General features: G+C 41.0%; 8 protein-coding genes and 1 long non-coding RNA gene across 12 annotated transcripts in view; 6 read left to right on the forward strand and 3 right to left on the reverse strand.

The window, feature by feature from the left end:
* The window catches only part of nxph4 (neurexophilin 4), a 57,582-nt gene extending 52,261 nt beyond the window's left edge, over window positions 1–5,321 (forward strand). The window contains exon 2 of the mRNA XM_086040687.1: window positions 2,350–5,321. Within this exon, the coding sequence (XP_085896813.1) occupies window positions 2,350–3,174 (825 nt within the window). The 3' untranslated portion in view covers window positions 3,175–5,321. The remainder of the gene's footprint in view (window positions 1–2,349) is intronic.
* A 1,360-nt stretch (window positions 5,322–6,681) lies between these two features.
* Window positions 6,682–31,610, forward strand: shmt2 (serine hydroxymethyltransferase 2 (mitochondrial)). The gene is made up of 12 exons (XM_086041370.1): window positions 6,682–6,842; window positions 19,739–19,930; window positions 21,120–21,199; window positions 22,572–22,772; window positions 22,863–22,944; window positions 24,301–24,423; window positions 26,699–26,838; window positions 26,913–27,075; window positions 27,387–27,486; window positions 28,364–28,519; window positions 30,333–30,440; window positions 30,553–31,610. Exons 1-12 carry the CDS (start codon window positions 6,810–6,812, stop codon window positions 30,678–30,680), a joined length of 1,506 nt encoding a protein of 501 aa, XP_085897496.1. The 5' UTR covers window positions 6,682–6,809; the 3' UTR covers window positions 30,681–31,610.
* Window positions 31,611–33,243: 1,633 nt separating this feature from the next.
* On the forward strand, window positions 33,244–110,420 carry LOC147141856 (uncharacterized). The gene is made up of 4 exons (XR_015088097.1): window positions 33,244–33,613; window positions 100,729–100,914; window positions 109,276–109,418; window positions 110,179–110,420. It is a non-coding gene; the product is annotated as an uncharacterized LOC147141856 (long non-coding RNA).
* Window positions 61,731–71,064, reverse strand: mims2 (mitochondrial inner membrane scaffold 2). Its single transcript, XM_086041723.1, has 3 exons — window positions 70,567–71,064; window positions 67,013–67,212; window positions 61,731–63,316 (listed from the first exon to the last, which is right to left on the reverse strand). Exons 1-3 carry the CDS (start codon window positions 70,876–70,878, stop codon window positions 63,100–63,102), a joined length of 729 nt encoding a protein of 242 aa, XP_085897849.1. The 5' UTR covers window positions 70,879–71,064; the 3' UTR covers window positions 61,731–63,099.
* On the reverse strand, window positions 74,851–152,665 carry ppp1r16b (protein phosphatase 1, regulatory subunit 16B). The gene is made up of 11 exons (XM_086040315.1): window positions 152,487–152,665; window positions 128,034–128,461; window positions 102,711–102,781; window positions 88,482–88,627; window positions 88,294–88,397; window positions 82,278–82,402; window positions 80,311–80,436; window positions 80,154–80,229; window positions 79,943–80,072; window positions 79,075–79,228; window positions 74,851–78,331 (listed from the first exon to the last, which is right to left on the reverse strand). Exons 2-11 carry the CDS (start codon window positions 128,299–128,301, stop codon window positions 77,867–77,869), a joined length of 1,665 nt encoding a protein of 554 aa, XP_085896441.1. The 5' UTR covers window positions 128,302–128,461; window positions 152,487–152,665; the 3' UTR covers window positions 74,851–77,866.
* A 9,406-nt stretch (window positions 152,666–162,071) lies between these two features.
* arhgap40 (Rho GTPase activating protein 40) lies at window positions 162,072–190,967 on the forward strand. Of its 3 annotated transcripts, XM_086040314.1 has the most exons (18): window positions 162,072–162,188; window positions 162,308–162,423; window positions 162,828–162,881; window positions 162,996–163,076; window positions 176,386–176,645; window positions 177,894–178,117; window positions 179,795–179,870; window positions 180,002–180,117; window positions 180,365–180,530; window positions 180,817–180,908; window positions 181,841–181,918; window positions 182,597–182,756; window positions 183,187–183,269; window positions 184,465–184,671; window positions 184,750–184,893; window positions 185,496–185,647; window positions 186,630–186,685; window positions 187,590–190,967. In XM_086040314.1, exons 5-18 carry the CDS (start codon window positions 176,405–176,407, stop codon window positions 187,694–187,696), a joined length of 1,902 nt encoding a protein of 633 aa, XP_085896440.1. In that variant the 5' UTR covers window positions 162,072–162,188; window positions 162,308–162,423; window positions 162,828–162,881; window positions 162,996–163,076; window positions 176,386–176,404; the 3' UTR covers window positions 187,697–190,967. The 3 variants fall into 3 exon arrangements, with proteins under 3 accessions (XP_085896440.1, XP_085896438.1, XP_085896437.1); XM_086040312.1 differs by lacking the exons at window positions 162,072–162,188; window positions 162,308–162,423; window positions 162,828–162,881; window positions 162,996–163,076 and adding an exon at window positions 169,794–169,934; XM_086040311.1 differs by lacking the exons at window positions 162,072–162,188; window positions 162,308–162,423; window positions 162,828–162,881; window positions 162,996–163,076 and adding an exon at window positions 173,931–174,214.
* Window positions 190,968–213,814: 22,847 nt separating this feature from the next.
* slc32a1 (solute carrier family 32 member 1) lies at window positions 213,815–221,512 on the forward strand. The gene is made up of 2 exons (XM_086041594.1): window positions 213,815–214,702; window positions 218,541–221,512. The coding sequence occupies exons 1-2, from the start codon at window positions 214,301–214,303 to the stop codon at window positions 219,726–219,728; spliced, it is 1,590 nt and encodes a 529-aa protein (XP_085897720.1). The 5' UTR covers window positions 213,815–214,300; the 3' UTR covers window positions 219,729–221,512.
* A 1,528-nt stretch (window positions 221,513–223,040) lies between these two features.
* Window positions 223,041–229,773, reverse strand: aurka (aurora kinase A). Of its 2 annotated transcripts, none has more exons than XM_086040505.1 (9): window positions 229,489–229,773; window positions 229,184–229,249; window positions 227,848–228,235; window positions 227,732–227,774; window positions 227,461–227,652; window positions 226,293–226,431; window positions 226,060–226,208; window positions 225,767–225,941; window positions 223,041–223,386 (listed from the first exon to the last, which is right to left on the reverse strand). In XM_086040505.1, the coding sequence occupies exons 2-9, from the start codon at window positions 229,244–229,246 to the stop codon at window positions 223,204–223,206; spliced, it is 1,332 nt and encodes a 443-aa protein (XP_085896631.1). In that variant the 5' UTR covers window positions 229,247–229,249; window positions 229,489–229,773; the 3' UTR covers window positions 223,041–223,203. The 2 variants fall into 2 exon arrangements, with proteins under 2 accessions (XP_085896631.1, XP_085896630.1); XM_086040504.1 differs by having other exon boundaries at window positions 227,461–227,658; window positions 229,489–229,772.
* Window positions 229,774–230,265: 492 nt separating this feature from the next.
* wdr82 (WD repeat domain 82) lies at window positions 230,266–239,317 on the forward strand. Its single transcript, XM_086040508.1, has 9 exons — window positions 230,266–230,694; window positions 231,313–231,410; window positions 232,200–232,266; window positions 232,339–232,438; window positions 234,632–234,748; window positions 234,820–234,975; window positions 235,651–235,720; window positions 238,780–238,922; window positions 239,131–239,317. The coding sequence occupies exons 1-9, from the start codon at window positions 230,534–230,536 to the stop codon at window positions 239,158–239,160; spliced, it is 942 nt and encodes a 313-aa protein (XP_085896634.1). The 5' UTR covers window positions 230,266–230,533; the 3' UTR covers window positions 239,161–239,317.
* Window positions 239,318–241,154: the final 1,837 nt, after the last annotated feature.

Below are 241,154 nucleotides of genomic sequence, written 5' to 3' on the forward strand. Positions count from 1 at the left end.
CAGTGGCATTGAATGAGTGATTTTTCCTTTTTGATGGTTATATGTGTGGGGTGCTGTTTTTGGTGTTCTTGAAGACACCATGCACTATAAAAGCTGTCAGAACAAGTGCAGAATTTTTCCGTATCATGTGTGTGGTCTTGCAGATTTTAAAAACCAGTCAAGATGTTAAATACGTTGAATGGAGTATATTTGTACCCAGTTTTAGTGTGTGTACTTGTGAGTTTTCACATGCTTGCAATGCATTCGGATAGCTGCAAGAGTGTGATGTGACTGATGAGACATGAAAGAAAGTCGAAGGAGATGCGTCGTCAGTCAGACCTGAGAATAAGTTGCAAAGCCAGTGGATTAAAGGCAGGGAGCTGTCTAAACAAGCAAACAAACAAACGTGCATCTATTATCTTACAGGCGTGTCTTTTTTGCCTCTCCGGAGCAGCAACATTCAAAAGTGTGTTCACAAAAATAGATGTTTTCTTGAATTTGGAGAGATGATAGCACAGACATCTAACGAATCGGATGCCTCTAAGTGTTGCAGCATTTAGCATCACAGAATCATCTTGTGACTAAATATGTGGGCTATTTGGTTGAACTGGATTTTAATTATGGACACTGTGGGTCAGGAGACCAATTAAGAACTGGATTTAGGTTGAAGGTCCCAGCAGAGGCGAGTGTTTGGAAGTACTGCTCAACTACTGTACTGTCCTGTTTTTAAGCTTCACTGCAAGTCTTTTCAAATTCACACTCACAGTGCACTGCAACAAAAGTCAAAGCCACCAATAGAAGCGTTCATATTGTGCAGACCGACTGACGACTGAACTGCTCACACTGTGCAGGGGGTTTAAAATGGTACCAACATACAGTATGACATGTTGAACGATGAGCAATGAACTACTTGCACAGCAGCGTAAGAATACGTGTTATTGCGGCAAAAGAAGGCCCATTCAGTTAAAAGCCACGTTACCATTGTAATTGTAGTTTTTCATTTGACTGTTTTATAGTCATGACCTAGAATTGTCATTTCATGTAATTATGACTTCACTATGACTATGACGTAATTATGACTTCACTATGACTATGACATGTAATTATGACTTCACTAGTTGCTTCACTGTAGGTAAGTGATTGAATTTGTTACATTCTGTACAAATTCAGGTCCAGCAGTGGGAAGGTAAATTCGCCTTCAACTGAGGACCCCCTATATTTTTGGGTGATTCTCCACCAAAGTCCTGACAGTGTCAGTAATGCACATTTCAAACCCAATAGAAAACAAAGAAGTAGTCTAATTAAAAACAAAGCTAATAAACACAGCAAGACCGGTGTGAATTATGATTGAGCATTTGACTAAATTTCCCTGATGGACTTTGGGTAAAATTTGTGATCAATCATTTAAATGGGATGGGAGAATCTCATACTTCGGAACTCCTGCTTGCCAGTGTTGTATTGAGCTCAACAATCCTGCCCAAAAGTGTTGCGCCATGGTGGAGATGAGCGTGGAAGTAGCTCACCTTCCAATAGCTGATGTCAGGTTCCTTTCTCTGTAGACAGCAAACTAGGTGAGAGCAAATCATCTGAACCATCTGCTGTTTGCAGCCAAATTGTACACGCCATTAGCAATATTGCTTCAAGACACCCTTTATCCACAATTTAAGACAAAAGAATCGGCCACATTCCGTTTCTTCTGCTGATTTCTACCAAGATACGATAATTCAATGCAACAATAATGGCTGGATACCAACATTACAATAAATAAATTAAATGTAATTACCCAAACTTTTAATTATCATAAACTGCCCAATCAATATGTCCTTCCCATGCTTTGTTAAAATTGGTATGAGTGACCAAGTTGTGTGTCTACACTTAATGTAGCACAAATTCATGTTTAACAACTTCACATTAGGGCATCTTCGCCGATAGTGTAGTGATACATAAGGTCTGACGTTGTCCTGGGAATTTGCCATCTTCCGATGTTGAGGTGAAACAGATTCAAGTTTAACATACAAGACTCACTGTCCCTTTGTGTTTCGAGCAATTGCGTCGTGTTACTAAAACAAGCTGCATCACTTGTGTGAACAGACTTTGGACACAGCAATGTCCTGTTTCTGTTGTGCCTGAAAGGCAGAATAAATCCTGTACTATCAAACCTCTGATGTATTAGTGTACCAGGAATACAGTGTGTACTGCGCTGTGATTAACTTGTGAAATTGTGACCAATCCAGGGAGTAGTCTGCCTTTTGTCCAAAGTTAGCTGAGATACAGTAAACTGTCGCTTTCACGGTGACCCTGAACAGGTATAAAATGAACGGATGCACATTTGAGCATGTGAGACTAATGTGTTGTTTCTTACACCTCCAGGTCCAAGGGTTGGAGAAGAGAGTGGACTTCTCAGACCTGGGCCAAGTGGGCTCAGCAATGAAGACTCTCCCTTACGGTATGGGTGGAGGCCCAGGGGGCGGACAACCGGGAGGAGCGGTGAAGCCGCCATACCAAACCCGAATTTTCTCCACCTCCTTCGACCAGACGCCCATGAAAGCCAAGTCGCCCACCTACAGTTTCTTTAACCCGTACGAGGCAGCCCGTAACCAGTCGCTGCTGACAGACCAGACAGGCTACCGCTCCAAGCGCAAGCCCTCGCTGAAGACAGCCATGAAGACCAAGAAGATCTTCGGCTGGGGGGATTTCTATTTCAATGTCAATACCCTCAAATTCAGCTTGTTGGTGACGGGGAAGATTGTGGACCACATCAACGGGACGTTCACTGTTTACTTCCGCCACAATTCCTCCAGTCTCGGGAATGTGTCGGTCAGCATCGTGCCACCGACCAAAGTGGTGGAGTTTGAGGTCCCCCAGCAGCAGCAGCAGTCCCTGCAACCCCACACCCAACAGGAGGTACAGATCCACGAGTCCCAACAAACCACCATCGACCCCAAAGAGGTTAAGACATTCAACTGCCGGGTGGAGTACGAGAAAACCAACAGATCCAAGAAACCCAAGCCCTGCCTGTATGACCCGTCTCAGACCTGCTTCACAGAGCACACCCAGTCCCATGCCGCCTGGCTGTGTGCCAAGCCCTTCAAAGTCATCTGCATTTTCATCTCCTTCTTTAGCATCGACTACAAGCTGGTTCAGAAGGTGTGTCCGGACTACAATTTCCAAAGTGAGCACCCTTACTTTGGGTAAGCCAAACAGAGACAGCGGTGATGACGACAATGATGGGAATGATAGTCATATTGATTATGAGGATGGAGCAGGGGACAGTTTCTTGCCTCTACACTGCTGTGAATTGTGGATTTAACTCAAGTACAGTGGTACCTCAATTAGAAGTTCCCCAATTTATGAGCTGTTAATTTATTGTTTTTTGGGGGGTTTTGTCGTGTGTGTGTGTGTCAATCCCCTTTCAGGCATTTATTGAACAGGACAAATAATGAAACAAAAGAAAACACTTGAAGTGAGCATGGAGAAGACGCTCATACTGAACTAACCTCATGGTAAATGGGCAACCGGAGCTGGAGTCACACAACGCACGAATATGACAGTGACGGAGTGAGACTTTTGGCCTAATTATACATTATGATACTAATTCATTTCTTTAGTTTCTCTTTTACTATGTTTTTATGGTCATAATTTGCAATAAAGTTCTAGTTGTCTTGGGGCTAGAACAGATTTCAATTCATTTCACTGGGGGAAATTGATTTGATTTGATAAATGGGCTGAATAAAGACATAAGTCAAGGTACCACTGTATCATCAAAGTTATAAATGCCAAGGCCTAATTCACGATCTCCCTGAAACTTAGGTAACTTCTGGTTTTGCAATTGTTTCTGTAAATATTGATCTCACCCTCAGAGCCCTTTTCATTTTCAGATCATTGTTTCTCTGTGTTATTACTTTTTGAAAATCAGTACACCCTCCTGAGTACAAAGCGAACCTCCGAGGCAGCCATCACCATATATATGTACAGTATCTCACAAAAGTGAGTACACCACTCACATTTTTGGTCTTGTATTATATATTTTCATGGGATAACAATGAAGATATGACACTTAGGCTAGGTTCATACCGCAGGTCTTAATGCTCAATTCGGATTTTTGGAAAAAAATCAGATTTTTTTGTGTAGGCATTACATTATAAATGCGACCTCGTTTTTATCTGCTGTATGAACACATGCCCGCCAAAGTGGCCCACATGCTCAAAAGAAGAGACAGCGTCACTCCCGACGTTTTGTTTGCGGAAGTAAATATGGTCCAGCATGTCGGGGCATTTATACAGTGAAGCAATTATGTAGGAGGCAGAAATAAATATAGTATCGGAATCGGAATTGAGCCGTTCAGACTGTCATAAAAAATCTGATACAAAAATCTGATACAGGTCGAATATGGGCAAAAAATCCGATATGGGTTGCCTACGGTGTGAGTAACAATCTAAAGTAGTCAGTGTACATCTTGTATAACAGTGTATAAATTTACTGTCCCCTCAAAATAACTCGACGCACAGCTATCAATGTCTAAATGGCTCGCAACAAAAGTGAGTACACCTCCAAGTGAAAATGTCCAAATTGAGCCTTGTTAGCTATTTTCCCTCCCTGGTGTCTTTTAACTTGCGGAGCAGGTGTGTTAAATTGTGTGTTATTTCTCACACACTCTCTCATATTAATCATAGTTAAAGGGGGAATCAACCCAAACATATTTTTTTCAAGAGTATGTTGCCAGCAGGCCCACTAGTTGAAACACGGCATTCTGATTAATATTGTGTTTGTGGATTATGAGTGAAGGAGTAAAATCCACATCGTTTTAGCCATCTCAGGGTTTGGCCATTTTGTCACTTCTGTTGACTGAAAATGACATCACAAATGCTCAGGGCTCAGGTAACGACCATTCACAACTCAGCTTCAGAAAACAAGTCAGCCGTGACTGGTCGTTACCTGAGCCCTGAGCAGTAGTGATGTCATTTTCAGTCGACAGAAGTGACAAAGTGGCCGCCCTCGGAGATGGCTAAAAATGGGGGGATTAACTCTTATTCCACTATTTATCATAATGCCTTGTTTCAATTAGTGGGCTTGCATAGAACATATTCTTGAAAAAAATATGTTGACTTCCACTTTAAATCTGGCACCTCATATTTACAAATAATGTGAGGGGTGTACTCACTGATGTGAGATACTGTATGGTCACTGTAATGTTTTTTGATAGACTGACTGTTGATTATCCCCTGTGCCCTACATTTCTATCCTCCGGTTATAAGAGAGTTATATGTATGAGAAATGATATGCTGGGTATGCATAGAATATGCTGTATGAAAAAAATCACATTAAAAATATTTTAAACCGTCTGCCATTTGCAAAGTGATTTATTTTTCCTTTTTCAAAGCCCACAAGCACAATTTACAAGCTGTGGAGCATATTCCAGTTATCTGGGCAAGGACAGTCTTATGAATTAAGTTAACGTTTCATTACAATTACGAATATGCACGCCAATCTTACTGTGAAGATATGTGCTTTCAATTTTCTGAAACATATTGAAGTAAGATTGTTTTGCGTGGAATTTGAACAAGAAAGTCCTAAACATTAAAAAAAAAAGATAACTTTTGACTTCTTTGGAAAGGCAAGATGGTTTTATTTGATATACATTTCCATCACACACTGTGTATGCACTAAATGGAGAGAAAATTGCTCTGCCACGCTGTGTAATCTGATATACTTGTTTTGTTTGCTGTGTGCAACAAACTGCCAGGTGGTTTCCGCTAATTTTATGTTCATGACGTGATTTGATTGTGGACACAATGGTGTGATCGCAAGTGCCTTCTTTTTATGTTCACGGCATGACCTTAAGCTAAATTTAAAGCAAAAGCAACCAGATTTCAACAACGATTTAATTAAACCTTCCGCAAAAAGCCGCCGTCTGCCATATAGTCTGTCTTTTCTAATCACTGACTCATTTTCGTTTATCTTTGTGTCAGCGCGGACTATTCTGCTGTTTGCTCTGCGCACTCTCTTCATTTCAACAAATACGGAATACGCATCTGCCTCCTTATACTCTGCCAATGAAAATCCCACAGATGAATTGCAGAGACCATCAACCAGGTACACTCTAAAGTTCCCTTTTGAGGTCTGTCTGTGTGCTTTTACACGACACTACAGTATTTTGTATTTTTGCACTTCTAAAGTGGTAGTCTACCCAAAAGGTTTCTTTCCAAGAAATTGTTCTGTGTCTTGATGAGTCTAAACACGGCATTCTGATTAATATTGTGTTTGTGGAATATGAGTTCAGCAGCAAAATCCACCCATTTTTAGCTATCACAGCCGGTGGCCATTTTGCCACTTTCTGTCGACTGAAAATGACATCACAGTTGCTCAGGGCTGAGATAACGACCAATCATAGCTCAGCTTCAGAAAACAGGTGAGCCGGGGGGCGGGGGGCTAATGATTAGTCGGACTCGCAGACAGATGGCCATTTAAAATTAGAAGCGTACCGGCCTATAGACCGGTACACATTTCCACTCATTTTCACTGTATTACTGATAAATGGGCTGAAGAGCGGGGCAGAAGTGCATCTCACTCTCCCTCTCACTCTCCCTCTCCCCTCTCCCTCTTTCTCTCTCTCTCTCTCTCTCTCTATATATATATATATATATATATATATATATATATATAGCGATTTCTCTTGGTGGACTACATTTCCCATCTTGCCTTTCGCGGGTGCGTGTACGCGTCACCAGCCGTTGCCAACAACTTGCTCAGCCCTCTCTCGGGGTGTATGACAGCAGTGTGGCTGCAGGCTGAGCTGCTTCTTATCCTAACCGGCCTGGAAAACTGGAAACATGCTGTCCTTCGCTCTGAGACAACTGGCTAGGGTGAGTGGTTCACTAAGAAACCATTTAAATTATATTTGTTGTACGAATTTTCACGCTTTAGTCGTCACATCACTCGCTAGCTTAATCACAAGCTGCTCTCCGGTCTTGTAACTAGGTGATTGTTAAACACTGGCTTCTTTTTCGTGTGTGATTTCACATTTCACTAATTTATTTAAATATATTCTCTTCGTGTGTGTGATTTCACATTTAACTAATTTATTTAGATATGTTCTTTTTTATTATTATTTTTTTTTTATTTTCGCTGTGCACTTGTGACTTGGTCTCACTGAGACTGCCATGCTAGCCAGCTACCGTGTGTTATGTCAGTGTGGCTGCAGTAATGATGCAACAGCCACCGCTCAGTTTCATCATGAGCTGCACTGACTGACTGACTGACTGACTGATACAAGTGTGTTTGCATGAATGGAACCTCGTAATGAATTTTTAATAGTTTTGATTCCTTTAAAAAGAACAACAACAAAAACAACTTTTTAAAGTGTCTTAATGAGAACACTAATTTATAGGCATTTTTTTTTTAACCCACATCAGAACAACTACCCTACAAGGGTTTATCAATATTTGGTCTTCAGCATCAGTAAATGTTCCAAAGTGCAGATAGGGCGTGAAAAACCCCCAAGGCAACTCAGTGAATATTAACTTAAGGTTTTTTATAGTTATGTAAGTGATAAGGTTGCTGTGTGTGCCAGAGTAAACCTAAACCGCACACCGGGGTGATTGGAGGACGCTATCCTTTTGAAGGTTACATGAATACAATTTTTAACATCTTAGCCGATTTTTTTAAATGTAGGTAACTCCAAATATGATGAGGAAACTCAGCAAGTGTTTACTTGTGGCTCTTCTCGTGTATGGTGTACTCAATATGGCTCATACGGCACAACACACACACACACACACACACACTCTGATAAGAAGAAAATGTAACTGTTGCGTATCTGTTCACTACATTGCTGTTGTCGTTTTTACTGTGGTGAATGATTTATGAGGCGCGTTATAAAAACACTTAACATGTCCGTCAACAGCATAAGCTTCCTAACTAGCAAAGTCCTCGTCTTGGCCCAACTCAGTGAGAACTACAAAAATAAGGATTTGGCATTTTGAATATAGAACAAGTTAAACATTTATTTTTTTTTTTATCGAATCCGAAGACTCAAAATTGTTCATAGGTGGGACTAGGGCTTGGGCGATTAGACTTTACACAGATCTGGTTGGCTGGATCAGATTGGCAGATATTTTGCATTTTATGCAAAATTGATAATCGGTTGTAATGTCATAAATTGCTGATCAAGCGATCAATGACAAAATAGATTATAGCCATTTTTACAGCATTACAGCAAGCACAATCTCATTCACTCCATGGACGTTTTGTGCTGCCATAGTTAATAAGCCAAGGTTTCTCAGCATATACAGTCCGATTAGTTTGCTGTTTTTTTCTTTTTTTTTTTTTCAAAATTTTCAAATGCATGTATAGATTTTTTAGCGGGCTGCATATTAAATAGCGCAATAATATCGATATCGCTATATTCAACAACCATATCGCGTATCTCATGTTTTTCCAATATCTTGGAGCCATAGCTAGAATAGTGCTTCTCAAATTTTTTACATCAAGAAGAACTTCAAAAACTGCTTAGCGCTAAGTACCACCTTTATGACCATCAATAACAGAAGCTTTATTCCAAAAAAGTCTGTTCAAAATCATTGTAACCCACTGTAAAACAATCCACAGTTTAAACATTAACACTTTGTTTAAATAATGGAAGAAATACTGTACTTAGCGACTCAATTAAAAGGAACTGCACATAGTCAAATAAAAATTCACCTTAATGTATTGGATTGAAAGAATGTTTAAGCCACTGTAACTTAATGCATGATTTGATCATTCAATTAAGTGATTGTTTCACATAGCACTAGAGGGAGTTCACTCTGAGAATCACTGCGATACTAGAGTGCAACATTGTATGATCGAAATTGTATATCACTCTGTGTAAATATTTTCTCATACTGCTCTAAAAGGCAGTAGCTTGGAAATTACAACCCCACCGAAGAAACAAACAGTTCATTAGAATGATTTCACATTGTCTTCTGTGTGACAAGAAAGGCGCCTGGTGGAAGCCAATCACTGAGTCGAACACAACGAACATGGTCAAAGACATGGTGGCCATTTTATACATTTATCCATATACTGATATGCTGCAATGCTGCACTGGTGGTAGTAGCTGTTGTGATAATTGACACTGTAAGTGGAAAAGTCAGACATGCAAACGGGAATTGGAAATCAAATTGCTCCGACCCAGTTTTCAAAAATAATCTGTTTGCTAGCTCAAGGTTGTCTTGATTCTGCGCGGGGTATGATAAAAATCTCAAAACTATCCAGGCATCCTGGAGCAAAATTTGCTACCTTGTCTCAGAAAGCTTTGTCATGGATCCTCCAACAGGATAATGACCCAAAACACACAAATAGCCAAGAATGGCTCAGAACAAAAGTGGTCCTTTGTTAGTTTTGAGTTATTTTGGTGACCATTGTGAGGTTTTGTTTCTTTAACAGAAGAAGGGTTTCAACTATTTTGTCACACTTTTGCAGTTGAAGGATGTAGCAAGCTGGACACACACGCTAATGATTCCTACTTTCAACAACTCTTTCATTTCACTGTTAAACATAGAACTATGTTGGCAGGACATTTGGACTTAGTTTTGGTTGCTGTGGTTTCTTAATTACAGAACTCCATCCTCAAGACCCAGAAATTGCAGTTCCTTAGAAATATTTGTGAATTCTAAGAGATACGAAATGCCTTCAGTGAGTTGATGTCTGAGACATTGATTAATGGATCCATCGACATGTCATAGCTATCCCAAACTGTTGATCACACTGTCAGAAATCTGATGCTTTAAGAGTTAATGTTGAATAGGAAGGAGTGACCCAAGGTATTCTAAAGTGTCATTTGCTGATAATTCAGAGACTGTTTTATGTTGTTTACTTTTCCATTGCTTGGATTCACATCCTTGCATCTGTTTCTAATTGGTTTGCTTGATAAACTGGTTAAGCGAGGGTCACAGGCGAACATTTAAAATGTCTCCTTTGGAAAAGTCATGTGTTGTCCTCATGGAGGCACGTGTAAAGTCAGATGACTGCTCATTTGAGTTGGTTTTGCCTCTTTCAGAATTATGATGGAGATAAATCTGATCTTCACCAGCTGGTCCAGTACTCCGATCAGGGCACGCTGACGCTGAAACTTTGAACTGATTATGCAATGTGTAATTCCCAATTTGGTTTTTGGTTAACCTGTTGGCTAATATCTTTTCTTTTGATTGAAGATAATTCTATGTTTTGCTTTGAATGTTTTAAAGCACTTTGAGTTGCATTTTTATGTATGAAAAGTGCTATATAAATAAAATGTGATTGATTGATTGATTGATAAAGCCATTCATATAGATTCAGATCCTTCAGATACTCAAAATAACTTTGCAGATTCGATCCCCCAGCTGCTAGCACTTTCCCTCTGCTTGCACGGAGCACATTTTGGGCTCCGGATGACGTCATGTTGGATATATGCGACCTGGCTGCTCAGACCGCGGTCACATTGCAAAAAATTGGATACATATCCGATTTAGGACCATATATGAAAGCGACCCAGGTTGGATTAGAAAAAATCGGAATTGAGCAGTTCAGACTGTCATAAAAAAATCGGATACAAGTCGCATATAGGCAGAAAAATGTGATCTGGGTTGCCTTCGGTGTGAACCTAGCCTAGGTCACTTGTAGCATAATCTAGAACAGTGGTTCTCAACTAATCTCACCCTGGGATACACATTTTACCATCAGTTTTTTCCCAAGTCACTATATCCTTTGTAGGAGTCAAACCAAGAAAATTATTTTTAGAGCCTTCCAATACAAACTTAATTTCAAACTAAACATGCTATTGTACATGTGCAAAGTGCATTTGGAGCACAACGTTACAAGTGCCAGACCACTGGTAGAGAATCTTTGATCTAGGTGTTCTAATATACTAATCTATCCATTCAATCAAGAATATTGGCTATATGCATGTGTTGAGATCGCGAATGAAAAAAATTGTGCCTGGAAGAGTCTACGAATGGTCGACTGGAATAAAGACAGGAAGCCATGCTAATTGCTAAGTAGGGTTGGGCGATATGGGCTAAAAAAAAATATCAATATTTTATCCAAAAACTCGATAACAATAATTTGGCGGTATTCAAAAAATATATATTTTAAATCTGCACTTGCTTCACAGAACAATTATGGATAGACAACCTTTGTGAACAACAGTTCTTGTTTATATTTTAAATTGCTTAACACAGCTTCTGCAAAACATAACGATATTCTACGACAATCTTTAACAATGAAGAACTAAAAATTATGTCTAGACTTACATTGATTTTTGGGAATGTTTATTTCGTTTGAATGTCTCCTATTATTCCATAATGATATGACATATATAATTACATTTTGAGCTGCGTACTGATGTACCACTGCCAACTAACTACTAGAACAATCAGAATGAGGAAAAGCTGTTTACTACAGCAATCAGAATGGAAAAGAAAAAAAAAACTTATTTGATATCCGATTTGTGTGACGGTATATTAGTGTCACCCGGCGTGAGAAAAATAAGATGTTATACAACGCCCATTCTCATACATTGGCCACTGTATTCGGAATAAAATTGAATGAACAAACCTGCAACTTACCGAAAAGTGCATTTTCCTACTCATTCACCACTGTGATATGTAGACTTGTTACTTTATTCATGTTTGGCTATAGTCTGGCATCACACTAATAAGCCGTCGTAGTTTGTGCAACAACATGCCTCGGGAATACAGGCTAGTTACGAATGATGCGGGCTTCAAGCCAGCAAACTGAATATTAACCGGACATCCAGGCTGTCAAGTTTGACTTGCTCGCTGAAGTACTGTGCGTGCGTTCGTGCGTGCGTTTGTTTATTAACACACCTCGCCGACTGTTTTCTGTGTGTGTGTGTTTACTAAGCTTTTGTTTTCGTTTAGCGTGCTTGGGCAGTCCCCAAGTTTTCCTCGTAATCCATATGGCTCGTGGTTGAACAGAATTGCTCTTCGCGATGACCGTTTTAGCACATCTAACAATGTTATTCCCACCGATGTCAGTCTTGTCAACCCCAAACAATTTACAGACTATAGACAACGTGGACTTGCACCTTGCTATGATTCCCAGCTGGACACTCCTCCATATTTGAAACATAGCTCGGCTGCAGGAGCAAAGAGAGTCACGTGACTGGGACCTGCCTGCTGATTTGGCGAATGATTATCATTTCCTCCTCCTCTGCCGTCAATGCACACTGATTTGCCGAATGAGGATTTCAGCATTTCCTCATACTTTGCGGCCTTTTCGACTGACTCGTTATCCTTTTCGAGGCAGCATTAATACTCGATAATGTAAAATTGCACATTGTGAAACAAGATTGACGATGGTATCGATAACGATATAGCCCACCCCTATTGCTAAGCTAAGAAATGCAGTCTTAAAACACCGTAATAAGTGCTTGTGTGAAACCGGGCACTTGTCACATAGGTCTGTCTGGAACTGTGTTACAGCAGAGAGTAACTCACTTTAAACAGTAAAATAGCAAGCAACTGGGGAGAAAATGATACAGAATAACAGAGACAGCCACTGAAGACTGGACATGACAGAGGACGTCACTGCATTGGTCTCACATTGGAGAAATTTGCATTGTTTCAACACCAGTAGTAGTAGATACCGGAAATAGAAAAATTGCATGCCATAGAGGGCATTTGTACAAGACGTACATTGCACAAAATACAAACCGGAAATACTGTTTGTGTATTAACTATCCACTTGAATCTATCAGTAACGTTCTTTATCTTACATACTGATTGTTAAGTTTGATGCTTGAGATCTGATTCATCCGATTGAACAGTCTTGCTTTCTTTAGTACAGTTGACAACAGAATCGGGAAAGGCCAATTAAACCATGGGTACAGTCATTTAAATAACTTATAGAGAGGTGAACTGAAACCCAGTTGCACTGTCATATTTGTTTGCACTAGTGAGGGCTAACATTTAATTCTGATTTGAGATTTGCAAAATAAATGGTATTCTAATTCATATTTGTGTTATCGCTATTTATTTGATAATTTTAGCTTCTGTAATGAGGTATATAATTAAATTTAGGGTTGTCGAGAGATTAGAAAAATGTAGTTTAATTAATTATGATCTGTAATTAATTGATCCCTAAAAAGAAGTTTAAAATGAATTCTCAAACACCCGGGGATCCAATACAGTGATTCTAAAACTGGTGTAATGTGGGCCCGCCTCCTGGTCCTCGTCAGGATTAGAGCTGCTGAATTTTGTAAAAGTTGTAAAACTGAAATGCTCTTTTTGACAAGACCAGAAAGCAGGGCATTACAGCAGTTAATACGACTGTTAATAAAAATATGCTCCGTGTTGGCACGAGAGAGAATGTAGAAGTGGCGGGCCAGATCTGTGCCCCGGGCCTTGAGTTTGACACATGTGCTCGAGATGCTGCAGCTAACCAATACACTCCGCAGTCTCAAATTTGTTGCAGCTGTGCTCTGTCTAATGTGCCCATTCATAACGGAAACACAATAAAATAGTTACGGAGGTGAATTGATTCTTAAAGTTGTTTTCCTGCTTTTTTTTATCAGATTGATGCACATAATGTCCGACTGTCATAATGCAACATTAACACACAGTTTCACTCAGCTAGTTTTAAAAACTTTTGCTTTCAGACTGGGCCGCATCAAACAGTACACGGATTTAAACGGTGCTCAGTGTAGCGTAGACGCATGCCATGGCGGCGGACAGCTGAGTGACTTGACGATTGGCTTCACTGGCGTCTTTAAAGTCTTGATTGTCATCCTGACAAACCTCCGACCTGGATCGAGTGAAGCCGCAATGGGCTTTGCCTCCCGTCACTGTACGCCTCTTTAGGCCCATTCCGATTTCCTCAGCCGAGTGTCATCCTGACTGAATCACGGGGCAATTTGTAACGGACAGCCTTCCTATTAGCCGCTGACAGAGCAAAGGAAACTGTGTCAGACTGACGGATGCGTCTTCTTTTGCTACTACCCCATGTATCTTTCTTTCCTTCTGTATAATCCCCCGTTTTTCTTGTCTTTCCTGGCTGATTGTTTGGTATGCCCATTGATGGACGGTAGTCGTCTATAAAATTGACTCGCCTCAAGAGTCGCTTCAGGAAATGGGCAACAATAATACAGAGGAAGGATAAATGGAACGTTTTTACTTTTCTTCACCGCCACCTTCCTATGTGACAGGGAAGGCAAACTGCCTAAAGTCACATTCCTAGCAAGCAGTACAGTTCCAGGACGATAAACCTAGAGGCGTGTTTTTGAAGTGGTGATAGCTGCATTGTCTACATAAGTGGAACATCACTGGAGTAGTGATCTGGTATTATTCGTAGTAAATGTAAAACATAAACACATTTGAGTACTCTTGGTCGTAATTACAAATACTGAGTTCCAACGGCTTTCATTGACCTTTTTCCACTGCACGACATGTACCTTGCCAAGAAGTAAATACAGAAGACCCTCGTTCTCTTTGTTTGTTAGTGTGCCTTGTTCTGACTGATAGGATCAATTTGGCCCAATTTCTTTGCAGTCTCCCATGGTACTGTTGCTAAACCAAGGCAAGATGAGCTCAGCCTAGTTCTATAATATGGAAAATTGCCCACTTAAGCAAACATCCATCCAGACATCCATTCACCCATCCATTCGTTTTCTGTAGTGCTTGTCCTCAATAGAGTTGGGGCTCAACTGGACCCTTTCTGAGCTGCGTTTTGGCAAGAGTAGCAATGTACATACCTTGACTGGTCGCAAGACAAGACGGCATAAACTAACGTTCACCCTATGTTCCCTACACCCTACGTGGTGTTCAATCAAGCTAACATCCATGTCTGGAAGTCAGAGTAGCCATTGAAAACCCATGGACAGGAAGGTCTGAGATTCTAACCCCAACAGTCAGAAACGTTAGGCATACTCGCTGACAACTATAATGCCCTGCTGAACTGAACCGTTTATTCAAAATAAAAAAAGGGGGTGGAGGGCTTTACCACAGTATTTTCAAGTCAGATTCATTGAATCCCACCCATCTCATTTTTAGTTTTCTTTCAAGTTCACCTTGCACCGACAAGGTAATCCGTCGCCTAAAAATAGTCCACATGTGACACATATGGCGCTCGTGCCTTGGCTCCTGTGCTCTTTGGATCACTTTATGCCTGTGATTATTAATTAATCTCCAGTAACCATCAAGAAGGGGAAATGAGTCGGCAGAGTGTGCAGATAGACCTCAGGGAACTGACCCATGTGTTTTTTTTTTTTTTTTTAAAGCAGGCCTGTTCCACTCTGAGGGAAATTTGATGAAAAGCTCGTATAAAAATGCCATGCTGGCGCTACTTGGCGCCGGATGCTTAGCCACAAGGTGACAGGAGAAGGGAGGGAAAGCAGGGATGAGGCATGGCAAGAGTTTTTCTTGCTTTCTGTGCCATCGCTGTGGCCCTCCCTCCACAGAAGTGCAGACAGCAAAGGACAGTTTCCGTCAAGGTTTAATGACCCGTGTAATTTCTCAGCTAGAGGCAGCCAGGCCCTCGTCGCCTCCTACTCGCCCTCTGCTGCCGCTTCTTCCTCCAGAACCCTGCAGGGGAAAGGGGGTGAGGGGTTGCTCTCTCCTTTTCTACCTTCACTCCCACAGGTGACAAGACCAGGGCAGAGAGTCGAGCCCCACTGCCATTAACGTGCCGGCCGCCTCCCTTGTTGTGTCACCATTGTCCTCTCCGCCACCTGCAGGAGCACAGCTCGAGGCAGGGTTGGGTGTTGAATCATGAGGTGCTTTCTTTCCCAACTCTTTGAGACCAAGGCTGTGTCCGAATGTGCGCACCGTTCTCTATGTAGCCCTCTATTAAGGGGTACGCCATTTTGTATGGGTGTCCGAATGCCCGGGGAGGATAAATGTAAAGCACTCAAAATTAGGCACAATGCACTTGGAAAAGTAGTGAGCATCGATGTTCACTCAACTGGTTAATATAGACCATGATGCATTGTGAGCAGGAAAACATGGCGCAAGTGCGAATATGAAAGTGATTCAGTAGTGGGCACGTAATATGTGACGAGTAGAAAATAGTGTTCTGGCTGTCTGAATCACCAAACAGAATAAGGGAACTACTCTATAGTAGCACTGGGAAAAAAATAACATATCACGATGTATCGATACCAATTCTCGATACGTTGGTGAAGTATCGATACTTTCAATACCTTATGCTATGTTTTGCATGCTCTGTAACATACTTTTGGTCCTTAAAGTTGAGCTTTGTGAATGGAGTTGTATTTATTGCATTCCTGTGTAGCAGGAACAGTTACTGGAACAGTTTATGCACTTTTCAATCGTGACACTTGAATAAATGTCAAATAGCACTTAAGTTAAAACTTTAAAAACACATGCCTCAGTTTTTTTTTTTTTAAATATATATTGTTATAATATTTAAGTATCGCAATACGTATTGGATCGCAACCCAAGTATCGTGATCCGTATCGGAATGGGACAAAAGTGTATGGTCCCAGCCCTACTATATAGTGCTACATATCAGAGGTGGGTATTCCGTCAGATGGACAGGTCTGTCAGCCTGTCACTGACGGACGCCTGTTTGGCTGACGATTGACGAATGATGGAAGTTGGTTTTCATTTGTCCGTGTAATCGTCACTAACCGCGTCCATCAGTGACTGAGCGTTAGTCCGTCACTAGCGGGCACCTTTTTTTCCCAGACGTTTTTGGGGGGGGACTGTCTGACGGACCAACGGACCTCTGACAGACTAATTGACGGACTTAAATGACAGACTGACTGACAGATTGACAGACTGACGATTACTATTCAATTCGTCACAAAAAAATGACAGACTGACGAATGACAAATGGGTACCCTGACCGCTGACAAATGACGGACCAGAAACATTTTGTGAACATTCTGCTACATATAGTGCAGGGCTATGTAGTGAATGAGGGGTTAAGGAATAAGGGTGGACATTCGGACACAGCCCGGGTCTTTGATCGTGTAGCAATTCACATTGCTGACTTTGCAAGCAGCTGGCATGGGAGCAAATGAAGGGTTGTGACCACAGAGCAACTTTTATCACAATATCAAAATAGAAAGATTGCATCTGTTATACATCACAATATCCATGTCGTTGGAGAAGGGAAGGCTTGTGGGACAAAAAAACTACAATACCATATTTTCTCATGAGAATAGTCTGATCACAGTTGTTGTGTCATTTCAAGGGCTGTCACAAACCTTTTTCAATTGATTATCCTATCGATTAGTCCATCAATCTCTCGAGTAACCCCACCAACCCTTCCACCGCATCCCCCAAAAAGACTTTAGTCTTTTAGTAGTTTGTGTCAGCTATTTTTCTTTCCTTTGCTTTTAAATCCCTTTTACTCTGTAACTGCTTTTAAATGTACTTTTAATTACAGTATATTGAGTTACGTTCAATAAAATGCGCTATAAAGCAGTGATCAAGCAGTAATTGAACTGCCGTTCACTATGTTGCTGGCATAGATAGATGAATAACAGACAGGGTCCTATTTTCGTGCCCAGCGTAAGTCTAGTGCAAAGTGCTAACTGCGCATGGGTGGAGTTTTCTATCTTTTGGTACTTTGCTTGACTAGCGTAGATAGTTTTGCATTGCTGTGCGCCGTTGTGGGAGGGTAGGCAGGCGACTTCCGGACAATCGCAGGGGCTTCCCTCATTATTGCATTTAAATTCAGCAGAGTGAGGTGCGTGGCACAGAGAGAGGCGCGCATGTGGTCTAAATGCAAGCCAAAGGACTCGCTGGAGTGCATGCGTGAGATCGACGTACGTAAAGGGAATTTACAGTTAAAGACCGCAAGATTTCCACTTGCGGATGATTTAGTCAGTCGGATGATGTGACGTGCAACTGCACATGTGATTTTGCGCCTGTGTGACGACAACACAGATTTTTAAACAAATTCAGTGTTATTGGATAATTTCCTGTGGGACCCCATATGAGCTGTCACAGGACCCTGCTTGGAGTTATGGTATTAATGTCAAATGGATTGAATGGAATGAATAGATTAGTCTCTAGCTCTGAACATGATAGGCAGTACAGAAAATAGGTCCTCTCAGGAAACATGGCAACCCTTTGCGTTGCTTCAGTTTGTGAAATCTAAATCACCATGCACTGCATTGACTAAGCCTGCTGGTGTGCTTTTGGATTCACTTTCAGCCAACTACCAAGCTTTTTAATTGTTTTTTAATGGCGCTGTTCAAGGGAGGCCGTCCCTCACACCCTGGCCCACACGGGCAGACGATAACAACAGACCTGCGGTGGCGGGGGTGGTTTCGACATACCAATCGTCATTTTTTACCGCTGATTAAGTGACGCAAGGCCGCCAATCTGTTGTGAGCCCAATCAACCTTCAGACATTTCATTGTGCTTACACATGCAGTCTCCTTTTCTGTGTCTATTGAGATGCATTCTGGGAACACCGCACACAGCAGTTGATTCGTCAAATGGTAAATGACACATACCACACACTACTCTCCAGCCATGTTGCCTGGAAAGCAACTGGCTGAAATAGTTTGTGGTATTTTGTTTTTGCTCTCTGCGGCAATATCCTGCCTGCTGCGTTCCGTATAAAAGGTAAAATATTAACACCACATCTACTGTTACAACTCTGAGGCTGCAATTTGACAGCATCGCTGTATGAAAAAGGCTGTCGTGTGCGCACAGGGATGGGCAACTGGCAGCCATGCGACACACGCTGAGTGACCGTTTGATTAAATATTGATGAATTAAGAGCACCTACTTGGTACATATTTTTTCATTTGAAATGGCATTCTTGTCATACATTTGGTGCGTAGTTCTTGGGCCCCCAGTAGTACTGATGAATTTTTTTTTTTTTTTTTTTTTTTTTTTTTAACCCTATTCACTGTTTTTGTTCTCAGACGAAATCAATAAAAGTATTTCTTCACCGCCATCTTGTAGAATCAACAGACAACTATTAACCTTTTTAACACTGCCATTGATGACTATAGATGCCAAATATGCCTTGTGACTAGGACGATTGGCAGTGAGCGATTGGACGTCAATTTAATTTTTGCTTTTGCGGCAGTGCTCAGTCGGTCCCTATCCCCCGCAAAGATGTTGGCGTTCACTGTGTAGCATTTGGATATGGCTGTTACAGCGGACAGAGGAAGTGAAAAGGGAAGAAAATGTAAAGTGTTTGATGGAGGTAAAGTTGGGCTCTGACGTCTTCCACACCAAATTCATCCAACCATGCCTTTATGGGCCTTGCCTTGGTCATACTGGAACACAAAATGGTGTTTTCGCACAGGTTTCAAAGCTTGACAGTAGAAAACACATTCAGGATTCGGTAAGGCAAATGTGTTGCAATACTTAGGTTGAAATATAGCGTTACACGGACTCAAAACGGTCAAACGTTGCAGCAGTGGAACTGGCCGAGTCCAGATTAGATTAGCCGGGAATGCTGAGTCCATTCTCTCTTTTGGTACACTGAGGCTGTAAAATTCCTTTTGTAAAAGTGCTGATGGCGGCGTAATGAACAACCATGCTGATAATTCATATCATGAAAACATGTGAGTGTCTAATTCCCTCAGACTGCATATTAGAAAATTTCAAATAAAGCTGAAGGGAAAGGGAATGTACTGGACTATTAAAACTGATCGGCAACGAATGAACAAAGTGTATCTGAATTAATGATTTTGTTGAAACCTCTCAATCCGGACATTTTCCGAAATTGTCCAAAAAAAAAAAGGGACATTAAGCGGATTTTTTGGTTTGTTTGTTTGATCCCACAGCCATTGTGCCAGCGTGCCCCGGCTCGCGTCTGCGTACGCGGGCAACAGTCCCAAGCTGCCAACCATGTGGCGGACGAAGAGCGCCCGTGGACAGGCCAGGAAAGTCTGGCTCAGGACGACCCGGAGATGTGGGACCTTCTCTTGAAGGAGAAAGACCGACAGTGTCGTGGCTTGGAGCTAATTGCATCAGAGGTAAAAATAGAAAATACAAATGAATGTGGATCAAAGTTCTCAAGCTGGATTTTTATTGGTGGTTTGTAAGAAACACCACTGTTGATAAATAATGTTTTCTAGGTTAGTTTATCTCGATTTAAGCAATGCCTAATCGTTCTAATTTCTTCTCCTTGTATTGTGAAAAAAAAACACTTTCAGTTGTACCAAAGCAGCTTTGGTCAGTGTTTTGTTTTCCTTTTAAGGCCAGAAGAGGTGAAATCTTACTTGACAAGGTTTTCCATCGCCTGCTTTTTCCTCGCCACAGTAGTTGTTCAGCGAAGTGTGTCGGCCGCTTCAAGATAACGTTGATATCTTCATTCTGCCTCCTTTACGCCCATGCCGCGAGCCTGAGGAGAGCTCAATGCAGCTCAGGCAGGCTCTCTCGTGTATTTTTCACAAAAGTGCAACCACACCCATGCACATGTTTCTTCATTGCAACACACACAGCACCTGTGGCATTTGAAGCCAAATTTTGGCCTACGTATGCGCGTGTGTGTGGCATGACAACTAATAAATAAATCTTACGCTGCATTAAACTCCACCGCAGCAATAAATCCTCCCTTTTGCTAGGATTGTTTTTAAGTTTAATCTGTTTGTGAGCGTTATATTTATTTATTTATGATCATTTATTTTAGTGATCAATTTGGAGGCTGTGATTTATGGTGCTGTTGAATTTTAGATTATATAAGCACTTACAAATTTTTATCACTAATCACTACACAATACCAAAAAATGGTTATTAAACAGTAACCGGAGAAAAGGTTTTGTAATACACTTTAATGCAAAACAATTGTATCCCATAACTTGATTAAATGAATAATTGATAGAATAATCGGATTCTAAAAATATTCATTGTGGCGGCATTATTTGTAATGGAAAAAGGTCCCCGATTAAATTTTTCATAGATTGAAGGTCAAGCATTCTCTTGACCGTGATAATGTTTGTGTTACCAAGGTCCATTGTGTGGCCATATGTTTTATGCAAAAAAAAAAAAAATCCCCACCCAAATATTCACAGAATGCCTCCTCTTGCCCGTCCAGTGGAGTCAATGTTATCGAAAAGGATGAATCACCTCTTATTGCCTAACACACTTTAATTTGCCGTCCTTGTCTCTTCTGTCGACTCGTGCAATTCATCTACACACTTTTTGTTTGTGTTCTCGCCCCAGAATTTCTGTAGCCGAGCTGCTCTTGAGGCTCAGGGCTCCTGTCTGAACAACAAATACTCTGAAGGCTACCCGGGGAGAAGGTGAGTGTGTCAACTTGGTGCACACGGCCTCGTTAGTGGTGTTAATAGACATACAAACACGGGATGCAAATGTGGTCCGCCAACACAAATAGCAAAAGGAAAGAATCCAGCATCCCTGCACATTCACTTAATTTAACCTTTTTAATGGAATGAATCATAAGAGCAATGTCATTGATGGAATAGTTGAGCCATCTGTTGCACTCGAGTGTAATTCCACTTGAATGGTTCAAACAATCATACCAGAGGATCAACAGCAGCCTGGAATAAATAAATTACAGTGTATATAAAAGGTTCACACACCGCTATTCAAATTTGTTTTTTGTGACGTAAAAAAAATAAGGGACAAAGATGTATAATTTTAGAAAGGTTTTCCTCCATTAGTGTGATCTTTAACATGTGCAAGTGAATTTAAAGAATTTAAAAAAAAATATATATTTTTTTTTGAGGAAGTAAATATAACGTGGATAAAGTTGAACAATGTTCCCCCTCTTATAGCTGGCATGGGGTGGTGTTCACAATTAACCAATCATATTCAAACTCATGTTAATTGGGAGTCAGCACTCAGCACACACCACCCACTATTTGAAGTCCGTTGGATTAACCTCAAGTGAATTTTGGCTGCGCTAGTAAGCTTTATATTACTTTTTTGTTGTTGTTGCTTTCCAGCAGAAGCCTTAAGAGTTTGTGATAACGCTTTTCAATTCCGGTATATGTGCAACCAACTTCAGCCTTCCAGCACTGGTATATGGTCCGGAGCCCTCTAGCAGGGACTGGGACGAAGTGCTCGTAGGAACCTTAACCTTTGGTTTTGCACAAGATGTCCTCAAGAGCTACCAAAGATGACAATACCCCATTTTTAGGCGTTGTTTGTGTGTACATAATAAATACATTATATATAGGTGTGTGACTTATGTAAGAACGCACCAGCAATAAAGAAAACAACCCAAAGGAAGTCCGCTAACCTGTTGTCCAGTTTTGGTCACATGACATTTCGCATTTTGTGGACTGTTTATCATTTCCACTTCCACTTGGTTTTTGGCCAAAGCATAATGCGACCAGTACCATGCTTCACTGTAGCTTTGGTGCTCTTTTGATTAGGAGAAGTGTTGTGTTTGTGCCAAACATAACTTTTGGAATTACCAGTAATGCCAAAGGTTCAACCTTAGTTTTACTGGACCACAACAAAATCTCCCATAAACGTGTGGGAAAAGGTTATTTTATTTATTTATGTATTTTTGTGGATGGGGGACTACATAAGAGTATATATCTACACCCTACGATTTGGACAGGTGTGTGTAGACTTGTTTTTTGCTAATGTTCTCATGACTCAATGACTCAAAATGGTCTGTTTCTCTGGTGTCCGTGTCTACAGATACTACGGCGGAGCAGAAGTGGTGGATCAAATTGAGCTGCTGTGCCAAAAGCGCGCCCTGGAGGCCTTTGACTTGGACCCGGCCAAGTGGGGCGTCAATGTCCAGCCTTACTCGGGCTCCCCCGCCAATTTTGCCGTCTACACTGCTGTGCTCAACCCCCATGACCGCATCATGGGTTTGGACCTTCCAGACGGAGGACAGTCAGTAGTTACACTATAAACTATTGATTTAACAGTTTTATGGGTGCAGTTCATTCAGTCATGTTGTTTTATTGCTCCCACCCCCTCCAGTCTGACCCACGGCTATATGTCAGATGTGAAGAGGATCTCAGCCACCTCCATCTATTTTGAGTCCATGCCGTACAAACTTAATGTAAGTTGAGCTACTTGATCTTCTCCTTGCCGCTTGTTAACGATCTTAGTCATGGTAAACAGTAAAGAACAACCATGTGGACATGTAGTTTAATAATAATATTTTCCAAGTGTCGGACAGAAAGTCCTCAGGGAACATAAAATAGCTGACACCTCCCTAACCTACCATTTTTGCACTACTGACTCAATTGCTGGGATAGGCTCCATCACACTGCTGGATATTATTATTAGGGATGTCCCAATCACACGTTTTATTTGCATTCAAATAAGGGTTAAGTAAAAAAAAAAAAAAAAAAAAATTCGAATATATATATATATATATATATATATATATATATATATATATATTCGAGTAATGGTTCCAACAAGGATACGTTTTTATGGATTTCAGTCAGTAGAGGTTCAAATCAAGCAAACAATGATTTATTCTTGACTTCATAAATTAAGAACATTTAAAAGTTCCATCTTTTTCAGCTGTTACCAATCATTTGAAAATCACAGGATTGGTCCTGATTTCCAATCATGGGATCATATTGGGACAACCCTAATTATTATCATCACCAATTTAGCATTAGGATAACCAGTGGATTGAATCGGTATTGTTACGTCTCAGGTCCACCAATGCGCGGTAGCGATGGTTGGCTGATGGATGGCTCAGAGTCACCCTGCCCGGGCTTTTGTGATGCATGAGCACCCGGGATCCCTCTGCGGGAGAGATAATGGGAAATCGACAGGCCGGCCATCACCGCTGGCTCTGCCCTCACCACGGTCAGCTTGATAGAGCGAGGGGGCAGCCGTAGATGTGCTTTGCAGATGGGAGATTAGCAGATTGTCTAAATAAAGTGTTCACCCCTCGCTCCTTTCACCTGTCTCACTTTTTCTATCACCTCTTCCCTTTTTTTCCTGCCGTCTTGCTCTCACCTTGGATTATCGGTCTTGTCTCAATCTTAAGAGGAGGGGAAGCTTTCCATATTTCTTCTAATTTGACTTATTTTGATACAAGAGCATGGAGTGTCTCCAACCTGCGATGTTTTTCGCCTCGGTTGAGCGGGCCCCTGAAAGGTTGCATTAGGGCCGCATTACCTCAATTGCTCTTCCTTGATACGATGCATTGAAATCTTTTGAAATAAATTCTTTCCTCCTTTTAAGGTAGCTGGAGTACTTAAAACTTAGCGGCGTCGAACGGAAATAATCTCTCTTTGATGTTGTTTGCAAAGGACCCTCAGATATCTAACTTTTTTTTTCTCCACTCTTTCTTTCTTTGTGTAATATAATCTGGTTCCTGCACAATTTCTACCCTAAATCCCCCCCCGCCCCCATCTTCCCTGCTCCTCTTCAACGCTTCCCCGCCCCTCAGCCTGCGACAGGACTCATCGACTACGACCAGATGGAGCTGACGGCCAAGCTGTTCAGGCCCCGGCTCATCATCGCCGGCACCAGCGCCTACGCCCGCCTCATTGACTACGCTCGCGTCAAGAAGGTGCGCAAGCCTCACCTGCCCTTGACCCTGTCTTTCTTAGCCTGTTTTTTTTTTCATTTTATTATTATTTTTTTTTACAACTCCTGTGTCAAAGTTTCCCTCAAATCAAATACAGTGGTATCTTAAAGAGGACGTATATATTTTTTCATCATTCAAAAGAACACTTTACACTATTTCGCTATTTCTTGACTTGCTGAAATCAGGGCTTTTGAGAGGGAGGAAGCTCCTCCCCTCAGTTCAGCATAAGAAAGCATCAAGGCAATATTTTGTATGAGAAATGGCTTTGACCTGACCATAAAAGCAGCAATTAACTGAGTTTTTCAGCATTGGATAGATTTCCCCCCAAAATCTGTGAATAGACTAATATTACATATTATATTAATATTACTGCATGACTTTATTATACTGCCCCCGGTGGCCAATGTAAGCACACCAGAAGGAGCAGCACAATTAATTCAATTGCAGCATCAAATTTTGATGCACAAACTGTTAACCAGAGCTGGGCAGTCCGTCCCTGGGCCGGACCGGTCGGACCTTCCGGCCCGGCCGGATGCCCATTTTTGGGCCGGGGTGTGGGGGCTGACAAATTTTGAAAAAAGGCTCGATTTATGCGTTTGACGTGGTCGCGAGGCGGCCAAATTTCATCTCAGCCTACTCAGTGAAAGGCTTCTTTTTAGGCTTCTTTCTGCGAGCGACAACTGCCGCATTGATTCATGTGACCGACGCATTGTGCTGTTGGCGACAGGTTTGGGGCGCCGAACGGGGCGGGGGGATAATTTTTATGAATAAGGGCGGGGGGTCGTGGTCGGAAGTGTACTCAGGTCCAGGGTGGAGGGTTGCGGCTGGACCGGCAAAAAAGGGTCAAGTGCCCAGCTCTGCTGTTTACCTATTCTTGCACTTGACATTTCAAAATGCTAAGATGCTCCTTGAAACATTCCATGCACATTTAATAAATGTTCGTGAAAATATTTTTTGGGGGACATTTTTTGTATGGGAAAAATGTACTGGAAATTGACCAGCGCCAGATTATATCTGACTCCAGGTTCCACTGTCTTTGACAGTATGACAGGGTTCCTCACACTTGCCAACATCCATTATCTTCCTCTCTTGTTGACTCAACCAGAGTGACGGCAGACACTCCAATCAACGTCAAACCACACTTCACTCAAAGTGCACCAGAGAGCCTGTTATCTCGATCTGTTATTTTTTGTCAAACCCACCCACTGATTCATCTTGGCTGCACAGCTCCACTTTAGCAAGGTGCCATCAGATGGAGTGTCCCGCCACAACGGCACTGTATGTCTTTATTAAGATCCATAACGACTTTGCCACTACACCTGAAGTGGAGCCATATTTCTCCACGCCCTCCACTTGTGAATCTCTGTGGAACCGTTCACTGTTTTATGGCACAAACCGGTGGGCTCCTCGACAGATTTCCAGTGTCGTTACCTGGGTAGCCTTTGGAGCGACACCAACACACACGCATGCACACCCCAACCCTCCTGCAGGCGGTGATCACCTCCCCTCTCTCGCCAGAGAAGCCACTAACAAACGTGTTGTGATCCAGTTAAGATTTTCATGATAATGCACATTTTTACTGGAGCGCTAAAAGGATGCGGCGCTCTGATCCCACGCCAGCGAGTCATTTGCATGCTCACAAGCTGTTTATTACTGGTGACTTGTCTCCATAAATGTTGGCAAGAGAAGGCGAAGACGTCTCCCATGGTGTCGTGTTCAACATTATATGTGGGTCCTCGGAAGAATGCTGACATGCTAATAAATACACCAGCTCTCATTTGAAATACTTCTGCAATCCATTTATCCCTTATTCTTTAATGTTTGTCTTCTTTAGGGTCACGGGTAAACTGAAACCTATCCGAACTGTCGTTGGACACCCTGGACTGGCTTAATACAAAATTGAATGCAGGAGTGCAGAACATTGAGTTTGACTTCCCATTGAAAAGACATCGTGTACATTGGTTCCTTGCGATATGAGTAACCCGACTTGACTTTTTACGAGATAGGAGCTGTCATTTGGTCGTTTTTTTTTTTTTTTCTTTGACTTGCAATCACAAATTTGAGACTCAACTCGTATCTCAAGGCACCACTGCGTGTGAATACACAACCCTAATTTAAATAGAATGTATTTCGACAGTGAAGGGATAAAGAATACTGTTTTTTTTCAACCCGTTGATTCCACCAACTGCATAGACATCAATTATGCGGCAACAATTATTTTTTTAGTATCCAAAGGTTTTTCTTTTGTCTTCCTCAGCTGTGCACTGACATCAAGGCCTATATGTTGGCCGACATGGCTCACATCAGCGGCCTGGTGGCAGCCAAAGCCATCCCGTCTCCATTCGAACACGCTGACCTGGTCACTTCTACTACACACAAGTCCCTCCGAGGAGCCAGGTAACGCGCTAGAAAGCTAACTAGAAATGTCCATCAATCACATTGCTGCTACTTTGCTTCTTTGCTTTGTCCAGAGCGGGTCTCATCTTCTACCGCAAGGGTGTTCGCTCCGTGGACAAGAAGGGCAAGGAAATCATGTACGACCTGGAGGACAAAATCAACTTCTCGGTCTTCCCCTCGCTGCAGGGCGGTCCTCACAATCATGCCATCGCCGGTGTTGCAGTGGCACTCCGGCAGGTAAAAACAAATTCAATCAGAATCATCATTTTGAATTGCCAAGTATGTTAAAACATTCAGGGAATTTGTCTCTGGAAGGTGGAGCCGCTCTAGTACTAAACCAAACAATCCACTATGACAAAATATACATTTAGGGCTGAAACACTAAAATACCGAGAGTGATAAATCAATCTAAAGTGTCCAAAAGTGAGGTAGTCCTGATACCGTGACAGTTGTGCAAACAGCCTTAGTCAACTTATTTACTCGTCATGCATTGTTTTCTATATGCTTGACTTTGATGCTCAACAATCTGTATGTTGTTTTGATTTCAGGCCCAATCTCCTATGTTTAAGGAGTATATTGCCCAAGTTATCAGGAACTCCAAGGCCATGGCTAATGCGCTGCTCAGCAAAGGCTACACCCTGGTGTCAGGTAATATATTTTTTAATTACAGCGTCCTCCTGCTGTCTCGTGAATAGTGAAACTTTGAAATTGACAACTCCCCACGGAGGTTTTCGATTGCCTAATAATGCAATAAGACTGTGGCAAAGCACTACTTTTGTATAGAGGAAACTCCACAACTCACTTTAGCATAGTTCCTTGGCAACAGGATGCCACAAGATGGTAGAAAAATCCTACTTTTGTCTTAAAGATGCCAAAGTTATACTATATATAAGATTTTATTGCTTTGGCATGTGAATACTCTGAATACGTTCACTGTAATCAGAAAAATGTGCCAAAATATGCTGTCAGTTGCTCAGTACTAAGGAGAAAGGGGGGAAAAAACATTAAATGTTGACAGTGAAGGTCATTCATTAATTCAGTTTATCATGTACAAATAGAGTAATGTTATTGTAGTGGTCCAGTCAGTCAACGAAAGCTTGTCCATTTCTCGGAGTGCTAACACTGTTCCACCAGCATAATTTAATGATGCAAAAATCTAAATCAACAAAACTTACTTCCAGTTAAGCCCAGAAAGTTCTCCATGTAATATGGTATAAAGGTCAAAAGAGAAAATAAATTCTTGTATCCACATTTTTCTTCAGATTTGCACCACATATCTCAGTCCCTCAGCCCCCACGCCCCCCAAAGTTTTTTTTTTATCAGACCACGTACAAAAAAAAGGATAAATCATCCAACATCATGAAGTGTTTTAATTTGGCCTCTTTCATTTTCAGTGAGCTCTTGTTTAATTTTCGCAAACAATGGGTTGGCTGACCCAACTACTTGTATACAAGCATTTAAGATTCAATTGTCTTTTTTCGAGAAATCTTCATCACATCATCAAAACTTGGGTTAAATGTTTCAGGGGGCACCGAAAACCACCTGGTTCTGGTGGATCTGCGGCCCAAGGGCATCGACGGCGCCCGGGCCGAAAGGGTGCTGGAGCTGGTCTCCATCACGGCCAACAAGAACACCTGCCCCGGCGACAAGAGCGCCCTGACCCCTGGAGGACTCAGGCTTGGTAAGGGACACTCTCAAGCTACTATTAACATATTTTCTTTGCCCTTTACTACCTCCTCACATAATACTTTTATGTTTGTTTATTTTCAAAGTACAAAAATACAGCCACACATACGGAAATGAGTCAGCCACCAATTGAGCCACAAGCGCTATGCAATGCATGATTAATTAAATATGTTCTTTTTAATCATCTTCCAGGAAGTTCCCAAGCCCCTCATTTACTGTGGCCCATTTTTTTTTTCATAATCTCAAGGCTAGAGCTTTACCTCCCCATGTTGACTTTTATGGTTATGTTGATTTGCACCCAAGTGACCATGCAACCATGACAAAGAGACTACAATAAAATAGAATACACAATTATTAGTCCCACAATTGGGAAAATCTCATTTTAGCAAGAAAATGGACATGAGCTGTACGCAAGAATAATATAAGGACATCAAAAATATGTACTATGTACATCATGGGTGCCCACACTTTTTCAGCCTGAGAGCTACTTATGACATGACCGAGTCAAAATGATCTACCACCTACTAAAAATGCAAAACACATTATTTATAAATATATTGAAAATTATTTTTATATGTACCGTATATGCTGGTGTACCTTGCATGGCTGCATCAACCTATATAGCACAATACAACAAAAAACTGTTTTGTAATTACCTTACTCTGATGACTTGCACTGAATGGAATCAGCCAAGGCAGCAGTAGCTGCTGTTAGGCAGCCTCAAGCAGATTCGCAGTAAGACCAATCCGCCCATTTGCTCCATTCGGTGCGTATAAAACAAGTCAACTCTTTTGCACACTATGCCAATGCTAACAATATTGCTGTCTTGGTAAAGTTCAAGAACTGTAAAAAAAACAACAAAAAAAACACGCAGTGAACAGGACGCTTTGTGGCTGTGTGTGACGTAGTATGCCCGATGCTGATTGGCTACCGCGAGGCGAAATGGCAAAAAGTTGACTTGTTTTATACGCGCCGAATGGAGCGAATGGGCGGATTTTCGGTGCTTTGCTCCGCGTCCCACCGCTCAAACGCATCATCCGCGCCGCCCCGCACGCAACCGCGCCCGCCCGCGCGAACTACATTGACTCTAATTCAAACGCGCCGCCAGAAACGCTCCCAAAGCAGTGGGTGTGAACGTAGCATGAACGTAGCAATATAGTAGTGAGGACGGATGATAGGCTGGCGATCTACCCACAATGCCTTTGCGATCGACCGGTCGACGTAATGGGCACCCCTGATGAAAATTTGGCAACTGTACATAAATAATGAATACTATATATGTGGTTGTGAATGTCAAACTACATGAATAAATTGACACTTTAATGTATAGGGAATTGATTGTGAGCTGAACAGCAGCAATGGCAGCATTGTATATAGTAAAAACATAAATGTGTCAAAAATCTGTATGTAAGAATTTGAATTTATCAGTAAATAATCTAATAAGAATGAAGTTGAAAATGACATGAACGCCAGCAGTATTACACTACTTATGGAAATGCGAACAGCAGCAAGAATATTTGGCAGAGTTGTATATTGCGTAAAAATATAGATGTGTATCAATAAATAGGAGCAGATTAACAACTATGCATGAATAAATATATTTGCATTCTCTATATATGGCAATTGCGAATGTGAACAAAAATCAGTATAGTCAGTGGCATTGTATGCTATGACTCGGCACACGTCCGCAGCGTCATACATAATCTGTACTGTTTTTAATGAACTCAATCTTGCTCCGATAAGTTTCAGTAAGCAAAAAGTTACTTGTGCTACTTTAGTTTCATGTATTTACTTGGTGCGTGTTGCAGGCGCTCCAGCTCTGACCTCCAGGCAGTTCAAAGAAACCGACTTTGTGCGGGTTGTGGAGCTCATGGACGAGGGTTTCCAGATCGCCTTGGACGTGAAGAAAAAGACAGGTGAGCGTGCCGCAATGCATTGCAATGCAAGTACAAGCTGTGAATTAGTGATAAATCACGTGGCCGCCCTGCGTCGGTACGGCTTTTCAATCTTTTTCCCCTTGCTGCGCAGGAAAGCTCCAGGACTTTAAGAACTTCCTTCTGGAGGACCCCGAGACAGTGGCGCGCATTGCTGAGCTGCGTCACCGCGTGGAAGCGTTCGCCAGGCCTTTCCCCATGCCGGGCTTCCACGACCATTAGAGAGATTGACAGTTTCGTTAAAAAATAAAATTTTAAAGAAAAAAAAAAAGCATAGTCTCGTATTGAGGTTTAACAATAGAATTTGCCAGATTTTATAGAAGAGAAGAACCTATTTTCTATTGTACATTTGAAAATTGCTCACTTTGTCCTGACAGTTGCCACTGTTCGTTGAGATACACTCTGTAGTCTTAATATGTTGTAAAGCAGGTTAAACTGTCACTCATTTAGACTGTTTTTTCCCCAAATTTGATTGAGTCATTGAGTCCTTTCACATCGACATTGTCTCGCATCTAATTAACCAGCTATGGGAAGCTGTGTTTCTGCATAAAAGCAGTCTCTGTTATTATGCTACATCTCTTGCTACAAGAATCCAATGTTTGTCACTGCTGCGTGACTGCAATAATGCCTTCCAACCCAATGTTAAACATCTTTCACCAGGCAAGAATTGTACAAAGCAACATTACAAGCAATTTTTCATAGCATCAAACAAAACTGTGGCAGCACGTCTGCCGGCGAGGTTCTGAGTTCAAATCTCAGCTCTTGCTGCAAGTTGTCCCGTTGCGTGGGTTTTGTCCGGCCTGCTTCCACATTCCAAAAGCATGAAGACTCTTAAATTGTGGATGGGAAAACAAACTGACAAGCACAAAATACCACTCAATGGCAATTTTTTTTGCTATAAAAACTAATGTATTTCACACAGATATTGCTTTTCTCAAGATATATTTGGTTCACAGACCGCCATAATCACTGCATCAGTGATCAATTTGGGTCTGTCTATTCTTCCTTTGCACAGCATCTCTTGAAAGAGGACGCTACGCCAAATCACAACAGCCTTTTATTTCTCCCATGTTGTTTCAACAGACTTACTTGCCAACAGATAGTTTGAGTGAACACTCATGGAGGCTAAATAAAATAAGGCATTCAAAAGAATGTGTCTTGTCTCTTTTTTTTTTTTTTTTTTTTAAATAATTCAACATTGGGTTCATTGCTGCTTTATTAAAAAAAAACAGACAGTATTTGTGAGGTAGTACAAATTAAATAATGTTCATGTAGAGTTTACACACACCAATATATGTATTCTCACATGTTTTGCTACTAAATGAGTGAAATTATGGTATACTGCATCTTACAAGATAAGAAGGCCTTTATTGATCCCACAGTGGGGACATTTTCAGCGTTACAGCAGCAAAGATACAGGTCACAGAGACGGCGGCATAATGTAGCCGTTAATGTATAACATTAACAGCAAACATTCAGAATCAAACCTATGTAAATATATGCAGTAACCATGTGTATATACACACCAACATACATCGACATATAAAGTATGAAGAAACGCTCATTTTAGCCTGTACATAGTACAGAGGGAAAAATACTCTTAAGTGACAGTGCTGCAGTGAAATATAAGGAACAGCATTGGATGAAAATACAGTAGTGGGGAATGTTGAGTATTGCACAATTTAAACACAGGTGCAGGACAGCGCGATCCCACTAATGTCCGCCAGTTTGTAGAGACTACCCAATGTTCTTGTTAAACAGTCTGACAGCAGCAGGCAAGAAGGAGCGGCGGAGTCTCTCCTTTGCACAGCGAGGGTGTAACAGTCTGTCGCTGAAGGAGCTGTGGAGTGCTGTTAAAGTGCCCTGGAGAGGGTGGGCCGGGCTGTACAGCATTGATGACAGTTTAGCCATCATCCTCTTGTCCCCCACTGAGTCCACCGAGTCCAGAGAGCAGCCCAGGACAGAGCCGGCCCACTTGACCAGCCGCCTGCCCAGGAGACCACTCCCTGGAAAATGACCGATGCGACCACCAAGTCATAAAGGTTCCTGAGTAGGAAGAGTCTGCTCTGACCCTTCCTATAGAGAGCGTCTGTGTCGCTCCAGTCCAGTTTATTGTTCAGATGAAGACCTAGGTACTTGTAAGTTGAGACTCTCTAACATCTGTTTCCTGGATATTCACTGGTGCAGGTGCAGAGTGTTGGCGCCTCCAGACGTCCACCACCATATCTTTGGATTTCCCCGCATTGATCAGGAGGCGGTTCTGCAGGCAGCAGTCCACAAAACCCTGAGTAAGTTCTTTGTACTCCCGATCGTCTCCGTCTGTGATGAGACCGACAATCGCAGAATCGTCAGAGAACTTCTGCAGGTGTCAGGTAGGGGTGTTGTAGTTGAAGTCCGAGGTGTATAGGGTGAACAGGAAGGGAGCCAAGACAGTTCCCTGCGGCGCCCCCGTGCCGCAGAGGAGCACGCCAGACACAGAGTCCTGTGTCCTCACATACTGTGGCCGGTTTGTGAGGTAGTCCTGGGTGCGCCCGCTGTTTATGTTTAATGTATTTTTAAGGAGGTCAGATTCAACATGTTTTAATATGTCATAGAAGCTTTAGACAATTAAATTTAAATTCATTTGAGTTCAGATCAGTGGACGTGTTGAAAATATAACTAGTAATTAGGGTCATATTCAATATATTTGAATTTGTAATAAAGGCTTGAAATAGTAAGAATAGCATTTCTTGTATTTGTATTAGAAAGGAATCTATTTAGTATTGAAAGATAGAGCTCAGTTAAGTCTGGTTAAAAGGATTCAATGTAGGCTCCTGGTGTTGGTTTGCACCATGGGTAGGGAACTCCATTTCCTCGAGAGCCATATCCTGCCTGTTTTGGAGCTCTCCCTACTACAACACACCTGACTAAAATGATCAGGATCGTTTCAGACTTCTACCGAGCATGCTGATGAGCTGATCATTTGGATAATGGATGGATGGATCGCGGGATGGAAGTAGTATTTCAGGCGCTTCCAACGTCACATGGCTTTTTCTACTTTCTGGTTACCAAATCATAATAATTGCAGTAATTTCTACAAAACGAAAAAAGAAAAGATTAGTACACTTTGGACGGATGTACAACTCGACGTCGCCACTTCAAGTGCCCAAAATGCAGTAAGTGCGAGCTGTCGTAGACGTGCATTTGAATGTTGTGCTTGTGTTGTATATTTACGTGGTAAGTGTTAGCTCCAAATGCTATATATGTAAGCGAGTTGGTGGTCGTTCTTTTCTGTTCGCTCAATTTTTGCTTTCACAAAGTTGTGATTCGATTCTACGACTAACTTGTTTGTTGAGGTTTTATTATTGGCCAAATTTGTGGACTAATCTAATCTGCCAAGTGACAATTAAGGTAAAACAAATGCAACTACGTTTTTTGTTGTTGTTGCAGAATTAGCACAATGCAAATGTTTCATATATGAGCCATTCTACCGAATTGGTTGAAATTGCTGCCCCACAATGACCATCATATTTAAAAAAACAATGAAGTGTTCAGACCTTGCATATTTAGTAATATCTTGTTATGATCTATTTTACCACAAGGCATTAATTGAGATACTATTAAACTGAATGTATAAAAAGTATTTTATGTCACTTCTTATTGGGAGGTGACTGTCCCAAACCCTAACTCCTAGATTTCAATTAATGAAAAAAAAGTAGATTTTTGCCAATTTAAAAAATACTTTACTTTAATAGTACATATTGGTTGCTTTTAAATGTATGGTGAAAGATTTACATTGATTTGGCGGGTTTTTTTTTCAAATTAGAAGTTTTTACGTAAAAAAACCTGTCCCAACTTTTCATGTCACTACCGAAACGCAAAGAGTATTTGTCTGTATAGGCAGGGCTTGGTTTTAGCCACATCCCCAGAAATTTCACCAGTAAGAGACATTAACTTAACATACACTTTTTAGGCTTTGAAATCTTTGAATGTTCAACAGCATATTGTAACGAATTGGGTTATCTGTGTTGTGGTCGGATTTGTGTGTTGCTGAGTTGTGATGTTTCCGAGGTTCATGAATGCACCGTACGGCAAGCGAGTGGAGCAGCGGAGAAAGAAGAGCGCGAGCAGTTGTACTTGGATTAATAAAAACGTGATTATTAAACTACGTCTGACGCCGTGTTCCTGGAAGACGCTACAATATGATAAATCTCGCTGTTTAAGTTGAACGTTATTGCTCCCTCGTCGAAGAAACATTCACAGTCGGATGATGCCGTGCATGTTAGACGTGCTACGGCATCTGCAACAGAGCCGCCAATCTCATGTAGCAATGTCGGCACACAATTTTGGGACTCCTCCACGTACCTTTCACCGTCGGCGATTTTAACAGGAAAGCCAGAATGTTCCCAAACAGGAGAAATGAGCAGAACTTACATTTCTTCTTATTTTTATTAACTGTCACTTCATGTGAAAATTACTTTTGTAAATGAAATGGATAAAATGAAACCCAAATAAATGTAACGGCTGAGACCGTCAAGTACGTGTACCCATTTATAAGCAGTCCATTATAAAACGGGAAACAAATGGCAACACTTTAGTGAGAAAGATATATCCATCATTATGAGGAGGAGCGATTAAAACGGTTGCGACTTGGCACATTAAAAGAATGGATTCGTAAGCAAGAAAACACACTGTGAAAAAGTACTCTGCGTCTGTAATTGTCATAATGGTGCACTGTATTGGCCATCTGCTACACTTGCGCCTAATGTTGCCCATATATCAAGGCCATGTTAATCTGCTCTTATTGAAAGAATACACACACTGTTTCTAAGGACGAGATGATAAAATCCCCTTACTACGGTGCGCTGTGTGGCTATAAATCATGTCTGTTTAATGAGCAGAGGGATAAATGACAGTGTCAGCAATTAAAAGGGTGTATGTCATGACAATACCTGACATCATTAAAGTTGATGTGAGTGTAAAAAAAAAAAAAAAATCAAATAAATAAATATAGAGCAGTGTGGCTGTAATTGAGACACCCATGCCGCGCTAACGCGTTGTAATTGTTTCCTAATGGTGCTCATGTTTCAGCCGTAGCGAGAGTCTTGATGGCATGTCTTGTCTGTAGAATAATCCTGTCATTCCCACGCCGATAATAACAGTGGCTGTTTTGTAATGAGCGGCCAGGAGTCTGAATACTTTGGAACACACAACAAGTTTCATTCAGAACTGAATAACTGGACATTATGTATTTCCTTTATCTTAGCTTTTTTTTTTTTTTAAACTTCTTCGGCTGAGGGGGGAAACTTTTGAGTTTGCCAATGCAGCATAATTCTTGGCTCAGCTTTTTCGGGAAGTGAAAGCTATTCTCATACTATGACATAAAGATGCCATGAGTATATTCAGGAATTTATGTAGGCAGGATGCTACCTGACATCTTGATATATTTTTAGTGGACTGTTTTCCCCCCCTTTGCAGCAACTTTGTACTTTTGTATTGATCAGCTCAGGATGTTTCTTCATGCGGCTGCAACGTGTCAAAGAAAAGAGTCCATTGACTTGTTTATCAGTTTGCATACCGTATAGAGACATTAGATAACAAGGGTACACTTGCACTATTGACTAGATAAGGATAATAATGCTTAGTATTGTTTGACATTATTGCAGCTTTAGTAGTAGTAGATCCAGCAAAACTGCTTTTGTCAGATCTGTCATTCATCAGCATTTTGCACAGAACCCAGCAACAGCGGGTACTAGTGTTGCATGGGATACCAGTACCAGCACCGTGCCCCAATTTTTCGGCATCAAAAACCGCTCGATACAATTTTTTTAACACCGGTATTTAAAAAAAAAAGAAGAAAAAAAAAAAAAAAGTCGCAGCTCACCAACTCTGTCTTAAAGGCAAGTATACAGACGTGCAAAGTCACCTGTCTACCGGCATGTGATTAACGCCTTAAGTGGCATGCCGGCTCCTGTATGTGTGAGGAAGCTTCAAGCAGAGAAGCGCCCGCGTCTTCTCCGCTGCTCGTTGAAAAGAATGAGGCCAGAAGCGCGATATGGAAGTTTTCTGCATACATGGCCGACAGGCATGGCAAGCCAACTGACATGGCGAAGCCGGTCTGTTATAAAACGACCATGTACAAACAGTTTAAAGAACGACAGGTTGTCACACATTTCTCACACTTCCCTCAAAAATAAGTCGAGTGTGAATTATTTTTGTTCAGAATTAGTTTCATTTGACGAGGCGTTCGACTAGCTGGGAGCGGACTGGAGAAGAGTAGACAAACGCATGCGCAAACAAACAATAGAAACATGTAATTCATTCATAGACTAGCTGCTATGGCCTAAACTGATACCCATGCGCAGACTGGCTAAACTGAGCTAATAACAGCCAATTACACTCTAATTGGGTGACGCACACATCACTCACTGAGTCAGGCCCTGCCTTTAAAAGCCAATGTGTCATTTATACAGTTGTAGTGGTGTTATGATATCAGCTTTTTGTCATTCTGGCCTACAGTTTCAGGATTTTGTGATTTTTCTAAATGCTTCTTCCATTGCTCCCACTTATATGGGGTCACCCCCACTTGTAGTAGTCAACTGACAGCTGTGGAATTTGATGTGCTTGCTCGCTCTTGAGAGGGAATGATGAAAGGCGTCTCTATCTCCGCTGCATCAATGGATGTGCCCAGGGCCAAACTAGCCCGACACCGCCGCCGCCTCCTGTTTTTCGCACCATGTCCTATTTACTTATTTATCCGTCCTACTACCGGCGTCTTATCTCACCCAATGAAATTAATCCTTGTCTAAAAATATCGGCAGAAAGAGTCACTCATTTTCCCGCTGACAAGTAAGGAAGATGTGTATGGAGCTTTCACACTGGTCATCTGTGTCCTCAGTGTACGCCGTACGGTGCTGATGCGGGGTGGGGTGGGTTCAAATTGACACTTTCCAACGAAGTTTAAAATGGATGGCACCAGAATATGAAGTTTAACTTACAGCCCACGTGGGGTTACACGACTAACCATTTTTTTTAAATTTGATGCCAATATGATGAATGTTGAGTTCATGTTTATTAGTCGATGACGTTACTGATATTTATAAGTCACTGTTAATCTTTTTGTGAATTATAAAATGATATATTGGGTCTGTTGCCCACAAGTGACCTACAATGCGTCTCCCTTTGGCATTAATGCCACTTATACTGCGCTGTGTCCGCCTTGACTTTATTCAATGCAGTGAGCCTCGTAAACTCCCCATAGTCTCCCAATTGCTTGTTCTTCAAATGTCGGATTAAGTTTGTTGTGTTGAAACTTTTGGCCATGCTCCCCGCGCGAGGTACCTTTTCATGGCATATACAGTATTAGAAGACGCAAACTCCACACACACAGCAGACAATGCGATGTTCACACCAACTGCGGTGGTCGGAATATTCGATCAAAGCCTTTGTTTTGAACGTCAATAAAAGGCTTTGATGGAATATTCCGATCACGTAATTTTTCACGAAAATCGGCTGATCATGATCGGGGCCCGATCGATCGGAGCATCCCTAGTTTTAGTTTAGTTATTATAATTTTTAGTATTAGATTTAGTATTTTTTTTAAATATATGGAGTATTTGTCGAGTGCAAGATAAGAAAAAAAAAAGTAGTATTGTGTGATGAAGTCAAGTAAACTACAATTCTCAAACAACTGACCTTCCTTTTTTGTAGCTACGGATGTACAGCAATGCCGAAATACATTTAAAATACGACTGCCCACAGTGCTTTGTGTCACACATCTAATGATCTGAATGTGAAAAGCTGCAACGGCCATGTCAACGCCCACTTCAGATGTCTAGATTTTTTTTTTTCCTTAAATTTATGGGGGGATCTGGCAGCCGGAATGTTCTGAACTCCTGTTTTCATGCCTTTTTGAGCACAATAGTATTGCAAAAAGGACATGGATGTAAGCTTTAGCTGACGTCACGTCGTTTTTCTTCAAAATGTAAACTAGATGAGGAACTATTCAGTGAATCAATTCAAAAGAGCCAAATTTGACGTGACTAGCATGGAAAATGTCAAATCATGCCCTGCGCCTCTTAAAAAAAAAAAATGACACTGCAACTTTGTATCCTAACTGTTTGATGGCAAGTTGTTGGCACGTGGGTTAGCCTTTTTGCCCTGGAGGTTTAGACCTTTACCAACACAATCACTACTTACTGAATGAAGCTGTTCACGCTGTGAGTGTGTGACCTTGTGATTGCATCCCGGTGTGATGCCGATTACCTGTCAGCAGCGTTTGTACACACACACACACACACACACACACGCACACCAACACAATCGGCTATAGACAATACCCACTGGGCAGGTCACTGTGTCTTGCTGGAAGCATATTGCTTTTTAATGGGAGCGGAAACACACACGCACACACCTACACGCGAATGGCCACATGCAGGGACGTGTCGTAGATTGACCATTAAGGTCAGGATTAGGAGAGCTCAGGAGTCTGACATTGAGACTGTTTGTGAGTCATTAGAGACAGATTTTAGGCTATTTTGTTGCCTGGCGTCCATTGATACTGAGTGACATATTAGAACACACACGCACGCACACACACTTAGTTGCAGTCTTAGTACAAAAGCACCAAAACACTAAAAATCCTCACTCTGTGAACTCTCCACCACAGCAGGAGGCATTTTTGGAGAAAGTGCCTTTTTTTCAGCTCATTTCCTGAAGTGGAAATAATAATTGTGATCAAACACTTCATTGATTTCTCTCAAAGGCTCAAAAAGAAGCTCTATGACCCAAACCAATTTTCATCTCTCATGACTGAGTTCTATTTCGGTCCTGCTGATGTGCTGCTTCATATCTCCGCATGTGTGACTTTGTTGATGAGATGTGTAAATCATCTTTCTTCTTGCAGAACACAAAAATAGGTGTGCCTGAACACATTGTCCACGGGCAAAAATTGCAAGGGACTATCAGGGAAAATAGTATAATTACAATAATTATGGTCCTTTTTTTTGGCAATATGTGTAAAAATAGGAAAATTACCGGTGCATTTCAGAATTCTCTGGTCAAACAAACAAAACTACTAGAAATGGCTCCGTATAATTATTTTGTTTGTTAAATTAAATACAGTGTTGGCTTGACTCGTGAGTTTAATTCACTCAACACTTCTCACATCATCTTTCCCCATTGCAATAAATGGAAATGGCATTCATATGTTGCAGCGCCCCCCCAAATAAAAAAAAAAACAAGTCGAAAAGTAGCACTGTACTTTGTAAAAACATTCAATAATATCACAATTAAATAGTAGGGATGTAACGATTCACTCAAGCCCCGATTCGATACGATTTTGATTTTCAATTCCCGATTTATGATTTGATCCTATTTATTTATTTTTTTTTAATCGCTACCATGCTTGTCACATGCATGCGCTAGTGTGGTGCTGCAATATGCGCTGATGTTTGGCGCAAGCGTGTCAAGTAGGGCTGCCACAAAGTATTATTTTGCTAGTCGATTAATCACCAACAGTTGTGCTGAGTTGCACTAATACTATGAAACTACCTATAATTACTAAAAAAAATACTTGTAAACATATTTCACTTTTTTGGGAACCAATCCTTTTTTTTTTATTCAGAGGACAGTGAAATCAAATGAGTAAAATTAGGAAAAAGCACTGTGCTAAATAAAACTAAGATAAACACTTTTATTGGTTTTTATTTAACCTTAATCCAAAATGTTTAGCTTCTCTAATATGCATAATTTAATCTACATATTCAAAGTGTGGTATGCAGCTAGAATGAAAAAAAAAGAGCAATCTTTATCAATCTAAATTGGAACATTGTAACGAATGGTGTTGCCTTACAGTGAAAATCAACCCAAACATATTTTTTTTCAAGTTGAAACACGACATTCTGATTGATATTGCGTGTGTGGAATATGAGTTAAGCAGCGAAATCCACCTGTTTTTAGCCATCTCAGGGGCCAGCCATTTTGTCACTTCTGTCGACTGAAAATGACATTGGAACAGATTAATGGCATTTCCATTCATTTCATTGGGGAATGATTGATTTGAGATTTGGTCACAGAATGAATTAAACTGGTAATTAGGGTTGGGACGATACACTTTTGTCCCAATACGATACGGATCCCGATACTTGGGTTGTAATCCAATACGCATTGCGATACTTAAATATTCTAAAAATATGTATTAAAAAAACTGAGGCATTTGTTTCCAAAGTTTGAACTTAAGTGCCATTTCACATTTATTCAAGTGTCACGATTGAAAAGTGCATAAACTCTTTCAGTAACTGTTCCTGACACACAGGAGTGCAATAAATAAAACTCCATTCACAAAGCTCAACTTTAAGGACCTCAAATGTTCCAAAAGTACCGCATTGGCCCGAATATAAGACGGCCCTGATTATAAGACGACCCCCTCTTTTTTAAGATTCAAGTTTCAAAAAATTTTTTTGAACAAGAAATTAATTTTTATACTGAAAATAATTACAGTACATCTGAAACAAATGATTATAACAATATATTTGAGAGAAAGGGCATGTTATTTTGCCTCATTCAAATCTTAGTACCTCAACATTTAAATATGTAAACTAAAGTGCAATCCCATTCGTAAATCAATGAAATGAAATAAACCAATCTATTATGATCAAACAACAAAATTGCAATAACTGCATTAACCATCAAATTGAAGTCTAACTATAACTGTAGTCTTGAAACAAATCTGAATAAGGAAAAACATTGCAATAAAATCATGCAAACTGGTTTAACTTGAGAGTAGCTGAGATCTATCATGACAGAACATTACTCCTCACAAACAATGATCTGCCTCGCTGTCCTTAATCCCATCCTCTGGCTCCTCCCATAGCACGTCATCCTCACGTGACAGGGGTTGCTTTGGCCTGCGGAGTCAAGCTCAGCATTCGCTTCAATGATATCTGGCGCCATCAAGCGTCGTGAATGGGTATAATGTCTAGACCCCGAATATAAGACGACCCCCACTTTTTCAGTCTTATTTCAATGCAAAAAACACCGTCTTATATTCGGGCCAATACGGTACATTAGAGAAAGTGCAAAACATAACATGAGGTATGGAAAGTATCGATACTTCATCAACGTATCGGCATAAAAAGTATCACGATGCATCGCGATACGATATTTCTATCCCAGCCCTACTGGTGATTGATTTCACTGAGAAATGTTTGTTTTACAATCAAAACAAATTGGAGGTCGGCCAGCTTCATGGGACAAATGTCTGTGTGCGACTAGTCGTCCCGGCCTTTCAACATATGAAAATCACATGCGAGGATTATTTTCCACCATCCTGTATATATTTCCTTGATTGGTCTTCCGACGATCACGCCGCCTACTCTTCCCACTCCTCATTACAACTTTCTTTGGACTTCAGTGGAATTTCGATGTGAGACCTTTGCCTTTCTGCAGAGAATTAAACATGCTGTATCCCGACCTTTTTTGTCTGCGGCGACTTTCATTCCGCCGGCACGCAACGCACACCCTTGAAATCTCAAGAAAATGCCTCCGTTCCGTTGTGCGGGGGGAAAAAACGCATCCGCCAGCTCTCGGCACCTCAGATCTATCACTTCCTCCCTTTTTCACGTCACGGTTCTCTTTTAATATTTTGACGAGTGTTCTCCGGCTGTGACCTTGTGGAAGGAGCACAGCAAATGAATGCCCACAGAATCTGCATTCCTTTCCGTCGAATCTGACTTTTTGTTTGAACAAATGAGCAAGCAACTCATCTAACTGTACCCCTCACCACCACCAAAAGATACTTTTGATACAAAAGATACAAAAGATTGTGAGGATGTTGGAAGTTTAAGTGCAATCTGTGACGCTGGTCGAACTTAAATTTGGTTCACTTTCACACCGGTCTGAGAATATCACATTTAAAGTCGTCAGTGTCGTTCCGTCAGGTCCAAATCAAAGTTGGAGAAACATTTTTTTAAAGGGCCAAAAAGTCCTTAAATTATGTATATTTTTCTTTTTATCGGTTTCACTTAGGAAAATAATGTATTTCTTTCAATAAATGAACTGTGGTTTATTTTAAAAAATGCATTTTAATCTTATAAGAATAGAACAAAAACAGACAAAGTCAAATTTATAATTCCGGGCTCGCCTATGAATAGAGAAAAATCTGTGGGGTTTTTTACCCCCAAAATTCTTCAGAAAATACAGATAAACATTCTATACATTGCATACAAACATTGTGTATTTTATACAAAAAATGTGTGTGTGATGGTGGGGTGGGGTATGTGGAAAAAAACCTAACTAAAAAATTTAGAAAAACGATTCGGAAAAAAAATGGTGAAAATGCGAATCTGCCGGTGTTGACCTGCAAGTCTGCGTCAGTCCACTTTATAAAGTTAATTGATGTTTTTTTTAACCTGCAAATAATCATATTTCCATAGAAAAAGTTACAAACTTAATGACGTTGCTTTTATAAAAAGCTTTTCTTTAGAGAATAACTTACCGTAATTTCTCAACTATAAATCACACCTGATTAAAAGCTGAAACAGCTAAATTTAGCCATAAAAACACATTTTTACTTATATTAGCCTCTACATTTTAATAGCCAACGCATCTCCATGTTGTAACATGGAAAACTGGCAAAGAATAATTGTACACAGTTTCATTGGTCCACTGTGACGTGTCCAGTAATTTCATGGGTCAGATGTGACGAGACTATGGGTAAATCAATTGGCGGCTTGAAGCTCAACAGTAAAAATTAATATATACATAAACAGCGTCACATTAAAAGCTGCAGGGTTCAAAGAGCGGGGAAAAAGTAGTGTCTTATAGTCCTGAAAATACATTTTAACAACAAACAAAAACAAATGAATATGCCTTCCATCAGAGGGCCGTTATGACTGGGAAACCAAATAAATGTTTAGTCATCCTATCGTATTATTAAATTTACACAACAAATGACTGGACTACAAGTTTTGAAATCAAAAGTCAAGTATAATAGTTTGTTTTCATGCATTGTTTAAGTTCATGGTAAGAAGTAGAGGGCTGAGAAAAAAATATTGTATGGCAATCTATTGTGATACTTTTCATGCCGATACCAAGTATCGATACGTTGATGAAGTATCGATACTTTCGATGTATTATGTTATTTTATATTTTGCATGTTCTATAACATACTTTTAGAACATTTGAGGTCCTTAAAGTTGAGCTTTGTGAATTGAGTTTTGTTTGTTGCACTCCCGTGTATCAGGAACAGTTACTGGAACAGTTTTCGTGACACTTGAATAAATAGTCAAATAGCACTTAAGTTAGACTTTTGAAACACATGATAAAAATGTTTTTTAATATATATTTTTATAATATTTAAGTATCGCAATAAGTATCGGATCGCCACCCAAGTATCGGGATCTGTATCGAATTTTGAGTAAAGTGTATCGTCCCAGCCCTCGTAAAAAGGGTAACAAATAATTAATGCAAAATCTTAACTTTGTTTATTACACATGACAATTACATTTTTTTAACCGATTTTTAGCAAGGATCACAGAAGTTGGCACACATGATTTGCTTTCGCAAACTACTTAGAAGGATGTTGCGGCCCTTTTCTGGTCCCCTTGGCCTTGAATTTGACACCTGAGCTCTAGATCATCATCTCTTCAACACTACTAGTTGCCTACCCAGCATGCTAAATAATGCTTATTACTTAGTTTGCTGTGTGTGCTTTTTACTAAGCGGGGAAAATAAAATCCGACTTTGTTCCCATAGGCATCCTAATACTCCTTTGGATAGTGCTGTTACGCTGACAAATATTGAAGTGGTAGGCTGTGATGGGTGATTTTTATCATAGACAGATAGTGTAGAATTCATGCGCGCACACACACGCGCACACACACGCACACACAGATGGTTGTTTTTCCTTCTTCCTGCCCTCTCCTCCATATGCATGAGGCGCAGGCCATGCGTGTGGCGGCTCGCTGTCAGACGGGGTTGAGCGGGCAAGGACGCGTTGCCGTGGCGAGAAGTGTGTGTGTGCGAATGTGTGTGTGTGCATGCCTCTCTAACTCAACAATATACCTGTCAGGCTGAGAGACAGCGTCACGTACAAATACATACACGACGCACATGGTCTGCATTCTAAAACACACACGCACGCACACGCGCGCGCCCACACGTGAATATTTTAACACATACTAACTCAGTGCGTGTGGAGTGGAGGTCATGTAATATTGCATTGTGAATACTTCAACCTCGCATAATCCTCTCTGCATCTATATATTCTTCAACGCCGCATTTTAATATTTAATATTTTTAAAGAGCGATTAAAAGCAGTTTTAAAGTGACATGTTTCATAGAAATTCACCCCAAAAGATTTTAATTTAGCACAATGGTTCCAATATTTTTCGGACGAATAACTTTATATATGTATATATATTATCTGGCTACATTTGTTGTTACAGCAGGTGTGTTAAAGTATTCATTACTGCCTTAAAGGGTTGTAAAACTATGAATTGCTAGACATTAGCATGTCAACGTTCATGTCTTTGGAAATGTTCAGCACGATCTTACCATAGGGATTACGATGTGAAAATAGTTCCAATGATTTGGTCTGTTTCCAGGGATGGGCACTTTACCCTTTTTTGTCGGTCCGCCCTCCGTCTGCGACCTGGGTACCTTTCCGTCATCGGCCCTCTGTCTTTGTTCGTAAAAATAGTCGTCCTCCAAATCCCGTCCGACCTCGTCCTTTTGAAGCACTTATGTCCTTCCATTTCGTCAGTTAGCTGCTCCATGCTAACTCTGGATATGTATACATATATATATATATATATATATATATATATATATATATATATATATATATATATATATATATATATATATATATATATATATATATATATATATACACACACATACATACTTAACTGACAGGTAACTCAATCAGTAAAGTCGATCATTTGTCTCTCTGAGGAGGACACAAATAGCTGAACTGAATTTATGAAATTGTTCCCAGTTAAATATAGGACCCAAATTGCTAAGTTGGCAACACCGGCTGTGCATTTTGTTAACTTAGATCCACTGTTTTCGCAAAATTGTAACTTGTATTTCTAGATCAAATCTGTTGAGTAACAGATGTTTATAAGCACTGTGAAATGTTTTTTTTCTCTCAAGAAAAAAACGATAATTGGACACACGTGGTTGTCACAGCCCATCTTTAATTTACCTTTCTGATGCAGTATGTTCCGCAGACTGTCACATGGGTAGAAAGCATCTGTTGTCAACCCACGCAAGTCTACCGGAGCTGCGCAGCGATGACAGGTTGAACTTGAGCGACGTCGATGCTTCAAACTTTTTCTAAACATCTGTGCTGCCATTTGCTTTGTTGTTCATTAGGAGAGCACCTGCTGGTAACAAGCCTTATTTGATAAGGCAGCAAAAAATATATATATACAATTTAACACAGACTTATTTAACTCCGCTCACAAGAGAAGACTGTGACAAGAGTCGCCCCTTTAGCACATCCACGTGCCCCCCACTCTCCAAGCGTCACAAGTTAACCTACGCTTAATCAAGCTGTTACATTTGTGTCACAGTTTACTTTAGCCGACGTAATAGACAGCTGACTTTCGTCTCAGATGCCACAGTTAGTGTAGCAACAGAGCTAGCCCAGTAAACAATACAGGGTTATATTGTACGGTAGACCGTTTTTTTCAGATCGCACCACGATTTATATTGAGATATCGCACCTCTCTAAAGTCTGGTATTGTTTGAATAGTCAATATAAAGGGACATGTTCTTAATACTTATGTTCACATTTAAAATTCTGGCTTCAAACAAAAAATGCTTTCTCCTCACAGATGAAAGATGTGTTCTTTGTAAGAGTCCTTAATATCCTGGTTCCTCAAATAGTGGACAACGCTCTCATCAACTCTGTGTCATCCACTTTAAACTGTGGGCAGTAACGTTTAACCATCCACGCGTGTGATTTCCAAACACAGATATTAAAGGGGTCTTGACTAGAGTCGAACTTTGCTTTGCTAACCAGAACAGCGGTGTACCTTTCAGAGCCTGTAAACTGTGGGCTCTACAGTGTGGACACTTAACAAGCTCCTGGTGCAGCAATAAAGGTGATTTTACGTTATGTGGAGATGGTCTGTTTCGACAATTATTCCACTAGAGTGTCCGCTAGCTCCCATATCAGTAGTCCCTTGCGTCTGTGGATTGGTCCGATGTGCCTCGCCGCTTCAAAAATGACTCGCCATTGTTTCCGATGGATAACGATCGACAGTTTAAAAGCTTCCCTCGGTGGGCAGTTAAAGAGTGCTGCCTTTGCAGAGCTCTCTGCGGTCGAGACCTTTTGTCCCCGGTCATAATCATGCCGATCGATCTGTCAAGACTTTAGAGGTACACTAACGGCAATCCGTGTCCTAATGTGATTAACATGAAAATGCAATACTATGGGGGAAACAGGGCGGCCATTACTATTTCTTACTTGCCATTGATCTTGCTTTAGGTGCTTAAGGTTGAAACATTAAAGGGAAAGTCCGCGGACAACAATCCTGATTTTTGCGGAGAGGGATTCTTTCATTCTTCATTCTGCGGCTTGAAAGTTGATTTTCTGCGGGCATTAAAAAAAAACAAGCAAACATGAACATTTATGAATCAAATTAATGTAATAATGAGGTAGGAATTCCGAACTTATTTACAAAACCAAAACACTGAAAACAACGTGGTTGTAAAATAATTGACATCAATATTCTCTTTGCCCCTCTTGGGAGGATTTATTTGCATTGCTTAAAGTGCAAAACATTTAATTAAACTATGGGTTTGAGACAGGACAAGTGATATAGCAAAGATGTAAATGGTGTAAACTATACACTTGACCTGGATATTGCAAACTGCGCATACGGTGCAGTTTCCAAATAATACAGTCATACTGTATGATTACGCAACGGTGCTTAAGTAGAAGGATAACACAAAAAAAGATCAGGGGGGTTATTTCCATTGTGGGGCTGTGTATTCAATTCATGTATATTTAATGGCATACAATATATTTGAGACATAATGAGCAATTTTAAAAATAAAACGTATGTAGCGCAAAGAAATAGTCATTTAAAAAACATGAATTATCAAATCACGGTAAATACATCTACCTACCTATTTATCTATCTTGACAAATTCAAGTTAAATCAGAGACCATCCATAACTATAGAAGTACTTATGTGTATGCAATCTAGATGTAAATCCCTGGAAACAAAAGCTCAGCTGTTTTCATTGCACAGCAAAAATTACTTTTGGAGGGAAGTGTATTTTTTATGGTTATACTGTGAATGGTTGTCTGCCGCTATATGTGCCCTGCAATTGGCTGGTGGCCTGTCCGGGTTGCGGTCCCTCTTTCGATCAGATGGGATGAGCTTCAGCTCCCCGTGACCCTGAACAGGATAAGCAGTATAGAAAATGAATGGATTGATGTATTTCTTATGAATTAATTTGCTCAAGAATGCAGAACAAGGGTAGGCCTTATTAATCAACTTCGGGGCCTCCATTAGACCCATTTACTCATGAACAGGCAAATATTCATCAGGTCGAAACGAGCAATTAAGGATGTGTTTGTGCAGTTTAGTGAAATGAGTCGGAACGCTCGCGCTAGCAAAAAGTTCTAAAAGACTTTGGCTACGTAAGCAACAACAGTGTTACAGCGGGACCTTCAAGGTCAAACACAACGCCGACATTTTAAGGAGACAAGTTATGCCTTTATTTCGGAAATTCATATTCTATTTTCGTGACATAATCTCAAATTAGTCTGTTTGACAAGGCTACATCAGGAAACACAGTCGCCTCATTCAAACCCAAGTCTTGCTTTACAAATCCATGTGGCAAATTGGCAACCCCAACATGTGACTGCCTCCAAATAATAGATGATTGCATTACAGGTATTTGTCACACACGCGCTTGCACACACACACGCACACAAACACAACCACAGGGTTGTCTCCATCTGGGGCGGGCTCAAAAGTCTGTGCCATGCCTAAGAAAGTTGTCGCTAGACAGCGAGCGGCGTTATTTGTGATTTGGATGAGCAGAAGGCAGAGGAGAGGAGCGCTCTTTCAAGCAGAAGGCTCCTCAGCTAACATGCATGTGTGAGGAGGGTAAGCATGGAAGAAAAACAACACAATCTGTTTCCGAGTTTCTCAAGAGGCACGGAAAATAACAATCACCACAGCTAACAAATGGTCCGTTTTCCCTCTGGGCAAAAAGCAGACACACACAAAGGCGGGATTTACACTGCATGGTGTAAGTGACGCAATTCAGTAGGGGGGTTCTATGGCATTTGGGATGTGCCTTATTGCAGTGTAAACAGGAAAAAAAAAACAAAAAAAAAACATGGGGTTGGATAGCTTCGGATCGGAATCGGGCCTCTTCCGAATGACAATAAAAATCTGACACGTATCGGATATGTGCCAAAATGCGAGAGCAGCTTAAACTGAGTACCGGGTATACCCCCTTAATGCGAGCTCATTGAAACACACCAATCGGTCCACTACTCACAAATTCACCCAGCCACGATTTTTTTTCCTGTGCAACCTATGACCAGCTATTTGCTGAATACAAAAGTCGTACATCATCAAGGAAGTATTGTTGAAGTGATGCATCTCAACTGAGAGACAAGCTTTGTATGTCGGGGAGAAGCTAAGTTTAGCCTGGGTTGTTAATGGAACATAGAGTCACCAGGTGTGCATAAGTTGGTGAAGATGTGTTCTCATTTCAAAACCGTTTTCCCAATTGAAAATAATGTAAATTGTTTTGTCTCCATAACTAAAGTTGAAGTGATATCTTAAATTCGAAAATGCCACAAGTAGACATTAACTGCTGTTAAATGAACTAAATTCATTATGTCAACTTCTCATTTGAATTTAAACTTTTACCACTTTTCGTCGATCTACCTCTGTATTTTTTTCGAATGGTCTTTTTTTTACGTCTTGAGCAGAATTTGAGGAATTTGATTTAATTTCTTTTTTTGTTGCTGTGGTCCAGCAGGGCTTGTTTTCATTATTGAGCAGCACACTTCAAGCTTGGGATGACGTCGGTCGTGACTCGGTCCTCCTGTGAGTTGCTCCTTGATGCATTTTTTAAAAGACTGTGACACCGATGCCTTCCAATTCCTCCAGATGGCAAACAGTTTCCCAACTATCACTCTTCCTTTGTCACGTTTTCTTCGCCAGCCCAGTAATACGAGTTTTGTCGAAACCTCCACACGGGCTGCTGACAGCTATGTGGCAGTGCTCAAGATGAGTTTTCGGCACTTCTTGTCACAAGAATCCACATTTTTCTCACGTTGTTCATATAGAAGCAATACAGTAGGACTACAATAGTATGTCCATGCAGTGAACCCCCGCCTATTCGAGTATTCACAAATGCATTTATTTTTTCCCGTGGAACTTGTCCTCAGCTATTCGGGGGGGGAAAAAAAACAATAATTAGATTTTTGTGGGATCTTTCTTTAACACCCTAACATGCCAGAAAATGGCGTCACAGCACTTGCTAACAGGAAAGTATAGTCATTTGTCAAAGAAGTGTTGTTAAAATTATCAATCTTGACTGAGAGACTAATAGTCAGGACAGAGTTAAGTTTAGCCTGGTTTGTTAGTGGAAGTCATGCACTTCCGGTGTAATTCCAATTTAACGGAGCCACTCAAAACTAGAGTGGGGTAGCTCAATTTTTGTTATTTTGCAGGAATGTGATTTGAACTTTTATGGCTGCAATATGGGGGATTTTTTGGTTTGCCTTTTTGGGTGATTTATATTGTATGGCAATGATTCCTCTCCTGGATACTTGTTTTTAAAGAAATTATGATTTTCCTCAGATTTTTCTTTATTCCAAACATCATTTCACAAAAGATGATCAATAAAATTTGTTTATGCTAATATGCAGATGCGCAGGGGACCCAAGCTAAAGCACGTCTTACTTTCTGAGTCTTCGTTTTATCTATGAACCTTGAATTCATGGATATTTTTGTGGGAGGAAGCCTGATTTTATGGGCGTGGCCATCTTGTAAATGGGAGTTGGCCCACTTGTCGCACTTGGGAATTAGGAAAACTGTTATGTGCAAATTTAATGGATTGTTCTCGGTATGTCAAAATTGGCTTTATTCCCCCCCCTTTCTCTTCATTTCTACATTTAACAAAAAAAAGACATAAATGGAGTTAGCCCACTTTAGTTTTCAGGGGGTTATTGTACAAAAGTGTCAGAAACTGTTGTTTACGTCACATTATTAACCCTCCTGTTATGTTGCTGTATCACAAACAGCAATAATGTTCTTGGTTCAAGTTGAGCCAGGGATTTTCTAATTAGTACCCAATAGTGTCAGGAGCAGGAAAAAATCCTAATAGATTTTGACAGTATCTCATTATGAACTCCATTACAATTGTTCTTTATTCTACATTAGGGTTAATGTTACTGCAGACTCGCCCACCACTCTGTGTAGCAATAAATTGGCATGATGGTGGCGAGCCAAGAAGAAAGACTGCGTAAAAGACAGAGAATGTCCAAAGGTCGGGTTCACTGCACTTTCAAATGACTTTATTAAGCTGACTGCAACAAAATAAACGTGGAATACGCACATTCGTACACGAGCTGCTGCAAACACAACTGATGCCCAGGCACTCAACAGTAAGCAGACTGGCTAACGATTTTAAAGGATTTAAAAGCCAGCCTCTAACCTGAGCCTACGGAAGCGAACTTTTACACATTTTTTCGCTGATGGACACATCTTGGCCTGTTTATCGTCATGCCACAGTATTTCAATTGGATTCGAAAAAACTGTCAGAGGTTGTTTTTTTTTTTCTCTCCTTTTGTAAGCCATCGAGAAGTTGACTTGCTGGTGTCTTTTGGATCATTAAACTGCTGCAGAACCCGAGTGCACTCCAGCTAGAGGTCATGAACTAATGGCTGAAAAGGATTTTCTGATAAGAATAATTCATGGTTCCATCAATCACAGCAAGTTGTCCAGGTCCCAAATCAGCTAAGTAGTCCCAGAACATCACACCACCACCATTTTTGATTATTGGTATGATGTTGATTTTCTGAAATGCTGTGTTGCACTCACCCCAGATGTAACGAGATGCACATCTTCCAAAACGTTCAACTTTCATTTTGTCTGTCCTTGTCATTTTTTTTATCAGTGGGGAAGTTATGTACAAAAGTACGAATTTTAGAAGAGGGAAAATACTTTTTCACAGCACTGTCTATTGCAACACAGTTTTTAACCATAAATGAACAAAATAAACTAATTACAATTAGGTCGACCTGACGTCATACCAAAAAAAAAAAAAACATTTTTGAGCCTCTTTAAACTTAAAAAAAAAAAAAAAAAAACATTTTTTTTTTTTTTTTAAGTTTAAAGAGGCTCAATATGACCTACAGCTTAACAGGAGGGTTAAAGGACAAAAATGGCCCTCATTAAAAGTTGCAATTTTCCTGTTAACAGTGTTAAAATTACTGGAATTTCAAGTAACTATAAAAAGTGGCCATATGGTATTATAATGTCACGTCAGCAGGAGAAAAAAATTGACTGTCCTCATACCATGTGTTGAATCACATCATGTGGCTCATAAAGCAGTTTTTCTGCTGAATTTGTTAGCAAGTTCAGCAACAGCATGTTTAGCACCTGAAAAAGTGAAAATGCAATCTGACGATTTTTTTTTTGCCATCTCAGCATCCTCATTTTAAAAAAAAACAACCTTTTTTTTTTTTTTTTTTTAGTACATAATGATAACTCTCCTTTTTAAAAGCATGTGGATTTGTGAGTGGCGTGGATAGAATCGGGTGTCATAAATCCTGCTGGATTGCTTAATATTATAGCACGACAGATGATGTCCTATCTGAAGGCGAGAGGAATAATAGCCTTTCCTCTCTTGATAAAAAACTAATTTTAATGCCACAACCCGAATGGATTTATCTCCAGGTGTGATGAGGGCATTTAATGAAATGAATTACACAGGCTTCTTCCGTTGGTTTATTAAAATAGTTTATGAAAGGAGAGGGCTGTGTTTTGTCACATCCCCCTCCCGACTTGGATTGCCTCTTTGTCATCCTGGCAGTCTCACCGGCGTTTTCGTATGGCATGAATACCTGCAGGGCCCCACCTGATCGGATTGGGAATCAAACAGTAGTACAATCATTTGTTTGAACAGAGGGGCTCTTGTTTTCATGCCTTGGAAGCTAACGTTTAAATTGAACGTTTTTTTTCTCTGCTTTTATGCATAGTTTATCTTCTCTGGATGGAATATTTCAACTTCCGACTATCACGTCTCACCTGTTTTCTGAAGCTGAGCCATGATTGGTTGTTACCTGAGCCTTGAGTAACTGTGATGTCATTTTCAGTTGACAGCAAGTGGCAAAATGGCCGCCCCCTGACATGGACAAAAACAGGCTTAACTCATATTCCACAAACGCTATATTAATAAGAATGCCGTGTTTTGACTAGCGGCGGTGCATAGAACATATTATTGTTAAGAACATTTTCGGGTTGACTTCCAATTTAACTCCGCAACGTACCCTTCTGGAGAGGCTCCAAACGACGTTGCGTTTTAATTACGTCTGAGAGAAATTTCCATAAGACGTGGCGTGTCCTCGAGTGGGATCAGCGGGCTGCTCGCTGGGCCTCGGCCCGACTCCGCAGAGTGAGCGATGATTATATTCGCAGCTGTTGTCGAGCTATGATGAATAGATGCAGCTTCTCACCAATAACGCTCCAAACAAAATGAAACGAAGTCGTGAATAAATGTATTGAACGTCGCTTCTGCGCCTGGTCAGCAGTCTGCTCATGGTGGGGGGTGTGGGGCAATAACAGGGGGTTGGTGATGTGACACGAAATTTAAGCACTCAGCAGCTCCACAATAGCCCATTAGTCTTCATTTTGGGCAGGACATACAACAGGGCCCTTTGGTCTCAACGAGCAAACGAAAATGTATTGGAGTGGCCGGTTGGGGCTAATTGAAAGAAATTGTCTGTCCGTTTGCTTTGTGTTAGTGAGGCGGTTGTGATGATCTGGGACCTGAGCTAACTCTTTGCCCCGCGTTCGTCACCCCGGCCGAATTTGGTTTGATCCGCGGGCATCCGCCGCCAAGCGTCTGTGAAAATTACTTAAGGGGAAATTATTTTAGGCAGAATTTATGAGATGTGTTCTTGATGACGCTGGTGCAGCCACGTTGCTATTTGCGCAGCTACTCTTGGTTTGTAGTACGCTCATAGTGACTGATTGCACATTGTTATACAGCAATGATTCTCAAAGTGTAGTGATAAGCAGAGCTGGGCATTTTAGTAAAAAAATCCCTGTCTGTTTATTGCCTTCTGTCTGCAGCGTGGGTACCCTTCCGCCGTCTGTCTATCCACCTTTTTATCAAGCCAGACCAAATAGTAATCGCCTATTGGTCGGGCCGACTATCATTTTAAAGGGGCTTCCGTTCGCATTTCCCTCAACAAACTTCACCGCCGCCCCCCGCCCCGCTGAGCGAAATTTGAAATGAAAGACTCACCGTGGCAAGGAAGCCTCACCGCAAACCGACTTAATGATTCTCCTTTTAGGACCCAGAAGCTGTCAAAATGCCTCACCCCGGCCAACGGGAAACGGGTGCCTCACTGCGGCCACAGACGAAATATGATTACATAAACGGAAAAAATGTGCTTCCGCCAATGCTTAGTCTGTCTGTTTTTTTTAAGTTTCCCGTCTATTGTTTATCGCCTACAAAAAGGGCGTCCGTCATAGTCGGATGGACGGACCGGTCCGTCACTTAGGTGGAATGCCCAACTCTGGTGATAAGCAAAAGAATCACTGCCTAAATACAGGTCAGTTGTATTTACATAGAAAGTATAATTCATTAGCATTTAATCTTTTGGATCTGTGTTTTGTTTGAAAATAATAGGTTGTAAATAGGTGAATGATGGAAAAGTTGTCCCCCCCAAAAAAAAATGCAAGTAGTGGCCAGCTCACTAATGTTTGATCACGAATAGGCGGGCGTTCATTTGAGTTGAGTTGTTGTGCTAACGTCAATTATTGATTTGGTTCATAGTGAAGCAGTGGTTAGCTTGCCTCCTCAGTCAGGAATTCCATGTTTCAATCTTAGGAACATCTCTATGTGGAGTAAATGTGATTGTTTGTCTGTATTCTACCGTTTGTTATATTATATTGCTAAACTAACTTTGACTTATATGAGTCAAAGTTAGACTATACTAGTACTCCTACATCAAACTCTATACAATACTATGACATAGTTACCGAAAAAAAAAAAAACCTACCACTTCTTCTCCATCCTCCCTGCTCCATTATAATTGCTCACATTATCAGGTGAGCGTCTGAATCCTGAAGAATGATGAGGAGGAGGGCGACAAGCAGAATAAATAAATATTCTCGGGCGGAAGTTGATTGGCATCAGTGTTTTTCAAATAATACGATGCAGCTGTTGATAGTGAGGGATGGGGGAGTGCGTCTGCAGGTTTACTTTCCTGGCGGCCCCCGTGGCGGCGCGTCAGTCGTGATGAAGGCAGGCAGCTGACAGGTGCTCCAAGGATGACGCCGACGCCACCGCCAAGCGCACCTGCTAAACTTAACTCTGGAAGAGAGCAAAGAGAGGGAAAAACTACGAGTGTGACAGTTGGAAGAGGAGCCCAAAAAATAAAAAGAAGATAAGAGTGTTAAAGCGTAAAAGTGAGCAGTCAAGACTTGGAAGGATGGCTGAATCCTTTGCCGACTTCTTCCCTCCACTTTGCTTCGCCAGTGTTAGGCTAGCATCTTCGTCCACTAACGATAAAGACTTGAACATAACAAATTTGGGAGATGAAATGAGATAAAAATGTGATAATATTTCCGAGTAGTGTTGTTACTATACCCAAATTTGGACTTTGATACTATACTTGGATAAAGTATCTCGATACCATGGCAAACATATCTGTAAAAATCTGTATTCTTTATTATTCCGAGGCTGAAAAACATTTTATTTTGAAAGGTGGCAGGATTCCGTTACATCCATCTATGACTGACTCTTAACGCATGTCACCTTGTCTCCGTCGCGTAATGCTAATATTAAATGCACATGCTAGCAAATGAGTAAAATAAACAGACGTATTTGGAAAGTTTTGAACGACGATACCTTTGCACTCTTGAACAAAAATGAACTGTCGTATAAATGACCGAGGCAAGGACAAAACATCTGAGCGACACGATTGCCTCATACATCACCAGCCAAACTGGCTACTAAGTTTTTTTCAACACCCGCCAAAATGAATTTTAACCTGTATTTTGCGGCTTGCCGGGTGTTAATTTAGAATCATGGCGGTAACCCGCAGTGAACGTACCTACAACTCGCGCGCAACCCACAGGCGTTTTTTTTTTTAAATGTGTTGCAGTTTCACTCTTAAGTCGGGGGGGGGGCGTCGCTACGGCTGATACTGACGAGGACACCGCAATGCGGAATTTCCTCTGCCTTTTATGGCCAATTACGGTCGGCGTTTTTACTGCCGAGCAATGATCAAAACAACTTGCGACAATAATGGATATTTGCCTGTTACAAGAAAGGGAACTAGACGATGCATTTAATTGTGTTGCGAAATCAATCAGGAAAGTGGCGGCGAAAGTGATATGTGCGTGCGTGGGTTTCTTTCACACACACACATAAGTGACATGACACCCACGCCGCTGCCAAACTAGTTTGCTTCGCAGCAGCAACAAGTTGCGTGGTGGATCCTCTCCTCTGTGGTGACCAATAAATTGCCCTCTCGGATTTAAACATATTCTACTTCACGACGGCGCCGTCATGAAGTCAGAGAGTGTTTCCAATAGGAGAGTTTCTGCAAGCGATTTACTGCTATTTTGGCGGACTTCTTTACAAGTTACGACATGAGGTCAATGGAGGAAGCCTTGATAAATAAAGTGCATTTACTGTATTAACACGGAAAGGTGCTTCTTGTCTCCTCTTGATTTTCCTTTTTTTTTAATGAGTAAATACTGGGCTATCTTTTGTAACAATGAAATATACATTTCTTTAAATCAGTAGGAAAAGCCTCACTTTACTTCCTGTTCGGCTGTACATCAGACTTTCCAAATATGGGTTGCTGTTGCGCTTATGATAAAGAGGTTGTCTGAACGCGGCGATTGAACGGATTACATTCGGCAAGCGAGGTACCGGCTACGTGTATCTCGCGCATGCACTTTGACGAAAATAAGATTGAGGGGAAAAAAAAAACGCTGAGTAGTGTTGCCTACCAAATTTACTTTCAAAATGGGAGGGAAAAAATCAGAGCATAATAAAAAAAAAATGAAGTTCAACACAGGACGTTTTAACGCAGTTTTTGTTGAATTTAATGGCAATCCCACACACACACAAAGCAAAAACAGCAACACCAGCACAAATGCACAGAAGAACGAGCATATTTTATGACCGTATATGCTGATTTATTTTATATGCGCCCATGTGTATAATGTGGCTCTTTGCAGTAATACTTTAAAAATGGTGGCCCCAATTTTAATAAAAGAATGTTTTAATGTGATAATACTAATTCGTGTTAGAACTCTTAACTTAAAGTATATGTCCCCTGTAAAAGTTGAATTTGCAGAATACATGCACGTCATGGCGCATGGTCAGGATGGTACCACATCTGCCTCAATTTAAGATAGGAAAACCCCTGTAATGGGTCAATTTGACCCACGAGATGTTCGAAGGATCAGCCCATTTCATCAGTTGTTGCTACATGTTGTTTAGGCTTGTATGTTGTTTTTTTACTAGGTGCATTGGTCCCAAAACATAATGGGAAGATTCTTTCCCAGCAAATTTGTATTTCACCCAACTTCAACATTTGATGGGTCGCCTGAGCTAGTGCAATGTATTGTATCTGAACGTGTATGTGTGCGTGGGTGCGTGCGTGCGTGCGCGCGTGTGTAAATAATTCAGTGAGAAAAAAGTTATAAGGCGAAGTAAGTGCATAGTTGTGTGTGTGCCCAGACATCAACTCAGGTTCATGGGAAAGGAGAGCCATGGCAGCTGTGCGACACAAATGGATACAAACTGAACACGCACGCACACACCCCCGCACACACACACACACATGAGAGAAGAAGGGAAAGTGTAGGCCTCATTAGCCACAAGGAGGATAAGGAACTGCCATCGCCTCTCCATCCCCTGCATGTCCCCTATGGCGAGGAACAAATTGGTGACAGCGCTCCCAGCCAGCCAGCCGCTACCTGCCACGTGCGCCCGGCTCTTGGTCACGCCGCTCTCTGCCGTCCACACCGCCCCAATTTGCATATACGCGCGTGTGAAAATGACAAAAACACACACACGCAGCGGCTACAACAACTCGTGATACACAGCTCAATGAAGAGGCATGCCCTGGCCCCTCCCCGGTCTCAAGAGTTCAAGGGGGTGCGCAAATGTGTGCTTCCGGACTACAGCGTCAGCATTAGCGCCATCTCACGTACGCGCACACACACGGTGAATGTACTGGTGAGTGCTGACAAGTGCTGATGTATGCAGCGCTACTTAAACATATGGGAAGCGTAAGTGATTTTCTTGTCCTCATAATTTCCCCTTTTTGCAATTTCTCATTAACATCTGGGCAAAAGTCTACTGGAGGAAATCCACACTCTGCACTTAAAAAACAAGTTTCAGTGGCAGTCAAGTAAACTATTCGGAATTCGGCATTTGCAAATTTGCCTCATTGCAGATTTTTGGAGGCAGAACCAATTCCGTTATTTGTTGAAAATCTCACAGTTCTCTGTTTTTACGCTCTGGTCAGATCTGTCTAATTAGAAAAAAATATATATTGCTTTGTCACCATCTTGTGGCATCTCTAGTCAATTGGAAATATTTTCATCTGCTGCAAGATTTTCACAATTTACAGAAAGCTGTTTTTGGCTAAGGGCCAGCCCTCCCGCAAATAGCAAAAAAAAAAAAAAAAAAAAGTAATTGGCGGCCCCTGTGAAACATAGAATTAGAATTGCCTTTACAGTGGTGCCATGAGATACGTGTCCAATGAGCTCTTTGCACAAAATCTCCCATGCTCACAAATGGCTTTGTCTTTTCTGGTTATGAAAAATGGCGTCATTCTACATAGAGTTTTGACAGGACTTTCACAGATGTACAATGTCTTTGTAAGACCTCCTCCAGAGCACCGAGCAGCAAAAAGAACCTTAAACAGGGAAGTCAACACAAACATTTTTTTTTCAAGAATAAGTTCTATGCAGGCCCACGAGTTGAAACAAGGCAATATGATTAATATGAAATATGAGTTAAGCAGCAAAATCCACCCGTTTTTAGCCATCTCAGGGGACGGCTCTAGTGGGATTGCATATAAGATATTCTTATGTTGTTGTGATGTTTGGGTTGACTTCCACTTGAACGATATGCATCCTCTTAACTTCAGATATTATGAGTCAGTATTCTTTCTAACATTTTGGTTGTATATGGGGATGGTCTAAAACGCTTTACGTAAGAAAGCGCAATATCACACAACGCCCGAAAATACTGTCGTCAATCTTCACCCAAATTTATCTGGACACCTCAGCTCCTTCCATTTATTATGCGTTCTAATATTTTCAAAGATGGAAGTAGGGCTGCATGATATTGGAAAAATATGTGATATGCAATATGGGTGTTGAAAATTCTGGGTTTTTGAGGCAGAGGTGGCATGTATTCTGTAAATTCAATTTACTCGCTTTCTTTTACATGGAAGATACTTTAAGTTAAGAGTTCCAATAAGAATGACTATTATCATGATCTGTTTTCTTAAGCTGAGCCGTGATTGGTCGTTACCTGTGCCCTGAGTAGTTGTGATGTCATTTTCAGTTGACAGACATGACAAAATGGCCGCCCTGTGAGATGGCTAAAAACGGGTGGATTTTGTTGCTTAACTCATTCCACAATATATTAATCAGAATGCAGTATTTCTACTAGTGGGCCTGCTGGGAACATATTGTTGAAAAAAATATGTTTGGGTTGATACACTGTTATAATGAGGATCAAATTGACCTGCTTTAAAGTTTAAAAATCAAAGAAAACATCTAAAACATGTAACAAAAAATTAGTTGGTAAAAAAGAAAAAATGTCTGTTGGCCTCGTTTTTATACATTTTTAAATGAATGGTAAATAAACATGCTGTGGTGTGGGTCACATGCGCATTGAATATTCTAAAAATATTAAGAAAAGGAGAAAACTTGTGCTGGCCTTGTTTTATCTTTATGTCTTTTAATGTTGATTTTCAAGTTTTTTTTTTTTATTTATGTTCATTTTATTTTTTATTATGTATTTATTTTCAGTGGGTCACTTTGACCCATTTTCAGTACAGTTTTTGTAAGACAAAGGAGCAACCCTAACAGAATGGTTAAAACAAAAATACTGTAGTTACAAGTAGCGTTTTGGTATGAAAATTCTTCAATTTGTTTTTGAATCATTGAACATACTCCCATATCAAATTGACCCAGAAATATTTTTATGTTTATCTGATTTTTTGCACGTGTTGTTGTATCGCACCTTTGCTGTGAATCATTTCATCTTCTTTGGTCAATTTGTTGTTTATTTCGACGAGTTCTTGAATGACAAGATGTTAAGTTGGTGTTGAGAATGGCTACAATTGCATTTGTAGTCCAGGATTACCACCGTGTGGTTAAAAATAGAAACTGCAGCCCGAGGAATTCATTGCTGCAATTTGGGGAAAAAAGAAAAACTCTGCTTCATTTTGGTCGTCATTAGCTTTATTATATTATTATACGCTTAAGAAATGCAGTCCACAGGTTTATATATCATGACGAATTTAAGTAATAAAGCCACGGTTTTATATGCATTGCTGTTGAAATGATTTACAGTATAACTTACTGTTTACGCCACACTTGATTGGTAGAGTTTAGTAAACCATGGAGAATGCTTAAATATTGCAAGTCAAAGTGTGTAGTAAGTTAAAAACTAACTGAAGTTGATAAATAAAATGTCTTTTCATGGTTCATTTTCCCTTATGTTTGTGTAAGATTAATCTATAAAACCCAACTATTTGTGCATAATGAATGTGATACTATTGTAATGCAGATTCATTGACTTACAAGTAGTTCAATGGGCCTTTCGTCATGCCCCTTGGGGGGTCTTCATAGTTTTTACCGGCACTAAGCAACTTTGAGGAGGATGGGAGCAACCCTGGCACACAAAAAAAATACAAATGTTCTGAATTGCTTTACGGCATGCTCACTTTCGCTATAAGGACGGAAGTCGATTCGAACGTCTACGCGCTATTACTAGTGTCATGGAAGAAGCCCCCTAAAAAAACAAAGTATTGTTTGAACAAAATTCGATTCATTACCTCATCGCTATTCATCTTTCACACAGTCACTGGAAATAGAAATGTAATTCAGTCCAAATTGCAGGCCAGCGAGAGCTCAGGATTTCACGACACTATGCGCTGGAGCGCATGGGAAATGTGGTTGACTTTTGTCAAAACACTACCGCTTTTGTCCACATGGCGCCGCCATAATCAACAAAAACTGACATCTGACACAGTGTTGCTTTAAATCCCATTCACATCCGCCTCACAGTTCGGAGGTCGTGGGTTCAATCCCGGCTCCGGCCTCCCTGTGTGGAGTTTGCATGTTCTCCCCGTGCCTGCGTGGGTTTTCTCCGGGTACTCCGGTTTCCTCCCACATTCCAAAAACATGCATGGTGGGTTGATTGGACACTCTAAATTGCCCCTAAGTGTGATTGTGAGTGCGGATGTTTGTTTGTCTCTGTGTGCCCAGCGATTGGTTGGCAACCAATTCAGGGTGTCCCCCGCCCGAAGACAGCTGGGATAGGCTCCAGCACGCCCCACGAGCCTTGTGAGGATAAGCGGTATCGATAATGGATGTAAATGTCAGCTTTACAGATGCCATGTCTGCTCTGCCCTGTGTTAATTATATCTACCATCACACGGTAGTATCATAGGTGGTGCTTCCAGGTGGCGACATTAACCCTTTACTATTATTTTTAAGGCATCTATTGAGGTGTGATGTTTATGCATTCAAATGGGTTGATTGCGGTATGCTGTCAATTTGAGGGGAAGGAAACAAATAGATGATATCCTGTCTTTTAAAATTACGTTTTCCGTATTAGTCCACACTTTTTTTCCATTTCTGCCAGTGCTGCACCTTTCTTCCAGCTTCCCGGTTTAACAGTCACGCGTGCAGAGAGCTGTAAACCGTAAGATGACCTCAAAGCTGCTAAAATAGTCTGCAAAGATCATTCACTAATATTAGGCTTTAAGTGAACAGTACGAACAGATGACATCATTGGTCAGAATCTCAATGATTTATTGTGTGGCATCAAATGCAAGAAAACCAAATATAAATACACTCCCAAAAACAGTTTCATTCAGAACATGCACGGGAGAAAGAAAATGGGACCAAACAGAGTCAAGAGAACATTTTCAAGGCTGATTTTTTTACAGAGAATTTGAAGAATTTTTGACGCTGTTGAGAGAAAAAAAAAACTTGTTTTTGGAGGAAAGAAAAGTAACAACACATTTTTTAGAGAAAACTTTTTATAGGATGAAAAGACCAAGTTGTATTCAGAGGGAAAAGTTTTGTTTTTAGAGAAATTTAAATTTGTAATTTTAAAGAAAAAGTGGATTTAAAAAAGTACTTTTGAAAATGAATAGGAAAAAAAATTCTTTTAGTAGGCAAAAGGTGGATTTATTTTAGAGCAATAAATGCTTTTTTATAGGGGGAAGCGGATTATACAGAATTTTAAAAAAATAAGAGTAGAATGTTAGGAAACAGGAGAGTTAAAAATGGTAGATTTTATTAGCCTCGAAGTCAAGACTCACTGACATACTAGCTAATGAGTCTTGATGTCACATCAAGCGCATTTCTGAGGCGGGGTACACCTGAGCAGACTGACAGTGGAAAGACTCAATCAAAGAAGAGTGGCCTTGATGTTGGAAAAGCGACTTGTGGAAGTCATGGGATGCAAGGCGAACTCGTGTTCTTTTGAAATAAATTCTTCCAGTGCCGTCAGCTGCCGGGGTTTCTGGTCATTTCAAACTGAGATCAATGCTGAAAGAAAAAATTCGTCTCGCCCGCGCAGCATTTTAAATCTTATGAGGATGACTTCCACAGCCCAAGGGTGACGTTTGTTCACGAAGAATACGTCACAGCAAATAAATAAATTTGATTGCACGGTTCATTTTGAACCAAGCCGCGGTTGAAGGCAGGCTGTCCAGACAGATTTCTTTCATGCAGAAAGGAAGTGCCTTATGCTGACTTTTATTTCAATGGGAAATTTTTTTAAATTCTCATAATTTAAAAAAAGTGTATTTTTCACTGAGATTCTTTTAAAGTATTTTTTTAATAGAAATAAATTGGATACAAAGACTAACATGCGACGGGAGGAAATGTAATAGAGTGAAAGAGAGAAAATGGAAGGTCATTTGAGTCATTACAGAAAGTGTCTGACCTGACGAAACTTCACAGATTTGAGGAACAAACAAAAAAAAAGCTAAAAAGTAAAAGATCCCTGATCGCAACTACACTGACATCCGTCACATCTTTTTTTTCCCCCTTCAGTATTGTTTCTGTAAACTCAGGTCACAGCAGTCCAAAAAGTTTGAAGTTCTCCCCCTCCGCCCAAAGCAATATGGCGGCCAACAGTCACATGACATTGATTAGGGCGCGGACGTCGGCGGCTTGAAGAGACCCGTCCTCCGGAAGTGGCGCACGATGAATGGCACAGACACCAGCGTGATGCTGATGCGTACGGGCGCAAACAGTTTGTGGACGGCGTAGGCCAGGACGAACGTGCTGGTCCCTGCCGCCATCTTGGAGCGAATGATGGCCTCGCTGAAGCCCAGCTTGCTCAGCACGGCCACCATGTCGATCCCGCTGGAGAGATGAAGGCACACAGCTGGTTACATGTACGTCGCACTTTGGCCCTACCATTTTCCAAGCTACCATCTACCGTATTTTCCGGACTATAAGTTGCTCCGAGTACAAGTCGCACCATCCATAAAATGCATAATAAAGTGGAAAAAAACATATATAAATCGCACTGGATTATAAGTCGCATTTTGGGAGGAAATTGTGCGCTTAGTACACATCATTTCCACGAGCTACGATGCTACATGTAGCATACAAGAAAGTTACGGTAAAATAACTTTAAACTCACCAAAACGATTGTAGATCGCTTAAATAAGTATTTTATTCATCCCCGACCATGTAGACTGTTTGCAAGTCTTCAAAAGTATTTATGTATTTGGTCGTAGTTATGTCCTCTCCTCTCTGCTGAGTGTGCTCCTCCTTACGTGTGTGGCTGCATGATGCAATACCCCAGCCAGAGGCAGGCAACTGCCCGTTTGTGGTTCGTTCTTATTTAACCATCGTCTGTAAGTAACTTAGACAATTGTGTGTAATGACATTTATATACGAGCTAAATTGTGGATGATTGTAGGTTGTTGACTCAACATACTAATCGCTATCGATAATGCTAATCGCGATCGCTAATCGTTAGCATGAGCTCATCTTGTTCATTTCTATGAAAATACATGTGTATGTAATGCATAGATTGATAGTATTTTCTGCTTCTTGTGCAGTTTCACAATATAAACAGGCAACTTCGCTGCACACCTGGAGTTTGTTTGTGAATGTTTAGCTGTTTGGATAAGCTGGCTTCCTCGACTAGCAAGGCCTGTTAGTTTAACAAAACATTAGACTTTAACCGTTTAAATTATTCATGCATTTTAATAGCTTTTAGGATGTAGCTTATGTTTCTTTATGTTGGTTACAATAACATGTGAAATGATATAGAAGTAATTGTCATGGCTTGTTAGTGCTGACTTGTATTTATGATGTTTTGTCTCCCTCTGCAGGCGCTTTAGCGCTAAAGCGCCTGCAGAGGGAGGCAAAACATAAGTCACAAGTCAGCACTAACAATCCATGACAGTAATGTGTTAATAATTTCACACATAAGTCGATCCAGAGTATAAGTCGCACCCCCGGCCTAACTATGAAAAAAAGTGTGATTTATAGTCCGGAAAATAAGGTAATCCATCTATCCATTCTTTTTGTAATGTTTGACATAAGACACATTGTACATTGATTCCGCACTGTTGGAAGTCTTAACACACAGCACTCACCTGCCCATGTGCGTTGAAAGCAGTTGGAGTGTCCACAAATGCTTTATACATTACACATCTAATTCTGTATTTTCTGAGGAAAATCTTGTTTGAAACGAAAATTTTGATTTCCCCCTCCACCCCAAAAAGATTTATTCAAATGTATATTTTGTAGATTAGACATTGAAAGCAGTTGTTGCCACCCATAAGTATTTTATAGATCACACCAGCTGTCATCATGCATCTAATTGACTGGGGGATGCCTTGTCGTTATAGTTAGAGAATAAAATATGTTTTTCTGAGAGAGAACTTTTGAGTCGGGAAAATAGGATTTTTAAGAGGTAAAAAGTATATTTTATTTAGTGTAAAAAGTGGGGGTTTTTTTTGTGTTTTATTTTTGTTTTTAATGTTTCCCACCCCACCCCTAGGAAAACGGTGGATTTTTATTCTTTTCCTAATGATCTGATTGCAGGATGTTTTGGAGAAAAATTAAAGTTATTTTATTTATTTACAAAAAGTTCTTTGAGAGGAATCCTGATTTTTTGGGGGGGTTAGCTGACGCATTGAATCGCTGTATGAAAGGAGCACAGTTGCGGCAATATCCTGTTTCAGTGGGTTGTTTAAAAGGCAGTTCAGTTGTGTCCATTTGCAGAATTGCTGCGCGAAAGGGGTGAGTGCCTCCTCACCGTTATCAAACTGACTGCACTCAGCCAGCTTTAATCAGCCAAGTACAAGGCAGCAAAGTGTTGAGCGTGATAATGCTACACGGTTGCGGGCGACAGTGTCTTTTCCATGGGAGGCTTATTATCAGCTGTGTGACAAAGGCCGCGGGCTCCCCTGCTAATCTGCTGCAAATCTCTTCGCTGTGATGGCTGCTGGCACGCCGCCTAACTTTCACACTCAACACACGCTGAAAGGCTTTACTGTTTTGCACTGCTGTTATTCAATTAAAAAACTTCAGTGCAAAGCTTTTAGTAGGTTCCGCACGTGTCCTCTTAAGTCTGAAACAAAGTCGGATTTCATGATACACTGTCCTGTTGAGAACTACAGCAGTTGAGAACTACAGCTTTAGGACGTTTTTAATGTTGCTGTTTTTAAAGGCAACACGAGTTTTATGCATGTTTCCACTTCCCACAGAACTTTGTACTTCCTGCTGTCATATGCTGTATTAACAACTCAAAGTATGTTTGAGCCATTTGCTTTGGAAGGATTCATTCTCTCCTTGTAGCAAGCAAACTACACAAAACACTGCTTCATTTAAAAAGCGCTTTAAAGACTTTTTTTTTCCCAAAATGCAAGCCAAGCACTTGTCTAACCTTGTAAGTGCAAAATGACAAATTAAAGATTTTGATACCATTACACCATGAGAATAGTCATGAAAGAGGAAGTTAAGTCAAACATTTTCTTTGTAATATGATCTATGCACCCCCACTAGTCTTAACATGGTATTCTGATTATTTTTTTGTGTAATCACAAATTAAATCAAATGCATTTTTAACTCATTTAATCCCAAAGACATATTCATGTCTTTTCACAGTCCAGCCATTCCATCCCAGAAACCTATTTATATTTTTTTCAAGCGTTAGGGTAAGAGAGGGTCTGAAAATGTCTGGTATTGAATGAGTCAGGAGGGGGTAATTTTTATTTTATTTTACAAAAAGGGGGATTTTTTTAGACTAAAAGTGCATTCATATATATATGTTTTTAAAGGCACACGTTAATTTCTTGTGAGAAGCATTATTCTTTTAACAGTGTCATGAGAATTTTTTTCAAAGCTAGTTGTTTTGTAAATAATACATACACACACATATACATACATACATACACACATATACATATATATATATATACACACATATATATATACACAAACACACATATATATATACACAAACACATATATATATATATACAAACACATATATATATATATATATATATATATATATATAATTTTTGTTTTAAGAAAAGATGTATTTTTCAAGAATAGTTTTTTTTTCTAGACAGAAAATTTGTATTTTTTGGGGGGGAGAGAAGCTTTTATGTTTAGGGAAAAATTTGAGGACAATATTTGAGAAAGTTATACATTCTTTGAGGGATAGACTTGGGAGTGTTACAAAACTAAATATGTTAATAGCGCCAATAAAGTAGTAATATTACAAGCGTGGACATATTAGATGAGGACTGTTAAGGATGTTAGATTGCAGTATTACCTTACAATAAACCATGAAATGTTTTGTCACTCTCAATCGTCTGTAGGTGTGAATGTGAGTTTGAATGGTTGTCTTTGTGCCCTGCAATTGACTGGCGAGCATTTAGGGGTGTACCCTGCTTCTCTTGCAAAAACATCTGCTGTTTTGTCACATCAACGCCATCATCAGTATATTTAAAAGGAGTAAGAAGTACGTATGAATATAATGCGTGTTTCTGAGAAATTGTTGGAAGATGCTGAAAGTTACTTTGTCACCTGGATATGAGAAGGTAGAACATTCCCAGAGATATGAGGGAGATCCCCACGTGGAAGGAGACCCCCACAGCTCCGTACTCCTTGAAGACCTTTTTAAGTTGCTGGGTCTTGTTGGGCTTATCTCCCTCCGACTCAGGTACCCCGGGAGATTTCCCTCCAGGTGGAGGAGTTAGTGGGGCTTCCTTTAGATTGCGCTCGTCCTGGATGGGATGAAATGAAACACAATAAGTACAATGCACACTCAAAACTGCAACACAATCTGTTCAGTGATGCGAGTTATGTAAACAAAACGCAGCCGTGTACGCTCTGAGTTATGTTACATGAATCTTCCGATTCAAAAAAAAAAATCGAATTTATGTGAATTGTAGCACACGTTAATTATGGACACTTTCAACGTATTTAGCGGCCTCAAGTCCCTTGTGTGGCTTTCATTCAATCTCCGGGCGAGACGGCTCACGTATGCCAATTGTGACGTGCCGTCGTCTGGTGTGGAGCGGGTACGTGTTGTGGAGACCTCCGCTTTGACGGACTTCCATCCCTTGCCTCGGACAACACACATTAGAGATAAATTACCCTCCAAATTTAAGCAACTCATTATGCACAGAAAAAGAACCTAATAAGGTCATTATTTTATTTGTTACTTGGCTTTTAATACCTGTGTTGCCTTTATTGAGAGTGTTCCTGTATTTCTGACTTGATAAGCGAACGAATCACTGTCATTTGGCAGAATCAAATTTCAAATGCTATAAGAAATATGACACTGTCAAATTAGTAAGCAGACCGTGTACCGTGAACTTTCCAGCACTACAGTGAGGCTTACTGCAGTGCTGTGAGCTTTCCCACGATATTGCAATAAATATCATACAGTGACAGCAGTACAATGATAAAAGCAAACTGTGAGCTTTTGATATTGTTTCAGCAGGTTTGTCTGATGAAAATATAATTTCGGCCCGCGAGAGGATCGTTAGGAAAGCCTTGGCCCACCGCCAAACCAAGTTGCTGATTTCTATTTTACACAAAGTGTGCAATACAGTGAGTGTGTGAGGGTTCGTTTGAATGCGGTGATGGAGCGAATTACATTCGCTCATCAAGGGACCAAGTGCCTGCATACCACGCGCATGCACTTCGGCGCAAATGACTTGGAAGGGAGAAAAAAAAGTTGAGTAATGTTGGCCTATCAAATACCTAATGGCATTCTGCCTGGGCTTCATTAGGACCTTTCAAGGCTTCAATCTTCAGCGGCACTTGAGTTCCTTCCATTTTAACACCAGGAATGAACTTCTCAAACACAGGTTGTTCACTTAAAGGCCAGGCAGAAAAATACACATTGTTGTTTCCAAAATTTATGATGCACTCGAATCATCTTGCGAACGCGAGTTTGTCAAAACATGCAAACGAGTGTTAGGGAGGGAGAGGCTGCGAGGGAGCAGTGTAGGTGTGCATGCATATCTATGCTGTGGCTCTTTTGCAGTAACAGTTCACATTGTGGCTCTTTGCCTTTGAGTGGTTGGCCACCCGTTTTAGGGAATAAAATCTTCCTCGTTTGTGATGATGCTACGGTATTTTAATGTTGGTCATGATGGTGGCACTTTGAGAGCTAAATATTTTGTATTTTTAATATTTTATTAGGAGAGTCTTGGTGCGAAAACCACTGGTATAGTGCGTATTGGTGAGCTTGGCGGCCCTGTCGACAAACCACTATTGAGAGAAAGCCGGCGTAGGCGAGGGAGCGGGCATTCTGCTTTTCAGAGAGGCCACTGAGGCCAGACTCAAAGTAAAGGGGGGCGGGCAGCGGCATTGGGAGGGTCATGTGAGCAGGCGGCCACGGCGGATATATGGGAGGAGGAACACTGGGACCTCTGTGACTGATAACAGCGCCTCACAAACATAAGTCGAGTCAGAGGGACACACACATACTCGCTTGCACACCTCCACCCTGAGGCAGACAACCTTCTGCCAGTTGCCTAACATTTGCTTTATCTTGTTTTTATTCATTGTTCTGAAATTGTTGTTGTTAATTGAATTAATACAAGGTGTTTTGTTTGTTAATTACTCAAGTTCAGTACACCATTTTTTGAATCGTCGACAGTTAAGTTTTAATTATTTACAGAGGGAATGTAATTTTTAAATAGTAACTGTTTTAAGAGGTTAAAAAAAGTCAAAGTCAAATTGACCCATTTTACAGTAGGAAAAAAGCCTTAGGTTGCTGTTAGTCAGTGACTTAGTTCGTCAGCTTGTTAATCAGCTAGCTCGACTTTTACTTGGCCAGCGAATGAGTAATTTTGTTTATGATTATGCATTTCCGCGTGCATTAATGGACATAACACACAAGCCTCCGCCTGAGGAGATTGTGAAGGGTCAAGACTCAGAGGAAGTACAGATCATCCCTTGCGCAGGTCAGCCCGCCTCTGGCTCGCTAAAAATACTCAGCAAGGTGTTTTTAATGTCACCTGCGGGGCGTGTCTCCTCCCCAACTGTAAATAACTTGTTGTCCCCGAAATGGTGAAACCAAAAAAAACGTGTCTGCCTTTCCAATTTATACTTTTTGTATAAATTGTGGAATAACATGCCGGTGTGCAGCTTGTTTGCCATTTCTAGTCGACCCCTTGCAAATTTTTGCACTGCATTATGGCATTGTATTTCTTTTTGTCCTCCTCATTGTTCAGTGTGTCGATTGTCCAGCAGTGATATGCACACATGACGTCTCATTGGACCCAACATGGATGTACCAGTGTATTGAAAATGTTGTGTAGAAAATGTAGTGAAATATATCGATACAGAGGTGTATTTTTTCAGCTCTTATGTGTTATTCCAAGCTAAACTAATCACTTATTACCAATCAAGCTGCAATTGTAAAATGAATGAAGGTTACTTTAAAAGTTGCTATTCGTCAGTCAGCTACATTACCGAGCTAGCTCGTTAGGTCACTTGTTAATTAATTTAGACAGCATTTTTTTATGGATTAACATGCAGTGGGTCACACTGACCCTTGAACATTTTTGGTGCACCAAAGACATAAACATAACAGGAAGATACCTATCATTAAAAATGCTGTCAACTACATTATTTAAAAAAAAACCCCAGTAATTTCTTAAATACTCGATATAATTTATAATAATTTATTTTTAAAATGTCATTTTAAACGGGTTTCCAAGCCCTTTCCATTGTTCCATTGGAATTGTTTTGTTTGCGCTGGGGTTGGACCCAAGCAATGGTTCACTCTACTCCTTAACACTCAAAAACAGTGCATTATGAAACGTTTAGTGGTGTGCAACTGTCTTTTCTACTCGTTTAAAGTTATGTCAAGATTATGACACAAAAAAAAACAGGAAGAAAAGGAAACGGGACTTCTTCAATCTGTGTTCCATTTAGTGGAATACATTGGCAGGTGTGACGTGAAAACACCTGCCGGTTGATGAGCAGTGCGCATGTGCGGCACAGAGACGTTTTAATGACGTAAAGTGAAGGTACAGTACTCTCTCACTGTACTCTGACACCCTCCCCTTCTTCCTCCTTGGGTGCACCATTACGCAGCAGCATGGTGGTTACAATACCTCCGTCTTGTTCTTGTCGTCCATGTCGGCTGTCTTCTTTGGGGCAGCCGCCGCGGAAGATAGCCCGCGGTTATTAATTGAAAACAAAAGCACCGGCTCCGCCAGGCCGCCGCGGCGCCTCAAGTGTCCCCAGTCTGTGATTAGCAAACCGTGGTGGTGGTACGGCTCGGGTCGTCGTCCCGCGAAGTGTGCGAGCTTCGAGACCATACAGCGGGTCCGGTCCCGGTAAAAGCCCCTCGTTAACGTCAAAGGGCTGGAGTGTGAGTGGCGTAGCACACGCGCCGTCGTCCTCGTAGCACGACTCAGAAACATGGCTGTCGTGCCGCCCTCAAAGCGAGTTTAGCGTAGTCCAAAATGTTTACGTTAGTAGCGCGAGATAACAAAAAGTGAAGGTCCAAACATGCTGACGGTTGACCCCCCCCCGCCCACCACCACCTTCTGCTGACTGGTTGCCTCCACCCCACCAGCAGAGAGCTTGCTGACAGGCAGGCCGCGCAACCGCAGACTGGCCTGGAGGAAGCTCCCGTCAAAAGAACAAAGCACGCGGTGTGAGACGTATGTAACATGCGTTGTTAACAGCGGCCTCTAGGAGGCGCCGCTGCATTTCGCGTCACATAAAGCACTAGTACAACTTCACAGATTAGAATAAGCGATTTGCAGATCTCATTTGCGCATGCGTGAGAATCAAGTGACAAAAAGAGAAGTGTACTTTGTGCCATGTCTAACTGCTCTAATGAAATTTATAAGCTTGAATGTTGATTTAAAAAAAACAACACACCACTGCAAAGTTCCAGGTTCATCCAAAAACAGGTTGTAAACAGAGGCGTTGGTAGACCCCTGCACGTGCCCCAGTATAACACGCGTGTGCGTGTGTGTGTGTGTGTGTGGGGGGGGGGGGGGTCATTTAGAACCCCCTTCCAGCCACTTGATCCATCTGTAACACCAGTTTGAATACCGCATCTATATGTGGAGTATAACTATGTTATAAGCTGAATACTGATCTACAACAATGCCCATACATACACCAGTTCAAAACGAAATATATAATATATAAAGATGAAGAGGGGCTGATAGAGTTGTAGAATTATTATGATATTATTACATATATATACATATGATATATTATTATTATATATATATATATATATTATGATCATTACTGTCTGGTTGTATTATCATTACTGCTATTATTACTATCGTTCTTGTGTCATTATGTAAACCCATTTACCTATATTTCTAATAGGTGAACCAATCCGTATTAACAGAATCCAGTACAATTGAATAGTGAACTACACTTAACAGCATTTAATAATATAGTAATCGGTAGTGGATATGGAAGTGTATTGCCTGTAGGTTCTATTATATATAATACTATTTCTTGTTATAGAATTAGCGGAAAATTGGAAAAGTATTGTAATATCTTGTTGATAAAATGGAGATAAAAGGGGTAGGAATATAAAAGTATACATATACCGTACTTCTTCCTACTCCTTTTCGAACATGTAATATATGTCTTTTTGTATGCACTTAAATTACACTTTTTTTTTTCTTATTTTATTTTTATTTATTATTTTCTTGTATGTTCGAAATAAAGCAAAAAAAAACAAAAACTTTTTTTTCACTTTATTATTTTTACACAAAGTACAACAAAACATTTTCTGAAAAATTAATGAAAAATCTCTTTTTCAATATTGGTCTGCCTCACATCACTTTTTTTGTATTCATGCATTCTTAAAAGTAGACATATTATGCACTTTTACAATTTCTAGCTTGTCAAAATAGCACACAAATCAATCATCATAGCACACTTTTCACCCTCTTTTTTTTTCCTGAGCCTTGTTGAAATCAGCCAATTTTGATTATTCGTCCTGTTCAAATGCCCCAGCTCACGCCACCCTTGCTAGTATATTCATCACCACGGCATGGACTAGTTGCTAGTCATTCACAGGCAAACATTCATTTACTTTCTACAGTGCTTGGATAACTGGAACCTATTCCATTAAAGGGCAAGGACAAAATATCGTTGCCGTTATCTCACGATATTAATTGCAACAAAACTGTTTAAAAGTGCAAGTTGTTTTCCATTTGTGCAGTTCCAGCACCCCCTGGTGGTTAGTTTATTAGTGCAGTTCAATTTGACGTATGACTGGCCAAGCCTATTTCTTCGTTAATACTGTTATTATGTACAAAAACATAATATATATACATATATATTTCTTTCATAATATAAGCCCTTTTTTTTTTTTTTTTTACAATATCCTGAGCTTTTATGCAGTATCGTGACCTTTTCATATATCGCCAAACTCTCCACAATAATGTGATCATGATCTTATCGTGACATCCCCACTATGCACCCACTCGTCTCAACACGTCCCTCCGATTAATATTGCATTTGTGGGATATGAATTAAGCAGAAAAAGACACATTGTTTTCTCCATGTCAGGGGGCAGCCATTATGCCTGCAAATGACATCATATGCCTGAGTGTTCAGTTTGCGGACGTCACATGACCAAACCGCTCGTTACCTGAGCTCTCCGGCGCTGTGATGTCATTATCAGTCGACAGCAACTGTCAGTCCAAGGCAAAATGGCAGCCCCCTGAGATGGATCAGGATGAACAGGTGGATTTTTAAGCAGAGTACCGTGTTCAAACTAGTGGGGGTGCATAGAATACACCATTGTAAAATATTTTTTTAACTTTAACATAACATGGATGTTTTCGGAATATGTCATTGTGACATGCAACTGCAAACAGAGATTCAAATCCAGATCCCCAACTGTGAAGCAGACATACTAACAAAATGCACCACTGTGCTGTCTATTTTCATGACTTAATTTGTCTGAAGATGAAAGAGTATTACTGAGGCATGCCGCTTTTGGACACTGAATGAGAGAGAAGTAATAACTGGGGCATCTTAAAAAAGACAGTGAAGCTCTGTGTTGCAGAAGTGGGGAAATGTTCTCGTTCATTTCTCCACACCTTTATGTTATTCCAGCAGGATGTTCAATTGCTACTGTGATACCCTCCCCTGACCTTGCAACCCCACCGTCCACCCCCACCACCCAGGTCATCCTTCAGGGTTGAGAGTTGCCATTCACGTCATTTAGACTTGTGAGAACCTTCTTCTCATCCGGTCATCCATTCGGTGGTCAGGAGTCCAAACAACTCCTGGCGCCGAACGCTATGCCATCTACTTGGCTTTGCTCTCACACTGGCGCTGATCCACGTGGGCCTTCGGTGAGGTGGAGGAGGAGGAGGAGCAGGAGGGGGGAGGAGGAGGCCCTCTGAAGGGCCGGGACTGCAGCCAGCTGGCTTTGCGCTGCAGCAGCAAGGTCACGCCATGCAGAGGATGTGGTCCACATCGTGTGTTTGCACTTGCTTTTGTCGCCGCGCCTATTACCCTCACTTTGCCTGGCACGCGTTCCAGAAGGAATTCTTCAACATTTACTCTGCAAACATCACTTAGTTCCGTCCAAGCTGATGTCCTTATTCTAGCAGTTACTGAGTTTGTCCTAATAGTTTGCTTTACATCTTCCCGACAAAGTCTGTTATAATGTAGGAGATGTTTTGTGCTCTGCAAAGACTGCTAAAATTCACTATAATGTGAGACAAGTGTATCCTTGGCAACCAGGCCAGTAAATGTTGGACTTAATGTAATAAGCAACTGTGCTAGATTCCGGTGTATAATAGGCGGTACGCTACTCCACTGATCCAACCGGAACAAATATTGATAGCTGCTGTCAAATGTCCCACTTACTTAGACAATTTTTACTAATAGGTTGTGAATATGGCAGCACAATGCATTTGCATGTTTGCCTCACAGTTTTGATTTTGATGGCAATTATTGTTTTTCAGAATGAGCGTAACCGTCAACATCGAGCCATGCAATATTAATCGCGCTTTTCTTCATTATGGTCGTAACTAGAGCCGATCCCAACTGAGCTTTGGTGTTAGAAGTGGGGTCCATCCCGGACTGGTCACCAGTCAATTGTAAGGTACATATGGACACTCACATTCACTCCGATAGACAATTTTGCCCTAAGAAGCACATTTTTGCAATATGGAAGAAAACTGGAGTAGTGATATATTGTGATATAATATTCAGCCCATGTTGCCCACGCTCAATAGTCAATTTCATACCGTAATTTTACTTTCAATTTCATCAAAGTTTGCTTTTAAAAAGTCTCGCCTTGCCTTAAATCCGCCAACTTTTCAAACAGACAAACACGCAAAGAAAGAATAGCATTTATGAGATCGACTTCCTCCAATCAGACGAGACCGTGAGCAATTCTTAAAATATACAATTTATTCAAAATATGTGGATGCAGCCATCAGTACAGTCGAGTATTTACAACATCATCAGTAGTTTTTTTATTTGTGTCTCTTTGTCCATTTGTGGACAGTTTTAGATAATCACGCATATAACTACTGTATATTTTGTGAAGGAATTGGATTTGTCAATTTATTCCACCGCAGCAGCCTGACGCTTAGTTGACATGTAATGAAATAAAAATAGACTTCATTCTTGACATTTCAGGAAAAAAAAAAAAAAAAAAATCACACTGTGGAGGAATAGATTAAACATTGACACCTGAGTATACCGGGCAGGTAGATAACGCACATAAATCAGGATTACCAAAGTGGATTGTTAAGTGTATTTTTCTGTTAGTTTCCATTAGGACACCAATAACAACACAGACATGGGAACAGATGACATTAGTATTTACAAATTCATCCGTACAAATCATTGACACTGTACAAGGGAGCGCCACAGGAGTGTGGTTTTAATGGAACAGATGACACCTAAATTATATCTTTTTTTTTTTTTAATGGAAGACTCTTTGGCACTGGTGAGATGAGGCAACATGTATGGTACTGTATTTCGATGAGTGACGAACACTGTACGGTAACAGTAGTGGTCATTTATTAACCTGTCAATCAAGCAAATTTCCCCCGGATGACCATCCCTAATTGAGACAAAGTCGATTGAGTGCGAAGGACTTTTGGAAGCCCGAATTGCCCAATGCTAGGTCAAGGGGTGTGAAGTCAAACACCCGACACTCACTCCTGTTTGTGTCGAACACAATCGTCGCTGTCCGCCAAGTATTTTATACCTCATCTAAGCAGGATTTACACTGCAGAGCCAACTGCCCAATTCGGTACAGCATCTGGTCTTTTTTTCCATGTTAAGGTTACACATTTCCTATATGGCTGTGTTTATACGAACGAGACCAACCCGCATGCACAGACGCACAAATTACCGGTACATGGAAATAACTTCCAAGTGTCAAAATCGAAGTAAACAATAAAACAGAACATTTACATAGAGTAACATTTACATAGCCGTGAGTTGGTTTATTCGTGTTTGGCCAGACACGGGTGTGTATAATTCTTCATTCGTTGTTTTTTGGAGAGTCTGCATTGACAGGGTATAACCAATCTGTACATTTACGTTGCACTTACATCGGTAGGTAGGTATCCAGTGTGTACAGGTGTTTCATCCATATTTGGAAGAGGCCTGATTCCCATCTGAACATATGTGAATACATGTGTGTATTTTTTTCCTATTCTATGCCCCAAATGTGCCGCTTGAAAAATCAAATCATAATTGTGTCACTTGAACCATGCGGCTAAATCCAGCCCTACGCACTCTATCTGTTGCTGTCGTTCTGTGAAAAAAAAAAAGGGGGCTTTGAAAAAAGGTGCTTTGCTGGCTCTTCTGTTTATCGCACTCACTCTCCACACACCATCCGCAACAATAAATACACTTCAATGTAGGAACACATAAATCATGTCATAAATAAAGAAACGTACAGTCGACAGGTTTCACTCTTATCTCAAAGCAGATCATTACAAATATAAATTGGGGGCAAATGTACAGTACACAAGGGACGGTGGCTTGTCAAAGTACACAATAACACTATTATGGCATTCCTTCCCTTTAGGGTATTCAAAGCATTATCTTTGCTTCTTCTGATATGTTGAAATTCATGACAAATGTCCTGCATGATGACCGTTTGCTTCATGTTTAAAAAAAAAACAAAAAACGGATGACATACTGTATCTGAAAAGTTCACTCGTGTACAGTGCAACCTCCAAAGTCAAACAAAGTCCAAAAAATAGTGGTACGGTTTGGAACTCAGAGGGAATCTTCTTCGAAAAATGTTTTCTCAGTTATGGGCCTGTCAAATTTTGTATTCATTGATTGATGTATTCATTTAGCTTTGTGTTGCGAGCCCAAATTCATCTCAATCACGGAACTGCTCTGTAAGTCAAAGGTCCATTCAAATCTACAGCTAATCGGAGTCTTCATCGTGGTGACGTCGCTGACAGGAAAGGGTCCGGCTACTCAGTAGTACAACATGTCAGACTGGGTGGGACAAACTGCATTTTGCATTCACGTCCTGTGGTTGACGTGCTGGCTTTATTCCACAGGCGCAGAGCATTGCGTTTTGCAAACGTAAGCCGAGGCAACCTCTTGTGTATTTGTCGAGTTCCAAGTGGAGCTCCTGTAGGCTGAAATGCCAACAATATTTGGCGGACCCTGATGCCTTAACTCACGTAGCTGCTCTTTTCAAATGTCACGGGTTACGTTGGATTGGTGGAACAGTCATGTGACACAAGTCTCTCTGACAAGCCAAAATCGATTATACATTCCAATAGATGGAAGTCAACCAGTGTCATGGACCAGATCGACTTTGTTTGACTTTGGAGGTTCTGCTTATTGTGGTCTCGTTTTGGCTTTTTTTGGGGGGGTCCTTTAAACACAGATTTGCTTGAGAGATTTTTTTTCAGCATGCTGCCAAATTTGAACTGTACTAGACAGGTGGGTAACACTAAATGGCGAGTTTTCATCATTTCATCTGGGTGGAGCGTAGTGGTGAATTTTTGCCCAGTAGCTCTCGACCTTCATGAATTACAAATAAAAGATTGAGCCCCTTGAAGCCAGTTTTCACCGGGCCACAAAATTTGGTAGGCATACCTGTCACGAGTAGACCCACAAAAAAGACAGAGGAAGTCTTCTTTAAGAAAAAAAAAAGAAATCTCTGAGCTTCTTGGACGTCAACCAGTGTCACGGAACAGATCGACTTTGGAGGTTCCATTTAATAACTTGAATTCTCGTCAGCCGTCCATCTTTGTGTTTCTTCATTGTAATGTAATCCAAAGGCTCAGTTTGTTAGCCTGCTACACTAGCAACCTCCCTTCATGTAGTCACCATTTTTGACTGACAGTTTCTCGACCTTCCCCCAGCTCCTCTGTGCAAACCATTGCAGTTCCCTGGCCTCGCCCAACGATGGCGCTATGACACGCAGCAGCAGGCCCGCGACTTGGGCTGCTCCTCGTCGACGGGCTGCCTCAGTCTGAGCAGCGGCGGGTCGCCGCTGGCCGGCGTGTAGAACACAGCGCTGCCGTTGGACGACACCAACGGCATGCGCGGGTCGTCCGAGATGGACTTGGCATCGCCGAAGGAGTCCGTGGAACCGTTGCCCAAGTGACCGTTGAACAGCGGGTGGTTCAACAACTTGGCCGCCGCCCGCTGCCGCTTCAGCTCCGACAGAGTCTGAGCTCTCTCGCGGGGTAACGTTTCGTCCAGGCCGCGCGGGCTGGAAGCGACCGTGCTCTTGTCCACCGCCGCCTTGCCATTGGCGGGTGGCTGGGGGGGTACGCACGTAGTTGTAGAGATGAGGCCGTTGTGCTTGCCGCTGCCGTCTTTGAGGATGGCGGGCAGCTTGGCCTGGTCGCATGGCTGGGCTGCCTCCAATACCTGGAAATCCAATACATTGAAAATTCACCCTCCGATGCCAGTTTGGCTTAGCAACATGAATTTTTGAAAGCATGTCTATCATAGGCTTAGGCATAGACTCGTAGGTTTCTCATGAGGCCATGTCAGCCCAGACATTGTGTGCCATTTTGGTCAGAAGCAGCCATTTTAGGGTCATTTTTGGCAGAGCGCGGTGCCTGATTTTGAGTTGGTAGTTCGCAACACCCCTGTATGTTACTAAAATTCAAACTCAAAAGACAGTTTGAGTTAGACATGCTTCCCAAATTTTGCTATCATGAGCGGACAGTTTAAACGAGTAAGTAAGTGTAAGCCACCGTTTACACGAATGGCTAATTTGGGCGCCCCATTTTTGACCTGTATGCTTCAGTCAAGACTTGGCTAAAGCATGAATGTCCTTTTTATTACCAACCATCGTCTGTTATAGTAACGGAAAACCTATATGACCAAAACAGAGGAGGCGCTTGTGCGACAGGGCCAAAGCACTGTGGCTGAACCGAGGTGACCTGAAGGAGATTACATTCAGCGCATAGAGAGAGCGAGAGAACATTAGAAGCTGCAGAAAATCAAATGTGCAGCTCATTAACGTCCTCCCTGCCACTAATAATAGACAGTGACACGCCCCCCCCCCATGTGTACTGTCCTCCTTAGACTGCAGATAAGACATCAGGCTCTGTTGCCAATCAGAAATATTCTATGTGACAGATGCTAATTATGAGATGACTCACATGAAGCACCTGGTTGCTTTCCTGGTCGGCATCCTTCTCTTTGTCCTCCTTCTCCTCCTCCTCCCTGCCTCCCCTCCACACTATGGCCTCCGTTTCGTACTCCTTGCGGCACAGGTTGTGTCTGTCGGACAGACTGGCTCGCCTCACCACCTTCCTGCGAATGAGGAAAACTTGGTGAGAGCGAGGAATGACGCCCGGCTACTTTATTTTACGCAGATGGCCGCAACTTTGCAGAGTTAAGAGAAGATACGGCATTTGCCATGTTTTTACCCTAAGCAGCACGGTTGCGTAATGCTGAGGCTTCCACCAACATGAACAAAAATATGCAAGTTAGGTTAATGCAGTGCGTCTCAAATAGAGGGGCGGGGGCCCCCCTGGGGGGGCGCGGTGCGATGCTGAGGAGGGTGCTTTTTTTTCCGCCGTACTACAACAAATCTAATTTCTTAATGAGGTTATTCTTGTAAATTGAGCTATAGCTCTTTCTTTTTGTTTTCAAGGACACGATGTTATGCAGAGGTGTGCCTATAACTATTTTATAGACAAATGCTATTATTTATTGTTGCGGCGGAGAGTGGGTGGGGGGCGCGAATTGTTTTCTTCTTGTTGGGGGGGGCGTAACAGAAAATAATCGAGAAGCACTGGGTTAATGGAAGATTACATTTGTCTATAGCTGGGAATGTGAGGGCAAATACCCGCTTGTTTGTTTGTTCTTTATGTGCCCTGACAAAAGCTGTAAAGCACGTTTAATCACTTTGACATGTTGAAATTTGCATGCCTTTTACAAAGGTGAACCTTACGTTGTTGTTGTTGTAGTTGTTGTAGTAGTAGTAAGTTGCAGTAGCAGCAGCCAGCAGGTGTCAGTACTCACCCACGACTGCCAGCGCTGGATGTCCGTCGGCACAGCGAAGTCTTGTGTTTGAGCTGCGACTTCATGATGATGTCATGCTTGTGCTTCAGGTCCAGCAGAATGGCTCTGAACTCCTCATCCTCACACAAATCTTAAAATGGAGGATGGGGGAAGAGGGGTTGAATGTTAGCACGATACGCTAGCTCCACATTTTACTGAGGTGTGAGCATACCAATGGGGGTCTCATCGAGGAAGGTCTTGGCATTGAGACTGGCTCCGTGAGACACCAGCAGCTCAGCCACGTGCATCTAAAAGGAGCAAGAGCGGTCGTTGACATCCACGGAGCGGAGTCACTTGTCCAATCGGCTTTTCCGCCGGCGCGGTCTCACCTGACCCCAGCACGCGGCGGCGTGGAGCGGCTGCCATCCGTCCGAGTCTCTCAGGTCCATGCGAGCTCCGCCCTCCAGCAGCAGCTCGGCCGCCTGCATGTAGCCGTTGGCTGCCGCGATGTGCAGCTGGAGAGGCCAAAATGATAATACCTATTCAATGATGTACTCTGCCTTAGAGCAGAAATGTTCCAAATATTGTCAAAGTAGTGTTTGTTTGAATTTCATTTGACCTCTTCCAAAATCCCCCTCCCCAGCCCCCCAACTTTATTGTCTCTGTAGATCAAGCAGATTACACAGGAAGGAAAGTCTTCCAGTGACACAAAAAAGCATTTCTCTTCCAAAAAAAAAAAGATCAGCGTTACGTAACTTCGGACAATTTCCGCGTGCCCTCTATGCTGGGCTTTTGCCAAACATTCTGGCCCGATCTGTTTTGTTTCATTGCGCTGGATGAAGATTAAGCAAAGGAAGCAGAATGCCGGAAGATAAATCTTTCAGATTAACAATGGGGACTACAAACATGTCACGTTCGATGATAGACTAGTTAAAAAAGCACTGATACATAAACAGTGTTTAAGAACTAAAGGGTCCAAATAATTTGTAATGTGATTTCATTATTTTTAAAGATGCCCTTCCACCATAATCTTTTTTTCCCCACAGTTTTAGGCATAACATATATCAAAATGAGTCACTGACCTGTTTAAAATGTGATAACTATGCGGTTTGTGAATTGGATGCAATAGCCGAGAAATGGGGAAAGGCTTGCAAAATGCTTGGATTTGAATTTGGCGCAGTAGTGACGTAGGATCATGACTCAAGCACGTGCACACTTTGTGGTTGCTAAATGCCCACTCAATTCAAGGAAAAAGGAATAACAACGGCAATGCACAGTGTCTGCGTTCAGCGTTCAGGCACATTTCATTGAGGATGGCTCCCTCAACGTTCACACGCGCCACAACTACATTTCCGTGTTCAAGCTACACATCTGCACATTGATCAGTCCCCACTGGCGGCTGCGAGGTCATGCAGCATCACCATGTTGGTGGATTTAACCTCACCCCCAAAAAATAGGGCCACGGATGTCACGATATCCAAATATCACAGTATGATAATATAACGATATGAACCTCACGAAATGATAATTATCACAATACTGTGGGGAGGATGGCGAAAAAAATAAATAAATACTCGCAATACTGTATAAAAGCTCACAGTATTATCAAAAAATGGCTCAGATTAAACAAAAAAACCCCACAATAAACTGCACTAATAAACTAACCACTAGAGGGTGCTGGAACTGCACAAATGTAAAACAACTTGGGCTCTTAAACAGATTTGCTGCTACTAATATCGTGACATGATGACTACGATATATTGTGGCGATTTTAATATCGCAGTATCATGATATTGCCGATATTGTGACATCCCCAATTAGGGCTGAACAATTCAATTCAAATTGACATGCTAATATAGTAGAAGGCAATTTTCAAATGGCAAACTCTGCAGTTTGGGGGGAAAAAACGTCTTAATTTCGGTCAGTAGGTTTTATTTTTGATGTACAGTAATTGCGGGGAATTTGGACCTGGCCAGCCTGTGAATAGTAAAAATCTGCAAATAATTGACGGCCACTGAAATATGAGCTTTTCAAAAGAAACTAGTGGAAAATTGGGAAAATGAAAATATTAATTCATGGTTCATTTGCCTTTTAAATTAGCGTAAACCAAAACATTTACATAAAATGAACCTGATGTGGTTTATGGTAATACAGATTTATTGCTTTTTTTGTCCAAATAATAGAGCACCTTGAAAAAATCGCATATTAAAACACAATCATGATATTTAGAAAAACATCGAAATTAGATTATTTTTCTAAATCATTGCGCCCTAGATAGACGACTAAATCCAGTTGCAAACAGATCAGATTAAACTCTTAAATCAAGGTAGCACTGTACACCTTTCTGAAAACATACCAGTGTGGCCCCCTGCGAGTCTTGACGGTTGACTTCGTCACCGAGCCTCACCAGTTCCTGGATATCTCCCAGCATCCTCCTCTCTGTGGACGCCCGGGTCTCGTTGATCATCTCCTGAGTGATGCCTGCCGATCGAACACACACGGACAAGCAGCGCTAATTGGCGTACTATTGACTTTCATGAGCGTTTCATCCTTAAGCGGGACACGTTGGTGGTTTCACGAGAGGCTTTTCACACCTGATGCTGTCAGAGATTTGACAAGAGGTCTGAGCGAAATAATGAATAATGGCCTGACTCCATTTTTAACCAAAGTGAATTCAAATCCAACATCTTGACAGCAACAACTTAAAATGGAGAAGGCCACACTACAGCGCTCCCCTTCTGAAGAAGCTCCCATAATAAAAAATGGATCAATATCACACCATTCTTACATTGTTAGTCTTGGTGGAGGAAAAGTGGCTAGCTGTCAGGATGAGGATAGTGCTTCCATAAACAAACAGCTGTGGATGTACAGTAAATATGTGAGCAACACCATCCTGTACACCTTCCTCATCTAGATGATGTACAGTCGTATTCTGGGAAATGGAAAAATAAGATGGGGAAATAAGACAAAAGCAGCAGTAGTGTAACAGACCTGGTCCACTAATTTAAGATTCTCCTTCATAAGCAATGCTAAATCAGCACGAATGAATGAGGAGTGACTATTATTGCAGGTGGTTTTGAAATTAACCCTTTCATGCATAGTGGGCTCTACAGTGGACAGCTATTTAAAAGTTGCTTTCACCTATATTAATTAATCTGAATTTTTTAAAATATGTTGAACCCTCTCATGCATTAATTATGATTTAATGTTATTATTTAAAATATAAATATATTTTTCAGTTTAATTAATATAGGCGAAAGCAACTTTTAAATAGCTGTCCAATCCTAGATTTTTTTTGCCACAAAAATCCAATTGATCATAATAGTAAACATTTAATAGTTTTATTTTTAGCATTAAATAAGAGAAAAAAAATCAATGACAATCAAAACAAACTTAGCTTGTTATATTATCATTATCATCACTTCTATGATTTGTTTTATTACTCCTGATACCAAACAAGCTTTGAAACACGTTTTTTTAACCCCAGTATGATGATTTTTTTCCCCCTTCTTTGCAGATAATGTCTTTAAAGATGCTCTTGGAAAAGGTACATGCATCCATTATACTACCATTCAAAAGCTGGGGTCATCAGAAATGGCCTTTATTTTATTTTGTCGTTTTTAAAGAAAAGCACCATATAAAAGACTGGGGTTGTTTAAAGAAAAACACTTTCAATGAAGGTAATGATAAATGAATCAGAAATAGTCTCGACATTGTCAATGTGACCAAAAAAGTTTTTCTTTCTTAAAAAAGAAGAACATTAGCTCCCAATCTTTTGAATGGCATTGTGTAAATACACTGTGTTTTCAAGGAAAACATGAAATTGTCTGGGTAACCCAAACTTTTGAATGTACTGCATGTAAACATGAAAAGGTTGATAAATTAAGATTGATAAATATTCAAGAATTAGACACAATGAAATTAACTGTCAAACTGCATGGTTGGGCTGGACCATATGTCTGCCAAACACCGCACGTCCCTTGATAAATTACTGCTTTTGTAAACAAATGAGCATTATGTCTTTGCCAATGTTAAGTGCTTTTAACCCATTAAAGCCTAAAGTGCCTGGCTCAACAGCTCCCCAAAACCTAAGGTCATCTTTGGAATTACCCTTGAAAACCTGAAGTTTTCCCAGAAATTCAAAACCTATAAAATAATTAATATCTCAGCCCCTGTAGCAAATGTAAACATCATTCCAAAAGATTTTGAGAGCTTAGACATGTGGTTTGCACACAGGGCCGAGTTTATTCATCTTTACTGTTTCAATCGAAGATGTAAAACTGAAGTGTCAGTGCAAGAGAAGCACTATTATTAATTTTAAAAATAGAGTGGTAATTGCCATTCTCTATTTTGTTACAAAGACGTCGATATTGTCATTGTCTACAAACGTACATGTTTACCATATATCACGTTTGACCGGTTCCACTGATTCAAAGTCCACAATTGAGTCGTCTATATCACTGGCGTTACTCATTTCAAAGCTCCTGCGATCCATGGTGTCCGCCATTATGACTTGAAAGAATTACAGAACATCCTCCGCGGGCTCACAACAACGTCACATGTATATTCTTATGCATTTCATTGGTTAAGAGAACAAAAATTGGATAAAAAAAAAAGAAAATGACATATACGCTCTCCAGGCTTTAAGGGGAGAAAGACGCAACAGCGCTCCAGGCTCTAGTGGTAGAAACACGGTTATGCACTCCCATCCTTAATGGGTTAATTCTGTCATTGCATCTCACCATTCTATTTTTATGTCTAATGGAAAACAATGTGAAAATGTTTCTGATGATTTTTGTCGGTTTCTCCAGGAGTGGCTAGTCTCTTTAAAAAAACAGTCTCTATAATGCTCGGAAAAGTCACTAAATATAGTGACTAAATTGCCAAGACTGGCTGTGCTTTTGTAAATTAGCTCTTTTGTTCACAGTCATGTTGTAACTTGTTAGTGTTAGCAGTGCACATCTCTGGGGAGGTGCTTTGAACTAAGGAAGCCACAAAAAAAATCTTCCTGACAAACAAACTATAATTAATTTGATAGCAGACCTACCCTATATGAAAACAAAAACTAGCTTTAAAACATTAGGTCCATGACTTAAAGTTGTCTCTCAAAAGGTGATTTTTTTAGTCGGACTGTTGTGATTTTTGCCCAAGATAAAAAAAACAAAAAACAAAAATGAAAAAAAGCATGATTTAGTTAGCTGCGGCAGCACGGTGGGCGACTGGTTGGCACGTCCACCTCACATTTCAGAGGTCGTGGGTTTGATCCCGGCTCCGGCCTCCCTGTGTGGAGTTTGCATGTTCTCCCCGTGCCTGCCTGTGTGGGTTTTCTCCGGGTCCTCCGGTTTCCTCCCACATTCCAAAAACATGCATGGTAAATTGATTGGACACTCTAAATTGCCCCTAGGTGTGATTGTGAGTGCGGATGTTTGTCGCTGTGTGCCCTGCGATTGGCTGGCATCCAATTCAGGGTGTCCCCCGCCTACTGCCTGAAGACAGCTGGGATAGGCTCCAGCACGCCCCGTGACCCTTGTGAGGATAAGCCGTATTAATAATGGTTGGATGGCTGGATAGTTAGCTGCTACATGCTAACCCAAACTAGCATTGTGCTTAAGCCCCCTTGTTTGATTGTTTTTTGTTTACGTGATATACCCTTTGTATTAGAGTCACATTTACATCATTCTCATTAAGATGGAGACTTGATAAGTGTAAATAAGTGGTAAAATATGATTATAATTGATTTGATGATTATACTACATCATTTATATGAATGCTCGTCATTGTTTTATCAGGACCAAAGGCAACATATGTTCCATGTCTTAGATAAATAAATTCCATGTCTTAGATTATTGCCAAATCATCTCATCTCCTATTTGTGGGTACTGAACTGGGTTAATACTGTTTGTGTCATATTTGGATTTTTTTAGTTTTGTATTCTCAACATTTGTCTGTCTCGTCAATAGAGGTGTAACGGTACACAAACGTCACGGTTCGGTACGTACCTCGGTATGGGAGTCACGGTTCGGTACAGGTTAGGTACAGCAATAAGTCTCAAATGCATAAGACAATTTTTTTTTTTTTCAAAACAGAGAGCAAGTTACAATTCAATTTTCTATCAACCAAAAAACATTCCCTGTTATAAAAGCACAAAATAGAATAAAAATGTGAACATTAGAGTTGTTCATTAATAATAATAATAATAATAATAATAATAATAATAATAATAATAATAATAAAGTCAGGTAGCACTTGCCACCTAGTAACTTTTAATTGGTTCTAAGAGTTATGGTGCAGCAGAGGATAGCTCATGCTTCACCACAGCTCTTGTGCGATTGTATACGACAGGGAGCGCGGTCTTGCTAATATGCGCCCAGGATGGAATATTGTAACGGGGCTCCAGCATATTTAATAAACGTTTGAAGCCCGGCTCCTCGACTAAAGCCATATGGGCGCAGAGATGTCGCTATGTATATGCCAATTGCTTCAGTAATTATGAATATCGTTGGCTCTGTCTGCTTTCACTTATCCCCGCGACTTAAAAGTAGCGGGGATAAGTTGATGGTGTTGAGCGGGTTTCTTTTTTCTACCCTCGGTAACCGTAGCGGGGTGATTTTAGCATGTTTGAAGTGTTACGTGCAACATACCAAACGGAGGTCCAACAACGACGACACACAGTTCTTGTTCGCTCCACCGCTCGCAGCCAAGCAATCCCTCGTCGCCGTACGGAAGCCGAAATGTTCCCAGCTGATTATACTATGTATACAATACACTATACAAACGGCTGATTTGTATAGTGCGGACGGCTCCTCTAGCTCCATGCTGTACCCGTTTCCTGGCCCCCCTTCCGCCCGACCATGTCTTTTAGGGGATTTATTTTCTTTTGTTTTTGGGACGTCTGGGAGCCGTCCCTTGAGGGGACTGTCATGTTTGGCTTTTTAGTTTCTTTTTCTCAGCATTGCAGATTGTGTGCATTCCACCCCCTAGTGTTATCCAAACTCTTACCTTGTGTGTCTCGTCCAGGTGTTTCTCGTCAGTATGCTTGTATTTAAGTTCCTAGTTTTCGTTCAGTCCTTGTTGGATCATTGTCACTGTCATGTTGTTTTGTTTCTCCCAGTGTTATGTTTTGTTTCTTAGTGTTTCTTTGTTGCTTTGAGTTTTGGACTTGTTTATGCTGTTTTTTTGGTTAATAAATACTTTCTTCAGTACGCCCCGCTTCTCCTGCCTCCCTGCATTTGGGTCCTCCATCCCGCAAATGTGACAGTTTGACTCATTTTCTTACCACTGCAGTCAACTGATGTCCTCAGATAAGTGTCTGTCTTCCATCAAGCGCAGTCTGTGTGTGTGTGTGTGTTTATTAAAACAGAGGGGAGCCTGTCTGCCTGCCACTGCGTCATCTCTGGAGGTCTCGCCACTTTTGGCAACGTGACGAGAGCAATTAGCATCGCCGCGCTCCCGTTTGATGCTCATATTGTCATTCTTCCCACCTACTGTGAGTCCGCCTGAGAAGCTCCTTTGTGGTCTTCAATACAGTATGTATTTGGTGCCACATGTTCAACTAATCCCGTAGTAGTTTTCCTTCGACAAAGCTCACGGACTAAAAACTTTCATTGTTCACTCAAGGGAATTTCGACATCGGCAAGTTTATGATGTGAGAGAACACGTGACTAGCTTACTTAGCTCTAAAATTGCGTCTGTTACTGCTGCCGACCAAACTTCAGCAAAGCATTTGAAGCATCCATTGATAAATTTTACATATGGCTTATAGTTGTATAGTATGTCTGTTACGCCTTTTCAACTCCGTTCTTAACCAAAAAAAGCAGCACTAAATCACGAAAACAGTCTCTTGGATACTCACACAAGGCCAGGGGTCGGCAACCTTTAACACTTAAAGAGCCATTTCGACCCGGTTTCCACGGAAAATAAAACACTGGGAGCCGCAAACACTTTTTAACATCTGAAATGAAGATATTAACATATTTATCGCTAACCGCGTCTATAAAGTCCATATTAAAATGAAACGGACTTACTTCACAAGACACAATTGAGGAAGGTCTTTTTGCAATGAAGCATCTCATCGATCCATATAGTATTAAACAATCAAGCCTACTTAATCCAGCGAACCTTTCTATTTTCAAAAAACAAAACACTATTAGACAGTAGCGGGGCAGCCATTACGCCACACGGCTTCCGCATTCCGCATTGTGTCGCACACACCTGCGGCCGTTAAATTATGCTTTATTTGAGTATTTGCTATGGTCACCGCTTTATATTGGCTAGGACTGGATAAAAATTACAGACGAAGTAAGGACGGACCATTACAATCGATTTCGATTCGAAAAAATGATGCATGACAAATGATACAGTAGATAGCGCACCTCTGTTGGCCATGGCCGTCTCAATGATGTCCAGTGTTGGGTCATCTTCACAAAGGTCGTACGGCATGTTCCCGTCAGAGTTGACCGCCAGCAGATCGGCACCGCTGTGGAGGAAAATGACCGTCAAAATGATTCATTAAGAGCCAATACGCGTTGAAGAGCTGGGTGGCTAGTTCATGTCATCTCACTGTGCAATGAGTATCTTGACAAGGCCTGCGTGGCCACAGGTAGCGGCAGCATGAAGCGGCGTCCACAGCTCGTTATCCTGAGCGTTGACGCCGGCTCCACGGTCCAGTAGGATCTTCACCATCTCCTCGTAGTTGTCTATGCAGCACTGTGTGGGGAAGAGGCGCGAGGAGGTTAAAAATGGGCTTACAAGATCTACAGAGAGGAAGGGGGCCTTTCCCCCACACTGCCCACTGTTGAAGACTAAAAATTATGTATGGCTAAAAATCCACATATATTTGCCAAACTAACAATGGAAGGATGGATTCATGGAACAATGGATGCAATGATGAACAATGGTTGTAGCAATGGATGGGTGGATACAATGATGGAGAGATGAATTTGTGGGTCAATAGCTCGATGGGTGAATGGAGCGATGGACAGGTTTGTTGGTGGGTGGTGCGGTGCATGTGTCAATAGAAGTGCAGCTGGTCAACGGCATGATGAGCGATGGATAGATGGATTGGTGAAACCATTGATAGCTAACGCTAATGAAGCTAACAAAGCTAGTAGATGGGAGGATAGAATAATGGATTGATAAATGGAGAGAATCACAGATGGGGGATGGAAATATGGGTAGGTTCATTGGATGAATGATGGATGGATGAATGGGCGCAAAGGATGGTTGACTGTAGCAATGGATGACTGGAACGATGAGTGATGGATGGACTGGTAAATGGTTGATGAAATGATGGTGGATTGGATGTGGATAATACAACCAAGTCGATGGGCTGATTGACGGGTGGATGGATCGATGATGATGGAACAATGGGTGAATTTGATGGACGGCTGGATGGATAGATTTGTGGGTGAATTCTTGACTGGATGGATAGAAAAAAGCATTGAGGGGTGGATTGATGTTGAATGAATGATTTGAACTTACTACAACTGACAGACATGTTAAAGGAATGGTGAGTGGATGGATGGCTTGTGGATGAAATGATGGATGGGTGAATTTTTGAATAGGTGAATGGGACAACAGTGACTGGTGGATAAATGTCGGATGAATGTAGGGGTGGGCGATCCGACAAAAATATCATATCACGATTTTTAAAACAATAAAATCACGATCACGATTTTATCATGATTATTTTTTAAATAGTTTTTTTTTAAACTAATTTGCACATTTCTGAGCAGTTTCCTCATGTTAAACATACAAAACATTTAAAATGTGTATAAAACTCTAAAAGAAAAACAATGACATTTTAAGTCCGCTAAGCTTTCGGAACAGGTTTTAATTTGAAAAGTGACAGTTTTTATCAAAATGTACAGTGAATGTAAACATAAAAGGTAACATAACGTAAACATAAAAACACAGCTCGTAACGCAGGTCTAGTACTTTGAAGAGTCTTTTAAACCCCTCGTTTTCCACTGTTTTGAGTCACTGCCTCAGTTACTACTTTACACTGCTTGCTTGTTTTTCATATGGAGTGCTCTTGATAAATGACTGTGTTACCGTGGGTTGCGTTAGCTTGGAGCTAGCGGCTGCCTCTGGCTACCATGTGTCCGTTTGCTTTGGCTGTCGGAGCTGACGTCCGAACCGAGTCCCTGCAAACTTTGCAAATAACTGGTTTGCGCTTTCTCCTCCGAGGAAAAGCCAAACCAAATCGACACTGTGGATGTGGGGTTTCTTTTCGAGACCAACTCTGCTTCGTGGTGACTTTCCGCCATAGCTTCCCGCTATACAAACAAACATGGCGGCGGGGAGTGTCACGTACGGTGCACTGTGCGTGCTGTGATTGGTTGGTCGGGTATACGAGTCAGCGGCTTTGCGCCGCCATAGAGCTAAACTGTTTAGAATGTGCCATATAGATGATCAAACGATCTTTCGGCTTTATGAGATCGTGAACACGTTAAACCGCTTAACGATCTAATATCGTCATATCGCCCACCCCTAGATTGATGGTTACATCAAACAACGGATTGAGGGACGGGTGGATGCAACCATGTATGGCTGGCCCATGTAGCTATGGGTGGATGGATGGAACAAAGAATGCTCGTCTTTTTTTTTCACATTTTGCTTCATGGATGGAGAGCGCTTCAGTTGCTTTTTGAACGCTACGAAGCCATCAAACATGTAAACAGTCAGTGAGTGCAGACAAAGCTGTTAAAGCTCTCACTGCGCACACATCATGCATTGCTCAAGTGACTATTTGTCTTGTTAGCGTGGCTGTGATTACAACTTTTGGAATGCGCTTCTATTCTCAGTGAAAATGTAGCAGCAGTCATCTCCAGCAGAGCTAATTGATTATTGGGACAACACAAACGAGCATCGCTTTAGTCTCAGCCTATCTCTTGTAGCCGTGAGCTTTTTGCAGCTAAAGGAATGTTTTTATCGCGCAACATCTGCACGTCAAGCTCCCATGATGCCAATAACGCTACACTACATAGATGGTATATTAAATCAGATATGCGATAAAAGTTACGTTTCACTCCCAGAAACAGCTGCACGTTTATCATCTTCCTTTTAGGGAGCCACCAAAAGAGAGTACCAGTTTCTCTCCTCTGGGTTTTTCATTGACCATCACACATACAGTACATGTTGTTACTTATACAAACTCACAAAAGCACATGACAGAGTCAATTATATATAATAATAATAATAATAATCATCATAAAAATAATCCAAAAGGTCCATTGTATGCTAGGTCACATCATGCACAACAGTGGTCCCCAACCACCGGGCCACACAAAAGATTAGGACTTTTTTTCCAGGACTTTTTTTTTTCAGACACAGTTCATCCCGATCAGGAATCAACAAAAGCTCACTCCCACCCCACCTCGCATTTGGCATCGAAGATGGCGTTAGTAACATTCAGAGAGACATTCTCCCATCTACCGTCAAAAATATGAAAAAAATGTGCAATACACATACATTCAGCATCTCGATAGGATATGCTGCAGTCGTCTGGGATTGAGCATTTCTGGGGTTTTTTTTCCCTGGTCACAGTTTTTTTCTGTGTGTGTGGGTGTGTGTGTGTGTGTGTGTGTGTGTTATTTTTTATTTCCCAGAATTTATCGTGCACAAGGCCAGGCTTCAGAGATGAGCAGTCCGTTATGTACATCAGTTTACAGTCTCCGCTGCCGGCATGTCATTTCCACTCCATCACGATGTGTCCTCAGCTTGCTCTCGCAAACACACAAATGATGTCAACCATGCAAACACGCACACATACACATACACCTGTATGCAAATGTTGCAAGTTGACCTTTTATATCAACCAAGGCCAAAAATGACTGTTGTAAAAACCGGGTTCTCAAACTGAGGCCTGGGGACCTCCAGGGTGTCTGTGAGTCACAGCTTGGAGGTTCCCAAAATAATTTGCAATTAATAACTATATTGTACCATTTCAAAAAAGTACATACCTACTGTAAACATGGGGACCAAAGATATATGATGATAAAACAAACCTAATAAAACCAGTGATTCTCAGTGTTGTACTGCCAGTTGTGGTACATGGGCTGCCCCTAGTGGTACAAAAAGGAATCATAGAATGAAACGGTCAAACTGTATATAATGTTCCAGCTGAAACGCCACACTGAGCTCGAGATACAAACCCACAACCTCTGAACTGTGCTAACATGTCGGCCACCGTGCACATTTAGGTCCAATTTCTATTAAAAAAAATTAAATGCAGCACATTTTAACTATCAGTCCTGTTTTTTTAATGTTCCTATATTTACGTGCAGTATCAAAGTTCAAACTGTGCATAATGTTACAGTGGCTTGGATTAATATTTAAAATACGTTTTAGGAATAAAACCGACTGTATTTTAATGTTAGTGACTATGGTGCATTTTTTTAGGGTAGTACTTGGTGTAAAAAGTTGGAAAACCACTGTACCAAATCTCCAAATGTCTTAGTTTTGGGCCCATGATTTGATAGTGACGTGTCATTACATAAATCTTACATCCCTGCATGAATACAGGTGGATCTTTTTTAGAAGAAAAGAGGTTTCATTCAGGGCAATAAAGCACTATTTTTCTCCGAGTTTTTTGGGAGGAGATTATAGTCTTTATACGATATTATTACAATGTTTTACAACTTTATTTTGTTGTTCCTAACATACTTGAATATCATTTCAAACTCACCTTACAGCATTACCTAATAAAGATAAGTGGGCGGACACATGATTTGATTTTCGAAAGAAAAAAGTTTTCCAAATCAAATCATCTGTGCTGCCACTTCACAGGGTGGGCCCTAGCCTATGTGACGCCCTAGGCGAGATTTTATATGCCGCACCCCCTCCATCACCAATTGACATGCTCTTACAAAAGAAGTAGAATAGCAGCGTTTTTTACCATTGCCTTTCATTTACTCTCTTGTCACTTTTCTCCACAACAAATGAGGCTGTCACTGTTGTTATAATGTTTTGGTTTAACGTTAATTAATAAATGTTCTTATTTCCCTTTAATATGACATATTTTTACTAAAAAAATACATTATTTCAAATGCTCATGGAGTCATTTTATTTTCATGTACCATTTAAAGTGCAACTACCACCATCATAAATGTAGAAATATACAGCAACTAACCCAGGCACTAATGAGTTAATTCAACACAGGTGTGTAAGTCGCTGCACTTCTTGGGCCGGAATGCTAATTTCAAATTATTTCACCTTTCTCACCTTTGTTTATTTAATTAATTTCAATTGATTGTTATTTCTTTTTTACCTGAAATTAAGACTTTATAGAAATAATTCATTTGAATAGAACTATATTGAAGGTGTATTTTCATCCGATTTTTGGCACCCCCTAGAATCCACGGTATCCTCAGCATTTACCAAATATCTCCCCAAAAAAAGAAAAAGTAATTGTCTCCCCACTAAATATGCTCACAATTTCCTATATTGATAGCAAAGTTGTGCATTTTACTAAAATTTCCCAGTCCGTTTATTGCCATCTGCCTGCAGCCAGGGTACCCTTTCGCCGTCCATTTAGCCACCTTTTTGTCAGGCCAGAAAAAATAGTAATCGTCTATAGGCCGGTCTGCTTATCATTTTAAAGGGCTTCCGTTTGTGTTTCCGTCTACAAACTTCGACCAACTTCCACTCGCAGCGTGCCCCGTTTCCACCCACCAGTGAGCGATATTTGAAACAAAACACTCACATTGGCATGGAAGCCTCACCATAGCCGAACATTGAGACGAAAATAGACGATAGATGATGACAGATGGAAAAAATGGGCTTCCGATTATGCTTAATCCGGTTTTTTTTTTTTAAGGTTCCCGTCTATCGTTCATCGTCTACAAAGTGGGAGCCCGTCATGTGCGGATAGACGGACCGGTCCGTCACATAGCCGGAATGCACAGCTCTGATTAATAGTTACAATTTTAAATATACTGCAAAAACCTTTTCAAGAGAAAAGTTCATGAGTCGGTACACAAATGGCGATTCGCGAATCCGTCAGACTAGAGAAATAATTGTTTGTAACATCTGGAGTTTTGTAGCCTCAGCCAACAAGGCTGTGCCGATAAGAAGACTTTGGTGTGTGCGTGAGTAGAAGCAAAAAATCATTAGACAAGACATGAGAGGAAATGAAATTACTGCACGAAGCAAAGCACAGATTACAGGAAGAACAGATACGAGGTGAACGTGAGGCTCACAAAACAAAAAATACCAATCGACTGGAGGCAGGAGTGACACAAACAGTATATTATATTATAAATGATTGTTTTGGTCCGCATGCAGACAACAAACAAAAAATAAATTGTCGTGCATTTTTAGAAGACAATTCAAACAGCACAAAGCTTTAGTATTGAATTTGCAGCAATCAATTTTTCTCTTCTTTTTTTTTTCTTTTATATATACAGAAGAGACTCACTCTGATAATTTGTCCTTCATCCAAATTGTGTGATCATTTTTTTAAATTACATTTCTTCCACATTTATTGTACTCTATGGGAAATGAAAATTTGCCCCACCAATGAATGTTAGGGCCACACTGAAGAGAAAGGAAGTAATATAACGTGAGAATAAAGTTGTGTCATTTTTACATGAAACAAGCTTAATGACTCAAGAGAAAAGTGTCAATGTTACAGGTGAAACAAGAACAGTCAATAGTCATACACTTACAAGAAAAAGTGAGAATTTTACAACAACATAATAATAATAATAATGATAATAATAATAAAAATAATAATAATACAGGAAAATAGTATATTTATATTACGAGGAAAAAGTCGGAACGGCTATAATCATAAAACAAAGAGTGCAAACTGAGTTCTGAGTGTATATCAAGTCGAATAAAAGTGCTTTTATTTTGAGGGAAAACATGGAAATTTACAATATTTTTTTTATATTTCAAGAGAAAAGTGGTAACATTTTAAAAATATTATTGGAGTTGTACTTAATTATTTCAAGAAAAAAATGGTAACAGTAGGATGAGAAGTTGTCAAGTGGTGACAATGAGTGGACATGAAAAAATTCAAGAGTATAGTCATGTTCTGTAGATTAAAAAAAGTGCTGATTACTTTATGATTGTTTTTACAGGATTTTAGTTGTATCATTGATTTATAAAGTGGTAACAATAAAGTGTTAGGAACATTTTAATGTATTGAGGGTAAAAAAGAAGTTGGAATGTTACAAGAATGCAGCTTATGTTGAGACAAAAAGGTGTCAATAGGAAAGAAAATGTGAATTTTATAGAAATATAGTCCTATTTTTTTGTTGAAAAAAGTGGAAGAAAAACTTTAGAATTTTACAAGAGAACATATTATTTCAAGACTCCACTAGCTTTTCGGTTCGTGTATAAATTTTGACTTGATATTACAAGTTCATTCCTGTAAAAACTACCACTAAATGGTCTCATATAGTCCAACTTTTACCTTTGAATTTTTTTTCACATTGACGTTTCATAGTCTGAATGATATGAATTCCACATAGTGTATTTATTATTTGTATGGGCGTGCATGTTTTCTTTATCTGAAACACAGAAGCAGAATTAGCAGTGTTAGAAGCTGTAGTGAGTGTTATCTACAGCACTTCCTCGATCAGTCAAAATAAAAGACTGATCAAGCTGAGACGTGCCTCGCAGGAACGAGACCGCAGCGTCGCTCCCTCTTGTAAAAAGACGGCGTGGATTATGTCACATCTCCATCTTCCAGCAGCCCGCGGCAGTGGCAGATGCCTTAAATGCAAACCTACACACTAATTTACAGCCAAGATAATCTGCTTAGCCTCCTGAATAAACCCACGTACAGTACTTCGCCCACCTGCTAGCCGGCTGCTAAGCTAATCTTTTGCTCCACATTTGACTCCACTAAGGCCCCGGCCCTTCACGTCCCTTTAAGACCACCCCTGTGTACTTTTAATAAAATCCTCTGCAACGGGTGTGTGTATGTGGGCTGTGACAAATGGCCTACTTTAAGCATGGAAAACCATCTGGCTGGGATTCTTCAGTGAGGTTAGGAGAAGTATGGTTGCACTGGTCCAGTGAGCGAGGCTGCAATTAAAAGGTGGAAGCGGGAGAAGTTTGAGCTGAAAAGAGCTGCACTGAGTGAGGAGTGGAAAAAGGTGTCAGAGGGGACAGTCAGTCGTGATTTGTGGACCGTGTGAACCACTGTTGCGTGTTATTCTTCTCACTTTATGGCACACCCGCGAGAAGGAACTGAATGACAAATGGCGCGGGTGCAGGGGCAAGCTCATGTTGTAGTTTGTGGAGTGTGCTGAGTTTCGGAGTTTAACCTTTTAAAAGGGCACTCATTGAAATTCAAAGGCACTGGCAACCAGTTCAGGTTGTATTCCACTTCTCTTGCCAAAAGCCAGCCAATAGGCTCAAGTTATCCATCACCTGAATGAATAAAAGTGGTCGAGAAAATGGATGGATGGATAATTGCTGAAATATTTATTTTCTTGTGATGAGTGTCCGAGTTGTATCATTAATTCGCTTGCTAAAAGTTAGCTGGGTTTGCCTCCATTGGGTATACTGCATATATCTAAAAGGTATACAAAATGCTTGACAGGATACATTTAATTTTTTTTAAGTCATCTCTGATTCAAATTTGCTGTTGACCAAGTGTAAATTAGTGTTTTTTTTTAAGTGACAAGTGTTCAGGTTGCCTCACTCACGTCAATGTGAGTGTGAATGTTTTTTGTCTATATATGTCTCTTGGTTAATGACCAGTCCAGGGCCTACCTCGTTTCTCGGCCTAAGCATCCTGGAATAGGCTCCAATTCACCCAGGACCCTCATGATGACAAGCGCTACAAAAAATAAAATGATGGATGATTGACTTGGAGATGGTCAGAGGTAATTTAGCGGTTCACGTAGCGGACTTTGGTACAGCAAATTGGGGATGACTGTCAAATCAAATCAAGATGATGTTTCAGCCGTCTTTGGTCTCGGAAGACTAATGCTAAAAAACAGCAGTCTCAAATGACCACCCAGTGACCAAATGTGATTCCCTGGCCCTAAAATTCATGAGGCGCTGTATAAAAGCTGCTGAATAAACTATAGAGGCACACCAAAATGTCATCTCAAAGCTCCTCATGGTTAAATAAAAATCATTGATGATCATTAAAACGCCCATCTTAAATCCTCGCTGCACTCTCATACATATTTAAGTAGCGAAATCATTGAAGTAAATGTTAGGCGATGACACTCCAGCAGGCAACTCAGTGTGTTTCACAACATCATCAATTTTCTGTGCTGCTTATTCTGTTCATCCCACCTCACTTAAAAAAAAGTAGAAAAAAAGGTCTCAGGCAGTGAGTGTCTATACAATTGCAGGCCACCTGCATGAAAACCAGGTATGTGAACAATTAACTACACTACAAATGGGTGTAGAGTTCACATCCATCTGACTTCTAGTTTTTTGGGATGCACCTGTGGGGAATTATTCAGAAAGTAATGAGTGAAGTCAGCACCCAACTTTTCCAAGCATGCCTTTATGGCCATGGCTTGATCCACACTGGATCAGAAAAAGGCCTTCCTCTAAGCTGTTACCATACGTTATCATTGTCTTGAAAGAATCACGGCAGAGGGAGTACTAAGGGGTTTGACGGATTAGTTAATTGGTCTTTCAGTGGACATTAGGGCTGGAGTTACAATATCGAATATTTTTACAATCGAGTTTTCTACACCGTATCACGTCGATTAATCGATTGAATAGATACATTTATTGTTGCAACATGAAATACAATAACATTCATCCGAGATGCAGGTGTTATTTTTGTCCGCTTGGGGTCGCTGTCCTCACGGTATCTGTGACTGAGTGTTTATGGCTTTAAAGGCCTGACCTGGTGAGTGACGTGGGAGTCAGTGAATGAGAGTGTTGAGTTGTCTGGCCTTTAACTGGCTAACACTTTAGCCAGTCTACACGTTGGAATGACTTGGCGTGCGTTATTGCCATCGGCAGCCCAAGTATGAATGTGCTAATTTGGTGTTTGTTTGTTTTTTACTATTTGTTCAATAAAAGGATTGAAAGTGCATCAGTACCTGTCTATCCTGGACCACCTTCGGGGGGGCAGTACAATATATTCTAAATAGTGATGGTTGGTGATATACGTACAATGAGCTAACATCAATACATTATCTTGCGTTGGTGATTCTACATGTGCTGTTGTGTTATACATACTTATACATATGTTGTACATAACATATTTTCCTTGTTAAGTGTGAAATGATCCCCAACTTTGGAAATTCTTTTACAGACTTGTCCAGAGCTGGGCAATCCGTCCCAGGGACGGATGCTCATTTTGTGGACAGATGAGGGATGAGAAGTCTTTTAAAAAGGACGGACCAAGCACGGACGGAAGTGGGTTTTCATCCGTTCCTCTGTTTGTCCCTAACCCGGTCAAGTACAGACTGAACGTGTTGTGTTGGGTTCTTAAAAAAAAGTAAGACCACTGCATGTTCTCTTCTATGGAGCCGCCTTCATTAATTGCTTGCACAACCCTTTTCATGTGCTTCCCAGTAGTCCCATTGCACATGCATATTCTGCCCTCTAGTGGTTCACAACATGTAATACCATGGATAATGCCACAGGAGTCAGCCATTTCGCTGACTGACAGAAACACACCCAGCCTGTCTTGTGTGTGTAATCCGGGATAGCAGTTTTGCTTTGTTAACTAACTGTTAACATTGAGTACCATATCCCTTTTCATGCGACGTATGTCCTTGAGTGGGACATCTTTAGACCGTAAAAATCTCGACCAGCGTATACATTTAAACGACCCGAAAGTGGAAGTGGTTAGTGACGATTACTCTTGACGTACGTAAATCCACTTCCGCCGGTGCTTAGTCGGTCATTTTGGAAAAGGTGCCCCATCATACATCAATCGTCAACAAAACGGGCATCCGCCAGTGACGGACTGACTGACCGGTCCGACTGTCTGACTTTCTTTCTAGTCTGACTAACTGTCGCTTTACATTACTGATAAATGAATCTCGACTTTAACAGGCAGTGTCAATGGGGCTATTTTCAAAGGGCAGCTAGCGGGTTAATGGGTATGGTTATGGTGGTGGGATGGCAATACATCACAGGTATGTCAACCAACATCAGTACAAGAACATATTTGTGTGTGCGCGCGCACGTGTGCGTGCATACGTGTGGCCATGGAAGCCATATATTGACGCATCGCTCATATCAGCAAGGTAAGAGCATTGCTGAGATGGATGTGACATCTCATTTAAGCACGATCACAGCCACTTCATTCCCAAGGGTGTGTGTGTGTGTGTGTAAGTCCCTACGCGTCTGTGTGTGTGCACATTTTAGCTTTGATGCCATTTGACCAGATGACAAAACAAAGCGCTCACAAGTTTTTTTTATATACTGCTACTATGACTGTGTTTTGGGTTGGGGACTTGATGTCACTTCCTATGGTCCTTTATTTTGTCACCTTTATTTTGTCATATAGGATCGGGCATGGCCTGACATCTCTCAGTAGTTACTTTTAGGCTGGAGTTGCTCACTGATGCCTTGTCAGAACGTCAAGCTATTTTTGTGTATAAAGACACAGCATTCTGTGTTTGTTCAATCACCGCCCAAGTGTACAGGTCTCGTCTTGGAGAAAAATGCACAGACGGATCGATCCAAATAGAAAATGATGTTTTCCACGTGTGCGGACGCACGCATGCACTTGCACGACACACACACACACACACTGTCATTTATTTAACACCTAAAGGTCAATGTGATATTTTTGTGCTCAGCTCATGAACAAAAAAAACAAAAAAAAAAAACAGCTAGCACGCCGGAGGTGACTGATAGATTTTTTTTCGCGGTTCGTCTCGCTGCCTCTCAGTGGGCGCGGGAGTATTTGTCTGCTGCATCCGAGAAGGAAAACACATGTGCTAGATGAGGCACAAATAAATAAATAAAAATAGCAGCCGGAAGGCCTGGATGGAGATAAACAAAACAAAAGTGATGAGGGGAAAAAAGTGATATTACACTTTCCATCCATCGTTTCTGTTTTTATTCAAATAGGTTTACACTATTCTATATACCGGTATTCATTCGTCATAATACTAACATTTCAAACTTGATATCAAATACCCATGAAAATGCTCAATACCATTTCGATACCACAGGGAGAAAAAATTGACAAATACTTTAAAAAGTCACGGCTTAACATAAAACATTTTTATTAACATAATAAGTCTGGCTGGTTGGCCCTCCTGCCGCCGCGCTGGCCATACTTAGGAGCAGTAAAACGTAGAACTGCGAGTGGGGCCGCTCTGAGTACTCTCCTACAGGGCTGCCACAAATGATTATTTTGCTGGTCGACTAATCGCAACGACTGTTGGTGATTAGATTATATTTATTGAATCCTATGTAAACACTGACTTCAACTCTGTTTAGATTTCAGCTTTGACACGATGGTGTTTCAATGCTGTGGGCTATAAATTGAAAATGTCGGATCTTCAACCAGCCTTGCTACCAAAATGGGGGCAGAGAAACTCGGTTATTTTGTGAATTAGCCACACAAAAGACACATTTTCAGAAGAAGGCAGGATAAAAAAAAAATGTACTGGCAACTTGGTTGTTTAATTTGACACTTGATGGGTCGGCGGGCACTCCAGACATAACAAGGCATTAAAAAGTCAAGAGTTCAATACACATTTCCATCCATCCGTCCATTTTCCAAACTGCTTATCCTCAAATAATAGTTTTGGAATAAATCTTGTTTTGAAATCTTTAAACTGGAGTAAAGCTGGAAACACCTGCTCATTCTAAATCACTGCTCTCTTCTGCTTTTCATGTTCTTCTAGGTGAAGATGAGCTTGTCGGTATTCTCAGGCACGAAAGGAGGCCGCTATCCCCCATCCGCCCCTGCACATGGATGCACATATTTGCCTTCGAGCACCCCCCTCTTCCCAACCGTGCTTTCTGCTGCCCTGTTTGAATCGGAATGAAAAGACTGCCTCTGCACTGTCGTGCCGCCCGCCGACGTCTCTGTAAGTGGCTCCTTGCATTCTAAGTGCTGCGGTGCGAGTCTACCCCACGCTGCTCACTGTTGCACTCAAGACAACTCAACTCAAGAACATATTGTTATTTCTTCGCTGTGCCTCTCTTGGGGGGAAAAAAAAATCGATTAAATCATACAGTCAAGCCCATTGTTCGCGTTGCCCAAATGGCATCCTTACAAGTCGATTGTAATTATCACACTTAATGACAATTAGTCTCAGATGATTGTAAAAAGAGCTAGGTTGATTTGTGATTAAACGAGCCGATACATTGGCGGAGCAATCTGAATGTATATTAGCCACATATTAGCACCATTAATGGCTCCATTAAGGAGTGAAAACAGCTGCTCGCCTTCCAATTTCCTTTTCCAACACGACTGACTGTGTTGAAATCATTTCCTCAAAATGAAATAACATCTTCTATATCTATTTCATTCTGCACAATGCCTCCAAGTTAACCCCTTAAAATAGGACTTGATTTCTCTCTGTTTCAATAACAACATGGAGGGCTAGGCAAAGTATGACCTGTGGGCCACATGCAGCCCGCACTGTCATTTTGACATTATCAAGTCAGTCTTGTCATATTTGATGCATGAATCGAAATGATTTTTCCTAAAGCTGGTGAACTAATATAGTCATAAATGATTTCAGTTTTGACACGATGGTGCTTCAATGGTGTGGGCTATAAATTGAAAATGGCGGATCTTCAACCAGCCTAGCTACCAAGTTGGGGGCAGAGAAACTCTGTTATTTTTTGAATTAGCCACACTGGTATGTCCCAATCAGGCAAGTGTCATATTTGAAATCTTAAATTTGACAATTTTAACCTATCTATGGCATCAGCTATACCTTGTCCATTTGTCCATTTTAAAAACTTGATTTGACCTGTATGAACAAATGCTTGCCCACCCCTGACTTAAGAGTTTTTTGTAGTAAACCTGACTAATGCAGCTCATTTTAAGTTCGTTTAAAAAGCAAAGAAAAATATTACTTAGAAAAAAGTACTTAAAGCTTAAGTCAACCGACACATGTTTTTTTCAAGAATATGTTCCCAGCAGGCCCACTAGTTGAAACACGGCATTCTGATTAATTTTGCATTTGTGGAATATAAATTAAACAACAAAATGCACTCGTTTTTAGCCATCTCTGGGTCTTCTAGCCATTTTGTCTTCTGTCGACTGAAAATGACATCACAACTGCTCACAACGACCAATCACGGTTGACCTGTTTTCTGAATCTGAGCTGTTTCAGAGATGGCTAAAAACGAGTGCATTTTGCTGCTTAACTTATATTCCACAAATGCAAAATTAATCAGAATGCCGTGTTTCAACTAGTGGGCCTGCTGGGAACATATTCTTGAAAAAAATATGTTTGGGTTGACTTCCACTTAAAAAAAAAAAAATCAGCTCAGAGTTAATTGAGGTTTTATGGTGGCAATTTTGCCTGGAACAAATGATCTCATTTTACATGATTAACTACAACAATTAACTCTGAAAGTTGAGCAATTTGGATGCATCTAAACAGATTGTGTTCTATTTTGGTGTTGAACAAGAGGATGTAGGATGATGATGACATGGAGTATTACAGAGATAAGCAAAGATAGCCAGAATATATTAGCACCCCCCCCAAAAAAATGGTCTTTTGCAGAAATAGTCAAGTGTTTGTCATGCTGTTACAAGGATTCAGAGAGAATTGGTTTTATTTTGCCTTTTAGCATCAAGGAGCACATAGGACGACACAAATGAGGCTCGCTGGAACCATTTCCAAAAAGACAGTTTGGGTCTCACCTGATGTAGTGCGGTGAGGCCGTCTTCGTTGCAGAGGTCTGGGCTCACATTGTTCTTCAGCAGGTAGCGCACTGGTGGAAAACAGAGAGAGGAAAATGATTAACGAGAGCTAATGAGAGCTGGCAGCCCGGAAATATTGCTATTAAGGTATATCTTTCGATTGGCTTGAATTAATGTGCTCGCTTCTGCCAATTCAAGCTTTGTGCTTGTACACTAATGTTCGTTATAGATGAATAGAATTGGAAATCATGTTGTTGATTGATTTTGTTTATTTTGACCCAAAGTATGCAAACGTACATGGAGAAATGAGCCACTTTTTCTGGTTCGCTGAATTATGGGGTCATGACGATGCATAAATGCTGCTATGTTGCCAAATCTTTTATAAACAAAGAGCATAAGGGGTTTAGTCACAACAGTGCATGATATACTGCTGTGTCACCTAAAGAATGTAAGCGGTTTGGTTGTGATTGTGATATACCGTATTTTCCGGACTATAAGCCACAACTTTTTTCCTAGATTTTGAGCCCTGCGGTTTATAGTCCGGTGCGGCTATTCTGTGGATTTTTCTTCCACCGCTCGGGGCACTCTAACCGGAATGACAGTACGATTCAATACAATACATTTCCCATTGACTGGATGTGACTGCAGGTGGAGGAGTACAACAGGAGAGGGCGCCATGCACTAGGTTACTGCATTAGGTGCTGTAATGCTTTGATTTTATGTTTTCCTAGAGGTTCGTGAAGTGCACATGAATGCGATTGGATGATGTTACGTCTGTTCTGTTGTTTCGATGTGAAATGCTATTGTTGATTTAGCACGTCGTGTGTTAGATTGGCTGACTTTATTAACATAAAACAAGACAGGTGCATATGTAGAATGTAGTAGAACAATAGATGGCGGAGTCTGGTGGATATTAGCTGACAAACTGGAGCGGTAGTCGGCAGTGAAATGAAGATAAGTACTGTTTATTTTCTCTTGGTTCTCTTCTGTTTTAATCAGCAACGCTGCAGTGTTAAAAGGCACTGTTAGGAAAGAATCTGCTCAGGTACATACATGTACATTTACATTTCATAAATCGTTCTGTAAATGCAGTAAATATCAACGTTTTCAACATACATGGGTGCGGCTTATATAAAGGTGCGGCTTATATAAAGGTTTTTTCCCCGAAATGTTCTAAAAATAGATCTTACATAACGGTGCGGCTTGTAGCCCGGAAAATACGGTAATGCTATGCCACTAAGACTACTAGACAGATAGCAAATAACCAACAGAAGGAATTTGGTCACAGCAGTACATGAAATGCTGCTATGCTGGCAATACTCCTTTACACAAATAGAGACCATACGTGACAGTATATGGTATGCTGCAATGTTGCGAATACTTGTACTGTGCTATTGTTTACAAACAAGTTTTTCTTTTTTTGTCACGACAGCGCTTGCTATGCTGCTATGTAGGGGGGGCGTTATATATCGCCATCGATGTTATTGTCAACGTTGCTTTCATGATGTGCAATTTTACATTATCGAATATTACTGTCTCAAAAGAAAACACAAATGGGTCCATTAAGTGGATGCAAAGGAGGAGGAAGTGACAAGTCTTCATTCTCGATTCAGTCACGCAACTCAGTGACAGCAGCCGAGCGGAACACAACATTGTTTCAAATTGAGGAATTGGAGAAATTAATGAAAGGAGTCTCTCGTCTCGGCCAGTGATGTAATGGTAAAACATACTGTGAGTCCACCTCCTAGCCTGGAAATGACACACAAACGAAGAGCGGGAGTTTCGTCATGAAAGTCCATGATATCCTCCCATGCCACCAATACAGTAGCAAATACAGAAAATGAGGCATTTAGTCACAACAGTGAACGATATGCACTGGTATGTGAGGAGACAAGATCATGAGAAGAAATGTAACGATGTGACAAAATCCTTCCTTATCCTTTTGTCCCCCGATCTTACTGCCAATCATTCCTCATTCCATAAGTCAGACACACTTGTGGGAACTTCAATCTGTCATATTAACAGTCCTGTCGGGATGTTACCTAATTGACCTTGGGAAATATGGATGGCATTGTCAGTGAGGGTGGGGCTATTTGTTATAGGGGGGTTGGGTAATGTAATGACACATAGGATTATAGCGTCTGCCGGCCTGGTGGCCAAAACAGATAAACCCTCCACTAATACACACACATTGAAAATAAATCAGCACCGTGAACTTAGGTAAACCCCCTAGCAGGAAGTGATGGTTAGTGACATCCTGTTGCTGCCATCTGTCTATATTACACAGCAAAAAAAACAAGAAACGGGCCAAAGAATGAAAGATGAGCACAATTCTAGCGCGATGAAGCGGTCTATTATCATGCAGGTCACGGGTGTCAAACTCATTTTGTTGCGGGCCACATTGTAGTTAAAGTTTCCCTTCTAGGGCCATTATGACTGTGAAACCATGTAAATGTTTAATCATCTCATCATATTATTACATATACAGTACACAACAAATTGATGGATAACTAGTTTTGAAATCAGAAGTTAAGAATAATAGTTTGGTCAACTATGGTTCAAGTTACTGTAATAATGTGACAACAAAATGCTTGCAATATTTCAATGTTCGTCTTTATTACATATGACATATATTTAAAATTTTGGGACAGAATTTGGCAAGCATCATGAAAGTTGACATGCTTGAGTTGCTATTGCGGGCCACATTAAATGATATGGCGGGCCAGTTCTGGCCCCCGGGCTTTGGGTTTGACACCGGTGATCTAGGTTGTCCCTCACACAAAACCACTCACACTTGCATGCAAGTTGCCTCACAATATGAGTCGGACATATCAGGATTTGTCTTCTCTGGTACTTGAAGTTTATTGGTGAGAAAATAAGCAATGATAGTCCTCCTCGCTATAGTTCACTGTTTACAAGAGTTATGTGAAACCTGTACACCCGCCTCTGTTCACAAATTAGACACATCGCAGTGGTAATGCCTTGCCTCCAACACTATGGCAGCAAATAGAAACAATGTAGATTATATGTATAAGATTATCTTTTGGAGCCATTATGGTAAGCGTCCTTACGATTGTCGGCAGGGGAGATTCGTGGCTAAAATCGGGCTAATTAGCCTGCGGTGTGAACCAGGCTTTAGTTGCACAGCAAACTTTGTACTGCACGTAACAGTAACAAGGTAGATGTCCTGGCTAGTCTGCTATTGTAAACCACTTAAATTGGTGATCTACGGTTGCCATGGCAATAACAGAGGCAGTATTCTCTATAATTTGAGTCAGCGAACTGTCAAAACCAATTTCAAACATTTTGTAATAGTAGCTGCTTTATATTCTGATGTGATGTATTATTCTAGACCTAATGCTGTGTACTCTTGAGCTTTTAACTGCTTTCATGTACATTCATAAAGGAGGAAAATCACAGAGTATGTTCTCTGGGATATAAGTGACTTTGGCTTTATGCACAGTGTAAAAATAGATGACTTTGCCTGAGGATGCATTTACTTTAAGAGGAACTGGCATCTTTTTGCTACAAGTGCTCGAGTCTTTTTAGAACAGCTCATAAAAATACTCCCATTACTTTTTAGTACAACATCCTCCCCCAGACACATACTTCAATATTACAATCATTTCAGATTTTTATGCTTCATGCGTTTCCATTGGGACTCTATGGGCCCAATTTTCCGAGCACAAGTCTAGCGCGATGAAGCGGTCTAGCGGTGAAGTTTTCTTTCTTTTGGTATTTTGCTAGACTGTGCACATGTAACAACTGGGCTGTGTGTACCGTTGTGTGATGGAAGTAGTCCTTTCCCAGCCAATCCTAGCAGTATCCCTCATTTGCATCAAAATCGGGGTGGTATGAGTGCGCCGCGTCCGAGTACGCCGTGCTTGACATTGCGGAAACAGAAGTAGATTCAATGGGCTCTGTGCATGACAGTGGTAGGTAAACTGCAAGATTCCCCCTTGCGGATGATGTAGTCGGCCACGCATGTGACATATGCAATTGGAGACCACCTTTCACCCCGATCGTGCGTATGGACGGGGGTGCAGTATTAAAATATTTTTTAAGATGATATTGGTTATAAAAAATTTGCCAAATTTGTCCTGCCTGCGCCTCAATCAAGAACGCCAAAATCGCATCACACCACCTCCACACAGAGTTAGACGTGGTTTTCTTGAGTCTAAAACTTAGTCTACTTATCGGAACCAAATTTGTAGATGCGCCGGGAGGCATGGCAGGAACGCCCAGCATTTTTATGCCAAGCGCAGACTGCTTTCTGGTCCCAAATTGTTGGATGAAGCAACTCCGTGCGTCGGACATGGTAGGCAGGACTTGCGCTGCACAAAAATGAAGTTATACTTGTTTTTGCGTCACGCGCAGGGGCACCAGTCTACCAAAATAGCGGCCTATGTGTGTAATGGCATGGAACTATTCCCTTATGTTCTGCTTGGTAGTCACCTGCATTGGAGCCAGCATGACAGAGTCTGTATATCAGGTTGAAGACTCCCATAAATATGGCCAAGGACGAGGTTATCTGTCACATACACACACTGATCTGTATTAATTGAAAGGAGGCGGGAGCCTGCGTTCAAACGTCACAACAGCAGCAAACAAACGGAGGCTCTCATTAATTATCAGTGGGAATCAAGATGTAACATTCAGGTCACAGTAGCGAACACAGAAGAGCGAGACAAAATCGTTGTGGTGAGATAGGAAATAATAAAGAATGCTACTTAGAAAGCCTTTTTTGTCATTCGAAATGTGATATGAGGAACTAAAGCGCATCAATAGAATAAAAAATCACATGACTTTTAATCATGCAGCAATGAGGCAAAAATGTTCTTATAAATTGAGACTTAAGAACAAAGACTGAGGGCTCAAGATGGCACAGCAGCTTGAGAAGAATAAAGGCAAGTATCCTTTTAAACCTGATACAATACACAAAGCAAACAAGGGGTTTAATTATGACAGTGCCTGATGTTCTGCCATGTCTCCAATACGACTATACACATCTGGTAGTGAAGAGTCATGTCAAATTTATTTATATAGCCCTTAATTAATCACAAGAAAGTCTCAAAGACCTTCACTCGCCCACAGTTGACAAATATTAACGACATCCCCTGATGTTAACTCCCAAGAGGGTAAGGAAAGAAAAAAAAAACCATTGGGGAAAAATGAGAAACCATCAGAAGGGACCACAGATGGGGGAATCCCCCTTCCAGGATGATTAGGCTGCAATGGAATGAATAAAGAGCATAAGGGGTTTAGTTACACCAGTGCATGATATACTGTTATGCCACAAATATTGCAATACATCAAGACGTAGGGCTGGATGATTAATTGAAATTTAATCATGATTTCGATTTTGGCTTCTCTCGATCTTTAAAACGTTATAATTGAAGAAAAACGATTCATGTGCAGAACTTTGTGAAAGTACCCTGAATGCACCATGTTGCTATGTAGCGTACTGTATGTGATTCTGCCTTCCCTAAGCATGCTTTAAGATGTTTAATAACACTCAGTTGGAGTTTACTGTAAAATAAAAGCAAAACAAAAATAATTACATGTATATTCGAATACAAAATATGCTTCGTTTTTAAGTCAATGTGATATCCCATTGAAATGCTAACAGAACATTAGCATCGACTTTAAAAAACAAATATTCACACACTACCGCTGTGGAAACACATACAAACAGGCAAGATAACACTACTTAAAGGCAGAAATTCTTCCGGTCTGTAAAAAAGAGTTACATTAATAACCGTAACCGTGCGGGAACAGCGCTTACCTTCTTACTCCTTTATTTTCTTGTTGTCGTTTCAAGTTTAAAGTTGAGTTTTCAAGGATTCAAGGACTTTTCCTTTTGTCAAAATTCAAGGACTAAAAGATTCAGGAACTTTTTTTTGTCATACCAACACACATTTCTACATGACATGGTGGAAAATATAATCCCGAGGTCCCAGGTTAGCCCAGTCGATCTCAAAACTTAAAATAAAATAACATAAGACAAAATAAATATGATAAACAGAGTTGGGCACTTTACTCTATTTTGCTGGTGCATCCTCCGTCCGTGACCTAGGCACCTATCCGTCATCATCCCACCGTCTTTATTCATAAAAATAATCCTCAGACTCCGTACTAATCCTTTTAAAGATCTTCCATCTCCTTACATTATGTCAGTCCATCCCCCCACCAACCCAAAAAACCTTGGGAGTGACGTTAACGGCAGAGGTTTCATAATTCATCAACATTATTTAAAGTTCATTAGCTGGCTAATTTCCTATTCATATCCATTTACTGTCTGGGAGTATCATAAGTGGATTGAATTGTTTACAGTTGACACTGTTTAGGTGTTTAAGTGTCTGACACTGTTTAAGTGTCAACCATGATAGCATTTAGCTGCCAACACAACCACCGTCGGTCACCAGACTACAGAGCCTGTCAAGAGACATGACGAGAATATTTAGGATTGCGTTATATCACAATCCTAATGCGTTTTATTGCAAAACTTTTGCATTTACGCAATAGGTTTTCAGTTTTTATTGAAAAAAACGCAATGTTATTTTAGGAGGAGAACGAAAGACTTCCACTTCCGGGTCGTAGCTTTAAGTGTACGGCGGTGCTGGCATGAGCAAGAATGACGGTTTGGAGAGATGTTTACACCCGAGCGATATCCCAGTCAAGGACATACTACGCATGCAAAGGTATAAGGTATGTACTAAATGTTAACAGTTAGTTAACAAAACAAAATTGCTATGCACCTTTTCCCTTGTCAGTGTATTGAGCGTCCTGTGGCGTAATCCATGGTATTACATGTGTTGAACCACTAGAGGGCAGATTATGAATACAAAAATATTCCAAAAAGAATAGTGTTCAAGAATAACTCAACATGCAGAGATGAATCGGCACGAGGCTACGATGTTAGTTTTGATAAGTTTTAATTATTAAATACGGTTTGAAATCAGTGAATAGTTTCAATAATCCTGATTTCAATCTCAATCAAAATAATTACAATTCGGGTTTTTTTCTTTTTGTATAATGCAATATAAGGGTTTTAGTCCTAAGAATGCATGATATGTTACCATTCCACCAATATGACTATGCACATCTGGCAGCAAATAAAGAACACAAGGGGTTTAGTCACAACCAAGTGGGCATTTTACTAAACTTTGTTGGTCCGTCATTCATCATCCGTCAGCGGTAAGGGTGCACATCCATCATTTGTCAGTCCGTCATTTTTTGTGATGAGCTGAATTGTATTCGTCAGACCGTCAGGTAAGACGGTCAGTTATTCCGTTAGAAGTCCGTTGGTCCGTCAGTTGATCCCCACCAAAAAACGTCAGAAACACGCGTGTCCACCAGTGACGGACTGATGGTGTTATGATATGCTGCCAGGCTATCATTAAAAACAGAAAATAAGTGGCTTAATCATGATTATGTATTTTGCTTTTTCTTTGGCGGCATGGCTCAGTGGCAGAGTGGTCATCTCCCAACCCAGAGGTTGTGTGTTCGATCCCCGACCATTGTGATCATGTCGAAGTATCCTTGACCAAGATACTAAACCCCCAGTTGCTCCTGATGCTGCGTCATCAGTCTGTAGATGAGGTACAGTGTGAAGCTATACAAATGACAGCCCATTTACCATTTAGCTGTGTGTGCTTGTTTTATTATTAACTTGTTTTATTTCATACTTGAAGTTTGAGTAGACCCACATTTTTGTATACAAGCCATTAAAAAGTAAGTTTTAAAATATATGTATCTGAAGTAAGAGTGACTTGGCTCCATCAGTCTGTGCCACCGCCTCTTGAGAATGAGCAAACGCATACACACACACATCTTTAAAAAGCAATCCATTTGATGGGAGGGTCACCATGGTGATTATCTTCCGTCGCAAGCAATCAGCGGACACATCTCGCACATGACTTCCTGGGCGGGCTCGGTGAATTGCAAGCGGCATGGGGGCTAGACAAGATGCTTCCCAAAAGATAAAAAAGATATGTCAACAAACAAGGGCACAGGAAAAGGAGCGCACCCTTCCTTCCTGTTATCTCGACGGGGGCATGCTGTCAATACTGCTAATGCTAGTGATAGGCCTGTCCCAAGTGGACCGAGAGATAGTTCAAAGGCAATAACGCAGGCTCCTCTGTGGACCCTCAAGTCATAACACTTATTAAACGCTTCATCGTCTTAGTGTACTGTCAGTGGATCTAAAAGTTCTACACACTCTAGTTCAAATGCCAGGTTTTTGCGGTATTAAAGAAAAGACCAAAATAATTACACATTTTTCCACCATTAATGTACCTGTACAACTCAATTGAAAAAAATAAATGTTTCTCAGAAGTAAACACAAAAAAATTGAGACAGTGTGGTTGCACACCCTCTTATAACTGTGTTGTGGTAGCTGTGTTCGGAATGAAACAATCACATTCAAACTCAGCGCACAACTGCCACCATTTTAAATTCCTGGGATTAAACCCAAATAGTCAAGATCTTCTAGTAGGCTTTTCCTGACATACATTTAGATCACATCACATGATTATACGTTCCTTTAACTGTCACTTTCTATACTTGTATGTTAATTAGATAACTTTTTTTTTCAAGACAAACATAATACACAGTTAAGTTTTAGTGTCATTATTAAATCATCCTTTCTGGTAACAGTTCGTTGGCAAGAATGTCAGGTTTGTCATCTCACAAATCTGTCTTTATAAGATTACCAAATAAACAAATGTGGCAACAAAAATGTGGTCCATGCAGTCAGTGTTCTTTGAAGAGACAGAGGCGCAGTTACAAACGTGCTGATAAAGAAACAGTTTTATCAGAATTGAAATATAATCTTGTTTAAACATTTTTCAGTCGCATCATATTTGACTGTCCGTAAGTGACTTTTTTTTAGACTTGTGACAGCTCAGAATGTTCCAGTAGAACTAATGTAGGTTTTCTGATGATATTACCTTGGAACCCTTGATTTCTATTTCTATTATTGTCTATGGTCAAGTGTCTTGAATTGTTGATCTTTATTGCTTGTGATGAAATTGCATCTAATTTTCTCTTGAGGGACTGACCTTTTCCAAGCAGTCTCTTTGGCGTGCAACTTGAGGTTACTTAACATGAAACAGTAATCTCATCATAGAGCAGTAACATTTTGTTGGTGAGATGAGAGCAGAGGACACTTTATTGCACGGATGGATGCTGAATCAAAGCATGGCTCCCGAGGGCTTTTGGTTCTCGGGCAACGAGCGGCAGGCTAACTTAGGGTCGGCTAACATGCGTAATACAATAGGCGAGTCCAGGAATTGACGATTTCCCACACAGAAGTTCACTTTGGCATATTGAAGTGGTAAATCTTTGTAGTGCAGCAATAACATCTGCCACAGAGTCCGCTTCTATCACACACACTTGAACGCTGTCATTGAGGTACGCTTCATATGCTTTATGTGTTATGACTAAAATGTCATTGTGGTTTATATTCCCTCTGAGGGAGCGACGCGTCTTAAAAATCTAAGACAGTATTTTTACTGCTTGGTTGTGTAGTTATGAAATAAGTCCGCCTATCATGGCAAGTGGTGTCTAGCCATCTATTTTCTATAGCATTTTTCATCATTAGGATTCCAGGTGAGCTGGAGCCTATCCCATCTTACTGGACGAGAGATGCGGGATACACCCTGGATAGGTCGCCAGTCAATCGCGGCGTTGTTGTGCATGGTGTCCCACTACCTTTGGATTTAGTTTTCAGTCCGCTTTGTAAAAATATTTCATTACGGCTTTGGGTGGGGAATCGGGAGAAACGCACAAGCTGAGCAGACAGGCTCACGGAGTTTCCCAGCCGCGGGTCGTGGAGGTCTGGAGGAGCATGGCCAGGGTCCCTCATAATCGATTGGTGGAGAGGAGCTCCAAAGATGGGAAGCCCTATCCTGGCAAGAGCCAGATTGAGACACGAATCACTCAAAGGAGTTATCCATGATATCAATCAGTGACTGCTCCAATGTGATCTGCTTGGGAAAGCAGGATAACTGGAGGCATTCGGATGACTATTCTGTGCTCATTACATAGCTCAGAACTCCACTTAATTGTGTTATTTAGAGTAAGTCATGTCATCTTCCAAACCGCTTATCCTATACAGGGTCGCGGGGAGTTGCTGGAGCCTATCCCAGCCGTCAATGGGCGAAGGCAGACTACACCCCGAACTGGTCGCCAGCCAGTCGCAGGGCACACATAGACACTGTCACTGAGCGGGAATCGATCCCACGCTGCCCGCACACAACTCAGGCGTGTGTACCACTACACTATCAGCGGACATTAGAGTAAGTCATTTAATGATAAGGCATAGACACACTCATACTACGCATTGTTTACCAAAAGCCAGCTACTTTTTGGTACAAAATCTGCGACAATGCCAGAGGAGCTCATCAGAATGTGTTACGGCTAGATACAGTATCCGTCTTCGGCTCCCCGCGACACAAAAAGTAGGCCACATCCATAAGTAGCATGGAAATGACATTGGTTTTAGTAGGACGTTTGGGGGAAGCGGCAATATAATTAGCATTCCGCGAGGCGTTATAATTAACCTGCACATGATGACCTATTAAGGGACGTTAATTGTATGCTACGCCGCTGCAGGACACGACGATGTACGGGGTCGCTACCAAATAGAATAAACATAACAGATCGCTATGCGTGATTTCTTCGCTCTATAATGCTGATGGTGTCATTAGCGGGCAAATCCTTTAGGCAATGTTGCAGACGCCGGCAATTCCCAGACGTTATTAGCTGTGTGGATATGAGCTTTCATTTTCACATGGTGCCAAACACTCAATGAAGTGTCCCTGAGACTGAAGATTTTCAATCAGTGTTTTAGATTAGAGCACAGGTGTTGGAAACCTGCTGGTGGCCCATGAGAGCATTTGACCCGGCACATCATTTAATGCTAAAAACAAACAAACTTTGTGCACCCCCAAAAAAGCACCATAACATTTAATCCAATTTACTAAAAAGAGGCAAAAGACTTATTTAAAAATGATGAACATGTTGACACTGCACCAGTGAATTTTTAACAGAATGAAATGAATGTGTGTCTGTAAATTCAAGACATTTTTCTCAGTATCATCAAAGTGGGACTTCGTAGTTTGCATGTCTGTTACAAATTTGAGGGATTCAGGGTTTGAGTGTGTGCAAGTGTACCCCACTTTTTGCCAAAGTCAACTGGGACAGGATCCAGTTTGCCCGTGACCCTAATGAAGACAAGCAGCATAGAAAATGGATGAATACACAATCAAAACAAAGTTTTCTCCCCCAAAATAAGATAAAAGGCCCGTTAAAAAAAGGATGGTTCTTACCATGCCATTCATTTTGTACAGACTTTATTAACTTGCTTTCAGGAATAGATAAATTCAAGTCTTTTTGTTCTGAATAATAAAAATGTCTTGATGAAATTCAACCACAAAAAAAATCTTCAGATATGGGTGAAAAAATGTAATTGGTTTTCCTCAGAATGACCCAAAAGGAATTACAGAATGTTGGAAAAGTGTTCTTTCCTTCTGGACGTTGCCCAATTTGAGATATTTTTTAAGTCGACACTAATGTGAAGAAAGTTGACGTCAACTAGTCGCGGATGACGTGATCGAAGAAATCACAGGAGGGACTTATCGACAATAAACAGCTCATACACCGAATGTACACAGTACAATACACGAGAACTCAAGTGCATCGACGTGGGCTGGATGAAGGCACGTACCATATGATGGAATTTCCAGGCCGACAAGAAAATCCTCTTGCTTTGTGTTCTTGTTGCTGGGAAAGCCAGGTACTGTTTGCACAACTTGGCCAAATGAGGAAACCTGTTATCATTCTATGCCCACCACAGCAGGGGGTTCTGCATAGTGTGAATCTGCAGAATTTCTTTGTGTGCAGTGGAATAATTCCCCGCTGTCTTTCTACTTTGATGGCGTGTGTCGTACTGCGTACCAAGGGGTTCAAACAGCTGCCAAGGCAAATTCCACAATGCAAGCTTTTATCACAACTGAAGACAACAATGCACCCGGTCTGTTGGGCAACATTCGGGGAGCTGGTAAAATAATGCTTTTAAAATAAAGACATGCCACTATAACAACCCGGTTGCACTACAGCATGGGATGAAAATTTGTTTAAAATCCTGCTCCAGCACTTGCCAAAGCTGCACATTCAGATATACAGTAGAGGACAATTTCAATCAATTATAAGGTGACGGACTAATTTCATTCAGCACGCTCATCTGTTGCTGCCTCGTCCTCAAGCCAAGAAGACGTGATTAGCAACTGGTCGACGTCACACTCTAAACGTCACTGTTGCGTAGTAAAGTCGACCAGCCTGTTGAACTCCTACTTCAGTTCATATGTTATAGTAAGTTGGATTTTTTTTTATACTGTACACTGACTATGGCCATCAGAGGATTGAAACAAATGGTCTCTTCTTCATCACAGCACCACTATGGACCTCGAAAACGGTCGTACTTTTTTCCCCGCACAGGCCAACTGACACGACATGGCACTGTTTCCAACTCTGGTCCAGACTGGCGTTTGATCTATGTGCGGTGAAGAGAGTGAAAAGTAGTGCTAAATAAAGTTCTGGGAGACAAATGTTTGTTTTGTTTCTTCTTGGCTTTGCCGTCTCCCCTTGTGCAGCTGTGCGCCATAAAGATAGCTGACACCCGCTGATTACTGGGAGGAACGAAACGTTAGGCCGGCAGGGAGTCAAACCAAACTGTGAGAGTCCCATCTCGACAAGTACAATGTGAGGCAAGCACCGGTCAAAGCTTTTAGTAGTTTATCTCACAGTATACGGCTGGACTGGAGTGTGTCACATCCGTATGGTCACTTATATAGTATGTACTGTGCACATTGTACAGTGATAGAATTGTTTCAACACATGGACAAACACAACATTGCAGATCAACTACATCAGTCTGCTGGAATCCTAATTGTTGTTAAAGACGTCTCCACGTAAGAGATTGTGACCAATATGCGTCTGATTTTTCAGTGTGAGCCAGGGAAAATTTCATCTGATCGCACTAGCGCTAGTGTATGTTTTTATGATCTGCATTCTCATGGTTGAAAATCACCATCTCTATACCGCTTTCTCCAGTCTCCACATCCTGCACGCTCTTCTGTTGCTACAAGAGAGCATCGTCTCCTTATGCTAGGGTGTGTTCGGAAATACCCTCCGAGCGCTCTGACCGGTAAGAAACTTTAATCAAAAATAAAAGCGCGTTTAATCTGAAAAAAGGAGTGCAAAAGGTTCCAAATTAGACAATACTGATGATGAAAAGGACAGGGAGACATCAGTCTAGCAGCAGGTGAAGAGAGAAAAAAAAGTGCTGCTTTCAACCACAATGGTTTAATTCGCGACATAAAACGGAATTATGTCCGATGTTTGGCCAAGCCTGCACTCTGATACTGTGGAGTAGAGATTTCAAGCCTTTTTTGGCTTGTGTACCGCTCAAACATTTTTGTCATACCATGAATAATCCCTGATTCAATACATGTTGATTATTCTCCAAAAGTAGATTGGAGCACAATTGATGATCTCGAAAATGATTTTATTTTGCTTCCCTAATTTGAACACTTAATTCTTTGGCCTTGTCTTTTTTTTTTTAACTGAAATGAAACATAAAGGCAAATATGTTGTCATGAAAATAAGTAAGAAATATAAAAAAAAAAAAATTAAGACTTGCTTTGTTGTATGTAACTCATAACATTTACCAAAAAAATGGTGCTCCTTTGAAGAAGTTCCCTTTAAACAAGCATTTATTTAAATTTTAAATATTAACTCAATTTTATTTATATAGCAGGAACAAAACACTGAAAGGGGAAGTCAACAAAAAAATTCTTTAAAATAGTATGTTCTATCCTGCCCCACTGGTCTAAACTCAGTATTCTGATTCATATTGGATTTGTGGGATAGCAGCAAAACCACCCGTTATTATCCGTATCAGGTGGCGGCCATTTTGCCACTTGATGTCGACTGATTGGGGAAGGGGCATTTGTTTCGAGACTATTTGAGCACTTGCTAATAAATAATAATAATAATAACAATAATAATAATAATAATAACAATAAAACTCTATTGTTGGTTTCATACCATCAGAATCATGCACAGCAGGTCAAACAAATTGACTGAAATATTTGATCAGCATCACAGTCAATTTGTTAAATGTTACATCAAATGCAAAAGAGGTTTCCAATGACTGACAATACTAGTCACTTTTTGTGCTTCTGGAATTTAACATAACCTTTCAGGTTCCCACTAATGTGGCATTCTGGTGTGGTTTAGTTTGGTTTGGATTGGTGAGGCCTAATCCTCGTTGGATAATCCAAAATCCTATTTTGGGATTATGGCCGGGTAGGAGGGGCTATTCATAAAGAACAAGGGAATAGTGTGTGTCAGTCATTTAAGGCACAATTGTTCAATTTAAAAGATATGATTGGTGTATTTTGCAACTAGGAACAAAATGGGTACCGATATGAGGTCGCAGATGGGGAGGAGTCGAGATCACTGACACCCCCACCCCGCCGCTCTGACTGACATAAACATTTTAGACCCTGAATCAACCAGATTACCCTCCAGCCCTCGGCCATAGTGGCAGCTGTGATGATGCAAAATGAGAACCGCCGCTAAGGAGCCCGCGGCCATGGTGACCTCAGTTTCCATGGAAGTAGGAAGAGGGAAGCTAAACAGACCCACTGCCGGTACACGTCATTGGCCGACGTTTTAATCATTGTAAATCACTAAGAGGCTGTGATGTTATTCAATGGGTGTACATACTAAAAGCGCCCACATGGAACTGTATTGTCTAAATCTGTAAATCTGTGTGACAAACACACTATTGGTCTTTTCAGTTTCTATAAATTCAGTCATTGGTCAATTTACATGTCAATCATTAGAGTACCAATAATTGGTTGGAAAGTAGCTTCCTCTACAGTCCACTGTTCATGTCCCACTTTCCTGAATGGTCTGACTCCCACTAAATGCCTCTAAACAATAATACGCCATATGCCCATGTGTGTCATTTTGACTGGGAAATGAAGGAAAACGTCAGACACTCAAAAAGTGCTTTTGCGTAATCCTGCTCACAAACAAACATCCTGGCTAAGTGCTAATAATGTTGATTCTATGAGAACGCAATCAAACGAAGGAAAATGAAAACGAGTGCTGCAAACGACTGTAAAAGTGAAGGACACAATGATGGAAGGGATCAGTGAACCGCTCAAGTATAATAAACAGCCCATTACTGATGTGTCACATTTACACGGGCCAGTCATTTGCTAAATGATGCGACTGAATAAGCAAAAAACGTCACTCTGGTCTCAGTAATCCTAAATGATGTTTCGTGAGCCGAATGAGTCAGTCGCTCTTGCCCGAGCTGAGCCACATAAACTCGCCGTGCCAGTCAACAGAGCGGCAAACGTCTGGAGGAGCCTTTACCAGAATGTTAATTTATGAAGACAAAGCATTAGAGGAAGGAAACTAAGAAAGAAAGTAGTTGAGCTGGCCTTGAGGCTGCCTCGAGAAGTCATAAAAAACTGAAGCTAATCACGGAGGGAATGAAGGAATCAACGGAAAATACAGTCATGTTAGTGTTGAGGCTGACAGAGCATAATTAAAACATAGCTGCTCTACTCCACAGCAGTCTGCAGGCTAAGGCTGGTACTCAGACGGCGATAATCCTGACACAGTGTGATAGATGTCATAGGCACAAGGATACATTTTATCTCAAAGTACTAACGGCGGCGTGGCTTCAAGCACCGAATGACACTTCAGTAATCAACTGCCGCATAATGTTCATTGCATCAAGTCAATGACAACCGCACGACAAGGGAAAGCAAACTGCCTGAACGCTCCCCATCTTGAGTCGGGTGATTTCATGAATATGGAAAAGGATGTGGTCAGTGTATGTCGTGAAAACAAAATTGGATGTTTTAAGGGGAGCATTATGTACTTCTTCACACTTTAAAGGGGAAGTTAACCCAACAATTTCTTACAAGAAAATGTTCTATTCAGGCCTACCAGTCGAAACATGGCCTTGTGATTAATGTTGCGTTTGTGGAATATGAATTAAGCAGTAAAATCCATCCGTTTTCGTCCATCTCAGGTGGCAGCCATTTTGCCACTTGCCGTCGACTGAAAATGACATCAAAGCTGCTACCTTACAAAAAAGCTACCTGTTTTTTTTTCTGCAAGGACAAAATAGTCCATTTGAGGTACAATGAGCTTAATTGTCTTAAGTGGTTGACTCATTACAGCACAACACCTGTTAGAGGGATGTTCACTATTTGAGGAAGTATAGTGTTTAGGGTCATTGTTGATTTTTTTCCTGACGTCTCGACTAGTAAAAGAATACCACCATACCTGCCACAACAATATGACTGCGAATCAGGACTGATCATTGTTATCCTCGTGCAGGCTGGACTTTTCATACAGCTTTTGTATTACATCTCATTAGATTGTGGAGGCGGTCCTATTGTTGAGGCTTGTCTGTGTATCAACCAACAGATAGCCTTTTTATTATGACAGGAACACGTGTACAATGCAAAATGCACAATGTATTATTTTCTGCCTTGGCCCAGAAAACCAAATTATACATTTGAAGATAGCCCAAGTACGCACATACTGGTAATTTGGGACACATTTGAGCATTTTTCCTCATCTTCTAATTAAAGAGAGCAAAAGACAGATTATTGGAAGTCTCTGAAAGATTGTCCTGAGCAATTATCCTGTGGTGTGGAATGTCCAAAGAGTGAAAGATGTGCAAGATGGCGGAAATTTAACACAAAGTATCATCTTCAGCATTTTCTGTTTATAAATCAGATATTTACAAAGTACAAGAAAATTGCTGACTAAGAGTCATAATCTTCTATTCTGGTGTGGGGAGAGTGGGGTCTACAGGTGTGACGCAAATAACTGTAGCACTGGAGTGTGCATCTTATGCAACAGTGTCAAAGTTCAAAGGTGGCATATGCTTAGTAAACTGGTTCCTTGTTGTCACGGATCGCTACTTAGCTGTGCAGATAAGAGAAGAAAAATTGCCATACTATAAAAAAGAAGAGCCTCCGTTTTTGACTATATTGCCTGCTAATAAACAATATGGGCGTTCATCCACTTTAATGGTCGCCATCTTTGCTGAGCTCATGAATCTCTGCTCTATTTATGAGAGCTGATAGAAGAATTAAAACGGATAACAAGCTTCTCTCTTCTCTGGTCTTGGTCCAATTCCATTAGAATCGTGTTAGGCAGGAGCAGCTGCAGGGGTCTTTTTGGAGAGCCACTACTAGTGTACAGTTTGCCCCCACTCGTGCTTCTAATTATGGTAACAAGATGTTAGAAGCAGCTCTCGGTGTGATGCAGTGCGGCTCTACATGACAACAAGCTACAACCACAACGATAATAAACAAACACAGCAAATGGTCTATAAGCTCTGGTCAATAAGTTCTGGTCAGTTAGCTGATCAATTGTGCATGTTTTGCTGAATTGTTTCTGCATGCAGCTGTTTTGGATGTGGCATTGTGATTAATACCACTCTCTGCTTATAATTAATACTTCTCCCGCAGTGTCAATCTAAAATGAGCATTATTGTCTTTGTTAAGAGAGAAACATCTATTGCAATTGCATGTCATTTGAGCATTTGAGCCCATATACGGACAGTATGGCTTTTAATTTCCCTTGTGGAGGCAGCATTTCATCCCCAAGCCACCAAAATCAGTTCGGATAGTGGATGGATGGATGGTGTATGTATGTGTTACATGCAGAGGGAATGTCGCCAAACACCCAACACCCTTTGTGTCAACAGCATCACCGAGCAATCGAGTATGTTCCACTGATCCTAAGCTAACACTGCTAGCTAGGACAAACCTTAGCATCCACTCAGTGCATCTCAAAGTTTACAGTATGTAGTGTTTCCAGACGGTGTGAAAATGGCAGATCTTCACCCAGCCTATAGCTAGTTCAACATGGTATTTTATGTAAATTGGCCAAATGATGACACAATTTGGCAAAATTGAGAACAACCCGCTCATAAATGTGATTTCAGAAATATCTCACAAACGGTTTATTGGGTTGTGTGGGTTCACACTGATTCAGTACCAGGCATTTTCAGACCCTCTTTTACCCTAACATTTGAAAACATTTGAAAAAAACATAAACAAATTCCTGCGATTGAATGGCTGGACCGTGCAAAGACATATAAATATGTCTTTGGGATTGAATGAGTTTTAATAGGTGGCCAGGTACTCCACAGACCCAACTACAGTGAACACAGTTGATCGGTGGGAGACAGTCCAGACCCATCTGCTATAGAGGAAAATGCACAACATAGAGAGAACATACAAAAAAGTAAACATAACATCCTTTAAACATACTTGTTAAAAACCCAATTCTTGAGTCACTGTAAACGTATTTAAACATTCAAAAAACTTGCAAGCACAGAATTCTGGTTATACTGCAGTGCCTGGGTGCAGCTTCAAGAGGCAGGACCCCGATGGGGTGTGAGTGTTTGGATGTGAGCTGTGCCTGACAGCATCTCCAGAGTGGTGCTCAATGTGTTTTACTGTTCTCGTGGCGTTAAATATGGCAAAAGGCTACAAGGGCATCGGCAACGGTGTCTCTCTTTTCCCACATGTGAGGGCATAACAGTATACTGTAAAAACCGCAACACAATCACTATACTGTGAATCACAGTTTCCTGTGATAATATATAGCTGAGATTTCGGCGCCAGACAGGTCGACAGATCCCACAAATCAATCACTGATATGGTAGCAGTAAATACAAGCAATTAAAAACTCAATTTTCCATAATGCTTTCCCACTTTAAAATGGGTCATTTCGATCTGCAATGCAACAACATCGTGTTTAATTCATTTAGTTCAGATAAGAAAATAAGAATAAGAAGAATATAAATAAATATCCCTGAATCGATTCATTGATCTTTCACCCATCATGGATCAAGAAACAACAGCAAGGTGTCTCCACGTTGCCTCATGCAAAGTGATGTGTTCTAATTACATCACATTACGCCTTGCTCCAGTGCCGCTCGCATGGGACCATATGCTCGGCAGCGGAGCCGCTCCGCTCCAGCGAGACAGGAGGCACAAGAAGAAGACAAAAAAGATCCTGAGAGTGCTCATTTGCACACAAATAACTAAGCAAGACTCCTTCTTCCATGAGGCCGCCTGGCTCGTTGCTGGAGCCTAAAATCTACTCGCTCCTTCTGCGTGCTCTTTATGCTAAATGACATGGTAGGAAGAAGGGAGAAAAATAGGCGGTGAACCAAAAGCAAATGTGAGCGTCTAAAAATGGAGCATGGATTTTAGGTTGAGGCTCCTCCAACATCGAGTTGGATGTTATAATTGCCAGTGGTATGTGAGGTGTAATTAGCCTGTTGTCACTGGTGAAAACACACTGGTGAAACTGCAACAAGCCATGCTGCTATTCATAACAATGTAGTCAAAACAATCCTTTTTTTTTGTGTGTTAGCATAACAACCAGACACCTAAACACAGTGCGGGGAGTTACCTGCCTTTGTAACCTTTTAAAGCTCCTTTTAAAGCTGGAAACTGACTTATGTTGAAACATAGGCATTTTATATCAATATAAATGCTTATAATATGCATCGATGTAAAAAAAAAAAAAAAAAAAAACGAATCGATTCGCATCGCCATGTTAACCATAGCCGCTTTCTCATGTCTCTGCTGTAAACAAACTGCATGTGCACATTGGGTAAATTACCTGACACTAGAACTGCCAAGATTAGATTACTAACATGACAACTTCCACTAGCAAAATCGTCAACAGTTAAGTTTAATAGTGGGCGAGTCGTTTATTTATATATCTAATTATTTACCGTTGTGGTGTTCTCTCGAGAACGCCTTGCGTATCTCACAGCTTGCAAGTTTGCTTGTCTACTACGCACACGCGCAGTAGTGGAGTAGTGAAGTAGTGGGTCATGTTCCCTTTATTCTACACTACAAAACTTACTGTTCTTGCAGCAAGCTACTCCCTTTCAACCCTTTCATGTCCATCATCACATATTTAAACTGCTTGAAATATGCACTGATGTAAAAAATAAAGGAATCGATATTGCATTTTTTTTTTTTATCACAAAAAGGATTTACAATGATAACAGTCAAATCTATTGTAGATTTATTTATTTGTATGTTTACTCCCGGCATTAGCAAAATACTGAAAACAAGATAAAAATGCTGTTAAATTATTCAAATTCTTAGTTGAATTTAAAGCTTTTTTTGGATAAAGTTTCAAAAAGTTACTGTTTTTAACTAGGACAAAATGCGGATATTAAAATAAAAACATCTTTTGGTTTTAAAATGAGTCATTTATTTCGTTAAAAAAATATTTTTTTAAAATTGAACCGAATCAAATTTGGGAATTGAATACCTATTTAGAACCCGGAAAACATGTCATACTCCCACCTCTACCTAAGGTATAGATCTCTGGTGAAACCTTGTAGATCACCGCAACTTTTCTGTTTTCTCATGTTGGATTTGCATCTTATTCTGGCATATATTTCTCTTAGAAGGACAACCATTGAATTGTTTGGTTCGTATTATCAGATAAAACGTTGAGAGGAAGTGTAGGATCATGTCAAGTCAGAATATATCCTTACTGACCCCAAGTCTCCAGTCAAACCGCCTTATAAAGCAGCCTCTTTAGTGTGATTCTGTACAGCCAGCAGGCTCATCCATAATGTAGACACTATTACGGCAGCCTCCTGAGGCTGGATTTACACTGCAGGTCTTAATACTCGATTCCAATATAGTGGCTACTGCATATCCAATTTTCTTAACTGTCTCTTTACTGTATATCACTGTTTACATTTATTACCTCATGCCCATTGGTTTAAATGCAGGTAACCTTGGCATTATTCCACTAGCCCCCTTTGGCTTTCCTTAATGAACAGCACGTTGCACCTCTTAATGTTCCACATTTACACCACATTTGTCTATTCTTTTATTACTTTGGTTTGTAGTGTCTTGTTATTCACAAGTGCGACGCTGTATTTTGAGGATGGCGGGTACATCTGTCTGTTTACGGTTACGTTGCCATGACGCCCATCCGAATCATGCCACATCAGATGAAAAAAGAACGTAATGTCTCATGTGTCAAGGCGGCGTTTGCAAAAAATGTTAGGGAACTGCGTTCAGTCTGGGCTTGGGCGACAACTGAGGGGATGAGAGCTGAGGGTGTTGACCTCCCGAAAACCTCTAGAAGAGCATCCAGCTGCCACCCAGGCCGCATCCTGCCTCTTTCTATCTTTCATCTCAGTCATCCTCCCATGGTCGCCTTCATTAACGCAGCCGCTGATGGCAAACAGATCAATGGAGCCGCGCCAAATGCACAAATGCAAAGCAGACACCAAAGCCGAGAAATCTTCGTCAGGTGTCTGGTGTTGAACATGCGTGTTGAATTTATCTACGCCAGGTAATTATTAACACTAAGGTCCGAAATAAGTAGCGCGCAACAAATGTATCATAGCAAAGAAAATGCAGCATGATGAATAATGAAGACTCTTTCAATTTCAGGGAGCTCGGGCAGTCGTTCCGTTTTGAACAGGAATGAAGAATTTATGAAGAAGTAGTGGTTGACCGGTAGTTTTTTTTATTTTTCAGGGCCAATCCTTGTAGTCAAGAATGTTGATAACAAATGTTTGGAGCTGATATTTGGAGCAAATTTTATTCAATATTATTTCAAAATTTTATTAATTAAAAAAAAAAATTCCCCTATTTTTCATGGAAAATGCTAACTGAATGTCAGTGTTTTTTAAAGACTTTTTGGGGTTAAAAATGTTTTGTTTCTGTTTTTTTTCCCCAATGCATCTTAATGGGTGTGAACTACACACCTTGCTTATTTGCGGCCCGGCCCGGTCACTATCCCGGCGACGGTCCACTGTAGAAGGGAAAATGTTGGCAGCAAAATGTTGTGTGAAAATATAAACTCTTAACTTTGTTGAAATGCCATTGAGAATGTTTGTTAAAATAGCTTTTCAAATTTGCAAAATGTTGAGGGTTTTGCTTTTTAATCTTAGACATAAGAGAATAGATTTGCAATTGCAATTTTAAAATTGCAACATAAATTGCTAGCTTCCAGGGTCATCAGTATGTCTTAAGTTAAATGAAAACCTGACTAAGTAAGTAAGTAAGTAATCCATCCATCATCTATACAGCTTCTCCTCACAAGGGTCGCGGGACTAAGTAAGTAAATTGCTCTTTAAAGTTGTCTACAATAAATAAAATTTTCCAAAATTTAAATACAACTGAAATGTTAAAGCGGAAGCCAACCCAAACATATTTTTTTCCACAATAAATTTTATTCCCACTAGTTGAGACAAGGCATTCTGATTAATATTGCGTTTGAGGAATCTGAGTTAAGCAGCAAAATGCACCCACTTTTAGCTGTCTCAGGGGGTGGCCATTTTGTTACTTCCGACGACTAAAAATAACATCACATTTGTTCAGGGCTCAGGTAACGACCAATCACAGCTCACCTGTTTTCTGAAACTGAGCCATTGATGTCATTTTCAGTCGACAGAAGTGACAAAATGGCCGCCGGCTGCGATGGCTAAAAACGGATGGATTCCTCATATTCCACAAATGCAATATTAATCAGAATGTCTCAACTAGTGGGCCTGGATAGAACACATTCTTGAAAAAAATATGTTTGGGTTGACTTCCTCTTTAAGCTTTGACTGATTTTTGTTTTAAACTCAAACAAAAACAAAAATTGCAGGAAGTTCCCAGTGTCAGCAGCATCTCATAAAAAGTGAAAATTTATATAAATGAATAAATCGTGCCCTGAAGTTAACCGGCCTTCAGATCCATAAAAAAAAAAAAAATCATGATGCTGCAAGCATAATATTCAGCCACTAAAACTAATTTTCCTATTCAGGAATGCAATTAAATAATCATTTGGCATCTTAATCAAGAAATAAGAATGTGATGATTCTTTTTGTAAATCAGTAAATTTGAAAATACACAAATAATAGTCATAATATTTTTGCAATTAATATAGCATTTCTGTGAAGGAGTTTCAACATACTGCATTCTGTATAAATGACACTATTGATTACACAGTGACGTTTGCGAGGTGTCCTGGCAAGTCCACAAATAATATCAGACCTCAGTAATTTGTGGTTGCCGTGGCAGCAACAGAGATGCATACAAATCGGTGTACCTTCATTACAATTTCAAAACTGTCATTGTAGGATAAACGTCTCCCCGCAAAAGAAATCACGGTTGTCATGGTGGCAAAATCCATACTCGCCATTCGCCCAACACTGAGACAAGAGATAGGATGTGTAGTAGTTCACTATTTTGATTAAGGCACCTGGGAACTGTTTGAAATTGTGAGGAAAATTAATCCTGTGTCTTCTTTAAATACAACAGTGGAGAAAACAAAAGAGGGTTAAAGTTGTTTGGTTAAGATTAGATTAGATGGCTTTACATTTTTTTAAATGACACGAGAGCCTTAGTCACCTGAGAAAAATGAGGCAGCCTTAGCGTAACTGATGATTCCTGTGCACTTCTACAAGAATATTCCCTCCCCAGACTTTGAAGACAGCTTGCTCAAGCAAAGGATGTGCAGCGGCTCCATTTATCACACTTCAGTCTAATGTATGTTCAAGTGAATTTAAATGAGAAATCACATCTAAAAGATAACTGCCTGCTATAGTTCTATGGTCGAGTTGATGCAAAATGTTTGTTTTGTTTGTGCCCAAGCGCAAAACACTTATAGTATACTATCTCCAAAAAAGGAGGGCGGGTCAGGCACGCCAATCCGTAAAGAAATTTTAATTAAAAGGCTGGAAGAGTTTGTGCTCAGCATGACAACTCCATTATTCCCGCGGTGATAAAACACTGGCCTAGCTGAACAAATTCAGCTCATTAACTGGCAGCTCAAGTGGGTGCGATCAGCTAAGTGGTATTTTCGGAATGGTGACACCGAATTTGGAGGAGCTGTTTCAATGCGGCTTTTCCGAGATTTGACCTTCCACAGCCGTCACACGTTGAAGTGATACAGCGTTAGCTCCCAAAGTAAAAAGAATCGGATTTTTTCAAATTTCATGTCATCAGTCTTATACTATCATCTCAATATCTCTCCAAAAGGAAGATATTTTTACACTCTTAAGTTTACTATTAGCTTCTTGTAAAATAAGTAGGTTATTCTTGAAATTTTCCACCTTAATTCCTGAAATGTTACGTCATTCTTGTAAAATTGACTTTTTTCTTGTTATTAAGTTTATTCTTGTAAAATTACGATTTTTTTCCTCGTAATTTTACAACTTCATTCTTGAAAATAATTCTACTTTTTTCATATACTCTTCCAACTAATCCTATAAAATTACTGTTTTTTCATATGATATTTTTAATTCTTATAACATTACTATTGCTAAATTATGATTTTGCTCTTGAAATATTTCAACTTTATTTTTGTCATTTTTCTCAGAAAAGGTATTTTCTCAAAATATAGTGTGACTTACAGAAGCATGGAATTGCCAATGCGGAGTAAACATTTTTGACTGGCAAATACGTTCAAATGTATTTGAAAGTACGTTTGAACATACTTGTTGGTTTCTGTATTGACTTCTTTTCGAACTCATTTCTTGTAATACTATGACTTTATTCCTGTAAAATTACTAAATTATTCATGTTCTAACAATTTTCAAAATCTTAGAACATTATTCTCATAATATGCCACCTTTATTCTTGGACAGCTTTGACATCTTTCTCACAATAATACAACTGCATTCTGGTAAAATGCTCTGATACTGACGTTGTATAATTGACGTTGTATAATTTAAACTTTTTTTCATTGTAAAATGAAAAATGTATTCTTGTATTAGAATACATTGTAATATTCTGACTTATTGTAAAATCATGACATCTTTCACATAACATTACAATTTCATTCTTGTGAAATCACAACTTTTTTAAACTTACATTAAGACTTTGTTCTTGTAAAATCCAAAGTTTCTTAATGTAAACTTAACCCTCATAATGTTTTTTTGGGGTCTTGTTAAATTAGGCCCTGATAGTCATATTACACCTTCAATCGATCATAAAACTTTTTTTCCTTGTAGTATTCCAACCTTATTCCTGCAAAATTCCTACATAGTTTTACTCGCCTTTTCTTTGTATTTTTTTCTTTTCTTTGCTTATCGGTATGAGTTATCGTGTCTCTGACATGACACGATAGCTGAAAGTATTCCAACTTTATTGCTGCAAAATTTTCAGGTAATTTTACCCTATGCACATAATGAAAATGCAGCAATAGAGTGCGTCCTACCTTCATCCGGGTCGTTCCTGGCCGACGCCTCCAAGAGCGCCACGCTGGCTGCGAACGACACTCGCCTCTTGGCCTCGGCGTGCTGGTAGCCGTTAGCGTTGCGTCCCTTCCTGTCTGCCTTGCGCTTTTTGTTCTGCATCTCCTTCTCGTACACGGCCCACCGCTTGAGCTGTTGCGTGCGCCGCTTCTGGGCCGCCCGCAGCCTCTCCAGACTGGGGACCTTGTCCAGCTGCTGCAGCTCCTGGATCAGCTCCAGATGGTTGGCCATGATGCCGAAGCGTTGGGATGGGGTGGGGGCAGTAGTGGTGGCGGGCACAGCGATGCAGATGGGGGAGGTCTAGCGAGGGCTGCACCTTCGGCAGTGGCCTCCTCCTGTCAGTCTTTTCGTCAACATCATCCTTGTCGTCGTGATGGTTTCAGCTGCAGTTCTGACAGGAAGGCGACGAAGAGAGAAACGTCAGGATTATTAAGATCTTAACTCAAATGACTTGTATCTCATATCATCTTTCCCCATTGAAATGAATGAAAATGCTATTCATTTGTTGAATTGGTTGCCAGTCAATCGCAGGGCACACAGAGACAAACATCCGCACTCACAATCACACCTAGGGGCAATTTAGAGAGTCCAATCAACTTACCATGCATGTTTTTGGAATGTGGGAGGAAACCGGAGTACCCGGAGAAAACCCACGCAGGCACGGGGAGAACATGAAAACTCCACACAGGGAGGCCGGAGCAGGGATCGAACCCATGACCTCTGAACTGTGAGGCGGACGTGCTAAATAGGCGACCACCGTGCCGCCATCATATAATATTATATAACAAAATATAATATAATATAATATAATATAATATAATATAATATAATATAGGACGCTGATGGTGTAGTGTTACACACGCCTAAGTTGTGTTCGGGCAGCGTGGCATCAGTTCCCACTCAATGACAGTGTCTTCGTGTGCCCCGCGACTGGCTAGCAACCAGTTCAGGGTGTAGTCTGCCTTTCGCCAATTGTCAGCTGGGATAGGCTCCAGCACTTCCCCGCGATCCTGTACAGGATTGGTGGTGTGGAAGACGACACATATTATAATACAATGTAATACAATATAATATAATATAACATAATATAATATAATATAATATAATATAATATAATATAATATAATATAGGGGCGGCACGGTGGTCGACTGGTTAGCACGTCCGCCTCACAGTTCAGAGGTCGTGGGTTCGATCCCGGCTTCGGCCTCCCTGTGTGGAGTTTGCATGTTCTCCCCGTGCCTGCGTGGGTTTCCTCCGGGTACTCCGGTTTCCTCCCACATTCCAAAAACATGCATGGAAAGTTGATTGGACTCTCTAAATTGCCCCTAGGTGTGATTGTGAGTTCGGATGTTTGTCTCTGTGTGCCCTGCGATTGGCTGGCAACCAATTCAGGGTGTCCCCCGCCTACTGCCCAAAGACAGCTGGGATAGGCTCCAGCACGCCGTGCGACCCTTGTGGCGGGTCGGATAATGTATGGATAGATAATATATATATATATATATATATATACTATATATATATATATATATATATATAATATATATATAATATATATAATTTCACTACGACAACTTTACAAAATTCTACCAAACAAGTGTGGGAGTGTACATTTCTACCATAAAGGATGATTCAATTCATATCTGGATACTTACGATTTGAGGTCAGTGTATTTTTAAAGTGGAACAATTAGATTCAGTTCGATTTTGTGGGATTACGTTTGACTTTGGTAGGGTGTGGCAGAGTTCAAGCGGGTACAATGCAATGAGTTCTTGTCATTTTACAAGATGAATGAACTTGTCCAGTGTCTATGTGTGCCCTGCGACTGGCTGGCGACCAGTTCGGGGTGTAGTCTGCCTTCGCCCATTGACGGCTGGGATAGGCTCCAGCAACTCCCCGCGACCCTATATAGGATAAGCGGTTTAGAAGATGACATGACATGACATGAACTTGTCAATAAGTTACTGTAAATGTTGCCTTTCCTTCAAAGTTATTCAGTATTTCTCTCCAATAAAAGACCATTTGATACTTATCTCGATATATTTTAGAGTGGAATGATTCAATTCGGTTTGAAACCACTTTTTAAGCACTGACACTTCTTAATCACTCAACTCATACAAACACTATATAAATTAATACATATATACACTTTTTGAAAAAAAAAAACTTCAACAAAATATTTTTTTGCTAATGCTAAAGTTGGCTTTCCTGCATTTTCAACAAAGAAATAACAGTTTACAGAAGTGTCCATTGTATTGTCCCCCAAGACATAAGTAAAATATATCTAGCCTGAGTTGAGATTCAATCCGATCATCTTTGAGGCAAATACGCCAACGGCTACACCACCGTGCTCCCTTCAGAGAGACTTCTGTAATTAATTACTGTACCAGGTAGTTAAAAAATAGGCCACCATCTCCATTTCTAGCCAAACGGCTGTGGAAAAAAAAGCTTGAATTCTTAATTTTCCGTTAGCCTTAGACGTCCGTCTACTGCCACTCTACCAAGGTTAACCACTTCCTGGATGCTGCAAATGACAGATAAGCTCAGAAACTAGGGCAGTGCAGTCAATTTTCCGACACCTACAATAAAAAGTTCCACTCGGGGAAAGAGCAAAAAGCGAAAGACTTTGAAACGCCGACAAAGGAAGTGTACTGTTTTGTATTTTGTTTTTTAAATTTCTCAGAATTGTTCCAATCAAAACATGACATTGCCTTACCTTCACGCATCTTTGTGACAATGACAGTCAAGATAGCCAGAAAGTCTTCGGTTAGAGCCCCTCTTTGCTTATTTACAAAAAAGTCTGCATTCGTATGCTTGAATCATCAGCCACTTACTTGGCCCGCTGCCTGCCGTGCCGCCTAATCCAACAGCCACTAGTGCAATGTGATATTAGGTCTGGTTTCCTTTGCAGCAGCCAAACAGCCACGCGCATACAGGGTCAGGAAACCTATCGTCATAAATCAAACCATCACTTCGGGTATGTGTGATGATTGTGCAGAAGTGAGTGACACACACAAACAAAAGCGCTAGAAGTCAAAAAGCAAATTGGAAATGATTTCTAAGGCCGATGGTTAAGGAAGCAGGCTCGCAATTTGTTTCAAACGAAAGCTGACAGCTATTGTCTTTTTTCCTCCTGTCAAGGCAGCAAGGTTGAATGCATCGTTTCAAAAAAGATTAAAAGAGCCAAGAAAGTAGAGATGGGAATGTTAATTGCTTGATTGATAAAATAATTCAGTCCACCGTGTGGAATTATAAAACTAGGTATTTATTCACGTGATATGCCTTTTTTTTCCTCAAAATGTATTACTTAATTCTCGTAAAATTACAACTTAATTGTTGAAAAGCATACAACTTAATTGTTGAGGTGTACTACTTCATTCTTGTGAAAAAATGTGAACTCTTTAATGTGATTTGCCGATTTCTTACTCGTACTATTAGTGTCTGTTTCTTGTAGTATTGATGTTTTTTTTCTTGGACTAATACGACTTTTTGTGGAACGATTTATTTTGTAATATTAAGACTTTGTTCTTGTACAGTAATATTGCAACTTTATTGCAGTAAAATAATGTTTGGGGGGGATTCGAACCCACGACTGTGAGGCGGACGTGCTAACCAGTCGACCACCGCCCTACTTAATGTGTGTAAAACTTTATTCTTGTATTACATACATCATTCATTTCAAATGTCTTACTTTATTCTTCTGAAGAAAAAAAACGTAATATTCGGATTTTATACTCAAAAATTTAAACTCATAATTCAAACTTTATTCTTGTAGTAGTACTTTTTAATTTGATTCCTGCAATGTTTCATATTCATTCCTTTAAAATTCTTATTTTGTAAAATTAAGATATTTTCTCTTAGTATCATAACTCTATGACAGACTTTATTCTTCTAACACTTCTTGTATATTACAACTGCATTGTGATCATTCTTTTCTCTCATAACATTGACTTTTTCCTTGTGAAGTTGTCTTTCTTCCTCATTACTGTAATTTGTGAAGTATAAGAGATTTTTTGGCGGGGAAAAAAAAAATCATTCGAGCCTCTTGTAGTTTTGAGCACTATTTTCAATACAGTGTTCTCTGTGATATACCTCCTACGACTCCCTTTTTGGGCTCCACAATAACAAAAAAATACCCTCTAAGCATGCACCATTTCCCCATTTGGCAAATGGCAGCGTGCTAACTCTTGGTTGCTAGGCTAACGCTAGCGATAACAATGACAGCGTCTAATTCTTCAAAGTATACTTGCTGTCTGCTGGAATGAACGTGAAGTTACCATAAATGACGTTGATCCCGTTATCCAAGTTGGTCATTCACATCTGATATACTGAACCATTCCAGTTTCAGAGTGAATGCAGTAACTTTCTTCAGATCCGCAATAACCTTTTGCTGCTCAACAAGAATCATGACTGCAGACTTAAGTTGAGAATTAGCACCAGCTATAAACTCTACGTGCGCCACATCAGCTGCAAGTTTGTAACTATGTTTGACTGCATTGTCATGATCATGGTGTGGCATCGTCGTTCTCATCAAATGCAATGCATGGACATTGCAATTAAGTCATAACTTGCTAATCTCTCAACCGACTGAGAAGTTTACTTTTTTATCAACGGCTGCTATCCACACACATCAAATACGCTGACATCTTTGACCCGTTAGCTTAGCCGCACCATAGCCACGCAGCTCGAAAGGTCCATGTTGTATCTACTTACCACTACTGATATTCATATCTGTGGACTCGAGCGTTGACAGCCGAAACCATTAGAACGTTTAGAGAGCTTCTCTTGACACAAAGTAAAATTGTTCGTGCCCAGCGCAAGTCTAGTGCAAAGCACAATCTAGCAGCGTATGGCTGGAGTTTTCTTCCTTGTACTATTTTCATAGATGCGCACAATTACAAACGGGCGTTTGCACCATTGTGGGAGTGAACACAGCCAAATTGCTTCCCGACCAATGGAAGCAGTTCCTCTCATTCCCTTTAATTTCTGTGGAGGACAGGTGCACCGTGCACCACGTCTACATGGCCGAAGCATAAATTGACTTGCTGGAGTCCATTGCAGGAGATGAAAAAAGTACGTTTATAAGTATGTATTATATCTGAATGAGTATTATCTTCATGAAATTATATTACGATTGTATTATTGTAATATTAATACCTTATTCTTGTACTGTGTGGTCTCTATTGGAGTGAAAAATCTTTAAAATTATTTTCATAATATTCAGTTCAAGTCACCTAACATTATGACTTTATCTTGTCAAATTACGACCTATTTTCATTATTCTTGTAATATTATGACTTTGGTCTCATACTTTTATAACAGACTAGTGTACAATTGTCATTTTTCTCATCACATTACACTGTTCCTCATGAAGTTGGATTAACATGTTATTTACTTCCTTCCATGAAATGATTGTGATATAGCCTTATTTATTTTCCCTAATATCTTATTTATTGTACCAGCAAAAAGGATTATCTATGCATTTAAATAGGAATAAACAGCGATGATTTCAACTTTATGAGCAGCAGCTTCTTCATGATTTGAATGTCCAAATTGGTAAGCAGAGTTGAAGAAGCGTGAGTGCAGTATTTGTAGACAAACGTGAAGATATGAAGAGAGAACGAGGAGCTGTGAGCCCCCGCTGTGATATCACCGCCGCTCCCCGGGGTCCAAGGCTTGCAAATCACAGATTGACCTCAATCAGCTCCCTGGCAGCAGATAGGAATGCTACAGTGCACTGCACATTTTTATGGAGAGGAGGGGAAAAAAGCGGGGCTGTCTCAATTGGATGCAGCTCATCTGAGAGAATTGCGGGAGCAATGATAAACATCCTTGCCAGCCGTTGAATAGATTTTTTGTTTTTGGCGGTGAGGAACCGTTAATGTGTGTCTTGTTTTGGCAGTCAGGTTCACAACACAAAAAGTCTCATTTGTCGACATGACAAGGAGGACGCTGTTTCTCTCGTGTGCTATTTTGACTTCAAAACAAAACAAAATAACAATCATGACACGACTCCCCCGTGTGCATCAATAAACCACACATCTCGTAAGCTATGTAATCAAAGGTATAGGGACGCAACTCAAGGAAAGTGGAAAAAAATATACAGTGGCAGGTTCCCCCATTGGACAAAAAATATGCAATATTCCTACTTACTCTGCCCAAAAATATAAATGCACCGCTTTTTGCTTCCATTTATCATGGTCTAAACCAGGGCAATGGTGGCATTTTGCCCGTAAAATGTTAGACAATGCAACGAAATTTTTCATCTACATGCAAATGTGTAACCAATAAATTTGCTAAGGTTGTTTTTGAATAATTTTTTTCTTACTGATAAACTTCCACACGTCCGCCCATTTATCAGAAATAGAATGAAAATGAGTGGAAATGTGAAGTGAATATCTAGTTCTCAAGTCAATTTGTGATTCATGGTTGACCTAAATTTTCTACTTGCACCCCTAAAATTTCAGGTTAGAGGCCACGGTGCTCCTAGTAAAAAAAAAAAAAGAAAAAAAAACTTAGACTTTTTCTATGTACTCAAAAGACCAATTTCTCTGTACCAAATCTGTTGAAATCTGTGCTAGTAAGCATTTCTCCTTTGCCAACATAATCCATCTACTGTACATCACGTGTGGTGTAACAAGATGCTAATTAAATAGCATGATAATTGCACAGATGTACTTTAGTCTGCGCAAAATAAAAGCCAAAGGAGATGTGTTTCACTCTGTGAGGCATAATGGTGGTCACACCACACTGACTAGTTTGCTGGTGGACATGCTAACATATAGCAAGACCACAACCTTAATACCTAAAACACTTTGGACCGATAATCACGCACTGTAATGAATTAGGTACAAGTGAAGCTAACAGTCAGTATGCTAACATACAGCAAGACAGCAACTTGAGTACAGAGGAATGGAAAATCTCCTAATATGAATATGAAGCGGAATGACAATGTAAATGTTGCATAATCAGTAAGCTCTTGAGATTTGTGTGTATTAGTTGCGAAATGTGATGAGCATTATCTATATTATACATATCCATAATCACCTCTATAATGATGATTACAATTTCCCAGTGACCTCAATCCAGTGATCTGAAAGAGATTTTATTGTGATTTGAAGCTGATGATCATGCTCACTCAGTAAAAAAAAAAAATGTAGGAATAAACATTTGAACTCAACTTTAAGACAATGTCAAACTTTTACATTATGTTCTTTATTTTCAAGTTTCTGCACCTCTATGGTGGCTGATTATAGTTTAAGGCCACTCAGAGACACTTCCGTGCCTGGAATTCTAAAGATTAAAAAGGTGTTAAGCACACTTCTTAATATGGGTTATTACATGGCATATCATAATAATTTTCTTGACCTTTTGTTTGTGATATTAGTCATGCAAAATGATAAGAAGAAAAACAGCAATGTAAAATGTGAAACTACCGACTGTTAGCAGCATTTTATAAAGTCTTCTTTGAAATGGGACCTGACTACAGGGCATGATGTGAGATTGTTTGCAATTTACCATTGCGCTTTTTTACGCAAATTGCAATGTGTTAGCATGCCAAACTGAGCATGTTTATTTTTTGTCAATTCTCCTTTTAAAATATACCAGACTAAATTTCTCATTTTAAACAGTACAACTACAAGTTGTGATGTGAAATACTGTAATTCTCAATCTACGTTCTTGTTATATGTGAGCATGTTGGTACAATACTGTATTTCATCAGTTCTTCTTTGAACTATTATGCAACTTCGGGTCATGAATTGAGATTGTTATCCATCTACCATAGTGTTTTGATTTCTATTTTTTTAGTAAAGTTGCTTTCTTGCTTTATGTTAGCATAGCAACGGTTATCATGTTAGCATTGTATTTCGATAGGCTTCCGCACATGTGTCCAGTGAGGTGCAAAATGTTCCCAAATTAACAGGATAGGTCCACTCCGGTTCATAGCATTCTACAACAATTCATATTTTGTTGAGGAGAAAGTTAAAATAGTTCCACCAGGCAAGCCTAAATCCCAATAAAGCCACCTGGTCATAAGTGAGCAGAGGGTAGAACGGCTTTATAAAATCTGTGGGCACTTGTCATCTCTTCTTTATTAAAGCAAATCGGAAAACTAGGGTTTAGATGTTAGCAGAAAGCATGATAATGCACAACTCTTTCAATTTAAGGGGTCGATCCATGGTTGTGAATTAGCCACTAAAACACTTAACAATTGTAGGGTGTCAGTCTAACACCCCATAAGTGCTCACTGTGGTATCATGGGAAATATTTTGGGCCAGGAGGCAGAGTTAAAGGAACGCTGAAAAAAAAAAAGGCCAGACTACAGAGCCATTAAAACAGGAAGTTAGTCACTTTTGACTGGTGCAGCACAATCTGAACCCTGACCTCTCTGCCATCAGCCATTAGCCCAAAAACTGACCCCTGTGGCCAGTTCACACCCAAGTCAGAGTGAGTGAACGCAGACATGAACACACAGCAGCTCCACTTCAGTCAATTACAGCAGGTCCTAGGTTTGCAACGGAGTTCTCGTCCTTCGGTGGTGTAACCCAAATTTGTACATACGTAAGTCGGAGTTGTACATGGTGAACTGTATTTTACTTTAACTTTAGTAGCAGGTTGATGTTTTTTTTTGTTTGTTTGTTTGTTTTTTTGTTTTGTTTATTTCTTGGGTGGTAAGTATCTGTATATGTGGACGTATGTGTTGTAGCAAGTGTGCCTGACAATCAAAAGCTCTGTGTTTGAATCTTGGCTCAGGCCATTCTACTGTAAATATGTTTGTTTAATTGAAGACTCTAAATTGTCCATAGGTGGAAATGTGAATGTGAATTTGAATGTGTTTGTCGGTATCCAAGCATGGGCAGGTATCCGATTCTGAGAGTATGATAACGTTGAGCAAAAATGTTGCGGTTTCATGCTTTCATGGTATTGGAATTACAGCTCTAAAATATCCATCCATCCATTATCTGTACCACTTCTCCTCACAAGGGTCGCGGGGCGTGCTGGAGCCTATCCCAGCTGTCTTTGGGCAGTAGGCGGGGGACACCCTGAACTGGTTGCCAGCCAATCGCAGGGCACACAGAGACAAACATCCGCACTCACAATCACACCTAGGGGCAATTTAGAGTATCCAATCAACTTACCATGCATGTTTTTTGGAATGTGGGAGGAAACCGGAGTGCCCGGAGAAAACCCACGCAGGCACGGGGAGAACATGCAAACTCCACACAGGGAGGCCGGAGCCGGGATCGAACCCGCGACCTCTGAACTGTGAGGCGGACGTGCTAACCAGTCGACCACCGTGCCGCCGCTCTAAAATATATAGTTTTGAAATGGAAATCATGGAAACTTTCTTTTCCATTTAGCGCAATCTATTTTATTTTTAAAAACAAAACAAAATAAAGTACTTTATATTACCTCCTCTAGCAGCAACTCTTCATAAGTACGTTTTGCATATCCTTGTAACCGACAAGGGGAAAAGTCAACTTTTCGCCGACTGCTCACTAAAACGGGAGTGGGAGGGGTTGTGTAACTTTGACGACTCACAAAAAAAAAAAAAAAAGCTCATATACTGGATGGAAAGTGCGAGTAATTTTTAAACTGTGAATTTTTTACACCACAATAAATCTTGAACCCGGCAGCCGGCCCATGCCCTGTGATATAGTGGTGACCAGTCTAGGTCCTACCCCGCTACTCTCACCAAAAGTCCACTGTGATAGATTCAAGCCTATGACTACCTTCTTTATTTACACTTGTACAGCAGTGAAAATTGCCTGTACCAAGAATAAAGATTTTATGACGGCAACAACAATACACCCCATCCCGTCTTGTAGACGCGCTTCTTATAAACGCTGCAACGATAAAGAGGCTAAGATGCATTTGGGGAGCTGCTGCAGCGACGCGCCACTTGAACAATCTCTTCTCTTCGCCCTCCTCCTCTCTCTCACCGGGGCATCCTCTTGGAGGACATTTTGATTCTGTCTGGGTGACTTGTCCTAGTTGGCACTGGACTCGCTGGCGGCTTGGAGAGAACGTATCTCCTCATTCTAGGGACGTCATCTCCCCTGCCGCAATGATCGAGTACACCCGGAGACGGCAGACAGTGTACTAGACAAAAAGCTATAGAGGGTGTTGCCGAGTGATGGGATCCATCAGCAAATTTGACACCATTTTAAGGGCTTTCTCATACTGCAAAACCCACCAAATTGAAAAATAATATTTATTTATCACAAAAACAATGCCCAAAATCGGCAGACCAAATTTTTGGTCGACATGTTTATTATGAGTAGACTGATCAAAAAGTCTGAAGAAGCCATGTCCAGAAAAGCATCGGATTTTGCCATTTTAGGGTTATTTTGGACATTTAAGTCCTTCAAAAACTAACTTGTCCGATAGATATTAGCTACCAAATTTGAACTACATATTCGACAGACTGGTGACACAAAATTGCAAAAGTGTTGAGTTGTTGTCACAGTGTGTGTGCGGAACATGGCAGCGAGAGTGATGGATGATGACTCGCCATTAAACCTTACCAACAAAGTTTTCGTCTTGTGTAACGAAAGAACCCTGTTTCACTGAGCAATTTGGCAAGCATGTCGATCATGAGTAAACCCACAAAAAAGTCTCAAGAACGCATGTCCTAAAAGTTACCAAATTGTTATTACCAAACTTGAATTATTTTTTTTTTGGCACCCCTGGTTAAGATGCTTTCTTTAGCTTCTATAATACATTCATTTTTTTCAAAATAATAGAGGAGCAAAAAGAGGAAAACTCAACCTTAATTAATGTTCATTTATTTATTCATTCATTCATTCATTATCCATACCACTTATCCTCACAAGGGTCGCGGGCGTGCTGGAGCCTATCCCAGCTGTCTTCGGGCAGTAGGCGGGGGACACCCTGAATTGGTTGCCAGCCAATCACAGGGCACACAGAGACGAACATCCGCACTCACAATCACACCTAGGGGCAATTTAGAGTATCCAATCAACTTACCATGCATGTTTTTGGAATGTGGGAGGAAACCGAAATACCCGGAGAAAACCCACGCAGGCACGGGGAGAACATGCAAACTCCACACAGGGAGGCCGGAGCCGGGATCGAACCCACGACCTCTGAACTGTGAGGCGGACGTGCTAACCAGTCGATCACCGTGCCGCCCTGCATTTATTCAGTGGGGAAAAAAATCCCACATTAAGAACTATTTTACATCAAATCAGGTCTGGGGACTGAGATGGTCATAGGAGGAGCTTGATTCTGTGTCTGATGAACCATGTCTACAATTTGAGAGTATGCTTCTCCAATTAAAAAAATTAATTGATTTTAAGGCTTTAAACACATCTAAACCAGAGGTGCCAATAATTATGGAGGGCACTGTATATGACACAGACGGGTGATGTTTGCTTGAACTTTGTTCATTGATTAGACCCGCAAAAAGGTCTCATGAATCTATACCTGAAAAGACACAGGAAGTTTTCCATTTTGTTTTTCCATTTTAGTGTCAATTTGAACATTTCCTTCAAAAACAAACTCCTCCAAAAGGTTTTGTTCAGTTTCTACCAGCTTTTAACCACATGTACTAGATGTAATAATAGATAGATGTCACTCCTGATGCTCCGAATTCCTTCAAACTCTGTATGCTCGCATCGATTTTTCCATCTGGTTCGTCTCACAAATTTCTCTTTCTCCACGGCCAGGTCGCTAATTCTCTACACTCGGACCTGTCTGACACAGTCTCGCCAGTGTGTTGTCTTCAATCGGCTTTGTAGTCAATCTGGACTCTGTAGACCGGCTCTATTACAACACCACAAGATGATAACAATTCGACTCAAATGCCGTGGGCACCGTCATGATCCACAGAAAACTGTAGCTTCTGCTGTGTGCTAAGAAGGATGCCCATTGGCTCGGAATGATCTGAACTCCTGTTTCCAATATTTCCCAGCGGACTTAGGGTGAGAGAGAGGTGGGGTACATCCTGGACTGGTCGGCAGGCAATTGCAGGGCATGCATAGTACTGACAAACAACCATTCACACTTACATTCACCCCTATGGACAATTTAAAACCTTCAATGTAAGTCTTTGGACTGTGGGACTAAAAAGAAAACCCATGCAAACACAGGGAGAATAAACAGCAAACTGCACACAGGAAATGCGGCACTGCGGTTCAAACCCACGAAGCTTAGAACTGTGAGGCAAACATGCTAACTGATTGTCCACTGTACTGTGCCAAGGTGAATATTTGAGATGGAAAAATACATACCATAAAAAGTGCAACACCATGTCAAGCTTTGACAACAGATTCGGACACTTGTTACGCATGTAAATATTTCATGCTCATGTGTGAGGCCACCACGGTGTCAAGAGCACGTCCTCGCCCCAGACTTCTGAGCAGTGAGCAAAGTGAAGCATGATCTCACTGGATACTTTGTACACTTCTTGTTTTTTTTTTTTTTTTGAACACATAAACTCTCAAACCTTTTACTGCACTACTCTTGAGCAGAAGGTCACATTGACTCGTGTATTATTATTACATCTGCGGACTGAATGATCATTAACGGTATTCTTATACTTTCATGATGTGTTGGTAGCACTGCTGCCTGAGTCTTATAAATATTTTATTTCCACATTAGCTTCATAGGAAAAAGCAATTCTATCACAGTTTTTCAAAGCTGCTGTAGCAAAGCTATGAAGCCATGTAACTTTCAAAGACCTCGGATCATAACTACCGGTACATAGTTTGACCTCATTTCTTCAATCCACCATGAGGAGAATTAACAATCAATTCTTATTTTTGCAGATATGGGAGAATCTCTCATTGATTGTTCTGAATGACATTTCAATGCCAAGGTTGAGAATGTTAATGCTGCCCTGGGGAGTTGTGCCGTAGCATTGATGTAAGGTGTAGTTGACGTCATGTTGGGCTTCTTTAGAAAGACGACACTCAAGTTAAGACTGAATCAACAGCATCAAGTAATGCCCCTCATTTGTTCCCAGTTGCATCACCACACAATGAATAAACAATTCCACACAATTACAAGAGTTCTTACCAATTGACATATAAGTACCACACGGATCCACCAACTAATAGACGGGTGCAATTCGGCAGCTTGGTGATGAAGTGCTGCCTCCATGGGTGAAAATACAATCAACAAATGGGTGCTTCCTTTTTCGTTTGTACTGCAGTGGGTGATTTGCACCCACTCAGAAATGTAGTTCAGCGGGGCTAGAAAAAGAGGGTACAAAGTAGGCTGTAGAAGGAGCATTCTGACATTAGCGGTAGACCGCGGGCTGAACGGTAATCACCCTTTGAGCTTCTGGACTTGGCAAACCCGACCCCCAACAGTCCATCACGGATACCATGGTGGAACGTTGGAAAAATAGGCTAAAATACCACGGTGCAATACGTTTCGGTTGATCGGGGCCGCCATGGCCGAAAATTCAGTTTCCCATAATATATCCGCTTTAAGTAGTCTTTCATGTGAAAAAGTTTGAGAAGCACTGATCTAAGGCCAGCTACTGTACTGTATTGTCATCAACTATGATCCATTATCAAAAGGAAGTTTGCTTTGACAGAGTCTACACTAATGAGACACAGAGGACCCAAGCAACTCTTGTGCAGTGTTTCACTGGGCTTAAAATTAGTTGACCATCAAAACAACCGAGGCTGTCACTATTGGGTTCTGCATTAATTGCTCTTCCATCTTCATTTCTTATCATTTCATCAGCTACGTGCAGGTTTGCGGCCGCAGAGCAAGTTTACAGCCAGAACCAGGGCTTTACAGCCGGAGAATACCTCGATTGATCGCCTTTCTCCAAACTATCTCTTCAAAAGGAAAAGCATCGCCTGGCTCATTTTTTTTTTTTTTTTTTTTTTCAGGACTCAATTTTCCAAGTGAACAAAAGGCCTCTGACTGGCCTGCAACTTTTACGTGTTTCACGAGCTCTCTGTCGTGACCTGGGCGGGGGTAACTCCTCCATTTGCTCCGCACAGACGACACGGGCTGTAAAAATCTGCATGTGTATTTATATTTAAGGGGGTAAAAAAAAACACCCCGGCATCCAGGTTACTTCCTGCTGCACTTCACTGCACGGCCTTTGGGGAATTCCCTTTCGTGCTTGTTTCTTTCCTAAAAACATTTGTTTTTCTTTCTCCCCTGTCCCTGTTTGTATCCTTTTCTCTCACTCTTGAGTCATTTCACTGCCTAATGATGGCCGGGCGAGGGTAAACAAGACTGAGACTCAGCCAGCCTGCAGTAAGTGTCACTTCTAATCTGATGCCCGGGCGAGACGAGTGTGTACTGAGGCTGCTGCACTGGCCCGCTTAACGCTGTGCAAAGACGGAGGTGGGGGGGGGGGGGGAAATGGGCATGATGGGTGTTCTTATCTTACGGCGCTATAAAAACTCAAATGGGACGAGAGGGCGTTCCATCTAAATAGTTTTTCCCCCCATTACAGGACAGTTTGTGCTCTGCATGGGCAAGTACTCTCTGGAGGTTTTATCCAGGGAAACATAATAGAATGCTCTGTATGGACTGTGAACATATAAGCCACACACAACCAGTGTTCTTAACGTTACACATATTTAAACTCTAACAATCGATAAATCGTGTTCACGAGACAGCCTTTTAGACCTGAAGAAACAGATAAATAATTAAACTCCACAGACACGGTGATCAACTTCTTTTTACACTTGTCTGTGATATTTAATGTTTAAAAAATGAGATGCGACTTTTACAACGACCTCCGCATTCGTCAATAAAGGGCATGTGTTCAGAGAAATCAAGTTTTATTGTTTTGTTTTTTTCATGTACAGTTGTATTGTTTGTGGTCCTTCTATAATGCTCTAATGTGTCACAAAAGCTCCTAAACCCTGTCTAAATAGGAATTGGGCTAAAGGAAATATGTTGAAGTGATACATCTGGATTGAGAGAAGTTGTGCATGTCGGGGAGGAGCTACTTAAGCCTGGGTCGTTCATGGAGGTTAGGAGAGATGAACATGCACACTTTAGGTGCCTTTTTTTCTAAATCAAATAATCTGTAAGCTTTTGGGGTAATGTTGTAAGATGAGTATGAAATGATATTGAAATGTTTTGGAATCATAGTTTGTGGTGTATTTACAATTTAAACTAATAATATCGACAATTATAAAGGCTTTTTGGGTGGGAGTGACAATAACTCGTGTCTTTAGCTCCTATACCCCTCACAGAGCGATTACCGTTTCACACATACAGTGGTTGACTTCTCACACCGTTTAAATAATGACAGTTTGAATCAGTGACGACAACAGAGAATGGATTGTCAATACCGGTGTGCAAAGACATACAGTGTATTGACTGTTTTCTTTTCTATCTTTGGGCAAAAAATCAATCGTAAAAAAAAAAATGACAAGGCAAGGTTTGTTGATGAATCTCAAGCGGACTGTCTCATTAAGAGAGAGGAATCAAGAAGGCTGCGATCTGCCTGAGCGGATACGAGTTCCTTTCATAAACGAAAGATCGGTAGACGCACGCCACTTACAAGGTCTGTCGTCCGGCGGTGGCTGAAATGATTGAAACCGCAGCTGCCGTTCGACTTGTCTCGTTACAATGACAAAGGAAAGAAGGGGCTCCCAGATGTCAGCGTGTGATCAATCACAGAAGTGCAATGCTGCACTGCTGTGTAGTATTTAGGTAGTGTATTTCAAACCTTTACTTTCCACCAGTCCATTAGTGTGTGAAAACGCGGACTTTTTTCCATTAGAATCAAAAGTGTTAATAGCTTGTTAATTGACTGAAAAGTCGCTCACATTTTAATAGACTGTAATTCCATGAGCACGATTTGTTGTTACTTCATGAGTCAGTTCAGCTAAAAGCTCCGGGCAGTAGTAGTGACCAGTCAGCACCATGTCGACTGGCATTTTGTAATACTTGGTTACAGTCACCCGCCCTGTATTTTGCCTTTTATTCCTTCAAAATGCAATGAATGAATTGGGGATGAGCCTGTGTCTTGTCCAGACTCGATTTTTATAAATAAATGCACTGTTGTGCTTTTTTTGAGAACTCTTCAATAGAGGCATTCAGACATGTTTCATCAATATGTCAACAGATACGAAGTGAGTTAAAAGACATCCTCTGTCTAATTTTTAAACCCGCAAAATGCTGCTAGCTAAAATCAAATGGTTCAAAGAGAGTGTGTGTGTGAAAGGAAAAATATGCAGTAAAATGCTCCAACTTAACAAAAGAACAAACCACAAAACACTAAGACTCACGCACAAACACACTTTGAGTGCAGCTTATCCCGGACCAGGCACCACTAGGCACAGGATCCACGTGATCCCTTTTAGGCCAGTGGGTGCAGAGGCCAAGCAGACATTAAAAATGACTCAACACGAGGGAGAAAGTTCATGAAAAATATCTCCGGCAAGCTTCTCACGAAGTCTCCCTGCGCGCAACATTCCGCTGACCTTAAATCAAATGTCCTTATTCACTTATTGGATATGTACAAATCGACATTAGATAACAGCTTCATTTTCCCCTCCAAATAGCAGCAAACTTCGGAAACAAATACTCATTCATTCGGCACAATCATCAATGAAAGAGGAAACACAGATAAAAGAATAAACAGAATAGAGTGCACACACAACAAATTACATTGCACAAATGTGACTAATTGCAGCCATGGGCAAACCATGTGGTTAGCGGAATGGAACACTAAACAATCATGTAACACAGAGGAATAAGAGCAACAATTACAATAGGAACGAGAATAGCCTATCACTCATTAAAAAAAAAAAAAAAAAAAAAAAAAAAAAAACATAATTCCCCAAAGGGGTTTTACTATAGTGGAGGTCCGCATGGATATACAGTAGCTCAACTTCCATAGCTGAAATGATTTTTTTTTTAGACATCGCACTGGTTGAATCTGCTTGTTCTCTCTCTCTAGAATGGTTGGGTAAATATTCTCGTTGTAAATGTATTGAAACAAATTTGACATTCCTAATTACATGGGGAAAAGAAAGTAAATCTTCTGGCCATCTGGAAAATAAGGCAATAAGGATATAAGAATAAAACATTAAGAAATGCCAATTAGTGTTGTCTGTTTAAAAATGTTTTCATAATGGCTTCGGTGATGCCTAAAGCGGAAATCAACCCAAACCATTTTTTTTTCAAGAATACGTTCCCAGCAGGCCAACTAATTGAAACACGGCATTCTGATTAATATTGCATTTGTGGAGTATGAGTTAAGCATCAAAATCCAGCCTTGTTTAGCCTTCTCAGGGGAAGGCCATTTTGTCACTTCTGTCGACTGAAAATGACATCACATATGCTCAGGGCTCAGGTAACGACCAATCACGGCTCAGCTTCAAAAAACAGGTCAGCCGTGACTTACATGGAACATATTCTTGAAAAAAATATGTTCGGGTTGACTTCCGTTTTAAAATACTATTAGCATTTTGCAGAGCTGGGCACTTGACCCTTTTTTGCCCGTCCGGCCGCGACCCTCCACCCCCTTGACCTGGGTGCCCTTCCGGCCGCGACCCCCTGGCCATATTCGTAAACATTGTCGATCTGCCCATCTCGAGTGTTGAGTGAGAAACATCACACAGGCAGATTGCCAGCGAAACGACAAGCTCCCCTCGATTCCGTGCCTGTGGTGTTTTATTGAGAACTCTAACTTGGAAAAAGGCTGGTAAATCAGTTTAAAAAGGTGCTACTGACTACCTGGGCGGCACTTTGTCTTCAAAGTTCAACGTTTAAAAAGGTGCTACTGACTACCTCGGCGGCACTTTGTCTTCAACGACTGTGTTGCCATGGCCATCAGGAGAGAATTCCGTGTGAAGAGAGACTGAGATTTCCACAACAATGTGAGGAAAAAACGTTGACAATGCCCCCCCCGCCGCCAGCCTCCTTCAGTCAAACACCTTCCTGAACAAACCCTGAGATCACTTCCTGTTCAACAGAGCCTCCCAGCCTGTGATTGGCTGAGCTCCTTCCATGCAGTTCCTGTGTAAATGAACTGAAAAAGACAACTAATGTACTGAAGGCCGTACATAGACATCCGACACAAGGTTTTAGCTGTGTAGTGGACATTAGCATCCATCTTATAGGACAGCAGGATGTTGAAGCCAATGCTATTGGTATTCAACCAGCAAGTGGTCACTGCATCCTAACCACAGGGTGCTGATCACCTTAAGGCCCTATGCAAGAAAATACCTTTGATTCTACCCCACTCCATTATTTTAAAGCCACCTTATTAGTTTTATCTGGCAGCAAATCCAAAAGTCTCATCAGTTTTATTCCTCGATCCCACAGGAAGGAGTACAACCTACACACATTTAAATCAACATGAGTGGAACAAGTGCAGAGCTTTGGGAAACGGCGACCGCAAATAGCCGGGAAATTGGGTGGAGGAGTTCGAGGACCTCTGTGTAGCCTCCGTTGCTGTCCCCAAGATTTGCCCTTCGCTCTATCAAGACGGCAGATTAACAGACAGCCCGGCGATCAGAACACTGATCTAGTGTAATCGCTTTTTCCGCAGTAAGCAAGCGAACCGGCCCGGCTAAGTGAAGACGTCTTAATCGGCAGGAGGTCAAGGAGCAGCTTTGCAAAAGTGAGGATGGGACTTCCTGTGAGGAATGACCACATTTAACACAAGAGGTTAAAGTCAAAGCCAATATTTTGCTTTGATTTTGGCTGCGTGGCTATCAATATTTAATGGGACACAGCCAAATCTGAGAACGGCAGAATAATTAAACATGAGTTAGGGTGCAAAAGTACTTCTGGAGGCAGCGGAGCGGTGAGGACAGCTCAGAGGAATCTCAATTTGCTGATGCACAGCCACACGCTTTAACCTTTTCAAACACCAGATGAAATGCTGCTTGTATAAGCTCTAAAAAAAAACAACATATCTTTTCTTGAGAATTTCGGGGAAGGGAAGGGAACGCCCTTGCTCAGCATGGTCTGATCCTGGATTCAAACCAATAACATGAGGTCGCCGGTCATCGATGTGGTGCTCATGATGACTGACGACACCAAGTGCCTGAATGGAGAACTGAACTACGCTCGCAAAAAGAAACGCATGACAATAGACATCATATCCGGACACCTCTTGACCAGAAAACGGTTTCTTGGGAATCCTTTTGGACCTGGCATACTGCACTTCCATAGCAAAGACGCTAGACATTACAAAGGCCTTCATACGACAATGTATGAGTAAAAAGGTGTTATATTTTTCGACAATGTTGTCAAAAAGATCCCAGTTCCTAAATGCAGTGACAGTACTATAATAACTGAAAATTAGGGGTGAAATTTGCCCATGAAACCAATAGTATCAGGTACAGCGAATGTGTATAATCAACATGTCGGAAGAAACCCATCAACGGTAAATCACAATATCTATGTAATTTACGAATTTACATTGAGTCTGAATTAGTCGTGCTCTAATCCAGTGTTTTTCAAGCTTTTTTGATCAAGGCACATTTCTTTCATTGAAAAAAGTCCCGCAGCACACCACCAGCTGAAGTTGTGAAAAAAGGAAAGCTTATTTTAACAATATAAGTGTTATATTGTTTATATAAGCATTTTTTAACATTGAAGAATGACATTATACGATAATATCATGAATAGGAATTAAATAAACACAAAGAAAAAAGTATTTTATAATGTTCCATATTGATGCTGGCTCCAGCAACTCCCCGCGACCCTGTATAGGATAAGCGGTTTGGAAGATGACATGACATGACATGACATATTGATGCTTACTCTGTGTGAAACATGGGCCTGTTTGGATAAACGTGTCACTAATTCGCTTGTCTCTAAACAAAGACAATTAGCTACCTGCTGCTGCTGCTACCTACTGGTACGGAAGAGTACTACAATGTAGTAAAGACATGATTATGCTGCCAGGCGCTAGACCGCACAGGCACACAAATCAGATCATTTCCCACAGCACACCTGACAATATCTCGCGGCACAACAGTGTGCCACGGCACAGAGTTTGAAAACCACTGCTCTAATCAATCGGTCACTGAAGGTGATCGGCCGATTTCCGTGTCAAAGTATGTGCTTGGCATATGGCGCTCGATGCCTTCCATTACGATTTCACAAAACAATCACCCACAGCTTGTAATTTGCAGCCTGCAGCCAATTAGAGATCAGCCTGTGTGCAGTTTAGCATCCCCGCCCACTTTTCTTAAAACTGCCCATTACAGACCAAATCAGTAACTGAATCCTAAGACGTTTGTGCCATTTCTGTTTTTGTACAAGAAAAGGATGGACATTTGGAAAGAATGTTTTTTTTAATCTGATTTATCAATTAATCTAAAAAAATAATTGACAGATTAATCGATTATTAAAATAATCGTTAAGTGAGCTGCTTTACAACAAAAAAATGTGCAGCTAATCCTTGTGATCGGTATCGGAACAGCCGATCTCACTCATGGATAATTGGTAACATAATCGGCGGCATACAATTCTGATCGGAACACCCCTATCTGAATGCATTTGTATGAAAACAGCCATCTTGCACGTCAAGTACACGAAATATGATTGAATTAAAAACATGACCCGATAAAGCCAATATTTTTTTTTTCCCGGAACAAGAAAAGGTGTAAAACACAATTAGTACAAGAGTACTTTGACAGATTTAGTACTCATCCATCCATGGATGTGTGGAAGTAATGTTACATTGCTGGACAACAAATTTACTCTTTTCCCAATGTCCTCCATTGTCTTAACATATTTGTTTCCTTAGACAAATGTTTTTATATGAAATTAGTAACCGTGTTATCAAATGTTTGCATTTTCCAGCTCCAAAACTCTGTTGTCATGCAAACCAAAAGCCAAAACAAAATCACTTTAATCCATGTGCAGTTAAATTTAGTGATGCATCAACAGTAGCAGAAAGCCTGTTGAAAAGTCTAAAATGGATATTGACTGTACTGACTATACACAATGTCACTAGTTAAGCATGAAATTGAACAAAAAAAAACAAAAAAAAACAATAAGAACACAGTCAAGCTATCACTGGTGAACCTTTGTCATAGCTTCATGAACAGATGGTTTGTCTCTCAATGCCAGAGCTGATGGAACTCATTTAAGAAGTTGGCGTCAATAATGATTGCATTCTTCGATAAACACTGGTGCAACCATACACGAATGATCTCAGATGAGATTTTTAAGTCATGCTAGATCACACGAGGTAAGCACGTACCTAAACAGCGCTGTATTTTATTTTAAGAGCATTTTTTCAGACTTAACAATCATAAGTGTTAAAACCGGTTCAATATTTACCATTGCAAATTCTTACGTATGATCAACACCAGTTTCCTGACGGGATTGTGAAGTGAAATGAATCAATAGCTAATTAGGAAGCGACCTGAAGCTTGCACTGTTTCCAAACACATATAGAGGAGCAACTGGTTGTGTTGAACGTTTGTATGTGTCTCGCAAGTCTTTCACCGCAATAACCAAGGAGACGAGTTTGCCATCGCAATGTAGCTGCCAGATAAGCTAACGGTTGTTCCGCTTCTTCTTCTACAATGACTACACTTCTTCTTTTCGCCCTGTGGCACCATGCTGCCTCTCGCAGGTCCGTCTTGGTGCTACGACAGACATTCGGTTTTGGGGAGGAGACTCACGATTGTTGGTGGGGATATAACTGTGTTAGTCACCTCGAGTGCACCACACACTATAGGAGCTGTAAGAACACACTTGACGATGTTTTTCCTTGTCACGTGCGTGGTCTCTCACATTTAAAAAATTGTTTCATATGTTAAAAATGGTTATGTGTACCCCACTTTAGTTTAATACTCTGAGGAGGACCAACATTTTTAAAAAAAGACATACACATGTGGTCCGGTTAGTACGTTAATTATCGGCCTGAAAAGTTTCTCTTTGTTGTGCTTTTAAACCATTGTGGAAAACACAAATGGTTAGCTTCATAATGATTCAGATACACCAAGGTAAAACTGGAGTGTTGGCAAGCAGGTCTGTATGCAGCGGATACACACACACACACATTCGCATGCATGTTGACAAGAGCGTCTCTGTAACCAGCAGCTGGCGAGGAGCAGCAGTAGAAAGAGCTCGGGACCGCTCGGCACATCAAACATTTAAAGACCGCCGTTGCCTCAGCAGCCCACACCATCACAAGTGAGACAAACACAGCCAATGATGTTTCCATTAGTGCATGTGTGTATCGTGCGCTTGCGTTCAACAGTACATGAAGGCAACACCAACGGAGGCAAGCGAGGCTCCCTCCAAATGGAACACTCGTGAGATGGTGTTTGACATTGGCTATGTTTGATTAATGTAACCAGCATGTAGTTAATCAATAGCCATTCTAATTGTCACGTTAACAAGTCCATACAATCACACTGATCAATGGGTCGAGCCAGAGCTCATAATTTTGAAAAGGGGTGGCTAACGTTTGGCTTGTGGGCCATCCTGCCCACCATGCAATTCTAAAAAGTAAGTAAAACCTCAGTGGAGCTGTTTTCGGAAAAAGCCTCAATATATTTAACCCAACGTGTAACGTGTATACGGGAGATGTAAGAATAATAACAACCATGCTACAGGTGCCATCTGAATAAATTAGAATACTGCAAAAAAAGTTGATTTGTATCTGCAGCTCAATTGAAAATGTGAAACTCATGCATTATACAGATTAATTTAACACTGAAAGATACTTTTCAGAAGACCAAAGCCTTCCAAATTTCTGCATTAAGAATATTTCTGGAGTGTTACTGTCATATCGTCGCTGTCCTGTGAAAATTTTGGAAACTTTTGTCATTTTCACTTTAATGCGATGTCTGTAACGTAGAAACATGATTCACGTAAAAATAAGAAAATGAAAAAAAAATGGAGATAAGTGTTTTTCACATGACAGTGACGATATGCTAATTTCTTAAAATGGTGACTTTTAAGTTTCTGTTTATAAGATGGAGGTTAAACTTCTACAAAGATAAAATCATGAAATATGTCATTGTGTAGTGAATCTAAAGAATGAGTTTCACATGTTCAATTGTCTTTTTAAATTGTCATTATAAATTATTGAGTTAATTATTTAGGATTAGTTATTTAGGATTTGGCGGCACGGTGGGCGACTGGTTAGCACGTCCGCCTCACAGTTCAGAGGCCGTGGGTTCGATCCCGGCTCCGGCCTGCTCCCTGTGTGGAGTTTGCATGTTCTCCCCGTGCCTGCGTGGGTTTTCTCCGGGTACTCCGGTTTCCTCCCACATTCCAAAAACATGCATGGTAAGTTGATTGGACTCTCTAAATTGCCCCTAGGTGTGATTGTGAGTGCGGATGTTTGTCTCTGTGTGCCCTGCGATTGGCTGGCAACCAATTCAGGGTGTCCCCCGCCTACTGCCCGAAGACAGCTGGGATAGGCTCCAGCCCGCCCTGCGACCCTTCTGAGGATAAGCGGTATCGATAATGGATGGATGGATATTTAGAATTTTCCAAAGACTGTCAAAGCTTTTCATCATTGATTATACATAATCCAAATGAGTCAAAGCACTTAGTTGGTGCATCGTGCACAAGGCTAAAGGAAACAAATTGAGAAATTACCTGAAATTAACAAGAAATGAATTAAGATGCACACATATTGACTTTAAACATCTTAGATGACCTCCATCTTTTTTCTTTAGCACTTGACCTCATTAGTGTCACCGATGAGCTGGATACTATTCCAGTGAACTTTTTGGGTAAGCAAAGCAGGGTACACTGTGGACTCGTCACAAGTGCAAGGCAAACAAGTTTCACACCTATGGACAATTTTAAGGTCTTCAATGCCAGCTGGCTTGGCGAGAGAAGCGGGGTGCACCCTGGACTCGTCACCGGTCAGTCACAGGTCATAAATATTGACAACCATGCATTCACACTCAGTTTCCACTGATGGACAATTTAGGGTCTTCACTGAACCTAACATGCATGTTTGTAGAATGTGGGCGGAAGATGGAGTAAATTATGAAGACTAAAAATTGAGAAATTAACAATGCCAAAAACTTAATAAATAAAGCGAGGCCCACCGTAAAAAAAAAAAGTTAGTTTTTTTTTTTGTTTTTTGCTTTTTTTAAAATGCTTAGATGCAGTAGCTGTCGTTGTCCCAGGAGCGGCCAAAGTCTGGAGCACATGTGAACCGTAACAGCGGCGTAACAGCAACATCTCCACCAGAGAAAGGATGTCGAAGCCTGCCCCATTAATCTCCAAACAGCCCCCCGGTTTACCGCAGCTGAGACGCCGGCCACGTTCATCCAAGCGCTCGGTGTCATTCTGGAAGCCGGTAAAAGTGAGCTAACTAGCTAAAACTGCTCCCAAAAGAAGACGAATTGGGAGAAGAAAAGGGTCCCGAATGGTGAGGCAAGACTCTTTTTTCCTCCTCGAAAAGGAAATCGCTTCTCGGGGAGTTCGGCAACACGTCCGGCTCGTCGCCACTCACCTCTGCCCGGGGACTGGCGCTCAATGCGGGGAGAACAGCGGCGAGAGCTCGGTGGTTATCCCGGTGGGTTAAACTTGTCCCGTTATAGTGGAGATTCGCCGAGCTGCTTAGCTATGCAGTGTGTGTATGTGTGCGTGTGTGTTAGAAAAGTCAGTATGCGTGTGTGCGTGTAGTTGGTCTTCTGGAGGGCGGGGCTAAGAGGAGGAGGAGGAGGATGGAGGCGCAGTGTGAGGCAGGGGTGCACCGCGGAGCCCCCACCCCCCACCACCAGTTGAGCAGAAAAAGGAATACAGGTACTTGCAGTTATAACTGTTCGCAGAGGCTTATTCATTTTTTTCATTTTTTCTTTTCTTTTTTGGGGGGAGGGGGAGACCTATTCCATTCGCTGAAAAACTCACCTGTTAGGTTATGAATTTAGTTGGTATTGTGAGCCTGGCTGTAACCTGAAATGTTCTTAAATCGAGATTATATTTCCCTGTTAAATGAATGGAAATGCAATTAATCTGTTCCAGCCCCAGAACTAAGTTATACTTACCTTTTTCCAGTGAATGGGTAAAAATAAATTTAAAAAAACATAAATATTATTGCTCATTAACTTTAACGAAGGGGGGGGGGAGTGGAGGTGGACTGCAGTATAGCTCCTCCATTGAAAAATAGTCTTCCTCCATAATAACATGGGGAAATTCTTATTCAAGCATTTTTTTTCTTTCTTATTCATTGGCTATTAAAAAGCCACCCCACAATGGAGACTTTGTTATCCCTTGATAATAGTTATTTTTACCGATTGTAAAGGCAAAAAAATGCAATTACTGTGCATATTTTTTTAAATCAAATCAATTGTAAAACATTTATTTTCAAGGGTAACGCAAGATGGGTTTTAAAGTATCTTAAATTCATTGTTTTGGGATTATAGTTTATTGTATATCCACAGTTTAAATTATTCATATATAGGAAGTTACAAAATATAAATTGGCAAGGAGGTGGCCTGCTACTTAGGGTTTGTCTCATGTTGTTTCTTGTTTCTTAGTGGGAATTAAACTTGCTAGTGCATAAATGACCGAGAGAGTGAGAAACATAGATTTAATGACTTATATACAGCATCTATTAGTAGACGACTTGATATTGTGCATTTTATGCTAATGTAGGTTTATTATATTTTTATTGGAATTAGAATATTTAATACAGAGTCATGACTCCACTATGAAATGGAAATTTCTAAGCACAGCAAATGATGTTTCCGTGTGTGTGTGTGTGTGTGTGTGGGAGGGTGGGGGTGTGCGCGTGTATTAGTCTGTGCGTATGTGTGTGTGTGTGCGTGCATGCATTAAGTAGGAATAATAGCATCATGAGAGTCCACCTTGAAATGGAACATTTCTAACATGGCTTCCAAGAAGTCTTGTCTTTCTGGTTACCTTCTTGTTAGTTTGTCTGTTGCTTCCCTGCTGATCTAATCGCAGAATTGCGGGTGAGCTAGAGCCTATCCCAGCTTACCTTTACAGAGCGAAGCAGGTTCCACCCGGTATTGGGCGTTCAATCACAGGGTTACGCGCTAGAGCAGGGGTGCCCGCACTTTTTCAGCCTGAGAGCTACTTATGACATGACCGAGTCAAAATGATCTACCACCTACTAAAAATGCAAAACACATTATTTATGAATATATTAAGAATTATTTTTACATGTACCGTATACGCTGGTGTATCTTGCATGACTGCATCAACCAATATAGCACAATACAAGAAAAAAAAAAGTTTTGTATTTACCTTACTCAAGCACTGAATGGAATCAGCCAGGGACGCATAGTTCGCAGGCAGCCGCACCGGCCCGCGCAAACTACATTGAACCCTGGAATGGTCCCTCACCAGTTGGTTGAAGGGTTACAGGTGAGCTGGAGCCTATCCCAGCAGAGTTTTGGGAAGAAAAGCAGGAATCCACCCTGGACTGGTCACCAATCAATCGCAGGACAAGTGTTGGAGGCTCAGGGAAATTAGGGAATGGAACATGCAAAATCCCCACCGTAGGCCAAAACCTGAATCCAGAAAGTCTGACTGTGAAATGTTAACCGCTACTCCAGATCACATAATATCCGAAAGGCTCTGACATTTTCATGAGACGAGCCATTGGTTGCTTGACGTGGAGTCAATCAAGGTTGAGCCTCTCACAAAATGGAAGAATAAAACTAGTGGAGTGTTGTGATGTGAAAATGTGGGTCAAGCCATAATGCTTTTCACGTAGTACGGTATTGGTTCCCAGCCTCCCCACCGCTCCCTCTCCACTTAACCCCAATCTCGCTGGTCGCAAGTTTAAAGATTTGACTTGCTACATATTTTATGGATTTGCACCCATGTAGCTTCCTTTGGGTTACTTCTTTTCGGAACAAAACCAAGGCTGTTTTACACTGACACGTGGCACAAACACACTATGCTTGGATTCCTACAAACTGGTGACAAAATAATCAATACTTTGTCTTCACATTTTTCAGGAGACGCCATTTAAAAGTGTATCATAAATCCGCTAGGCATGCCTCCGTTGAGGCGGTGTCTCCTTTTATGTATCTATCTTTGTCTCGGATGAGCGCCAACAGCACTGCGTCTGTCTCTCCGCAGTCAACCCCCACCATTAAGATATTAGCACGTCAACAATGATGGAGTATGCCCCCATCATCAAGTGCTTACTTTGTTTTGTAATCACTCTGGCTATTATTTCTCTCTTTGTCTGTTGTACTCAAGTGTATGGTGTGGACAGGCAGGATTCCTGGTCGCCACAATTTGACTTTATATGTAACAATATACTCATTCAATATATGCAATTTAATATGTAACAGAAGTGACTGTTCATTTGGTAATTAACTCCTGGCATTATAGCAAGCAAGTTATCGGCTTGAATGTTACATTTGATGAATTAGTGCCACTTACTTAGCAACAAGAAGCTTCAGTAAAAGCTATAACTCTCAATAGGCGGATATTGCGACATAGATTCTGCACAGCTCCCGAAGCCCATGCCTTATGCCCGCCAGTGCACAAGAAATGATTGACACCTTGTTAGCCACGCCTTCTCTCTCCCTAATTGGTTGTGTTTCCTTGGGTGAGGTGTTTTTTTTTTTCAAATTAAAAATCACAGGCACTAGATGGGGCCAGAGAGGCCTGATTTTTTTTTTTTTCAGAGATGTTTTTACTCATGGCGGCACGGTGGACGACTGGTTAGCACGTCCGCCTCACAGTTCAGAGGTCGTGGGTTCGATCCCGGCTCCGGCCACCCTGTGTGGAGTTTGCGTGTTCTCCCCGTACCTGCGTGAGTTTTCCCTGGGAACTCCGGTTTCCTCCCACATTCCAAAAACATGCATGGTAAGTTGATTGGACTCTCTAAATTGCCCCTAAGTGTGATTGTGTGTGCGGATGTTTGTTTGTCTCTGTGTGCCCTGCGATTGGCTGGCAACCAATTAAGGGTGTCCCCCGCCTAACTGCCCAAGACAAATGGGATAGGCTCCAGCACTCCCGCAACCCTTGTGAGGAGAAGCGGTTTGGATAATGGATGGATGGATGGATTTTACTCATGTGCTTTTGTCAGATCATACTGATTTCTCCGACAAATATTCCCAAAAAGTGATTTTTAGGAAAATTGACTAAAATGCTGTCCTTCAAATTCAAATGGGTTCTTGTCCTGACAATTTATATGTTATTCTTAAAGGATTTGAACATCTTTTTAAAATTGTCCCTGGTAGAACACTGACACACACACACCAATTCTACCATGCTAATCCATCTTATTTCCATGCTTGTCTTGGTCACATGGCCTTCAAAATCAAGAGAGTTCTTGCTCTGACAAATAGATTTCTGAATATTTGAACCCTAATAGCAAAATGAACCCTTGCAAATGTTTCCTGCCAGCGCACTGACAAGAAACACATTTATATTTCAATATCATCCATCTTAAGTCAGATGTTGTTGAAAATCAATAGTGTTCTTGCTCGCCATCTCAGACTAATTCCGTACATTTTTAGATCAGATGTCCCTCAAAATCAATGGAGCATTTCAGATGAAAAATACACCTCTTCCGTTGCCATGCATTTTGGGCTGATTTCCCCTCAAAGTCATGAGTGTTCTTGCTCCATCATTCTGTTTCTCTCAGTCTCATGCGTTATGGGCTGGATAGCCTTGAAAATCAATACGTTTCTTGTTTTTATGTCGCTAAATCATCCCAGAAAGATTCCCCCGGCAAAGCACTGATGTGAATCGTGTTCCTAAAAAAAACAGCCTCTCACATTCATACACATTTAAACTGTATTTCATTCAAAATCATTAGGAGTTTTGCTCTGACAAAAACAAATTATCCCTGATTTATTTATTAATTTTTTTTAATTATAGTAGTGTCATTATAATGTTTTAACAACATATCTTTATGATCGTTAAGAATATCCACCTGGGGTGATTAAATATGGTGTGGTCAACATGGAAAAGTGCATGAATAAATGAATCTGTGTGGTCATAGAAATGCAAATGCGACAGATGCAAATGACACTTCACTAAAATAAGACAATAAAAGCACTTGAAGCAGCACGTATGGCCCTGAATAAGACAAGACTATCTACTGCGGACAAGAATTTGAATGAAATAATTGCATTTATCTCTTAAGCACTCTCCCTCAGTCCGGTGATGGACAGCTTTGCAGGCCCGGCACACAAAAGGAAAGTGATTTCACACTACATTTTCCCCAACTTTTTTTTTCCTGCCTGTTTCGGTACAAGACATCTGCAGAGCAAGTCATCATATACGAGCTCGTAAAAAGCTTGAGATGTCTCGGCTGAGATGCATGTCACACATTTATCAGCATGATAGAAACCAAATGCCAAAGTCCAACGCCATGAAAGCTGTACAAATTTATTGAGTTCCACTACCATTTTGTGGCATAATGTACCCCAAAAGTTAAATATTTTTTTTACTTCAAAGAATTATCGTACAAGACTCTTGTGATACTTTTGCTCAGTGAGCATCTAAAATGAACTCGATGCGCTCTATATTCCAATGGCGGTGCATTTTGGTTTTGGCATTTAGTTTTTGTTTCTTTTTCCCTGATTGCCTCTTTTTTGTCTGTGCTGGTAGAGTTGTGCTCTCTCTGTCTTTCTACATTGCTTGCATGCGTGCCATGCTGAGAGGAGTAATGTCTGGCTTCTAAAGTACAGCCTGGAGGTCCGAACCTTCCTTCAGAGGATTTGACACTAAACTCAAACATTTTGTGACTATTTCTTCTGCATTGGCAGAAATATCAATAGCATCTCTTCTAGCGCTTCCTTTTCTTCTTGTCTCGCTCCATAAACCGCCGCCTTAATGGCCACGGCTGAAACACTGAAGAAAGATGCTGTTCCTTTTATACTAGGTTTCCTTTGCAGGTCTGGTATAGCTATTGTGGTGCAACATAGACAAATTTAGTTCATGCCCATTCAGAACAGAGCAGTGACAAATGAATGAAGGATACTTTATGATTGGATCAGAACATAGTTACGAATAGCATGCATTTGCAGCCAGCATCTCCAATATATATATATATATATATATATATATATATATATATATATATATAACAATTGTAAATTAAAATATGGCTAAATGTATGAATCTCTTTTGCCTGAAAGGTCAGAGCTCCTTTTAGTGGCCACACTGGGAAATTGCTATCTTTTTTTTGGGGGGGGGGGGGGGGGGGGGGGGTAGCATATTTTAAAACCTGATGCAAAAATAAATAAATAGATGAATAAATAAATAGATAGTCATATGCTTACTATGCTGTTGTGAAATTAAAAGCATTGTCAGTTACAGTGTTGAATAGGGGAGACATTTGTTTCAATGTGTAATGCAGGCATGTAGACACTGAGGGGTGCTGCTGATGTAGGGCAAGAAACCATTCCTGGTAAGTAGTGGAAACACTTATCACACACTATAAAACGTAATGCCACTGTATATTATCATTATGAATATTATAAAGATGATTTTGAAAAAGTTGCGACAGTGAATGCTGAAAGCTGAATCAGCAGAATTTAAAATTGTAAAATAAGGCTTAGCTTTTTGCTGTATGGACTGTTAATGACAGCGTGAGACTATAAATGTCAAAAGTTGGGCGGTTCCATCAAACAGGCTCAAATAAGAACATAATTAAAACAATTTTTTTAATTACCTCAGCGGACGTCACAGCGACTGGTGCTGGTGAGCTCGCTGGTCAGCAATGTGCACCGCCCCCTTCAAATGATTCCTAATCCCAAAGCAGGATATTGGAAGCAGAGGTTAAAAATAGAAATGGCTTGTATAGCTCCCTTTGTCTTTGCATTTACGTAATCATCAATTCTGTTAAAGCTTTCCTCTTTGTGAACCAACACATGAGATTAATCCACTGCTAGTGCTAATTAAGTATTTGCACACAAATGTTATTTCATAATTAGGGATCATTTTAAAGTAGACATTATGCCTTGTTTCATAAATTTAAAACAGTTTCCAGTTTTTATTAATGTTTGTAACATGATTTCATCCTAATAACCCAAGGATAAAAAATGATTGACCACCTTATGTTTTGTCTTGTTGAAATCAGGGATGTAAGTGCCTTCCATCCAAAATAATGGTGGGTCGGTGGCAGGTCCAGCTTTCAATACCTTGACAATCGAGGGCCGAATCTCTTGCGCTATGGCTAGTGCAGCGCACGGAGTCTGTGCAAAAACAAAAAAAGGCAAGCGAATTTAAAGACAATAAAAGCCTTTTCAGTCATAGAGGCAGCACTTCATAGACTACTGTAATTATGGCTCATGGAGACATGGCCAAACACAAACATGCCCGCACGACAACTGCAGTGACAACTTGAACATGCAGTCAAATTCATCAGAAGCTATTCTTGTTAGCTAGCGCTAATCTGTTGCATCCAACAAAACTCAATGCGGCTATGCTTTACCTTTTGGCTTTGACATAATACAGGGGATGTTATACCTGTCAGGAATGTGGTTGTTTTTTTTTTTTTTCCTTACAGTGTAGTCTTGCAGCCATTTGGTGGTTTACAGCCATTGCATGAAAGTGGCTCTGGATGTTTGCCCAGTCTATCTTCAAACACTGCGTGGGGTGTGGTTGGTTTGTGAATAAGTCCCACTGTGAGAGCTGAAAAGTAGATGCAATAATATCTTGTTCAATGGTGGCCCGTGTTTGAAGAGTTTTGTAAAAAAAATCCATAGAAAAAAAAAAATGCTCCAGATTCTTATTTGGCATGAACTCAACCGAGCTCCCATGATGAACAACAAGGGCAGCAGTTCCAGCTTTGGGAATGTAACCAAAAACAAAACCAAAAAATCGGCTTCTCACATGATTATTATTATCACTAGTAAAAGGACATCTTTGTGTAACATCTTCTTCTTCTTCTTCAACCAAGCCAGCATTTCCTCCATCGCACTAAATGTTTTAGGTTAGTTTGGAGGCAGGAGAGTGAGCAGCAGATGTCTGGCCCTTTTCCCAGCCTCCACTAAAGCAGCTGAAGGCCTTAAGGAACTTAGCAATCCTGCTTAATGCACACATGTCACAAAGTAAGCCAGCCAGCATACAACCCTATCATCAACATTGCTCTGAATACAAAAAGGGAAATCGGGACTTTCATTTCAGTGACTCCGGTTCTAACCTCAACAGCAGAAAATCGTCAAGTCGACTTTGTCACCCAATTCAATATCACTACTGTTCATACAGAAGAGCGATGTGAAAAATACAGTAGACAACAAAAATTGTTATTTTTGCATTCAGTGTGAAAGGGGCTTTTGTATCAGTGGCTCAGATATTACCACAGAAGGCCGAAAATTGCCAGGTTGACTATTTCACTCCATTCCTTGGCTTTTATACGGAATAGCGGCATGGAAAAAATGCAGGAATGCGGTTAATTTTTCACTGGCAAGGTGGAAAATAGCCAGTTCAAATTTGTCACGCAATTCCATCCATGTCAGTGCCAATAATTAAAGAAAGGTGGGAAAAAATACTGGTCACCCGGTACTTTAGTACCTTCAAAGGACAAATATTGTTGTTGAATTTGTATCCCCTACTCCCAGTTAATTCCATGCAGTCAATTTTTTTTGTCCCCATGACTATGTTACTATCTCTGTATTAGGAAGATTGTTGCAAAAAAAAGGTGAGAGGATGAAGTGTGACAGGGGCTTTTGTCCACTGTATCCTCTGATACAACCTCAGAAGGTGGAAAATTGATGAGTACGCTTCATACCCACATTCCATGTTGGTGCCATTTATATTGAACAGTGACATGGGAAAAATATGGGAACAGTTCAGGCATGAAAGAGCTTTTGTTTCTTTGGCTCTGTTGCAACCCCCAATGGTAGAAAACTGCTGAGTTGACACTGTCTCTCCATTCCACGTTGAGACCTTTTATACAAAGACGGAAGAAAATGTTGGCTTCTACAGGCTCTGATACTACCTCTGAAGTCGGACAATTGTCTCATTAACCTAGTCTGTGTTGGAGATGTTCTTCTGGAGCAGCAACACATGAGAAAGGTGGAGAAAATACTGAAAAACAGTTGGCTTTTACTGGCAGTGTGAAAGAGATTTTGTCTACATGGTCATCTTACTACCTCCAAGGGCGGAAGATTCCTAAGTCAACTTCATACCGCCATTCCAGACTGGAGCTGTTTACATAGAATAGCGATACTGGAAGTAAGTGGACAAAAATAATAATAGAGGATCGCAGTGTAAAAGTGGCTTTTGATGGCATTGGCTCTGATACTACCTCTTCCAAATCGCCGACTTTGTAACCCCAGTTTGTGTCGGCGTCGTTAACAGCCTGCTGATACAGTTAGTATCAAAGGGGCTTTTGCCTCCATGGTAACAGAACAGCCAGAGGAGTGGATATTAGTCCCTGCGAGGGTCCCTGAGATGAAACAATAGCAGGAAGAGCGTGGGCTGCTTTAAGACCCTCTGCGCCCTCCACTGCTCTGTCTCTTTGCCCATGTGTGTGTATGCTATATGTGTGTGTGCGCGTCTGTCTGGAATGAAGCTGACGACCTGAGTGGAGTGCAATGAAAACAAAAACAGGATGCCAGACAGAATATATCCGAGCACATTCTCCACCTTGACTGTGTGCAAGCTGACACAACTTAGCCAACAGGCTTTTACAAGCATGTCAGCAATGAGAGACCGCCGTTCTTTACTGTGTATGATACGCTGTCAGACATTAGAGGAAATGTTCTACTGCCTGGTCACAACATTAGGCACACGTGTATGGCTGTTTCAAAAATACAGAATGACGCTCATGTAACCATACGGGTATGCCTTGTCAGCACTCTTATCATGACATCACAAGCAGCATGACAGTCTAGTTGTGTCATCATAACATATTAGGTATCATCCATCCATCCATTATCCAATCTGCTTATCCTCACAAGGGGTCGCGGGCGTGCTTTACAGCCTGAACTGGTTGCCAGCCAATCACAGGGCACACAGAGACAAACAAACATTCACACTCACAATCACACCTAGAGGCAATTTAGAGTGTCCAATTAACCTACCATGCTTGTTTTTGGAATGTGGGAGGAAACCGGGGTACCCGGAGAATACCCACGCAGGCACGGGGAGAACAAGCAAACTCCACACGGGAAGGCCGGGACCGGCTTTGAACCCACGACTTCTGCACTGTGAGGCGGATGTGCTAACCAGTTGACCACCGTGCCGCCCTATTAGATATCAACGGGTGTGTAATAATTCCAAAAAGTGCTAAACGTTGACGCAAGACTTTCATCAGGTATGTGGTTCGTGAATTGCTGAATGTTGTAAAACGTGTCATCTTCAACTCTGCTTATCCTGTATAAGGTCGTGGGCAGGTGCTGGAGCCTATCCCAGCTGACTCCGGGCGAAAGGGGGACTACATCTTGAGCTGGACACCAGCCAGTCGCGGGGCACACACAGACACCCTCACCATCTGTATTGTATGTATTAACTTGTTTTGTTGCTCAATTTTAATTTATTTATCCCAAGTTTTGGGACTTACTGGGCTAACCTGGCACCTCGGGTTTCGTATTTCATGACATATCATGTGGAAATGTGTGTTGTCATGACAATACTGTAATATTCCTTGAATCCTTGAGTGATACTCTTTTAATTTAACAGATTTTTAGATAACCAATGTATTTTTTAATAGTTAAAAATGCAATTGTGAAACTATTTATTAGTACAGGACACTTACTCAATTGTGGTTGATTTTAAGACTCGATCTTTATGATGCAGTGCATTTTCATACCACTCCACTAGTTAACACTGTTCACTGAATACTGGACCGATCTCACCATGTACAGCCAAATGAGCATTACTATTTACTTTTTATTTTGTGCAGTTTAATACGCAAATGTGCAAGGTGGAGGATGAGTGTGATGACGTCAGCTACCAGGTGAGGAATGGTGGCGGAGTTAAGTCTCATTAGCATCACCATCATCAGGGAGGCAAGCAGGGAAAGCAAGCAGAGCGACTAAGCTCCACTTGTGACATCTGTTTATCTCCATAGCGAAGAAGAAGGGCAAAAGTCCACACGGAGAAAGAGTTGAGCTTTCACACGGCTGAGATGGGGTCGCTGCTCATTCTCCAGGTAAGGACGATCCCTTTGCTTTCATTTTTACCTTGGCTCTTTTGTCTTTTTCTCATCAAAATAGTGTTTCGGGCTTCCATGGAGATGGGCCTTAGAGTTCCTGTTTGTGTCTTCTTGCTGGTTCACCAGCAGTTGTGATAACAAAAAAAACAGTTCTCAAGCGAATCCACATACATTTATATATACACGAGCGTGAAGCGCTTCAAGATGGACACTTTGGGATTATATGACAGTTTGAATAAGAATTACGTCGAGTGGGAACACGACAACAAGCATTGATTTATGGCTATCAAATACAAAGCTGTGAGTTGAATACTCATATTTCCCATGTGCGTTTTTAGTAGAAGCTTATTAAATTGAAATACAAAATGAAATATAAAGCTAATAATAAAATACAAAATTAAAATGTGATTAAATGAGAGAAAAATGTCGAAATATCGTATTTTGTAGCTATACGTGTCATCTTTTCATGCACACTCACGTGCCACATCTCATCTAGAAGAAGCTCAGCTTGAGAAAACAGGTCAGCCGTGATTGGTTGTTAGCTGAGCCCTGAGCAGTTGTGATGTCACTATCAGTTGACAGAAGTGACAAAATGGCCACCCCCAGTGATGGCTAAAAACAGGTGGATTAACTCTTATTCCATAAATGCAATATTTATCAGAATGCCTTGTTTCAACTAGTGGGCTTGCATAGAGCATATTCTTGAAAAAAATATGTTTGGGTTGACATTTCTTCCTTAAGTGATGTCAGCACCAAGTGTAAATATTTTTTAATCCAGGTCAAAAGTTGCACTTTTTTCCCCCATGCATACGAATAAGGTCTTTTAAAGCATTTGTATTTTCCAAAATCTTGTCCTGGCTCTGTACGTGATTTTGTAAGATACTTATTTCTTTACTTTGCTTTTCAACATCTTAAATATTTTGTTTGTAAATGCTTCTAAATGTTGTATTTTTTAATTATGTGAAGTATGTTGTGTGTGTATATATATATATATATATATATACACATAGAGAGAGAGAGAGAGAGAGATAGATACACACACATACATTTTATATATATATATATATATATATATATATATGAAATAAAATAAATAGGGCGGAACGGTGGTCGAATGGTTAGCACGTCTGCCTCACAGTTCAGAGGTCGTGGGTTCGATCCCGGCTCCAGCCTCCCTGTGCGGAGTTTGCCTCTGTGTGCCCTGCGATTGGTTGGCAACCAATTCAGGGTGTCCCCCGCCTACTGCCCAAAGACGGCTGGGATAGGCTCTAGCACGCCCCGCGACCCTTGTGAGGATAAGCGGTATCGATAATGGATGGATGGATGAAATAAATAATTCTGCCTTGCCTAAAATGAATGAATGATGTCTAAATATACCACGTTTGACATGTTTTACATCTCTTGGCATGTTTCATCATATTTGATGTAACAATGGTGGGAAGCATGTTGTGTGTTGCTATTCATCGAGTATGCTTGGAGGTGTGTGTGCGTGTGTGTGTGTGTTTGTTGACGTGTTTTGTCTGTGCAGCCGCATTTGTTTTTAATACACACCGATAATTAAACGTTTGCCCGACTCGTTCCCTGAACCAGTTGAGCATTACTTTAAGTGATTTAATGAGCCAACATAATGCAGTTGTTGAAGTGAGAACGCCCATGTTGCCGTGTTTTTAGATGGAATGCTTTCATTTTCCATGCGACGGCACCCTGTTGGTTGTGCACGTTCCTGGTGTACTTTTTACTTCCTCGAGCAACTAAAATAAAGGCAATTGAACCATGAGTTGATATGAAAGACAATTTGTCTATCGACTTCCATCAGAGTTGTTAACGTTAAAGACGTGCAGTCTTTTAAGCGTTCACTACAACAACTTCACAACATGCTACAAAACAGGCGTGGCATGAACGTAAGTCGGGAAATCATAAATTAGACTACAACAATAAATGCAAACAAAATTGTGGCTTTATCACTTCAACCTTTCATGTTTTATGAAACAGTGAAATGTAAACACATACAGCAATCCCTAAGAACTGATTGCATAAGTAAGTAAAGAAAGAAAGAAACTTTAAAATCATGGCACAATATTATGTTTTCATGCTGAAATGTAGGCAGTCTGACGTGTTGACGGAGTGGAATCCATGTGTGGGAAAATGCCCAGTCGTGAATATGCCACAGTACAATTCTGCCACCACCTTCTTGTTGTCTTTAGCCACGGCTCTTATCCTCCTCTGTCACCATGGCTCTCTTATCTATTTCCCTGACTTTTCTCCTGCCTCGCACGGTGTGCTCCACTTTCCTGCTGCCGCCCTAATCCTTGACCGCGCGTGGCCCGCTTGCCAAGATGTGGATGAGCAGGGCACGAGGCTGATCTGGCTGTCACATGCCGTCTGCGGGGTCACACACAAACGTGCCGTGGCCTCCTCGAGCACTCTCTCCCCCTGTTGTCCTTTATCCACAAGCTAAGCTTGTTTGTCGGAGGAGGTCGGTAAGGTCTCGGTTTGAGCGGGAGCCCTGTCTTATCAGGTATGCCCTCCCTGAGAGATAGTGGATACATTGTTTTTGGCACGTCAAGGTCCTGTCCCGCAGAAAAGTGCTGTGTGGAGATTCTAGGTGGAAAATGGTTGTTTGGGACAGTGGTGAAAAGTTAAAAAAGAGTTCTAATGAAGAAGGCAAAATCCCCAACAGTGTTTGCATTAATCTGTGTTCATCTGGTTAGACGCAAAGTCCAGAAGGTGACTCGGCAAATTACCACTTAGTTGAGAGCAGCACGGCACACCTCGGCGTGTCTGTGGTTTTGCGCTACCGGCTCATAGCCTTAACCTGATGACCTTCCTGATCCGACTAGTTAACACGTCTGCCTCACAGTTCTGAGGTTCGGGATTCGAATCGTGCCTCGTACCTTCCTGTATGGAGTTTGCATATTCTTTTGGTACTGCTACTTCCATATTTAAAAAAAACAACAAAAAAAAACATGATTGGTTAAAGAAGTCAACCCAAACACATTTTTTCAAGAATATGTTCTGTGCAGGCCCACTGGTTGAAACAAGACATTCTAATAAATATTGCGTTTGTGGAATAAGAGTTAGTCCACCCGTTTTAGCCATCTCTGAGGACAGCCATTTTGTCACTTCTGCCGACTGAAAATGACATCACAACTACTCAGGGCTCAGATAACAACCAATTACGTTGACCTGTTTTCTGAAGCTGAGCTGTGATTGGTCGTTACCTGAGCCCTGAGCATCTGTGATGTCATTTTCAGTTGACAAAAGTGAAAAATGGCCGTCCCCAAAGATGACTTAAAAGGAGTGGATTTTGCTGCTTAACTCATATTCCACAAATGCAATATTAATCGGAATGTCGTATTCCAACTAGAGGGCCTGCTGGGAACATATTATCGAAAAAATGCGTTTGGGTTGGCTTCCGCTTTAAAGTTCATAGCTGTAAATGGGGCTCTCCAAGTACCACCATAATGACCAAGATAAAAATAGTTGTACTCTGTGTTCATTACAAACAAAACCAGGTTTAATTCTTGTCTAATCTCGATACATGTGGTGCCATACGATTTAAGGACGGTTCGATTTTAAAGTGGAACGATTCAATTTTGTGGTATTACTCATCCGTTAGACTGCATGGTGTGGCTGTTGGGTGTCTGTTGTTGGACTTTGCTTTCGCAATGTATAAATATGCACCATGTCTTGAGTAATGTTTGGCTTGTTTGACTACGATTACCTTCCAATGGGCTCCTTTCTTGTTACGGTAAACAATGTGAAAATGATTCCGCTGTAGTTGCTGTAGTTGTCAGAAAAACTGTCAGAAAAATTGCTGAATATGTATATATTGTCAGTACTCTAAAGGCGGGGTTTCCTTTAAAGATATGTCTCCAATAAAAGATGATTTGGTGTGTATCTCGATATATTTTAAAGTGGAACAGTTTGATTCAATGTAATTGCATCTTTTAAATGAAAATTGTTTTTCTAATTCAAATCGGTTTTGTTTCACCCCTATAAAAAAACGGTGCTTAAGAAATCAGTTAAACGAAGAAAAACAAATTGAACTTGGGTAAATATTTGAAAACAAAGCTTTCTAACAGTTCTAAAAGATGAAATGAATTTCTAACAGTTCTAAAAGATGAAATGAAAATAATATTATACTTTAAAGTTAAATGCAACTGAACTGTACTTAACAAATATTCTGTACTTGATGTTTTTAAAGGTTAAGTCATTGTTGAATTATGCACATCTGCAACATTAAATTATTGATTCTGTCATATAATACATTTTTTCCATTTGCAATAATAAAAGTGGAATTAATCAGATCTAATATCATCCTTTGGCCATTTTCGAAACCTTTATTAACTCGACAGGCAGCATATTTTAATATTTTAATGGTCAATAAACAGTAATAAGAAGTTTTCCACTGTATTAAAGGGAGTAATTGTCATACAGACAGCATGGTGGACAAGTGCTAGCAATGCCTGCCTCACAGATTTCCGGGTACTGTGGCTTCCTTCCACATGCCCAAAACATGCATTTTAGGCTCATTGAAGACTCTAAATTGTCAATGGATGTGAATGTTAGTGTGAATAGTCGTTTGTTTAAACCTGCCACGCACTTAACTGAAAACCAGTCCACACTTCTCTCACCAAAATTCAGATGGAATCACAAAACACACGTTTGGAGTCAATCCTTTAGATGCTCACCTATCTGAACTCTCACGCGATATTGATGGCGTCGGGCATTATACGTGTGCGACCTCCCATATTTTTGTGCGCATTTGTTGGATTTTTTTTGTTTTCCGAGACAACTGTGTTATTTATATCCCTGAGCTGCACTCACATGTTTTCACATTTCTTAGCCAACACCGTGTTTCAAAGTTTAATCCTCCTTTGTAATCTCTTCCACAACTCCTGACAGAGGCTAGACACTTTTGGGAACAATTGTACTTGAATGATTGTGTTCAATTTTGGATGCTTTCGTGTCAATTTTGTTTCAGTTACCCCTGAACCCAGACAAGGAAAACTAGTCATCATGTCTATATAAAGTTTTATAATGGTAACTTGTAGGTTTTCTTTTTCCCACATACAAATGTGAGTTTTTAGCGAGTAGTACTGGGGCAGCTTGTAATACACTTATGCATTCTCTCTAGCCGACCATTTTCTGTAGTACTTGTTCTCATTAGGGTTGGGGTGAGCTGGAGCCTATCCCAGCTGACTTTTGGCGAGAGAAGCGGAGTCCACCCTGGACTGATCCCCATTCAATCACAGGACACACATAGAACAACGTCCTCATTTAATCCAACATGCATGTTTAAGGAATGTGTGAAAAGGGATTCTGACCCAGAACCTCTCAACTATGAGACAAACATGCTCCTTGCTACCGCACAATGCTTCGTGGTATTTTTTTTAAGTTGTAAAATTTCCATACATTTACATGAGTTTTCTTCTAAAATCCTACTAGTTAGTCTTGGGAACAAACAAAGTATTGCAAAAACCTACGTGACCTTATAGTGCAGGGACGGGCAACTGGCGGCATGCTAAGTAGCCCATTGATTAATAATTTGCCAAAACAAAACTAATATATATTTTTTTATAACCCCCCAAAATTATTCAAAACACACTGATGAACATTAAATATTTTTTCCGCCAAAAAATGGGGGGAAATGGGGTGAAAAATCCCAGAAAAAATGGGACACATCCAAAATATGAAAAATATTGGGGGGGAAAGAAAAAAATCAGCAAAAATGCAAAGGTATGAAACTGCAAATCTTCAGGGGTCGACTGTAGTTTTCAGTTGTATTATCACCAATCACCACTAGATGGCAGACATATATTTGTTGCGCTTGCACCAGTTCTTATACTGCCCTTTACTACAATGAGAGTATGCCTAATATTTTTTTGCTGATTTTGAACGAGATGCACAATAAATTTACCACAATAATATTAAAATTTTGATTGAGTTGACTTTTGTGAAAACCTTTACAAAATTAGATCTTGCACTTACTGTTGGTTTATTGTTCAGCAGCTTTGTGCCATTCTTGAATGTTCATTTTTATGCAAGAGAGCCCTTTGCACACTCACAAAATTAAAGTATGTGGTTATTTTGTTGTTTGCTTCAAACCCTTTGTTGTTGGGTTAGGATAGTGGATCTTTTATACAGACATTGAAAACTATTTGATCAAAAATAAAACACATTAAGAGCACGTATGCATGTATTTTGTCCATATTTAAGATAGTATTTATATCATGCATCTGGTCCTATGTGGCCCCCCAGTCACACTAAAGGAAAATTGTGGCCCTTTCCAGCATTTCAGTTGCCTATCCCTGTTACAGAGAATATAAATTGATTTCAACAACAAGTAGTATTTGTCAGTTTCTCATTGAGCCAACTTGTCTTGAATCGTTTGTCCAACCCTGTTGTTAATAAGTGACATCACCACGTTGGGAACAAAAGAGCAGAGATCAAGTTTCACACAAGTCCAAGTACTTTCTCCACATCAGTGTTCAGTAAAGCATTAAATATAATAAGTCAACTTGTTGCTGCTGATACATGACATGTCATGTTCCCTACAGCTGGCCGGTATGGCCATGCAGCTGTCCATTCAGTCAGGCTGCACCTCACGCAGACCCCCTTTCCTGCTCCAGGATGCGACGTAGTGACGCGTGCGTGGAAGTAGCCGGGCCGTCCTTGTTCTAGCGATGTGTTTGCGCGCTGAGAGACTGCAAGGAAAGAGCGGCAGGCGGCTGCTGCTTCCTCCAGTTTGGGGGGAAGCGCCACAACCGTCAGCAGGATGCCGTGGGGGAGAGGAGGCTCGGTGGCCCTGCTCCTGCTTTCGGGTCGAGGCATCGGGCGGGCCAAGGCCAGGTAGGATCAGACTCGATGGTCTTTGACCTACACTTGCGTGAAACTTGAAGATTTGGAGAGGTGCTTCTTTTGTCTGTGGTTATTTTGCTGGTGCTTGCTTTGTTTGAAGATATCATAGAGTGATTGAAACCACGTGTTTTTAGTATCAATCACCAAATCCTTGCCAAACAACCCTTGATCAAGCATGCATGAGTGGCTTGTTACATTCTGTAAAGGTTAAGAAGCTTGCAGTGGAATTCCTCCATAAGGATTAAACCTTGCCTTGCGTTTGCCATGAGCACCTTACTTTTTTTTTTCCAGCGGATTACAGTATTCCTTGACAGAGCCAAGCCGGGGTTACTTTGTGTTATTAGTGCTATCAAGACTAGGTTATAAAAAACCTTTTGAAATTTTGAGCAATTCCTTCCAGCTGTAGTTTTCCCTGTGTGACCGTATAGGCACTTCAAATAAAAACAATACAAGTTGACATTTTCAGTAGGTGTGGTTGTTGGCAATAAAAAAGAAAGTGTGACAGGTTTCCAAGACAATTCTTGGCTAATTTCTGCAAATTCAAGAAGCCTTTTTATCATGAAGGCAAAGTGGAACATCTGAAATTGTACAATTCTGAAGAAATATTTGTTCTAAATATGCCTTTAAAGTCACCTGGTGCAAGACATGAAATTGTTCAGCGAGTATTGAATTATTAATTGTGATTTTTAGCTTTTTCTTAAACTGTCATTTTTCTTTTAGACATTTTTCAAGAAGAATTTACACCAAAGTGAAACGGTTTAATCAGACTCTCATCCATGCGTGCAAATGCGTCCACTTTTAAGTTAAGTTAAGTTAAGGCCGATTTTTCAGGTTATTTTTATAATTCAGATTGCTTAAGCTCTCTGATTTATTAACTTATTTTTGCACTTTGGTAACCACAGTGTTCCCTCGCTGCGGTAAAGTGACCGAGCCCTGCCGTGAATGGCGAAAGACATGAGCAATTGACGCATCCCCTAAAAATCTTTGCAGCAGAGAAAGCAGCACAATGGCCATTTAATGAATGCGCTGTGACAAAAAAAAAGTTGAATTCTTTTTATTCTATTAAATTGTGTAATTTCTGTCAGTTTTCATAACATACAATATTATGGAATGCTATTTTTCCTCATTAAACTACACATTACAACAATTTTTACAACAGATTAATGGCATTTCCATGCATTTTAATGGAAGATGATGATTTGAGATGCGAGTGTTTTGAGTTATGAGCGTGGTCACAGAACAAACAAAACTGTTACCTCAAGGCACCACTCGACTTCATTTACAGTGTGTAAATTAGTGTGATACTTTCCTATTTAAAATGGGTTTAGGACATTTCAGAAAGACCGGAATTTCGCAAATAAGTACGTTTTTCAGCCAATACATGGGGATCGGTTCCACAGGAAAAAAAAAACGTGAATACGTGAATTTGTGACTATAGTGAACCGCAATTATGCAGGGATTACTGTATTACGAATGGTAAAAAGAATATAATTTTCACATTACGGATTTATTATTGATGTTAAGATTGAATGTTTTACTGGTTTTACATGTTGTCACTAATTTATTTCTACACTTATTTTACTTAAGATTAGGGCCTAACCAATTTAATCGGATGATATTACATGTTTTCTTTTTTTTTTATCGACCAATCGGACGTCGATAAGCGTCGGGGCGTCAGATTGCTCCGTTCGTTGATGTAGCGAACGCCGTCGTAATATCGGATCCCGTTGGAAGCGTCTGGTGACCGTTTCAACATGTTGAATCGGCGTCGTAAGTGGCGATATTTGGCCACTGATTGGCTGCTAGCTAGCGAATCAGCGCAGGGGGCAAGAACAGGAAGTGACGAATGTGGATAAACAGTAATCGATGGAAAGCCTTGAGAATTCCGCCTTTGCCGCCTTAATCTTGGTTGACTAAGTATTGCATGACACCGTGTCAAGAGCCTGAGGGTTAGCTTCGCCTGGGAGTTCATCGTGAACGAAAAATATAGCGGATTGCATTTTTTACGTTATTATATTCCGGTCCCACCAATAGCTTTCCGGTTGGATTTTTCTAACCATGAAGAATAGTGACTACTGCCGCCGATGGTATGGAGGGGTATTACATCTCACGCATGCGCAGAAGGTACCTAAAGCGGGAAGTCAACCCAAACATTTCTCTCAAGAATGTTCTATGCAGGCCCACTAGTTGAAACACGGCATTCTGATTAATATTGCATTTGTGGAATATGAGTTAAGCAGCAAAATCCACTTTTAAAATCCAATTTTAGCCATCTCTACGGGCAGCCATTTTGTCAATTCTGTCAATTGAAAATGACATCACAGTTGCTCAGGGCTTAGATAACGTCCAATCGTGGCTCTGCTTTGGTTCTTTCTGGTAAACTGCAGCTAAAAACGGGTGGATTTTGCTGCTTAACACATTCCACAAATGCAATATTAATCAGAATGTCGTGTTTGGACTAGTTAAAGCGCATAGAATATATTCTTGAAAAAAATATATGTTTGGGTTGACTTCCACTTTAATGGTCAGCGTCGCTGTCTGTCGTTGCGGTGTATTTTTCCAGCGTGACGAGCCGACAGTCGGCCCAATGCCACCTGGTGTAAGTGTCGGTCAAAGCTGGCCGATGTCAAATTGGTCTAAGCCTTAAGACACTCAAACATGTCCCCCAAAATTGGCAGATTTTTGCTGACTTCTGTCTCTTTTGCAAAGTTAAATACTATAGCACAAAGTATTGTCAAACAGAACAATGTTTTGCCTGTAATTCATATATTTATTGTTATAAGAATTAGGTGAATCCAAACATGTTTTTTTAATTCATTGCACATTTTTAAATTAATTGACCTATTAACCGGTTATCTGAATTTTATTCACCAAAAATGCGTATTGGTCGGGCCCCACTTAAAATGTTACTTAAACCTGGACTTGTAATAAAGATATTATGATGTTGACAGTTTGATCCTGAACAAATTAAATAAATTTACATTATTTGCTTTGGGATTTTTTTTAAACCTAAACATATTACAACATTCTGCATTGGATCTTATCTCTTCCACTCTACATTCTTGCGAAAGTTGATATACATCACAGGCCGCATTGCAGGTTTCAGTCCAATTCCCATCAAACTACACGACATTGCTTGAATTGTTGATCTGTCTTGTGTTGCGCCATACTCTGCCACGTCAGACAGAAATTATGTACAGATGATCACCAGCAGTATCAGCATTCAATAATGTGTTCGTATTTACATTTTGAGGTTTGTTTACATATTAGGCAGATGATTATCCAAATGAAAAGTGAGTGACAGTGATTTGGCCGAGTGGAAATTCACACGTGGTCACCAGCCAATGCTGACAGACCTGTCGCGCTTGAGCAACCAGCAAAACATTTCACCCAACTTTTGCCTAACACGCCTCCTCTCTGTCACACAAACTACGTCTACCTGTTGCTCATGCTCAGGTATGCATGCATGAACTAAGTCGTCAGGTATGTCATTGTGAATCGAAATTTCAAGCAATGAACATATTAGGCAGTTTTTTGTTTTGTTGGGTTTTTTTCATTGTGTCCCTGCACAAGTATGAGTTATAAAGGACACCTCAAAACTCTGACTCAACCATGATAACAAGGCTCATTTGTAGAAAAATAAATAATCAGTAATTAAAGCACAAATAGAGCCATCTCCACTCTGACAAATAGGGACATCATGTCCCTTCAGGTCCAATATGCACTAATGTGTCCCATAAGGCTCATTATTGGACGCTAAGGTAACTGTACCTTTTCCCAAGGCCACAAAAATATGTCCCAATAGTGAGCAGTAGAATCGTCACCACACCAATGACAATGTGTTCGTGTATTTTCACTAAAAGGTAGATTATTTCACAATTATCGTCCATTCAAGTGACGACCAGCGGGGCGTGTAGCCTTCGGGGAGGGAGGGAGGGAGGTGTCGCCCCGCCCATACCACATTCTAGCCTTGCTCTCGCACCTCAGTTCACAAAGACCCAGCGGAGCCTTACCAGAACTTCCTGTTGCCGTTCAGGACAGCAATTCTGACACCCCTCACATGCTGTGTTCTCTTGCTCGGTTCCGTGCGGGACTCTTTAATTGCTGGATTCCTTGGCCGCTGTGAACATGGGAGGCAGGGAGGAGGTCATGGTGACCATGGCAATAAAGCCCACCATGCAGTTTACACGCTGGAACAATATTAGGCTCCGTCCTTCACAGAAACCAATGAGGATCAGAAACTTAAAGCACTCATCACAAAAGAAATCCAGGTAGGAACCCTGCAAAAGTCAAGTCAATGGAATTTGAATAAGACATTTTTCTTAGATGCAGTGATCTTGCATCATCACCTTTGAACATAAACGGGCGTGCGGTGATGAAGTGCTTAGAAAGGGTCCAGTAAGCATAAACAAGACTTTGCCTTGCCTAAACAAGACTATTGTTGGAATCTACACTTAATTAGTTTCTCTTTTGAAAGTAAAACATATTGTGGGTAAGGGTATAAGTCACTTCAAACCCGTAAACAAGTTACAGCACTTTTTTCTGAACTGTTATCGTGCAGCAGATGAGCCAATGTGTTGATTAATCAGCAGAAAATGGGCAATTTAGGACTTTCTTTCCAAAGCAAATCAAGTTTTGAAATAACTTGCATCTTAAATCTAAAACATCTCACATTGTAAGTTTTCCACTCTGACAAATTACAGCATTTTGTGCAGCAGAGGAGACTAAGTGTTCATTACGCTTTCGTTTCCAGCAAATGCGAAAAAAGAGTCATAGTAAGCTCATTGTTGGTGTCTGCTTATGTTGTCTTCATTAATTGTACTGATTCACTCCTTACGTCCTTTTTTAAAATGAAGTCAATTCCTAATGTAGTAAAGTTCTTATGAAGTGATTTTTATTTGTTTGGAGTTGAAAACTTGGCCTTCACCTCACTTGACATATTTTCTTGGTGTTAGACAGAGGTTTCTCTTTGTTATGACAGGCTTGTCAAGAACATTGTGATCACAGCTGAATTATGTTTTTCAGCTCATGATTGGTGATCTATTTTTTGCGTTATGGAATGTGACTGAGCCACACGGGTGTGGTGACTTACCTGGTCACATCCTCTATGGCTGTCTGTGTGGCATGCTATAGTGCTGCGGCTCTCCAAAATGTTTTACATCATGTGCCAATAAAGTACAGTAGCATTTTTTTTTATTCCTATGAATTGCATTTGATGTGGTAAGCCACTGTGACATTATGCATAATTGAAACATTAACACTGTGCTTAAGTATAGAAAACAACAAAACTGTACTTAGATATATTCAATTAAAGTGAACGAATTATTGAACGTGGTAATGTATTTCAAAGACCAAATACAAAATTAGATGAGCAAACTTTTTTGGGAAAAGAAGTATTTGAAAAGAAGTAGGAAGAAATCAAACTTATCCATCCCGACCCCAATGTTACATATTTTTCAATTGTGTGTATAAATTCTTCCATTATTGGCAATTATTTGCAATGCACAATTTCCCTGATTTGTTGGTTGACCAAAAGAAATAACAATGCTAGTGTTTTACAGTCCTGTTAACCATTTGGTGTTAGAAAAATATGCAGCCATACCCCTAAACGTTTTCTTCTTCCCCATATCCTTAAATGACAGATCCTTTGTGTAATTTTTTTTTTTTTTTGTTCGTTTAAGTTGACTAAAATCTGTGCTGTTTCATCTCCTCAGCTAAAACGGCACCACATACACAACAATAGATGTTTCCGTTCCCAACATATTGTTTTTTAAACTTTAATGTGCCTCTTAACTCCCTCTCACAAAACATTTTTTGAGTGATGTCTGAAAGTGAATTATGACTTGCTTTATATACATAATTACTGCACTTTTGGATGTGACCTTAAAAATTGTGTGTTTCCTAAAATACAAATTATACCTAAACAAACAGTTCTGAAAGAAGAAATGCAAATGTATTGTTCTTAAAACGTTAACTACAGCTAAACATTACTAAGCTAATGTACCGGTTTAAAAAAAAAAAAAAATCCAAGCTGCTGTTATGTTTTGCACATTTTTAATGTTGAATTTGGTGATTCTTTTGCTTACCACTAGAGGGAGCCCACACACAAGATTTGGAGAATGTACAAATGAACTGCCCTTTACCTCATGTGCTTCATTGACTGTTAACTTGAATGGGATAGTGGGGGCTCACTTTCTTACAGTGACATCTAGTGGTGGAACTCCTCGCCACATTTGGCCAGAACAATAGACTCTCCCCCTCCCCTTCGCCATCTCCTCTCCATCCCTTCATCCCACTCCTTTTGTCTCTCCACCTCTGTGCCGGCTCCTCCGCCTTCCCCGCTCCACCCCCGCAGTCTTCGCCCCTCGCCTCCAGCTCGTCTGCGTCCTTTTGTTTGCATGCACGCCTGTGATTTCTTCACCTGTGTGTATGTCTGCGCCAGAGATCCCAGCCCCACCGAGATGAGCGTGGAGCCCTGGGCCAGCCCGCAGGACCAGGCCGCCGCTGAGCACAGCGCACACACGCCGCCGCCCTCGCCGCCCTCCCTGGAGCAGGAGCAGGAGCAGGAGCAGGAGCAGGAGCAGGAGCAGCATCCCGACAAACTCTGCCTGGACTCCTTCTGGAACGAGGTGGAGACCATTCGACTGGGGGGCGGTCTCGCGGACCTCGACAGCGCCCGGAGGGATTCCAGACAATCGGAAGGTAAAACGACTACTAATGGCCACTCAGGTAGCTTTTTGCCTTCTCGCTGCTCAAATCATGCTTTTGCCATGGCAACATATCAGGTTTCAGAGGAGAGCACATTACCATGACGACACACACCCAGTGGCGAGGAGGGGTGTTTTGTATTGACACCCCAATTTTATTGTGTTCTCCCAATGATCTGAGCATCCTTTAATCAGACCCCTTTGTTGTGTTAAATAGAGGCCCTTGCTGGCTTGAGTTCATCAATTGGGGATAAAAAAGTCCACATGAAGCTGCATGCGGCTTTGTGATGCCACAAGCTGCATGGTCACATGACTGCCTTTTGTGTCAAAGCTTTAAAGGCCTGCGATACCTTACGTACAATATCTGAACAATACCCCGTCACACGTGTGTAAGTATATTCAAAAGAGAGACATCACAAGTGTGTTCTTACAGAATGGAGTTTTGTCTGAAGGTATTTGTGTCCCCTAACCTGCTAACAAAGCCAATCTTAGCGCGCTAATGTCTTGCTGTATTGTATTAGCAAGCAAATGAAGCAATATCATTACTGCAAATGTATACATATATATATGTATATATATATATATATATATATATATATATATATATATATATATATATATATATATATATATATATATATATATATATATATATATTCATACACAACGTACCTCACATAATTAAAAAATACAACATTTAAAAGCATTTACAAACAAAATATTCAAGACGTTGAAAAGCAAAGTAAATATATATATATATATATATATATATATATATATATATACACACACACACATACATATATATATATATATATATATATATATATACACACACACACACATATATATATATATATATATATATATATATATATATATGCGCAGTGTACTTGCTTGCTTTGCAGAACATTTTCCAAACAATTTCAACTTGGAATATTTTAGCTAGGTTTTGTAATCAATAACATGAATCCAGGTAGGGAACCTCACAGAGGGTCTGACGCAAGCCTGGTTGAAAGAAACGTGTGGGATGTGTCATGAAGTGGTACAGATGGGACAAGCCCAAGGTCGCAACAACACCTAATGTATGAAATATTTGAATTGGAACGATGACAACCAATGATTATTATATATCGCTCTTCCTCTGTTGCCCATATATGCACACTTGTTCTTGTTTTTGAAAATATTTTACTTTTTGTTTGATATTGTTGAATGTGATCCATATCATTTGTGTGTTTGTCAGACGGGGAGCAGGAGGAGCAGTGGCTGGCCGATGCCGGTCTGTCCAACCTCATCAGTGAGGGCAGCGAGGATGCGGACAACGCCGTGCTTCTGTCCACGCTAACGCGGACGCAAGCCGAAGCGGTCCAGCGCAGAGTTGATACCTACACGATGTCCCTGATGCGCAAGAAAAACAAACCGGCACCGCGCCACGTACGCGAGATCTTTGACACGCCCATCCGTCAGGTGAGCCTCACGCAAGTCCTAAGGAAGCTTCTTCGACAGCACACTTTCTGCATTTCCTGATTAAGTAACCACTTCAACTTTGACATAACTGCACTACGTGTCTACTAATGATGTTCTGCAAATGCATTTTTATAGTAATATTAACAATTCAAACTTTAAGATTGCCTTCTTTTTTTATTTAATGATCAATCATGGCTCAGCTTCAAAAAACAGATGAGCTGTGATTGGTCCTTACCTGAGCCCTGAGCAACTGTGATGTCATTTTCAGTCGACAGAAATGACAAAATGGCCGCCCCCGGAGATGACTAAAAACAGGTGGATGAACTCTTATTCCACAAACGTAATATTTATTAGAGTGCCTTGTTTCAACTAGTGGGCTTGCAAAAAACATATTCTTGAAAAAAATATGTTTGGGTTGACTCCCACTTTAAACATCAGCTTTACGGATGCTAGCTCTGCTGAGCAGGCAGTGTGGTAATGGCGTCAGTTGTGAGACTTGGTTTTAATGGTCATTGCAAAGCCAAATACAGCCACTTGAGGCACCACCTGATTAATACTGGACAAAAGGATGTGTGGCATTTATTTCAACAAGTTCCTAGCAACAATACGCCCAATGTTTAATTTTGGAACGGCATCTTGTTATAGTGGAGGCCACTTTTTGAGGAAATGGAGTACATGGTGTCGTCAGTTTATGGCAGAGCTCCATTCCTGTGGCAGCTAAGTAACCCAAATTTGTAAATACGTAAGTTGGAAGGTGTAGTAGTCTGCCACTCATCTTCAAAAATGTAATAATAAAGTCGGAATTACTGTTAATATTTATGCGAAAAACACCTAAGCTATAAACATTCAACAATCAAATGAAAATAGAATCCAGCGTTAACTGACTGTGCCAAATGCTGCCGAATTCTTTCACCGCTGCACAAACTCGTTCATCGTGCGCCATTCGTAACCTCATAACCGCGTGTGTCTGGGTGGTCGTAATGCGAGGACCCCCTGTGTATGGTGGATTGTGAACAAAGCCCACCTGCTTCAGTATGCAGTATGCCGCTTTGGACAATAAAAGCAAATCGTATGTAAAGGTCACGCTTTATCCTCTCTTCCCACAAAAGAGCAGCACACGCTTTTCTTTGATCGTTGTCCTCCATCCATTGAAGTACAAATAAAACAACTTGTATTCCCTGTGGTGGACCACTGATATTTACAGCCGCTGAGCATTCCATGTGAGTCACACAAGGGTGTAGTGCAATTTTGCATAATGTTGCATAAGGATTCCCCATTGTAGCGGATGCGTACAGAGCTCAGGCAAGCATAGTGATCGTTATGTTTCCGGAGTCGTAGACCGGTGCAAATAGGCTTTGACTTTTGGAACAATTTAGCCATTCCATCCATCCGTTTTCCTTCCCACTTGCACTCTGCACTAGATCGGTGGTTGAGCAGGAGTCTATGCCAGCTGATTGTTGGAAGGAGGCAGGGTACTCCGTGAACTAGTCAACAGACAATCACAGGGCACACACAGTCCTCAATGAACATAACACGTCGGAGGAAGCGGGAGTGCCTAGAAAAAAAACATTGAGCTGAGATTCAAACCCGCGGCATGTTGACTGTGACACAGACGTGCTATCCACCGTGGTACTGTGCTGCCTCAAGTCATACAAATCAATACTTTTTTCCCGACAGGGTTTTTCTGACTCTCAGCATAGCGAGGAACTGGCCCAGAACAGTATGGCCCCTGTCTCCAAAACCCCAAACTCAGGTGAGACCTTGACAAAATCAAACTAATAAGAAACATACAACCAAGTAAGTCCGAAAAGCATTGCTAATCATCAGTCAGCTGAGTTGGCTCATGTGTTCATTTATATTTGTGATCGTGTGTCCCTCTGCCAGCTCCAGAGTTCTTCTTCACCGACGTGGGTTATTGCGAACAGGCCGTCATCTTCCTCAAACAGGCCAAAATGTTTCCCGACAACACCCTGTGGAGGAGGGAGGACAGCACCTTGCCTGTAAGTATCCAACCTGCCGGTTCTCTCTTGCCCATCAACACAGTTGATCACTTTGATGGACCGTTTCTGTTCCCAAAAATAAATATTCATTAAAATGCCTTTCGGTAAATTAGCTCATCAGTCATGATTCCTCACGCGTAAGCTCCCTTTTGTTTCTTTAATAACTTTTCTTCCTCATCCATTTTGACTTTGTTTTTTGCCCTTCTTCCTCTTCAACCGCCATTGTCTCGCTGCCAATCACCACCAGCGGGTAGTCTGCCCCAAGTGCCGCCTGGGAATCACTCGAATTCAAGACCTGTCTCCGGTCGACATGAAGAAGGTGCGCCAGTTGGCTCTGATCGATATGACGGCGCTTTGCGACCTCATCGGGCTGGAGGTGAAGCGGCACAAGACGGCCAAGAGGAAAATGCCAGGTAGGGCGTCTCACACACACACACACCGAACATGTGTACAATATTTCCGTAGGCGACACGGGAGAAATAGTTTGCATTGTTTGTCAGCCTGCCAGTAAAACTAGAGTAGGACAATGTCACTCTTCAGCTTCTTGCATAGTGTCTCTCTACCCCAGTTATCCTGACATGACTTCATTGTACATATTTAGAAACAGTACATCACATACGATCCTAATGAAACAGTACAGTAGATAGAAATAGACTAGATGAAGTTAAAACTAAAGGGGACGTGAATTTGTTGTATCAGAGAGCTCGTTGTTTGGCGTGCCGCTGGCCACACTGCTGGAAAACGACCAGAAAGTGAAGGCGGCAACAACCACTCCTCTCCTCCTGCAGGAGGTAAGAGAACACACGTTGTATAGTGTGCGCGTGTGTGTGTGTGTGTGTGTGTATTATTTCTTATTTGCTGTCAAAAAGGGGCAAGATTACATTTGTGTCCTTCCAAGTCCAATCTTCTACCAATCTAATAATGTACGCCCTGAGCCTAGCTGTTTTTAGCCCCTTTTCTGAGGTTTTAAAGGACTCCTTAATTTAATTTTACCACCAACTGTCATAGTGGAAATGATACTGCATTTTTTTTTTTTTTTTTTAAGTGCTACAATTTTAGAAGAAGTTGATGTACAATGCAGCATATTAAGCTACTCAAAAGATTTAGTGCAAGGTACAATATTCCAAAATGACCTTCCCTGTGTAATTACAATGGCATCCAAGGTAGCGCTGATGTGTATCAAAAAGGGAGGAGCAGTTTAGCGCAATTACTTTCTTTCAGCTTGAACAAAAGCAGATCCAATAATGATAATTGGGTTTAGGGACGAGAGAGAAGGTAAAATGTACTGTACCTTGCCATCAATACGCCAAATAATTTTTGTAAAATCATCTTTAATGAATTAGAAAACAATACCATTTTTGCCTCTGTACATACTGTCAGGAATATTATTGTAGAGTAAGGTGGTTGTATCTTTTCCAGATGTGAAACCTATTTCAGCATTTAATATAAGTAATCATTATACACAAGGAAACCCCAAAAGTAAAAAAAACTGTTTAGTGTACCACCCTATTTACTGACCACTACACCTCTAAAAATACAACGTCTTCTTGTTTCTGTCAATTATTTCTCACCTGTCTTGTGCGTTTGTGTTGTGTGATCCATGCAAGACCACACCCTGAATGCAGCAGCAGTACTGAAAACAACAAGCGGAGGTGACGTGGAGATATGAATGTTCAGATCTCGTTGATGCCTGAATCTCTTTCTGCTTTCTTGTCTCTTTCAGCTTTTAACATTCCTGGAAAAGAAGGGAGTCGATTCCGAGGGCATCCTGCGGGTTCCGGGATCTCTCTTCAGAATCAAGGTATAAGAGTACCCCAAGCCAAACCGAATGATGGGTTGTATTTGGGTTTATTTTTTTACCCCAGTTATGTATGTGTCCTTAAATGTAACTTTAAGATACATTTCCCATGCTAACCTTCCACGTGTAACCTGCTTTGTCGCAAGAACAGCTTCACTTTATAGATCCAAAAATGATCGTGCTATAGTTTATTTCACACTTGAATAGTCGAAGCTGCCGTAGGAGGGCGCTATTGTCAAGGAGCTTTTTTGGGTTTTTTTTCTTCAATTTTTATTCCATCCTTTGTTCAGAAAAACAATGATGGTGCATACTATACGGGAATAAACCAAGCACTGTATTCAAACTAAATTAAAAGAAGAATATTACATACATGTATATTTAATTATATCGACAGTTTTCATTCAGATGAATCCAATGTTCAGCTTGGTAATGTTTTTCGTACCAGTATTTTCTGTAATTATGGCATTTTGAGGTAATGAATGACAGTGCTTGTATTTTTTGTATAAGTAGCTGAAATAAATGATATATTTATATTATATATGTAATATATTTTGATCAAGTTGAGCAATACCATTTTGCCCTTGGCACAGTTTTATAAGACATACTTTGAACATCTACCATAGTCTGTTATATCTGTAAATAACCCATGAATACGTTCTAAAAGCATGTTCTCCGCCGCAGTTGCTGCAGCAGAATCTGGAGGCCAACTTCTATGCGGGCCAGATCAAGTGGGAGGAAGTCAGTCCCAACGACGCCGCCGCACTTCTCAAGAAATTCATCCGAGAGCTCCCCGCTCCCCTGCTCACCGCCGAGTACCTCAACACCTTTAGCGCCGTCAGAGGTCAGAAGAAGACCGTTTTTACTGTTTATCTTCTGGATGAGTGCATTAGAAGAAAAAAAATCCCTGCGGAGACGCACCAACATTTTCCCAGAAGGAGAAAAGAGCTCCATATGTTGCTCCATTTCTTCATCCTCCGTCACTAGAGGGGTGTAACAATAATCCGTTTTCATCCATTTTAATAAAACATAGATCGATACGAGGATCTGATTAATGGCTCACTGATGGAGACTTGGTTGACGCGTGGTGATAAACACCATGAGTGAGCACAGACATAAGCTAACAAAGCTAATGGCTCCCTGTCACCATGCCATCCATCTTGAGACATCCCATTAGTCTTCCACAAACACAGAGGAAATGACTACATGTGTTTGTGTGTTATTGTATGCGTATGTCTTCTGACTGTCTCACCTTTCTTTTGTGCCTCTACCAGACATCACCGAACTCAAGCAGAAACTGCACGTGCTGAACCTGCTCATTCTGTTACTGCCCGAGCCCAACAGGAACACTCTGAAGGTACACACGCACGTTCTTGACTGTATGTTCATCACGTGGAACAGAAATATAAACACACACATAGTGATATTCTTCGTCCTAGTGCAGTGTTTTGAGAATAAGACATTTGTTTTTTCTGCCAAGCCTCCTCCAGATTCCAGTAGTTGCCTGGCAACTGCTCTCGAATGTTACAAAACAGAAAATTGTGTGGCTGCGCTTGAGTTTAGCACCAGAAACACAAACAAGGCAAATATGCTTTTAGCAGGGAAGTGGGCGGAGCACACTCAGCCTTTGTTCGCTCGGCTTGCACACTGGCAATGCCGGTTCCAGCTTTTATTATGCAAATGGGCGATCGTGTGGTAAACTTTCACCCTGAATCGAAGTGGGTAAGTGGCGATTACCATCAGAGGATCAAGCAGGAGCATGTGATGCACCTGCCCAGCATGAGCAGCTGCTTTCAACCTTCCACTGTTTATTGTTTCGCCATCCCAGTTGTCACTTTGCAGTTTTGATTTTTTGACTGCAACGCGTTGGCTTCAAAATGTAGATGGAACCTCCAGCTTTGCTACATAACTACTGGAAGTATCAATAATGTGTTAAAACACTGCTTTTGCCATGACTATTGGCGCTTCGCTTTTTTTTTTTTTACAGGGGATCCTCTGTTTTCCACAAAGTTCGTTTCAGAAGCAACCTGATTTTTTACATAAATCTAGTCATATATAGAAAACAATTAAAGGAAAATCAGTAAGTGCCTTTTGACAATGTAGTCTACGCTAACTGATGCAAAAGCAGTTGTAAAGTAAAAATTACAGTAAATATTTTTGCTGAAAATTACTGAAGCTATTTACTTTTTTATTTAATAAATCTGTTACCAATTATCCCATCGATTAATCAAGTAATTGGATGAAAATTTATTTTGCATTATTAACCAACAAAAAGCACATTTGAGATGCAGGTATTGTTGACCACTGTGGGTCGCCGTCCTTACTTTCCCTTTGAAGCCATGTATTGGCGGCAAGTGGACTAGATGCCACGTTTTAGACAATTGTGTGCTGAACAGTTGAGGGGAAGTCTCTTTTCTTGTACCCAGTGCACAAACAAGGTCTATAAAAGACATATTTGCATGAGTTTGTCATGGAAGAACTCCCATCAAACACCTTTTTGGATGAGTATTCTTCAGACGCGTCATTTGTGCATTTCTGCGTGTTTCACGCAGGCCCTCTTGGAGTTTCTCAGCAAGGTGGTGTCCCAGGAGAAGAGGAACAGAATGAACCTGTGGGCCGTGGCAACCATTATGGCTCCCAACCTCTTCCTCCACAAGGCCGTGCCCAGCAGGCTAACGGATGGGGCGGAGAAGGGGCAGGTGGAGAAGGCCGCCGACGTCATGAGACTTCTCATCCGCTACCAGGACCTGCTTTGGACGGTGCGCGGCAGCCGCTGCTCTTTGTTTAGCCGATGTATGATGTGAGCTAATGAGCTCTGATGTCCTCTCTCCTCACAGATTCCAAATTTCCTCATGAACCAGGTGCGGAAGATGAACGAGCTTAGCAACCGGCGCTACCAGTTTTACGATCGCCGCTTCAAAAACCTGCTGAGGAAAATCCACACCGACAGCAAGGAAAAACCTGATAAAAATAACTCAGAGGTTAGCTTCCACTAAAACACTGCTGTCTCTATTATGACTGCCGCTAGTCTTACAATATTCAAACCGGTGGCATCATGGGATGGGTGTCAGATGCGTGAAGTGAAGCTTTGTTTTTGCTGCCAAAATCTTATGTCCAATGATGCGCGTTCAAAAATATAATGGCGAGTTGTATTAGTAAAGATGATTTTGATGTGTTTCTTTGACGGTCCCTCAAAATTTGCATTGACGTGCAACAGGTGTGTGGCAAAAAAAGGGTGGGGACAAAAGGTTGGATACTGTGCTCAAAAATTGTCAACAGTGTCATTGGTTAGTTGACTTCGACTTTACTTTTAGCATAGTGGACTTAGTCGTTTAACCCCTAATGAGTTGAGGAGCTTAATTTGGACAAAAAAAGTCCTTTGCTGTCATGTTGTGGTATCTACTGGCAGATACCAACCCTTGTAAGGGGGGGCTCTCATTTACAAGGATATTCGCTATTCACGGCAGGGCTCAATTCTTAACTTGGGCGTACTTTTTATTCATTCCAATATGAGCCTAGAATCCTAATTAATAAAGCAGAGTAGGTCCAATTTGATGTATTGATGTGGTTCTGCTCCCGGCAGACACGCCGTACGGTGAAGATCACCATCGGGGATCAGGTGAGCGGCTCCATGGACTTCCAGATCAACATGGAATCGCGAGCATCCGACTTGCTCACCCAGTTTTACCACCAGTTCATCCGCAGCCCTGAAACTGGGAAGGGCCAACGGCGAAGGTACATCGCCAAGTGCTCGGCTTAAGAGAAAGAATAAAAGGAATTTGAAGAGAGACAGAATAATGTGCATAATAAGAGTATTAGAAAGTGTGTTTGTAGAATAGTGAGGTAATGACGTTCAAAAGTGACGTGGATCAACTGGTGGCTTGCTTCGAGTACTATTACTATCATATATAGTAGTGTTAAACAAAACAGTAAAATGAGAAGACACATGGATTTGCAGGTTAAAATCTCCAAATAAAAGCAAAATGGTAAACACAAGACGTTACATTATTCATATAGGAAAAAATTAATTCATTTTCAGGTCAGGCTTAAAGAGGAAGTAAACCCAAACATATTTATTTCAAGAATATGTTCATTACAGGCCCAGTAGTTGAAACAAGGCATTCTGATATCGCGTTTGTGCAATAAGAGTTAATCCACCTGTTTTTAGCCATCTCTGGGGCCGGCCATTTTGCCACTTCTGTCGACTGAAAATGACATCATCAAATCATCATCAGTTTCTCAGGGCTCGGTTAACGACCAATCACGACTGACCTGTTTTCTGAAGCGGAGCTGTCGTTACCTGAGCCCTGAGCAATTGTGATGTCATTTTCAGTCGACACGAGTGTCAAAATGGCCACCCGCTCCTGAGATAGCTAAAAAGGGATGGATTTTTCTGCTTAACTCATATTCCACAAACACAATATTAATCAGAATGCAGTGTTTGAACTACTGGGCCTGCATTGAACATATTCTTGAAAAAATAATGTTGGGGTTGATTTCCACTTTAAGTGTACAGTCAGAGTGAGCATCTCTTGGGTGTTCAGGACGTTTGTTCCACTGTTGAGGAGCAGAGAAAAACAATGTTGCTTCACTTTATTTTGGTTCTGCAATAAAACTGAGGGGTGTATGTAGTCCAATAGTGGAACTGAAAAGTCTTGAATATATTTAGGTCCAAGACAATTCAGAACCTTGAAAGTATAAAATGTCCTCTTTCCAGGAATGGCTCCATGTCCTACTCGGAGTGCGCCCTATACGAAGTGGGAGGGAACATTGGTAAGTGTTTGATGCCATCCTCTGCACCATTTGCACGAAAGATTTGCGTTCCCTCGCAAAAATTGCGAGATAACGCAAAGTTTTTTGCGAGGGATGCATTTTGTTTTAAATGCGTGTTTATGTACTTCCGGATCAGTTTAGCAGCTAGCCTAGCCTAGCCTCTAATGCGCGGCTGTTTGAGAGACGACAGTACGTCAGAGACGGAGAAACTGTGCATAATTTCAAAAACTGATTTTAGGTCTTTGTATTACAAGCGAATTTCAAAGCAATTCTGTTAAACCCACCCACGGCTGAAAATGTTCCCTTTGTTGCTTTAGTTTACCCGGAAAATGACCCGTAAGTACATAAACACGCATTTTTTTAAAATGCGTTCCCTCGCAAAAAAATTTGCGTTATCTGGCAATCTTTGCGAGGGAACGCAAAGGTTTTTTGTTTTTTTTTACCTCCATGTCACCTTAGAGGCTCCATATCAGGGACATCCAACAGTCTGTCTTTTACTGACTTTGATCGGAAGTGGGGGTGCGAGGATTACTCAAATTAGGCCTCATGGTCAGTTATCTAAACTGAAATCTGTTTTTACCATATTGCTACCTCTCGTGCTACTAAAGTGCTGTACCTAAATTATGAATATTATTTCCATCCGATTTATGTTCATAGTGTGCTCAGATTCACGTGCGATCTCAAAATGGCCGAAAGCCATCTCCTCCATCCATTGAGACAATCTTGCGTGAGGGGTTGTGAAAACTGTAATTCACCAACTTCGCCGCTGGGTAGCACAATGACACTCATAATGGAGCCAACGCTTTCATCCACTCTGTATTGGAATGCATGAAGAATACGTTGTGGTTGAAGATTTTGAATGTTTGAGCGTGTCTGTATGTGTGTTTTTGTATGTTTACTTTAGGCGAGCACCGCCTGGACCCCGACACACACCTTATGGATTTGTACAACAGCAACTCAGGAGGTGAGTGGGTCCTAAAAATGAAGCCCAACACCAATAGAAGCTTATGAAAGGACGGATTCAAGAAGACCAAGTCGGTGGCCATTTTCATGGTGAGAGCAACAAGGCAGAAGCAACCAGATGGAGGACAGATGAACAATCTGCCAGGAGCAAAATCAGCCCCCCCGCCCCGCCAAAAAAAAAAAAAAACTCCATGACCACCCTGTTCCCCTCCACCTCCATATTTCTGCATCCCTCCATCTCCTCCTCTCTTGGATGTGACTCATTACTTCCTGCTGAAGGACCTGCTGCTGCATTGACAGCAGCGAGAGCGAGAGAGGATCCCTGGGCAGTTTTGGTGCGCCATCTTTTCTCTCCAGCAATCATCGTCGGTCGAGAGCGAGCAGATGGGCCCGCAGAGCACCTCTGGCTATTCAGCCCCTCCGAAGCCCCCCCCCCGCCCCTACCCCTTCCCACCACCACCTCCCCCGCCCCATCGTCAGTCTGACACACACAAGCGTTTATGTGTGCATTTTCTTTTCAAGAGGCCGAAATTCATCCCAGCTCGTGCACATACAAGGGTTCAGTGCCTTGCTCAAGGGGAAGAGAACGGGAAACACTCCAGCAAACGGTCGCAATCGCCCATGTTTTTGCTGCTGCAAGGTGGCTCTTGGTCTTCAGACTGAGCTGCAGTTTTTTATCCATTGCTCTAAAACAAGACGAGGGTGAACCTTTTTCCTGATGATTCACTTTTTATTTCGTAACATCTTGAAATCGTTGTCTTCATCATTATTCTTCCGACGAATGAATGGCCTTTGTTGGAAATTACTCATTTTTGACGGTCCATGTATCCTGGTGAAAAGTCTGTCTAATGTAAGGTTTTGTGTTTTTGAGGTTCCCAACAAGACCCATCAAAACTCACTCAGTAGGGAGAAATAAAAAAAATAAAAAAAAGCCCCACACTATTTCACAATTGGACATGAAATTGTGTGGAACATATAACATAACAGGACGAATGTATTCCATTCACCTCGTTGCGATTTTTTACAATTTTTATTTGGCCCCTGAATCTAGTTTTACTGTCCTCGACATTTTGTAGGCATGTCTATCGTGAACAAACCCACAAAAGGTCTCAAGATCCTGTGCCTGAAAAGTCAGCCATTTTGGTTTGAAGCAACCATTTTAGGGTTGTCTTGAACATGTCCAGGGGTCCTTTAGAGACAAACTAGTAAAGGGGTCCTTTCCGATTGCTACACTATCTAAACCAGCTACACCAGACTGCTGATTGACGCAAAGAAGTTTGACTTTGTTGAAAGCACCAAACTCTTGCATCAACTCCTCAGGCTCACAAACGTCTTTGTGTGTGTGCGCGCGCGAGGATGGTCCAACCCTGAAGACATTCACAGTACGGAGTCCTCCATCTGGTGCGTTTCCCAAATTCGCAGGCCGCATCAAATGCTCTCGTGGGCCATATGTCGCTCACAGCCTGCAGAAGCTGACCACAAGTGCATCTTATCCTCTTGGACTTTTGCTGGATTTTCATTGTCTTCGATGATTTGCGGTGGAAAATGGACTTCAATGAAATCGTTTGGCTTCATGCCCCCCCTATTGACAGTCCTGAGCATTTCTTCTCCTCCTCCTGGCCTGCTTTTTATTCCGGCTTGTGCCCTTTAAAAAAAGACCCCGATGCACTGATGGCTATCTTCTTATCAGAGACCTCCTGCGCTCTCGTGGGCCATATAAAGAGAACATCAATGGGCTTCCTAACCTGCGCATTGAAGGATATTTTGAAGTCAAACGGTGTCACCTCCTCAAGGACACATGGTGAAGCTGGTCTTCATTTTTTTCAAATGGGAGTGGGGTGGGGGGGGTTACTATGTGATGTATATTTATATGAATGTGAAGGCATTGTCGCGTGCGTATTTGTGATGCTAGCTATTGTTCATTTACTTCACTTTTCCATGTACATAGTTGTCACACGCTTACTACATTTCGCAGCCAGGTGTGCGTCACCGCCATGTTGATGTGGCGCCGCCATTTTGTGGCTGGCGCGCACACAGGCGACATCTATCATCGCCCGGCTCGCCATCTCGCTGTCATCTGGGCCGTAATGGAGCGTAATGGCTGCCGGGCACATGCAGCACAGGCGTCGCATCCCTCCGATAAAGGGGGAAGTTAATAAATGGCTGTTATAAATTCAGGACTCCACGACAGCAGTGTGCGCACGCATGTGTGTGTGTGTGGGGGGGGGGGGGGGGGTGCGTGCATGTGTGTGATGAGCTTCATCACGGGGACACAGTTGAGCGAGCGCGTACAAAAGCGAGCTGATGGAGCGGCCTTCTGCTGACAATCAGGAGAAATAGGTCACCTCTGAGGCGGCGTCCCACAAGGCCCCGCACCAGGTCAGGTTACGTCACGCCCTCTGGTTGACGCTGCATGTGTACGCCACGCCCGCGTTTTTACAAGGGGTCCTCAGTTTACGACGGTACCCACATGCGAGGTTACGAACGGTGCGCAGTGAACTGCTTTGCACGGCGCAATAATACGTGGTCCCCCAGCCCAAGAAGGCATGCTCATTGCTCACTGAACTTTTTCGTTTGATACTTTTATATTTATGGCCTACTCTTGCCTATTTTCAGTTTTGGAACTTTAAAAACTGACCAATTCCCCATTTTGGCCTGCAAAGTCATATAAAATTGATTTGGTGCTCAGCAACTATGTACAATTTAAGGGGAGGAGCTTCATTTATAGTCAGTGCTTAATTGCAAAAAGTGCTGTGCTGCCATCTATAAACCTTCCTACTTAATGTTTTTCATTTCATTGTTTCTTTTGTTGAACAGAACAGTCGGTTAGTAAGAGATCATTTTGAAAGAACATTTCCATTGGAGGTCCCATTCAGGTGAATTCCTCACTGTACGGCTCTGTTGTAATCCGAGAGCCCACCGTAATCCAAGAATTGAATTTGTAATTGTCAAGCAAGCATTTCCAGCTGCCTAACCAACCAAATTAAAAGTGAAGGCCATTGTCAGTGTCACCGTACCATGTGACCAGAGTGAGGTTTCCCGGGCAAATAAAGTTAGTGTATACGATTGCATTTTTATGCCTATTTATTTACTGTAATTATGACTTCACTTCTACTTACATATAAATCGGGTTACGACGCGGACGTAGGAACGGAACTCCGTCGTAAATCGAGAGCTATTTGTACATATACTGTGTGAGTGTGTGCGTGCGCGCCAATTTAACAACCTTCCGAATGTATATGTATGTCCCAGTGTTTTGAATAAAATAAAGTGGCATTAGGTTCTCTGTTTCCTGTCAATAAATGTGAATCTAATGTGACGCCTGATGTATTCTTTCAATATGCCTTAATGGCATGCGCACACAGAGATGGAATCAGCAGGGAAGAGCATTCATCAAGCGTATCTGCACGTCACACAGTCGCAGGTGAAGTGGTGTGTCGTTCTAATCAATACAGAGATTAAGTATGTGTGTGTGTGCGCACTCCTTGATGAATCATGGCTGCAGCTTGCGGACAAACCACATTTTCTCCTAAATGCCTCATCAACTTTGATGATTGAAGCTCTCGCCGTGTCCAAAAGGCCTTCTGACGCAACCACATGGATGAATCACAATGAATCAAGATAGGGCAAATGCGTTAAAAAAAAAATAAAAATTAAAAAAATCAGTGACTAACCCAGATGACAAACATTTTAGGTCATTATGGACTAAATGAACCCAGCACACGAGAACAAAATCTGTGGAAAAATGCGCTTTGGTGACATGAAGTCAAGCTTGAACCCTTTGACCATAATTTCAAAGTGGAACTATCGGCCCTCGGACAAGGTAGAAGGATTTATGAACAGTTCCAAATAGTGCTGGCACAAAACCTTTGGGCTTCTGCTATATAAAGGAAAAGAAATGCCTGAACAGCATACACAACGTAACTCAGTATGCTTCACATACTGTAATTAAAAGTACAATATTTGAAAACAGATTTATAAGCAAAGTAAAGAAATGTGAAATAGCTTACTAAAATTACTAAAAGTGTGTACAGCACAAAAATGATTTTAAAATTACTTTGAAATACCTTTAATCAGAGGTATGGGAAAAGAGCATAGTGTTTAACCTGGATTTAACCTTTATTCACCTTTAATTTAGTTTTTAACCTGGATTTATTGGTATATTTTGAATCTTTATTCATTCATCATTATTTACTCTGTATAATAATAGATAAAAGCAAATCGGGCTGTCGGCTATTATACAAGCGCAGGGATAAAAAATGCTTTTCAAAAACAGGCATGATTTATTTTTTATTTTATTTTATGTTTTTAAATTAGGTGTAGTGTATTATACACGGCTGCGTGTTAGTTTTTAGGATAAATGGCAACTCTTTTGTGTACCTTTGTGTAATTGGATGTTGTTGCATTAAAAGAAGTCCTTTACACTTTTGTCCACTATTATAAATAATAGTGGAAACATAACTCACTGGACATGCTTTAAGTAAAGCTAAATATTGAATATTCCTGTTTTTTAAATCCTTATCAGTATAAATCAAAATGAAGATCTGTTTTAAATTGGGAATATATTCTCCCCTTGGAGCTGCTTTTGAGTCAGCCTCATATCCATTCATTGGTGATTATTATTAGCCATGCAAGGTGCACCCACCATCGCCATCACCCCCCCACCCCAGCAGCCGGACAGATCTGGAGCAGCCATGCTTGCAGACTCGCTCCCCTTTCGGGCTGCACATCCAAATGGCTGTAATCTGGGGATGAATGGCAATCAGCAGCCTTGTACGAGCCGCTGGCACTCCGCCTGAACATATTCCTAAATCTTCAACCCCGCCCCCCTCCGATCCCCTCCCTCCACAATCTTGCCGCGACCGCCCATTCACAAGTAGTCACGACACGCTCACTCACGTGCAGCAGGAAGCACTCGTCTCCATCTTTTGTCATTTGGGTGAAGGCTCGACTGAGAACTCTCATGTGAAGCTTACGTCAGGTTCGCAGGACAAGAAATGAGCACGCAGAGCTCAGTGCAACTCTGATGAAATGAAATGAAAATGACTGCACTGGTCACATTTTTCTCATATTTATTTCCCAGGGCAAAACTTTTATTCATTCTTTATATTTATTTTATTCTTTATGTAGTTTTTGAGGGAAAAAAAATCAGACCCACGAGAATTGAGTTGTAGTTTTTATAGAAAAAAAATCACTAATCATTTTTGGGGACAAAAATAAATCACACTGTGATTTGTTTTCAAAAATATATATTTTTATTTATTTTTTCTTTTGGGAAAAAACCCCCCAAGAAAAACAAGTCTGAATTTTACGACAATACAAAAAAATGAGGGGGTGGAGTGAAAAGTGATGGTCCAGCCCTCAAATAGCGAAAACCCACGTATAATTGATGATTAAAAATGCAGTAGAATTTATTTTTTAAACCCCCCAAAATTCTTCAAAAAATGGGTATAAAACCTCCAATGAATGTATTTCACGATAGACTGGGGTTGGCTCATCGCCTCCGGGAAAAAAACTAAATTGATAAACTAAAAACTAATTGGTTTTAAAAAATATGGTCCAAAACAGTGAATATGCCGGTTGTTGCTGTTGTTATATTCTTTTAGAGAATAAATACTATTCATTTTTAAGTATATGTGCTGTATTCATTAATATTCATATTTTGTGGGACTCATGTCTTTTAGTTTTAACAGCAATATATTTGCAAATTTCTGAGAATATTTGCCTGTTTCACCCGAAAAAAAAATATGAGGGAGGGAGGAAGTATAAAAATTCCAGTTTAAAATAAAATAAAATCAATCAACTGAGAATAGAGTTAGAGTTGAATCTATATCTATGCCCACCGATTTGTCGTAAATGTCAACATTTACAGTGCATATTATGTTTTGAATATGTTTTCAGTGGCTTTGTGCGTCCAATCCTGAAGCGGGCGCCCTGATGATTGACTCATTAAACTGACCTTATAAGTGGCACAAAGTGACCACTGACCTCTGCAGCTCTTGATGATTGGGGAAAGTCACAAGAGGTTAAATCCTGTCCACTTTTGTCTTGTGAGAACGAAAACATCATCAAGAAGACAAACTACATCCTTTATATGTAATTACTTTTTGTCTACCCGAAAAAAAGCCCCAATAAATTCCATGTAGTGGTTTTATCTTAGCCACTAATGCTAATACTTGAAAAACATTTTTTGTAAATTTGTTCATCTGTTCCTTTAAAAACAACAAAAAAAAAGAAAATACTACTGTACGGTAAACTGCTGTCAATAGTGTTCCACTCCAGTCCTGTTGGCGATGCTAGTGAGCAGTACAAAGTGTTTGAAAACGGAAAGAGAAAGCTTTTCTACTGTCTTCTGTGAATTTAAAATGAAACTATGCCTGTCTCAAGCATTTTACACACACAAAAAAACCTCATCGGCGTTTTGAAGCTTATCAGAGATACCACATGACTCCTCCCCCTCCTGTCTTCTTCCCTCCCCTTTGCTCCCTCCCATCCTTCTCCACTATCTCCTCTCTCCTGTTGTCTCCCCACTCCCTCACCTCACCGGGGGGTGGGCGTTCGTGCATCCCTGCGTTTATCTCCGCCATCCAGCCGCGCTCGTCGCCTAGCAACATGGAAACGAGCATTTATGATTGTTTTTGTTTTTTTGTTTTTTACTATCCCAGCATCTGTTGTCTTGATTCACCCTCTCATTCACACTTTTTTTTTTCTCGAGTGCATATTAGTGTCATACTGCAAACACACCCACCCACGCACCCCCACGCACACCCCGACACACACATACACACAGACGCAGGGCTGGAATCAATTATCATTGTATTTAATGAAGCGCGTAATGAAGAGAGTGCTATCAGTGCTCCAGAATGGTGAATAATGTGAAAGGAACATCAAACATATTCAAATGGACACACTTATTTCCTCGCAGCCGTAAAAAGCACAATATATGTGTGAGTGTGTGTGTGATGTTTAATATCGACACATTTCCATATAAAAAGTCTCCTTAGTGACACACGTAATTAAAGATAAAACGATTGCGTGAAAAGGTGAGTTTATCTTTTCAATAGCCATCAGCGCCAAATGTGTTTAAAGGATCCTGCTTCCTCCACTGATAACCGTCCGCGATGTACGCGCGGATTATTCCTCATTTCCAATTCGGAATACATTTCCAATGTGAAAATAGTCTGACATTTCATTAGTGGTGGGGATAGCGATAGTAACGACACAGAGTCAGTATCAATATCAGGATGTGATCGATACGGTAGCTTCAGTATCGTTCTTGTTCGCTGCTGCGGTTTTGTCAAACAGGTCGCTGGGCTCGCCGCTTATGTCAGTGTGGAGTGGCACGTACTAATTTGGGGGGTTGAGCGTCAGCGTGCGACATTTGTTGATTTACAGTATATGTTTTATTCGTGGCGGCACGGTGATCGACTGGTTAGCACGTCCGCCTCACAGTTCAGAGGTCGTGGGTTCGATCCCGGCTCCGGCCTCCCTGTGTGGAGTTTGCATGTTTTCCCCGCGCCTGCGTGGGTTTTCTCCGGGTCCTCCAGTTTCCTCCCACATTCCAAAAACATGCATGGTAAGTTGATTGGACTCTCTAAATTGCCCCTAGGTGTGATTGTGAGTGCGGATGTTTGTCTCTGTGTGCCCTGCGATTGGCTGGCAACCAATTCAGGGTGTCCCCGACCGCCTACTGCCCGTAGACAGCTGGGATAGGCTCCAGCACGCCCCGCGACCCTTGTGAGGATAAGCGGTATGGATAATGGATAGATGGATGCTTTATTCGTTGACGGGGGTTGCTGGCGGCGGGAGCCAAAAAGCGGCCAACTGGCCCCGAAATGGACTGGCCGTTCGTGAAACTCCCGAAATTCTATGCCACTCTATGGCCACCACGCCCCTGTTGGTGATACTGACATGCATTTACTTGGTTTCCGATGCCAAACTACGCAATATCTCACACCACTATGTATTTAAGTTTAAAAAAAAAAAAATGTTGACTCTTTTTCTGTTCTTCTTTTAAACAAGCATACTACAGTAGTGCCTTTTTTTAATTTTAGTTCTCTGGAAGCATTTTGTAAGGTTTGGTGCCTTGGAACAAAGATGGAATGTCTGTTGCTTTTTGCATTGGTGGCTGGAAGTCTCACGTGCACACACACACACACACACACACACACAAACATGGAGAGACATGACAATCCCTTGGCTCTTTGCACACACGCAGCCATAAAATGGCACTTGAGCGCTTGGCGTGTGGCGTGTTACATGCATGTTTCTGCATACTTTGGTGGCGTGCTCTGAGTGACACGCAATCCTTATCGCCACGACACAGCCGCATCTGAGTCTGTGGGTGTGCTGACCCAAGGGATTGTCATGTCTGTCCAACTGTGTGTGTGTTTTCCTCCTTTTCAATGCGTATTTCATATTTGATACAGAGCAGTGGTTCAATTGTGAAATTACAGATTTTGAATAAATCACGTCTCATAATCCTTATCGTGTGTGGTTGGAGCACGGAATTGAATTTTGCTTGGACACAGGAATGTTTTGAAAATGCAGGTTGGGCTGAGCGACATAAAATTTGTAGTTATGTCTTTCATGAGTGGACCCACAAAACAGGCTTGAAGACGTTTTGCCAGAAAAAACACAAAAAGTCTGTTTTGCAGCTATCATTAGGTTTGAAAGCCTATTTCAAACTTAAACGTGTCAAACCCTACCCTACTTTGAAATCCTGACGCTACTTCGAAACCTTAATCATACTTTAAAACCATACTTTGAAACCCTAACCCTAATTCTAAAGCCTACTTTCAAAGCCAAATCCTAATTTGAAACCCTACTTTTAAACCTTCAACCTCCATCCATCCATCAACCTAATTTGAATTTTTATTTTGATCCTACCCTATTTTGAAACCCTAAACCTAATTGGAAACCCTACTTTGAAACCCTAACCCTAATTTGAAACTCTAATTTGAAACCACACCCTTACATTGACACTCTAACCCTACTTTCAAACACTAACTTTACTTTGAAACCGTATTTTGAAACCCTCGCCCTAATTTGAAACTTTAATTTGAAACCACACCCTTACATTGAAACTCTATATTTATACATTATTCTTATACTAACCCTACTTTGAAACCCTACCTTTAAAACCTTGCCCAAGCTAAAACATTCATTTGAAACCCTACTTTGAAAGCCTAACCTTTCTTTGAAACCATATTTTGAAACCCTAATCCTCATTTGAAGCCCTACTTTTGAACCCTAACCTTACCCTTTTATATCCTAACTCCACTTTGAAACACTACTTTGAAACCCTGACCCTACTTTTTAAAGCCTTCTTTGCTTTGAAATTGTTTGTTTTATTTTATTTTATTTTGACTATTCTTGGGATCCTTCAAAGAAAAACTCCCCAGTCCCAGAATTTTTTTTCCTAAATGTTACCAAATATGAACCGCGTTTACTGGACAGATGGTTGACAAAAACTGATTCTCACCTTAGTTTTGAAGCCCTCACCCCAAACAACATCACGAGGCGGAGGCGGAGGCGGATATGGCGCTGATCCCGCATGTGTAGAAACTCCCACGCTGCATCACTGCCTGCAAGCAGGGCTTTCCTGACCGCACAAGAAGACAAGTGGACATGACAGGAAGATGCTGGAGGCTAGCAAGTGTGTGTGTGTGTGTGTGTGTGCGCGTGTGCGCGTGTGTGTGCATGTGCATGTGGTGGTGGGAGGTCTCGTCTCAGTGTGTCACAGAATGATGACGATGATGAGGGATGAGCAAGAGAAACAAGAAAATCCAGCGGTGGATTTTGTTATTATTATGTAAAAGTATATTTCCATTTTATTTTGAGAATAAATCAATATAGTTTTGATCTTACTGTAACATTATAATACAAATAAATATCCATACATCCAAATGCCGCTTATCCTCATTAGGGTCCCAATTGTGAGCTTGTGCTTATCCCTGATGATTTTGAGTGAAAGATTGGTCTGGATTGGTCACCAGTCATTCGCGGGGCACATCTATACAAACGAGCACTCATGCTCACATTCAAACCTACCCACAATTTAGTGAAATTCTTCATTTAAAAGGACACTTGAATGGGCTGAACATTGACACTTATATAACAGGTCTGAATGTAAAAATAATATCAGCACTAAAATTGATCCCCCTAAAAGAATCTGTAGCGATTTAATTTATCTTTTTTTTTTTTATGCCAAATTGGAGCGCCCATTTTCAGGCGTGGCTTTTTTTTCTCCATCTCAGCCTGTCCACATCGTAAATGGTAAAAATGATAACATTTTAAGTGGAGTTAAAAATGTTGTTTGTTTTTTTATGCCAAATAGGAGCGCACATTTTCAGGTGCGGCTTTTTTTTCTTCATCTCAGCCTGTCCACATCGTAAATGGTAAAAATGATCAAATTTTAAGTGTAGTTAAAGAGAAAGTCAACCCCCCAAAAATATTTACAATAATAATATGTTCTATGCACCACCACTAGTCTCAACACGGCATTCTGATTGATATTGTGTTTGTGGAATATGAGTTAAGTAGTAAAATCCACCTGTTTTTGTCTCATTTTGTTTCTTGCTGTAGACTGACAATGACATCACAAATGCTCAGGGCTCAGGTAACAACCAATCACGGCTCAGCTTCAGAAAACAGGTGAGCTGTGATTGGTCGTGAGCCCTGAGCAACTGCGATGTCCTTTTCAGTTGACAGCAAGTGCCAAAATGGCTGCCCAATCGAGATGGACAAAAACAGGTGGCTTTTCACTGCTTAACTCATATTCCATAGAACATATTATTGCAAAGATATTTTTGGACTTCTTCTTCCAATAGACTCTTCTGTATGATCTGCCCAAATTAAGATTATATGAATAAAATTACCTTAAAAGCTTTTGTTTAAATTACAGATTTTTCTTAATTTTTATTTACAAAAAAATGTTTCATTAATATACATTAACAAAACATTAAAATAATTCGAAATTGTATTCTATTTTTGGTTTTAGGGCATTTGACCAGTGAGTGTGTATAAAAACGTTGACATGTTTTTCGTACACTCATGCGCACGTGTGTGCGTGTGCTGTTCTGCCACCCAATTATTGTCACCATGGCAACTATCTTGGAATAGGGCCTGTTACGTTCACTTTTACCAGGTCACACTGCCTTGCAGACTATTGACACACACACACACACATGCGCGCAGACACCCCGAGTGCAGTGTGCTCTCACTCACTCATCACTGTGAGGAGGCACAAAGCTTAAAAAGAGGCGAGCACCAATCACCATGGCAACAAATTGGAGGCAATTTCAGTAATAGCAGGAATTATACAGCTCGGAGCATTATTTGTGCGCATGGGGTGGGAGAAATCCTCTGTCCAACTCTACATTCACAAAGTAACCTACTGTGTTCATATTTTAAAGTTTGGTGTCTTGTGTGCGTGTACTGTAGTATTATTTACGCATATTCTGTACGGTATGGCACGATGATAACAGTATGTAGGCCAATGAGAACGCATGATGAATGGCAGCTGGACAAAGACACTCAGTGGAGCGTGAACATCAACATGAAGTCCCACCGCAGTGGAGCTCCGTGCCCACCCCAGACCCTCACAGTGGATGGGGGTTGGCGTCCCTGCGCACACGTATCAAAAATCTCAGATTCAGGAGGAACAGTGTGGGTTTTCGTCCGGGCCGTGGAACAGTGGAACAGTTCTACACCCTTGGCAGGGTACTCGAGGATGCATGGAAGTTCGACTAACCAGTCTACATGTGTTTTGGGGACACGGAGAAGGTGTTTGACCATGTCCTTCTGGGAGTCCTGTGGGTGGTCCAACAGAGGTGTGGGGTACCAAACCCCCCTAGTACAGCCTGTTGCGTCCATGTATGACCAATGTCAGAGTCTGATCCGCATAGTCGGATTTCTTTCAAGTCAGGGTTGGACTCCGCCAAGGCTGCCCTTTGTCACGATTCTGTTCTTAACCTTTATGGACGGAATTTCTAGGCGGAGCCAATCTGTTGAGGGTGTCCAGTTCGGTGGTCCGATCCCCAATTCTCACTGGAGTGCTCTCCGCAGCCGAATGTGAAGCAATTGGGATGAAAATCAACACCTGCAAATCTGAGACCATGGTCCTCGGTCGGAGAAGGGTGGACTGCCCTGTCCGGGTTGGGCTTTAGATCCTGCCCCAAGTGGAGAAATTCAAGTATCTTGGGGTCTTGTTCATGAGTGAGGGGAAGCTGTAGCGAGAGATTGACAAGGCAGATCGGTTCAGCGTCTGCAGTGATACGGACTTTGTATTGGTCCGTCATGGTGAAGAGGGAGCTGAAGCACTTGATTTACCGGTTGATCTACGTTCCTACCCTCACCTATATGGTCACGAGCTGTGGAAAATTTTGGGCTTGTTCAAAAATGTCATTGTTCAGATGTGACGAGACTAGGGGCTGAATCTATTGGCGGCTTGAAGCTCGTCAGTAAAAATTCACATATAAACCCCCGTCACATCAAAAGCCTGCAGGGTTCAAAACGTGGGGAAAAAAGTAATGTTTTATAATCCGGAAAGTGCGGTAATACAAAGTAATATACTGTATCGTCACTGTCATGTGAAAAAGACTCATCTCCATTTTCTTATTTTTACATGAATGGTGTTTCCGTGTTACAGATGTTGCATTAATGTGAAAGATAAAAAAGTTTCCAAAATTGGAGATAGGTGTTTTTCACAGGACAGCGACGATATAGTAATAGTGCTTTAGTATGTAGTACACTGTAGTACAAGCTATTGTGCATATACAACTATATGACTTATACTTAGATGCTATCGTAAATAACCATGTATAACAATGTAGCACATATAGTGCATGCTATGGTATAGTTAGTACAGAGCATATTACATGTTACAGTATACACTACTGTACACATTTGTCATAATGCACGCTCAATTACATTACATTAATTGCTCTAATAAATGATAGCATTCACACACTCTAAAAACACTTAAAAATAGCACAATTTGGGGTCAAAAATGGACCAATCTACTAATTGGATCAATTTGACCCACTTTCTTGCGTTGTTTTGTATAAAACAGTTGAATTTTGGGGTGGGGTTGTTTTGTAAAAAACTACCCATTCTTTGGGTTGTTTCCTGCATAAACAACCCAGAAAGTTGGGTCAAATTGACCCAAGTAGTGGATTGGTCCACTTTTTTGTTATTTTTAATCCAACTGTTTTAGAGTGCAGTATACTTAGCATACATGATATGGTAAACACTGTGGTAAATGATCTAATGCATTTGTTTCATTTGTTATAGCGCACGCTATGGTGCATGTTTTACACGCGATAGGGCTGTTATGTTGGGTCTCCGGGCTCTGTGCCTTGAGCCCCTCCCTGTGTGTGTGCGCGTGTCTTTTGTCAGGAGCAAAGATGGGTGCTGGTGCTGGGGCCAGGTGAAACCAATCTCCATCAGTGTGTTATTTAAGATGGTCCCCGACTCCACCTCGTCGCCAGATCAGCTCACTCATTCACGAGTTTGTGCATCCAGCCATTTTTCTAGTTGCTACCAAGTGTTTTTTTTGCAAATCCTGACTCTTCCTTCTTCCCTGCTTGCTTCAGGTCGGTTTTTGCCCTGCACCTTGCCTGCCAGACCTGTGCCCTGCCAACAACTGGATTCCATTCCATTCCCTGACCTGGGACTGCCGACTTTTGTACCACTGCACCTTTTCTGCCCTGTCTCCCTCTTTGCAATTGGGCCCTCCACACACCCAGCGCACTAACATGTTATTCATTAACACACGTAGTACACGTCATAGTACATTTTATTATATCATTATATATATTATATCATTTTAGTACACTTTAGAGTACATGTTATCGTACATTCACCGCTAAATATATGGTATGATGCTATAGTCCATGTTTGATAGCTACTTATATTTTATATTAAAGTACAGAACATATCATTATAGAACGTAGCACATGTTATTTTAATTACAGTACATATAAAAAGCAACACGGATTGTGTGTTTTCCATGTGTGTCCGTGTGTATTGACCGAAAAAATAAAGCTGAGTGCTGCTAAATTACGGCCCAAATGGGCTTTTTCAGACATTGCAGGTGCTTTTACATGACATTACTCACTTCCTTTTTGCCTTGAAGAGAAGACATTATAATCCACTTGGATGTCCTTAAAAGTGACACTTTTGGAGCCAGCTCATTTGTTCGATCATCCTTTCCAGCTGCTGTTCAGTGCATTCAGAGTGGACACGTTGAGATGTTCTTGAATTCAGACGGCAGCTGGAGAAAAATGGAGGGAAGGAAAAGGCGAGTGAGGGGCTGCTATTAATACGTACAACACCCTGTCACACCACCACCAGTGTGTCCCGTTCCCTCATCCTCTCTCCACTTTTCATTCACCGGCTCACAATGAATTGCAGTTGTGGCGGCAGATAAATTGTGTGCGTGCGGGTGTGTGTGGAGTGCAGTAATTATCAGCGCTTAGTTGTGTGTGATTGCCATCACCGAGGAGGAAGAGGAGGAGATGATTTAGGTCAAATCAGGAAGGAGAAGATGAAGAGGGTGAATGTCAGCCATAATAATAGAATCCACTGTAAGGCAGAAATGCTTAACACACAATCTGGGTTCAGATTATTTGAGATATTAGTTTAAGCAGTTTTAGCTTTTCTTTTCTTCGTGTTTTTTTTGTAATTATTATTTTAGCTCACTAGCTTAGCTAGGTTGAATTTTTCTTAAGTAAGTTTAGTAACTTTTCCTTGGTTAGCTTAGTTTATCTCAGCTCAGATCAACTTGAACTCTGTTGAATGCCATAAATAATGTGACTGTAGTTATTTAAGAATTAAAATAAAATAAAATTGTACCCATGAACATAGTGTATTTAGTTTGAATCATCTCTTAATGATCTCATAAATTATTTGGGTATATTGTTGGCTTTGTTAAAGGATATTACCTTAACTTATAGGTGAGCTTTGTTTTATCCAAGCTCAGTTCTGTGTAGATTTGCCAAGCTTTAGTTTATGTGCGCTTGGTTAAGATGACTTTAGACTTGGACTTACTGTAATGAAATTGTTAAATGTTAAATTAGTTTCATATTGACCAATGAAGCATAGATTAGCTCAGTTTATCTTATGTCAGCTCACCTTAGCCTGAAGCAGAGCGTGAAATGTTTGGATACGTTTTCATATCGTCATTGATGTCATTTACATTGTCATCAACACAAAAACAGCAAAACATAAATGCCTTTTTTTTTTTAGTATAGGCAGGTTTAGTGGCATTTCTTTCCGCTTGTATAAAGGGTGCATGTGGGTGTGTGTGACTTGAACAGAGGTTTAGATATGGAGGTGTTTAATATTGCTGGCTGTTTATCTGCAGCAAGCAACGGCGTCGATTGTATCTGAGGCACGTGAAACAATTGACACGTTGCCGAGAAGACGATAAGAGACTGTGAATTATTAGCATCAGATAGCTACAAGCACACAGGTATTGAGATTGTTTTCATAGGCAAGTCTAAATGTAAGAGGACCCCGTCATTTACAGTGTTTCCTTGACTCTTCATGTAGCGTATCTATGCCATTTCCACTCATGTAGTATAACAATTGTTGCTCGTTTATTTGCAGTACATCACTTTCAAATGCGCCAAAAAAAGTGTTTGTCAAGGGAATTGAGAGAATACAGTATTTGTTTAGTCTAAATGACACCCTTAAAACTGCTGACATTTCGTTAAACAGGCTTCCATTAGCATTTCCGACTACCAACTCCGACAAACTACCACTTGCGCAACTCAATCTAAAAATACTATTGTTACAGAAACCTCGCCGCGGTTAATGAATCCTCACGGCAAAAATAGACGATAACATGGGCGAATAAAAATGGGATTCCAAATTTAAGACTATGCTTAGTCTGACTATTTTTTTAAGTTTCCCATTTATTGCCTACAAAATGGGCGGACCGGTCCGTCACATGGGCGGAATGCCAATGTCTGGTTATTTGAACCCATTTGGGGTTAAATTTAACCCAGCAGTTCACTGATGACTTCAGTTAAGATAAATGTTGTATGCCAAGGAGCAAGAATATGAAGGAAAATCTGGTCAACAATAATTCATCTCTAGTTCAAACACAGTGCTGCAAAGACCTTTAAACCTCACAGTGAAACATATTAAATGTTGGTAATTGCCTGTCGTTCGTCATTTGCTGTCAAAAGCCAAATGTGCAAAGCTATTTGGGAATACATTTTCTGCTTTTGCATTTTTTTTTTTTATCATTAACAATCATAGCTGTGCAACAGCTGCTTGTGTGCAGTGAACATATTCATTTCAATTCATCTATTTGGAAATACTAAAATAGCATAACGATAATAATCGTAATAAGATTTCCAGACTGTATTTGCCACACATTTTACAATGAAATACAGAATTTACAGAAGGGTGTGCGTGTGTGTTCTGGTATTCATGATGAATGAACCAAAGTCTGTTCAAATGTCATGTCATGGGAACCACAAATAAGGTCTTTACAAGAAAAACGCAATGGTATGAATTAAAAAGCATATCTAAAGGCATCTTCCCAGTGTGTGCATGTGAGTGTGCACGTGCGTGTGTGTCCCACAGCTCTTGTGCGACAGCGTTCCAGCATACAAAGCAGAGAGAAAGCAATCAGTGTAAGAACTGTGGCCATGCAGCGAGGCGGCCCGAGGGCGCATGTCGGGCCGTGTGGCAAAAAGTTGAGAATATTGACGACGTTGTATGAGAGAGGTGTTACAAGCGCGCCCCTGGGACACGACATCGCCACTGGTTCACAATTGACCACGGACTTGTCACCTCTGCTCTGTCAGTGTAGAAGATGGGTGGTTTGGGGGGGGGGGGTCCACTCTAAACACACAGTGAAAAATGTACTACCTTTTACGGTGTGCTTATCTTCAATGGGAGCGTTTCTTTCGATTGTTTTTTCAGCGACATGCAATTGTATTGTAAATAAAGTTGGATCCAACTAATATCTTGGGACTTACACTACTATTGTGCTTAACTTTTTTTTAACCAAACTACTACATACATAATTATTATAAAAGGATCAATAAATATTATTACATTACTAATGATGATATAACAAATGATATCAAACTTATTCAACTATTTTCTCAATTGGCAAAATCTAAGGAAAAAACATTTTTCAAGTAGATTAAAATAAAGTAAAATAAAATCAGGTAGAATTAATCATTGCCATATAAATCACCAAGCTATAAAATCCCGTAGATTTTATTGTGGCCATAAAACTTTAAATCACTCTTCTGCAAAATTACGAAAATGGAGTTCGCCCACTATAGTTCTCCAATGGCTCAATTGTGGAAAAAACGCATCCCTCTCCTTTAAGGGAGTTGAAGTATAGCGATGCCTTGAGATATGTTGAGGTTAATTTACTTCATAAAATTCATATCTCAAGTCATCTTTCCCCATTGATATGAATAGAAATGCCATTGACTTTTTCCTGCCCCACACAAAAAAATATGTGCAGATTTTGTTTAGCACTCTATAACATTGTGCTTTATCAAACATGTGTGTAACTAAATAAACAATATGTGCATCATGATTTAATTTTGCAGTATAATACAGTCATGCAGACACAAACCAAGAAAACTAGTATTATTTCTTCTACTAGTATTATTGTAATGTAATCAGTAAGATGCTGCAATATTGTTCATTTTTTAGGATAAAGAATATATGCCTACGAGTATTGTGATATTATCTACATGTGTTGCTCCACTGTTGGTGTTCAAATACCCACTGCTTCTAAAACTGCATCTAACGATGTCAGCATATTAGCATTAATCCAAACGGATTTTGCTAAGCCAAAGCCGTGGTTGTTTTAAGACACAATGTGTAATTGTCTTTGTTTTATGTTTAATTTGACAGTAAATGTCAACTGGGAGTGGCAATAAACAACTTGAAGCCTCTTTTTGATGAATTGTTCACTCTTGGCCAAACTGCTGCTTCTTGTGAAGCGAGTTAAATTGACTTCACTGCCACCATTGTATCGAGCTGCTGCCTAAAAACAAAGCAGTCATTGTCCAGGTGTTGAAAAGCCATTTTGACATTTTAAAAAAAACACACCTTTTGTCCTGTGGCTCGTGCAGCGTCTCGCACATCAGCTCCCAAATCAATAGTAACATCCTTTCTCCCCGTGTCTACTTTCTCATGTGTGTGTTGCGCCATGAGTGTGTACATGCTGTTTCTGAGCTCATGATAATGGCTTCTTCCCCCACATCACCTCTCTTGCCTGCTCTCAACAATAGCAGTTAATAGCAGGCTATAGCAGCCCAAAGTGGCCGCACACTTCCACCATGGGGGAGGGCTTGGAAAAAATAAGTCCATTGGTTTTTTTGGCGGATGTATTTATTCATCAAGCTACATGCATTATGGCCCGTGCTCTCCCCGCAATTAAATCAAAGTGTTTCACATCAGAGGGAGGCCAAAAAAAAAAAGGGGGGGAAAGCCTTTCAGCAGGTTGTGAATGTTGTCAATTGCAGGCAGACAAGATGTGCATTTCAATGAAGAGCAGGAAATGGAACCTTTCTTTGAATAAAACACACACACATGCACGCACGCATGCACACACACATACACACACACACATGGGGATGCCTAAAGAGGAATAAAGACTATATTTGACTAAGGGCTTTCCATGTAAGACATTAAGTATATGCAAATGTTTTGGATGAACAACCAATGTCAGCATTTAGCCTGAAATGAAATGAATAGCGTTTTTGTGTGTTCATGTATCAGTATGTACAGTAGAAGCTCTTTAACTAAGTTTTAAACCTCAAAAATCATTATAATAATCATCCATGGATACTCACAATTCACCGCCTCACAGTTCAGAGGTCGTGGGTTCGATCCCGGCTCCGGCCTCCCTGTGTGGGGTTTGCATGTCCTCCCCGTGCCTGCGTGGGTTTTCTCCGGGTACTCCGGTTTCCTCCCACATTCCAAAAACATGCATGGTAAGTTGATTGGACTCTCTAAATTGCCCCTAGGTGTGATTGTGAGTGCGGATGTTTGTCTCTGTGTGCCCTGCGATTGGCTGGCAACCAATTCAGGGTGTCCCCGGCCTACTGCCCGTAGACAGCTGGGATAGGCTCCAGCACACCCGCGACCCTTGTGGGGACAAGCGGTATGGATAATGGATGGACGTCTGTTCGTTTTTCCAGATTTTGCAATCTTTTTGATCAAGCGAACACATCTTTGGCCGGGCAAAGGATTGAGCATAGTGCAGAGCGGTGAACCCAGTGGTTAGCATGTCTGCCTCACAACTCCGGGTACTCTTTGACTTCTTCCAAAGCTCTAAACAATCCCCTTTGATGTAAATGTGAGTGTGAATCTGCCTATATGTACCCTGTTTTGGCAGGTGATCAGTTCAGGGTGGATCTTTTGCACAAAGTCAGCTGGGATAGGCTCCAGTTCACCAGCAATCCTAATGGGCATAAGCGCAATAGAAAATGGATGAAGGGATTGAGCAAAACATCATCGTCGTCGGGACTTTATCCATTTATCTCATCACCTGATGTAACAATGACAAACATCCATCCATTACCTATAGCGCTTGTCCCCACAAGGGTCGCGGGGCGTGCTGGAGCCTATCCCAGCTGTCTTCGGGCAGTAGGCGGGGGACACCCTGAACTGGTTGCCAGCCAATCGCAGGGCACACAGAGACAAACAAACATCCACACTCACAATCGCCTAGGGGCAATTTAAAGAGTCCAACTAATTTACTATGCATGTTTTTGGAATGTGGGAGGAAACCAGAGTACCCGGAGAAAAGCCACGCAGGCACGGGGAGAACATGCAAACTCCACACAGGGAGGCCGGAGCCGGGATCGAACCCACGACCTCTGAACTGTGAGGCGGACGTGCTAATCAGTCGACCACCGTGCCGCCCAATGACAAACAAATGTTTACTGTTATTATTAGTATAATTATTACGACCATACTACAGCATACACTGAGCATATTGAGAAGCTTTTTGTGTTGCTTGCAGACGTACAGTCAGTCAAGTCAATGTTAATGTTAAAGGTCAAACACAGTGTAGCTCACATCAGACAACCCCAGTGAGAGCAGACATGATGTCATTAAACTTTCATGACAACTAAAGGGTGAGAACTCTCAGCCGTTATTGACTCCTCACGAGTCACACACACACTCACTTAAGCTATGTTATCCTATGTTAAAATATATATATGTTAATATATATATAATTTTATTGAAAATGTAAAAATCAAATAACAATGTTAAAACATTATTTATTTAATAATAAACCGGACGGGTGCGGACGGGATTGTTTATACTCCTACTGTAAAAATTGAGGGATCCGTAACTGTTAGACTGTACTGTACAATATTTTTGACTTTTCTATTACTCTTGTTGCCTCTCAATAAATGATATGAATTTAAATGTGTTTGTATTATTTGTTTGTATAAAATAACTAATGACTTTCCAGAGTGTTGTCCAACAAAACATTGCATGTGTGTTGTTGCTGGCATTCAGCACAGGTTGTATGAAAAATGTCAGACGTAGCTTTTATGTTTGCCGCGGGCCCCTGCAGATCCCATAGGAGCATCTCTGTTTATTGTGCCGCAAAAAAGCCAATTACAATGTTAATGTGTCACAGCAGGAGCCTGAACCCTGAGGAACGCGTCCAATGCTTGATGGAGAGGGCTCCAGTCAACGCGGGTTAACAGCAAAACGGCGTCTGGGGAACGTTTGGCCATAGCAAAACACTACACAATAGTAAAGACGCACACGTTTGTTTGACACGTTCAGGAATTGCTACACGGAAAGAATATATCAGTGACAGGATCAAATACTAAAATTAATGAGCAAAAAGTATCTAAGCTAAGACAAGAAAAGCTATGGAATCATATACAATATAAAAAAGCAAGACAAGCAATGATAAATCATAATTTACTAGTTTAGCTCACCGAATTCAAGATAATTCTGTTCATTTATTTGCTAAGGCAGTATCAAGTATGATATGATAATAATAAGATAAAATTACCTCAGCAAAACTATACTATGCGAAGATTTGCCATACTAAAAAAATAAAGTCTTTAGATGTGAAGCAAAAAACGTTATGATACTACCCAATATTATCAGCTCACCTCAACCAGGTTAAGCGAAGCCAAGCTTCGAACGATATGCTACGTTACTAAGATAAAATGAGCTAAATTAAGAAAGGCTGTGCTACGCTAACAAACTATCTATCTACAGCTAAAATAAGATCAACTATCCTAAGATAAGACGATGAGACAAGACAAAATAAGACACAATCTAATATGACGAGATGAGCACGCCTCAGTCATGCTAAGCTACACTAACAAAATAAATTGTCTGTCGTACAGTACAATATGAGACAAGATATGGTACGACAGTACGGCATGAAAAGATGAGCTCACTTTAGCCAATCTAATCCAAACTATGTGAAACACAATGTAGAGTACAAGATAGGACAAGATAAGGTATATTGCACAACAGTATGATACTGTATGTCATCATGAGCTCATTTCAACCAAGCTAAACTAAACAAAACAATGCAAAGCTTAGCTAACAAATAAAGTAGCTATTTTGCACAGTGTTTGACAGCACAACGTATGACTAATTTTAATTTGTATAATTTTTTTTTATCTGTTTGACTCAGGATGTAGCCGATTTTAGCAAAGTTGGCCATCATCGTGAGGAGATATTTAAAAGGGGAAGTCAACCCAAACATATTTTTTTCAAGAATATGTTCTATGCAAGCCCACTAGTTGAAAAAAGGCATTCTGATTAATGTTGCGTTTGCGGAATAAGAGTTAATCCACCCATTTTAGCCATCTCCAAGGGCGGCCATTTTGACACTTCTGTCAATTGAAAATGACATCACAACTGCTCAGGGCTCAGGTAACAACCAATCACGACTGACCGGTTTTCTGAAGCTGAGCCGTGATTGGTCGTTATCTGAGCCCTGAGCAGTTGTGATGTCATTTTCAGTTGACAGAAGGGACAAAATGGCCGCCCACTGATATGGCTAAAAAGGGGTGGATTTTGCTGCTTAACTCATATTCTACAAAAGCAATATTAATCAGAATGCCGTGTTTCAACTAGTGGGCCTGCTGGGAACATAATCTTGAAAAAATTGTATTTGGTTTGATTTCCATTTTAAGACACAAAAATGGCGTCAAAATATGACATAGGCCATTTCAGACCTTTTAAGAATGTGACAATATGATAAGATGATGATCAGCCAACTCAAGCTAAACAAATACAAACTTTTACTAAGCTAAGCTAAAAACAGGATGAGATTGCTCTATTCTATCTATCGATTCAGTTAAGGTAAGATAAGACAATGCAGCATGTCCTCAAAGGACTCCCGCAGGACAACCTCTCTTGGGAGGCCATAATAAGCCATTAAATAGCCACATTAGGGGGTAATGAAAAGGCTCTTAGTGTTTTTTTCCACTGCGGACCACCTGGATTTATTTGTCACACTCTGATCTCAGTCGTGCACGTGTGTTGCTTATTTGGACTCTCAAACCACAAAACAATAAACATATTTTCCCACACATTTTATGATGCGTTTTTTGCTCTGTGTGTAAGGCTGGCAGCATGACGCTCTTGACACACGTTGTACTTATTGTCATTCAAATGTTCATAATAGACTGCAGCCAGCACCTCTGATTAACCTGATGTGTGCCACCCCCACCCCCTGCCTCAGAGGGCCTTTTCTCTGCCGTCCATCCATCCATCCATAACGAACAGACACGCATGCACAGGGAAAGTAAAATCGTCATATTACCTTACTAAAATGTAGTTTTATCTCTTCAAATGTACTGAAAAAGTCCGGGTATGGATCATAACTAACACAGAAAAAATAGAAATCTCACCAACACTAAATACAGCGCTACTTTGACCAAATGGGACCAAAACAACACAAAAATACAAAATGAAAACACTCACAAGGAGCATGGAAAAAAACATTCACAGTTAACTAACCACGCAGATAACTAACCGTGTGTTAGCGTTCCTGATGTCACTAACTAGACCACGCCTCTTAAAGACACTAAATGGTTCCAGAAGGCTACTAGTGTATGACACCTGCCTACTAATTCGCAGAGCTGGGCATTTTACGACAAATTGAGCGCCCGTTATTCGTCATCCATCTCCATTGTGGACACCCTTCCGTCCTGCGTCATTTGCCTTTTTTTCCGGGGGTGAAAAAAATAGCATAAACTATAGGTCAGTCCGCCTCTAATTTTAAATGGACGTGATTCCGACTAAACGTTCTAGATCCCTCAAAGATGTGTTTGTTTGAGCGTTTATTTGATATCCTGCTTAAAAAAGTGCACTAGTAGTGGAAACAATATTACTCCTAGGACACAATCATTCTACTAGTGCGCTGAGTTATCTTACTAGTGAGGACAAAATGTGCACTAGTACATGGACCCAAGGCTGGATATCAAGAATATCAAATAAATGCTCAAATGGCTCTCCATAAAATAGTGTTTCCTTTAACTCTCTTTGTGTTCGGCGTTTTTGACTTGTGCACACAAGGAACTTGTCTGCATGTGTAATGGTGATGATGGTGATGATGATGATGATGATGATGATGATGATGATGATGATGATGAGGGGGTGGTACCCCGAGCCAGCTCGCTCATGTGTGTAATGTGAAAAGGAGGGGTGGGTGGGTGTTTGGGTAACGGTGAAATAGTGCTTCAGTGACACGGTAGAGGGAAGACAGGAAGGGGGCGGGGCTTATTAAATGCCAAAAGCATTCATGTGAGGGTCCAGGGGGGTGTTGTCAAATTTTGCCGCTATTTTCCTCCTACGTGCTGCGGTGGGAGTGACAAAAAAAGGCTGGCAGTCTGCTAGCTTCACCTGTCTCTCTATAGGATAGAAGCTGGAAAATTGGTCACAGTGGGATGAACGCCCCCAGGAGGAGGTCAAGTACAACAACTTGATAGGAGCTATTTTTTTTTTTTTAGTGGTCGGTTGGGACCAAAACGGCCAACCTAATGCTTGTTTTAGGATGGATCGATGGGTGGATTGGATGGATGATGGATGGGTGGATGGATGGATGGATGGGTGGATGGATGGATGGGTGGATGGATGGATACTGCATGTCAGGTGGGCAACTTAGGTCCTCGAGGGCCACTATCCTGGATGTTTTAGATATTTCCCTCCTCCGACTCACTCCCCCCTGCAGGTACTTACTGTAGGAATGGACCAAAATGGGGTGTGCATGCGCAAAACGACTTCTACTGAGCCCCCCGATTTTGGGGGCAAAATAATAAAGTTGAAGAATATGTTAACCAGCCTGTCTGCTTCATGAATGTCACATGTGGACATATATTTGAGGAAAAATAAGCCTCCAACGATTATGTGGTGGTGGTCCGATCTTTCCTAAATTGGCCCTGAAGCGGATGAACAACTTTGATTGGTCGGACGTCAGACGTGAATCCCCATGGGACTTGGCCCCGCCCCCTATAGTGTCCCCATCCACCATCATCGTCGTGGCTCACTCTGTGGGTGATCGAGAGAGAAAAATCACTTTCCTTCTCTTTGCTCTCGGTTCGCACAGATGTGAATATTTAATAGTAATGCTGATTTTTGGCGGGATTTGTCAAGTGTGTGTTGAATGAAGACGCAAATTCATTGAACTCATAATGAATGGCGTTCTTGCGTATTTTGATGGTATAGGAGATGGTACACACGCACACACACTCACACACACTAACCTTCATCATGCAGACCAGAGGCTGTCTGCGTGCTGCTGATAAGAGCCTCCATCGTTAACTCGTCCACGCAGGACAGCCTTGTGAGATTTAATTCATGCTTTTTTTTTGTGGGATTTGGGGAGACCAGCACAACTAAGAAATACATCTTGTCATGAAAAATATATATATATTTCTTTCAAATTTCGTTTTCGGTTAAATGGGTTTTAGTTATTTGAGTGTTGGAATTATTCTTTTAACATATAATGACATTCTAAAATTCTATTTTAGAAGGGGAAATTTACATTAAAAGAAAAATGCATTCAATTCTTTGCACCAAATCTGGTAGTCCGCGATGCGAAACTATTATCAAATGGTTTTTTTTTCTTTTACAACGGGATATAGTGCACTGTATTGCGTTACATTAGAAGCTTTTACACACGAGGCAACGTGGCCGCTTTGTTGCAGGAGGATGATGATGATGATGATGCAGCGTCGTGTGCATGCAGAGAATTTGCGTGGAGGAAAACATAAGAATATCCATATTTTGTAAATGCCTACAATGCTTTAAAATCACCTCAGCAATTAGGAAACAACAAACAGATTTTTAAACACATTAAAAACAAAACAGTCCTGCGTGTATGAATATAAAAAGAAAATAAGATCATATTTAAAAATGTACATCATTTTAAAAAACGAAAAACGCATGTATATTTTTCCCCCCCATTAATATTTTTTTTCTTGGACGGGCGCCATTCTTCACAATGGAACACGCGCGGGCGCGTGCACAGATAATCCCTCGATGGATGAATGAATGAATGAATGGCATTTTTCATCTTATATTAAAAAAATAATTAATTAAAATGGACCAGACTGGAGCAAAACGGCCAATTTGGAAGAAAAATAGTCCATTATATAGGTCACTAAAAATTCTACCGCTTACCATAAAAAAAAAAAAAAATCTATTTTTTTCCAGCTACATCCCAAAGAGAATCTGGTTTACTAATATATAACGCTGCTCCGCGTTCGTTACTTATTAAAAAGAGGCGATATGTTAATTATTTTCTTTTAGATTTCTAAGAGAGAGATCGCGAAAGTAAAGACATCCTACATTTAGTTGTGATCCAAAGAGGTTGGCTTTTGGCACAAATATCATCCTCCTTTTATATGCGTAAACTTGGACGAGATTGGAGGCCGCCGGAATGTCATTGGACGTCGGGATGAAGTATTATAGATCGTGGCTCCGCGGGAGGGGGTGATGAGGGAGTGGGTGAATAGGGTGATGGTGGGTGTAGGGTGGAGAGGGGTACCGCAAGCACCTCCCCTAGAAATGCAGCAAATCTCTCCCGTGTTCTCCTGGTGCGGGGCTCTATCTACTAAAAAAAGAAGGGAGGGGATAGAAAGCGGGGGGGTGGGGGGGGGGCATTCAAGCCCACCCCCCCTGAGTGCCACAGTACCGCATTGGCATCAGTGAAGGCACCTGAACGCACCTTCCACCCACCCCACGCGCAAAAAAAGGGATATCATAACGGCCTTACTTACAAAGACACTTTTTTGGGGTCGGTGAGTAAAGCTTTTACGCACGGTGTCAGGAGCCAAAAAGACAGCGAGGAGGCGTCTAGCATCAAGGAGGAGAGGACAGGAGACGGAAAGGAGAGGAGGGGGCAGGATGCAGAAGCGGAGCAGCGACGTCTGAAGGTGAAATGAACCTGAGGAGAAGCACACTGAGGAAGAAGTGGAGATAGCAACTAAAAAAAAAAATACAAATTAAAAAACCGTCGGTGTCTTAATTGGAACTAGTGCTTTCCCCCCTCACCCACCCACCCACTCTCGTGTCTTGTGGATGCAACGAAGCGGACGCCGCCACCCAAAGTAGCCTCTTTTGTATATTGGAGACGGAGAGAAGAAATTAAACGCAAACATGGCGACGTTAATCCGTAGCAAACTGTCCAATAAACTGTCCAACGCGGCCACGACCGTCACCAACAAATCCCAGGCCAAAGTCAGCGGCATGTTCGCCAGGATGGGTTTCCAGGCCGCCACCGACGAAGAGGCGCTGGGCTTCGCCGCCTGCGACGACCTGGACTACGACCACCGACAGGGCATGCAGATGGACATCCTGGCTGCCGACGACAAGGCGGCGGCGGAGGGAGGAGGAGGGGAAGGCGGGGACGGCGGCTTGGATGGGGACAGCCACTACCAGCGGGACGGGACCGGGCCGTCGCGCTCGTCCTCCAAGGATGGGGCTTCGAACGAACTATCCGAGGTCAGACCCAAGATCACGGCTTGGGAGGCGGGTTGGAACGTCACCAACGCCATCCAGGTATGAGCGCGCACCTCATCAAGTCTGAAGCAAATCGGTCCAATTCCTGCTCATCTCGTTACTGGAATAAAACACACGCATGCAATGATCCCCACCGCGCATATTATTCTACGAACACGCACTTTCTATAGTTAAAATATAATACACTAATATAATAATTCAACGTTTTTCATCCGTATAACAATGCATTTCATATTATTCGAATGCATTCCGTGCGCAATTACGCGCGTCTGTGGCGCGCCTAAGCGCGCGCGGTGGGGAAAAAATGTGGGCGTAAACGAAGGGAGCCCACCCCACCACACCACCACCAACGGGCGTACGTCTCGTTCGGAGGCTCTGCGACAAAAAAAAAAAAAAAAAAAAAATCGGCGGCCTTCTCTGGGTTTTTGACGTCACAGAGAGTCTCCGACGGCTCGTGGTGACGTTAGAGGCGGGAGGGAAGGCGGACTCGCTTAAAGCCAAGTGGAAAACCCACGCTACGTCAAAACAGGAAGGCGGGGGTAAGGGTGGGGGAACGAAGGACGTCACTTTGTATTACAAGAACAATTCAAGACAATGTAGCCCTCCACCAAGGTGGAATAACCGTAAGTGACTGGATGAGTCACTTCCAGTCGGGTACTAATTGAAAGGAGATATGACAATTTGATCTGACCTATATGCATCAATGTACAATCTGGATCACATCTGATATAAACAAGATTTGATATTAAAGTGAAGCCTTTTGCTTGAACAATAAATGCCTGATGCTAAATCAGGGCTGGATAAATCTATAGGTTTGTAGTGGCGGCGTCTGGCCCTGCATAAATTTAAATGGAATTTATGGAAAATTAATATAGCTTCTAAATGGATCTGATATGGATGAAACTGGGTTCAGCATGACAGCATCTGACCCACCATATACTATAGGCAGCATATATTGAAAGTAACGTTCCCTGCAGTGACGTTTTTTCCAATCTGGATCAGATATGGATTACCTTGTATATCTCTTTCTGTTCAAATTGGCTATGTCTGAGTATGTTAAATATTTGCAGGTTTGAAATAATACATAATACATACCTGATGATTTGGCACCAAATGCCGAATCTGGATGAAATTGGGTTTCACATCTGATTTTGCAGGTCAAATCAGAGGCATGTTAAAAGTGATTTTCCCCTTTACATTAAAATAGCTTCCAAATACTCAATCTGGATCAAATCTGGATTCGACTTGGTTTGATGTTGACCTGAACTAGCTAACTGTCTGAGCATGTTAAATTCATATGATTTGTCAAGTTTGAAATAATACATACCTAATGTATTGGCGCCAAATGCCAAATCTGGATTAGATCTGGATCGGTTGGCATCTTTGGGCCCTGCATTAAAATCAGATGAGTGACAAGCAATAGGTCAAGGCCAGATTGAGCACCCTTCATACACATTAGGAGTTTTGTTCAAATGGCTGCAATTTGACAGAAATATATGACCCTAATAAATTGCATATTTAAAAATGCCATATGTTGAATCTGAAACTAATCAAGTTCAAACATGGTTTGATGTGACAACTTCTGAGTTGCATTAAAATAGTGAATTCCTTTTGAATCAGTTGCTCTATGTATGGTGACAAATCATATCTACTAAGATATTCAGTAAAAGTTCCTTTGTGTTTGATTTAATATATCTTGGTGCCAAATTTTTCAATTTGAAAAATAAAATAATAAAATTTTCAATCCGGATCTGATCTGGATATAATTTTGTTTTTCATTGCTCCTTTCGGCGGCATGTTGGACTAGTAGTTAGTACGTCTGGCTCGCAGTTCTGAGGTTTTAAATTCTCGACTCTGGCCGTTTTGTGTGGAATTTGCACCTCGTTCCAAAGTAATCAAAATTGCTGCCAAACACTTAATCTGGATTGGGTCTGGATCAGACCTGCTTTGAGGACCTCTGCGTAGTCCATATTTAATATATAGGTTATCATGCCAAATGACCAAGTTATATATGAACTGGTGTCAATCTGGATTGGATCCAGTTAAAGCATAATAGCTTTTGATCCTGCAGATAAGATTTTTGCTCAAAGCGAAACAAGATCTATTTCAAAGAGAAGCAATCAAGAAGAGACATATTCACAATTACACACAAAGACACAAGCTGAATCAGATCCATATAAAAACTGTAGAAAATATATGTAAGCATATAAAAAATGTACACACCCTCATTCAAATCATTTTTGATTGATTGATTTTTTTGAAGTAAGAACAAGGTGACACTTCACAACACAAACACAATCACAATCACTTCAAAACTTATCTTCACATTTTATGCGACCTATAACCTGCACAACTCACTTGAAAGAAACTTTTTGAGTGAGGAAGTAAAAATAAACAAGTAAAATATTGTGGTTGCAGAAGTGTGCAATCATATCCCAGCTGGGGATATAGCGGATGACATCATTAACCAACTAAAATCAAAGTTATTTTACATGGGTGTCAGCACACACCTGCCACCATTCAAAGTGCCTCTGATTAACCCCAAATAAAGTTCGGCTGTTTTAGCAGGCTTTTCTGTCTCCTATTTTTTTCAGCATATGCCTGAAGGTTTTGTTTTGCTATTTGGAACTGTTCATGATCACCTCCACTTTGACTAAGGCCCCAGCTACATTTGAAGCAAACAGGGGGACAATGGGAGATTGTTGTCACATGTCCTCAACAGCCAATACTTGCCAGAAATTACTGCAGTTCCTTCACTGTTGCTGCGGCATCTTGGCAGCCTCCCTGACCAATCTTGTAGAGATAGGACAAGCAACACTTGTGCATCAGCACTGTGCCGAGATCTCAAGTGTGAATGGTGCGCGTATCGCTATAACACAAAATCATGTGACCAATACTGGAAGTGTGTCGTTTGGTGTTTACAAGGAAATAAACTGTATTGACATGTTGTGGGTTTGTTGTATAAATATATCCCTCAAATCTTGTGACATCTGTGGCATTGTTCTGTGTGATAAAACTGCATCTTTCAGAGTGCCTTTTTATTGTGGGTAGTCCAAGGCACACCTGTGCACTATTTAAAACCCTGGAAATGCTTTTGTACCCTTCTCCTGACTGATACTTGGATAGATGGCATCCCTCTGACGCTTCTGAAGTTCTCTGTGGCCATGGCTTGTGCTGCAAGACGTGACTACAAATATGTAAATAAAAGCCTTCTAGAACATCCAAACTTTAACTGGACTTAATCAGGGGCACTTTAAATGGTGACAGGTGTTCGCTGACTTCTATTTACCGTGGGTTGAAATACTATTGGTTAAGTCTTAACACATCCGCATTCCCATGTATAAGAGTGTGTGCACACTTGCGCAACCACAATGTCGCAGTTGGTTTCTTTGACTTCCCTCCTGAAGCTATTTTTTAACATCCAAATCAGTTGGGCGGGTCGTAAATCACATTAATGGTGGAAAAAAATATATATTGGTCTTATTTTTTTATTACAAAAATCTGGCAATGGAATGAAGGTGTGTATACTTTTTGTATAGTCAAACTGCTGTACAATCTGGATCCGATGCGAATATAAATGAGTTTGAGATGATATCTTTTGACTATTCATCCACATTTTTTCCCATCAAATCAAGTCACATGTAAGACGGATACTGAAATATTTTTTTCACATTTAAACTGCTGCCAAACACTCAAACTGGATTGGATGTCAATCAGCCAATGTCATGTTTTGATGCAGTTTGCCAGATGCAGTGAAAGGGGTCTTTGAAAACCACTTGTCCGTATTTTGATTTGAATCCAGTTTTTGGCATCCTTGGCGGAGTTGACATGATTACGTGAAATGACGCAAATCACTGCGCATGTGTTCGCCTCGCAGGGGATGTTCGTCTTGGGCCTTCCCTACGCCATCCTGCACGGGGGCTACCTGGGCCTCTTCCTGATCATCTTCGCCGCGGTGGTGTGCTGCTACACGGGCAAGATCCTGATCGCGTGCCTGTATGAGGAGGACGAGGACGGCCGTCTGGTGCGCGTGCGCGACTCCTACGTGGACATTGCCAACGCGTGCTGCGCGCCGCGCTTCCCGGCGCTGGGCGGCCACGTGGTCAACGTGGCGCAGATCATCGAGCTGGTGATGACCTGCATCCTGTACGTGGTGGTGAGCGGCAACCTGATGTACAACAGCTTCCCCAACATGCCCATCTCGCAGAAGTCGTGGGCCATCATCGCCACGGCGGCGCTGCTGCCGTGCGCCTTCCTCAAGAACCTGAAGGCCGTGTCCAAGTTCAGCCTGCTGTGCACGCTGGCCCACTTCGTCATCAACGTGCTGGTGATCGCCTACTGCCTGTCGCGGGCGCGGGTGTGGGCGTGGGACAAGGTCAAGTTCTACATCGACGTCAAGAAGTTCCCCATCTCCATCGGCATCATCGTGTTCAGCTACACGTCGCAGATCTTCTTGCCGTCGTTGGAGGGCAACATGCAGAAGCCCAGCGAGTTCCACTGCATGATGAACTGGACGCACATCGCCGCCTGCATCCTCAAGGGCCTCTTCGCCCTGGTGGCCTACCTGACGTGGGCCGACGCCACCAAGGAGGTGATCACGGACAACCTGCCGCCGGGCATCCGCGCCGTGGTCAACATTTTCCTGGTGGCCAAGGCGCTGCTCTCCTACCCGCTGCCCTTCTTCGCCGCCGTGGAGGTGCTGGAGAAGAGCTTCTTCCAGGAGGGCGGCCGTGCCTTCTTCCCGGACTGCTACGGGGGCGACGGACGCCTCAAGTCGTGGGGCCTGAGCCTGCGCTGCGGCCTGGTGGTCTTCACGCTGCTCATGGCCATCTACGTGCCGCACTTCGCACTGCTCATGGGCCTGACGGGGAGCCTGACAGGCGCGGGGCTCTGCTTCCTGCTGCCCAGCCTCTTCCACCTCAAGCTGCTGTGGAGGAAGCTGCAGTGGCACCAGGTCTTCTTCGACGTGGCCATCTTCGTCATCGGGGGGATATGCAGCATCTCCGGCTTCATCCACTCCATGGAGGGGCTCGTGGAGGCCTTCAAGTACAACATAGAGGAGTAGACTCCGTGGCCGAGCTCACCCTCTGGCCCGCCTTCTCCTCCTCCTCCTCCTCCTCCTCCTCTTCTCGCTTCAGTTCATGCGTAATGGCGCACGCTCGCAACCATCCAGTCTTGCGTACCACGCCGCTATATGCCCTCCTGTCACGAGGCCTTGCATTAATACGACAAAAAATATCGGACAACACAATAGTTTGATGCGGGTGTACCTAATAAATTGGCTGCGTAAATCCAAGAACCCCAAACCAAAAACAGTTTTCCCCGTAATCTGCTTGACTGACACTAATATTCATTTCTTTAGGGCAAGATGCTCTAAGATTATCCATCTGACCCTGCTTCTTTTTCTCGCTTCAGTTCATGGGTAAATGCGCATGCTCGCAACCACCTAGTCTGCATTCATACTTCAAAATATCAGAAAAAAATCAATAAGCATTAGTGTACCTAATGTACTAGTACACCCATGAAAAGCAAACACGTCTTTTCCCCCTTAATTTGCTTGACTGACGCTAAAATTAAATACGAATTTATTTGGGGCAAGATGCAATAAGATGAATCATCTGCCCCCCCCCCTCTTCACGGTTCAATACATGCGTAAAGGCGCACGCTCGCAATCATCCGGTCCTGCCGCTACACGTACTCCTGTCACCAGGGCTTGGCGAAAATAAACACAATATGCATTCGTCTGATGTGGGTGTGCCCAACTGGCATTGTACGTCTTTGAGAACGAACAATAGTTTTGTCTTCTTCCTCGCAATCTACTTGACCGTCACCAATATTAAGCGCGAATTTCTTTAAGGCCCGTTGCAATAAGATTAATCATCCACAGCCAAATATGTCCAAACACAATGGCAATAACCAGCAGCAGAAACATAATAAAAACATATACAGCTCTGGAAAACAAATCTGAGATCACAGCAAAATAAACCGTTTCTCTGACTTTCCTATTTACAGTTTGAGTAAAATTAACATTTTCTTTTGTGTACTGTACTAGAACTACCAAATTGCAATTAACAATATTGACCTTTTCAACATTTACAGAAAATGAAAAATGGTCAGAACACCCCAAAAATTCATTTCCTTTAATTTTTTATCCAGAGTTGTATCTTATTTAGTCAATAAAAAGTAGGAGATTGGACCTAACAAGCAGCTATACTCAAACTATGCACTGAATGTATGATATTTAGCGCGCGCAGACGCGCACGCACGCACACACCCCGACACACAAGACACACACACACACACACACACACACAAGAAATTCAACTCGGAAGGGAATATTTAAATTAAAAAAGGTAGTAATTTGAATAAATTAGTACTCTTTCTTTATAGCTTTGATTGGCAGCTCCCGAATCCAAAGCCTCCCCCTGCACATACAAAATGCTGTTTGTCATCACATTCCAAACACGTGGCCTGCTATCACATGACATGATGAATTCGGTGTATGGAAAATCTTAATTCAAAGAAAAAGGAAGAGAGAAAGAGAGGAAAACGTGCATACGGACATTGTTCATTCTGTGCAATCAAATGGGGTCCTGTGGAAATGTTATTTCAAAAAATAGAAAAACAACAAACGTACTTGTAGTGTGTTTATTATTATTATTGTGGTTACAAAACAGATGGAATGTATATCTCAAAGTCGTTATCATATATTGTGGAAATTAATATTAAAGAATAACAGATTAAAATAAGTGAAATTATATTGTAAAAAAAATCATGTGTGGTCTTATGTAACACTAAAACGGTCAGAACATGTATTTTTTTTTCTCAGTAATAAAGAACAGAAAATGATGTAGAAAGTAGTTGCACTCTTTTTTTTATATGTAAATTGAATTCTTTTGGGGGCGGGCATACAACCTTTAAACAAAATCCATAATTCAGCGAGTTTTCTCCCCAGCTGGATGTATGGGACATTTAAAAATGTAGAGTTTGGGGCAAGAGGAAAGCGGTCAAAAGAAAGAAGAGAAACTACGTAATTCTGTGAACACCTTATCTCACCCTTGGCCTTCCCCTCCGGACAGAAAATGCACGTAAAAGTCTTTTGGTCTGTGAGAAAGGGGTCGAAAAGGATTAAAAATCAGTGAATGTCGGTTCTCCAGTTGACCTTGATTTATTGACACAGACAATTAAGTAATAACGTGTTTTCACTCCATGATTTTGTTAATTTAAATAGACTCTTCTGGGGTGGGGGGCACTCAAACATCACACACCTTTTTATATTTATAACATAAATCACTGAATGCCTGTTCTCCACTTCGCCTTGGGCTCCTTGAACAGAAAATCATGCTGAAGGTGCGTTCAGAAAATAATTCTTGAGGGCCAGTGCGTCAGGCAGTCCAGATCTTGAACAAACAGTTCAAGAACGAGCATAGGCTGCATTCGGAAATTAATGAGAGGGAAGCGCGCTCTTCAGGCCTTCAAAGTGAATGTCCGAACGCACGCCTAAATTGATCTTTTTTTTTTTGTTGGGTCTAGAAGGTTCAGTAAAAATCATACAATTTTTTGTTGTACATTTGGTGTTGCCCTCCCAAAGACAGAACATTTATGTAGTTCAACTCATGGCACTTAAAACTCATTTAAAGTCTGGTGGGATGAAGTGAGGAACTGCCCGACTTGCCACCACCCCAACCGACAGAAAGAAAAAACACAAATCAAGAACACAATTCAGTAAACACCCGTGCTCCACGACAGGCCTTGGCCTCCTGCGAGCCAAAAAAATAAATATAGAAATACATCGATTTTGCTCTCCGAGGATACCAGCTCTCGGGTGTTCGGGCGCGGTGTTGATTGCAGCGGTGCCTGCAACTCTGCACCGTAGTACATGGGTGAACAAATGTAGATTTAAAGTGTTTATGCGTGCGTTTATTTATGAATACCGCATGTGAATGTAATGAAAAATGACTACCTGTTAACAGGACAGGATAATGGATATAACCTGGAAGAAGTGTTGTACTCATCATAATTGTGCATTTAAATCAACCACTGGGAGTCAAATATTCAACATTAAATGCATGGAATATGTCACAGCTTATTGTGCATGCGCAAAGACCACGTGTACCAGCACTGTCTAAAGGGGAACGTTGCAATTAGAACCCATTATTATGTATTCATCTTTCCAAAAGAAAAAATCCAAAATGTTTGGCAAAATAGGAGAAAATTATGCGTTATTTGGTTCAAACACTTTTATTGGAGCTTCAAATTCAATTCGAGCACATATACAAAGAGAAACGCGTCAAAATCCGTTACGAGCGATAGTGGTGCACTGGCGGCCCCTGCTGTCCAAAGACAAAACAGCACTTCCAGCAAAAATTCAAGAGGCTGCTGGGGGGGAAAGTGCAGGAGGATCATTTATTTTATTTCAAGTACATCAAAAGTAAATAAAATTCTAATTTATTAGAGGAAAAATTTAAATATTTACAGAACAGGAAGAAAAGCATGGCTCAAGTTGCCCGTACAAAAACGTCAGCTTGAAATGATTTGCATCAGTGGCTGGGCTCTTCCGCGCCGTGGGCGCTGGGCTTCTTGGTGGAGTTTTGGACCACCCATGGATGAGAGAGAACCCCTTGTATGGGCAGCCTGTGTGCAGGGTTGTGTTTCAACAGGAGAGAAATCAAATCTTTGGCCAGAGCGCTGACGCTCGACTGCGACGGGTACGAGTACTCCACCTGCACCATGAAAAGAGATGGCAAAAGATTTATATAATAATAATAAAAAAAAAATAAAAAAAAGTTCTGCCAAGGTGTGGACATGTGCCAATGGAAGGGTTTTCCTTGTAATTTATTGATGAGGTTATCAATTATATGCAATGAAAAGGTTTTCCCACATGGTCACAGCACATAACGGCACACTCAGTTATTAGCGCCTTACATTTTTTGTTATTTATGGCCTACAAGCACAGTGGAGCCTCAATTTTTAACTTGACGTTCATAAAACTAGGTAATGTTTCCATTGAAAAAAATGGAATTGTAATTAATCCACTCCAGTTGCAAAAATGAATTATACTTATAAATCAAAATGAAAAATAGGTGAACACACACACACACTATTCCTTAGATATAAAACACTTTGAAAACATGCTAACCATTATTGCGCATCAACTTTGACTAAGGAGGGGCAAAAGGGAATGACTACATTGAAATCATCCTCCATTGAAAATGTCTTCTTCCACAATGATGTGGAAATTCTGATTTAAAGTGGAAGTCGACCCCCCGAAAACATTTTGCAATAATATACAGTATTCTATTCACCTTCACAAGTCTAAACACAGCATTCTGATTAATATTCAATTTATGGAATATGAGTTAAGCAGCAAAATCCATCCGATTTTTGCCATCTCAGGGGGCGGCCATTTTGTCGCTTGCTGTTGACTGAATTTGGCAGGGGTAGGGAACTCCGGTTCTTCGAGAGCCATACCCTGCCTTTTTTGGATCTCTCCCTAGTAAAACACACCTGACTCAAATGATCAGGATAGTTTCAGACTTCTACCAGCATGCTGATGAGCTGATCATTTCAATCAGGTGTGTTGTAGTACGGACACATACAAAACAGGCAGGATATAGCTCTCGAGGAACATGACAGAGTTGCTCAGGGCTCAGGTAATGACCAATCACGGCTCACCTGTTCTCTGAAGCTGAGCCATGATTGGTTGTTACCTGAGCAACTGTGATGTCATTTTCAGTTGACGGCAAGTGGCAAAATGGCCACCCCATGAGATGGCTAAAAACGGATGATTTTGCTGCTTAACTCATATTCCACAAACGCAACACTAACCGGAATGCCGTGTTCAGATTAGTTAATTCTTGTAAATAAAACTTTTGGGTTGACTTTCTGCTTTAAGTGTTTTTTCTTTGTTCCTTTTTCCAATTCAGTGGTTAATTTGGCATACCCATCCAGGGAAACTTGTCTTTTTTGTTAAAAGAAAAAATATATAAAGTGGGATCTCACATCGTCATTTAAAAGATTAATTTGTTACAAATTCAGTCATTTTTATAACTGCCCCTTTCTGAGGAGCGAGTCTGACTGTTACTATTTTTTTTTTTACTTGTCTGATAAAAGTTCAACACATCAACATGGGACCTTCTTCCGCATTCCTTCATTCATAAAACGCGCCTACTTCTGGCAGCTATTATTGGTTGAATGTATTGCAACATGCGCTGATGGCCATTTTGATGTGATTACGCCCACATTAACCATTCATTGTCTTAAAGAGACAACATATGAATTAAGAACACACTGTAAATACATTAATACCTGCAAATAGCAGCCATTTTATTTAAACATATTAACATTACAAAATAACGCCAAGATAACATTTTAAGGGGAAGTCAACCCAAAAATCTTCTTAACAATATGTTGTATGCGCTCCAACTAGTCTAAACACGGCATTCTGATTACAGTTGTGTTTGTGGAATACGATTTAAGCAGCAAAATCCACCGTTTTGCCACTTGCTGTCGACTGAAAATGACATCACTGATGCTCATGTAACAACCAATCACAGTTTAGCTACTTTGTGAAGCTGAGGAAGTGGATAAAATATTTACATCCTGTAAAGAAAAAAATAGTGGTTTACTTTCTCTTTTAACACCCTTCTACTTAACGACAAAGCATTGTAAAACAGTTAAGGGGTGGCATGGATCAGTTGTAGAGTGGTCGGCTCCTGACCGAGAGGTTGTGGGTTCGATCCCCGGCCATTGTGACCATGTTGAAGTATCCTTGAGCAAGTTACTGAAACCCCTGTTGCTCCTGATGCTGTGTCATCAGTAGGTGGTTGAGGTACAGTGTTACCATGTGTACCTTTGAGTACCCAAGGTAGAAAAGCGCTATACAAGTGACAGCCCATTTACCATGTTCTGTCTGTAATTCATATCTTTATCGAAAGCTTAAAGAACCCCCAGAAAAAAAAAGGTTTTATTCATTCTTCCCTGTTTTTGTTTTAAATTGGCCATTGGAATTTTATTCTGCCAAATATTGGAATCGGCATGAAAAATAAAAAAAAATTAAAAAAATAATCTGCCAGCTCCTAATAATAGACTTTGATGCCTTACCCTGGATATCCTACGATACGTGTCCTCATGAGATTTGGTTTCAAACGGTGGTTTCCCGAGCAGGAACTCGTAGCAAAGCACACCGAGACTCCACAGGTCCACCTTCTCGTCATGGGTCTTTCCTTCGATCATTTCGGGGGGCAAATAATCCAGTGTTCCGCATAAAGTCGACCTCCTGCACAAAGAAGGGTGGGAGGTTGGAGTGTGTGTGTGTGTGTGTGGGGGGGGGGGGGGGTTAAGTCAGCGATATGACACCTTAACTCACAAAGAAAAAGAAATGGATGAAGGAGTACCTGGATGAGGGTGTGTGAACGGACCAACCGAAGTCGGCGATCTTCAGCTCCCCGTTGGCACCCAGCAGGAGGTTCTCAGGCTTAATGTCCCTATGGATCACCTTCCTTGAGTGGCAGTAGTCCAGAGCGTCCGCCAGCTCCATTATGTACTACAGGAGCACAGTGATCATAGCCAGTGAAACATGGAGGAAGTCTTGGAGTCCCCTGCTCCCCCCTCCAAAAAAACAACTTACTGTAGCACTACGATCTTCAGAGAAAAATCCACAGCGCTGCAGCTCACCAAAGAGCTCACCCTTGGGGGCGTACTCGAGAATGAGGTACACACGGGAATTGTCGTGGAAATAGCCGTAAAGACGCAGTATGTTGGGGTGCCTGCAGAGAAGCATTTGGAATAAGTGAAGCGAACACTCCACGCGGCCATTTTGCCACTTGCATTTGACTGAAAATGTAGCCTCGTGTTGTGGTGTGTGATGATGACAATCTGAGCGAGTGTCTGGGCAAGAGCTGTGGCCGCCAGCAGCTTCAGTGCAAATGTACTCATTTGTATTAACTGTTCTCCCGGCAGCATATATTAGTGGCAACATGCCAAGTGGAATTAAAAAAAATAAAAATAATAATAATGATAATAATAAAAAAATCAGCACTTCAAACCCCCTTAAATGCGGAAGTCAACCCAAACATATTTTTTTCAAGAAAAGTTTCCCAGCATGCCCACTAATTGAAACACGGCATTCTGATTAATTTTGCGTTTGTGGAATATAATTTAAGCAGAAAAATGCAGTCGTTTTTAGCCATCTCTGGGGGCGGCCATTTTGTCTCCTGTCGACTGAAAATGACATCACAACTGCTCACAACGACCAATCACGGCCGACCTGTTTTCTGAAACTGAGCCGTGATTGGTCGTTGTGAGCAGTTGTGATGTCATTTTCAGTCGACAGAAGACAAAATGGCCGCCCCCAGAGAAATGCAATACTTATCAGAATGCCGTTTCAACTAGTGGGCTTGCATAGAACATATTCTTGTAAAAAAAATGTTTACAGTGACTTCCCCTTTAAAATTGTTAAAAATAAATAAATTTAAAAAAATCACGATAATATAATTGATGACTAAAGTGCATGACATTCTACTGCACACACTCATCTCACGATTAAGGTCCCATTTGCGCCATTTAAGACAAGTTTTAGGGAAGGTGACGCCGTTTGAAACGTCACTGCTATCTTGACACGCTGACTTGGAAAACTCCTCAGACTTTCAAATCTGTATTGCCGAGGTGCTGCCTACTTTACATCCAAACAAGGAGGAAAAGACACGGGCTACTTCCTGTTGGTCCTTTCGCAACCAGCAACAAATATGACAAGCTTGAGCCTTATTATTATTATTATTATTTTATTTTTTTTTTACCTGAGATGAGATTGGATCTCCACCTCTCTCCTCAGCTGGTGCTCCACGCCCGCCTTCTCCAGCTGCTTTTTGAAGAGCACCTTCAGGGCCAGGATGAATTTGGTCTGGCGCTCTCTGGCTAGGTAGACGTTGCCAAACTTGCCTTTTCCCAGCGGCCGGCCGATTTCAAAGCTATCCAGACTCCAGCGCTTCCTGCTCCTTCCCGGAGACAAACACAAGTCTCAACAAGCAACAATAATTAAAAATAACATATCAACGCAGATAGGTGTACTTTGATGACGCCGAGTCTGCAGAATCTTTCTTGGTCGGTTTGTCTGATCAAAACAAAAGCACATGTTTTGGCAATCGTATCCCACACCACCTAATATACATTTTGCATGACCTTACTCTGTGGCATCTCCGGTTTTGCAGCCACGGGTGCAGGTTTTGCAGATATTGCCGTTGTTGGTTTAGTGGCTCCTAGAGCAGGTGTTGTCATCCCCAGGTTCACTCTGGGCTCATTCATCTTGGGCTGGTTTCGCTGGACAGCAGGTTTGGGCTGTTGATTTACATTTGTGGTCGCCGGTTTGACATTCTGATCGGCAGGTTGAGCAGACTTGGTGACACTGTGGAGGTGAGGCGCAGACTTATTGTGCCTTAATGGCTGCACACAACGCTGAGGCCCATTAGACACCGACAGAATGCGTTGCGGTTGCTGGGACTGGGCTACTAAATGCTTAGAAGCCGTATGTGACTGGTGAGACACGGGGATGCGTATCGGCCCATCCTCAGCCAGCTGGAATGAAAGTAAAACACAATTAATAGTCAAAAAGAAAAGTTGTGAGATACTCATCCTAATACACCAGATGTGTGAGGAGGCTAGCATCCATGTAGTCACTTCGCAACGACACCAAAAAATACAAATTACTACTTGTTTCCTAGTAGGCATGTTATTGCATTTTTGACTGTGATAGATACGCTCATTTCATTAAAAAAAAGAAAAAAAACACATTGCAAACAATTCTTTATCTTTGGTTGTTGTCTTAGGTTGAGCTAGCCTGTACCAGCTGATGAGCTGTTAACTTCAACCACTGGAATTTTTATCTGAACCGTTCTCTGCATCTTGCCAAGTTTATCTCCCTGTTCTACCGGGGTCAACCCCACAATGAGTCTCATCTGCTTGTCTGCCCTCTACTCAGTAGCTTTCATCACGCTTCTGTTCCCTGTCAAGCCAGCTGGCTGTCACCAAGTAGTCGATTCTAGCCACTCTTGGGTGCCTAGCAAGGTTCAGTATGCTCCAGATCTAAGCACGCCACTCCAACGCTTCCCATGAGTTACAGAAAGACTTCAAAGTTGCTCCCAAGGACCTACAAATACCTCACCTAGGCCCCACCATACAGCACCAATCTCCTCCATTCCTTGACCCCTGCCCAGAAGACCCCCACCTCGGGAAGTGTCTTTCCAGAAATGCTACTTGCATGAACAATTTAAAAAAAATCCCCAAATGCCCAAGCACCAATTGACAGAATGACATCGTTTTTTTCTCACTAGCAGGACAATAAGTTAAAATAAGAGGGAAACTATAATGTCTGAAAAGAAGTATATTAAAAATATATGTTTTTACTTGTGTACTTCTACTTATGTACAGCTTGTGACTACATTAGCAACCTCTGCTCTTTAGTGCCTCTTAATGTTAATCTCTACTGTCGTGGAGACCATGAGTTGAGTTGATAATGCCACTTACCTTAAATTCAGGCCTCTGAACCTTCAGGTCGTTTTGTAATTTGACCCTGGCAGCGGTCGCCATAGCCTGATATCGGGGAGAAACAATAGCATAATGATAATAAATAAATGAGAGTCTATTTTTCGCGTTTGCAACGTCGCCATCTGAAAGAACACCGACTCGAGGCTTGCAATGGGCGAGCAACATCGCGGGACACTATTGGCGTTATATTTGCTGTTAAAATAAATGAAATGGGAAAATTTGCAAGAGCGACTTTCGCGAACATCAATGTAACCACTTTAGAATTAATGTACAGGCAAACTTACCAAAGTGCATGAAATTACACGGCGTCGCCGAGGAACCGCTCCCGAAAAGGTTCAATGGTAGACAACGTTAACCTCGCTTACGCTACAATTATTTTACAGCAGCGGACATAAGGCAGCCAGTAATACAAGATTGATTTTACTTTAGACGTCTTGAAATCCCGACGCAATCAATGATCGTCTATAAAAAATAATAATGAGGGGGGAGGGGGGAAAGTACAATATGGAGTCGGTTGATGGTTCCGAACGTAGCACCGAGTCGTTTGTTTAATTTCAAAAGTCCCCCGTTGCAGAACCTTTAAGCTCAGAACGCGCATCTATTGGCTGAGAGAATGCACTGTTCGCTCCCTCATTGGCTGACAACGGTTGGAAACGTGACGTCATAGCATAGCAGCGTGCAAGAAAGAAAATGAACATGTCAGGTACTAAGTGTGGAAAACAACAATGACAACAACATCAATATTATAACATTAGTATCACGATTAAGATATACTGTAACACACTGTTATTGTGTGGTAGAAACAGTTGTGCGCGAAGTAACACTACGCGAGACTTGAGTGCGAGAGTGGTGTGTGATTGGTAGAGAAAAAGGAAGTGAGCGGGTATGCGTGGTCGTCGAAATGTAGTTTATGGCTATTTCAATAAATCTCAGAACAGCCGCTGTGTTTCAGGATGCTACCGTGTGTTTTGTTTATCGGAATACGGTCGTCAAACGCGCATATGAAAGTAATGGGGGGGGGGAATCCGGGGAAATGTCAATCTCGCGATAAACAAACGTCACGTGGTTTCCGGTTGTCGCTCGGCGGGAGACGCGCATGCGCGACACGGACTAACGCGGGCGTTGCATCAAGTAATGGTCTCACCGAAAGAAATAATATCGCTACTTAATTTCTATCGAAAACGACGGTTATCACTGCTACGGGTTTCTTAGTATATTTTAGAAGCGAGGTGTATTAAGAAGAAGTCTGAAGGTGTACAGAGAGGCTCTTGGAAGCCCCCGTCGGCACACATACACGTAGAGAGTGAGATCGAGCAAAGCGAGGCCGCCATGAAGCTGACGGACAATGTGCTGCGGAGCTTCAGGGTGGCGAAGGTTTTCCGGGAGAACACAGACAAGATCAACTGCTTCGACTTCAGCTCCAACGGGGAGTCGATCATATCGAGCAGCGACGACGATTCACTTGTGTTGTACGACTGCCAAGAGGGGAAGTAAGTATGTCGGGGTCGTCTACCGCCCCCAACACATACACCCATTCTAGCTGTTTTGTTAGCTGACATGCTAACGCTACTTAGCAGCCACGGCCTGTGATAATTGTGTATGAGACAACAGGCAAGGTTGGGTAAGTTAAAAAACAAAAGTTAAACTTCTTGTATGAAAAACATTTATTATAAAAAAAATTGAAATGTCCCATCCATTCTTTCAGCACGGTGTAAAGTGGTTAGCACTTCAGCCTGTTCAGTTCTGGGTTCGAATTCCTTTTTTGAATGATGCCTGAGATTGAGCTCTGATTGAAAGGTCTAAAACTGTTTGGAAATGCTCGTTTGTCTACATCTGTATCTGGCTGGATATCATTCCAAGGTGTACAATGTCTTTGTTTTCATGTCTGATTTTTACTTTGTGTACAGCACAGTGTATGCAGCTGTGGCTGAACTTAAGTGTTCTATAAATATAATTGAGTTAAGTATACCGCTTCTCTCACCCAATGCCAGCTGTTGTAGGCTCCAGCTCTCCCGTGACCCTAATGATGACAAGCTTTATAGAAGATGAATGACACCAAAGTGGTCCTACAATTCAATAATCATTTTCTTTCTAAAATGTGTTACCAGACCCAAGAGGACTCTCTACAGTAAAAAGTATGGAGTGGATTTGATCAGGTACACACATGCAGCCAACACGGTGGTCTACAGTTCCAACAAAATCGATGGTATGTTGACGTAAGTTTGTTTTTTCTTATTATTGGTGGCCAATTGTGTGAAGTATGGGTTTTGTTTGTTTTCTTGACGTGTTTCTCGTAAAATCATCTGACATCCTAATTGTGGAAATACTGTATATCCTCGTAAATGGCAGCTTCTCCAATGAATGAAATAATGGGTCGATCGTCCACTGAAAGGAGGTGTAGTATGCATATTATTATGCCGCTATTTTGTATTTGCCCTGTGTTAAAGATGAATTGTTACTGTTGGTCCAAGTGTCCAATTGCGATTTAATGCCTATATATGAATATCTGTCATAATTTCTAGTTGGAAGCAATTTATCAAAATAGGAAACATGAAGGCCATTAAAAAGTAATAGCAATCACAAAGTCTCAAAATGGCCGCCAATTTCAAATGGTGGCAACTCTTATCGGTTTTAGTTCCACACTTAATATGATCAATAAGCGCTGCAAATTAAGGAAATATGGTATATTTTGTCATACTTCACCGTGTCAGTTAAATGTTAGGCTAGAGTGCATGTGCACATGTGTATTTGTGTTTGTATGTGTTTACAGGATGCTCGCCACATGACTGCTCGCTCTGGTCTGAGGTAGTTGTTTGTACAGTTTTGGGTCTATGATTGTTCCCCACACTGGAGCTAACTGTACAAATGACTGCCTTGCCCATGTCCGAGCGCACTCCTCTCCACTGCGCAGGCTTGATTTTGTTCCTTAAATGGGTCGCATATGATGTATGATGATCAATGTCACCAATGTTTTTCCGTTGTGTCGTCCCCAAAGATACAATCAGATACTTGTCGCTTCATGACAATAAATACATCCGCTATTTCCCTGGGCACAGTAAAAGGTGAGTGCTAGCTTTACATTTTATTTTTCCGTTCGGGCGCATTCATTTTATTCACTTGACTGTTGTATTCAGGGTGACCTCCCTCTCCATGTCTCCCGTGGACGACACCTTCATTTCTGGTTCTCTAGATAAAACCATAAGACTGTGGGATCTGCGCTCACCTAACTGCCAGGTAATCCAGACATATGCGTATTGTTTTTTATTTTCTTGCAATTTTAAAACGGTTTACCTAGGATTGAAACAATGACTAGAATAATGCTTAAAGGGAATCCACCCAAACATATTTTTTTCAAGAATATGTTCGCAGCAGGCCCACTAATTGAAACACGGCGATCCGATTAATATTGCGTTTGTGGAATATGAGTTAAGCAGCAAAATCCACCCCTTTTTAGCCATCTCACGGGGTGCCCATTTTGTCACTTTTGTCGACTGAAGATGAGATCGAATACGCTTAGGGCTCACGTAACAACCAATCACGACTCAGTTTCAGAAACAGGTCAGCCGTGATTGGTCCTTACCTGAGCCCTGAGCAGTTGTGATGTCAGTTTCGGTCGACAGAAGTGTCAAAATGGCCATCCCCAGAGATGGCTAAAACGGGTGAATTAACTCTTATTCCACAAACGCAATATTTAGCAGAATGCCTTGTTTCAATTTGTGGGCTTGCATAGAACATATTCTTGAAAAAAAATGTTTGCGTTGACTTCTTCTTTAAACATTTGACTAGAAAAAAAATGTTTAAGTAAAATCTGTGCACCCAAGCTTAGCAGAGGCAATTTTTTACACTGCTGTGTAGAAATAAGGAGGAGCGATGGTGACTGGCCTGGAGGAAAGAATGCGTAAAACAGAATGTCCAAAGTTTATGCTCATTACGCACACACACACACACACACAAAGATAAGGTAGAATAACATTGTGTGACCTTCTTTGATCAAACTACCTCAAGGAGGACAGATATTGTTCATGGGTACATTAGGTACACATACAAATTTTGGCATAGTTCTCAAATGAGCACCTGGGGTTATTGTTTTCATGGATGAAGTTCCAACAACATAATTATACCATTGGCTTCTTAATAGACTAGAATTTACAGTTTTATAAAAAGCCATTAAATTCATATTTAACAATTGAGCTGCATGTCCTGTTCAAAAAATGAAATGCCCATCTCTGAGTTGCAGTATGGGACCCAGTGACAAGCTAGCTTACCTGGCACGGTTTTCTAAGGCACCTGTCCACCACCTTTAAAAAAAAAAAAAAAATAGGCATACTTTTTATTTTCCACCACTGGCCGCTTTCTCATGAGGACATACAGTATTTTGACGGACGACAAGGAAATAACCATATCTCCTGCAGCTCTACTGCACACATTTGGCGAATGTAGCGTTAGCCAGTCAAGCCAGCCGCCACGACAGTTGTTGATAGGCCTCTATGCAACATGCTGCGAGGGCTAACTTCAAAATAGAAATGAAACAAGTCCTGCTGTACACGGATAGCAATGCCTTATCCAGATTTGGAAGTTGGCTCTCGGAAGCGATCGTGGCGGCTTGACTTTGAATTGAGGCTGGCCTGATCTGTCCTTCAGTGTGCAAATGCGTGATGACAGACTTAAACAGGAGCACAATATTCATTTTCCAGTGCTCCTGCGCATCGCTTATGTGCACCTGTGATTGTGTTATACCTTACATGCCTATTTTTCTGCTGAAATATGCCTGTTTTGGGTGTTGATATTGTCAGTAGCCACTGTTCACCCTTCCCTTTGTACTGTTGGGTCAGTGCCGAGTACAGCTTGAAGTAGAGTTTGGGGCTTGTGACAAGGCTAGTGGCTATCATTAGCCCGCAGTGCAAAGAAATAAGCGAGCACCCATAAAGACAGTAAAGACACGGATATTTGAACATGTACGATCGAGCAATGCATGTAGACATATAATATAACAACATTCACGGGCATATATTCTTTATCATCTACGAAAAATGATTATTACAGTTACTTTCTTAAAGGCGGACACACCAGAAGAAGCAGCACCGTGATTTAGATGGTGGCATTAAATCATGATGCACAAACTGTTAAAAATTGATTTAATGTATTACTATGTTTTTATAAAGTACAATATTATACAGGGCTAATAATTGTCCTCATTGAAATACACAAACAATTTTTGGGCATGGGGTGGGGCCGGAACAGATTAATAGCATTTCCATTCACTTCAGTGGGGAAAGATGATTCGAGATACGAGTGTCTCGAGTTAAGAGCGTGGTCACAGAACGAATGAATCTGGTCTCTCAGGGCACCACTGTATTTGTATACAAGCTTTTAGAAAGTCTCTTTACTCTAATATGTACCGTCTCACCCACCTGTTGTCACGCGCAGGGTCTCATGCACCTCCAGGGGAAGCCGGTGTGCTCGTTCGATCCGGAGGGTCTCATTTTTGCAGCAGGCATCAATTCAGAAATGGTGAAGCTATACGACCTGCGGTCGTTCGACAAGGTGAGCGCACAACTATGCAATGTGCAGCAACGTTGAGCAACTTCACATCCGCCCCTGCCCTCGGTCCGCAGGGTCCCTTCGCGACCTTCAAGTTGCAGTATGACAGGACGTGCGAGTGGACGGGACTCAAGTTCAGCAACGATGGCAAACTCATCCTTCTCTCCACTAACGGCGGTGCCCTCCGCATCCTAGACGCGTTTAAAGGGGCCGTGCTGCATTCCTTCGGGGTGAGACACACGCGTTCATACAAAATTGGTATAATCGTAAAAAACAATTATTAATATGCATTTGTATCCAACACACTCTTTGTTTACACAAGGAAATCTTACTGGAATTTATACATTTGTACCTTTTTAAAAAAAAAACATTATAACTTATCCATTTTGTTTGGTTCAAAACGAACTTAAATAATTATAGTGTTTCAAAGAAATTTGTCTGTATATTTTTTACATTTAAACATTTTGTTGTTTTGTGCCCAAAAATAAATGATGGTTGGAATAATCATGATTTCAATTATAACCACAATAATGTGATTATTATTAGTATAAAAGCCCCAAACACGGTTCCAAGATAAGTCAAGTCAGCCGTTTGGGCACGACACGCTGCCACAAACAGCTTCAAAAGAAAAGTATACCAAGTTATTGACATCCATACATTATTAGGCAAAGTTAGGTTTATTTTGAAGGTGGCCATCTCACAGTTTTGGCAGCGTGTTACTGTCATACATAGCATAAAAAATTATTGCTGCAGTTGGCTTGACTTCTTCTTCCTGACAGTGCGCACGTAAATCAGCGGGTACTCGAGGCAGGAAAAAAAATGAACGCATTAAGTTTAGTTTTGAATTTGAAGATGAAACAGATCCGCGTGAGCAGCGTCACCAAGTGTTGTTTCTGTACCTGCAGGGATACAACAACAACAAAGGTGTCACACTGGAGGCCTCATTCACACCCGACTCGCAGTTCGTCGTCATTGGTAAGTTGCACAGTCTGTGTAGCTAGCCCCTTTCACGCATAGAAATCCTGCAAAAGTCAGGCATCAAAGTGTTTGCTTTGGCCTTTTATGGATTTATGGAAGGATTTTTTTGAAGAAACAAGTTTCAAATATGTAGATAGAAAGTATTTTTTTTAAAGTTTCAGTACTTCCGATTTTTTCATAACATAAAAATTAAAATCCTGTTAAGATGCGTTAAAGTAGTCAATGTATTTTGAAGGAAAAAACAAGTACCAATACAACAGATTACAGTATGTTAACTTTTTAAACAATTTGAAAAAGGCTATAGTTATGTATTACATTTTTAGACAATTTATCAAATAAAGTAAAAGTTTAAATCCTTTGTAGTAATGTCAGGTTTATCAGATTTATGAAAACCACACAAAACAAGGAGATGAAAACACTTTTTGAATTCTACGCTAGGGAGGAGAACGGAGAAGAACTGTACAATACAATTCTTGAGTGCATTCTAAAACGGTCTCTTCGGTTCCGTTCTTTTTATTCTTTCTTCCTTCCCTAGTTACATTGGCGTTCCAACTATAAGGATGGGGTGAGCAAAGGGGCAGTTGGAACGTCTTGTATTTGTTTGTCAATGTGTATGCATGTAGGTGGAAAATTACTTAGTACATGTGTGGTAAGACATGAAGAAATCTTTAGTAGAGAAATCATTAATGTGGTAAGACATTTCAGCAATCTTCTTCATCTTAGCAATCGTCAGTGTGGCTCCATCTGGTCTTCTCGCAGTTAGTTGTGCAAAGTATCGTTATAGCAGCAAATGTATGATTACTATATTTACAATTATTCTTACAGTAACGTAAAAAAAAACCCCAAAAAGACACTTAAATCCTATACATTTTTTTAAATTAAATCCTAAAATTAGACAATTTCTTTTAAAGTTGAAAGTTATCACATTTGAGACCATTTCTTAAAACAAAGCGGTTAAAGTTACACTTGGATGAGCTTACCATTGGCACTTATATAATAGGTTTGCATGTAAAAATGACATCAGTACTAATATGCCCACCTCAAAGGACTTTGTAGTGATTTAAGGGCATTTTTGTGATTAGGTTTACGACAAATTGCTGCGCCCCTTTTGGTAATAGCAACAACTAGCTTCAGGCCGTTAAAACAAAAGGCGTTAGCACAGCAACATTAGCTCCTTACTGTCTGCGCAGCCTGAGTCTTCATGTCGCGGGGTTGCCTCCCAAGCAGTCGCGTGCGTTGTCCGACACCGCTTGCAGCCGCCAGCTTTGGCGTGAGTGAAGCGGCGTGAGAGTGACGTAAGACCTCATCGAACAAGCGTCAATGTTCAGCAAACGAAAAGTTCCAGCGAGGAGGCTGACTGCACAGCCGAGTGTGGCCGCATTGGAACGTACCGTGTCGGCTGTTACCTTCCATTGGGCGGCGTGTTGTCGGTCAAAAAACTGTGGCCATTCCTCATCCAAATAAATGTGCACGTCCACTCATTCCCACTTCAGTCTGTGTAAATATCTTAACTGGTGTTAAATGCCTGGCTCGTCATAACTGATCAGCAAAGAAGCAATGTTGTTTTTTTGTTTTTTTAAATAGCAAAGAAGCAGTGTGCGCTCGTCCCGGCATAAATCTATGTAGCTCTGCTCACTTCCACATTTCCTCATTCTCATATAAATCAGCCGCGGAGAGGTTAATCCTTTTGATATGTTAATGTGGTCATTAGTAAGGATGTCCACATAAATTTTGGTGCCAATTGATCACCGTTTTTGGACGTTATAAGCAATGAAAGTACAATAATTTCCAATGGAGAGTCCGGAATCGGTTACTCCCGTGACTCCGGCCGAACAAGGATAGAACTGTAGGGGGCGCGGCCATCCTCCTCATTAACAAGAGGCATTTTTCATGGAGTCACTTTTTCCTAATTCCTCCCAAATTTATTGATAAAATAGAAAGTGACAACTCTTTCCATTTTCCTGATCATAAAATATATAAAATGCACTTGTTAGTGAAAACAAGGCCATCCCGGCCCTTTAAATCCTATAAATCAGGCGTGTCCAAAGTCTGGCCCGCAGCCTCTGGCATAAAATTAATAATGTGTGGCCCGTCGCATTATTGTCCACAGTAGTAAATACATATGTACAAAAAAATTATTTTATTTCACCAGAAGAGGGCAACAGACCCGAGGCGGCGCTCTCGGGTGCTTTCGGAAATAAGCCCCGAGCACTCTCTGCCTCTCCGAACATATCACTGTCAAAGTCATGTTGTCAGAGTGAGCACTTTGCTGCCTGACCTTTTGTGTGGCCCTTTCCAGCCCAATTTCTAAAATGGAGACTTGAGCAAAGAAAAAGAAAGTTGACAGAAAGGGCTACCACTTCCAGGACAAGTGGAAATTGTTTTTTTTTTTTATTCCACTGAAATACAAAACAACTGCGCCTGCCTTGTTCGCCAAGAGACTGGCTGTTTTCAAGTAAATCAATATCACAAGCCACTAGCAAACGAAACATGCAAACTTCGACAAGGTGACTGGTAACGAATACATTTTTCACTGAAAAAATTAAAAAAAAAATTTTTTTCTTCACAAGACAAATTGCATTCAACACCTTTTACTGATGACACCCCCCCCCTACCCTGTCAGTAATAATGAGCTCTCCCCATAACCTGCAAATGCAAGCGCAAAACAACTGTACCTTATGAATTGTCCTTCCTTGTTCTTCTTATGTGGGGTATATTGGCAGTTGCAAACCCATTTAATGGTACAATCCTGCCACCAACTGATATTGTACTATAAAGGAAGGAAACTAATGTGAATTGGTGGTGGAAAAAGTTTAGATCCTGAAGATAAAATATATGGTAGTTGTTTATAACAATTTATACGGGGAAAAAAACATGTAGTTTCCAACGTTTTGTGTTGAAGCACAAAATTTCATAAAATGTACCCGCTTAAAGTAATACTCTGTCAACGCATCCTTTCATCATTTGCTTACTCATCATTGCAGAAGATCCAATTGTTGATATAGTTCAGGTCTCGTTTCTGGCTGTGCTCAAATTTGCAATTATTTGTGTTGCAGGCTCAGAGGACGGCAAGATCCACGTGTGGAACGCCGAGAGCGGCATGAAGGTGGCCGTGTTGGACGGCAAGCACACGGGGCCCATCACGTGCCTCCAGTTCAACCCCAAATTCATGACCTTCGCCAGCGCCTGTTCCAACATGGTGAGCGAGAGCCGTGCAATCACATGCTCATGCCCGTTTACTTCATTCAAGCGAAAGCAACACTAGTTTATTTGTTCTCAGCAGACTGGAGGCAAAGCGATAAAGAGTGACATTCAGATTTAGGGCAAAACTTATGGCACTTTGTGAATGCTTGTAAAATACAAATGCATACCAAGTGTCTTTAAATGATATACGCTTGTCTTTTCAGGCGTTCTGGCTTCCCACCATTGACGACTGAAGTGCGAAAGGGCGGCCAGCAGGTGGCGGCACCTCATCTGTTTGTGAGCCAATAAATTGTAAATATGTTCTGTGCAGAAGTACAGTATGTGTCCATTTGGGGGTTTTGTATATATATATTTTTATTTTATATTAAAAACTTTTCTTGGAAACTTTCAGGTATTTGTCCACTTGTTGGTTTTTTTTAAATTTTTTTTTTAGTATTCTCTACAATTATGATTAATACTTTGAGAACATAATTTCTGTAAATCGGATGTTATAAAGACGAGTTTGTCTCAGCTCAATTGCTTTGGGCTTCATAACCGATAAGTGCAATTTATGCAGTCGAACACGCCTAAATGTGGAACTCTAAGACACTTCCCGAAGGTTCAACGTTTTCCAAATATATTATCGTCATATCTCCTGTTTCAATTCAAATCATCGTGTAACACAATTAAGTGGCATTAGGATAAATTGTTTGTCATTTTTAATTGTTAAATTGTTTTGTTTGTTTAAAAAGAAGTCCAGTTGACTTGATGCAACGTTTTGTCAATTACCATGGCCAGGATGACTGACAATCTTTGCAGACATAAAGAAAAAAACTAAATGTTTAGTACTAGCGGAACGTAAGTTAAAAATTATTTAAGCAATTATGTGATAAGAACAATATCATGTATCATTTTCTGTGCCACCATCATCCTAGTGATGCCAAACAAAAATATGCATACATTTACAGTATGTACACGCAAACACACACATTTATCTATTAGCAATGTCACGAAGCGCTAATATCACGAGATGTACCTCATGCTACGATAATGATCACGATATCGCGGAGAGGTTGGCAATATATAAAAAGCTCACGATATTGTATAAAGCTCACAATATTGTAAAAAAAAACAAAAGCTCATTAAAAAATAACAAAATATTTTTTGTATTGCAGATGTTGTGACATCCCATACAAATATATATATATATATATTTAGAGAGAGAGATATGTAAAATCAAGGCTCAAAATAACTTCACGGAGGAGCAATTTTGCTAATGAATGGCTTCATTTGAGGAGCAATTTTTTGTTGGTTAATCTCTGGGACCTGAAGCAATGGTTTTGTTAAACAATAAAAATATGTCAATACATTGCACAAGTTGTGGGGCTGCAGCAATTGAATATTTTAGTATTCAAGTATCCTACTGAAAATTCTATCAAATATTCACATAAAATGTATTTTTGCAGGTTAAAAAGCAATTATGAATGCAAAGGAGAAAATAAAATATTTCACTTAATAACAAACGACCAATTGGTTTCCTTTTTTTTTTTTATACATAATCAGTAGTTTTACATCTTAAAAGTGTTCATAGCACCAAACTATCTTGTCTAGAAACGTTAGATGTGGGGCAATTTCAAACACAAATACAGTTCAGTTTAGCATTTCTTGTATCAAAAATGTAAGTTCTTAATAATAATAATTAAAAAAAAGAATGTATAAAAGGGGAAGTCAACCCAAAGAGTTTATTTTCAAGAATATGCTTTATGCAGGCCCACCATTTCAAAAAAAGGCAGTCTGATTAATACTGTGTTCGTAGAATATGAGTTAAGCAGCTAAATTCATTTAGCCATCTCCCAGTTGCTCAGGGCTCAGGTAACAACCAATCACAGCTCACCTAAATTTCATAACACCAAAAAAATTAACTCAGTTAACTCAGTTTCCTTTACTTCCTGTAGCAGCTGACCTCTGCTCACTGTGCAGACACTTAAAGGAGAGTAACTGTCGCAAAGACAGGCTTTTACGTAGTTTTACTTTAAGAAGTTGCTCCACGGCTCTTTGGAGAAATCCAAAATAATTTGCACACTTCGCAAAGCCAATTTCAAATACCATATTAGTTGTACATCTTTGGTGTTTCGTTAAACTTTTTTTTCCTTTTTTTTTTACAGGAAAATAATCATATTCAGGGATCAAAGAAAGCTATTAGAACAGTCTTTGAATCGAAATATACTTTTCTTTTTTTTCCACATTA

The sequence above is a fragment of the Filicampus tigris genome, chromosome 9 (assembly GCF_054856515.1).
Source record: "Filicampus tigris isolate MCC_2025a chromosome 9, RoL_Ftig_1.0, whole genome shotgun sequence".
In the NCBI taxonomy this organism is placed as follows: domain Eukaryota; kingdom Metazoa; phylum Chordata; class Actinopteri; order Syngnathiformes; family Syngnathidae; genus Filicampus; species Filicampus tigris.

What these genes read in the sequence shown, in the direction of transcription:
- aurka (XM_086040504.1), bottom strand. Translation starts at nt 229,246, where the DNA reads ATGGCGACCGCTGCCAGGGTCAAATTACAAAACGACCTGAAGGTTCAG. An exon ending in CTGAAGATCGTAGTGCTACA is followed by an intron (nt 226,209 to 226,292) that starts GTAAGTTGTTTT and finishes GTGCTCCTGTAG; the next exon opens with TACATAATGGAGCTGGCGGA. An exon ending in CGTATCGTAGGATATCCAGG is followed by an intron (nt 223,387 to 225,766) that starts GTAAGGCATCAA and finishes TTCATGGTGCAG; the next exon opens with GTGGAGTACTCGTACCCGTC.
- slc32a1 (XM_086041594.1), top strand. Translation starts at nt 214,301, where the DNA reads ATGGCGACGTTAATCCGTAGCAAACTGTCCAATAAACTGTCCAACGCG. An exon ending in ACGTCACCAACGCCATCCAG is followed by an intron (nt 214,703 to 218,540) that starts GTATGAGCGCGC and finishes TTCGCCTCGCAG; the next exon opens with GGGATGTTCGTCTTGGGCCT.
- arhgap40 (XM_086040311.1), top strand. Translation starts at nt 174,072, where the DNA reads ATGGGAGGCAGGGAGGAGGTCATGGTGACCATGGCAATAAAGCCCACC. An exon ending in CTCCTCTCCTCCTGCAGGAG is followed by an intron (nt 180,909 to 181,840) that starts GTAAGAGAACAC and finishes TGTCTCTTTCAG; the next exon opens with CTTTTAACATTCCTGGAAAA. An exon ending in ACCAGGACCTGCTTTGGACG is followed by an intron (nt 184,672 to 184,749) that starts GTGCGCGGCAGC and finishes CTCTCCTCACAG; the next exon opens with ATTCCAAATTTCCTCATGAA.
- ppp1r16b (XM_086040315.1), bottom strand. Translation starts at nt 128,301, where the DNA reads ATGGCCAACCATCTGGAGCTGATCCAGGAGCTGCAGCAGCTGGACAAG. An exon ending in GACGGCCATGGCCAACAGAG is followed by an intron (nt 82,403 to 88,293) that starts GTGCGCTATCTA and finishes TTCGATCGGCAG; the next exon opens with GCATCACTCAGGAGATGATC. An exon ending in CCTCGATGAGACCCCCATTG is followed by an intron (nt 80,073 to 80,153) that starts GTATGCTCACAC and finishes CTCCATTTTAAG; the next exon opens with ATTTGTGTGAGGATGAGGAG.
- wdr82 (XM_086040508.1), top strand. Translation starts at nt 230,534, where the DNA reads ATGAAGCTGACGGACAATGTGCTGCGGAGCTTCAGGGTGGCGAAGGTT. An exon ending in TGCGCTCACCTAACTGCCAG is followed by an intron (nt 232,439 to 234,631) that starts GTAATCCAGACA and finishes TGTCACGCGCAG; the next exon opens with GGTCTCATGCACCTCCAGGG. An exon ending in CTCGCAGTTCGTCGTCATTG is followed by an intron (nt 235,721 to 238,779) that starts GTAAGTTGCACA and finishes TTTGTGTTGCAG; the next exon opens with GCTCAGAGGACGGCAAGATC.
- mims2 (XM_086041723.1), bottom strand. Translation starts at nt 70,878, where the DNA reads ATGTTTCTGAGTCGTGCTACGAGGACGACGGCGCGTGTGCTACGCCAC. An exon ending in ACGACAAGAACAAGACGGAG is followed by an intron (nt 67,213 to 70,566) that starts GTATTGTAACCA and finishes CATCCCATCCAG; the next exon opens with GACGAGCGCAATCTAAAGGA. An exon ending in TTCTACCTTCTCATATCCAG is followed by an intron (nt 63,317 to 67,012) that starts GTGACAAAGTAA and finishes TCATCTCTCCAG; the next exon opens with CGGGATCGACATGGTGGCCG.
- shmt2 (XM_086041370.1), top strand. Translation starts at nt 6,810, where the DNA reads ATGCTGTCCTTCGCTCTGAGACAACTGGCTAGG. An exon ending in CTCTGAGACAACTGGCTAGG is followed by an intron (nt 6,843 to 19,738) that starts GTGAGTGGTTCA and finishes TTGATCCCACAG; the next exon opens with CCATTGTGCCAGCGTGCCCC. An exon ending in GAAGGCTACCCGGGGAGAAG is followed by an intron (nt 21,200 to 22,571) that starts GTGAGTGTGTCA and finishes CCGTGTCTACAG; the next exon opens with ATACTACGGCGGAGCAGAAG.